This window comes from Mustela nivalis (genome assembly GCF_964662115.1).
Source record: "Mustela nivalis genome assembly, chromosome: 8".
Taxonomy (NCBI): domain Eukaryota; kingdom Metazoa; phylum Chordata; class Mammalia; order Carnivora; family Mustelidae; genus Mustela; species Mustela nivalis.
In genome coordinates, this window is record NC_139027.1 from 19,477,100 (window position 1) to 19,764,057 (window position 286,958).

At 42.4% G+C, this 286,958-nt stretch overlaps 6 protein-coding genes, 1 long non-coding RNA gene and 1 pseudogene across 20 annotated transcripts in view; 4 read left to right on the forward strand and 4 right to left on the reverse strand.

Moving 5' to 3' along the window:
• The first annotated feature begins 8,970 nt into the window (after positions 1–8,970).
• RAB10 (RAB10, member RAS oncogene family) lies at positions 8,971–94,183 on the forward strand. Its single transcript, XM_082745218.1, has 6 exons — positions 8,971–9,753; positions 64,253–64,313; positions 80,811–80,949; positions 86,588–86,677; positions 87,202–87,303; positions 91,641–94,183. The coding sequence occupies exons 1-6, from the start codon at positions 9,627–9,629 to the stop codon at positions 91,722–91,724; spliced, it is 603 nt and encodes a 200-aa protein (XP_082601344.1). The 5' UTR covers positions 8,971–9,626; the 3' UTR covers positions 91,725–94,183.
• A 4,330-nt stretch (positions 94,184–98,513) lies between these two features.
• LOC309871809 lies at positions 98,514–123,631 on the reverse strand. 8 transcript variants are annotated; one of them, XR_014315473.1, is made up of 6 exons: positions 123,331–123,631; positions 121,780–121,946; positions 114,097–115,643; positions 110,992–111,115; positions 106,619–106,755; positions 98,514–103,729 (listed from the first exon to the last, which is right to left on the reverse strand). It is a non-coding gene; the product is annotated as an uncharacterized lncRNA (long non-coding RNA). The 8 variants fall into 8 exon arrangements; XR_014315475.1 differs by lacking the exon at positions 98,514–103,729 and having other exon boundaries at positions 106,170–106,755; XR_014315476.1 differs by lacking the exons at positions 98,514–103,729; positions 106,619–106,755 and adding an exon at positions 109,920–110,095.
• On the forward strand, positions 122,234–139,261 carry GAREM2 (GRB2 associated regulator of MAPK1 subtype 2). Of its 2 annotated transcripts, none has more exons than XM_082745066.1 (6): positions 122,234–122,363; positions 125,839–125,979; positions 131,464–131,594; positions 132,301–133,335; positions 134,526–134,695; positions 135,189–139,261. In XM_082745066.1, exons 1-6 carry the CDS (start codon positions 122,249–122,251, stop codon positions 136,201–136,203), a joined length of 2,607 nt encoding a protein of 868 aa, XP_082601192.1. In that variant the 5' UTR covers positions 122,234–122,248; the 3' UTR covers positions 136,204–139,261. The 2 variants fall into 2 exon arrangements, with proteins under 2 accessions (XP_082601192.1, XP_082601193.1); XM_082745067.1 differs by lacking the exon at positions 122,234–122,363 and adding an exon at positions 122,725–122,930.
• Positions 138,786–186,549, reverse strand: HADHA (hydroxyacyl-CoA dehydrogenase trifunctional multienzyme complex subunit alpha). Its single transcript, XM_082745073.1, has 20 exons — positions 186,371–186,549; positions 176,845–176,886; positions 176,681–176,751; positions 174,286–174,419; positions 171,768–171,906; positions 170,686–170,805; positions 167,139–167,241; positions 156,487–156,609; positions 155,941–156,059; positions 154,289–154,345; positions 153,006–153,115; positions 150,043–150,177; positions 147,665–147,836; positions 145,117–145,203; positions 142,298–142,438; positions 141,744–141,812; positions 140,805–141,000; positions 140,031–140,145; positions 139,352–139,497; positions 138,786–139,262 (listed from the first exon to the last, which is right to left on the reverse strand). Exons 1-20 carry the CDS (start codon positions 186,435–186,437, stop codon positions 139,117–139,119), a joined length of 2,292 nt encoding a protein of 763 aa, XP_082601199.1. The 5' UTR covers positions 186,438–186,549; the 3' UTR covers positions 138,786–139,116.
• A 41-nt stretch (positions 186,550–186,590) lies between these two features.
• On the forward strand, positions 186,591–220,224 carry HADHB (hydroxyacyl-CoA dehydrogenase trifunctional multienzyme complex subunit beta). Its single transcript, XM_082745134.1, has 16 exons — positions 186,591–186,810; positions 193,761–193,835; positions 193,945–193,989; positions 198,401–198,500; positions 201,739–201,783; positions 205,042–205,141; positions 208,971–209,058; positions 211,249–211,436; positions 211,764–211,944; positions 212,824–212,945; positions 215,631–215,710; positions 215,789–215,836; positions 216,649–216,736; positions 217,082–217,156; positions 217,566–217,730; positions 219,675–220,224. Exons 2-16 carry the CDS (start codon positions 193,769–193,771, stop codon positions 219,708–219,710), a joined length of 1,428 nt encoding a protein of 475 aa, XP_082601260.1. The 5' UTR covers positions 186,591–186,810; positions 193,761–193,768; the 3' UTR covers positions 219,711–220,224.
• A 4,678-nt stretch (positions 220,225–224,902) lies between these two features.
• LOC309871786 (FGFR1 oncogene partner 2 homolog) lies at positions 224,903–225,988 on the reverse strand (annotated as a pseudogene). The gene is made up of 2 exons: positions 225,531–225,988; positions 224,903–225,436 (listed from the first exon to the last, which is right to left on the reverse strand). The product of its transcript is annotated as an FGFR1 oncogene partner 2 homolog (transcript).
• Positions 225,989–231,716: 5,728 nt separating this feature from the next.
• ADGRF3 (adhesion G protein-coupled receptor F3) lies at positions 231,717–268,584 on the reverse strand. 2 transcript variants are annotated; one of them, XM_082745050.1, is made up of 14 exons: positions 268,420–268,584; positions 243,943–244,145; positions 240,405–240,465; positions 239,843–239,983; positions 239,194–239,367; positions 238,449–238,667; positions 237,770–237,979; positions 237,138–237,281; positions 236,772–236,968; positions 236,211–236,390; positions 233,672–235,054; positions 233,165–233,206; positions 233,014–233,076; positions 231,717–232,537 (listed from the first exon to the last, which is right to left on the reverse strand). In XM_082745050.1, the coding sequence occupies exons 8-14, from the start codon at positions 237,178–237,180 to the stop codon at positions 232,478–232,480; spliced, it is 1,968 nt and encodes a 655-aa protein (XP_082601176.1). In that variant the 5' UTR covers positions 237,181–237,281; positions 237,770–237,979; positions 238,449–238,667; positions 239,194–239,367; positions 239,843–239,983; positions 240,405–240,465; positions 243,943–244,145; positions 268,420–268,584; the 3' UTR covers positions 231,717–232,477. The 2 variants fall into 2 exon arrangements, with proteins under 2 accessions (XP_082601176.1, XP_082601175.1); XM_082745049.1 differs by lacking the exons at positions 243,943–244,145; positions 268,420–268,584 and adding an exon at positions 241,450–241,569.
• A 24-nt stretch (positions 268,585–268,608) lies between these two features.
• SELENOI (selenoprotein I) overlaps positions 268,609–286,958 on the forward strand; it is a 41,630-nt gene continuing 23,280 nt past the window's right edge. For 3 of the 4 annotated variants that reach the window (XM_082745157.1, XM_082745159.1, XM_082745158.1), the window contains exons 1-4: positions 268,616–268,820; positions 284,003–284,071; positions 284,556–284,664; positions 286,501–286,575. In XM_082745157.1, the coding sequence (XP_082601283.1) occupies positions 268,764–268,820; positions 284,003–284,071; positions 284,556–284,664; positions 286,501–286,575 (310 nt within the window). In that variant the 5' untranslated portion in view covers positions 268,616–268,763. Of the gene's footprint in view, positions 268,821–284,002; positions 284,072–284,555; positions 284,665–286,500; positions 286,576–286,958 lie in introns of all 4 variants that reach the window. The other variant, XM_082745156.1, reaches the window with a different exon arrangement.

The following is a 286,958-nucleotide window of genomic DNA, read 5'->3' on the forward strand; positions in this document are numbered from 1 at the left end:
TGCCAAAGGCAGAGGCTTTAACCCACTGAGCCACCCAGGCACCCCTAGATGGTCCTGATTTCTATAACCTGCCAGTGGTAGCCTGATCTGGGCATTTCCATAGGGTTAGATCCTCAACTCAAATAGTGTTCTGTTATGGGTGCCACATTCCATTGGAGGGACGTATGCAAACCAAAATGGTAGCACTGATAGTTATCTGAGAGTCATCTTACTGAAGAGAGTTAGTTTGGAACAGCTTCAAGGAAAGTACCAATGCTATATCTTCAAAGAGCTGAAGAGCCGTCTCATGAATGTGAGGAAAAGTTCATTCTGTGTTGCTCCAGGGCACAGAACTAAACAAATGGATGATGTTTCAGGAAAGCACACTTAGATTCAGTACATGGAACCCCTTTCTGTTAGAAATACCCAGCGCTGGAGTCAGTCCTTTTGGCATCAGCAAATTCACTGGAAGTATTCAGAGACTGGGCAGGTGGTTGGTTCTTTAGGGCATTGCTGCATGGAGCAGGAAATTAGTTTAGATGCCTTCCAAGATTTCCTCTAATGCAGATGTGATTCAGTCTCATTTATATGTATTGAGCTCATACTGCATGCAAGACGCTGGTCTAGGTATTCTAGGAGTTACAACAGTTGTTCCTTAGATAGTATACATCTTTCAGGGGGAGAGTATCATGTTTAAGGGAATGCTAGTCCCACCGCAGGTTCTTTACATGGATTATTTTAATCTTCACAATTGCTTGGTTTGGCAGCTGATAACCCCATTTTCCAGGTGAAGAAACTAAAGTTTAGGATGACTAGTAATTGTCTAAGATGACCCAGCTAAATGAGATGGAACAGGAATTCAATATCAGATCTCTGTATCTCCATTGTATCATGCCATGAATCTATGAATTTGTAAGTCACAAGTGTAGCTTCAAATGTCTTGGCTTGGAAAAGGGTTAAAACATTCCTGCACTCTGGCTCTGCCACTCAAAAGTGCCTTGTCTCTCTAAATGTTCTCTTCTGATTTTTCGTGCTTCTGTGAGTTTTCCAACCATCTCATGCAGGCCAAGTTACCATACCCAGTGCTCTCCCTTCCTGTCTCTGGGTTTATCTAAAGCCTTCTTTGCTCTTCAGAGCTTTGACTTTTGGTGCTGTAAAAATTCTAGTTCCTGTGATGGACCAAGTGTGCATTATAGCCCTGTTTTGCACTGATACCCACAGGGGGTTATGCTGCACATCTTCATGTTAAAAGAGAACCACTATGTTTGTTTATTTCTTGCTGCTCTCATTTTCTAAGTAGTGTTAATTGAGCAGTTACTACTTTTTTTTTTTTTTTAAGATTTTTATTCATTTATTTGACAGACAGAAATCACAAGTAGGCAGAGAGAGAGATTGGAGGAACCAGGCTCCCCCTGAGCAGAGAGCCCGATATGGGCCTCGATCCCAGGACTCTGGGATCATGACCTGAGCCGAAGGCAGAGGCTTTAACCCACTGAACCACCCAGGCACCCCACTGAGCAGTTACTACTTTAATACCTAGTTGAATAGCCAATTATTTGAAAATCATCATTTGCCTTGGATTTTTTTTTGTTTTTCTTTAAATATTTAAAAAAGGTTAACTTACATATTTACATTTTTATATGTAAATATACAACCCCTAGGCTGGTTAGGGTTCCCACTCGATTCATAATCACATTGGAGTGGCATAAAGTTGCAAAGATGGATTTAGGGGAAGTTCCTTCCCATCTAGGATGTCCCCATGGATTAACAGAACTCATTTTATGTCTCAAAATATGTGATTTGTTAAGATTTATTTTCCTCTAGGTTTACTTTTTTCTTCAAGGCAATGATCCTTAAATGAAAAAAGTTTTCTCAGTTCTTAAGGTGGTAATAACATCGCTGAGGCTTAACTGAGGGCGGAACACTGCATCATTTAATCCTCACACAACCGTATGGTAGTTTCTGTCTTATTTTCACTTTACACATGAGACAACAGGTTTAAAGATGATAAATAACTTACCCAAGGTCTTTTTAAAATTTTAAAAAAGATTTTATTTTATTTATTTATTTGATAGAGACAGGCACAGTGAGAGAGGGAACAGAAGCAGGGGGAGTGGGAGAGGGAGAAGCAGGCTTCCCGCCAAGCAGGGAACCTGATGCGGAGCTCCATCCCAGGACCCTGGGATCATGACCTGAGCTAAAGGCAGCCGCTTAAGGACTTAGCCATCCAGGTGCCCCACAAGGTCTCTTTTTAACAAAGGGACAGATATAGAACCTTTGATTTACCAACTCAGGGTCTATTTTTAATTTTTATTTACTTCTTTCTTAAAGATTTTTATTTATTTGACAGAGAGAGGCAGTGAGAGAGGGAACACAAGCAGGGGGAATAGGAAAGGGAGAAGCAGGCTTCTGGCTGAACAGGGAGCCTGATGCGGGGCTGGATTCAATCACCCTGGGATCATGATCTGAGCCTAAGGGAGACAACCTAATGACTAAGCCATCCAGGCGCCCCTCAAGGTCCATGTAAAAATTTTTATTTTATTTCATTTTTTAAAAAAGATTTTATTTATTTATTTGACAAAGAGAGAGAGAGAGATTACGAGTAGGCAGAGAAGCAGTTAGAGAGAGGGGGAAACAGGCTCCCTTCTGAGCAGAGAGCCTGATTCAGGGCTCCATCCCAGGACCCTGAGATCATGACCTAAGCTGAAGGTAGAGGCTTAACCCACTCAGCCACCCAAGCGCCCCAGGGTCTATTTTTAAAAATCACCATGCAGGACCAATTGTTCCAACACAGATGGGTTTGGGTTCATCTCCTGGAATCGATGGTGTGTTTTTTTTAGCTGGGGTGGAGAGAGAGGGGAATCTGCTGCCTGCAGCCATTAGATTTTCTTTCTTTCTTCCTTCCTTTCTCCCCCCCTTCCTTTCCCTGCCCTTCCTTTTGATCCCATTATTCCTTTTGATGATATCATTAAAACTTTGCAAGTCTAGTCATTTCTGATTCTTGCTTCTTCCAATTTTAATCCTTCATTTTCCTCTCTTCTGATCAACTTCTGTTCTTAGTTCAGTTTCTTTTCGCACCATGTTTCTCCCATGATGGCTTATTTGCTTTGCTCATTTCTAAGTATTTGAACCTTACCTGTAATTTTTCTTTCTTTTTCCTTATTGTGCAATTCATTACCCCAGCTCTTATGAATAATAGTAATAATTATATTTACAGAGTGTTTTACACCATACAAAGTGCATTTACTTGCATTCTCTTATTTAATTTTTGAAACAATCTCATGAAGTACCACACCCTTTTGACCTATGGGGAAAATAGGCATGAGGTTAAATGAATCCATTGTCACAGAGCTAGCTAGTCGGTAGCTGACCTGCCCTGAGTGTACATTATCTAACTCCAAGGTTAGTGTTCATTCCACTGTTCACATTACAGTTGCTCTATTAGCCTTAATAGCATTTGTTTACTGAAATAAGTTCTATAATGGAGTTAGATGAGTTTTTCGTGTATTTCCTAATATTGATAAAATCTGCCACAAAGGTATTATCTTCACATTTGCTTCTTTTGAGTATTCAACACTGAAAATTTCTCGAAAATAGTATTGTTTTCTAGGGGGAAAAACAAGTGAACCTCTGAGTTTCATTTTCTTTTTCCTTCAATAAACATGATTTGACTTTCTGATATATTTAAGACTATAGGCAAAATAATGTATATAATAGTCACAGCTCTCAAGGAGAGTTTAATTGAGGAAAATAAGATATGTACATAAATACCCCTATGAAATGTGGAAAATGTATCATAAATGTTTAAATTAAGAGCTATGGGAAGAAGACATGGTTATTCACCAAAATACTAATAGTGGTGATCTCTGGGGGTAGATTTTTTTTTTTTTAATTTTAAAGATGTTTATTTTTAACTAATCTCCATACGCAATGTGGGACTTGAACTTACAGTCCTGAAATCAAGGGTCACATGTTCTACCGACTGAGCCAGACAAGCATTCCAGATTTTTTTCTTTTTAAGTAAACTTTATGCCCTATATGGGGCTCAAGCTCACAACCGTGAGATCAAGAGTCACATGTTCTATGAATGGAGCCATCCAGGCACCCCTGGAGGCAGAATTTTAAATGATTAATATTTTTTGTTTTGCTTACCTGCAGGTTCTAAGTTTCTAAAAATAAATAAGTACTACTTGTGAAATAAGAAAGGGGAAACAACTGATTTTTAAAAGTGCTATGGGAGGGATGCCTGGATGGCTCTGTGGGTTAAGCATCTGCCTTCAGCTCCGGTCAGGATCCCAGGGTCCTGGGACTGCTCCTTGCTTAGCAGGGAGCCTGCTTCTCCCTCTGCCTGCTGCTTCCCCTGCTTGTACTTTCTCTCTCCCTCTCTCTCTCTCTGGCAAATAAATAAAATATAAAAAAGAATAAAAGTGCTATGGGAGTTCAAAAGCGAAACAAATTCCTCCCAGCAAGACTGTTGGGGAAGACAGGCTATGGTGAGGACATTTAAGCTGAATCCTGAAGTGATACTGGTGGGCCGGTGGTGAGGAGGGGGTGCATTTCACATGGAGAGAACCACATTAAACCAAGCATGAAATCAAGAAGATGCGTAGGAACTGCAGGAAAGATGACTTGTTCAGTTTGTCTTGAGACCAGTCCTTGGAAGCTGGGATAGGAAATAAAGTTTACTGGCTAGGGCTGAGGTATCCCCAGAGAAGATTAGAACAAACACACCTAGTGGGCTGGGGAAGGCTCATGGGGCAGTCATTCTCTAACATGAAGTAGGGCTAAGTCAAGATATGTAGGCAGGACAGAATATTGGCAGGTGATGATAAGACAGCTGCAGCCTCTGGGCAACCCGTGCTCAGCATCAAGGATGTCTAACAAAGACCTTCCTCATGGATGTCCCTGCTGAAGATTGGGAGTGTGAACAAAGGAAACAGGCAGTAGCAAATGGACAAAATCCCTGAGACTGGAGTGGTAGGTTTGACAGCAAGGTGATGATAGGGCTGCCATTCAAGGGAAGAACTCCCACTTTTCAGGAGAACAGAGGGAGCAAGGGACAGAGAAATTAGAGGAACTAATCAGGTATAGAGAATGGAAAATAAATGCAGGAAGAGGAGTAAAGATGATCCAGAGTCAGTATCTTTGGAAGCAGTGATTTTTTTCCTTAAGTTTATGTATTTAGTATTCAAGTAATCTCTACCTTCAACATGGGGCTCAAACTCATGATTCCAAGACAAAGAGTTGCACGTTCCTTAGACTGAACGAGCCTGGTTCCCCAAGGTTGGTCCTGAAAGTTGAAGCTGAAGACTGGAAACATGCTTTCAGTCAGCTCTGTGTTCTCTAAATAAATATACCTGTTTTCTTTCTTGGCTTTGCAAATATTTGGACTAGAGTCTTTACAGAGCAATGCTTTAAAAGGCATAAATTCTGAGCCGGTGCTAAATTGGCATTTTCTTTCACTAGGTTTTAGCATTTATCAAATATTATTTCATGATATCAATAGTAACAAATATTATTACCTTTTAGGCCTACATAGACCCCCATTTTATTCTTTTTTTTTTAAAAAAAAAGATTTTATTTATTTATTTGACAGAGATCAGAAGTAGGCAGAGAAGCAGGCAGAGAGAGAGGGGAGGAAGTAAGCTCCCTGCTGAGCAGAGAGCCCGATGTGGGGCTCTATCCCAAGACCCTAGGATTATGATCTGAGCTGAAGGCAGAGGCTTTAACCCACTGAGCCACCCAGGCACCCCCCGCCCCCATTTTATTCTTTCTTTTTTTCTAGAGTCAGAGATCTTTCATGCCTTGATCCTTCCAGCCACCTTCAGTGGTAGATACAGCTTGATGCTTATGTCTTACTCCAGCAAAAGTTTTAAATAACTTCAGGGAAGCCAAACATTAAGTACTGGCTGAGCCTCTCAATTCCCACCTCCATGCAGTGTGATGTCCTGTGGAGGTTTCCTTCCCTTTTCCCTTGCACATAGTGCTAGCTGTATTAACGGTGTGACTTCTGGCCAAGTCCCTAACCTCTCTAAGCGTTAGACTTATCTGTAAATTACATGCAGGAGTTGAATTATGATTTAAAGATATGAAAGCTTGGGGCACCTGGATGGCACAGCTGGTTGGGTATTTCCCTCTTGGTTTGAGGTCAGATCATGATCTCAGGGTTGTGGGATCCTGTTGGGCTGTGCTCTGAGCTCAGCGCAGTGTCTGTCTGGGATTTTCTCCACGCACACCCCACCCCCCAACGTGCTCTCTTTTTCTCTCTCAAATAAATCTTCCAAAAAAAAAAAAAAAAACCGATGAGGGGCGCCTGGGTGGCTAAATGGGTTAAGCCGCTGCCTTTGGCTCAGGTCATGATCCCAGGGTCCTGGGATTGAGTCCTGCATCGGGCTCTCTGCTCAGCAAGGAGCCTGCTTCCCTTTCTCTCTGCCTGCCTCTCTGTCTACTTGTGATCTCTGTCAAATAAAAAAATAAAATCTTTAAAAAAAAAGATGATAGCCCTAAAATTCTATGATTCTGACCCAATAATAAATAAAATTTGTTAATAGGTGTAATTAACTCCTAAGTTTTCAGAATATGGAGCACATGAAGGAAAGGCTCTAATTGATAGAACTGCTGGAAACAATTGGGATAAAGCATAGTTTTTAAAATTTATTTTCCATATTTAGCTGCCCTAATTCCCAAAATTTATGTAGTAGAATTAATCAGGCTTCCTACATTTAAAAATCATGACATCTGAAAATGCTTTACCATATTGGGGCTTGAGTTAACAAACTTCTTTTTTTTTTTTTTTTTGCTTTAAATTTTTTTTTTTTTTTTTTTTTTTTTTTAATTTGAGGGGCGCCTGAATGGCTCAGTGGGTTAAGGCCTCTGTCTTCAGCTCAGGTCATGATCCCAAGGACCTAGGATCGAGCTCCACATCAGGCTCTCTGCTTGGCAGGGAGCCTGCTTCCTCCTCTCTCTCTGCCTACCTCTCTGCCTACTTGTGATCTCTCTCTCTCTGTCAAATAAATAAAATCTTAAATTTTTTTTTTTTTTTTTTAAATTTGAGAGATAGTGAGCAAGAGAGAGCAGGAGCAGGGGCAGAGGACGAGGGAGAAGCAGACCTGGGGCTCCACTGTAGGACTGTGGGATCATGACCTGAGCTGAAGGCAGACACTTAAACATTGAGCTACCCAGGTGCCCCACAATCAAACTTATTTCGAAAGGAAAAATCACGCTAACACTGAGGATTCCCTGAGGTACTCAATGTAATGCCTCAACTGATGACAAACCTGTGTAGCACTGACCATAGCTCATTTTGATTTGCATAGCTAGCTTGTATTAAAGTTGCTTGTGTTAAGACACTCCCAACTGGGGCGCCTGGGTGGCTCAGTGGATTAAGCCGCTGCCTTTGGCTCAGGTCATGATCTCAGTGTCCTGGGATCAAGCCCCGAATCAGGCTCTCTGCTCAGCAGGGAGCCTGCTTCCCCCTCTGTCTCTGCCTGCCTCTCTGTCTACTTGTGATCTCTCTCTCTTGTCAAATAAAATAAATAAAACCTTAAAAAAAAAAAAAAAAAAGACACTCCCAACTGGAGGAAGAATGATCCACAGAGGTTAAGAATTAAAAGACCAGAGCAATCATAGAAACAAACTGAAGGGAGAAGTGTATTAGGGAAGACAAGCATTTTCAGTAGGGAAGCTTAGGGGCTGGTTGGGGAGGAAGAACAAGCCAAGGCTTTAAAAAAAATGGAAGACTGAGGCGCCTGGGTGGCTCAGTGGGTTGTTAAAGCCCCTGCGTTTGGCTCAAGTCATGATCCTGGAGTCGGCTTCCCCTTCTCTCTCTGCCTGCCTCTCTGCCTACTTGTGATCTCTGTCTGTCAAATAAATAAATAAAATCTTTAAAAAAAAAGATTGAAATATGATTACCCTATCTCAAAGGTCTATTTTAATCACATATTACATACCCAAACATTTTGGGTGTGGTGATGGCAGGGTGTAAAAATGTAATTTTTACTTCTCTCTCCATCCCTGTTTCCAGATGTCTCAGTTTTCTCCTGTATTAGGTTGAACCAGTCTACCAACTATTCAGCCATGACATCCTAGGTGTGCTTTGCCGCGGTGAAACACACTGAGAATGGCAAGGCAGGAGGAGGACTACTTCACTACAGAAAAGGAGAGTGAGAGGGAAGTATAAAGACTGATGGGGAGTCACAGAAGGAAAGGTGTAAGGCATACGAAAAGAAAGTGCAAGGAACAGGCAGTGTAGGGCTGGGGTTGGCTTCACTGTCCTTCAATTTTGGACATCGGTGGTTTGATTTTGGCGGCAGCAGGGGCCCTGCTTCTGCATGGAGCTCTGGGCTCTCCCGTATTCCAAAAGGATCGCAAGGCCTGCAGTGGATTCTCGCTGTAGAGCACAGCCCCGAAGCTTCCACTTTGCGTGGGGATTCTCCCTGCGCCCAGGTGTTCCTCAATCCTCTCCTCGCCCTGAAAGGCGGATTACATCATCTCAACCTGAGCAGCACCGCCAGTTTTTCCATGTCAAACTCCTGTTCTCTGGAACGTCAACTCTCGCTCCTTAAGTAAACCGGGATGGAGCTCTAATGTTTCTCCTGACACGATTAGCCAGGGCACTCCAGGATGCGTGTCATTTTAGCAAAGAGCCTATTAATGACCCCAGGGCGCCACTTTTTCTCGCATTTACGAGCTACAGCTATACAGGAACACACGGCCATCCAAGCCTGTCACTGCGCCAAGACCTTCAGCTCGACGCACGCGACAAACGCGACCGAGAACAGCCTCAGCGCAGCTCGGAGGGCTACCCCGGAACGAAAGGAGGGGTGCCAAGAGCCTACTCCAGCGTGCGGCGCCTGCGCAGTCACCAGGCTGCGCCTCCCCGCGGGGCGTGCTCGTAAAGCTGTGCACCCTATCAGACGGCCGCAGGGAGCGCGCCCGCGGCCTCGCCTTCTCCCGCCCCTCCCCTCTCTCGTCTCCACCCGGCCTTAGACTGGGGCTCGGAGACCAGGCACTTCACTCTCCACCCCCGCTTGCCCCCACACCCTCTGATGCGCGTGCGCAGAGGCGATCCGCAGGGCGAGGGCGCGAGGGAAGGGCGGGCGTACGTCCTTGCGTGCGTCTCAGGCAGCGCGCACGCCGGCGTGAGAGGGCACGGGGAAAAGGTGGCTCTGGCCGGGGCGGCTCGGCTTCCTGTGGCTATGTAGCTGAGCTCGTCGGCTCCGAGTCCTCCTTCGCTGCCACCGCCGCGTCCTGGCGCGGAGTTCCTGCTCGGGAGAGAGACTGTCCTCACGTCCGTCGCGCTCCCTCGACGGCAGAGCTTGCTCGGTCGCCCGTGGGAGCGTCCCGGCCGAGCAGCCCTGAAGGGGGAGGGGAGGCCATTTTGTCCCGACCGACTCCCCGGAACCGGGCGGAGCGGCTGGGAGAGGCTGCGGAGCCGCCGTCGCCGTCCTCGGAGGCACCGGACGCCGCCACCGTCGGGGCTTCCTCGACGAGGCCGTTCGTAGGTCTCCCCCGCCCTCTCGAGCCCTCGTTTTTCCCACGCTTCCCCGGTACTCCGGCCTGAGAACGCCCAAGTGAGGAGTTGGCCGTAGTGAGAGGGACCGATCCCTTGGGGCCGCCGGCGGCGAGAGCCTGAGCCGCTCCTCCCAATGGCGAAGAAGACGTACGACCTGCTTTTCAAGCTGCTCCTGATCGGAGACTCGGGAGTAGGGAAGACCTGCGTCCTTTTTCGTTTTTCGGATGATGCCTTTAATACCACCTTTATTTCCACCATAGGTAAGACCTGTGGGAAGATGGTGTACGGTGTGGGTAGCTGCAAACCGGTTTTTTTTTTTTTTTTACTCCAGACATCTTGCTTCCCGTAATAAACGCCTTTGTTTCAGTGATTCCGATTCCAAGCGACAGACCCAAGTTAGTGTTTGAATCGACATCGAGCTTACTGGGGCGGGGTCTTCCCATGCTTTCCATCCGGTCTTTTGCTTTCAAGTCTCCTACTCTGTTCATTGCCTCTGTTGCAAAATATGCAGCATTAACCGCGTCCCAGAATGCTGTTTCTTTCAGCGACTGGACTGGCTTTTTCCATATCTGTGTGGCGTTACTAGATGTACGATACTTGTAAGGGATTTATTTTAGTGGTTGGGATTGAAGCCGTGGTAGTCCTTTGGTAAAGGCCCGAATTTATACTTCAGGGCAAGGAGAAGATTCCATATGGTCATAACTTAGAGTAAACTTGAGGGTTTGTGTGAGGAATAATTAAAGCAAATTAGAGGGGAAAAGTGAGTTCCCCCGCGTTGACTAATCCATTGATGTGTCAAACAATCGGAGGCTCTTCGTGCTTGGGGTGGGACTCAATGGCATGTTTGCCTCACAGTGCTTTTCCAGACATCAACAGAAGCAGTAATCTAAAAGAGATGATCAGTTTCTGTCCTCAAACCCGAAAGAATGAAGTTCTCGCTTCTATTTGACTTTGCACTACAATTTACAGGAAAACATTTGGCCAGCCCTAGCCCTAGAACTTCTCATGTACTTTCACCTCATGTTTCAGAATTACTTACTGTGGAAGTTCAGAACCGAAGATTGACCTTTTTAGTCGGTTTCCCATTTTGGAAAAGAAAAGGGAAGGCTCTAGGAAAGTCCCTTTTTTTGGACTCTGGTTAGAAAATTTAGTGGAACTAACACGACTTGGTTAAATGAATTCTATGTGAACTCCCCGCTTCCCCCACCCCGTAAATATCTTAAAGGACACATGGTTGCTCCTGTCATTTGGAGCCCAGCACTGAGCATTGGAGGAGTGCAGTGAAACCCAATTGTAAGTGTAACCAGTTTTTTTTCTTTTCTTTCTTTCTTTCTTTTTTTTTTTTTAAGATTTTATTTATTTGATAGGCAGAGATCACAAGTAGGCAGAGAGGCAGGCAGAGAGAAAGAGAGGAGGAAGCAGGCTCCCGGCCCAAGAGCCCGATGTGGGGCTCAATCCCAGGACGCTGGGATCATGACGTGAGCCACCCAGGCGCCCCTAAGTGTAACTAGTTTTATGTTTGAGACGATTTTAGAAAGCAACTGCAGTCTTTTCTGAACTCTTGAGAATTGTCAAAATTAAGCTGATTTCAATCGATATCATTACTGGAATGGTTGATTTGGATTTCTTATGACAGAATTTTTGTCAGCTACTTAATTCTTACAAATTGTGCATAAACTAAATTGGGCAAATATTCATTTCAAATATATTTTAATTTTACTCTTACTTTTTTTGGGAGTGGGTAAGAGTCATCGCAATCATTATTTCATGTGTATGATCCTATTCTTTTGACTTGTCATAAATTTTATGAAATTTAGGATTTGTTCTCTGCTCGTGGATTAGCCCCTCCTATTCCCAAGTTTGCTTTTAATATTCCACTTTTAGCTGTAGCTGGGTGGGTCAGGTGATTAGATAGTTCAGCAAATATTTATTGAGCACCTAATGTTAGGCACGGTTTTAGGTAAGTGGTGAACACAGTAGATCCCTTGAGCCATTTAGTGAGGACAGAGTGTGGGAGACACTACAATAGGGATGAGCAGAGGGAGGAGGAGTGACTAGCCTAAATCATGGGGAATCTTGAGTAGTTTTGCATGGAGATGATGTCTGAAATGAAGTCTGAAGGACATAGGAATTGGACCAGAGAGGTGAGATAGGATCTAGAAATTCTGGAAAAAGGAGCACAGTATAAACTTGTAGTCAGATCAAGGATTTAGGGGTGCCTGAGTGGCTCAATGGGTTAAAGCCTCTGCCTTCGACTCAGGTCATGATCCCAGGGTCCTGGGATCGAGCCCCGCATCAGGCTGTCTGCTCAGCAGGGAGCCTGCTTCCTCCTCTCTCTGCCCGCCTCTCTGCCTACTTGTAATCTCTGTCTGTGAAATAAATGAATAAATAAAATCTTTAAAAAAAAAAAAGATCAAGGATTTAATTCATGTGGGCAGCTTTAACCCGCCATTGAGAAGGGTGGAGTAGAGAGTGGGACGCAATGTGTTAAGCCCCATCTATTACAGTTTTTTTTTAATGGGTACATAACGCACAACTAGAACTCAGTCCTATAAGATAATGACAGTCTTGTGTAGTCCTTTTTTTTTGTTTTGTTTTATTTTTTTTTTAGTAATCTTTACACCCATCATGGGGCTTGAACTCAAAAATCCTGAGATCAGGAGTCTCATGCTCTTCCAGCTGAGCCAGCCAGACACTCCTTGTGTAGTCCTTTTATTAGGGAAAAGTGCGTGGTGGTTTTGGTTTGAACCTGCGGGTTAGAATCCTACTTCCACAGGCTGTGGACTTTGGCAAGTTACTTAATTTCTGTATGCTTCAGTTTCTTCTTTAAATAGGACCTACTACATAGGGTAGTTGTGAGAATTTTATGGGTCAGTGAAAGTAAAGTGTCAAGCATGGTACTAGGCGCACTGTAGAAGCAGAATGCATGTTAGCTAGATACAGAAGAACCACTTGCAGCAGAACAAGTTACTGTATGGATTGAATGCCCTGTGCACAGTGGGTATTTGTCAGTGCTCTGCTAAACAATTTCACGTTAGATTCCGAAACTTTCATATTTTGATATAAAAATATTTGATGTTTGCCATTTTGATATAGAAGACAGGTTGAAGAATGTGAACTGAGAAATGAATAAATATCTAAGTATAAAATTCTGAGCATAGTTTCAATATATATAGCATGTATTATTCTGTATGCAGCTTTAGAAGTCTGTTCTCTTAACCAGTGCTGTTTAAAACAAATACAACGTGAGCCAAATGGGTGATATTTTTTGGTATTAAAAAATGGGGCGCCTGGGTGGCTCAGTGGGTTAAGCCTCTGCCTTTGGCTCAGGTCATGATCTCAGGGTCATGGGATCAAACCCTGAATCATTGGGTTCTCTGCTGAGCGGGGAGCCTGCTTCCCCCTCTCTGCCTGCCTCTCTGCCTACTTGTGATTTCTCTCTGTTAAATAAATAAAATCTTTTAAAATAAAAAGTAAAAAATACGTTTTACATTAACAAAATTAAAAGAATGGGGCACCTGGGTGGCTTAGTTGGTTGAGCCTGAGTCTTGATTTTAGCTCAGGTGATGATCTTGGGGTTGTGGGATTGAACCCTACTTTGGACTCTGTGCTTAGCGGGAAGTCAGCTTGAGATCTTCTCCCTCTGCTGCAACCCCCCACCCCCCATCCCCCGTGTGTGCGTGTGTGTGCTTTCTCTTTATATATGAATAAATAAATAAATAAGTTGGTCTTGGGGTGCCTGGGCGGCTCAGTCATTTAAGCATTTGACTCTTGGTTTTGACTCAGGTTGGTTGTGAGATTGGGTGGTGTTGGGCTCTGAGCACCACCCCCCAACATGGAATTTACTTGAGATTCTCTCTCTCCTTCTTCCCCTCCCTCTGTGGTCTCAGCGTTTGTGCATGCTCTCTCTCAAAATCATAAAATTTTTTTCTTAAAAGATTCTATTTTTGTAGAGGGGCATAGAATAAGGGGTGGAGAAGGGAGGGGCAGAGGGAGAAGCAGACTCCATGCTGAGCTGGGAGCCTGATGCAGGGCTTGATCCCAGGACTCTGGGATTATGACCTGAGCTGAAGATAGGTGCTTAACCCAGGTGCCCAAAATAAATAAAATCTTTAAGAAAAATAAATGTATATATTTTTAAGATTTTATTTATTTATTTGAGGGAAGGAGGCAGGGGGAGGGCAGAGGGTGAGGAAGAAGCAGATTCCTCACTAACAGGAAGCCTGATGCAGGGCTTGATCCCAGGACCCTGAGATCATGGCCTGAGAAAAAGGTAGACACCCAACTGACTGAGCCACCCAGGTGCCCCAGACAAAATAAATTAAAAAAAAAAAAGTTAAAGAAGAATTTTTTTTTTTTTTTTAAGATTCTATGTATTTATTGGACAGAGAAATCACAAGTAGGCAGAGATGGGGGGCGGGAAGCAGGCTTCCTGCTGAGCAGAGAGCCTGATGTGGGGCTCAGTGAACCCAGGACCCTGAGATCATGACTTGAGCCAAAGGCAGAGGCTTAAACCACTGAGCCATCCAGGTGCCCCATGTTTTTAATTTTTTAAAATATTTATATTTTAGAGAGAGCATGTGTATGTGGGGAGGGGTAGAGGGTGAGAGGGAATCTGAAACAGACTCCTTGCCAAGGGTGGGGATCAATCTCACAGACCTGAGATCAGGCCCTGAGCTGAAATCAGGAGTCAGACTCACACTTACATGACTGAGCCACCTAGGCACCCCAAAGATTGATTGATTGATTGATTTCAAAGATTTTTAAAAAAATTTATTTGACAGAGACCTAGCAAGAGCGGGAACACAGCAGGGGGAGTGGGAGAGGGAGAAGCAGGCTTCCTGATGAGCTGGGAGCCTGATGTGGGGCTCAGTCCCAGGTCCCTGGGATCATGACCTGTACTGAAGGCAGATGCTTAGCAACCGAGCCACCCATCCACCTCCAAAGAAGAATTTAATGATAAATTTTAACTCATTTTTATCCCAAATGTTATCATTTTAATATGTAATCAAAATTAAAATGACATTTTATATTTTTTTCAGTGTGTATGTTATACTTACAGCTAATTTCGATTTGTATTGGGCATGTTTAAAGTGCTCAATAGTCATATGTTGGTTACCATATTGGACAGTGCATGTCTAAACAGTCTGAACTAGCTAGTCATCTAACAAACAGATGACTAGAAGTGCCTTTGGATGTGTACTCTTTACTTTTTAAAAAAATTTTTAAAGTATTTTTTTTTCTTTGGTGTTTTAAAAAATCTGGAGCATTCTCTAATTATGAATGATAGTAAAATTTGAGTTGTTACTTGATTGTTAAAACCTCCTGAGGTTTGAATAGTTACCTTGCTAGGTGAGTATTCAGAAATAAATAGAAGTGGTACTCAGAAGGGCCAAACTCTGGGTACTAGGTAGGCCCTTATTATTTCAGGCAGAATCATTTTAGTTGCTCATTGGTCATTGATTCTTTGAAGAGTTTTTATAGGCTTATTGTGCTTATAGTACCCTCAAAGACTGCTGTATTTACATTTTTCTGTGTACTTTTAATTCCCACACATTTATACTAGAAATTATGTATGATATTTATAGTCAGGTTTATTGCAGATAGAATTGCAAAAATAAATTACTGGTATGTTTCACACTCAACATTCTCAAAGAGGATCCAGGGGCACTAGTCTATAAGATACACAAGGGCAGAGGTGGGCTGTTTTTTTGTTTTTTTTGTTTTGCTGATAGATGCTAAGTATCTAGAAGAATATCTTCCTTTAATGGGTACATGATAAATAATGAATGAAGGAGGAGAGGCAGACAAGTAGTACAGAGTCAGGAGCCTCTAACATAGAATAGGACTCAGTTTTATTTTAATATTTCCCTTTCTACCTCCTTTCTGAACATAATATATGTGAAGTAGATTGAGATCTCTCCTTAAGAATATTAGCTGGTTTGGGTGCCTGCCTGGCTCAAGCGACTGTGTTCAGCTCATGTCATGATTCTGGAGTCCTACATCCAGCTCCCTGCTTAGTGGAAAGTCTGCTTCTCCCTCTGCCCCCCTTCCCCCGGCACGTCATGCTCTCTCGCTCTCTCTCTCAAAGAAATAAAATCTTTAAAAAAAAAAAAAAAAAAGAATACTAGCTGTTTGTCTAATAGAATAATTTTAGGGTAAAACTGGCCTTGGAAATTCAAAGATTGTTAGAGAAATATTTGCTAAAAGACAGTTAATTGGTTTTGGATGAGCAAATTTTAGTGGTTGATTTGGTTATAACCCCTTTGGCAGTACGAGGTCAGGAAAGCATTACCCTTTAGTGATAAAAGTTACATGGACTTGTCCCAAGGCAGAAATTTTTAGTAGGCTGTCTAACTGAATGTGCTACTTTTTGGTGTTTTAATCCCTCCCTCCATGCCTAGACTTAATTATTACCTTTTCCATAGGGAATTTCTTTCATTGGGAAATGGAGCATCTGGGCTTCATGCAAGAAGCTAAATTGGTAGAGTCTTGACCCTGGGAGAGGTATAATGAATGCACCTTTTTGTTTTCTTTGAGTATTCTTGCTAAGCTTTGGAAGAGTATGATGCTTCCACTAGCCTGCATTTAAGAGTTGGTTGATTAAATTGAACTGAGCTCATTTATATGGGGAGGTTGCTTTTTAGAGAAATGAAAAAAACCTCTGCCACATTAAACGTGTCTGGATTTTGCTGTGATTCAGTCAGCAGTTTATGCTGCAGGAATTCCAGAATGCCTAACGAATCACTCATTTGAGCACATATTTTTAGGACTGATTAAAAACTATCTAGACATTTTTCCCAAGGAGGATATACAAACAGCCACTAAGCACATGAAAAGATGTTCGACATTACTAATCATTAGGGAAATGCCAATCAAAACCACCCATTTGGATGACTCATTTATATCACTTTGTTATACAATTACCTGTTTGAGTTCTTTTCGTTCTTTTGGGTATAGACCCAGAAGTGAAATTGCTGGATTATGAGGTAATTCTATTTTTAAGTTTTTGAGAAACTACCATATTTTCCACAGTGGCTGCACTGTTTTATATTTTCACACAGCAGCGTTCCAGTTTCTCCACATCCTCACCAACACTTACCTGTTTAGCCGCATTATTCGTAATAGCGAAATGGTGGAAACAACCCAAATATCCACATGAATGGCCACACAAAATATGTAGTGTTCTATATGTAGAGTGGAATATCACTCAGCCTTAAAAAGGAGTGAAATTCTGGTATATGCTACAACATGGGTGGACCTTAAAAACACTGTGCTAAGTGAAACAGGCCAGCCCCCCGCCCCAAAAAAGACAATGCTGTATGAAATTATTTATATGAGGTACCTAGAGTAGGCAAATTCGTAGGGAAAGTAGAATAGTGGTTACTGGGGATGGGGTAATGGGGAGTTATTACTTAATGTGTATAGATTTTCAGTTAATGGAATTACTGTTTAATGGGTACAGAGTTTCAGTTTGGGGAGATGGGTAGTGGTGGTGGTTGTATTATAATGCCACTGAATTGTATGCTTAAAAATGGTTTCACTGTATGATTGCACTTACATGAGCTATCTAAATTCAGATTCATAGAAACAGAAAGTAGAATAGTGAAGGGTAGCATGACAGTCCCCCAGGGGGTGGGGGAAGGGGGGAATAGGGAGTAGTCTAATGCGTATAGAGTTTCAGTTTTGTAAGATGAAAAAGTACTGGAGATCTGTTGCACAACAGTGTGAATATATTTAACGCAACTGCGTTATGCACTTGAAACTTTTTCACGTGGTAAGTCTTATGTGTATTTTTACCACAGTTTAAAAAGGCAAATTTTATGTTATGTATATTTTCCTGAGAATCCAGAAAACAAACAAAACTACCCAACACTTGACCCAGTTCCATGTTAGGAGCATTTGATCACAGATAGCCCCTCACTGTTCCATGTGATAGCTACTGTTAACCAGTGGTCACTGAGTTGAGAGGATCCTTTATGGTATTTACCACACTTTAGTGTCATTGGTCTGTACTTTTAGATACTAAAGACAGGTTTGTTTTTTTGTTGTGTGTGTCTTCCTAGAATGTTAGAATCATGAAATATTAATGCAGGAAAGAGCTCTGCAATTCATTTAAAGAGTCAGGAAACAGACTGGTGAAAAGGAAGTTCCAACAGATTGTATGGCTAATTTGTGAGAGAGTTCTTTTTTGTTTTTGTTTTGTAAGATTCATGCACAAGGGTTGGGGGGAGGAGCAAGGAGAGAGGAACAAGCAGATTCACCTGCTGAGCATGGCGCACAAGGCAGGGCTCTATTCCACCACCACAAGATCATGACCTGAGCCATAGAGTTTTCACTAGACTCTAGATCATTTCTGCTGTGGCCATGTTTCTCATTCAGAGAATTTCATTGTTTTGTTTGAAAAAAAAATTAATGATGGATAATTCTTTCTACTCATCACTTTCTATTTGAAAAATGGAGTTACGGTGATTTTTCTGTTTTGTTTCTGTTTTGGCAGGCATGAGGAAGAGCACTAAATACCAAAAGTTTGTTCAGGTTACTTGTCCTTTGCAGACTTAAGAGCATAACAGAGCAGAGCTAAGCAGATAATGCCAGGAGTAATTACTTTATTTCCAGAATCATGGAGTATAAAATGTGGTGAAGGAAATACCAGCACTCCTGTTTGGTTTGTAAAAGAGAAAGAGTGATAGGAGAAATACTGGTAATCTGTGTCAATTTTGAACAGTACCAGTTTCCCCAGTCAGTGCTGTGGTAGGAGCTGTGATTAGTAGAGAAATGTAAGGGCTGCTTGTGTTGATTTACAAATTAGAATCTGCTATTTAGCATAAAATAAAAATTCTGTGATTAAAGAGATGTAGTTGGGAAAATTGCTTATGGAGATGGTTTAGTCATAAATGAACAGTTTAAAGCTACAGAGCATGTTAATAGAAGATTTTCTGAAACTGAAAAGACTCATAAAAGTCTTGTGAAGGTCATAAACTTACTTCCTTCAAGTAGATGAATATTGGGGGTTAATAGAATACTTTTTTTAAGGTTTTATTTTTAGGTAATCTCTACACCCAATTGCTTGAATTTACAATCCTGAGATCAAGAGTTCCATTTCCGTGTTCTGTCTGCTGAGCCAACCAGGTACCCCTGGAGTAGGTGGGTTTTGTTTTTGTTTTTAAAGATTTTATTTATTTATTTATTTGACAGAGATCACAAGCAGGCAGAGAGGCAGGCAGAGAGACGGGGGAAGTAGGCTCCCTGCCAAGTTGATCCCAGGACCCTGAGATCATGACCCGATCTGAATGCAGAAGAAGCTCAACCCACTGAGCCACCATGGCGCCCCTGGAATAGTTTTTAAAATTTGGATTATAAGATAAAGGAATTTGAAAAAATGATTAGAATAAAATTTTGGTAAAGAAAACTTACCTGAAGGAAATCTGAAATGAGGAAAGACTTTCTTTGAAAACAGTATTTTGGGGCGCCTGGGTGGCTCAGTGGGTTAAGCCGCTGCCTTCGGCTCGGGTCGTGATCTCAGGGTGCTGGGATCGAGTCCCGCATCGGGCTCTCTGCTCAGCAGGGAGCCTGCTTCCCTTCCTCTCTCTCTGCCTGCCTCTCTGCCTACTTGTGATCTCTCTGTCAAATAAATAAAATCTTAAAAAAAAAAAAAGAAAACAGTATTTTGGATTATAAGCAAAAGTGATTACTTGATGTTTATCCTTCTTTCTTGAGATAAAAAATAATTTGTTTTTTGAGGGAAACAGCAACTGGTGATGGAACACCGAGTTTCCAGTATGACCCAGAAACAGAGCATCCAAGGTTGTAAATCATTAGAAAATGGAAAAACCGGTATTCTGGAGATCCAAAAAGTACAGTGTATCAAAATCAGAACAGAAGGGACAGTGTTGATTTGTTTCTTTCATATCAATAGCAGTGCTTGTGCAGAAACTTTTTAAAAGATTTTATTTCTTTTTTTGACAGAGAGAGACAGTGAGAGAGGGAACACAAGCAGGGGGAGTGGGAGAGGGAGAATAGGCTTCCCAATGAGCAGGGAGCCTGATGAGGCTCCTCCCAGGACCCTGGGATCATGACGGGAGCCGAAGGCAGACGCCCAACGACTGAGCCACCCAGGCACCCCATGCAGACTTTTTTAATTGAAATTTTTATTAAGGCAATTGTAGATTCACATGCAGTTACAATACAGGGAGATCCCTTGTACACTTTACCCAGTTTCTCCTAGCAAAAACTTTTTTTTTTTAAGATTTTATTTATTTATTTGACAGACAGAGATCACAAGTAGGCAGAGAGGCAGGCAGAGAGAGAGGAGGAAGCAGGCTCCCTGCTGAGCAGAGAGCCCAATGTGGGGCTCCATCCCACGATGATGAGATCATGACAGCCGAAGGCAGAGGCTTTAACACACTGAGCCACCCAGGCGCCCCGCAAAAACATTTTTTGAAACTCTAGTAAAATATCACAACCAGTATATTGACATCTGGCGTGGTACACCAGTCTTTTTTACATTTCCTAGTTTGGTTTTCATTTGTGTTTGTATGTATTAAATTCTCTGCAGTTTTATCACTTGTGTAGGTTAATGTCACCATCCCGTCAAGATACTGAACTGTTCCAAGGTTTAGGGATCTCTAGTGTTCTTTTTAGACTCCTACCCCCAATTATCTCCTCCAGAAGGTTGTTCTTCACTTATAAAGTTAGTCATTTCATAAATGTTATGTAAATGGAATCATATAGGATGTAACCTTTGGGATGGCCTTTATTCACTTAGCATAATTCTCTGGAGATTCATCCAAGTTTTGTACTATCAGTAGTTCTTTTTTCTTGCATAGTACTCCATGGTATGCATTCACCACAGTTTGTTTAACCGTTCACCTGTTGAGGAACATCACAGCTGACTCCAGCTTTTGGCTGTTATAAATAAAGCTGCTATGAATATTTGTGTATAGGTTTTTATATGATCATAAGTTTTCATTTCTCTGGGATAAATGCCCAATAGTATAATTAGTGGATCATATGGTAATTGCATGTTTAGTTTTATAAGAAACTACCAAACTGCTTCCAGAGTGGCTGTATTATTTTACATTCCCACCAGCAGTGTGTCAGTGATCTAGTTCTCTGCATCCTTACCAGCATTTGGTGGTGTTACTATTTTGTATTTTGCTATTCTGGTATGTGTGTAGTGATACTCTCATTGTGGTTTTAACTTGCATTTCCCTGCAGGCCAGAGGTGTTGAAAAAATTTTTATGTCCTTATTTACCATCTATATATCTTCGATGAAATGTCTGTTCATGTCAGTTGCCCATTTTCTTGGATTGTTTTACTGTTGAGTTTTGAGAGATACTAGTCCTTTTTTGGATATATGCTTTACAAATATTTTCTCCTAGTCTACAGCTTGTTTCTTCTTCATGTGGACATTTATAGAGCAAACAATTATAATTTTGATGAAGTCTAATTTTTCTTTTTATGGATCATGCTTTTGGTGTCTAAGAACTTTGTTTAGTCTTAAATCCTGAAGATTTTCTTCCATTTTTTACAAATTTTATTTATTTGAGAGAGAGGGGGAGAGGCAGAGGAGAAGTAGGATCCCAGCTGAGCAAGCAGGGAGCCCGATGCGGGGCTCAATCCCAGGACCCTATGATCATAACCTGAGCCAAAGTCAGATGCTTAGCCTTCTGAACCACCCAGGCGCCTAATTGACTTTATAACAGCAATTTGCTTTCTGAAAAGTTTCTGAAATTAATTTTTATGAGTGGTATATAATCTTTGAAATAAAATTCTTCCTCTCTCTGTACCTTTCCCCCACCCTGCTTGTGCACAGGTGCATGCATGTGTGTGTGTGCTCTTTCTCTCAAATAAAATCTTTTAAAAAAGATTTAAAAATAATAAAAGATTTATAGTAACAAAAAAAAGAATCTCTTGTCCTATCCCTCTCTATCCCCTGACCTATTATCGAGAGGCATCCTCTGGCTCTTCTGTTACCTACCTCTGTTTTCTTTTTTTCATATTTATGTATTACTATTTTTTAAGTAAGGTCGACTCCCAATGTGGCGCTCAGACTCATGACCCTAGCAGGATCAAGAGTCTCATACTCTACTGACTGAGCCAGCCAGCTGCCCCTACATCTCTTTTCAAATGATATGTATATATAGCCATTTCTTGAGTCATTAATATTAAATGAGAACTTTAACGTTTTATAATCTTATCCCACGCTTTCTCCTTTTTGTTAAATTGGTTTCTAGTGGTTCCATTAATATGGCCATGTAAATATTCCTTGTCAAGCACAAGCAGTTTGACTCTCCTTTCCTCTGAAGTTAAAAGTTCTCTGTATTTGATTAATTTCCTTTTATCCATTGTTTTCTTACATTCTCCAACAACCTCTCAGAATGATTATGTATACAGTCAAATCATTAGACAGATAATCCTTTTGTTTTTTTTTCTTCCTGGGCACACCTCTTCTACATCTTTTCCTGCTTCAGTAGTGGATTGGTCATTAACTAGGCCTGTTGTACAGCTTTTGCCTTGGGAATTTTCTTAGTTGCCTCTTCTGTGTAATACTGTTTTTGTTTGTTTGTTTGTTTTTTTGGATTGGTGTATGGCCTTGGATTGTTTCATGGTTTAGTAGGTTCTTGAAAAAGGGGTGCATGGCGAAGGAAATTTTTTGAGACTTTCCACATTTGACTATGTCTTAATTCTTTTTCACTCAATGAAGTTTTGGCAGGAATTAGGATTCTAGGTTGAAAATAATTTTTTCTTGATTTTGAAAGTATTAGTCTATGGCTATGTAGCTTCTGATATTACTAGCAAGACCAGTACCACTCTGATACTTTACCCATTATTTGTGGCTTAGATTGTCTCTGGAAATTATTAGGTTTAAAAAGATTTTGAGGGACCCCTGGGTGGCTCAGTTGGTTGGGCATCTGCCTTCTGCTCAGGTCATGATCCCTGGGTGCTGATATCGAGTCCCACATTGGGTTCCCTGCTCAGCTGGGGGCCTGCTTCTCCCTCTGCCTGCCATTCTCCCTGCTTGTGTTATCTCTCTCTGTGACAAATAAATGAATAAAATTAAAAAACAATTTTTTTAAAATTCCTGGTAACTAATTGCACAATGATATATCTTAGTGTGTGGGATCTTAACCCATTTTTCCAAATATTTGGTGGGTCTTTCCTGGTTTTTCTTGCATTTTTACCCCCTATAATTTTCTTCCCTTTTTTCTGTTTTTAATTGGCTTTTGGACTTCCTGGGTTGATTGGGTAGTTTCTTGTTTGCCAGCTTTTTTCATTTGTTTTACTTTACAGAAGATTTCCTCGATTTTATCTTCTGACTTTCCTATTGAAGGCTTTATTTCAGCTGTCATATTTTAAAATTTCTAGTAGTTTTTTCTTGTTTATTCCTTGAAATTTTCTCTTAAAGTGTTCTCTTTTCATGAATACAGTATTTTTTTCTTGGAAGATAGCTTGTTTGACATTTTCCTTTATTCACTGATTTTTTTTCCTTCGAGTTTTCTATGCTCCCCCCATGTTTGTTTTATTCTGCATTTTATTTTTTTAATTTAATTTAAAAAATTATTTATTTATTTGAGAAAGAGAGCACAAGGAGGGCGGGGTTAGCAGAGGGAGAGGGAGAAGCAGGCTCCCCACTGAGCAGGGAGCCTGTGTGGGGCTTGATTCCAGGACCCTGTGTTGATCTGAGCCAAAGGCAGATACTTAACCCACTGAGCCACTGAGACACCCCTACTTTTTAAATTTTTAATTTATTTTTTATTTGCAGCAGATAAGGTGATCATAAGGTTTATTCTGTATTTAGAGGCCCTTCTCAAATGATTGGTAATTTCAGGGTGCATGTTCATAATTAAGAATGAAGAATGGGTCATTAAAAAGGTGTTTGCAAGTTCTGTAAGCATGCATGAGGCTTTTTAATCTCTCTGTTTTTAGTCTCCTCTCCACACTACATTGAGCCTCTCGTTCTTGAATTTAGAGAATAAATGTTTAGATTCCTGCTTTAGCCTAGCGGAGTGGTAAAATCTGGCTAGGTGAGATGGAGACTAGGTCTTAGGGGTGTCCTTATGTAAACCTAAATCAGGCCTTCCCTTTCTGCCTGGTGCCTGATACCTCCTATTGCAAAACCTTTCCAGGGTTCTGAGACATGAATTGGCTTGCTCCTCAGTGTCTTCGGTGGACCCTGAGGTCATAAGATTTTTTTCTCTTCATGTATTGTGATTAGAGTTACAGTGTCTGTCTATTTAATATTTCTTGTTTTCCTTACTTTTTTGGTGTGACTCTGGAGAGAATGGGTCGAAAGATCTTTTTATACTACTTTAATGGAATTTGAAGTAATTTTTCCAAAAAAATACTAACTTATTTAAGTAACCTCTACTGCCCAGTGTGGGGCTAAACTCATGACTCTCAGATCCAGAGTTGCATGCTTTTCTAACTGAGCCAGCTAGGCACCCCTGGAATTTGAAGTAATTTTTGACTCAAAATGAAACTGACTCCACTTTTTAACTCTGAATGTCCAGTAGAGTTAGGATGAATAATATTTTGCTACTGTTTCTTTAAATATTCAGTCCATCCTCAAAATATTGAAGTTTTTGTTTCTTAGGATAATCAGATGAATGTGGTAGAGAATCAGACTAGTTCAGTTCAGAAACAGTGTTATTTAAAGGAAACCGTTTTAGTTTAGATGTATAATTCTTGTCTGATTTACTTAGGAGAAAAAAGGAGTGTTTTTGCTTTTTGAAACAAAGTATGACTGAGTCTTTCAATCAGTCTTCTGCTTTTGGTGTATACTATTTTATAAAATACTGAACATCAGATGATTCAGCAAATTCATAGTCTGTTAGAAGATTGCAGTGTGTCCCATATATTACAGCACTTGGCATTGAATGATAACAGTATCTTCACTCATGATTTTGCTGGTTTGAGACTTCCTAGTAAACATTTGTTCTTACAAAGTTTAAGTATTAAGTTATTCTGCCTCTTTATATATTCTTATAAAAAATGCCTTTGCTTTCCTTAAATCAGAAGTTATCAGATAAATATGAATTTTTAAAAATTCAGTAAATTTTTGTATATATTTGTGTGTGGGGATATATTCTCATCATAGTAAAGGGGAAAGAGTTACAGAAGGTAAATATAATATCAAAAGAACTGTTCAAACATTAGCCCTTTGCGTAAGTGAGTAAGAGTTTTAAAAACTTCTTGAAAAATTAAAAACCTACAGAAAAGTTAAGTCACTTATTAAAATGAATCCCCTCGTATACTTATACTAGATTTGCCAGTAGCCCATATTTTGCTACATTTCCTTTTATGTCTCTTAAGAGAGTTTATTTTGTGTATGATGATGTGTCTGATTCAAAATAGTTTAAAGATACCTATTTCAAAGGGAACATAGTGTTTAATTTTTAAAAAAAATATTTATTTGACAGAGCGAGTTGACAGAGCGAGGACACAAGCAGGGGAACAGCAGGCAAAAGGAGAGAGAGAAGCAGACTCCCCACTGAGCAAGGAGCCTAATGTGGGGCTCAATCCCAGAACCCTGGGATCATGACCCCAGCTGAAGACAGGCATTTAACCAACTGATCCACCCAGATGGCCCCGTAGTCATTTTTTAAAAAATAAACTAGGAAATTATGCCTTTATAGTTACTATTTATTTAAAAAAATTGAGATTTTATAAAATGTATTAGGTATCTTGTATTGAGTACCAGGGATGTGGAGGTTAGTAAAGACTTGGTAACAGCTCATGTGGACTTTAGCTCTGTGGGGGAGGGAGTGGTTGAAAAGTACCAAAATACCACTACTTTCTCAGTTCCTGAAGTTAGAATCTAATTCACAGTACCTTTGCTGTTCTTTTTTTTTTTTTCTTCCTTTGCTCTTCTTCTAAGATGTTTTGTGTTGTGAGAAATACAAGCTTTATACCTTTTAAGATACCTTATTTTTCTATTTTTTTTATATTATTATAGTTGCTCTACCTTAAGAAAGATGTAGAGTTTATTTAAGATGGAGAATTTTATCTTTTATTTATTTATTTTTGTAAGATTTTTATTTATTTATTTGACATAGACACAGTGAGAGAGGGAACACAGCAGGGGGAGTAGAAGAGCAAGAAGCAGGCTCCCTGCCAAGTAGAGAGCCTGATGTGGGACTCTATCCCAGGACCCTAGGATCATGACCTGAGCTTAAGGCAGACACTTAATGACTGAACCACCAGGTACCCCTAAATGGAGAATTTTAACAACCAACTAGTTAACAGTACATTTATCTAGGGAGTTAGTCTTCCAACACTGCAGTATTTGATGTTTTCTCAGTGTCTTACTGACTTTGATTTTTAATGCCATATATTAAGCCCACAAGCAGGAGACATTTGCTGTTATGTAGGTAACATGTCTAGCCAGAAAAAAAAGAGACCAAGTAGACAATTAGGGAGGAACGTGAAAACTAAAATGAAGTTTAAGATTGTATTACTATACCATACAGTTACAGATTTGTGAACTGATGATATCAGTGAGAAGAAATTCTTTATCTTTAGTAGTTTCTGTAAAGGTAGAAAGTTTGGTGTGTTTTGGAGACATAAAAAGTGATTAAGGGGGCCCCTGAGTGGCTCAGTGGGTTAAAGCCTCTGCCTTTGGCTCAGGTCATGATTCTGGGATCCTGCGATCGAGCCCCACATTGGTCTTTCTGTTCAGCGGGGAGCCTGCTTCCTTCTCTCTCTCTGCCTGCTTCTCTGCCTACTTGTGATCTCCGTGTGTCAAAATCTTCAAAAAAAAGTGATTAAGTTTTGATACTTTACATATAATCAGAGTTTAACTTTTGTGGGCTTTTTTTCTACAAGATGCTGAATAAATGATTTATCATAAAATAATAAAAGATTTCTTATATTCGAAAAGATTACAGATATTGGGATGATCAGTGGAAAAGTGAGTCGTGAGGATACATATAATCCAAAGAGAAAATTATGAGCCTGGCCAAGGCACACTTAAGATTTATTTACTACTTCTCAAGTTCTAAGATTTGTGACATGTGAGTTCTAAGTTCTTTGACATGTGAGTGAAACAGTTTGGGGGGTAAATGTAAGGATTTTTTACATATTGAATGATATATTAAGAGAAATAATTTCTCAGAGATAGTCTGCATAGATGTGTGAATGAATGTCAGAGCCATAAATAGCAACTTGGTGAAACTAGCTTATATGTAACCTTTAAGATGCATTTCCAGGAGGTCAGCTATGCTCTTGATATGCCTCCCTCAAGAATAGTGGACTTTTGGATCATAAGTCAGAGAGGATTTGATAGTTTGTATTTCTCTGTTGAATAAAATACTCTTTTTAAAAAGATTTTATTTATTTATTTGACAGACAGAGAGTACAAGTAGGCAGAGAGGCAGGCAAAGAGAGAGGGAGGGAAGCAGGCTCCTTGCTGAGCAGAGAACCTGATGCAGGACTCGATCCCAGGACCCTGAGATCATGACCTGAGCTGAAGGCAGAGACTTTAACCCACTGAGCCACCCAGGCGCCCCTAAAATATTCTTATAAAAATAATAAATAGTAATACCTAATGTAACACAGGGAACTGTAAGTTAAGCAATATGTGGACTGTACTTCTGAGGGCTTTGTTACTGTTGGTTAATGTATACTTAAGGGAATAAAAATAAATTCAATATTAACCTGATAAACTCCAGTATAACTAAGTTTTATACTATAGTATGAGTTTCCCTCACTTTTTCTTTATCTTCTGAAAACTTTTCCTTATTAAGGCTTTTTATATTTAGGTACCACAACTTACAGGATTGGTTTTTTTTTTTCTTTTTTTAACGCAAGACATTTTAAACTTTCTTTAGCTCTCCAAACACATATTTTCTTTCTTTTTTTTAAGATTTTATTTATTAATTTGACAGACAGAGATCACAAGTAGGCAGAAAGGCAGGCAGAGAGAGAGAGGAAGGGAAGCAGGCTCCCTGCTGAGCAGAGAGCCTGATGTAGGGCTCGATCCCAGGACCCTGAGACGATGACCTGAGCCGAAGGCAGAGGCTTAACCACTGAGCCACCCAGGTGCCCTAACACATATTTTCTTGATCTGATTGCAACTTTCTTTTTAGGTTATGGTTTGTAACAGGCATTATTTATTAAGTTCTTGGTCACAAGGCAGTATATTTATATGAATTCTCTTACCCTTTGCCGTAGGTTGTGAACTTCTATTTAATGACAATTTCCAACTCTGATAGTGATCTAATTTTAGTATATGTGCTGCCGAAGCGAGCACCTGATAGTGATCTAGATAGACAGTTTGCTCTTCCAACATTTTCTTCAGTCTCGGGGACCATCTCCATGCTTGACATTCTGTCTACCCTTGGAATACTTGAGCTCCATAGAAACATTCTTGCTGAAGGGATTCTTTTAACATTTTTTTCCTGATCTTTTAATGAATTTTAGTAAATTACTGAGTTTGAAACTGCTCAGTTGAGTGAGAATTTTTTAGGGAACCATATTCTCAAATACAGTTTTTTTCGTCTGTTAAGTGAATTTGTTGATTGATGGGAATGAGTGGCTATAAGGAAAGAATTGGAAGTCTTAAACATTAATTTTAAAGAACACATTATAGCTAACAATTTAAAGAGAAAATACGCTTTTTGTTAATTTGTTCTTTACTCTTTTACTGTAAAATTCATCTTCCTGAAAGCAGTGCTGTGTGCTTGGTATTGGATGATTGTTTGTTGTTTTGTAGATGTTGACATGCACCATGAAATAGTATCATAGCTTGACTCAATCTTTCTTGCTATTTGGCAGTTAAATTTTAACATACAGTTGCCATGAATCTACTTCAGTGGATGATTTGCTTTTAGGCAGCATTTGGCCTTCCTTTACCATTGTAAAATTTGGACAGTCCGTGGTGGTTTGATCCTTTAAAGATGATAAAAATCATCAATTTTTTTTTTTTTTTTTTAAATGTGCAGTGTCTGTGAAGACAGTGGTTCTAGAGTGTGGCTCCCTTAATAGCAGCACCAGCATCACCAGGAAACTTGCTGGAAATGGGAGTTCTCATGTTCCACCTCAGATGATAGGGTACACGCTAGTTTGGGAACCACCAAGGCTGTATAGTTGACCTTTCAACAATGTGAGGGTTAGGGACACCAGCCTCCCTGTGCTGTTGAAAATGTGTATAATTCTTGACTCTGCCAAAACTCAACTGCTAATAGTCTACTGCTGACTAGAAGTGTTAACAACAGTATAAACAATTAATACATATTTTAAAAGATTTATTGAGAAAATCCTAAGGAAGAGAAAGAACACTTGCAGCATATATTTATCAAAAAAAAAAAAAAAAAAAAATCTGCGTGTAGTGGACCAGTGCAGTTCAAATCCATTGTTGTTCAGGGGTCAGCTGTACTATTAAATAAATACATCTTAGAAATAGTTGTATTTCCCCCCTTCTCCTCTAATGGATCTTGAAGATCATTTGTCATCATTGTTAGTTTCATTTTTTAAACTGCTGAATAGTGTTCCATTAAATGTATCCCAGTTAGTTAGCCTGTCTGTCCTGTATTTATTGGCGTCTTGAGTCTGGGTTGTCAGGTGTTTAGAAACGTGGTGCCAACTGTGAAGGGCCCTTGTTTGATCTGGCAGTGAGCTTATACTTCAGCCTGTGGATGGGATACTGAGTGACAGGACTAAAGCTGTGTCACTTATTTATTTCTTTTGTTTTAAAAAATTTTAAAGTAATCTCTAAACCCAGCGTGGATCTCAGACCCATAATCCTGAGATCAAGAGTTGCGTGTTCCACCGGCTGAGCCAGTGAGATGCCCATGTGCCACATTTTTTTTTTTTTTTTTTTTTGAGAGTATACAGTGGAGTGAGGACGGGGGAGAGAGAGGGAGAGAGAATCTTTTATTTATTTATTTTTAATATTTTATTTATTTGCCAGAGAGAGAGAGAGAGAGTACACATAAGCAGGCAAAGAGGCAGGCAGAGGCAGCGACAGAAGCAGGCTCTCTGCCGAGCAAGGAGCCTGATGTGGGACTTGATCCCAGGACCCCTGGGTCATGACCTGAGCCCAAGGCAGTGGCTTAACCAACTGAGCCACCCAGGTGTCCCGAGGGAGAGAGAATCTTAAGCAGACTCCATGCTCAGTGCAGAGGCTGATGAGACCCTGAGATCATGACCTGAGCCAAAATTAGGAGTTGGATGCTTAACCAGCTGAGACACCCAGATGTCCTGTGCCCACATATTTTTGATGATGCCATTGGTTGGGTGAATTGGTGTCATTAACAGGAAATATGTGAGAAAGAGCAGGTTGGAGGCATGATAAGATTTTGAGTTCGTTTATGCGCCTATAGGGAATCTAGTGGACAGTAGATACTTGTATATTATGTCTGGGAGGTAAGGAGGAGACTCTGGGCTGGAGAAATAAAAGCTGTTGAAGTCACGGTGGAGTAAGAAGACAAGACCTCCAAAAATTGCGAAGAATACCAACATTCAGGTGTCGGCTGGATAGGAATCCAGCGAGGAAATGAAGTCGTGGTTAGAGTGGTAAGGGAGGGATGGTGTAATGAAAAGAACATGGATTAATTAATAGCTTTGTTGCCACTGTTTAATTTCAGACAGGTTTTAAAATCTTTTGGAATTCTTTTTAGACTGGGGCTAATAATGCTTGCCTTGTAAACCTGTTTGGATTAAATGGAATGATAAGACAGTACCGGGCTGGATGGACCATTCTATATGACTCAAAAAAAACTTACTGGAAAATATCTTTTAGGGGCACCTGGGTGGCTCAGTGGGTTGAACGTTTGATTCAGTTTTAACTCAGGTCCTGGGATTGAGCCCTGCCTTGGGCTCTGCGCTCAGCCCAGAGGCTGCTTCAGATTTTCTGCCTCTCACTCAGCTCCTACTCCCACTTGCAGGCATGCTCTCTATCTATAAAATAAATAAATTAAAAAAAAAAACACAAAAGACTGTCTTACATTAGTGATTTCTTTGGATACGTAGTTTGGGGATGGTTATAAACAGATGAGATATAGTTAGGACAATTCCATTTGCTACTCATATTTTCAGGTTGAAAGAAATGATACTTCGTGGAAAAAAATTTTTTTTTGTCATTTATCACTTCTGTTGTTAATTTTAAGCAGCCATGTTTCTTCTCCACATCAAGCATCATACCTCTTTAAATGGAACCCACTGAAACCCCAAAATCTCTAACCACCAACAGTTACAGTTCTAGGAGCTTTCAGAAAAGGGGTGGAGTTGGCGTTTCTGTATGTGATGTTTTTTTGGTTTAGAATATTTTTATTTTGTGGTAAATTACTGTAGTCAGTGCCCTTAGCCCAGGGTCAGGAAAATGATTTCCAGTAATAGTTGCCTTTGTTTTTATTTGAATTACATTCATTGAAAATTTAATTTAAAAAAATAATATCTATTGTTTTAAAATTTTAGTTTCCTTTAAAATAGGATTGGGGCGCCTGGGTGGCTCAGTGGGTTAAACCCTTTGCCTTCAGCTCAGGTCATGATCCTGGGGTCCTGGGATAGAGCCCCACTTTGGGCTCTCTGCTCGGCAGGGAGCCTGCTTCCTCCTCTCTCTCTGCCTGCCTCTCTGCCTGCTTGTGATCTCTTGTCTGTCAAATAAATAAATAAAATCTTAAAAAAATAAAATAGAAAGATAATAAGTACTGTGGTACCTCTCTTGCTGCCTGTCCTTGGCTCTACATCCTCAGTGTCTTTTTTGGTGGCAGTAGTTCTTTTCAATATATTTGTGTATTAGGAATGATAACCCCTGACTTCCCAAGAAATCCCACAGACTAGCTTTAACAGTGAGTTTGAAGCTGTGCCATTTTGAGGGTCCTTCTACTAAGTGACTTACTAAGTGGCAGTCTCAACAAGAGCCCAAGTTATTTTCCTTCTTGCCACTCAGTCAGTCAGTGGTGTTTCCCTAGCTAGCTTTCTTCATCGTGTGGAGACAGCTGCAGCAATTTTAGGCTCCAGACATACTGAGACTAACATCATCCTAAAGAAAAAGGGCCATTACTTCCTTGTGTCTCTCTTTTCCCTTCCAGCTTTTTATTTTGAAAACTTTCAAACCTACTGAAAATTTGGAGGAATAGTACCACTGTTCACATAGCCTTCATGTGGGTTTTCTAATAATGTACGTTGCTACATTTGTGCACTCATACACTCTGTGTTTGTATTTCTTTTACTTGCTAGGCCATTTGAGAAATTTTTAAGATTTTATTTATTTGAGAGAGACACAGTGAGAGAGGGAACACAAGCGGGGGAGTGGGAAGGGAGAAGTGGGCTTCCTGCCGAGCAGGGTGCTCAATGTGGGGCTCAGTCCCAGGACCCTGGGATCATGACCTGAGCCAAAGGCAGATGCTTAACAACTAAGCCACCCAGGAGTCCCAGCCATTTGAAAATTTGAAAGTAAGCTGCGGATAAGACACTTCATCCCCAGATACTCCAGTGTATATCAGCTGAAGACAAGAATGTTCTCTTATATATACTTTAACAATATTATAATTATACTCAAGAAATTTGATATTTGTCATTTATATGTTTTGTAGTCCTTATTTAAACTTCCTCAGCTGCTTTGGCTTTTTTGGAGGGTAGTTGTCACTGGAGGGTCCACGGTCCAGTTCAGGGTATTGCATTGAATTTAGTTGTCCTGTCTTTTTACTTTCCTTAATTGAGAAAAAAACAGATCATGACACTGACATTTTTTGAATGAGCATAATTTTTTGAATGAGCATAATTTTTTGAATGAGTATAATTTTTTGAATGAGTATAATCTTTTGGTTAATAGAATGTCCCACATTTTGGATTTGCTTCTTCATGATTCAAATTTTAACATTTTTGGCAAATGTACTAACTAGGTGATCTGTCATTTTCAACTCATTGCATCAGGAAGTGTGCATAATGTCATTTTGTCTGTTATTGGAATATAAATTTGCGCCCTCGTGTAAGATGTAATCTGCAAAATTGTTGAGGTTTTTTTCCCCATTTGTAATTAATAAGTAATAGGTATGGTGATACTTTGAGACTGTATGACTATTGTATTCTCTAATAACATTTTACCCAGGGGTTTGATCCATGAATGACTCAGTGATTGCATTTGGGGTTTCTTTTTCTTTTCTTCTTTTTTTTTTTTTTTTAAGATTTTATTTATTTATTTGACAGAGAGAGAGCACAAGTAGGCAGAGCGGCAGGCAGAGGGAGAGGGAGAAGCAAGCTCTCCGTTGAGCAGGGAGCCTGATGTGGGGCTCAATCCCAGGACCCTGGGATCATGACCCAGGCAGCCACTTAACCGACGAAGCCACCCAGGCACCCCTACATTTGGGGTTTCAAAAACAGTTTTTATGTTTCTCTGATTCCTTTTTATTTTCTTTTAAGAGCATAAAAACTCTGACCAGATCCTTTGGCCAGCTTACTTTCACTTTTCATTAGCCAGAATTGTGTTAACATGGACATAATATAAATGAGCATTTTCCTGACTTTAAAAACAACAACAACAACAACAACACAGCTTTATACACAGCCATAATAGGTTTTTTTTTTTAATATTTTTTAAAAATTTATTTATTTGACAGAGAGAAATCACAAGTAGGCAGAGAGGCAGGCAGAGAGAGAGAGAGGAGGAAGCAGGCTCCCCGCTGAGCAGAGAGCCCGACGCGGAACTCGATCCCAGGACCCTGAGATCATGACCTGAGCCGAAGGCAGCGGCTTAACCCACTGAGCCACCCAGGCGCCCCATAATAGGGTTTTTTGAGCTATTCTTTCCAGCCTTTTTTTTCTTTAAACAAATTCCAAAAAATTTTAATCAAAGCAATAACGATTTGTAGTTTAAAAAAAAAGTTAAACAGTACTGTATGACTTACTATGAAAAACAGGAGTTCCCTGTATGACTGTTCCATTATGAGTCCTGTTTCCCTCTGACAGCTCTTTTGACTCTTCACCCATTCTTCTGTATTTACCATCATATTTCTTTTTTTTTTTTTTAAGGTTTTATTTATTTATTTGACAGAGATCCCAAGTAGGCAGAGAGGCAGGCAGAGACAGAGGAAGGGAAGCAGGCTCCCTGCTGAGCAGAGAGCCCAATGTGGGACTCAAATAAATAAAATTTATTTATTTGACAGAGAGACATCACAAGTAGGCAGAGAGGCAGGCAGAGAGAGAGAGAGGAGGAAGCAGGCTCCCCGCTGAGCAGAGAGCCTGACGCGGGACTCGATCCCAGAACCCTGAGATCATGACCTGAGCCGAAGGCAGCGGCTTAACCCACTGAGCCACCCAGGCACCCCTACCATCATATTTCTAAATAATGTTATATTTCTGTTTATCAATTTTAGACATTATTTGTTGATTTCCTTCTGTGGAATATGAGTTTCAGCCCAGACATAATGGCTCCAGAATCCATGCTGCTGATTTTTCTTATAAGAGGTGAATATTCTGGGATGCATGGATGCTCTCAGGTCCAAGGGTCCTGGATTGAGCCCTGCATCTGGCTCTCTGCTCAGCAGGGAGCCTGCTTCCCCCTTTCTCTCTGCCTGCCTCTTGCCTATTTGTGATCTCATTGTGTCAAGTAAATAAATAAAATCTTAAAAAAAAAAAAAAAGAGAGGTGAATGTTCTGTTTTAGAGATGTAGCTGTGTCTTTTAGTTGCCGTGTATGTCTCCTCAAATCTTTTTTTTTTTTTTTTGAGAGAATGAGTTGGAGGGGTGCAAAGGGAGATGGAGAGAGATCTCAAGTGAACTCCACTGCTGAGCACAGAGCCTGATGCAGGGCTGAATCTCATGACTCCTGAGATTGTGACCTGAACTGAAACCATCATGTGGTCAAACCACTGTGCCACCAAGGTGCCCCTAACTGATATCTAAGTGAAATAGTTAATGGTATGTGACAGAGGCAGGGCCCCTAACTGATACTATCTTTAAGTGACATAGTTAATAGTAGGTGACAGAATCAGGAGAGGAATGGGCATTCTCATTCCCTCTTATTTGTGAGTTCATTTATGTGAGGTCTCTATCAATCTATCTAAGCCCCATTGGAAAGGATTTTCTTTTAGTGATGATGAGAATACAAATTTGGGTGGAGCGTAAGTTATTGCAAACATGTTCCTATTAGTATTATGCTAAGTAAAATAAGTCAATCAGAAAAAGGAAATTAGGGACACCTGGGTGGCTCAGTGGGTTAAGCCGCTGCCTTCGGCTCAGGTCATGATCTCAGGGTCCTGGGATCGAGTCCCACATTGGGCTCTCTGCTCAGCAGGGAGCCTGCTTCCCTCTCTCTCTCTCTGCCTGCCTCTCTGCCTACTTGTGATCTATCTCTGTCAAATGAATAAATAAAATCTTTAAAAAAAAAAAAAGAAAAAAAAAGAAAAAGGAAATTATATGGTAGCTCTGATACGAGGAATTTGAGAGTCAGGGCCGGGGGTTGTGAGGGGTAAGGAAGGAAAAAATGAAACAAGGTGCGGCTGGGGAGGGAGACAAATCACGAGACTCTTAAATTCAGGAAACAAACTGAGGGTTGCTGGGGGTGGGGGAGGAGAGAGAGGGTGGCTGGGTTATGGACACTGGGGAGGGTATGTGCTATGGTGAATGCTGTGAAATGTGTAAGACTGATAATTCACAGAGCTGTACCCCTGAAGCAAGTAATAGATTATGTGTTAATTAAAAAAAATGTTCCTATTAAACTAAAAGGTACTATAGAACAAAATATATACCTGTAATGACTGTGGAATACACATTGTTCTAACTGTATACAGAAGGACTACTGTTGGGGATGGGAAGGTGAGGAAAATGGATTAAGGGGAGTGGGCGATAACAGACTTCCAGTTATGTAATGAATAAGTCATGGGAATAAAAGATGAGCAAGATAGGGAATATAGGCATTGGTATTGTTGAGTGACAGATGGTAGCTCTACTTGTGAGCATAGCATAAGGTAGAGTTGTTGAATCTATGTTGTATACCTGGAACTGATGTCATATCCTATGTCAGCTATACTCAGATAAAACAATAAATAGGAAAGGGGGATAGCGGGCTGCAATATTATACCGTTTGAAAAAAAAATGTGTGTGTGTGTGTGTGTGTGTGTGTTTTTTAGGTTTTTAAAATTAGAATGAGTGGTGGGAGGAGTAGAGAGAGAGAGAGAGAGAGAAACACAAACTCCCTCCTGAGCAGGAATCCTCATGTGGGGCTCAACACCAGGATTCCAGGACCCAGAGATCTTGACCTGAGCTGAAAAGGCAGACAGACACTTAACCAACTAAGCCACCCAGGCATCCCAATTTAGATGTTAAAATTTAAAAACACACACAGTGACTGTAGTATACAATTTGTGATCAAGCTGTTATGCTGATTTCTGTTTACATAGATATTAATGGCAAAATGTGATTCTGCTCTGTTACATGTCATCATTCATATTTTAGAAATGTTTGAGTTCTTATTTTTTAAAACTTTAAAAAAAATTTATTTATTTGTCAGAGAGAGAGTGTGTGCACAAGCAGAGGAAGCGGCAGGCAGAGCAGACAGAGGGAGAAGCAGTCTCCCCACTGAGCAAGGAGCCCAATGTGGGACTCCCTGAGCTGAAGGCAGATTCTTAACTGACTGAGCCACCCAGGCGTCCCAAAAGTGTTTGAGCTTTGAAAGAACTACTTCTAAATCTACCTGAGTGTCCTGCAGTAGCAGGATAATTTTTTATAAATGAGTCTTAGAAATTTTGGTTGTATTTATTTATATATTCGTGTGTGTGTGTGTTTGTGTGTATATAGGTTCCTTGCCCAACGTGGGGCTTGAACTCACCACCCTGAGATCGAGTCACATGCTCCATTGAGCTAGTCAGGTTCCCCTTGGTTGCAGTTTTTTAATCAATGAATTGAAGTGCCAAAAGATTTAGGTTTTGAAGATTTGGTGGCAAATTGCAGTTATTGAAAATAAAACCTCGCACACAGGTAAATGCCAAATGAAAGTGTCAACAATTGGGACGCCTGGATGGCTCAGTTGGTTAAGCAGCTGCCTTCGGCTCAGGCCATGATCCCAGCGTCCTGGGATCAAGTCCCACATCAGGCTCCTTGCTCGGCAGGGAGCCTGCTTCTCCCTCAGTCTCTGCCTCCCACTCTGTCTGCCTGTGCTCGCTCTTGCTCCCTCTCTCTCTGACAAATAAATAAAATTAAAAAAAAAAAAAAGATTCTCTAAGAAAGTGTCAACAATTTTTCAGTGTATTGAACTTTAAATACAACTTAGGTGACTACAGAAAACTATTAAAAAATATTAAAAAAAAACCCGCATTCTTGAGAGGAATACAAGGGATATGACATTAGATGTAGCTAATAAAGAAATAAAGATATATAAATATGACACAAAGAATTTCTTTTGGAATGATCTGATTTTTGGAAATTGTCTTTTTAGTGCCAAATGCATTAGAATAATAATTGGAGGAGATAAGGTTAATAATAACCAGGAGATAAGGTTCTATTAATCATTTATTTGCTTTGTGAGTTTGAGCAAGTCATCTAACCTCTGAGCCTTTTTTATTTGTAAATTGGGCATGTTAGAGAAATAGGTATTTAACTTAATTGTGTTAATCACTTAACTATAGTTAACATATGGGCTGAGTCTTGCTGAGTCATTTTCTTAGACTATGTGGGCAAGGCTTAATTAAAGCCAGCTAAGCCAACTTCATGACATTTCATATCTGTTCTGTAGAAGTCAGAGGAAAGAAGTTGTTTTATGGACTTTTTTTTTTTTTTAAAGATTTTATTTATTTGACAGACAGAGATCACAAGTAGGCAGAGAGGCAGGCAGAGAGAGAGGAAGGGAAGCAGGCTCCCTGCTGAGCAGAGAGCCCGATGTGGGACTCAATCCCAAGACCCTGGGATCATGACCTGAGCCGAAGGCAGAGGCTTCAACCTGCTGAGCCCACCCAGGTGCCCCGGACCTTTTTTTTTTAAATAAGTTTTTTGCATAGCAGTTAGTGTATTCACACAGATTCTTCATTGAGGAGTGAGAATATAATACACAGTAGTTAGGGGACAGGACTGATAGACTTTCTTGAGTTTTGGTGGCAGTTTGAATTTAAGAATTAAAAAAAAAAATACTTATTTGAGAGAGAATGAGCATGAGGTGGGGGAGGTCAGAGGGAGAAGCAGAGCAGGGAGCCTGATGCCCAATTCCATCCTGGGATTCCATCCTGGGACTCCAGGATCATGACCTGAGCTGAAGGCAGCCGCTTAACCAACTGAGTCACACAGTTGCCCTGAATTTAAGAATTTTTAAATTTGCGTTATGCCTCTGTAGTTTCATATGTTTTATTTATTTATTTATTTATTTGAGAGAGAGGGAGATCGATCACATGTAGGGGGAGAGGCAGGTGGCGGAGGGGGGGGGAGCAGGCCCCCTGCTGAGTAGAGAGCCTGATGTGGGGCTCAATCCCAGGACCCTGAGATCATGACCTGAGCGGAAGGCAGAGGCTTAACCCACTGAGTCCCCCAGGCACCCCATATATTTTAATTTTTTAAGAAATTTGTTTTTAGAGAGAGCACAGGAGATAGAGGCTGAAGGAGAGGCAGAGAGAATCAGCATATTCCATGCTGAGCATGGAGCCGCACATTGGTCTCTGTCTCTTGATTATGAGATTGCAACCCGAATAGGAACCAAGAGTCAGATGCACAACCACCTGTGCCAACCAGGAGCCCCTATTTACTTACTATTTATTTAAAAAAATTTAAAAAAGGATTTTATCTGTTTATTTGACACAGAGAGATCACAAGTAGGTGGGGGGGGGCAGGCTCCCTGCTGAGCAGATAGCCTGATGTGGGGCTCCATCCCAGGACCCAGGATCATGACCTGAGCTGAAGGCAGAGGCGCAATCCACTGAGCCACCAGGTGCCCCAGGAAATTTGAAATTCTCAGCAAATGGTAGTTTTACCTTTGGGGTTTTCAAAATTTGGATCTCCACAGACCCCACCTGGGGATATTTTATGACCAGAAAGTCAGAACTGTTTAATATTCTAAGATGTTTCCCATTTTTCACCCTGTTCATGCTTAAACTGATTGTATAGAAGCAATGGTGTGTAAAATTGCTGGCCTTATCATTAACCAAGACGGTAGCTTAAAGCTGGACTAATTAGTCATTGTTTTCTTCACCACCATGGACTCACAGGGAAAAAAAGCTTAATTTCCTTGAGGAAGCAGAAAAAATTTTTATTTTATTTTTATTTATTTTATTTTTACTTAAACTTGACCCTCAGCACCCATCTTTTTTTCTGTGTGATAAAATGAGAAGTAACTGTAAAATACTTCTGCCATATTCTGAAGCAGTGATGGTTGTCTCAAGGAAAAGGATCAGTGAAATTGTTCAAATTGGCCACCTTTTTCATGGAACCCCATTTATCCTTGAAAGAATAACTACCACACTATGGTTATTCCACCTTGAGTATTTGACAGACACTTTCTCAAATGTAATGATAGTATTTGTTGCTGATGATGAAATTCATGCTTTTAAATGAAAATTAGGATTTTGTGGGGGTTTTTTCTTCCATAATTACACCTGGAATTTTTCTAGATGAAATGAGTGGACTGTAGTGGCAATTTTATTTATTTATTTATTTATTTATTTTAGATTTTATTTTATTTGACAGAGAGAGAGAGAGTGTGTGTGTGTGTGTATAAGCAGGGGGAGCAGCAGTAAGAGAGAGAAACAGGCTTCCTGCTGAGCAAGGAGCCTGGTATGGGGCTTGATCCCAGAACCCTGGGATCCTGATCTCAGCTGAAGATAGTTGCTTAACCGACTGAGCCATCTAGGTGCCCCTGAAAATTAGAATTTTGGAAAACTTGTGTCTACCTTCATGAGCTTGACAGTTTTCCAGTACTTAGAGATTTTTCTGATGAGGTCCAAGGTGATGTTAACAAACATGATTTTTTTTTTCCATATTGTATACTGAGATATGTCATACAATTGGAAGAACTGTATAGCTTAGTGAACCTGTATTTTCCAAATGACCAATACAAGATGTTATAAAATCATGCATGTATAAAAAGATCCACTCAAGGGGCACCTGGATGGATCCGAAGCCTCTGCCTTCGGCTCCAGTCTTGGTCTCAGGGTCCTGGGATTGAGCCCCACTTTGGGCTCTCCGCTCAGCGGGGAGCCTGCTTCCCCCTCTCTCTGCCTGCCTGCCTCTCTGCCTACTTGTGATCTCTCTCTCTCTCTCTCAAATAAATAAATAAAATATTTTTAAAAATCCACTCTAAATATAAAAGTAACTGATTGATTTAATGTAATTGAATATGAAAAATTTGTTGATAGGATTTCAGATTCCATATTGCAACTAATCTTTGAGAGAAAGTACCACTTGTTGAGTTTTTAGTGTCAAAGAATATTTCGAATTATCTGAATATGCTCTTAAAATACAGGTTCCTTTTTCAGCTATGTATCTTTATGCAACTAGACTTCATATATACTTCAGTCTTCATATGTTTCAACCTAACAGCGTATTGTAACAGATTGAATGCAGAAGCAGGTTGAAAATCCATTTGTTGCCCATTAAGCTGGACATTAAAGTTACAAAACTGTAATTCATGCCACTCATCTCACCAAGTTTACTTTTGTTTTTAAAAAACAGGGTTATTTTCATAAAAACTTATTTATGGGTTTGCTTTTTTAAAGATTTTTATTCATTTGCCAGAGTGAGTGAGAGTGAGAGAGCGCGTGCACACAAGCAAGGGGAGAAGCGGGCTTCTAGCTGAGCAGGGAGGCCTGCGTGGGGCTTGATCCCAGGAGCCTGAGATCATGACCCAAACTGAAGGCAGATGCTTAACTGACTGAGCCACCCAGCCGTCCCTGGGTTTATTATTTTAAAATATATTGATAGTTAAAGATTTTCTTAGTTTTTAATTTCTAGTATGGTAAATATAAATTGACGTTACCTACATAAACTAAAGACTTTTGGGATCCTCAGTAATTTTAAAGACATAAAGGAGTTCTCAGAACAAAAAGTTTGAGAGCTGGTGGTGTACCTCTTTCATTGCTTCTGCAGTCCTTCCTAATTGTGTTTATAATCTAGTACAGGAAACTGACATAAAATGAAAAGTGAAATGATAAAATAATTTATGAAACAATGGTTACTGAGAAAAGTTACTTAGAAGAAGTCCATGCAGAACAGTAAACAAATCTTCCTAGCAAACAGTGGAAAACCAAAATATTGGTAACTTGAGAAATGAAATTAAAACTTATGAAAGCAAGTTTGTTTTATCTTGTGTTTGACAAAATTGGATTATAATTTTAATTCTTGATTACTGTTTAGCACCGAGATAAAGAATTTATTGTTGGAAAGGTTGGGCATGCCTTTTCGGACAAAATTGTTAAGTAAGATCTTCAGTCTTTTGCCTTTTATATTATGAACATAAAAGTTATTTAAAATATGTTTAAGGGGTCTCTGTGTGGCTCAGTTGTTAAGCGTCTGCCTTCGGCTCAGGTCATGATCCCAGGGTTCTGGGATCAAGCCCCACATCAAGCTTCCTGCTCACTGGGAAGCCTGCTTCTCCCTCTCCCACTCCTCCTGCTTATATTCCCTTTCTCGCTGTGTGTGTCTCTCTCTCAAATAAATAAAATCTTAAAAAAAAAAAACACATTTTTTTTTTCCCCCAAAGTCTTAACCTGTTTCCTTAAGGGGCTCTTTTAGTCCTTCTCATATAATTTTAAGTCCACTTGTGCTGTCATCCTTAACTATTTCTGTTCATCTGTTAACTCCATTCCTCATTTGTCAGCGGCTTAACAGTTCTAGTGTAACATTTTTCATTGCATTCACAGTCTCTTTGTAGTTAAGTTTACACTGTGTTATTGGACCATCTGATAAGAGACATTCTAACAATGTCCGTGTGACAGGTGAGGGATTGATGACAATGTGTATTTACTAGTATTTTCATGTTGTTGTAACTTTTACTTCTTTTTGCAAACTTGAGACTTGGGAGTAAGGATAAGGAAATTTAGGGGGGCTATGGAATCACTAAGTACAAGCATTTAGTGCAATAGGTTGCATAGATTGAAGGTGTAGTTTTTCAGGAAATATAAAGGGCAGATGAGGGTACTCTTTTCAGGCTATCTGGAATTAATGCTTTCTGTATTGTTAGAGCAATTGTTAATTTCTCTTTGATTTAGGAAAGAATTAATTTTAAACATATATGAGTAGAATGCTTTGTTTTTAGCAGTCTAGGACCCCTCAAGTGGAAAAACAATTCTTTATTTTTTCTAGGTTTGCAGTGAAAGAAAATGGGGATAACCAGTTAGTGGGAGGTTTTGTTTTAAGATTTTGTTTTTAAGTAATCTCTATACCCAACATCAGGCTCTAACGTAAAACCTGGAGATCAAGAGTTGCATGCTTTACTGACTAAGCCAGTCATGGAATCCTAATGGGAGGTTGATGTAAACCAATGTGAATTAGAAATGGGTTTGAACTTACTAGATTTGTGCCTTCCATCATCATTTTATAGCACAAAAAGTAGAAGAAAGAGCACTTGGGGAAGGTTATAAATGGGGAGATTGAGCATTGAAGGATTGAATGAATCACTATAATTTTAGTTTTTATTTTATATTTTTTAAAGAGTTTATTTGGGGGAGAGAGTGTGCACAGGTGAGCATGAGCAGGGGGAGGAACAAAGGGAGAGGGAGAAGCAGACTCCCTGCTGACCCTGAGATCATAACCTAAGCCAAAGTCAGACACTTAACCAAGTGAGCCACCCAGATACCCTAAATCATTGGATTTTTAAAGGAGTCCCAGAGACTATAAACTGGAATACTTTCTTTGTTCTGTTCTGTAGTAATCTTTTGGAAGTGTAGGTAGTAGATGGAACCTTGTATTGGAGACTGAAAACTAGCTTTGACAATAATTTTCTTTTTTAAAGATTTTATTTATTTATTTGACAGAGAGAGAGAGAGAGATCACAAGTAGATAGAGAGGCAGACAGAGAGAGAGAAGGAGGCTCCATGCTGAGCAGAGAGTCCAATGCGGGGCTCAGTCCTAGGACTTTGAGATCATGACCTGAGCCGAAGGCAGAGGCTTAACCCACTGAGCTATTCAGGTGCCCCTGACAATAATTTTTTTAAAAATAGGCAAATGATTTAATCTCTTGACCTTAGTTTTCTGTTTATAATAAAAGTAATATGATCTAACACTTAGGCTAACTATGTGCCAGGAACTGTACCAGGTAGTTTATATGGATTGTATTTATAGTTATTAGCATAGTTGAAGAGATGGTTTGTAGAGTCCTATGTATGGGGAAATAGCAATGTACCAGGAGTAAGGCCTTTTGCAGAAAAAGAAGCAGCATTACATTGAGATATTTGGAAGAATAGTGACTTAAATGACGTACAAAATAACATACTACTTTAGAAGGGCATAGTAGGGAATAGTAGAGCCCTTTGGAAGGGAATATAAAGGGAAAGGCTGTGGTACCACTGGTAAGATATTACTTTGGATTCTGAGGACTCCCTTGCCCCTTCCTTTAAATCTTTTCACCTTTTTCTTTCTTATCTGGCATCTGTGGATAAAACCAAGTTTGAATTATAAAGGAGGGAAGAACTCTTGTTTGCTCTAATTTCTTGTGTGAGCATTCTATAAGTTACAGGGCTTTTTTGTTGTTGTTGTTTTTGTTTTTTAAGTTTAGAAAAGGTAGGTTTCAAAGAGCCATGGACTTTGGAGTCAAACTGATGAAGTTGAAATGCCAGTCTTGCCCCTTAGTAGCCATGTACCTTTAGGTAAATTACTTAGCCTTCATGTGCCTTTGATTTTCTCATCCCCCAAACCCAGAGTTAATGTTTGTAAAATGCTTAGAACATGTCTGGCACATAGTAAGCACTGTATAAATGTTTATTAAAACAAAACAAAACAAAAAACAGTAACAAAAGCGGAGGACCACAGAGAGGGGTAAGAATTCTGGAGAAAAGGAAATGATGTTCTTTTCTCATTTGTTCAGAGTAGGGATTGAGCTTAATTTGGAGCTCTTGAGGAGAGCAGTCTGGTTGTAAATTTTAGAGCAGCTAGATACAACAGTATGAGAGTACAGGCTTCCTGGAGAATTGAAGAAAATGTCAAGATTGAAGTAATTGAAGGTTGGAATATTACTAAGAAATTAGGGAGTATTATACTCAAATTTTATTAGGATCTCCTTTTTTCCCCTCCTTTTTTCTCCTTTTTTTCTTTTTTAACAAATAAGTGTCTCCTAAATTCTTTAGTGCCAAAAGAAAAAAGAACTGTCCTTCATTTTCCAGCCGGGGGTGGGGGGTGGGATGGTCCTCATTTCCTCCATTAAGTCATTTATTGCCTAATCGCATTTGAAGATCCTCCCCACCACCTCCTCCCACTTCTCTGTGGAATGAACTGGGTTTGTGCTTTGACTTACTGGTGTCCTAAATGGTTCAGTGCAGATATAACTTATTTATTAAGCAGATGTTTTGTCTCTGTTATAAACAAGCTTGGGAAGAGGCTGTTTTTTTTGTTTTTGTTTTTGTTTTTTAAAGATTGATTTATTTGAGAGAGAGAGGGAAAGTACACATGTGTGTGTGAGAGTGGGGGTGGGGGGGCAGAGGGACAGAGAGAGGCAGAGGCAGAGGGAGAAACTTAAACAGACTTCCCACTGAGCACAGGGCTTGACTTGGGGCTTGATTTCTTGACCTTGAGTTCTCCACCCTAGCCAAAACCCAGAGTTGGACACCTAACTTATTGTGCCACCCAGGCACCTCAGCTTTGTTTTTTGTTTTTTGTTTTTTCTGTCCCTCTCTTTCTTTTGACCAAAAAAGAAACAAAATATTAAAACCTCAGCTTGAAAGTAAGAGGAGAAGAGAGGAGATAGTCAAGTAAATTAGCAGGAATTTAAAGTGGTAATGTTTTATTAAAATGTTCTATTTTTTTTTTAAAGATTTTTATTTATTTATTTGACAGAGGTCACAAGTATGCAGAGAGGCAGGCAGAGAGAGAGGAAAGGAAGCAGGCTCCCCACCGAGCAGAGAGCCCGATATGGGGCTCGATCCCAGGACCCCAGGACCCCAGGATCATGACCTGAGCTGAAGGCAGAGGCTTTAACCCACCGTGCCGCCCAGGCGCCCCTATTAAAACTTTTTAAACAGATGCCATTGCAAAGTATTATTCTGATGTGGAAGTACAATGGCCAAGTTACAAGTTGTCATGATACTATGTGGAGATCAGCATTATTCATTAATAAATTTGAAACTGTTAATCAAGTCCTAGATTCTGAAGATTTGGTGGCTTTTGGAGATCATATATAAACTCATTTTATAATAATCCAGAAAAACTTTCAGTGTATGCGAGTTTTAAATATATACAAAAAAGGATTGAAGGTGGAAATTTGAGCAAGTGTTAGGAGATAAGTGAGCAAGTTCTGGGAAAGTTGAGAAGAGTTACTACCCTAAGGGTCGTGCTGCTGCCTGGGATACAGTTTGGGCTGGATCAAGGACATGTGTCAAAAGAGTAAGATAAGGGCAGGCCAAAAAGAGGATAGACAGGTTGACTCAGTAGTGGCAAAGCATTGGACTGGGATAACCCTGAAATCAAGTAGTTAGAACAGCATTCAGGAGCACCTTCAGAATAGCTTAATTGAAAACTTGTTTGTACCCTCCTAGGCTTTCTGCACATGATCTTATTTAATCCTTATGACACCTTGTAGATGTAATTCCTCCTGTAGTTGGGGAGGCAGCAAAAGAGGTCTAGAGAGTTTAAAGTTTTACCCAATGCCACATAGCTAGTGTGTGGTAGAGCCAGAAGACCATGTTTATCTGCATATTCTTAATCATTGCTACATACAGCCTTTCTTAATTCCCTGTCAACACCATACTTGTATTTGCTTGTTGAGGTGTAGTTTATAACATAATAGATCATGAAAATATGATTGGAGTAGCTTTGTGTAGGGATCAAAATAGATATTTGAGGCAGGGTTACTTTTGATGCTGTGGTACCTATTTAAGAAAATAAGATACTGCCATATTCTGAAGAACACCTTCTGGAAGGTGCCTCCAAAGTTTTCAGTAGTGGAAGTGACAGCAAAAGCAAAACAATTTTTATCACAGAATTTACTTGCTCAGTGGTTTGACGTGAGAAAGCCTCTCCTTTTTAAGGAAAGTATCAAAGGAGCATATAAATATAAAGAGCTTAGGAATAAAGGGAATGAAGGAAATTCATTAGGGACTTGAGGAATTAACTACACCTACCAAATTTAAAACTACGTTTGGAACTATATGACTCCAGTGAAATAAATCTTATGGCTTTTGTGAAACAAAGCAACAAAACTCATTAATTTCTGTTGTACTAATTTTGAATTCAAAATAATTGAGAGTGTGGTTGTGTTTTACTTTTTCAGAGCTTTTGATTTTTCAAAAATCTTCTAAGATACAAGTGTAAATTGGTTATTTTTCATTTTTGCCAAATTAGGTAGGTGGTAAAAGGCAAAATGCTAGATAATACTTAAAATGCTACATGAATATTATAAATATAGATATTAGGGGTGCCTGGCTGGCCCCGGTCAGTAGACCATGTGACTCTTGATCTCTAGATTGTGAGTTCGAGCCCCACATTGGGTTTAGAGAGTACTTAAAATCTTTAAATAAAGAAAACCCCATACATATAAGAGTGTATGTATATATATGTTTGTGTTTATACATATTATATTTATTAAATAAAATTTAAAATTTTCAAATAAGATGTAACTTATTTTAGCAGAGTGAATTAAGAGGACATAGCTTTTGTGCATAGATAAATACGTTAATTTCCTCTTTTTGAAATGTTGCTTCTCTTTAATTTTATGCTCTGTTAACTGGTATTGTGGAATTTATTAGATTTTCCAGTTGTCTTAACTATATTACTTCTGAGAATATTAATGAATTAGGAGAGTGTCTCTAAAATTAGTGCATAACAAATAAGACTTTTTCTTCATCCTGACTTACACCTGTAGATTTGGCAGTTCTTGGGCTTATTATATACTACTTTGCAATGTCAGCTGCTTTTGTTAGGTGAAGTTATTTTTTGTTAGAATGACTTTTATTATTTGCAATATAATTTTGATGTAATACAATGTACAGGTACTTTAAAATAGCTACTTTGCTTTTTAAAAGTCTAATTAGAATACAACAATAATATACATAAATTGAATGTATCTCTATACATTAGTAATGAAACATCTAAAAAGGAAATTAAGGCATTCTATGTATACTAGCATAAAAAAGAATCATCATTTAGGAACAAATTTAATAGAAGTATAAGACTTGTACACTGAAAACTCTCTTGAAAGAGACTAAAGAAGATCTAAATAAATGGAAAGATACCTATTGTTCATGGATCAGAAAATAATATTAAGGGGACAGTACTACCCAAATTAGTCTACAGATTGAGTTCAGTTCTTGTCAGAATGCTAGCAAGATGGTTGCAGATGGTGGCTAAGATTCAGAGAGAAATGCAGAGGACCCAGAATAGTCAAAATAATCTTGAAAACGAAGTACAATGTTGGGAGACACACTACCTGATTTCAACTTAGAGCAAAGCTGCAGTAATCAGGACAGTGTGGTTCTAGCATAAAGGTAAGCATTACAGATCAGTGGAATAGCACTGAGAGTCCAGAAATAAACCCTTACATTCTGATCAGCTGAGTTTTGATAATTAAATACCAAGCACTCTTATTATGGTATTCTATTTACCTTTTTGTCTTTTTCAACTTCCTTCCATTCCTTAAATCAGCAGGAACTTAGAGCTGAATATATAGGATTAGGGTGAATTCTTAGGTGTATTTATTCACATCCATCTGGCCTAACAGAGTTGGCTTGCTACTACTATAGGACTAGTAACCTAAGAGAATGCCATTTTTTAACAGCAGTTAATGAAGAATGAATATGTATATGAACTGTATATATTTATAATTCAGTATCCGTGGTGGTGGTGGCTAGATCGTAGTAAAAAAAAAAAAATGCTTTTTAATAATTATATAACAGGGGATGCCTCGGGGGCTCAGTCGGTTAAGCAGCTGCCTTCAGCCCGGTTCATGATCTCAGGGTCCTGGCATCGGGCCCTACATTGGCTTTCCTGCTCCTCCCTCTCCCTCTGCCTGCCACTCTGCCTGCTTGTGTTCTGTCTCTGTCAAGTAAACGAATAAAATCTTCAAAAAAAAATTATATAACAAAAGAAAACTAATTAGGTACAAAATCCAGGTTACTTCAGTTTTGTTTTTTCAGTCTGTAATATCAAATTGCCAGCATATCATCATGAAGATATGTGAGAAATATTATGTCACACATGAAGAAACAAAAATAGCTATATTATTTCTGAACTTTGAATTATACTTTTTAAAATGTGTCTTCTTTTGGGGCGCCTGGGTGGCTCATTTGTTAAGTGTCTGCCTTCAGCTCTGGTTGTGATCCCCCTGGGAACGAGCCCCTCTTTGGGCTCTGTGCTTGGCGGGAAGTCTGCTTCTTCCTCTCCCACCCCCCCTTCCTGTGTTCCCTCTCTCGCTGTGTCTCTCTCTGTCAAATAAATAAATAAAATCTTTTTTTTTTTAAGATTTTATTTATTTATTTGACAGAGAGAGATCACAAGTAGGCAGAGAGGCAAGCGGAGAGAGAGAGAAGCAGGCTCCCTGCCGAGCAGAGAGTGCGATGTGGGGCTCTATCCCAGGACCCTGGGATCACGACGTGAGCCGTAGGCAGAGGCTTTAACCCATGGAGCCATCCAGGCGCCCCTAAATAAATAAAATCTTAAAAAAAAAAAAAAAGCGTCTTCTTTGATTAATAAAAAAATCTTCCTTGGTTCACCTACTTTTTTTTTTTTAATTGTAGCCTTAGCAAGTTTTTAGTGAACAAAAATTGGCTCTAAAGCTTTGAAAGAAGGATAGTGCACTAATACTGTAAACCACAACCCTCTGGAACTATAGAAGGTGGGGCACTTGGGCTAAAGTTGTGAAGTCCCTGAAATTGTGCTCCAGAGTTTGTGTATATCCAGTTTGGTATAGGGTACGGGCAAAGGATCCATGTTTTCTTTACGTCCTCGAGTGAATTGAAACATTCCCCCAAAGATGAAAGATTACTACTTAATCTTTAAAAGATAATAAAGCTGTTGAGAACTTCCATTTCTGGACATTACGGAGTAAAAGATACCAGACTAACCTTCTGGCTATAAACTGCTAGAAAGCCGGACAAAACACAAGAAACAACTGCTTTTAAATATTTGGTAATAGCTGGGGCAGAACTGCAATCCTTAAGAAAAGGAGAACAAAGAAATTGAACCCAGTGATCACCCTGGCTTTCTGTCTGAAACTAGATTCCAGTGCAGGATCTAAGCAGGGCAAGGCGGTCTTGTTGGGCCAAGGAGATAGAAATCAGAGTAGAGAGAGACTGGAGAGGCTGGAATTTGCAGGATTGTTTAACGTAGAAGACGGAGTTATGGGGGCGCCTGGCAGGCTCAGTCGTAGAGTATGCAACTCTTGATCTCAGGGTCATGAGTTCAAGCCACACTTTGAGTGTGGTGCCTACTTAAAAAATTTTTCTTGTAAAAATAAAAAATAAAGAAGATGGGGATATATAGACAGTAAGATCCAGAAGGGAGTCTCTTTAAATCTTTGCCTGTATACTAAGATGTGTGGGACTCCATGGGATGGGCAGAAAACTGTTAGAAGAAGAGCAGCTAACAGATAGCTGGTAGACGAGAGTTAAAAGGGGTTGGGAGACATTTGAGTTCCGACCACCCTGAATAGAGAGATCTTACCGACTATGAGGGCTATTTGGGGGAGATCCCAGAAATGGTACTCATTAAGAGTAGGGTTAAAGTAATTCTGGAGCAAAGGGTGCTCTCGCCCCACCTTAAAACTGTACTGAAATGGGTGCCTGGGTGGCTCAGTCAGTTAAGGGTTTTCCTTTGCCGCAGGTCATGATCCTGGAGATCCAGGATTGATCCCTCGTTGGACTCCTTGCTTGGTGGTGAGGCTTCTTCTCCCTCTGCCCCTCGCCCTGCTTGAGGGTTCTCTCTCACTGTCTCACTCACTCTCAAATAAATAAATAAAATCTTAAAAACAACAACAGTTGTGCTCAAAAGCGGCTCTCCAAAGGTTTAAGCTGATTCTCCACTAATTTAGTTGCCCATCTGAACAAAACTCAGCATTTAAAAATTTTATATATTAGGGATGTCTCAGTGGCTCATTCAGTTAAGTGTCTACCTTTGGCTCAGGTCTTGATCCCATAGTCCTGGGACTGAGTCCGCATCTGGGTCCCTGCTCAGCCGACAGCCTGCTTCTGCTTGCCTCTGCCCCTGCTCGTGCTCGCTCTCTTAAATAAGTAAAATCTTAAAAAAAATAAAAAAAATAAAAATTTTATACATTAACAAAATAAATAAGATGCTTAACACCTAATCTGAAATTATTAGGTGTATGAAGAAAAAAGAAAATGTAATCTTTAACGAGGAGAAAAATCAGTTGATGGAAATGGACCCAGAAATGACAGAGATGATAGATTTAAAAGACAGAGATATGTTGAAACAGTTAAAGGAAAGCATGAACAGGAAAAAAAAAATAGTAAGATGTAAAACAGACCCACTGGAAAAAAGCAAAACAAAACAAAAAAAACCAGACCCACTTGAACTTCTAGAACTGAAAAATACAGTTTCTGAAATGAAAAATCCAGTCTGTGGGCTTAATAGCAGATTAGATATGCAGAAGAAAAGATCAGCGATAGGGTAATAGAAACTGTCCAAAATGAAGCACAAGGGGGAAAAGGCTGGGGGGAAAAAAAGAGAGTCTTGGTGATGTGTGGGACATTATCAGATAGTCTAAGGCATTTGCATTTGGAATTCGGGAGGGGCTGGAGTTGCCAAAGTATTTGAAAAATAATAGCTGAAAAATTTCTGGATATGATGAAAGCTATAATCCCTTCCACATCCACATAATGAACCTAGATAGGATAAACAAAAAGAGTCACACCAAGGCACATCCTAATCCAGTTGCTGAAAACCAGTTACTAAGAGAAATCTTAGGAGAAGCTGGAGGAAAGAAAAACCACATTATATAAACAGAGGGTATCCCCTGTTGACTTTTCAGGAATAATAATGTAATCCATCAAATGAACCTCCCTTTTTTACAACTGAATAACATAACTACACTGAGGGAGAGGAACAGGATAATCAAAGTAACTGTTTTAGAAAAGTATTTTGTGGGGCGCCTGGATGGCTTTGTTGGTTGTGTCCAGCTCTTGATTTTGGCTCAGGTCATAATCTCAGGATGGTGAGATGGAGCTCCTCCTCAGGCTCTGCCCTCAGTGTGAAGCCTGCTTAAGATTCTCTCTCATCCCCTCTTCCCCTCCTCCTCTCCCCTGCTCTCAGAACAAAACAAAAAACCATGGTGTTTTGACTAGATACGCTGTAAGACTAAAGATAAAAAGAACTATATACAAATACTCTAGTTAGTAAATCTACCCTTTCTCATAAGGGTATGGGTTGATATGAAACTGCTTTGTGTATAAACTACTTTATGTATATACAGGGATTGCATATATAAGTAAACATATTTTAGATAATAATGATAGCCAGGTACCTAATTGTTCAATGAAGAGTTTACAGGTAAGGAAAGGAAAAAGACTAGAATGAACTTTCTGGTGTTGAGTTGGAGGTGAGGTGTCAGAGGTATCAATATTAACTTATGGTTTTATATATGTTATACGTACAGATAGATGTTACAGAAATGTAGATGTATGTGTATGCATGGGTTATTTTACATAAATATATTTCCTTGCTCTCTCTTCTGGAAGTGCTTAGAAGTAGTGACATCCCTGTAGCAATGAGCATACCTTGTGCTTAGATCTTGGACTCTTTAATTCTTCAGTAAGAGGAACCAGGGCTCTTGGAACAAAGAGCTGGGATGGGACAGTAGAAGATGATCTTAGGATATCTTTGGTGCCAGAAAACAAAGTGCTGGAAGAGGGTGGGACATGTCAAAAGGACCTAGGAGCCAACCTGAGAGAGCTTCTAATGACCAAAGCTGGAATCACATAATTACAGTATTGTATTATAAGCAGAATAAAATATCTATGGGTCCATATTGGCAATAATAAATAATGGAATTCCAGTTTTTAAGTGTAAAGCAGTGACTGAAACATAACATCACCATCAGGCAAATTTTATAGTAACAGTTGTCACAGGAACAAATTGATAATGGAAGGTAAAATCAGTGGGTGAGGGTATGATGAGAAACATATTTGCATGGTCTTAAAGTATTTTCTCGAAAAACCTTATAGTTTCAAAGGGGAAAGCAGTGAATTTGTAGTGGAGAGAAACCATAGCTAACCACCATAACCAAGTTATCAAGGTTAATGTCACAGCAATATGACATTTGCAGTATATACTCCCTGATAATGAGCTAAGAAAAGGAAAACATTTTGTCTGTGGTGTTGCTACCAAAAACTGTGAAGCTTTACTCTAAATATGAGAAGACCTCAGACAAACCCCAATGGAGGGAGATTCTACAAAATACCTGACTAGTATTCTTTAAAACTAGCAAGGTCATTCTAGACAAGAACATACTGAGTAGCTGTTACAGATTGCAGGAGACTTGTCAACTAAATGCAGTGTGGGAATTAGGTTGGATCCTGAAATAGAAAAAGACATTAGTGAAAAACTGGTAGATTAAGTCTATAGTTAATTGCATCGTACCAGTGTTACTTTCTTGTTTCTGATAAATGGTTACGTAAGTGTTAGCATTAGGAGAAGCTGAATGAAAGGTGTATGTGGACTCTGTTTTTGCAACTTTTCTTTAAAATCATTTCATAATAATGATTTTCGTAAACCTACATTTCAAAAAAAAAAAAAAAATCTGCATTTCTACCGAAAGGGGTGTGTGTTGCGGGGGGACAGTGCAAGCCAGAAGACAATGAAGTAATACATTTAAAATTCTGAAGGGGGTGTGCCTGGCTGGCTCCGTCAGTAGGGCATGCAAGACATTGATCTCAGGGTTGTTCGAGCTTCATGTTGGGTGTAGAGATTATTTAAAAATAAAATATTAAACAAAAAGTTCAAAGGCAGAAGAAGACTATCAAGTTAGAATTTAATCCTAACAAGACTGCCTTTCAAAAATGAAGGCAAAATAAAGATATTTTCCAGGCAAAAGCTGAGAGAATTTCTTGCCGTCAGTCTTGCACTATCAAAAATGTTGAGGGCGGGGGTGCTGCCTGGATGGCTCAGTGAGTTAAGCCTGTGCTCTCTTGTTCAGGTCATCATCTCAGGGTCCTCGGGTCCAGCCCTCCATCGGGCTCTCTGCTTAGCAGGGAGCCTGCTTCCCCTCCTCCCTCTGCCTGCCTCTCTGCCTACTTGTGATATCTCTCTCTGTCAAATCTTAAAAAAAAAATTTTTTTTAAGGGCTTCTGGGTGGCTCAGTCATTGAGCATTTGCCTTTGGCTCAATCATGATTGCTGGGTCCAGGGATCAGGCCCCACATGGGGCCCCCTGCTCAACGGGAAGCCTGCTTCTCCCTCTCCCATTCCTCCTGCTTGTGTGTTCTCTCTCTCACTGTGTCTCTGTGTCGAATAAATAAATAAAATCTTTAAAAAATTAAAGGAAGTTATGTAGGCTGAAGAAAGTCATTCTAGGTGGAAACTCAGATATACATAGAGGAATGAAGAGGATAAAAGGTACATGTGGGAAAATATAAAAGACTTTTCTCAGATTTAAATTTATTTCAAAGACAATTGACAAGTAAAATACAGAAGTACAAGTAGAGGTAAGAAAAGTGGGAGTTTACCGCTGTAATGTTCTTATATTAATATGAAAAATGGTATAATGCTGTTTGAAGGTGAATTGTGCTAAATTAAAAGTGTATATTATAAACTCTAGTGCAACCATTAAAAATATATTAGGACTATCTAATTTACTAATTATAGCAAAAGCTCAAGTGGCTGTGTTAACATTAGACAAAGTAGATTTCAGAGCAAAGGATATAGTTCCAGGAATAAAGAGAACTTTTTTGTAATGATAAAGGTATCAGTTTATCATATTTATATGCCTAAAGACAGGGTTTCAAAATACTTGAAGCAGAAATCAACAGAAGTGGAAGAAGTAGAAATCTACAGTTACATAATTGTATATTCAACATTCCGCTGTAGTGATTGATAGAATAAATAGACCTATATTAAAGAAATAGAATCTTTTTTTTTTTTTAAGATTTTATTTATTTATTTTGCAGACAGAGATCACAAGAAGGCAGAGAGGCAGGCAGAGAGAGAGGAAGAAGCAGGCTCCCTGCAAAGCAGAGAGGCTGATGTGGGCCTCAATCCCAGGACCCTGGGACTATGACCTGAGCCGAAGGCAGAGTCTTTAACCCACTGAGCCACCTAGGTGCCCCAAAGAAATAGAATCTTAATTTATGTTTTTCTGAAAGAAACTTTAAGGCCCCCAATAGCTTCACTGCTGAGTTTTGTCAGATGTTTAAGGAGGAAAATTCTATTTTAGTAAATGGAGGAAGAGGGCACACTTTCATGTCATTTATTGGACCAGCCTTATCCTCTATACTAAAACCAAAGATATCAGGGTGCCTGGGTGGCTCTGTGGGTTAAGCCTCTGCCTTCGACTCAGGTCATGATCTCAGGGTCCTGGAATCTAGCCACACATTAGGCTGTCTGCTCAGCGAGGAGCCTGCTTCCCGCCCCCCCTCTGCCTTCCTCTCTGCCTTCTTGTGATTGCTCTGTCAAATAAATAAATAAAATATTTTTTAAAAACCACACAGATATCTCTAATGGACATTGACATGTCCTTCACTTCATGAACATATACGTAAGAGTCCTTATCTAAATAACTGCAGAGCATTTCTGGGAACTTAAAAAAGAATAATAAATCGTGACCAACTAGACTTTATTTCCAGAATCCAATGTTGATTTCACATTCAAAATCAATTTTAATTAGCTGACTTAATGGGATAAAGAAGAAAAGTCATAATCATCTTAATAGGTATAGAAAAAGCATTGGACAGAATGCAACCTTATTTGCATCATGATAGCTCAGCAAACTAGGAATAGAAGGACATTTTCTCAACCTACTAAATGATGTACAGTTAACATGATACTTTAATGGTGAAGCTTTCAGTCTAAGCTTTCTCTTAAGGTTCGAGTACAAAACAACATTTTATTAGAGGTCCTAACTGGTAACAATAAGGCAAGAGAAAGAAAGAAATCAGAGGTTCAAAAGTTGGTAAAAAAAAAAAAAGTGCTAAAAAAAGTGCTGTTTATAGACTACCTGATTATGATTACATTCATAGAAAACTCTAAGCACCATCTCCTTCCCCCCAGAAAAGAGCAGCTGGAATTAGGAAGTGACTGTCATAAAACTGCAGGATACAGGTCCATATACAAAAATAGAGTAGGAAGAGGTTGGTTGGGTGATGGACACTGGGGAGGGTATGTGCTATGGTGAGCGCTGTGAAATGTGTAAGCCTGATGATTCACAGACCTGTACCTCTGGGGCAAATAGTATATTATATGTTAATAAAAATAATAAAAAGAAAAACAACAAAAAAATTATATTCTACAGTTAGCAACAAACAATTGGAAAAATGGAACTTTTAAAATATTATTACAATAACATCCTAAAAATGAAATAGGAATAAATTTAACAAAATAATGTGTAAGACCTAGGCACTGAAGACTACAAAATACTGTTGCAAGAACTTAAAGGGGAGCCAAAAAACCCGAGAACTTTATCATCTTCATGGTTTAGAAGGCTTATATCACTACATTCAAACTCCCATCTATGTTTCTTGAACACACCAAGTCTATTACTTCAGATCCTTTGCTCTTAAGTGTTTCCTCTGCCTGCACCACTGTTTTTAGATACTCACTTTGTTTCCAGACCTCCTTGAGGTCTTTGCTCAAATGTCTTTCATTCAGTAAAGCATTCCCTGATTTTTTTTTTTTTTTTTTTTTGTATAAAATAGCTCTCTCCCCATCCCTGTTTATAGCATTTGTGGTTACTAACATTTTTTTTTTTAAAGATTTTATTTATTTGACAGACAGAGATCACAAATAGGCAGGGAGGTAGGCAGAGAGAAGGGGGAAGCAGGCTCCCTGCTGGTCAGAGAGCCCGATGTGGGGCTTGATCCCAGGACCCTGAGATCATGACCCGAGCTGAAGGCAGAGGCTTTAACCCACTGAGCCACCCAGGCACCCCTGTGGTTACTAACATTAAAAAATTTTATTTTAGGGGTGCCTGGGTAGCTCAGTAGGTTAAAACCTCTGCCTTCAGCTCAGGTCATGATCTCAGGGTCCTGGGATTGAGCCCCACATCAGGCTCTCTGCTCAGCGGGGAGCCTGCTTCCCCTTCTCTCTCTGCCTGTCTCTCTGCCCACTTGTAATCTCTGTCAAATAAATAAACAAAATCTTTAAAGAAAAAAAAAATTTATTTTAGGGGCGCCTGGGTGGCTCAGTGGGTTAAGGCCTCTGCCTTTGGCTCAGGTCATGATCCCAGACTCCTCAGTGAGTATGGAGCCTGACATGGGGCTCGATCCCAGGACCCTGGACTCATGATCTGAGCTGAAGGCAGATAGTTAACTAACTGAGCCACCTAGGCATCCCACAAATAAATCTTAAAGCAATTTTTAAAAATTTCATTGTCTGCTCTCTCAGGAGTGTAAATTTCCTGTCAGAAATTTTTTAATTTCCAGGAACTTCTATCTCATGCATTTCAAAAATTAAAATCAGGGAAGTTATATAGCATGCAACAAAATAAAAAATAGATAATTTAATTGGACATCATAAAAATTAAAAGCTTTTGTAACATCAGTGGAATTTAAAGTGAAAAGATAGCCTACAGAATGTAGGAAATAGTTGCAAGTCATATATCTGATGAGGGTCTGGTACCCAAAATATAAAAGAATCCTACAACTCAACAAGAAGCTTGATTAAGAAATGGGCAAAGGGGGTGCCTGGGTGGCTCAGTGGGTTAAAGCCTCTGCCTTTGGCTCAGGTCATGATCTCAGGGTCCTGGAATCGAGCCCCACATCGGGCTCTCTGCTCAGCGGAGAGCCTCCTTCCTCCTCCCTCTCTCTCTGCCTGCCTCTTTGCCTACTTGTGATCTCTGTCTGTCAAATAAAACGAAATCTTTAAAAAAAAAAAATGGGCAAAGGACTTGAATACATATTTCTTCAAAGAAGGTATACGGATGGCCAGGAAGCAGATGCACTGATGCTCACCATCATTAGTACTTTGGGAAATGCAAATCAAAACCACAATGAGGTACTTCTTAATACCCAAACACTATGATGACTTAAAAAAGAAAAAGAAAAAATAAACATTGGCAAGGATGTAGAAAATTGAACCCTCACGTGTTGCTAGTGGGAATGTAAAATCGTGTGTCTGATGTGGAGAACAGTGGTTCCTCAAGCAGTTAAACATTATGTTAAAAATTTGACCATATAACCTAGCAATTCTATTCTTTGCATTCCCCAAAGAATTGAAAAAACACATGCTCACATAAATACCTGTATGTGTGTGTTCATAGCAGTCCTATTCACAAAAGCCAAAAGGTGGAAACATCCCAAATTTTCATCAAGAAAGAAGTGGGGGGGCGCCTGGGTGGCTCAGTGGGTTAAAGCCTCTGCTTTCGGCTCAGGTCATGATCCCAGGGTCCTGGGATTGAGCCCTGCATTGGGCTCTCTGCTCAGCGGGGAGACTGCTTCCTCCTCTCTCTGCCTGGTTCTTTGCCTGCTTGTGATCTCTGACTGTCAAATAAATAAATTTTTAAAAAAGTGTATGTGGCACCTGGGTGGCTAAGTCGGTTGCGTGGCTTTCTTTGGCTTGGGTCATGAGATCAAGTCCTGTGTGGGCTCCCTGTTCAGCGAGAAGTCTGTGTCTCCCTCTGACTTCCCCCCCAACTCCTGCTTGTTCTCTCTCCCTCTCTCTTTTAATAAAAGCTTAAAAAAATAAGCAGATAAATTGTGTATATACATATTAGGGTATATATACATATAAGTGTATATACATTCATAAAAGAATGAAGTACTGATAAATGCTGCAGTGTGGATAGACCTTGAAAACATGCTGAATAAAAGAAGCTAGAGACAAAAGGTCACATGTTGTGTGCATCTATTTATATAAAATATCCAGAATAGGTATATCTGTAGGACAGAATGCAGACATGTTTCTGGGGAGTCATGGGAGGGGATAATGGAAAGCAACTGCTTCATGGGTATGGAATTTCCTTTTGAGGCGATGAAAACATTTTGGAACTAGGTAGAGGTGCTGGTAACACAACATTGAGTGTACTGAATTGTTCATTTTAAAATGGTACATCTTATGTGGATTTTCCTCAGTATTAAATAGGTAAATTAAAAATGGAGTTAAGGGGGGCACTTGGATGGCTCCATTGGTTAAGCGTCCAACCCCTGATTTTGGCCTAGGTCATGATATCTGATTGTGAGATTGAGCCTCCATTAGACACCACGCTGGATGTGGAGCCTGCTTAATTAAGATTCTCTCTCCTCCCCTCCCCCAGTCCCTGCACACCCATGTGTTCTCTCTTTCAAAGGTAATAAAAATAAATTTTAAAAATGGAGTTCTGGAACTTAATATAGGTGAAGGGCCTGTATGGTCTGAAAAAACACATGGAATTAATTTCTGGTTCTGTCACCTGTTAGTTCTCTGACCTTGGGTAGATTAAAGTTTCCTCTCTGGAAAGGGGAACCATCTTGCACTGTTGGTGGGAATGCATACTGGCACAGCCACTCTGGAGGACAGTATGGAGGTTTCTCAAAACATTAAAAAGAGAACTACACTACGATCCAGCAATTTGCATTACTAGGGATTTACCCAAAGGACACAAAAATACAGATTTGAAGGGGTACCTGCATCCCAATGTTTATGGCAGCATTATTAACAAAGCCAAACTGAGGAGAGAGCGAAATGTCCATCAGCTGATGAATGGGTAAAGAAGATGTAGTGTGCGTGTGTGTATAAGTACACACACACAGTGGGATGTTACTCATCAAGAAGAATGAAATCTTGCCATTTGCAATGACGTGGATAGAGCTAGAGTGTATTCTAAGTGAAGTAAGAGAAGGACAAACAGTATGATCTCACTTATGTGAAATTTAAGAAAGAAAACAGATGAACATATGGGAAGGGAAAAGCAAAAGAGAGAAACAAACCATAAGAGACTCTTAATGATAGAGAACAAACTGAAGGTTGATGGAGGGAGGGAGGTAGAGGATCGGCCAGATCCGTGATGGGTATTAAAGAGAGCAATTGTGATGATCACTGGGTGTTGTATGTATGTAAGTGATGAATCACTGAATTTTACTCCTGAAACCAATATTACACTGTATGTTAACTAAAATTTAAATTAAAAAAAATTTTTCCTTTTCTGTAGATAGGCATATTAGTTCTTTTGCAGAGGATATTTTTGAATATTAAATGAGATAGTATATGTGAAGTGCTTAGAACACTTAGTAGTTATCCAGTAAATATTGGCGTTACTGCCTTTTTTTTTTTCTCCTGCTATTGGCTTTTATTTTATTTTTCATTTGTAGAATGGAAATAAAAGTATGGGTTAGGATTGTTCTGAGGATTTAGTACATTAATTCACTCAAAGGACTTAAAACAGTGCCAAGCACATAGTACATTCTCGAAGTGTTTAGTAAACTACTACTGTTATGTGAAAGAATCTTTACAGTAAACTTTTGTATTCTCCATTTTCACTTCTGCATCAAGATGGAGAAACTAATGTCTGTACTGAAAAGTGATCTTTTCAAAATTTATGCTCTTACGACAGAGCTAGAGCTAGGATTAGAATCATGTTTCTTAAATTCCAGACAAAACTGCATTCAAAGGATTGTAGGTATAGGATTCTTATTTCCTTTCCTCATGTGGTGAAAACACATTATTTTCACTTACTAAAAATCACAGATATTGGGGCACCTGGGTGGCTCAGTCATTAAGCATCTGCCTTCTGCTCAGCTCAGGTCATGATCCCAGAGTCCTGGGTTAGGCTCCCTGCTCAGCAGGAGGCCTGCTTCTCCCTCTCCCACTCCCGCTGCTTGTGTTCCCTCTCTCGCTGTGTCTCTCTGTCAAATAAATAAAAAAATCTTCTAAAAAATCACAGATATTATTTACTTATGAGTTGTTAAACTTTGGCTGTCTGGAGTTTATTTCTGATTGCATTAAATACTAAGCGTTGGTGTGTCATCAGAGCTGACCTGCTCTCTGTAGTGCCTAGAAGTTGCAGTTACTCCTCTTGCCACTGGATGGTGCTTCTGCAACATCATTAAGGCAGGTATTTTGGCTGATGTTGTTTCTTATTTTCCTGAGCAGCTGAAAATTGGTAAAAGTTAGATTACAGTAAATTGAAATACTTGTGAGCTGGGTCCCAGGAATCTGTAAAAAACAGAGATTTCCTTTAGAGTGTTTTTACATAAGCAAAACCTAAAAGAGAACCGCTGGTTGGATCAAATGCTCTGATTGCTCTAGTCTGTGGTAATTCAGGAAGTGATAGTGTTGCAGGAGAATCTGGTTATTTCTCCTGGCAGAATCTTAAAAGGTGATAGATTTTCCTAGCTTCTCTTGGGCAGTTGAGCTATTGATTTTGCTCTTATTCCAAAATTTTATCAAAAGCTTTTCCACTCTATCGTAACTTTTCCCATACTTAGTTAGATGTGTGTGTTTTGGGGATTGTAGAAAATACATGCTGGAGTGACAAAGGTATTTACTTGGAAAAAGCAGACCACTGCAAAAGTTGTGTTTGAAGGTGACTGTAAGAGGAAGACTGGAGGGAATGAGACTGCAGGGGTGGCTTAGAGCCATGCTAAAATATGATGGTCAAATTGAAGTGTTTAAATAGTGGAGAAAACATACTTGTAAACCCACCTCTTCCTTTGTTAACCCCCTTTTTTTGGTAAAGATTTTATTTATTTATTTGAGTGAGAGAGAGCCTGAGAGGGGAGAAGGTCAGAGGGAGAAGCAGACTCCCCGCAGAGCTGGGAGCCCATCTCGGGAGTGGATCCCACTGAGCCCAAGGCAGTGCTTAACCGACTGCGCCACCCAGGCATCTGTTCATCCAATATTTATTTCTGTTAATGAAATAGACCAGAATTTTCGAAGTCATATAGTATTTCAAGGCCTGTGAGGACAGCAGCAACAACAAGTCTTTGCCCTGTGTCTACTTGCGTGTTTCCTTTTCCAAACACTTTTTGGCTTTTTTCTCTGTTCTTCAACACCATATTCCTTTAGTCATAGCTTTTAACTTAAACCCCAAAAACTTAACTTCAAAAGTTCTCTTTTGTTATGGGAAATGAGAATCATTCACTTGGGTAACACTGGACACTCCTGGTGTCTTCCGCCCATTTTTAAATTGGATTATTAGTTTTTTGGGGTGTTGAGCTTTAAAAGTTCTTTATTTTATTTTTATTTGTTTTATTTAGGATACTAACCCTTTATCAGATAAGTCATTTGCAGATTATCTTCTCCTTTTCTGTAGGTTGCCTTTTAGTTTTATTATTTCTCTTGATGTGAGGATTTCTTTTACAGTTTTTAAATTATTATTTTCGTGATATCATTCTCTGCCCTTTCTTGAGCTTGTTAGTTTGATGTCAGACTTCCCAGTTTGAAATTTTTTTTTTAGTAGATCTTATTTATTTGACAGAGATCACAAGCAGGCAGAGGCAGGCAGAGAGAGAGGAGGAAACAGGCTCCCTGTGGAGCGGAGTGCCCAATGTGGGGCTCAATCCCAGGACCCCGGGATCATGACCTGAGCCGAAGGCAGAGGCCTTAACTCACTGAGCAACTCAGGCGCCTCCCCCCCCCCCCCCGTTTGAACTTCTAATGTGTCATATATCACATAAATTCCATTCTTTGTCATTTTGCTATATTTCCTGGGAGATCTCAGTTTTCTCTTACAGTCTTTCTGTTGAATATATTGATCTTCCTCCCCCCCCCTTTTGTTTTTAGTTTCCAAGAGTTTTCTGATTAAGGTTAATTTTCCTTACTCCCTTTCTCTCTTTTTTCCCTCGTCTTGTTCTGAGAAGATAAAAGGAGCTGTCTTTTCTCTTTCTCTGCATTGCTCCTGTTTCCTGCAGGTTCTCTTTTTTGGTTTGTTTCAGTTTTGGTATCTCATCAGAACTTTTGTTGTTCATATTTTGGCCTAAGGTTCTAAAAATATGATTGGATACGAAGTGGACAAGTGTGGAACTTGCCAAGTAGTGAGTTTCACCCTAAGGGTGAAATATTTCTGTATCTTTTCTCAGGTACCATTTCACTTTCTCTAGAAAACATCAATTATCTGTTCATTCAAATACTTTTTGAAAGTCTATTTTTTTTGTTAGGCATAGCTCTAGGTGCTGGGAATTTAAATGAATTAAACATAAATGATCCTACCCTTGTGGATCTTATATTTTGGCATAGGGAGACAGACAATAAATAACAGGGATCAGTAGATATATACAGTATATTTGAAGGATGTTAAAGATGAAAAGTAAAGAGGGAGGGTAGGGATTATTAACAGACAGTGGACATGGGATGTGGGACATGGGGAAATGTTGCCACTTAGAAAAGAATAGTGAGGGGAGGGAGCCATAAGAGGTATTCCAAGTTGGGAGAACAGTTGTATGCAAAGGCCTTGAGGTGGGAATCTTGCGCATGTGTGTGGAACAATAAAGAGGTTGATACTCTTAGCTAGATCAAAGAAAGATATTATGTGAGAATTATGTGGACAGGGTGGAAAATAGGGAGGTGGACAGAATGTGTAGGGCCTTATGAACCATTTTAAGAACTTTTGTTTTAATCTATATGAAACATGGATGTGCAGATAGACAATGGTTATCTTAAGTTTGGGGTTCAAGAGAGAGGTCTGGTCTTTGTTATAAAATTTGAGAGTTATCAGTGTATATGGGGAATTTGAAACCATGGAATTAAGGAAAATCACCAAGGGAATGAGTAGAGAGAAGAGTTCACTCCAGTTTTTAGGAAAGTTCAGAGAGATAAGGAAAAACCAGTAATGAAGATTGAAGAATAAATGGCTGAGGTAGACAGTGGAAGTTTTTGTGCAGAAAAGAATAAAGAACTGCTTTAATCACTGCTAATTAGTTTGAGGATAGACAACATTGATTGAGGGAGAAACTCAAGGAGTCTAGGATGGAGGTAGGTGGCTTCAAAAAGCCTAAAATGTAAATTTTCCAGTTGTACCCAGTTTCTGTCTCAAAAGGTGGGAGCTTTCAGAGCGTGTCCTAATTTCACCTCTCGTCAGGGAAGTTTTCTGGAATAGTATTGGTTGTCAGGTTTGTCATTAAGATTAATTAACAAGGGGCGCCTGGGTGGCTCAGTGGGTTAAGCCGCTGCCTTCGGCTCAGGTCATGATCTCAGGGTCCTGGGATCAAGTCCCGCATCGGGCTCTCTGCTCAGCAGGGAGCCTGCTTCCCTCTCTCTCTCTCTGCCTGCCTCTCCATCTACTTGTGATTTCTCTCTGTCAGATAAATAAATAAAATCTTTAAAAAAAAAGATTAATTAACAAATTGTACGCTTAATTGGAATGGTTAGTTTTGTTCAGAATTGGTCTTGACAAGTAGGTCACTGTAGGACAGTTTTCTCAGTAATTCCTAGAGAAACAAAACTATGGGCTGTAGATAAAGTCTGAGGTTTATAAATGCCAGGCACAAGACCGTTCTCTCCTTTTAATTTGGGTATGGGGAACTCAACCCAAGCTGAAGATTGTGGTTGGTTAGGGAGCAGACAGAGCTGGGCAATCCACAATACATCTCTTCATGTCTTTGGAAGCTCTGTGTTCTTAGATGAATAAACATTTAGTCTTTTTATGCCTTCTGAATGAATTCATCCTTTTATCATCACGAAATGACTCTCTTGGGTGCCTGGGTGGGCTCAGTTAAGTGTCTGCCTTTGGTTTGGGTTATGATTCCAGGGTCCAGAAATCAGGTTCTTCATCGTGCTCCCTCTCCTCTTTCCCCTTTCGAGAGCGTGGGAGCGCGGCCTCTCTCTCTTTCTCACTTGTTCTCGCTCTCAAATAAATAAAATCTTAAAAAAGAAAAGAAAAGAAATAACCCTCTTTATCCCTGGAAGTAGTCTTTTACTTTGCAAGCTAGTAAAGGCTATATATTTTTCCTACTAGGAAACATATTTTTATTTTTTTGCATTAAAATATTAGCTATGCTAGGGGCGACTGGCTGGCTCCATTGGTGGAGCATGCGACTCTTGATCAGGGCGACTGGCTGGCTCCGTTGGTGGAGCATGCAACTCTTGATCATGGGGTCATGAGTTCAAGCTCATTGCGTGTGGAGCCTACTTTAAAAAAATTTAGATATTGGGCGCCTGGGTGGCTCAGTTGGTTAAGCAACTGCCTTCGGCTCAGGTCATGGTCCCGGAGTCCCGGGATCGAGTCCCGCATCAGGCTCCCAACTCCATGGGGAGTCTGCTTCTCTCTTTGACCTTCTCGCCTCTCATGCTCTCTCTCACTGTCTCTCTCTCAAATAAATAAATAAATAAATAAATCTTAAAAAAAAATTTTTAGATATTTTAAAGTTTACCTTTTAATTTCCTAATTGTAAAAACTCTTCCTATATGGCTGTTTCTTCTGCCATGTTGGATCTTCTATTACTCAAGTTTGAAATTGGATAATTTGCTCAGAATGTTCTTACTTAGTGACTAACAAGAGCCAAACAAACACAGATACCCAGATTTTAAAAAGTGTGTTTTTATGTTCACTCCATTTAATTTTAGGAGAGCTAAGTTCAAAGCCATAGATACCATTTACCTTTTTTTTTCTGTGTTGTAGGAATAGACTTTAAGATCAAAACAGTTGAATTGCAAGGGAAGAAGATCAAGCTACAGATATGGTAAGTGATGCTGATTTACCAACTTTATATAATCGATTGCCAAGTTCCTGAAGGTTTGGCAGTGAACTCTTTGCTTGTCACCTGTTTAGATTCTGTGAGACTCCTTTGTAAAGCCAGCAGTCAGGTCACCTTCTTTCAGTGAAGAGAAAAAATTATGGACATGGAGCTTCTGATGGCATCAGGAGTACCTGATGGCTCGGTTGGTGGAACATGTGACTCTTGGTCTTGGGGTTGTGAGTTCGAGCCCCATGTTGGGTGGAGAAATTACTTCAAAAATAAATAAATAAATATTAGTTCATGAGATATGAGTGTTTTACCTTTTCTGCTTATTCTAAGAACTTGATCAAGTTATATAACACTGTAAGGCTGTTGTATCTTCATATGTAAAATAAAGATAATACCACTTATCTCAAAAGATTGTTGTTCTAAGGATTACATGAAATAATCTGTATAGAGCCTTTAGCACCATATTTGCTCACACTCAGTATCAAAAAGTTGTTTCTTTGAGAGTCTTAAGCTAAAATACTTGTTTCCTTTAATATGTTTATAATTTTTTATGGATTTTTTTTATTAGTTTGTATAGGATTTGTCCCATAGAAGTAAAATGAAAATCTTTCAATTTGTATTCAAGTATGAATCATAAACTTTAAAATTAGAATAGCAGTATTTGATAGTAAATATTAAGTGTTTTACATATATGTATATTAACCTATTAAATACTCAGATATGTTATTCCTGTTTTTTAACAGCCTTGTTGAGGTATAACTTACATAATAACTGTACATATTTCAGGTATACAGTTTGATGAGTTTGACTATGAAACCATCACAACAGTCAAGATAATGAGCATATCCATCCTTGAGGTCTCTGTAATCTCTCCTTCTTTCCTATTCCTGGGTCCCAAGCATCCATTCTGCTTTCTGTCACTGGAGACTAGTTTCCATTTTCTAGTGTCTTCTTTTGTCTTTTTTTCATGTAGTGTCTTCTTTTGTCTTTTTTTCAGGGGAGGGGGTCTGGCTTCTTTCAGTGTAATTGTTTTTGAAAATTCTCACTGATTTCTGTATCAGTAAGTTCATTACTTTTTATTGCTGGGTAATATTCCATTGTTAAGATACATCACACCCCAGAGCTCCAGGGTGGCTCAGTGGGTTAAGCTTCTGCCTTCTGCTTAGGTCATGATCCTGGGGTCTTGGGATCAAGCCCCACATCGGGCTCTCTGGTCGGCAGGGAGCCTGCTTTTCCCTCTGCCTCTGCCTCCCTCTCCGCCTACTTGTGATCTCGTCTGTCAAATAAATAAATAAAATCTTAAAAAAAAACAAAAACTCTCATACCTCGGTTATTCACCGTAAATCTTTGCTATAAATCTTTGTGTAAGTGTGTATTTTCCGAACTGGATACATTTTGAAATATCTAAGATCTTCAACATGTAGATGGTAGAGCAGGGATGCATTAAATGCTCAGACTGTAGAGTTGAGAGTAACACTGTTAATTATTATACTGCATCCTATAAATAGTACAGTTTGATGATTGATTTTGCTGCTCTTTCCAGTCCTGTCATTTCTTTATTACTAGTCAGTAATTGTGCTAAATTTGAATTCATTGTTATCTTGGGTTTCACTGTAAAAGGACTTGCCATAGAATGGTTATGAGAATGAGTGTGCATGTAAAGCACTAAGAGCAGTGTTTGATATGTGATTAATGTTTAATAATAAATCATAACTATTACTATTTGGCTATCTCCCATTAAGAGGCTAGAACCCTAAGAATAATAACCTTTTATTTTAGGTTATGAACAGAGGTGGAAGTTAGCAAACGAGATTGCAGAGGAGAGTTAGAGAATTAGGAGAGAATAATGGGGACACCTGGGTGGCTCAGTAGTTAGATGTCTGCCTTCAGCTCAGATCACGATCCCAGGGTCCTGGGGGCCCACATTATGCTCCCTGCTCTGTGAGCCGGCTCCTCCCTCTCCCTCTGCCTGCTGTGCTCTCTTTTTCTCTGTCAAATAAATAAATAAAATCTTAAAAAGAAAAAAAAGTGGAGAGAACAATGTCCCAGAATCCAAAGACAGTTTCAAAAAGTTAGGTATTCTCATTGAAAGGGAGCTGCTAATAATAATAATAATTTATATTATTAATATATTGTTATTTTAGAGAGTGCATGTGGGCAAGGGAGGAAGAATCTTTTTTTCTTTGTTAAGATTATATATATTACATATATTACATATATATAATGTATATATGTAAAGATTTTATTTATTTACTTGAGAGAGGGAGAGTGCAAGCAGGGGCTGGGAGGAGGGTCAGAGGGAGAGGGAGAAGCAGACCTGCCCACTGAGCAGGGAGCCCAACACAGGGCTTGATCTGCAGGATCCTATGATCATGACCGGACACTTAACCCACAGAACCACCCAGGAACTCTGAGAGAGAGAATCTTAAGCCGGCTCCGTGCCCAGGGCAGAGCCCAACATGGGCTGTAATCTCACAACCCTGGAATTATGACATGAGCTGAAACCAGGAGTTGGGTGCTTGACTGACTGAGCCACTCCGGTGCCAAAGGGAGCTAAGAATTAGATGAGTAGGATATGTTTAACCAGAATGTCATTGAGGTATAATCTTTATAACATCTTCAAAATTTAATGCAAATTTAAATAAAATGTAGACATTTTAAAGTATTTCCTACATTTAATGATTCCCTTTGAAACAAAGTCCACTTGATGATCTTTGATTTTTCCTTACTTTAACTGGGAAATAACTCAGCAAATGAACTGTACCTCATATTCTGCTTCATTATAATTAAAGCTGATCTCAAGGGAATGGATGTCAATTATTTATTCTGAATTTCAACCAGCACTCCCCCCCTGCCCTTTTTTAGCTCCATTCCTTAATCCAGGGTTGGCCCTACAAGTTAGTCTGTGTTCCAAGTCCCTCTTAGGCTCTGCCATACTGATTGGCTTTTCTCTCAACTGCATTCCCCCTGTGCACACTTTAAACCAATAATGTTCAAGCCTCTTGATGGTAAGAGACAATATTTTACATAGTGACTCCGTGACTCAGTATACATGTACATTTATATGTGTGTATTCAACAGAAATAAAAGCGCAAAAAAACTTTTTTTAAGATACATTTTCTTTATATTAGCATGTAAAACATTTGCCCTACTAAATTTGTCCTGTTCTTCCACAAACTCCCCCTCCTCCCTTTTTAGAGAGGAATAGAGGGACAGAGGGAGGGGGAGAGAGAAAATCTTAAGCAGGCTCCTTGCCCAGTGCGTGAGCAGGACCAGGAGCTTGATCTCACAACGCTGAGATGGTGACCTGAACCAAAATCAAGAGTCACGTACACTTAACCCACTGAGCCACCCAGGTGCCCCTCAGACTTTCCCTTTTATTTCTTGTCCTGTGGCTTTAAGTATTTTTTTCTCCCTCTCATTTTAGTTTCTGTAGCTTCTGGAAGTAAACAGTAATAACTAACACTTGTTTTTGAAAAAGGGAGCCTTCCTAGAAGATGTTCTTTTGCAACAGTAAGTCCTCCAGTATGGCCTTCAAGATTAATCTAGAAAAGATTTCTGCTGTACCTATAAATCTCAAATATAGCACAGAAATGGTAAAACTTCCAATTTAGAATTGTTTGATTTTTAAACATTAATATAACCTCTTTTGGGTAAAAACACTTTAGAAGGAAAATTTAATTTAGTCTAGGTTTTCATATATAAAACTGCTTTTAATTTGAGATACCCATTTTCTATAAAGATTAGGAATGAGATGTGAAAATTAGTGATTGATAGTTTATATGAGGTTAGCATTGTGCCAGCTGATTTTCTTTCTTTGCTTTTCAAAGTTCGCCTGCTTAAAATCCAGGGAGAAGGAAACCATGCAGCTCCCAAGTTAAGACATATAAAACATGCCACAATAATTGAAAAAGGCTTTTAGCATTGAAAAACCTGTTACTCAAAAAAAAAAAAAAAAAAAGAAAGAAAAAGAAAAACCCGTTACTCATAATCAAAATGCTATCCTTACTCAACATTAGATGTTTTGCTTCCAATTGTTACTAAAGCAGTGATTTTTTTTTTTTTAAATCTGTCTCTAGTTTGAATGAATATATTCAGATTTTTGTTTCAGCATGAAAAATTCCATTCTGCGATTGGATATTGAAAAGTGTCTGCTAAAGATCTGTGTTACTTTTCTTTACTTGAATGATCTTCATTTCTTGTCTTTTTTCCAAGGGTCTTGTAGGCTATTTGTTGCAGAAGGGTGGAGACCCTGGCCAGTGAACATGTGTGTAGGCCGAAAATTAACTCGTTGGGCTGATAGAGAAGCAGCTATGGCTTTTTAAATCCCACATCTCTAGAAGTTTCCATCACAGTATCTGTCTACATTTTCCATAGTGTTGTGGGTCCTGCCAGGTAAAAAGCCATAGTGAGTTACTTCAAGTTTGCTTTTTTGTGTGTTTTGTTTTGTTTTTAAGGGAGGGGGTCAGAAATGTTTGTTACTGTTGGCATCTGTATCTTGTACCAGAGCAATTTTTTTTTTAAAGAGATTTTATTTATTTGAGAGAGCATGAGCAAGAGAGCATAAGCAGGGGTGAATCAGACTCCCCACTGAGCAAGGAACCTGACGTGGGGCTGGATCTCAGGACTCTGGGATCATGACCTGAACCAAAGGTAGCCGCTTAACCACCTGTGCTACCTAGGCACCCCAACCAGCAGCAACTTTAACATCAGCACAGTCAACCAGAAATCAGTAATGTCACATTGTGGAGGAATTAACCATTTACCTACGTAAGGTGTGAAATTCTTGGGAAGTTATCTTTGATTCTTCCCATTCCCTTGATCCCAGCGTCCTCTTAGGTAATCCCTGTAGATTGAATCTTACCTGTCTAGTCCATATATAATTTGCTGTCTCCTTTGTTGCCCACCTCCCCCCGCCCCCAGTCAAAGCCACCAGTACCGTTTCTTTGAGCCCTGCAGTAGGTAGGCTCTTAATATCCTAACAGGTCCTTATTTCCCCTTTTGCCTTCTTCCTTTTTGCCTTTTCCCACATAATAGCCAGAGGAATCTTTTTTCAAATATAAATCAAGTATAGATCATGGTTGTCATTCCTTCCCCATTTATAACCATTTGAATTTCTTTGCATTTTAAATTAAAGTCCAAATTCCAAATCCGGATTCCTTACCTGAGTTAACAGAGTGGCCTCAATCTCATCTTGTGGGCTTTTGTGCAGCTGATCTTCTTTTAATTCCATGAACATGGTCTGCTCTTTTCCAATGTGGGACCTCTGTACATGCTCCGTAGACCTCCCTCAAACACCCCTACCTACCCTCACGCCCAGCAGTGGCTAGCTTGAACATTTTGAAGTACCACTTCATTCCAGAAACTTCCTATTTCACCAGAAATAAAATTTGAAAATGTCAGGTTGTGGCTTCTGACCTCCTCTCTCGCCAGTTTTGCTCCAATGATTGTGGCCATTTTCTCTCCCTTGAGCATGCCAAGCATGTTCCCATCTCAGGGCCTTTGTACTTCAGCTGTTACTCTGCTTGGGATGCTTTTCTTCAGATCTTTGTCCTGCTGCCTTCTCATTCAGATCTTAATTCCGCATTATCATCTGAGGGAGGCTTTGCACGATTTCAGGTTAAAGCAGCCCAGTCCTTCAGGCACTGTCACATTTATCCTGGTTGATCTTTATCATAGTATTTTTTAGTATCTAAAGTTACCATATTTTGGGAGTGCCTGGGTGACTCGGTTGAGCGTCCAACTCTTGATTTCTGTTCAGGTCGTGATCTCAAGGTTGTGGGATTGAGCTCCACATAAGGCTCCCTGCTCAAGGGGGTCTGTTTCTCTCCCAGTGCCCCTCCCCCTGCTCACACACATGGTCTTTCTCTCTATCTCTTTTAAATAAATACACTTAAAAAAAATAAAGTTAACCATATATATTTTTTTTAAATGCCCATTATTCCTCCCCATCTTAGGTTGGGGATCCTGTCTGTCTGATACATGGTTATTATAATGACCATCTAGAAAGAACCTGGCAAGTACAGACGCTTAGTAAATATTTGTTGGTTAAATGACCTTGTTTGGTTGATTTCTCTTCATATTTCTTGCCATAAGTATCAGGGACCTCCCTGAACACCCTATCTAGATTGTCTTCCCTTCCCCTTATCCCATTCTTCATCACTCCATACTGTTTCCCTTGTTAGCCTTGATCACAGTTTGGGATTATGTATTTACTTATTTGCTTGTTCCTTTACCCACTGGAATATAAGCTCTGCAAGAGTGGGTTTCAGGTTTTTGTTTTTGTTTTTTTTAAATGAAGATAAACATAGCTAAATGACATTTTGAACTAAAGAAACTGCATATCTACAAGGAAATCAAGGTCTTGTTAAAATAAAATTCAGTGTGGGGCACCTGGTTGGCTCAGTTGGTGGAGTGTGACTATTGATCTCCAGGTTATAAGTTCGAGCCCCATGTTGAGAGATTACTTTAAAATAAAATTTTTTTTTAAGATTATTTATTTATTTGTCAGAGAGAGAGAGCGTGCGCGCACTCGAGTAAGCACAGGTAGACCCAATGGCAGGTAGAGGCAGAGGGAGAAGCTCCTGCTGAGCAAGGAGCCCGATGTGGGACTGGATCCCAAGATGCTGGGATCACGACCTGAGCCAAAGGCAGCCGCTTAACCAGCTGAGCCACCCAGGCATCCCTAAAATAAAATCCTTAAAACAAGACAAAAAACCACCTCAGTGTGAAATTTGACATCCTAATTTATAAAGGAGGAAAAAACTTCATTATGTTAACAAAAATACAAAGGTGCAAAATTTGGGATCTCTACTTTGCAGAGCAGATTGATGCTGTCTCTGGACTGTTCTAGTGCTATCAGTGCCCAGACTAAAAATAACATCATAATAGTAGCGAGAGCACACAGCTTTCTTGACCCTGCACGTGAGACTAACAAGTAAGGAAATAAGATACTTTCGTTCCTAGGAACATATCGCTCCTTTTATAATATGTCAGGGGGCGGGGAGAGAAGAGGATTTCACAAAATTCTCTTTGCTGTGTGTCTATTATTTTATGTAAGGAAAGTTCTTTTGCCACTGGGTTGTAATTTCAGAAACCTTTAATGTAGTCTGAGAAGGAAAAAAAATACAAGAAAGGAAAACCGAGTTGAGTTATTTATACCAACTTTATTACCAGCTTAAAACCAGTATTATGGTACGTAGAAATACATTGTGAGTATGTACAGTGTTTAATTGCTCTTCAGATACTTAATACCTGGTTTTGTTCATTGGGGTTAACCCTCTGTCTTTAATATGGGGTGTATGTGTGCATGCAAACCTAAAAATAATTTGGGCAGTAAATAAGCAGCTGTGGCTATTTTTAGCCCTGGGCAAAGGATCATCAATTAGCTTAGAGGTATTGAGCAAGAACTTCTGTTTCTGGTTCCAAATAAATGGTTGATGGTCTTAACAATTGGTAGGGGCTGATACAAGTATCTACACAGGACTCAGGAAAAGGGTAATTTGAGATCAAGGAGTCGAGGGAACCAGGTCACCTTGTGGGGTGGAGACAGTCCTGTTGGAAGGTGTTAATGTATGACATGTGTAAATGAAAATAGGATGTAGAAAGCCTTTTAAAAACTTAGCAGGAAAAGCATATAAAAAGAAGGAAGGTAGTTGGGTGTAAGAGATTTTGGAAGATGGAGGAGACAGAAAGAACAGATAGAACGTCATGGATCAAAACAGGAATTTAAATCTGAATCTGAATAGTGATTACCTTCCTTTCAGAGAGGCCATTAATCTTTCAGTATCTTTTATTTTGACGTTTCATATCTAACCAGTATTATAAAACCTAAGTGCTGTTGATTTGGTTTTAACTGAGTAGTTTCTTCTGCAGTGTATTCTTTGTTGGTAGAGAATTTAGTCATAGATTTGACACTGAAATGGGGACGTAATTTGCTAATTTTGTAATGTGAATGAATGGGGAGAAAGGAAGCATATCTTTTTATTAAATTCTTTTTAAGATTTTTACTTGTTTGACAGAGAGAGAGAAAGCACAAGCAGGGGGAGCGGCAGGGAGAGGGAGAAGCAGGCTCTCCACAAAGCAGGATGCTGTACTCGATCCCAGAACCCTGGGATCATGACCTGAGCCAAATGCAGAGGCTTAACCATCTAAGCCACCCAGGCGCCCTGAAGAAAACATATCATAGCTAGACAGTGTTGGGGGTGGTTGCACATAGTGAAGTGCTGTGGAAGATCTCTTTAAATTATTATTGTAAATGACAAAAAATGAAGTAGAAGTTTTGTTTGCCTCCTACACTATAACCAATAGGCATTTCTGTCTTGAGTAGATACATTTCCATCCTGGATTTTAGCTAGGAAACTAACCCCTCTCTAAGGGTATAGAATTATTAGTTGATTTATACTTTTTACCAATTCAGAAAAGAACTAAAGTATTTTACTGTGATGAGGCAAAATTTTTGTTGTTCTTTCATGGATTCATAAATTACACGTGCTTACAAATATCTTGTGACTAAATAAAGACTAATAAAAGATAAAACAAGAATTTGGAATTGAGAATGGAGGATATAAATATACTATCTCTGAAGGACAACTTATGTGCTATGCTTAATTTGTAAAACTTACCTAGAAATTTCTTTGGGGGCCAAGGTACAAAAAGAACCAAGAAGGAAGTCTACCTAAATTGATTACATTATTCTTTTCAGAAATAATGTAAAGAATGGGAGAGAAAATAGATCATAACAAATACAGAATACATTTTCATAAGGCTCATTCTTTTGATTTTAAAAAAAAATTATTTATTTGAGTGAGAGAGGGAATACAAGTACGGGGAGCGGGAGAGGAAGAGGCAGGCTTCCCGCTGAGCAGGGAGCCCGATGTGGGGCTTGATCCCAGGACCCTGGAATCATGACCTGAGCCAAAGGCAGAGGCTTAATGACTGAGCCACCCAGGTTGCCCCTCTTCTTGTGATTTTCAATAAATTAACCTATTAAAGGTAATGATGATAAAAATTCTGGTCTAAGAATGTAAATAAGTATATAGATAGAAATATGTGTGTGTAGCCTTTAGTAATCTAACTTATCTTAAGGATACAACCTGGAAGAACTGATAGCATGTCTCTTAGATAGTTTTTCTTTTCTTTTCTTTTTATTAAAGATTTTATTTCTTTATTTGACAGAGAGAAAGACTTCGAGAGAGGAAACACAAGCAGGAAGAGTGGGAGAGGGAGAAGCAGGCTTCCTGCTGAGCAGGGAGCCCAAAGTAGGACTTGATCCCAGGACCGTTTGATCATGACCTGAGCGGAAGGCAGATGCTTAACCACTGAGCCAGGTCCCTTAGATGGTTTTTCCTAAATGACAGTTCTGGGGGCTCCTGGGTGGCTCAGTGGGTTTAAGCCTCTGCCTTCAGCTTTGGTCATGGTCTCAGGGTCCTGGGATCAAGCCCTGCATCAGGCTCCCTGCTCAGCTTCTCCCCAGTCCCCCGACCTGCCTCTCTGCCTACTTGTGATCTCTCTGTCAAATAAATAAATAAAATCTTAAAAAAAAAAAGAGAGAGAGAGAGACGAAAAAAGAAAAAAAAAATGACAGTTCTGGTGGCAGTTTTTTGGTATTGTATTACCGCCTAACTCTTCTTCTCCACACCCATTTTCAACAGTAAATAGAGTGATTCTTTTGAAGCCCAGGTTAAGTTACTTCTTTTTGTAAAACCCTTTAGTAGACTTCTCATCTTACTCAGAAGGAAAGTTGAAGTCCTGCTGACCTCGTTATTCCTCAACCATGGGTCAGGACCTTTACACTAGTTCTTCCCTCTTCTCGGAACATTGTTACTCCCAACGACTTCCGTATTGCCTTCACCTTCTCACTGAGGCCTTCCCTCACCACTCTGTTTACAATTTTCCTTGTTTGCACAATCCCCTACATCAGCCCCTAGTCTCTTTACTTTTTGTGTTCTTGGTACTTTTCACCCTCTGAAGATACGTAGTTCTAGAAATTACGATTTTTTTTGTTGTTGTTGTTTTATCCCTAGTAGGATATAAAACTTCGTTGAGGCAGGAGGTTTTTTGTTTTGGGGTTTTTTTTTTTTTTTTTTTTTTTTTCCTGTTTACAGCTTTCTCTCTGGTGCCTAGAATAATGTCTGGCATGTACTGTTGGTTCAATAAATAGTTACAGAATGAATAAATAGGACTCTACATTATTGTAAAGGACAGATCCGTGTACTTTGAGATGAGACGGGCAAGTGACAAGGCTGAAGTTCTCTTACAAAAGTTGAAAAATCCAACCAGATCATCTTTTAACTTGGCTAAATAAAAAAATCATTTTATTTTACATTTATTTGGATATAGGCTTCAGGCAAAGCCAGGGATTTCTTGTGAAACAGCTTTGAGTACAGCTTAAACACCAGCAGGTACTAACTTGAAAGAGCATCTGCAGAGATGGTTTTTGACTTAGGACATCTTGAAAACACAAAGTTTGAATCTCAAAATGACATTATTGCATCTTTGCATATTTTTATACTACAGATTGCTTTGAGCTTATTTATAACACACACAAATAAATTATGGAATTTTACTTTAGTTATTTCTTCAAGCTGTGAATGAAGAAGATTCAGAGAGGTTACAGGAAGGATTGGAATCTGAGGATAAACTTGGATCTGACTCCAAACCCATGTTCTATATTTTTTCTTGTATAATGCCTAGCACAGTATTTGAATTGATGGACAGATGGATAGAGGGCAGATGTATGAATATGGTGATTGTACACCAGGATTGAATGTAGAGAATATTGATGTATTGGTAGTTCTTTTATTTCTGGCTACATATATATTTAGGCATAGAATCCTAATTTTTTTTTTAAGATTTTAAGAATTTTTTAAAAAGATTTTATTTATTTATTTATTTATTTATTTATTTATTTCTCAGAGAGAGAGAGAGAGAGAGCACACACAAGCAGGCAGAGTGGCAGGCAGAGGCAGAGAGAGAAGCAGGCTCCCTGCTGAGCAAAGAGCCCGATGCAGGACTCTATCCTAGGACCCTAGGATCATGACCTGAGCAGAAGGCAGCGGCTTAACCAACTGAGCCTCCCAGGTGTCCCAGAAGCATTGTTTTTAAAACATGTTTTTAAGGGTCATTTAATGAATTGAAGCTCCTTGCTATATAAAATAATACAGAATCTGCAAGGCAATATTCTGAAATACTAACTTATTGACATTTGAATGCTTATTAGACTTGTAGATAAAATGGGTTCTGCAGTAAACAAGACAGATAGATCTCTGATGGAACTTTAATTTTGGAGGACATGGGAGATAAACAGTAAATAAATCTATAGTAAGTGTTATACAGAGAAGTAGGGATATGGAACGGAGAGAGACTGGATGACTATTTAAATTGGGTGGTCAGAGAAGTCTTCATTGTTAAGGTGATGGTTAAAACGTGAACATGAGGAGCCAGTCATGTACGGACAGGCTATGGCAACAGCTAGTGCAGAGGCTGTCAAGTGAAAACAAATTTGCAAATTTGGGGACATTAAAAAAAAAAAAAACATGAATTTAGTTGTCAGGGAAAGGACTGCTTCAAAATTTGGGGGGCTGGAGTAAAGAACAAGTCCTATAGCACTTGTAAACCTCAAGGTAAGGATTTTGGAATTGGTTCTGGTTATAATGAATTGGAAATTTTGTGCTTTTTTTTTTTTTTTTTAAGCCTAGTAATCTCTGTTTTGTGGTGAGATCTAATTCATACACTGTAATTCAGCCGTTTAAAGTATAAAGCTAGTTCTTTAGTGTATTTACAAGGTATATATATTTACCATCATCATAATTTTTGAACATGTTTATATTCCCAAAAAGAAATTCCACTCTTTTTTTTTTTTTTTTTTGAGACTCTACTCTAGCAGCCCCTCCCCGTCCTGACCAAACGCCTAAGCCAGGGCAGCCACTAATATACTTTATGCCTATGTAGATTTTCCTATTCTGGACATTTCATATAAATGGAATCATACATTATTTGATCTTTTGTGTCTTATTTTTCTCACTTAACGTTATCAGGGCTCACCAAGGTTGTAGCAGATATCAGTACTTCATTCTGTTTTATCGCTGAATAATATTCTGTCATATGACAATACCACATTTTATTTATCCGTCAGTTGATGGGCATTTAAGTGGTTTCTACTTTTTGGCTATCATGAATAATGTTGTTATGAGCATTCATGTATGAATCTCTGTATTGGGCATATGTTTTCATTTCTCTTGGTTATATACCAGGAAGTAGAATTGCAGGATCATATGGTAGCTGTATGTTTAACATTTTGAGGAACTGCCAGACTATTTCCACAGTGGCAGCATCAGTTTACATTTATACCAACTATGCTTGAAGATTCCAATTTCTCTACATCCTTTATTGTTTGGTTTTTTGCTTATAGCCATCCTAGGGTGTATGAAGTGATTTTGACTTACAGTTCCCTAATGACTAATGATGTTGAGCATCCTTCTCGTATTTTCTTCTAAGAGTTTTATAGTTTTGACTCTTATATTCTGGCCTTAGATCTGTTTTGAATTAATTTTTATTTATTTCTACGGTATGAGGGTAGGGGTCCAACTTCATCATTTGCATGGAGATAACCAGTTGTTTTAGCACTGTTTGTTAGAAAAAACCTTAATCTTTCCCCATTGAAGCTATTGGAAGGTTTAAGCAGAAGACGTTATGATCAGACACATATTTAAAGAAGAATACTCTGGCTACTGTGTAGAGAATGTCATTTCCTATATATATGAATGTTAGAATGTTACTGAAAATGACCCAGTCAGTGCCATAGAACTAAGAGCAGAAACATGTGGTTTCAGAAAATCCATGAGAATAAAATGTTTCAAGAAGAGAAAGTGGTCAATTTTATGGCTTCCTGATGAATGATTAAAATATATAAAAAGGAACTAAATCCTGGATTTAGCTATCAGAAGTTATTGGAGACCCTTTGAAGAAGAGCAGTCTTGGTAGAATAGTAGTAGCAGTAGTCAGATTAGAATTGGTTGAGAAATGAATTTGGGAAGACAGAAATTAGAGAACTCTTTAAAGAAGTTTGCTGGGGAGATTTTATTGTAGATACAGACAAGGTGGTTTTAAACTTTATATTGAGGGTTGCTTGAGTAGCTCAGCTGGTTAGACATCTGACTCTTGATCTCAGCTCGGGTCTTGATCTGAGGAGTTCAAGCCCCACATTGGACTCCACAGTGGGCATGGAGCCTACATAAAAACAGCAACAACAACTTATATGCAAAGGCTACATAGCTTAAAAAAAACTGATAAAAATATGTGGGAGGAATCTCTCTGTTTTTAAGACTTTATTTAGCTATAGTAATCAACACAGTATGGTTTTGGGGGAGACATAGACACATAGATCATTGGAACAGAAAGAAAAACCCAGAATTAGATTGGGTTATGGTTGATTAATTTTTATCAAAGGTGCAAAAGCAACTCCACGAAGAAAGGGTATTTCCTCAACATTTTCAACAAATGATGCTAGAGTAGTTGGACTTCCATAAGTAAAAACATGAACCTCTCAAAATTCACACCCTGTACAAAAATTAACTCAGAATGTATTATCAGTTCATTTGTTCATTCATCCCTTATTTGTTTTTTAAAGATTTTATTTATTTGACAGAGAGAAAGCACAAGCAGGGGTAGTGGCAGGCAGAGGGAGAGGGAGAAGCAGGCTTCTAGCTGAGCAGGGAGCCCGGTGTGGGGCTCGATCCCAGAACCCTGGGATCATGACCTGAGCCAGAGGCAGATGGTTGACCAATTGAGCCACCCAGGTGCCCTGTATCATCAGTTTAAATATAAAATGTAAAATCAGGGGCGCCGGGGTGGCTCAGTGGGTTAAAGCCTCTGCCTTCTGCCTTTCTGCCTACTTGTGATCTCTGTCTGTCAAATAAATAAATAAAATCTTTAAAAAAATAAAGTAAAATGTTAAATCATAGACTTTCAGAAGAAAATATAGAAAATAGGACCTCAGACTAGGTGAAGAGTTCTTAGATACAGCGCTAGAACTGTGATCCATAAAAGATTCTTGAAAAAATCACTAGATTGGATTTCAGTATTTAAAGCTCTTACTCTACAAAAGACCCTGTCAAGAGAATTAAAAAACTAGGTACAAAACTCTCAACATACAGAGTGTTTAAAAAAAAAAAAAAAAAAAAAAAAGACGGCAACCAATCCAGTTAGAAAATGGACAGAAGACAAGAGCTGCCATTTCACCAGAGAGGATATGTGAATGGCAGATGATGATATGAAAAAATATTCATCATCATTAGCCTTAGAGAAATACAAATTTAAATGATGATGAGGTATCACTACATGCCTTATTTATTAGATTAAAATAAAAAATAGTGACAACACCAAATGCTAATGAATGCAGAGAAAACAAATCTGTTACATTGCTAGTTGGAATGTAAAGTGGTACAGCAGCTCTAGAAAAGTTGCCTTGTTTCTTTCTTTCTTTCTTTCTTTCTTTCTTTCTTTCTTTCTTTCTTTCTTTCTTTCTTTCTTTCTTTCTTTTTTTTAATAAACATATATTTTTATCTCCAGGGGTATAGGTCTGTGAATTGCCCCCATGTTGCATCACCACTTCCTCATATCAGGGAGATCATATGATAGTTGTCTTTCTCTGCTTGACTTATTTCGCTAAGCATGATACGCTCTAGTTCCATCCATGTTGTCGCAAATGGCAAGATTTCATTTCTTTTGATGGCTGCATAGTATTCCATTGTGTATATATACCACATCTTCTTGATCTATTCATCTGTTGATGGACATCTAGGTTCTTTCCATAGTTTGGCTATTGTGAACGTTGCTGCTATAAACATTCGGGTGCAAGTGCCCCTTTGGATCACTACATTTGTATCTTTAGGGTAAATACCCAGTAGTGCAATTGCTGGGTCATAGGGCAGTTCTATTTTCAACATTTTGAGGAACCTCCATGTTGTTTTCCAGAGTGGTTGCACCAGCTTGCATTCCCATGCCTTGTTTCTTATAAATGTAAACATACCATGTGGGTCAGCAGTAAGATTCCTGGATATTCATCCAGAAGAAATGAAAACTTAGGTACACACAGGAACTTGTACATAAATATTCATAGCAACTTTATTTGTGATGGCCAAAAACTGGAAACAATCCAGTCTCTTTCCACAGGTGAGTGAATAAACAGATTGTGGTATGTCCATACAATGGAATACTATTCAGCAATAAAATGGAACAGACTAGTATTAGGTGCAGCAACTTAGATGGATCTCAGGAAGTCATGGTGAAAGAAGTGAAAGATGACCATTTCAAAAGGTTGTATATAATATAACATGATTCCATTATATAGCATTCTGAAAATGGCAAAATCATAGATGTGGAGAACAGATTATTGACCAGGGTATAGGGACTAAAGAAGATGAGTTTTCTATCGTGTTTGTTGTGGTGGTGATTATACAGGCCAGTACATCTGATAAAATTGCAGAGAACTACATACATGTGTGCGTGTGTACCCACAAACACATACAAATGTACGTTTAAAAAAATATATATGTTTAAAAAAAAAAAAGTAGACTTTAAATAAGTTCTTCGATTGTACCAATGTAAATTTCCTGGTTTTGCTTTTGTAAGATGGTGTAAGATGTTACCATTGGGGAGAACTGGGTGAAGGATACAAAGACTTTGTACTATTTTTGTAGCTTCCTGTGAGGCTATAATTATTTTAAAATAAAGTTTTAAAAAAGAAAGCTTGCTGGGGAGGTGAACATAGAAATGGGATGTTAGTTGGAGGGGTATAGTGTTGAGAATGGGATTTTTTTGTTTTAATTTTGCTCTTTTAGAATAGGGGATACTAAAACATGTATGTATCCTGATGAGAATGATTCATAAAAGGACGAAATTAGTGATGCAAACAAGGGGGAAATTACAGGAGCAAAATCTATATCTGAGATCTTTGGCATGAAGAAATTAAAAAAATACTATTTACATATTTCCATCTTGTTCCTAAAAATGAGGTTATCTTTACAACGTTTTGTAAGTGATCCTAAAGGTAAATGTAGCTGTACTATGGCTTAATCCTTTAATGTTCTAAACATTCCGCAGACTTTTGTGATATGTTATGGAACAAGATCACTGAATAAAATGAATTTTAAGAGTTTTTATCACACTTGCTGGTGTTCATTCTACAATAACTGCCAAGACTTTTCTGTGTCATTTTTCTGTGGTTTTCCCTTCCAGATTTTCACCCACTATAGGTAGTCATGAATTTCCTTTGACTAAAAAAAGTTACACACACATATATATATTCTTATGAATAAACTATAATTATTTACCATTTAAGAATTAAATGGGTGATGGTACTGTTTTGCTTTGTAGTGTATAGTGGATTTAATGTTAATCTTACCAAACCATTCGACTGTTTTGCCCTTCATTTATCTAGAATGTCGTAATATCTAAATGCTCAATATAAATTATTGCTGTTTATTTCAGGGATACGGCAGGCCAGGAACGATTTCATACCATCACAACCTCCTACTACAGAGGAGCAATGGGTATCATGCTAGTATATGACATCACCAATGGTAAAAGTTTTGAAAACATCAGCAAATGGCTTAGAAACATAGATGAGGTAAGACTAGAAATTGTATAAACTCTTTATAAAGACACATTTTTGAGTTTAGTTAAGAATAATTCTAAAGGATGTTTAGGGTATAATGTACTATCATTATTACTATGTTATTTCTACTTCTTAAAGGTTAATGTTAATCTGCCTTTCTCTTAAATATGTGGGTAAGTCTATCTAGAACCCCATCCAAGGCAATTACTAACTTACCCAAAAACTTTATACATCCATCTTTTAAAGATGGCCCCATGTAGAAGCTACTAGTGGTTTTACACACCTCTCTGTAAACGAATTCTTTCTCAATGAATTTTTATTGAATGAATAAATTACTAAATTTTTCAGTAGTAATTTAAAACAACAGAAACGTTATATTACTTCTAGAAATTTTGAAAGATACAGAGTAGTAATGTGGTAAAAACCTAACGAAAATAGTGCTGTATCATTGCCTGAGAAGATGTCAGTTTTTATAAGGTAAAATATGTGTCAAAGCCAGTCTTTTTCTGTTCTGCAGTATAGGTGGCTTCTTGTTGAAATTATTTTTCATGTCTTATTGCAGCCTTCTGGGCATTGATTTCCTTAAGACTAACTCCTTAAAGCACTTTTGGCTAGAAGACCAAGTATTAGATGCAAGATAATGATATCTCAGTGGTAGCAGTCTTGACAGCTTATTACTGACTTTTCCGTCACTGCAATAAATCTTCAAAGAGAAGCCTGTTAATATTTAATAATCAGTTAATAATACACAGATTTTTTTAAACAAGGCGCCATTTTGGATTTCCTTAGCCTTTATTTTATGATTCAGCTAAGTAGCACATGTAGTAGGAGCAATTGATAGACTGTGCATTGTTGTTTCAACAACAGCAGTTTTCCAAATTCTCTGACATGTACTGGATGTCCTACAATTCAGTCCTATTCTGATGCTAACTGCCCAACCTTAGTGTCAGACTCTCCCAAGTTGAAGGACTGCCCTTCCTTCAGATGTTAAGTCCTGGTTCCCTTCAGTTACCTTCATTTCTCTCTGACTTCACTACAAATTTGAGGGGGTCCCGGGGCCCCCAGGACTTTCAGGTTCAGTTGTTGGCTGTAATGACTCCTCAGGAAAGTGTTTTATTTACATTTATAATTTTATTATAAAGGATGCAGGAACAGCTAAATTGAAGAGATGTACAGGGAAGGTATGGGGGTTGGGGAACACAGAACTTCCATGCCATCTCTAGACATAATCACCCTCTGGGCATTTTGATATGTTCACCAACCTGGAAGAGCTCCCCTAACTTCATTGTTTTGGAGTTTTGATTCAGGTTTTACTGCATATGTATGGTTAGTTAAATCATTGGCCTCTGGTGATTTAACTTCATCTCTAGCCCTCTTTACCTCATGGGAGGTAGGGGAGTGGCTGAAAGTTCCAAATCTTTTTTTATTTTTTATTTGAGGTGGGGTAGAGAAAGAGAGTGAGCAAGAGATCACAAGCAGGGGTAGGAGAAGCAGACTCCCCTCTGAGCAGGAAGCCTGACGTTGGGCTTGATCCCAGGACCTGGAGATCATGACTTGAGCCAAAGGCAGATCCTTAACAATCTGAGCCACCCAGGTGCCCCTTGAAAGTTTCAATTCTTTAATCGCATGTTTGGATTTTCTAGTGACTGATTTCCATTGTGAAACTCTATAGGCCACCACTCTGCCCAAGTTCTTCATTAGCATAAACTTAGGTAGGTAGAAAGGGCTCTGTTACGAACAACAAAAGACAGTCTTTCACTCAGGAAATTAGGAGTACTGTGCCAAGGCACCAAGGCCAAATTCATTCTTTATTTCTGTTACAGCCTTATGCACGTCATAGGTGGGTGGCTTTAGTTTCCCAACATGAGAATTAAGATACATAAAACTCAGCCACTAAAAAGAAAATATGTGGGGTGCCTGGGTGGCTCAGTGGGTTAAGCCTTTGGCTCAGGTTATGATCTTGGTCCTGGGATCAAGCCCCATGTCTGACCTTTTCTCAGCGGGGAGCCTGCTTCCCTCACGCCTCTCTGCCTGCCTCTCTGCCTACTTGTGATCTGTCAAATAAATAAATAAAATCTTAAAAAAATAAAGAAAGAAAATATGTTTTTCTGGCATACAAGAGATTGGTGTTGCCTAATTTTCACTTTGTTTTTGAAGTTAAAGCTTGAACAAAATGAAAAAAAGCCAAATTAATCCAGCAACATTTTAAAAGGATTATATATTGTTGATCAAGAGGAATTTACCTAGGAATGCAAGGGTAGTTCAATATAAGAAATCAATCAGTGTAATACACCATTTTTTAATGTTTTTTTTTTTAAGATTTTATTTATTTATTTGAGAGAGGGAGAATGACCCAAGTGGGGAAGGGCAGAGGGAGAGGGGAGAAGCAGACTCCTTGCTGGGTGGGGAGCTTGAGTCGGGGCTGGATCCCAGGCTGCTGAGATCACAACCAGAGCGAAAGGCAGACACTTAACCAACTGAGCCATCCAGGCATCCCTGTAATACATGGTTTTTTTAATTGAAGATTTTATGTATTAATTTGACAGAGAGTGTGTACATAAGCACAAGCAGGCAAAGGAAGAGGGAGAAGCAGACTTCCTGCTGAGCAGGGAGCCCGACTTGGGGCTCCATCCCAGGACGCTGGGATCGTGACCTGAGCTGAAGGCAGACACTTAACCAACTGAGCCGCCCAGGCACCCTGTGTAATACACCATCTTGATAAAAGATAGAAACTGTATGATCTTGCCATCAGACACAGGAAAAATTTTGACAAACCCAACACCCTTTCATGGTAAAAACACTCGGCAAACTAGAAATAGAACATCCTTAGCCTAGCAAAGGACATCTGTGAAAATCCTACAGCTAACAAGCATACCTGTCTCTGTGATCAAGAAAATGAGAAGTATGCCATTACTGTTCAGAATTTTAGTAGAAGTTCTAGCCAGGGCATTTAGGCAAAGAAAAGGAGGAAACCCAGATTGAGAGGGAAAACTGTATTTGTAAATAATGAGATTTTGTATATAGAAAATCCTAAGGAGTGGTTCCTGGGTGGCTTGGTTGATTAAACATCTGCCTATGGTTTAGGTCAAGATCATGGGGTCCTAGGATCAAGCCCCACATTGGGTGGCTTCCAGCTTGGCGGGAGCCTGCTTTCCTCTGCCCCACCCCCTGCTTGTGCTCTTTGCCCCACCCCTCAATAAAATCTTTCTTTTAAGATCTTATTTATTTATTAGCACAAGTAGGGGGAGTAGCATGCAGAGAGAGAAGGAGAAGCACATTCCCCACTGAGTAGGGACCCCAATCTGGGGCTTAATCCCAGGACTCTGGGATCATGACCTGAGCTGAAGACAGATGCTTAACTGACTAAGCCACCCAGGCACCCCGTCAAAGAAATAAAATCTTAAAAAAAATAGAGAGAGAGAGAGAGAGAAAATTCTAAGGAACATACACACACACACACACAAAAACTGTTAGAACTGGTGAACAAGTTCAGTAAACTTGGATGATACAAGATCAATACACATAAATCACTTGTATTTCTATATACTAGCAGCAAATAATCAAAAAATGAAATTAAGAAAAAGTTCCAGGGGCGCCTGGGTGGCTCAGTCGTTAAGCAGCTGCCTTCAGCTCAAGTCATGATCCCAGTATCCTGGGATCGAGCCCTGCATCAGGCTCCTTGCTCAGCGGGAAGCCTGCTTCTCCCTCTCCCACTCCCCCTACTTGCATTCTTTCTCTTGCTGTCTCTCTGTCAAATAAACAATTTCTTTTTTAAAAATTGGGTGTGTGTGTGTGTGTGTATATTTCCATTTGCAGTAGCATCAAAAAGAAGAAAAACTAGTTATGAAAAATTTAGCCAAAGATACTCAGAACTTACATACTAATAACCACAAAATGTCAAAAGACATTAAAGATCAGTGTAATTGAAAAGACATCCCATGTTTATTAATTGAAGTTTTCATATTTTTAAAATGGCAGCATTAGCCAAAGTGATCTGCAGTTTCAGTGTAATCCTATTAAAATCCCAGCTGCTGGCTTGGGGCTTGTGGGGGAGGTGAGGGCGTGGCTGGGAGAAATTGACAGGCTGATCTTAAAATTCATATGGAGGTGCAGGCATGGGACCCAGAATAGTCAAACAGGTTTTGATATGAGGAATGACTTTTAAGCTGAGATCTGAAGAAATGAGTGAGTAAAAGATACTCAGAAAAGGATAGGGCTAGTGGAAAGAATGTAATCGATTCAAATCTAAGACAAATCTCAAAGTACTTTGTTTTCTAGAGAATTTAACTACCTTGGCTTAGAGACATTCAGGGAAAGGAGTGTTGGGCCAAAGATGGATGATTTTTCTTATTCCAGGGGTTGGTTGTCTTTTCACTCTGATGGTGACCTTTGACACATAAAAGTTTTTTAATTTTGATGAAGTATAATTTGCCTTTTTTTCTTTTGTTGCCTGTACTTTTGGTATCATATCCAAGATACCGTTGCCAAATTGCATGTCATAAAATTTTTCTCCTGTATTTTCTGAGTTTTTTAGTTTTAAGTCTTATATTTAGGCTTTTTATCCATTTTGAGTTCATTTTTTTATATGGTGGTAAGTTAAGAGTCCAGCTTCATTCTTTCCCATGTTAAAATCTGGTATGCCCAATACCACTTTTATTTATTTATTTATTTAAAGATTTTTACTTATTTGACAGTTTGATATAGAGAGAGTGCAAGTAGACAGAGCAGTAAGCAGTAAGCTCTCCACTGCGCTGGGAGCCTGATGTGAGGCTGGATCCCAGGATCCTGGGATCATGACCTGAGCCAAAGGCAGCCGCTTAACCCACTGAGCCACCCAGGCACCCCAGCACCCATTTTTTGAAAAGACTATTCTTTCCTCCATTGAATGGACTTGGCCCTCTTGTTGAAAATCATTTGATCATACATGCAAGGGATTATTTCTTGGCTCTGTTTGCGGTGTATTCATGTATATGTCTTTATGCCAGTAGCACACTGTTTTGATTATTGCAGCTTTGTAGTAAGTTTTGAAATCAGGAAATAAGTATGAATCTTCTAACTTTGTACTGTTTTTACTGTTCAGGGTCACTCAAGGCTATAAATGAATTTTAGGGAGGGATTTTTCTATTTGCGCAAATGATGTTGTTAGGATTTCAGTGGGGCAAACATTTATTTTTAACTAATTTTTCTGCATGGGATCTTCCTGTGCCCTAGCAGTATAGCCTCTTGAGATTTTAAGAGCTCTATAGAATTTTTTTTTTAACTCTGTAGAATTTTTGATTCAGGCTTCTGTAGGGTAATACTCATGATCTGAACTCATGGTCCAGCTTGGATTTCGATTATGCCTAAGAGATTGCTGTTTCAGGTCTTTTGCCCGTATCTTCCAGTTTTGATGAGAATATCTAGAAACTAGACAGCCTCGTGTTGGGGTAAGATAATATTTGACAGTGTTATGTCTTAGGAATTGTGTTTTTTTCCCTAAGTAATTTGCGAGTTTGTATAAGCTTTTTGCATGGGGTGATTTCAGGGTGATGGTATAAAACTTCCAGATTATAAAAATAACACTGAAAATTGAGAATAATAAAGCCATTTTTAGAGAATATTAAGCTATAAGTCATATTAAAATGTCAATTAAATCTCCCTTCCATTGTAGCATGCCAATGAAGATGTGGAAAGAATGTTACTAGGAAACAAATGTGATATGGATGATAAAAGAGTTGTACCTAAAGGAAAAGGAGAACAGGTAAAAGCTATGAATGAAACTAATACACTGTCCTTTCTTTGTGAAGATGACATGACATTTGATTGTTAGTAGTGGTAATGAATGTGCTGAGCTCTTCACATTGTTTTAGAAGTGCTGTGGGAAACAAGTTATCATGTGAGTGAGTTTTTTCAGTGCCTATCTAACAGGTGTAGGAGAATCAGACCTTTGGTAGTAGTACCTTTAGCTGTATTTAAACTACAAAGAGGAAAAATAACAAATCAGTGATCCCCAGTTTTGTAATTTAAGACTTTAAGCACCTCACTTAGAGTATTTGACATAAACTCCTGAAGTGAGGAGAGGATTCTTTTATTATTACTTTTGTTTGCTTATTTATTTTTGAAAGAACTTGACCATTTGAATTGTGACCCATTGAAGTACTTTGCTTTATATAACCTAGTAGGGACTGTGCCTTTAGAATAATATTATTTCCTCCAGGATGCTAAAGTCAACAATTGGCACCCTGTGCTTGATAATTTTATGATGACATTTTGCTTCTATTTTAGATTGCAAGGGAGCATGGTATTAGATTTTTTGAGACTAGTGCAAAAGCGAATATAAACATCGAAAAGGCTTTCCTCACATTAGCTGAAGATATCCTTCGAAAGGTAAGATCCAATGTGCCCAGTGTCACAATTCTTTTTTGAAGTACTGGATTAACATATAAAAATTAGATTTGGGTGGTATTATTCCTAAATGTTTACTCATCACCAGTATCTGACCCTCCTAAAGTGGAGTAGGGACTTGGGGAAGCAGTGAGCCATTAGAAATCTGGAACATCTGGTCAGTGGTAACACTGTCCTGAGCTCCCACACTGACTGTCAGGTCCCCAGTTGCATTCTCCTTTTTTTCAGCTTTTTTTTCGGGTCTCTGCTCTTGTGGCTCTTCTGTTTACTTTTGGACTCACTTCTCTTAGACATTCTTTGTATTTCCATAGATAATTTCTTAAAATTTAAGATAATAGTTACTGCTACAGAATCACTTTCTTCTATCTATGTAGTCATTTCTCAGATATGCCAGTAAAGAACCTGTCTATATTATATAGTGAATAAATGCAATAAATCCATCCCTATTTTTCATTTAGCCAATCATTTCACTCTGTGATATTTTAAAAATTGCTAAAATATGGTCCCAGGGAATTCATTTTATAATTGAAATAACAGTATTTTTTCAAAAACCAGTCCCCAAATTAAAAAATACATGTATCTGTAAAATATACGCTGTAATAGAGATGGTATCTCAAATATAAATCTAGTGATATTTCAGAGAAATCAAACTTCATTTTTTATAGTGAAAGGTAGTCATCCGCTAATTCTAAGTGTGTGTTCAAACCAGAAAAAAGTCATCAGTTATACTGCTATTCACAGTGACTACAAAAGTTGTACCTTCCATGTCTGCCAGCATCCCGGTATCTATAATTTATTGAGTAATAAAAAGCAAGTTAGGATGTAATACGTGTAGTCTGATCTTATTTTTTAAATTATGTATGGTACCAAACACACGTGTATTAACATGTGCACACATGTGTTTGGTTATGTTCAGCAAATAAAGATCTGGAAGGATCTATATCAAATGTAAATAGTGAGTATTCCAAGTGGGTGACGGAGGTAAGGAGGAGACATAGAACAGAATTACTCAATGACTCTGACATTTATATAGTTTTGTTTAGAAAACTTAGCATATCTTTTTAGTTAAAAAAGAAAAAAATGTAAAAATTTTAAAATATTCTTCACAGTATGTAAAGGTAAAACCCCTTGGAAAGTCTTGAGGAATTTTTATATTTTTATATACATTTTTATATTTGAAAATATTCCTGTGAAAAATAAAAATAGAAGCATAGAAAAGTAAAGTACTAGATGGACAAGGAAAAACGTTCATATTTTTAATTAAATGAAGGGAATAACAATAATAGAAAAATGCTCTTTTAATTAATGGAATACTTTGTATTTCAGAGTTTGGTAGGTCACAGTGAAAGATTATTCCAGTACCCACAGAATTTACCACAACACTTGTTGAAATCCCCTTGTCTCTTGTGTTTTTTCTCTTTCTGGATTTTTTTGTTTTCTCCATTGTTTTGATTTTTTTTTCTGTCCACACTGTATCCCTTGATTTTTTTCACTAATCTTGGCATTTTAAAAAAAAGGATGCTTATATAGTCTTAAAATTTGCTTCCAGATATGACAGATCTTCCTTGTTACCATATTAAAGGTTAAAAAGTACGCATTCACTGATAAGATCTGTCTGGTCTGCGTCTTCCGCATGTAGGCATGCCCCAATGTGGGATCCCATTTTTTTCTCAATACACATACATAAACTTTTTGATGTGGTAAAATTAGAAGTTAAACAGCAAACAGTGGGAAATACAGGAGTGTTTCCTGACCAGCAGCTTCCTGTGCCATGATTTCTCTCCTGACTTAGTAAAAGAAAATTAAACTTTAGAATGAAAGCAATTCAAAACATTTTTAACTTAATTATTTGAATAGGTAATTCATTCTCATGGTTCAAACCTTTAAAATAGAGAGAGTGCAAGTGCAGAGAAGTTTCCCACCACATTCCCCCAACTCCTCATTCATCCCCCACAGGTAACCAGTGTAATTAACTAAGCTCTTAATTTTTAATATACAAGTAAATATAAATATATATTTTTATTCCCACCAATTTCCCCCCCCCCACCAACTTCTTTAAAAACAGATAAGGCAACTTGCTGTACTCTGTTTGTAAAGTAAAATAATTCCACTTTTTAAATAATTGAATGCTACTCCTATGAGTAGATGTGTCATAATTAAACCCTTTTTCTCAGTGAGGAACATGCAGGTGAGTTTTAGCCTTATGATCTCATAAATTGCACTGCAGTGAATAATCTTATATTTAAATCATTTTGCAATCATAGGATTATGTGCAAATATATGAAGGACAGATTCCTAGAAGTGGCCAAAGAGCATGTATGTACATTTTTATTCTGATACATCTTGCCACATGCTGGCATGAGGGTTTTACCCATTTACATTCCTACTAGCAGTGGATGAGAATGTCTGTTTCCTCACACTCTGGCCACGTAATTGATTCTAAGACTTTCAGATCTTTCCCCCAAAAAAAAAAGTAGATTTAATTTGCAGCTCTTTTAGGAGTATGGTGAGCATTTTTAAAGATAGTTTTAAGAACCACTTTTGTATTTTCTTTTCTGTAAACTTGTTTTATTCCTTTGCTTACTTTTTTAGTTATTGGCCCTTTTCTTATTCTTAGCTAGGAATGGCTTATATTTATATTGAAATAAACTTGATTAATACTTTGGCTTTAAAATGTTTTACTTTGCATGGGAGAATTCCTTTTTTCAGAGACTCTTTTTCAAGGATCTAAGTTAAATTGTAGAAGGATAGACAGTGAGTGAGGTGTTAAGGAATATAGTGACCTCCCTGATTACAAGTACCCTTCCCCCCCCCCCTCCCCCCCCCCCCCCCCCCCGCCTCAACATCCATGTACTTTGAACTGACCCACACCTAGAAGTTACCAGAGGAGGACTGTTTCCTGGTAACCATATTCTTTTGCTGTGGGATAGATGCTGAGGGGCTCTTTCTCTTCTGTTATTTTTCTCAAGATCTGCAGTAGGAATAAAGTTGGTTGCTCAGGAAAACCCAAAGTTTTTTTAATGCAAAACTTACAGCGTTAACATGCAGTAAGGAAAAGAATCCCATCAGGCAGTGCGGGTAGGTAGGTGAGCTCAAAGTGCAAGTTGAAATTTCACCCATATGAGTTAAGTAGGACTTCTCTTGAGCTATGTGAGTTTCTAAAATATTTTAAGTTGTTCCCCCCTGGGTTACCTTAACTTTATCTTGTTTCATTGAGAGAATACATTCCCAGTTACATCTTAGCTTTTAAAATTTTATTTTTGGTGACCCACTGTTAACACAACAGCCTGGATGAATTTCACAGATTGATACTGAGTAAAGGGAATAATACATAAAAGAAGACATAAAACATGGTTCCATGTATTTGAAGGTCAAGAAGAGAAAAAGAAACTACTCTCTGGTGACCAAAATGAGAGTACTATTTACCTTTAGGAGGGTAGTACTGGCTGGAAAGGGACACCAGGGAGCTTCCCCGGGTATTATGTTCTATGTTTGATCTGATAGTTTCACTTTATATACTCTAAATCCATCAAGCACAATTAAGATTTGTATACTTCACTGAATGTAAGTGGTTTAAAAAAAAAAAAAAGTTCCTTTCCTATATACCATATGGGTTATCCATTGAAAATAGTATATTCTTTTGATTTTAAAAGTAATATTTAGGTTACTGGGGAAATACAGGATTGTTCATAGAAAAAAATAAAATCACTCGTAAACCCACCATCTAAGGGTTTTCTGCTGTTAACATTTGGTGTCTCTCCTTTTGATTTTTTTTTCTATATCCATTTTTACCATGAATTACATAATTTACATTGTGCCCTACCCTTTTTCTTCCACTTAATGTTGGCATATCACTGTTGAGCTTGCCTTTTTAAATCTGTGGCAGAGCGTTACAAACTTCAGTCTCAGAAGGCAAGTAACTAGACAGAAAGGGCAGTTTCACTTCTCTGGGGTTAGACTTGACCCGACATTGGTTTTATACAGATACCTTTTGATAATGCTTTTTAAGTACTAGATACTAGACCCCTGGGGGTCAGGGCTAAGTGATAGCATACCTCTGTGCAAGGGAGAGCAGAAAAGATACTGGAAGCTTTATTCAAGGGATGCCTAGAGGCCTCTAGACATTTCACAGCTTGGAGTCAGCAGGCAAAATGTAGATGGAAAACAAAGCTTCCAGATCTTTACTTTGCATGGGAGAGAGAACCTACCGGTGTGACTGGAGTTACTTTTTGTTGCCTTTATGAGAATATTTCTGCTGAATCTTGATTTCGCCATAGCAGTGCTTTTCATGGGTTGCTTTCCTTGTGTGTTTGTTCCAGACCCCTGTAAAAGAGCCCAACAGTGAAAATGTAGATATCAGCAGTGGAGGCGGCGTGACAGGCTGGAAGAGCAAATGTTGCTGAGCGTCCTCCCGTCAGTTGCCATCCACCACCCTGTTTCTCCTCTTGCTGCAAAATAAACCACTCTGTCCATTTTTAACTCTAAACAGATATTTTTGTTCCTCATCTTAACTCTCCAGTCCCCCCGTTTCATTTGTTCTTTCATCCGTGACTGCTTGCTGACTTTATAATTTTCTTCAAACAAGAAAATGTATAGAAAAATCATGTCTGTGACTTCATTTTTAAATGTACTTGCTCAGCTCACCACTGCATTTCAGATGTATTATAGTCCAGTTCTTCTTATCAACATTAAAACCTATAGCAATCATTTCAACTTTATTCTGCAAATTGTATAAGAATAAAAGTTAGAATTAACAATTTTATTTTGTACAACAGTGGAATTTTCTGTCCTGGATAATGTGCTTGAGTCCCTATAATCTATAGACATGTGATAGCAAAAGAAACAAAAGCCAGGAAAACACTCATTTTCGCCTTGAATATGTAAATGGGATTAATTTTGTCCTGTGCCTTATGTGGAAAGGAATTTCTTTGGTTTTTCCTTTGTTTGTTTGTTTGTTTTGGTGGAAGCATGTGCAGGAGACATACATATCATCCAGACATAAACCATTAAAATGTTTGTGGTTTGCTTGGCTGTAATTTTCAAAGTAGTTACTTGAGGACAAAGGGTAATGCAGAAATGATAGCTTTGGTTTGCTGAGTCTTAATTTTAAGTGGCCTTGATATTTAAAACTATTCCTGCCACCAGTTCTTCTCGTGGGCCACTTTTTCCTTGTGTCTGTCTGCCTGCATGCTGCTTTCTTTGCTTCTCCCTCCCCCACCACCCAATGGTATGAGTTATTTAAAAACGAAAGGGGCAAACTAGTAGGTTTTTCAAGTTTAACATAAAGTACTGACTTAACTCACTAAGTAAACTGAAAGATAAATTCTAACTGCCTCCTACTATCAAATGTCTTCCCCTCATTTTCTCTCTCTCCTCAAACTTCGGCCCCAGATTCCTCCATTCGCTCTTTTACTTCATGCTCTTCTCCTTCCCTCTTTGTTCCCTTTCTATCCACTGAGTTTATGAAATGGAAGAGTTAATTGCATGCACTAGTGTTTGGAGGGTGTTGTGGTTTGTCTTTCTAATTAGGTGTATAGCCTGTTCACTTTCCTAGAATAAATCTCGTAACCGAAATTTGAGTAGTCTCCATTCTGGCAACTCCTCTAGCAGCTTGGTAGCCCAGTAAAGGTTTGGTTGTTTTTGATTTTGGTTTTGTTTTAAATGGTGGGGAGGAGGAGTAAAATTTATTAACATGTTTGCCAAATATACTGAGATTTGGCCTTTGAAGAACACTTTTTCAGTGTTAGGTTGTCTTTACCTTAAGATTAGAAATACTTTAGAATATTATTAATTTTAAGTCCTGACTTCACATCCCTTTGGAAAATGTGTATTACCATGGATTTGGGAAAAGGACAACAAAAGGCTTTTCATGTACAGATAAGATCTCCAGCTGTCTCTAACCCTGTCCTTTTTTCACTTCATTTTCCTAGTTTTGCTTCATGGCTTATCATCAGGATAGGGTAAGTTAAGTTTGCTACGCTGCTAGCATCCTAAGATGATACCTTTGTTGAAATAATTGTGAATAGCATGATTCATTTCTCGCAGAGGCTGAGTTTAGGACAGCAGCTTCCATTGAAAAGTCTCTGTGTGTCGTGGATAGCATTTTAATGCCCTCTTGGCTCACATTAACAGCATAGGGACGTATCTGCTGTAAACATCCATGAATTTTTCAGATAGTGCCCTGAAAATTTTATATGCCTCACTGGTTGTTGTTCTTAGGTTTTTCCTTCACTTGACTTTATCATTGTTTACTAGTAAAAGCAGCATTGCCAAATAATCCCTAATTTTCCACTAAAAATAATAATGAAATGATGTTAAGCTTCTTGAAAAGTTATAGGTTAAACCTACTATTGTTAGATTAATTTTAATGTATGTGTTGCTTTCCTCCGTCTGGAATGTGGCAATAGCTTTTTTATTTTTAACCCTCTTTAATCCTTATTCAATTCAGTGACTTAAGGTTTGAGAGCTAAACACTGGGATTTTTGGGTAAAAAAAAAAAAAGACTGACAGTTTTGTTTGCATAATTATAATCGGCATTGTACATAGAAAGGATATGGCTACCTTTTGTTAAATCTGCACTTTCTAAATATCAAAAAAAAAGGGAAATGGAGTATAAATCAATTTTTGTATAACCTGTTTGAAACATGAGTTTTATTTGCTTAATATTAGGGCTTTGCCCCTTTTTCTGTAAGTCTCTTGGGATCCTGTGTAGAAGCTGTTCTCATTAAACACCAAACAGTTAAGTCCATTCTCTGGTACTAGCTACAAATTCGGTTTCATATTCTACTTAACAATTTAAATAAACTGAAATATTTCTAGATGGTCTACTTCTGTTCATATAAAAACAAAACTTGATTTCCAACTGTGTGGCTTGGTTTTCATTTATTTATGGAGTTGAAGATGGAGGATCACCTCTGAAGACCATGCAAAATAGCAAGCTGGACATTAGAGGAGCAGAAATAGAAGGGAAGTAACTTTCTCAGCATAGGGGAAACAGAAAGCAGTGTCAAGAACTATCTTTGGTAAGAAACTATATAAAAAATGGAAATCTAAGCAGAATCATCTTGGTGTCAAAAGAGACACCAGTCAGTCATTCCCCAGCCCACAATGCTAGAATGTGCCGAAGGCCAGCTGCTCTGAACACAGCTGATGACCCTGGGGCACCAAGGCAGGCTCCCAGCCCGGAGGTGAATGCTTGTTTTAGCAGTGACCATCCGCTTATCTGAAAAAAGTATTTCCAGATTTGTTTTTTTGTCTTTTTTTGGAAAGATTTTATTTATTTGCGAGAGATTGAAAGAGAGCATGAATGGGGAGCAGAGGGAGAACCAGACTCCCCACCCCCCGTCCGCCCTGAGCAGGGAGCCCGATTAGGGGCTCGATTCCAGGACCCCCCTGGATCATGACCTGAGCCTAAGGCAGAGGCTTAACCTACTGAGCCACCCCTTGCCCCAACAGCTTTGTTTTATATAAAGAAACTTCGTATATAAAGTTTTATAATAAAACAGCTTTGTTTTATATAAAGAAAAGCTTAATCCCATGTGAGGACATTATTAGTCAATAGAGATAAAAATTTTTTAAAGCTTTTATTTATTTGACAGGGAACACAAGCAGGGGGAGTGAGCGAGGGAGAAGCAGGCCTCCTGCTGAGCAGGGAGCTTGATGTGGGGCTCAGTCCCAGACTCTGGACTCTGAGCTGAAGGCAGACGCTTAATGACTGAGCCACCCAGGCACCCCTAGAGATAAATATTTGTTGACAAGGTTATCTCTGCGGAAAGGAGAATGTGGAAGTTTTCTCATCCTGCAGTGTTGATAGCAATCACCTGGAGTGCTTTTACTGCTTCCCCATTCACTCTCCCAACTTTTACTGTTTTGTGTGTCTAGGGCGAGGCCCATGATTCTCATTTTGTGACTGGTATAGGAAAATAGAACATGGTCTCTGCCCTTAAATCTGCGATCTAGTTTAGAAAGCAAAACCAGTCATTAGCTAAGCGTATGTAAGAGCCAACAAGGTGCGCCTGGCTGGCTGGGTCAGTAGAACATGTAGCTCTTGATCCCAGGATCCTGAGTTTAAGCCCTGCGTTGGGCATAGAGCTTACTCTTTAAAAAAAAATCAACTAGATATGATTCAGATTTTAAGTACTGTATTAATAGTTAAGAGCAAGTTCAGTTGATGGGAGTAGTTGGGTTGGCTTTTTGAGGGAATAGGAACAAGAACTGATTCTTAGGTAAATAGATTGGCTAATGCTAATGGGTAGGGGAAGAAGGGACCACTCGTAAATGTGAAACCAGCTTTGCTTATGTGAGAAACCAGAAGTCCAGCTGAACGATGATGGGCAGTGGGGGAATCCTGTTGAGCCCTCCAGAGTAATGAGAGCAGTGTGTGTAAGGAAACCAGTTCTAAATGTGTTGGAAGAGGAAGAACTGGAAGGTTCTGGAATCACATAGGAAGTTAGTAGGTTAATTGAGATTTTAATAGGACCAGGCTAAAATGATGGCAAAGGGCAATGCAGGGTTTAAGTTCAAGCATGTGAAAGGGAAATAATACTTTTTGCTTACTAGGGAGCCCACCAGGTACTTGTGACACTTTTCTATGTTCTTTGGGTTATGTACCCAATGACCTGGTGAGACGGTGTAGAAAATCCCGTTTATTTACAAAATAAACAGTGTCAGATTAAGTACTTTGGCTAAGGTTGCACATCCCATTGGTGCTGGAGTTAGATTTTGAAACCAAGCCTGAAGCCAGTGCTCATTGTTTTTACCTTCACCTTACCACAGTTTTTCAGAATAGGGTCTTAAGGTTTGGTTAAAAATATTTTAATGAAGGTAATATGGGCTCTGTGCTAGCGCTAACAGGAAGAATTCTAGAGTGTAGTCTTACCTAGTTAATGTAACCATTGAGCCTGACCTTGGTCACTTCTAACAGAGTCATGCCCTTGAAAGTACTTAACCATTTAACTACTGTTTTTAGTTTAGACCCATATTTCACCCCTACTACCCTGCCAATTTTATGTTTCCTCCTACTCCAAACCATCTTTGGGCTGAAAGTAAACAGGCAGTTGCTTTTTACATTTCTCTTAATTGACTTTCTAAGACTTTAAGGGGCACCTGTGTTGTTAATTAATCACTACCATGAGTAATGGTGGAAGAACTCAAAATACAGGGGAGGGGAAAGAAGGCAGAGTTTATGCCAAATTCTTAGGTGGATTTGAGATCGTTTGTAATAAATGACTAGCAGAGTATAACTTGGTACAAGATGAAGGGTACTCTAGGGGGATCGAGGGCTTCAGGCTTTTCCGGGACACTGAATTTGGGTCTGGGATTTCCAGCACTGAAATAAAGAGGTATAGTCCTGTTGCATCTTCAAGAGAGTGGTTGCTAAGAAAAAATCTAGCACAAAATTCAGAAATTTCTACCATTAAGGTTTATTGGCCTCCAAAGTGAAGATCTCTCCAATGCAAGTTCATAAAATGCATAAATTTGCTTATCCTTTTGCTCTATCATTTTTGTGAATTTCCGTAAAACAAAAGTACATTGAAAGTCCATGGTGGCATTTCTGCAGGGAGCTGAAATAATGAAGTGTAGACTTACAGCTTTCTGGTAAGAGGACTTGTTATAGATAGTTTTATTTGCTTCTTCAAGAAAGGGTAATTACCATTCTCATTTGATTCTGAAATGATCGCAGCTCATCATTTGACTGGAGCTAGAGCGTAGTCAGTCCAAGATTGAGCTCTCTCCTGTGAGTGCTTGAAGCGCAGGGTTGTAGAGGTAAGTGGAAAAGGTCCATTTACTTGAGTCCAGATGTGCCGGGGCAGAATGGATATCGCTTTGAAAATGATCGGACTCAGCGGAGAGGCTCTGCACCCGGGCCTCTTCTGAAGTGCTTGGAATATTCCACCAAAGCCTCCTAAGTGTCATGTCGGCAATTACAGAAGCCATGGGTCTGGCCAGTTTTGAAGACGGATGCCATACTGGACTGCGGGGAGAGCAAGGCACTGACTTGGCCCAGCCAGCGCTCTGGGAAAACCCAGTCCGGTCTGAAGGCCTCCAGGCTGTGCTCTTCTCTGTGGTGCCTCCCACACCCCTGTGGCCTCGAGAACACCCGAGCATGGGCAAGGCACACATCCCATCCGTCTTCAACACAGGCCCCTTACGTGTTCCCTTGGAAATAAATGTTTGAAGAGAATGATGTGAAAAATAAATTCCTAGGATTGGGATCACTTTTCCAGTTTCAACTCCAGGTCACTCATGTGGGAGGTGATATTACTATTTTTGTTTCTAATCACCAAACTTTGAGACCTCAACCGATGATGACTGTTTCCCTCGTGGTCACCTAGTACTGTTCAGTTTTCTCCATTATCGCCTGTCTTGCCCTTGACATTGCCACTGCTCTCATTTTGATACTTGGTCTTCTTTTGTAGACCACAGCATTACTTTCCTAACTCGCCACCTAGTGTTGCTGTCCCCCTCATATCCCTTGTCCCTCTTGGACACATCAGAAGGTTCGTCTTCTGAACACTCCACTGTCCTGCTTGAGAACGTCCAGCGGCCCTGTTGCCTACAGCAAGGATGTATCATGCTTTGATCATGGTTTGTCACCATCCAAGCTTCCAGGGAAATAAAAACAGTGAGTTGGGGGCGCCTGGGTGGCTCAGTGGGTTAAGCCGCTGCCTTCAGCTCAGGTCATGATCTCAGGGTCCTGGGATCGAGTCCCGCATCGGGCTCTCTGCTCAGCGGCGAGCCTGCTTCCTTCTCTCTCCCTCTCTGCCTGCCTCTCAGTGTACTTGTGATTTCTCTCTGTCAAATAAATAAAATTTAAAAAACAAAACAAAACAAAAAGAAAACAGTGAGTTGACCTAGTGCAACAGTTGGGGACCTTCTCCAGGCCCCAGTCCGTGGTACAGCCTTAACTGTCACCCAAAGTGTCACACAGATTGACTTAGCTATTTGTAGGCCTCAAAACAGTTCAGGCAACAAATTGTCTCTACCATCCCTTGGCTTAATACCCTTCTGTGCAGTTCTTAGCTGCAAATGGTAAAAACCAACTTGGCCTTATTTAAACAGTAAAGGACATTTCTTCAAAGGATGTTAAAGTTGCATTTTTATTTTATTTTTTTAAATTTTTTTAAAAAGATTTTATTTATTTATTTGGCAGACAGAGATCACAAGTAGGCAGAGAGGCAGGCAGAGAGAGGAAAGCCCGATGTGGGGCCCAATTCCAGGACCTTGGGATCATGACCTGAGCCGAAGGCAGAGGCCTTAACCCACTGAGCCACCCAGGCACCCCTAAAGTTGCATTTTTATACAAAGGTGGTGGCAGTGACCTGATTCTTCATTTTCCACAAATCCCTTCATAAAAACACAGCAAGTAAGATGGGAAAACCCATGAACAGTGTATACAGCAAAAGTATTTTATAAGGTACCCCACAAACTCCACAAATACAAGCAGGTTGGGGCAAACTTCTGACAGAAACAGGAGCTGCCTCATAACATCTGTGAAGAAGAAAGCCTAGGGAAGAAACGGGGCATCTGGAAGAAACACCAAAATAACCAGCAAGTACTCGAAAAACACTGTAAGCCAGTATTAGAGCAGTGGCTGACACAGGGGTTTGCACAATCCAACAGCAAGTGAGTGCAGAGGTCTACTAGGAACTCGGAAGACTGCAACAGTCTGAGCCCTAAGAAGTTCCCTTTTCCCACTAAAAGAAACCAGAGCTTTGTGAAGAAATGTCAAGAGTCCATGTGTGTCACATCAGACAGAGAAGTTCCAGAAATCTAAGGATGTGTCAGTAGGGTTGGGAGCCAACTTGAAGAGACCCACTCTGGCCAGAGAGCGTTTATAAACCTATGGGTCCGTAATGATGGAATGTGCACGTGCAGGCGCACACACTCCTCATCTGTCACTGTCGGAAGTCGCTTGGGCAACAGCTCTCTTACCCACCACACCCTCCCTGGTAAGTAAAAGAATCCAGAACTTAGCTTCCTGGTCACTGGTTGACTGAAGAGTAGAGGGGGCCAGAAGAAGCCACTAGGGCATAAAAATGATTTGGAACTGAAGGTTTCTGAATTTCGAAATCCCTTATCTGCTTAAGAGCTTAGCTTCCCGAATGAACTCACTTGTCCCTGAGAAGCAACTCTGAGCTCTTGGAGAGATTTGTACCACACCCAAACACAGAGCCACAGGCCTCTTTTACCTCCTGGCCTCCCAGAGGTCCATTTATCCTGCCAAAAAGTCATGTAAGTGCCCTTTCTTCCCCTACCTGCGTAAGAAGTGCTTCTCTGCTCTTCTCTGAGAAGGCATATAAGCCGTAAAATAGACATGCAATCTTCTGTGACCGCGCAGATATAGTGGATAAAAATCTGCTTTTCTCCCACTAATCTGTCTTTTGTCAGTCTAATTTGCAAGCTTCGGAACACGGCACCTAGGAGGATAGAGAAAGTTTTTCTTCCCAATAAATAGTAAACAAAGTGCAGTGTGTCTGTAGAAGTATCCCACCAAAGAAAGAAGAAATGATAGAATATCACTGTTTTGTAGTTGCTAATGAAGTAATGGGTTTAGAAATGGTCAATGACTAACATCACAAAGGGAGATCCAACAAAATGGAGACAGCCAAACGTCTGCGGACCTCTGACCACTGACAATACTCCCCACAACGAGGCCGTGCCAAAAAAAGTCTCAAACATCAGTCAGATCAAAGTTTCGGTCTAGGTCCAACTACCAATTTATAGGAAATCTGAGGACAGAGGAACATCATGAACTACATCAGTCAGCAAACTCCAGCCTGGTAAATGTGACAGGACAACTGAGCCAGTCTCTTCAATTAAATTTCAGTGGAGGGAGAGTGAGAGATTACAAATGAATCAAAGACTGGAAAAAAAAAAAAAAAAGAGGCAAAACTAAACTACAGTGTATTTTGGGAACTACAGAGAATATAAAGAAAATTAAGGAAATGATTAAAAGTCATAATAGGGATATTCTTAGCAGGGAGGGAGGAGTTATAAATGGTAGGGCATTGGGCTCCTGGGTGGCTCAGTTGGGTAAGTGTCCCACTCTTGGTTTCTGCTGAGGTCATGGGATCGAGCCCTGCATCTGGCTCCAGGCTCAGCACAGAGCCTGCTTCAAGATTTTGTCTCGGATCCTGCCTTTGGCTCTGGTCATGATCTCAGGGTTCTAGGATCTCGTCCCAGAACTGGGGCTTCTTGCTCAGCCGGGAGCCTGCTTCTCCCTCTGCCTACTGCTTCGCTCTGCTCATGCTCTGACAAATAAATAAAATCTTAAAAAAAAAAAAAAAAAAAAAGATTGTCTCTTGTTCTGTCTTTCCTCCCCTAAATAAATAAATAAATAAATAAATAAATCTTTTAAGTGGTAAAGGGCACATGGAGGGATATTCAGGGATAGCAAAATCTGGCACGGATGTTTACAAGGGGGTTTGCCTTATAACAATTCATTCATCTGCACATTGGTGTTAGGGGTTTTACAGGGTGTATTATCTTTAATCATAAAGGACTCTGTGTGGGTTTCATATTACATTGGGTAGCTCACAACCTCTAGGACCAAAGGACGAGTTTCAGAGGCTGTGCGGTCAAGACCACTGTTCAAATCAGGCTTAGCAGAATTGGTCTACTGAGGCCGGACGGCTCCTGCGGCTGAACGTTGTGCCCCAGCCATGGTCACTGCCGCCTCTGAGAACAGTATGGCTGCCACCGATGCCAAACTCCTTGCCAAGGTCGGAACCGCGCAGCCCCGGCTTCTTTCAGTAGCTTTTGCTGCGATGTCTAAGATGGTTCAGTTGGTTGGTGACGCCCAGAGCGCATGCCCGTGCCCCAGAGGTGGGGGAATGGTCAGTGACCCATTGAGAGAGTCTTGCGTGCCGCTTCCATAGCGTGGGGTGGGCTCTGACTCTCGGCGGGGGTTTCAGGTGCTGGGTGGGGTGACACATGTTCCCACACCGGTGATGTTCGAACCTTACCGCGCATCAGAATCACCGGGGAAGCGCTTTAAAAATACCAACACCAGGGGCGCCTGGGTGGCTCAGTGGGTTAAAGCCTCTGCCTTTGGCTCAGGTCATGATCCCAGGGTCCTGGGATCGAGCCCCGCATCGGGCTCTCTGCTCAGCGGGTAGCCTGCTTCCTCCTCTCTCTCTGCATGCCTCTTTGCCTACTTGTGTTTGCTACTACTGTCTGTCCAATGGATAAATAAAATCTTAAAAAACCCAAAACAACAACAAAAAAAACCAACGCCAAGGTTGCACCCAGCCCAATTAACGCAGTATGGGCTGAGACTGGAGTGTGAGCGGTTTTTTGTTGATGAACCAGTGCCTACACCCTTGAGCTGGTTCCGATGAGCCACAGCGGAGTCACCTGGGAGCTTGTTAGAAACGCAGAGTCTCGGCACCCACGGACGGCCCTCCTGAGTCAGAATCTGCCTTTTAACCGAAGCCCCAGGCGATGCTTAGTGCGCATGTCCCAGCTTGAGGAGGGCTGAGTCCGACTCCAACTCCAAGGCCAGCCCCAGGCTCCCCAGCAAGGGCATTCCCCTCCCCTGCAGGGAAGGATTCCCGCTTCTCCCCACCGCCGAGAGCACTTTTGACCGACGTCTCCACCGGGCGTAACTGCCGACTTCCTTGGTTGCCAGTAGTTGTCTTCTGAAGGCTCATGTCCTTCCCAGGGTGTACACTCTGGAGGGCAGGGACCCTCGTGCCCTTTGTGTTTCCACGGCACTAAGTGCGCTGCTGCCCACGCGGCAAGCGTCCGGGACACGCGGTAAGTGACGCGGTGACTTCCCTTCTGTTTCTTTCGCTCCACTCCCTGAGCCGGAGCTGCGCTGGCCTCCTGGTGCCCCCTGCCGCCTTCATGCACGCGCAGGAGCATTGCAATTTGAAGGCAACTTTGAATATGATTTTTAAAAGAATAAGAATTTTAAAATTCCAGCCTAGGGCCTGTTCCGGATACAGGACAGATGGGTTGACTCCTGTGACTCTCAATTCCCTTTTCTCTAGAAGCGGGGCTAGAAAGCACTCCGAGCCTCAGTTCAGCGTAAATACCTACGTTGCTCTTTCCCCTCTGCGGGATTAACCAAGATCGAACACTTTTAACTCTTCCGGGTTGGCCCGGTAGCTGGGGGAAATCTATAAATTAAATATAGAGTCACTGGGCCACCTTGTGACCATTTCTGAGAACTGCATGTCTTCATTGGGTCACAAGAAACTTCCTAGAGCCCGTCAGTCTGGAGATCCCATCCTGTAGGATTTTTTTTTTTTTTTTAAGATTTTTATTTATTTGAGAGAAAGATCACAGGTAGGAGGAGCAGCAGGCAGAGAGGGGGAAGCAGGTTCTCCGCTGAGCAGAGAGCCTGATTAGGGGCTGGATTTCAGGACCCCGAGATCATGACCTGAGGGGAAGGCAGAGGCTTAACCCACTGAGCCACCCAGGCGCCCCATCCTATAGGATTTCTGGTAAGCAAAGCCACGCAAAATTAAGTGGGAGATACAGGCTTCCAGTTACAAGACGGTAAGTCTTGGGAATAAAAGGCAGAGCTTAGGGCATATAGTCAACAACATTGTCATAGTGCTGCATGGTGACAGATGGGAGCTACGGCACCTGCGGTGAGCATAGCATAACTATAGATTTCCAGAATCACCATGTTGTACTTCTGAAACTAATGTAACATTTTGTGTCAACTATACTATAAAATGTTCAAAGGCAGGCAATCTGTGAGAATTAAAAGATTTATTAACGCAAATACTGAACCTAAGTCTTCTAAAAACGGGAGATGGGCAACAGCTGGAGGGGAATCTCCTAGAGCGGAAGTTACAAGCTCACCGTTTTCCAAGAGGAGCACCGATAAGAAGTGAGCAGGTTTGCCCTGAATCCAAGAGTTCCAGGATGTAGGGCCACCAGGTACCACTGAGATGGCAGGTGTGAGACAGTAGACAAACGTGGGACCAGTAGGAAGTCTCTGTAAGAGATCCTGGGTGCCCCGGGTGTACCTGATCATCGCTCGTAGCCAGGAGGTACTGCCACCCCTCCTGAAGGTTTCAGGAGCTGCAGAAATGGAACAAGAGGGGCTCCACACTCAACGGCACCAGGCAGCCGGAGGGAAAGGTGGGGTGAGGCACGGGGTCCACAGCAGCGGGTTCAGTGAACGGCCGCTTCTTGAATGATGGGTTCCTCAGATTCTCTCCGCCTTCTCCCCTCCCTTCCCCCGGTTTTGGCCTCCAGACGTAGGGACCCAGGCAGAAGATTAGGAAGGTCTCTGGAAAACCTGGCTCAAGAGAAAAGAGCGACCAACCATGTCCCTTGGAGGTACACCAACTAAAAGTTCAGCTCCCTGCGGATGGTGCCGTGCTGAAGGTTTCTAGTCACCAAGTCAGACGCACACATGTCAAGTTTCCAAATCTACCTAAAACCTCTGTGAAATCAAACAGGAGAAACGTAGACAGTAAAAAAGCACATACGTGATACCCAGACTGTTCAGATACCTGCCTTTAATCAGATACCCAGATCTGTGTGGTGACGTAAAAGAAGAAAACAGCTAACAAAGAAACAAGAAAAGGAAATTTAAAAACTGCAAAAACCAAAGAGAAACCTCAAACCCACTGTAATGAATGAATGTAATGTAATGTATATACTTGGGTAGGACATGATATTGAATCCATAAAGCAAGAACACGATGCAGGGGCATCCGGCTGGCTCAGTCGGTAGAGCGTGCAACTCTTGATCTCGGGGCTAAGTCCCATGCCAGGAGTGGGGGTAGAGGTCACTTAAGTAAAAAGAGGTGCGCCTGGGTGGCTCAGTCGGGTAAACGTCTGCCTCCAGCTCAGGTCATGATCCTGGGCTCCTGGGATGGAGCCCTTTGTCGGGCTCCCTGCTCAGTGGGGAGTCTGCCTCTCCCTCCCCTTCTGCCCTTCTCCCAGCTCATGATGTCTCTCTCTGTCAAATAAATAGAATCTTAAAAAAAATTTTTTTTAATTGAATGCTATAAAAAAATGAGATCGAATTTATTAAAATAAAAACAGTCAACTGAAATAAAAGAATCAAGAGAAGAATTAGAAGGTGAAAGTGAGGGGCGCCTGGTGGCTCTGTGGGTTAAAGCCTCTGCTTTCGGCTCCGGTCATGGTCCCAGAGTCCTGGGATCGAGCCCCACATCGGGCTCTCTGCTCGGCGGGGAGCCTGCTTCCTCCTCTCTCTCTGCCTACTTGTGTTCTCTGTCTGTCAAATAAATAAATAAAATCTTAAAAAAAAAAAAGTTTTAAAAAAAGAAGGTGAAAGTGAGGGAATCTTCTAGAAATAAAACACACAAACCAGCAGAGAGAGTGTGTGTGGTGGGGGGCGCATGGAAAAGAGGAGTGGTAGGGAGTTCAGAGGGCCAATCCAAAAGCCAAAATCTGATTAATTGGAAGTCCAGAAAAAGAAAGAGGAAGACAGATAGAAAGTGATTGTCGCGGGGCACCTGGGTGGCTCAGATGGTTAAGGTCACAATCCTAGGGTCCTGGGATTGAGCCCCGCATCAGACTCCCTGCTCTCGGTGGGAAGCCTGGATCTCTCTCTGCAGCTTCCCTGCTTGTGTTCCCTCTCTCACTGTCTCTGTCAAATTAAAAAAAAAAAAAAAAAAATCTTAAAAAAAAAAAGAAAGCGGGGCGCCTGGGTGGCTCAGTGGGTTAAACCTCTGCCTTCGGCTCAGGTCATGATCTCAGGGTCCTGGGATCGAGCCCCGCATCGGGCTCTCTGCTCAGCGGGGAGCCTGCTTCCCCTCTCTCTCTGCCTGCCTGTCTGCCTACTGTGATCTCTGTCTGCCAAATAAATAAATAAAATCTTTAAAAAAAAAAAGAAAGAAAGAAAGTGATTGTCGGGAGAGAGAAGACAAGAAATCTGCCCAGAACTGAGGGATATTAGTCTTTAGATCGAAAGGGCCTAGCCCGGAAGAATGAAAAATTACTGCACTAAGTAATGTCATCAGAGCATTTCAGAACCCCAAGCATAAAAGAAAAGATTAAGAGAAAAAAAGAAAAAAGCACCCAGGAGTAAGAAATAGGTCACCTGCAAAGAATTGAGAACCTGAATGATAGAAATTTTCCTGAATAATGTGGAGACTTAGGAAGCAATGGAGCAATCGTGTCCAAATTCTGAACGGAAGGGAAGTTCTGGGAGAGTTCTCTACTCACTCAACTTTCTGGCAAATAGGAAATGATGTCTTCAGGTATGGAAAAGGGGTAAATTTTTTCTTCCCTTGCTCACCTTCTCAGGAATCTATAGAGGACATTCTTTTTTTTTTTTTTTTTTTTTTTAAGATTTTATTTGTTGATTTGACAGACAGAGATCACAAGTAGGCAGAGAGGCAGGCAGAGAGAGAGAGGAGGAAGCAGGCTCCCCACCGAGCAGAGAGCCTGATGCAGGACTCGATCCCAGGACCCTGAGATCATGACCTGAGCCAAAGGCAGAGGCTTTAACCCTCTTTTTTTTTTTTTAATAAGATTTTATTTATTTGTCAGAGAACGAGCACAAGCAAGGGGAGCCGCAGGCAGAGGCAGAGGGAAAAGCAGGTTCCCCCCTGAGCAAGGAGCCAGATGTGGGACTCAATCCCAGGATCCTGGGATCATGACCTGAGCTGAAGGCAGACGCTTAACTGAAAAAGCCTTCCGGCTCAGTGGGTTAAGCCGCTGCCTTCGGCTCAGGTCATGATCCCAGGGTCCTGGGATGGAGCCCCGCATCGGGCTCTCTGCTCAGCAGGGAGCCTGCTTCCTCCTCTCTCTCTGCTTGCCTCTCTGCCTGCTTGTGATCTCTCTCTGTCAAATAAATAAATAAAATCTTTAAAAAAAAAAAAAAGAAAAAGCCTTCCGGCGCTCCATTCTGAGCACAATGAAAAGGTATGCAGAGAAACGGAGCCCTGAGTCCCAGGAAAGCAGGCCTGGGGGCTGTGCAGCCAGCCCTGGAAGCAAAAAACCTCCAGCAGAGGGGTGCCTGGGTGGCTCAGTGAGTTAAAGCCTCTGCTCAGGTCATGATCTCAGGGTCCTGGGATCGAGCCCCACTTCAGGCTTTCTGCTTGGCAGGGAGCCTGCCTCCCCCCCCCCCCCCGCCTGCCTCTCTGCCTACTTGTGATTTCTGTCAAATAAATAAAATCTTTAAAATAAAAATTTAAAAAGAAAAAAGAAAAAAGCCTCCAGCAGAACCAGGGGACATGGTCCCCATCTAAATGGTGGGTGTGTCACACAGCTAAAGGACTGTGGAAAGCTAGGCAGCAGGATCTCTGAAGGCAGGGATACAGTATGCCTCATGTGCCCCAGGTTCCCCCAGGGCCTACCTGTTTTTGGCACAGGGTAGGGACCCAGTCAATACTGTTAAAAGAGCGAGCGAGAGAATGCATGAAAGTGACTTAGTCCAGCCTTCCGCTTTTAGCCAGGCAAGCAAGCCGATCAGCTCCCCTTCCCATGCAGACACCTAGAAAGAGAGGATAAACATAATTAAAAATGCATAGCCAAATTATAAGAAAGCAAGGACAGTCTGAGGGACAAGTAGGGCACTTAGAGATCTGGTGGCAGGGCTTTAACTTAGGCCCTGTGACATGCTTGCGGTCACACAGCTGATGATCACTCGGGGAGAGGGGGTCATTGTCTCTTCCCCACCAGTGCCCTTTCCATTTTCTCCTGGAGCCTCTGCTTTTACTTGAGAACTAGCAGAACCAAGTGCGGGCGTGTGGTGATCTTAGACCTCCGTGTCCAGGCTGTGATTACTTCTCACACTGGGTAAGAGGCAGAAAGCTGCGGTGCAGAATTCCCAGCTCCGGAAATTTCCCCTTTGCAACTAGCTGCCGTAATTCAAGAGGAAGCTGTTACTTGGGGGCAAATGTTCCGTGTTGAGAAAACTGACTGGGGAACTCAGAAAATGTTTCCTAGAGAAGTGGCTCCAGATCATTTAGCGCAGGGGAGCTAGCTCTCTCCTGCGGGCACAGTGTTTCACACGCGAGTAGGGACACAACTTGAAGCAAGTGGAAATATCTCTAATACTTAGCAAGAGTATGGCGGGCTCCACGGCCCCCTCCAAACCCCCAACATCTCTCTGCTCGGGTTTCTGCAAAAGTCCCCGAAAAGAGCTGCTCAGCCCTTCTAGAACTTTCTTGGAGCATCATCCCTTCCACCCCCATCAGGAGTGCTCTTGCCAAGGTCGGAGTGGCCACTAATTCTTGAGATGTCGAGTCAGTCTCCCTCCTTCCTGAAACACCTCCTTCTCGCGGCGTCCAGGACACCCCGTGCCTCCTCCCTCGCTCATCCTCCTCAGTCTTCCTGGTTCGTCTTCATCTTCCTGACCTCTGAGTGTCGGAGAGACTCAGAACTCAGTGCTCAGAGCACTTGTCTAACAAGCCACAGTCTGTCTTAGGACATCTGCGTTCGCTGTGCCTTCCGTTTGAAAGACACATCCTTCATCTGTCAGAACCCCTCACACTGCCGCTGCCTTCTGGTCTCTGCCCCGATGTCCCCTTATCATTCGGGCCCCTCGGGCTGCTCTACGTAGGACAGGAGCTATTCCAGCCCTGCCCTGGATTCCCTATCCTTTCCCCTTGCTTTCTTTTTTTCCTCCAGTGCTTCCCACCAACTGCCATATTAAAATCTACGTGTTCAGTAGTTGATTGCCTGCTCCCGTCTGGGATAGAAGCTCCACATGGACAGGGGCTCTGTCTGTCCTATTTGCTGCTGTGTCTCTGGCACGTAAGAAGGGCCCGTGCACACAGAGGGTGCTCCGTGTCTGCTGAATGCATGAATCCCATCTCTTGCTCCTGCTTCCTGCTGGGAACTTCTCAGTGAGGAACCGGAAAAGCAGAACAGACATTCTGGAGGCATTTTTCTCAAGGTCATGGAGGGATTGGTGTCCCCAGAGATGCTTGTCTCCCCGCCAGAAGGGGCTAGACCCAATGCAACAGAATTCTCTGCTCTGCAAACCCACCTTTTATTATCTGACTTCAACTAATATTGACTTAGGAGACATACTCCTTGACTTACGTGTTCTTGTCCCCATTTGGCTCATAAATAAATGAATACAAGCTCAACAAAGTTATGTAACTTACCATGATCACACAGCTAGCAGGCAGGAAAACTTAAGTTCAGTCCCGGGTGGGTCAGACTCCCAGATCTGGGTATTTACCTCCCTCTGAAGTCCATGCCCTAATGAGGGCTATGTTCACTCCTTGATATTTGTAGTGAAAATGAAGTAGTACCTTACGAAATAATATAAGAAGTGTATATACTATGATATTATCAAAATGGGAGTTGGTATCACACAGAAGTAAATTTATACAATTGATTAGTTTACAATTCCTTTTTTTCAAAACTGATTTTTATTAATATTTAATTTCCCATAATATTGTAATAATAAGTATTCACATAAAAAAGCAAATAGAGGGGTGCCTGGGTGGCTCAGTGGGGTAAAGCCTCTGTCTTCAGCTCAGGTCATGATCCCAGGGTCCTGGAATCAAGCCCCGCATCAGGCTCTCTGCTCAGCGGGGAGCCTGCTTCCTCCTCTCTCTCTCTCTCTCTCTGCCTGCCTCTCTGCCTCCTTGTGATCTCTGTCTGTCAAATAAATAAATAAATAATTTTAAAAAGCAGATAGAACAGACTCGTGTTATTTATAAAATAGCATTATATATATTAAACAAGTCTCAATAAATTTAAAAAGGTTGAAATCATAAAAAGCATTTTTGGGTGGCTCAGTCTGTTAAGCATCTGCCTTTGGCTCAGGTCATGATCTCAGGGTCCTGGGGAGCCCATTCCCACATTGGGCTCCCTGCTCAGGGGGAGTCTGCTTCTCCCTCTCTCCTCCTCTCTCTTCTCCCTGCCCTGGCTTGTTCTCTCTCTCTCTCTCCCTCTCTCACTCAAATAAATAAATAAAATCTTTAAAAAAAACCTTCTCTTTTCAAAATTACAATGAGATACCACTTCATACCCATTAGAATGGTTATAAGAAAAACAAGAAAAAACCAAACAAACACAAACACAAAAAACCTACCGCAAGACAAGCGTCGGTTAGGTGCAGAAACTGGAACCCACGTCCACTGCTGGTGGGAATGTCAAATGGTGCAGCCACCGTGGAAACCCAGTTTTGTGGCTGCTGAACACAGAATTACCACAGGACCCAGCAAATCCGCTCCTCAGTATGTAACCACACTAATTGAAGACAGGTGTTCAAACAAAAAATGTGTACAGGAATGGCCAAGGCAGCTCTGCCCACAATAGCCAAAAAGTAGAAACAACCCAATGTCTGTCAACTGAAGAATGGATGAACTAAATGTGGCATGTCTATACACTGGAATAATATTATTATTATTTTTAAAAGATTTTATTTATTTATTTGACAGACAGAGATCACAAGCAGGCAGAGAAGCAGGCACAGAGAGAGAGGGAAGCAGGCTCCTCACTGAGCAGAGAGCCCGATGCGGGGCTCGATCCCAGGACCCTGGGATCATGACCTGACCTGAAGGCAGAGGCTTTAACCCACTGAGCCACCCAGGTGCCCCTAACACTGGAATATTATTCAGCCTGGAAAATGAAGTGTTGACACAGGCTACAAAAGGGATCGACCTAGAAAGCACTGGTAAAACGCTGCGGTAAGTGAATGAAGCCAGACACAGAAGATCACATAGTGTGTGATTCATTCGTATGATACGTTCAGAATAGAAAAATCCTGGAGACCCAAAGTAGACTCCTCCTTGCCAGGGCTGGGGAAGAGAGGGCCTGGGGAGTGACTGCTTAATGGGTGTGGAGTTTCCTCTTGGGGTGATGAAAATGTTCTGGAATTAGATAATGGTGATGGTTACACAATGTTGTGAATGTACTAAATATCACTGAATTGTACACTTTAAAATGGTAAATTTTAGGGGCACCTGGGTGGCTCAGTGGATTAAAGCCTCTGCCTTTGGCTCAGGTCATGATCCTGGGGTCCTGGGATCAAGCCCCACATCGGGCTCCCTGCTCAACAGGGAGCCTGCTTCCCCACCACCACCACCTACTTGTGATCTCTGTCAAATAAATAAATAAAATCTTAAAAAATAAATAAATAAAATGGTAAATTTTAGGGGTGCTTGGCTGACTCAGTGGAGTGTGTGACTCTTGATCTCAGGGTTGTGAGTTTGAAACAAACATTGGGTATTACTTAAAAACAAAAAAAATTTTTTAAGATTGTATTTATTTATTTGAGAGAAATAGAGATAGAACATAAGTGGGAGTGGGAATGGGAGTGCGGCTGGGAGATGGTGGGGAAGGAGGAGAGGGAGAAGCAGACTCCACCCTGAGCAGGGAGCCTGATGCGGGGCTCCATCCCAGGACCCTGATCATGACCTGAGCGAAGGCAGAGGCTTAACCGACTGAGCCACATAGATGCCCCAAAAACAAAATGGTAAAATTCTTTAAAACGATAAATGTTATGTTATGTATTACAATTTTTGTTACCATAGTTTTTAACAATAGCATTATATCATATTTAGTTTTGTCAGTGGTTCCGTAGTAAATTAAATGCTTTCCTCAGTAGAAGTCCACTTACAAATAAGTTGAAATATATAATTTGCTAAAAACCTTGAAATTCTCATGATCCATGTAACAGCCAGTGGTTTCCCAGTGAGTTTTGAGTTTCTGCATCGAATCTACTTGTGAGGCCAGGAGCATGACATTGAGGATCAATTCAACTTACCAAGAGGTAGGTGACCGGGCGGGAGCTCTCCCATAAGTTCTGGAAACTTCTTGGCTTGACTAGATCAGGAAGCTCAGGGCTCTCAGTGGTTGCCTTCCATCCCTGCTGCCAGCTGGTGAGAAGCCTGGTGCAAATAGGAGCAGAACAGGGGAAAGGGTCAACTTGTGGTTGGCTTCCCTGGATAAAAAAGCATCAACCATGTTGTGCTTTTTTTGTGATGGGAATAATTTCATTTCCTACAGAAATGGGGAAGCTCTCCTTTTCCTGTCCTGATTCAGATATAAGCCAATATATTAGCTCCTAGAATTTGTTACCTTCTTCAAAATGTCAAGAGTTAGGGGCGCCTGGGTGGCTCAGGGGGTTGACTTCTGCCTTTGGCTCAGGTCCTGCTCTCAGGGTCCTGGGATCGAGCCCCACGTTGGGCTCTCTGCTCGGCGGGGAGCCTGCTTCCCCCTCTCTCTGCCTGCCTCTCTGCCTGCTTGTGACCTCTCTCTGTCAAATAAATAAAATATTTTTTAAAAATTTGCAAAATCTGGAGAAGGAAGCTGACGCTCTGTGGTAGCCAAAAATATTGCCCAGGCTCCATCTTCTGCTCAGATTGGTAGAGCAGATGTTTGTAATTTTACTGAAGTCCAATTTTTCTTTCATGAATGGTGCTTTTGGTGTAGCATCTAAAAAGTCATCACCCAGCCCCAGGTCATTTATGTTTGCTCCTGTGTTAAAATATTTTTGTATTTTGCATTTAGATCTATAATTCATTTTGAATTAATTTTTGTGAAAGATATAAGGTCTGTGTCTAGATGCGCTTTTTTTTTTTTTTTAAGATTTTTTTTTTTTTTTTAAAGCAATGTCTATACTCCAAGTGGGGCTGGAACCTACAACCCCAAGATCAAGAGTCACATGCTCCACCAACTGAGCCAGCCAGGTGCCCCCTAGACTCCTCTCCCGCCCCCTTTTTTCTTTTCGTGGCTGTCCCGTTGTTCCAGCACCATTTGTTGAAAAGACTTCTTTCTTTCACCATTAATTGCCTCTGCTCTTTTGTCAGAGATCAGCTGACTCTATTTGTATATGTCTATTTCTGGCTCCCTGTTCTCTCCCATCGATCTAGTTGTCTTATTGCTCAGATGGGAATTTCACTGGAATTATTGGACAATCTGTCTCAGCAGACAAAGGCAAAGCTGTTAGATTCTCAGCAAATCAACTCGATTCACACAAAAGATGTTGGACAATTTCTACAGTTTCGCTTCCTCCTTTGCTGTCACTTGGGCCCAGATGAGACCGAGCCCATCCAAAATGTCTATTCAGGCAAATGTGGTTCTGGATGGTATGAAAGGCAAGTAGCACAAAAATCTCTCTTTTAGAAAACAATTTGAGTAAAGTCATTTTTAAAGGATTCTGAAACTTGTCATGTTGAGAAAGTAAAAACATTGAAAAACAAGAGATGAAAAGAATAATGAAGCTTCAGATTCAAGAACGCCTTAGTTGGGGGACACTTGGCTGGCTCAGTTGGTAGACAGGCGGACTCGAGGCCGCAAGTTCAAGCCCCATGCTGCGTGAAGAGCTTACTTAAAAAAAGAGAAGTCTTAGTGAGGGTGACGTTTAATTAGAAGAAATTTTATAAAATAAAAAAATAGGTGATAAGGAAAATAATGAAACATGTTGATCGTTTTTGACTTTTCTAAGCTTAAAATACTATTTACAGAGTCAAAACAGTTTGGGATAAGCATGTATTATTTAGTTAAAAATAAAACATATTCACTTAAAAAATATACAATTGGGGATGCCTGGGTGGCTTACTCGGTTAAGCCTCTACCTTCAGCTCGGGTCATGATTCTGGGGTCCTGGGATGGAGCCCCACGAAAGGCTCCCTGCTCGGTGGGGAGCCTGCCTCTCCCTCTGCCTGCTGCTCTCCTGCTTGTGCGCTCACTCTCTCTCTCTCTCTGATAAAGAAATAATAAATAAATAATATCTTAAAAAAAAACATAAGAGGTATGGTTTGATTTACTGTGCCCAACACTATTGAGCAAAACTTAAAGTTCTAGTTTCCTGAAGCAAATATTTCATGAGTTATTTATTTTTAGGAAGGAGCATTTCAGGAACAACCTATAGATAAGGATTAGGCCTCCATTCCTTTTTATCCTTACAGTATTCTCTTTTTATGATAAAATAGAAACATGCCAAGAAATTGCCTTGAAAAGCCTCCTTTCCACATTTTCTTTTTATTTATTTATTTTTTCAGTGAGCTCTATGTCCACTGTGGGGCTTGAACTCATGACCCTGAGATCAAGAGTCACATGCTCTACCAACTGAGCCAGCGGGTTACCCCTCCACATTTTCTTTTGCAATAACAAGCTATATTTGGTAAATTACAAAAGCCAAATCATATTGTGGTTCTTTTAGATCTTGTGTTCTAAGCGATCCCATAATTCACACCACAGAAATAAGAAGGGAAATCTTATGTGAACTCTTCTTAATTGTCGAGGACATATAAAAATGAAACTATCACAGTGTTATACCCTGATTTGAATGAGGACTGAGAGTCAACACATGGAACTCAGTTTTTTTTTTTTTTAGAGATTTTATTTTTATTATTTATTTGACAGTCAGAGATCACAAGTAGGCAGAGAGGCAGGCAGAGAGAGAGGGAGACATAGGCTCCCCACTGATCAGAGAGCCTGATGCGGGGCTGGATCCCAGGACCTTGAGATCACGACCTGAGCCGAAGGCTTAATCCACTGAGCCACCCAGGCGCCCCAGAACTCAGTTTTTAAATGCCCTTATGAACGGCTCAGTTTAAAAAAAAATTTTTTTTAAGTTATATTTATTCAAGTAATCTACACCCAACATGGGACTCGAACTCACGACCCTGAGATCAAGAGTTCCCTGCTCTTCCGACATGTCTCAGCTTTTTATAAGAACACATGGTAACAGTACCCATATGGTGCTCCAAACATCAGCAGTAAGAAAGACTTCCAGACTGTTCTTTGGTCTAAGCAGCCTGCCAGCAGAGAGGGCAGTGATTATGGCTTTCCCTCCACAGAGGTGTGCAGCAGGTGGACAGGATTGTGGGCACATTTCCCCCAGATGACAACACGAGCTTCTTACTTGTTTTCAACTCTAATGATCGTCTCTCCCCCAGACTTCGACAGATCGAGCTGCCTGGAGCACAGCTGACAAATCACTCTAAGGAAACCGTAGTCCTGGAAGAAATGGCTGCTTCCATTCTTGAGCTGGGCGGGGACTGTGCTGGATGGCCCCGGAACATCCGAATGTTCCAGAAAGTTAGAAAGATTCCAAAGAACTATGGAATCCTGACGGTGGACCAGAAGAACTAGCTGCAAGGTGCTCCCATTGTCAAATATAAGACAGTGTGTCACAAAAAATGAAGAACGTAGAAGAATTCGTGAATTGTTAATCGATAAAGGGAGGTGGAGGGCAAGTGCCTCGTTACAGTGGAATGCTGACTGGTAAATGTGGAAAGGATAGACATAGAAAATCAGCATTTGGGAGCCATCACAGTAATAATTCACTCAGGCAGGAATCCGTGATGGATGCTATCATGGGATACACGTGTGCTGGGAATAGGACACTGACCCAGCCAAACGTCTTCCCACCAATTCTTCATTAATCACAAAGCGGGAAAAAAAAGTGCCTTTACAGTGGGGACACCTGGCGAACATTACCTTAACCAACTGACACATCACAAAAAAATGGGACAAACGGACATCACCTGTCTCCTAACATGATGTGCTGAGTCTTCCTGACAGTGATGCAGCAGCCAAAGCTGATCATTTTACAGAACAAATACGTGGCCCATAGTCCTCAGAATTGTCAATTTCTTAAAAGTTCAACAAAGGCTGAGAAACTGTTCTAGTTGAGACCAAAGACGTAACAACTAAACACAACGCATGGTCCTGGATCCTAGATTCATTCACCTTGGGAAACAAAACAAAACAAAACAAAATTCTGTAAAGTATAATGGACAATACTGGGAAAATAAAAATTAGATAGGAACTGAATTCTATGTACTAATATTAAATTTCCTGAATTTAAGGATTGAATTCTAGCTATATAAGATAATGTCCCAGTTCTTAGGAAAAACACACTGAAGAATTTATGAGCAAAGCGGCATGATATCTGGAACTTACTTTCAAATGGTTGAGAAAAAAAGGAATAATAGATATTATATTGGTGAATCCAGGAAAGGACATAGGGGAGTTTGTTGTAATATTCTTGCAACTTTCCTACAGGTTTAACTTTTTTTCAAAAGAAAAAGTCTAATTGGAAAATAAAGTTGTGACACATCCGCTTCTGGTAATAGTTGAGTAAGATCCCTCCAGAGCAACTTTACACAGAAAAAAACAAAATAAAACAAACACCTCTGTATTTAACGCACACAAACGTAAAAACCATTAAAGTAAGCCCCTAGAGAGTGGGCTATAAATACCAAATAAAGTAAAAGGATCTCGGGTGCATGGGCGGCTTACCTGGTTAAGCAACTGCCTTCAGTTCAGGTTATGATCCTGGAGTTCCAGGATTGAGTCCTGCGTCAGGGACCCTGCTCATTGGGGAGTCTGCTTCTCCCTCTGACCCTCCCCTTCTCGTGCTCTCTCTCTCTCACTTTCTCTCTCCTTCGAATAAATAAATACAATCTTAAAAAAAAAAAGTAAAAGGATCTCTTTAAATGCTGGGAAAAAAAGGTAACAACTAGGAATTCTGTATGCAGTGAAAACATCCTTCAAGAATAAGTATAAGAGGCATTCTCAGAAGAAAATTCACGGCTAGCAGATTCTCACTACAATAATTGCTAAAGAAATTTCTACAGGCTGAAGGGATGTCATACCGGATGGAATCTTAGATCCTCAGAGAGGAATAAAGACCATCAGTGGGTAGATGCAAAGGGTCTGTTATTTTCCTCTTAATTTCATTTTATTATATGTATGACTCTTTAAAGTAAAAGTGATGACACTGTTGGGTGCCTGGGTGGCTCAGCTCATTAAGCGTCTGCCTTCCGCTCAGGTCATGATCCCAGGGTCCTTGCTGAGCAGGGAGCCCACTTCTCCATCTCTCTCTGCCCCTCCTCCCATTTGTGCTCTCTCTCAAATATATAAATAAAATATTTTTAAAAAGTGACAATACTGTCTTTGGGGTTAATAAGATATAGGGAGTTGGGATCCATCTCACACTATAGTATATTGGAGAGTGGACAGATGGATTTATACATTTCAAGTTTTCCTACATTTAGTATGAAGCAGTACTGGGAAAACATGAGTGAATAATAATGTAATCCCTAGAACAACCACACACACACCGTGGAAAGAAGTATAGCTACAAAAAGAAAAAAAATACAAAAAATAAAATCGATTAAAAGAAAAAAAAAGGGACGCCTGGGTGGCTCAGTTGGTTGGACGACTGCCTTCGGCTCAGGTCATGATCCTGGAGTCCCGGGATCGAGTCCCGCATCGGGCTCCCAGCTCCATGGGGAGTCTGCTTTTCCCTCTGACCTTCTCCTCGTTCATGCTCTCTCTCACTGTCTCTCTCTCAAGTAAATAAATAAAATCTAAAAAAAAAAAAATAAAAAAAAAATAAAAATAAAAGAAAAAAAAAAAGGATGCAGGAAAGGAAGGACCAGAGGAACAAAAAATAGAGACAAACTGAAAATAATAAAATGGTAGGAATAAGAACAAACTTCCTCATCCCAATTAAAGTCACCTACAAAATCCCCACATTTAACATCCTACTCAGTCGTAAAAGATGAAAGACTTTCCTAGAAAATCAGGAACAAGACAAAGTTGTCTGCTTTTACCTCTCTGATTCAACCCAGGACTGGAAGTCCTTACCAGTGTAGTTAGGCACAAAATAAAAGGAATACAGATTGAAGACGATGATATAAAATGGTCTTTTTTTTTTTATAGAGACAACACGATCATGGGCATAGAAAATTCCTAGGATGGGGCACCTGGGTGGCTCAGTCATTAAGTGTCTGCCTTCAGCTCAGGTCATGATCTTTGGGTCCTGGAATCCAGTCCCGCTTCGGGTACTCTGCTCAGCAGGCAGGGGGCCTGCTTACCCCTCTCTCTCTGCCTGCCTCTCAGCCTACTTGTGATCTCTCTCTGTCAAATGAATAAATAAAATATTTTTTAAAAATTGCCAGCTGACAGACATCTGAGGACAGTCACAATGTTGAATATGATGGCATGGTTGGAGTCACTCATTGGGACTGCTATATTTTTATTATTTTTTTAAAGATTTTTTTAAAAAAGTAATCTCTACACCGAACATGGGACTCGAACTCACGACCCAAGATCAAGAGTCATGTGCCCTACCAACTGAACCAGCCAGGCGTCCCAAATATTCTGTTTGTTTAAAGTTTTTATTTAAATTCTTATGTGTTGGGATGCCTGAGTGGCTTAGTCGGTTAAGCTGCTGCCTTCGGCTCAGGTCATGATTCCAGGGTCCTGGGATTGAGTTCTGCGTCTGGCTCCTTGCTCGGCAGGGAGCCTGCTTCTCTTTCCGCCTCTGCCTGCTTATGTGCGCGCAAGCACGCATTCTCTCTGATAAATAAATAAGATCTTTGAAAAAAATTCTTATGTGTTAGTTAACACTGTAAGTCCATGGAAATTACTTAGTGATTGTGAGTGAAATGAAAGATAATTCCTGGGGTGCCTGGGTGGCTCCGAGGCCTGGTTAAGCCTCTGCCTTCAGTTCAGGTCATGATCTCAGGGTCGTGGGACTGGGCTCTCTCCTTATCGGGGAGACTGCTTCTCTCCCTCTCTCTCTCTCTCTGCCTACTTGTGATCTCTGCCTTTATAAATAAATAAAATCTTTAAATCTTTTAAAAAAAAGACAGACAATTCCAAACAAATCGTAGAAAAGTTATGTGTGTTGCATGCAAGTAATAAATGCCTAAATTTGCAATAAAGAGGTAATGAACAAATGTCTTTTTTTTTTTTGAAAGAATTTATTTTATTAAAGAAAACTGATGGAATGAGGCACAAGAAGGTGATCTCCCTGGGTGCCCCGTGAAGAAGCAAGCTGGCTGTGTCCTGCTTTGGAGGCCCTGCTATGCCCAGAACCCTCTCTCCCAGCAGGCAGGCCTTCACCCACCCCGCAGGGGACTGGCCGGCTGGGAGGCCTCTCTGCTGGGCGGTGGGGCTGACCGCTTGGAGAATATTCAATCCGCAGAATCTTGGAGGCAGGCAGGGCCTCAGATTCCATCATGTTCTACTCCCTCATTTGCAAAGTTTAAACTGGCTTCTACTTACCAGATAAATGCCTCTTCACTATATAAAATTTTGGATAATATTTTAAAATTAGAGACAGTATCACTTAGTCCATGACCCAGACACAAACACTTTAAACATTAGGGCAGGATGCCTGGGTGGCTTAGTCGGTTAAATCTGCCTTCGGCTCAGGTCATGATCCTGGGGTCCTGAGCTGGAGCCCCGCATCGGGCTCCCTGCTCAGTGGGGAGTCAGCTTTTCCCTCGGCCCCTCCCCTCCTCTCGTGGCCAAGCTCGCTTTCTCTTTCTCTCTTGTAAAAATAAATAAATGATATCTTTAAAAAAAATATATTAGAGCATGTTCCCTTTGACTGTTTCTTTTTTTTTTTTAGTTCATTTATTCTTGAAATGCTATCCTGACTTTTTTTTTTAGATTTTATTTATTTATTTGACAGAGATCACAAGTAGGCAGAGAGGCAGGCAGAGAGAGAGGAGGAAGCCGACTCCCTGCTGAGCAGAGAGCCTGATGCGGGGCTCGATCCCAGGACCCTGGATCATGACCCAAGCCGAAGGCAGAGGCCTCAACCCACCGGGCCACCCAGGCGCCCCTATCCTGACATTTTTAACCTTATATAATGAGGACTTCCCCAAATCATTACGATTCTTCCATAAGCATTATTTCTAATGGGTGGGTGGTACGCCATGGTACATTTGCCTTAGAAACACCTAATAACAGTACAGTTTGCCTCTGCTGCCCAGGCCAGATACAAATCATATTTATGGCACAATATGATGAATACACTAAAAACACTGATTTTTTTTTTAAAGATTTTATTTATTTATTTGACAGAGATCACAAGTAGGCAGAGAGGCAGGCAGAGAGAGGGAAGGAAGCAGGCTCCCTGCGGAGCAGAGAACCCGATATGGGGCTCGATCCCAGGACCCTAAGATCATGACCTGAGCCAAAGGCAGAGGCTTAACCCACTGAGCCACCCAGGCGCCCCCTGAATTTTATTTTTAAAGATTTTATTCATTTCCTGTCAGCAAGAACACATGCAGGGGGAGCAGCAGGCAGAGCAGGCAGAGGGAAAAGCAGGTTCCTCACGGAGCAGGGAGCCCGATGCGGGGCTCCATCCTAGGACCTCCAGCTCACTACCTGAGTCAAAGGCAGACACCTAACCAGCTGAGCCCCCCCCCAGGTGCCCCTGAATTGTGTACTTTAAGTAGGTAAATTGCACAGTATGTGAATTACATCTCAATAAAATCTTTTCCCCCAAAGATTTTATTCATTTGAGAGAGAGCACGAGTGAGTGAGAGCGAGAGAGCATGGGGGGCGGGGAGTAGGCTCTCCACCGCGTAGTGAGCCCAACACAGGGCCTGACCCCAGGACCCTGGCATCATGACCTGAACTGAAAGCAGATGTATAACCGACTGAACTACCCAGGCGCCCCAGGTTAAACCTTTTTTAAAAATTAAGCAGAGGAGTAAGCAGGGGCACAGAACTACATGGAGGATTCATAAGAGTCTTACCTCTGCTTTTGTGTACGTTTCGAATTTTCTAGAATAAAACGTTGGATACAGTATTTCCTAGAATTCTCAGAGGTGCTTATCCTGGTGATCTCTGGCCCCCTGCAGCTCATGGACTCAGAGTAGGTTCTGTCCTCTAGAAGGGGGGCGGGGGAGCAGGGCTGTTTCACACACAGCCCTGGCCAGTGCTGGCCCCTTTGGCCATCTTTCTACTCCACTCACCGCTCTGCCCCACTCATGGGCTGCTGGACTAAACTCTGCCACTGTGCCAAAGTGGGCTTCTGCCAGGGCTATGAACCCCTCCCCGCCCCCTCCTCCACACCACTGACGGCTCACGTGTCCCCCCTCCACCCAGCAGGGAGTCACCTTCTACCTGCAGCCACCAGAGAGCAGCTGGGATCCCGGTGACACAGCCCTGGCCTCTGGCCTCTCCGTCTCAGCCCATCCCACACTCTCCATTGGGGAGAGCTCAGACATGGCTTCATACACCACCCAGGCCCCCTGGCTCTCTCATTCCTGATCCTGCAGCTTTTTCTACCAGCCCGTCTTCCCACCTCACCATGCTTTCTGGCTCTCTGTCCTGCCAGCCATCTTCCAGAAACTTCTGCCTAAGCTCTAAGAAGTTCAGGCTCTAAGTGACACTGAATTCCTTCCCACGTGGCGCCTGAGCCCCAAGCAAATCCAGGGACCTCTGTATCTGGCACTTGTGTCCAGTCCCTGGAGGTTTGCCAAGCCCTAAAAAGCCCTGGAGAGATTCTGGAACTCAACAACATCCAGGAAGTGGGTCCAGCCAGTTAGGTGGTTTTGCCTGATGTCTCACACCTGTGTGGTCCCCGACTCAGCCCCCACCCAGAGCTGTAGACGGGGCTTTTGGCGTCAGGGAGAGAAGACTGGAGGAGGAACTGAAGTCAGGCGGGGACAAGCAGGGCTGGAGAGGGGGAAGGGCTCCCTAGGACACATGACAGAAGCAGAATCGCCAGGACTTGGGGACCAGGTGGATTTAAGTAAGGGTTAAGGAGATTTCCAGGTTGGGGCACTAGGTGAAAGGTGATTTCCTTAGCCGGGGTAAAAGGTAAAAGAAGAGCGAATGCAGGTGTGATTGCTGAAACGGAAGGCCTGCGGCGGGGATGGAGGCCCAGAGCTGGAAACCGAGGCCTAGAGCTGGGGTAAGTCGGGGGGGAGCCCCTGCCGAGCCAGAGAAACCTCGCTTAGAGGCGTCCTTCTGAGACAGGGTGACCACAGGGCCCAGTCCTGGTTTACACCTGCTGTCCTAGAGTCTGGTTTATGCTTATTGCTCTGCGGAGCCCCTTCTTCACTCTCCAGAGTGTTCTCGTTTGGATCACAGCTGATGGGGTCCACTCTTCTCAGGAAAGCCTGCTGGGCAGGGACAGACAAGTGACTCAGCCAGGCTCCTTTCAGCCACTGGCTTCTTTCTGCCTCTTCCTCTTCGGCCTTCCACCCTCCATGCCTGCCTTAGATGTATTTTCTCTTTGCTCTGCCTTCCTCTTGGCCGCTTCTCCAGGAGAAAACTCATCCCCACCCCTACAGGCCATCTGGGTTACCCCAAGTCACAACTGTGGGCGCTGAAGGAAGAGCAAGCCCAAGGGTCAGCTGCTCAGGTCTTTGGGGGGAAACAGGCTCAGCTGGGCTGGGGGCCGTGGGGCTGGTTATGGAGTCAGCACGGGATGGCCAGGCCTTTCAGTCACTTTCCTGCTTTGCTCTCTTGGAGCCGGGCCCTTCTGCTCTTGGAGTAGGCCCTGCTGTCCTCTGCAAAAGATGGAACAGGGGACCTGAAATCTCTTCGCACTGCGAAGTTGTGTTATCTTCCCTGCTGCCACCGCTCACAGGGTTCAGGGCACGTGATGTGGGAGGTTCGTCCTCTGGAAGAGAGGGCTTGCATGCACGTGTGTGGGGCTCTCCCTGGCTTGGGAGGTTGAAGACTAGAGTCCGTGGAGCCCTTTAAGGACCCGCCTAGGGGCTAAGGCCTGCTGCTCCGCAGCCCACAGACCCTCCGCAGGCGTGCACGGGTTCCTGCTCACCTGCAGGAGGCGCCGCAGACACACGGAGGGCCAAGGGGGTCCTCCCGCAGCGCCGCCCGGCTGAAGACACCGCGGCTTCTGGGAAAGGGCTTCCCACGAGGAGCTCCTGCGCTGGAGCCACGTGGGGTCGGAAAGAGGAGGCGCCGACAGCAGAAAAGGAAGAGCCCCTTAAGGGAATGGGAAAAAGGACCATGAAAGCGAGACCTGAAGCTCCGGTCCCCAGCTCGAACCTCGGTCGGCTCACGCGGAGAACCGGAGCGGGTGTGCGTGGCGCGCTGTGTGTGTGCTGGAGCCCCCCGGCCCATGGGACTCGGGAAAATCGGTTACAGGGCGCTGGGAGCTCGCAAGTGCCCCTTAGTGGGGGCTCAGGGGGCGAGTACTGGGGAAGGCGGTAGGTTTTGTAGTCAAACCGGGGTACAAGCCGAGTTGCCCCTTGACCTCTCTGAGCCTCAGTCTGCTCATCAGTAAAATGGGGTTAACGAGGCGGCCTCGTCGTGTGAAGCTGGAGGTGATGGAGGCCAGGGAGGCCGAGAGCGCAGCTGCCCTATTCCGGGCAGGAGCTTCGGGAAGCCGAGCAGGACCGGGTGGGTGGGCGGGCGGGCGGCGGCAGCACGAGGGGGCTAGGAGAGGCGCGGCTCCCGGAGAGGAAAGGGGGTCCAAATGCACTCGGCGGGATAGAGGAGGCTGCCCCTCGCCCCGGAGATGCCGCCGCGAGTCTTCCTGTTCGTTCCGGGAGCCGGCCTGGGTCCTCGGTCCTGAGCTGTCACCTGGACGCCCCGGGAAGGGGGCTGGCGCGCCCCCTCCGGGCGGAGAGGCGGGACTTGGCGGCGGGCGCGGGCCGGGGGGGTGGGGCGAGGGCCGGGGGGCGGGGGCAGGCGCCCCGCGGGGAGGCCTGCCACGTGACTCCCGCAGCCCCGACCGGGCCGCCAGGCGGGGAGCGCCGCGGCGGCCCAGGAGGTGGCGGCAGGCGCGCGAGCCCGGGCCGCGCGGGACTGGCCGTCGGGGGTCCCGGGACGGCGGTCCCGGGGGCGCCCATGCCATGGAGAAGCTGGCGGCCGGGCTGGCCGGCCTGCGCTGGAGCATGGGCGCCTTCCCGCTCGACCTCATCGTCAGCCGCTGCCGCCTGCCCACGCTCGCCTGCCTCGGGCCAGGTACCGGGGCGCTGGGAAGGGCGGCCGGGGGTCCGCGGGGAAATCGGGGACTCTCCGGACAGGTGAGGGGTGGGAGGAACCGTGAGGATGTGGCCCCTGCCCTCCCGCTCCCGGCGCCGGTCCCGCGCAGCTCCCGGTGCGCCTTCCCTGGAGACCCGGGACCCGAGAGCCGAGGGTCCGCCGCCTCCTGGGCCCTGCGCACGGGCACCGGGACAGAAAACCGGGACAGGCACTGAGGCCGGGCCGGGACAGAGTTTTCTGGGCCAGATAGAACCCGAAGCGTGGCGGAGGCCCCGTGCCCGCCCCGTCGGTGCATCCCTTTCGCTGCTGCTCTCAGACCTCCCCCCCCCCGCCCTGCCCGGGCCGCGCCCCCTCTGTCCCTTTGTCTCCCGCCTCTCACCTCTATCCTCTTGCATCCCTTGGGCCTCGGTCTGTGTCTTCCCACCGCCGCCGCCCCCAGCCCTGCTTGGCCCCTCTTGGGTCCCTTCTTGCACCTTCCTTTCGTGTCCTGGGGAGCTGTGTGCGGCCCCAGGCGGGCAGGCCACCTCGGGGAGAGACCCGAATGATTGGCCCTCCCGCCGGGCGTGCCCCTGGGTCCCCGGCCCTCCCCCACGTCTTGCCCCACTTCCCAGAGGCCCGGGTGCTCCGCTGATGGGACTGTGCGTGGGGGCCCAGAAGGGGACTCCTGGAGGCTGCACGGAATGAGGGGACCGTTTGGAGGAAGGGGAGCTGCTGGGCTGGAGGAGGGGCGGGAGCCGGGGCTGGCAGCCAAGCGGGGGGTTTTGTGTGTGAGAAGAATAGGGGTTTGGCCCGCGTTGGCACACTCGCTTCCCTGAATGCTAATGGGGCCCGCGGCCACAGGCTCCTCTCCTCTCCATGGGGCCCGCAGCCCCTCCTCCGACCCGAGGCCGCGAGGGGTAGGCACTGTTAGCATCGGCGTGTTTCTTGGGCGCACTCGGTGGCGGCGTCGGGACCGGGGCCATCGCTGTTGGACAGAGGTGCTCAGCAGCCCAAAGTCTTGTTCTCTGGGTCGTCAGCACGTGATCCCGAGACCCTCCGTGTCAGCATCAAGGCTGTATGTGTCTGCCTGTGAATGGGCTAAGCGGGCCCTCGGTTCTGCCTGGCCACTTCCCACACATCCTCTTTGGCATCACTCCCTCCTGGGGGTCTTTTCTGAGCTCCCCAGTCTGGGCAGGCCTCTTTGGGACTCCCATGACACCTCTGGCACCCTTGACTTGAGTCCTGTGCTCTGGTTGTCATAGTTTATTGTCCTAAGGCTGGGCTGCAGCCTCCTGGAAGGAAGACATCCTACGGAGTAAAGATTATGGACTTACCCAATGGATGAGTGAATGGTCTGGGTGTCTGTGACCATGGTGGCTATCGCTGTGGTCACCATGAGTGTGACTATGTGAACAAAAGTGTGTCTTGAAGTCTAAAGGTCCTTGAATGTCTATGCATTTGGGAAGTCCCCTTCGTGGTGCTGTGGGACTGAGTTGTGTCAGTGGGGTGACGAGCTCCTGTCACCGGGCCAGGTGGCTGCACTGGCTCAACTGTTGGGGACCATGACCCATGGCTGCTGGTGTGTGCCCTGTGTGGCTGTGGCCGGTGTCCCTGTGGAAAGGTGGGTGGGGGTAGCTGGGGCTTAAGAGAGCTTTCTCTGCCCCAGGAGGGGAGGGGTTGGAGAGGAAGGATCAGACACCCACCAACACAATGGGAGCCAGGCTCTCCCCCAAGGACCTGAACACATCCTCCGTCCACCCCCCCCCCCCATCATGGAGCCCTCTGGCATCAGGATCAACCACTTCCCATTTGGTTGGGTGGCAGCAGTTTAGTAAGTTGTGTCTGAGAAGGCTGGGAAGAAGGCATCCCCCACCCCCTCTCTGCCCACCAGCTGCAGCCAGGAGACCGCTCCATGGGCCTCCTGGAAGCTGGGCCAGCCCCTCCGGCTCCCCTGGAAACCGTTGCTGGGATTGGAGCCTCCTAGGCCCAGGCCCCTCCCAACACCTCTGCCCCAGTGCAGCTCTCCCCAGAACTAGGTCCCCCCTCGAAGTACCACCCCCGCCCCAACCTTAACACTGTGTTCCAGAGCCTGGGAGGGTGAAGGGCTGACAAAGGGAGAGCCAAGAAACGGCCTCTCTGAGAGGGGCCAGCAGGTATCTGAGACGCTCCTCTCTCTCCTTTGAGGTCCCCTGAGTGTAGGAGGCTCCTGGGGCAGTGGGTGAAAAGGGGCTGCCCATGGGAGAGGCAGGAATCTGTTCCTCTAAGCCCTGCTCTTCTTCTGACTCGAGTGATGTATGGCTCTGGGGCAGCCCTCAGCTGGGCCCCACAGCAGACAGCCCTGTCTCAGCCCTGTCTGTGCTTCCAACAAGGCCCTCCTCACCTGGCTTGGGGACTGACTAGGGGGCTGAGAATCCTGCTGGTGGGCCGGTGGGCCAGCTCTAGTGTCTGCTGCTCTGTAAGTCCCCACTCCGCCCCCAGCTAGTTTGCTGCTCCCCTCTGGGAGTGCCCAGACGCCCTCACTCAATATCAAAGGTGGCCTGTTGTCTCAGTTCCTCACAGGTCTAAGTGCTCCTGGAGGGCAGGGCTGGCTCATCTGCTGGGAGGGGCTCCTCCCACTTCCCCCCTCCCCAGGGCCCCATGCGGCACTGGACCTGGGACAGCTGGTAAGGACTCAGGGCTATGGCTGGCTTGGTTGCTGGGGCCCTGTCGGAGACGGAGCTGGGGGTGCATGACTCATAGCCCTGAGGCCACAGCTGGCGAACTGCCTGTCCCCTGAGCATTGACCTAGACAGGATCATGGGGAGCTGTCCCCAGTCAGGGTCTTCAGGAAGAAGTGCGTCTCCTTACTCTCTCTGCCTGTCCAGATGTTGGCTTTACCTTTCTTTCCTCTTCACCCCTTGTCTCCCAGGGGAGTATGCCGAGGGGGTCAGTGAGAGAGATATCCTGCTCATTCACTCCTGCCGCCAGTGGACAACCGTGACAGCCCATACTCTGGAGGAGGGCCACTACGTCATCGGACCCAAGATTGACATCCCCCTGCAGTACCCAGGTGTGCCCAGCCAGGGACAGATGACCTAGAGCCACTGGGGGTGGAGGCAGGAGGGTAAGGGCGTGGGGCTTGGAAGAAGCTGTTGCTGATCACCTTTTGCTTGGCACAGGGCAGAGCGAGGGCCTGGCTGGAATGGGGCAGTGAGGGTTAGGGTCCAGTGGTTTTCATACTGTTCTGGGGAGCCCTGGTTTTCTTGTTGCAAACCTTTGAGGCACATTTTATTTGAAAATAGATTTTAAATGACTGATTAAAAAAATACCCGCACTCTCAAATTGCTGTGAATCAAATCTTAACCCCAGTGAGCGATGTGGGGTGTGTACCACGAGCCGCCCTCATTAAGCGTCTTTTGTACAGACCCTCGCAGAGAACGTGGCCAGGATCTTCTCAGTAGCGTGTAACCGACGTGCTTCCGAAACGAAGGGATGCCTGGGCTGATTATCTGCTGCTTCTGGCCGCTGTAATCCTGATCTTCCCAATTTTTGTGTTAAATTCATTGCTTTCATTGATGGACTTTATAAGTGTTAAAATTTTAAGCTTTTAATTAAGATTTTGCTCATGAACTACTTTTGTCTTTTATGTATATGATATCGATACCCTCTAGCAGATTTTGTTTGAGAAAAGGATTCTGCTGGAAAAGGAAAGCATCGCCCTTGTATTTTACACGTGATAAAATGGAGGGTTTAAGAGGGAAGTGACTTGCCCAGGGTCACCTGGCTAGTGGGCAGCAGAGTGTGGGCTAGAACCCAGGGAGATTCGCTCCCGGGCTGGTGCTTCCTTGCACCACCCTGGCAATGCAGGGTCGTCGTCACCTGGGTGGGAAGGATGGGAATCTGGCCGCCTCCCAGCAACGCCCCTGTGGGAGCCCACGATCTCACAGATCCTGTGTGTGAAGCCCATGGCTGCCTTCCAGACACTGAGCTGAGAATTTCCTCCTTTTATCCTCACGGTCACCCTGTGAGAAAGTCTTATTCCGTTTTAAACTCCCACGAGGCTCCAGGAGCTCCAGGAGCTGGCCCCCCACCCCCAGCCCTTCCTGGGTCTCCTCTGAACCAGGGAGATAAGAGCAGAAGCCTTTGTCTTAGTCCTTACAATGACCCTGAGAAGTTAGTAACCCTCAGAGTCCTCACATCCCATTTAAAAGATGAGAAAACTCTCTCAAGTGTCTTTCTGACCTGGGGTTCTGTCCTGAGCCCTTGAGAAGGCCTGCTTAGAAGCTAGAAACTTCCCCTGCTAGGGATCTATCTGGTGTCTGTCTAGGAAGAGGTCCCGGGTTGTCTTCTTGAGAGAAAAAAAATCAGAAAAAGCCCTCACTATCAGAAGAGTGAATTTACTGTCCTATTTCATTTGTGTGATTAAAAATCCGGGAAACCAAGGCACAGCCTCCTAGGGAAGAGGCTTCTAGTGTGGGCGGCTTCTAGCCCTTCCCCTATGTCTTTTGGTGCTTCTGAGTGCATGTGGACGGTGCGGTCATGGGGTGACAGCTGGCCTGCAGGAGAGGCACAACTCCATCAGCATCTTTCCAGTGGGTGGCTCAGTGGGGGAGGGGAGGCCAGGCCCCTTAGGAGCAGGCGGAGTAATGAGGAAGCTGAGTGCACAGCCCAGTTCCTCCTAATGAATTAATAATGGACGGGGCTGGGGCAGTGGCTGTGGACCTGGGAGGGGTGGGGGGAGGTGGCAGGGAGGGGGAGGGCAGCCCAGCATGGGGGGAGTCAGGGGGAACCTGGCTGCTCTGAGGTAGCCCCCACTTCGAAGCTGGGTGGCCCTGGTCAGCACTCTGGGAGCTAAGCCGTATGCTTCCATTTCACAGATGGGAAAACTGAAGCCTACAGAGATTAAATTGTTTGCCTAAGGTCACACAGCTGGTTGGTGCCAGGGATGGGATACAACCAGGTCTGTCCGCCCCCAAGTGTGTGCATTTACCCATCGTTCTTGAGGGAATGGCTGCCAGGCCCAGGTGCTGGTGGGGTGGGGAGACGGGCAGGGCTGCTGTGGGCTGGATGGGGCGCTGAGCAGCAGCATGCTCGTGTTCTAGGAGGGGAGGGCAGGGACCAGGGGCAGGCTTGGGGGGGAGGTGGGTAGAGGGGCAGATCCCTGGGCCCGTGGGGCCTGCAGGGGCGCGGGGTGGGGCGTCTCAGGCAGGGGAAGGCTGGAGAGGAGGCTGCAGGGGCAGTAAAGGCTTTCCTAGCGCCTGAGTCCCCGGAGGGCTCCCTTCCTTCCTTCCTCCTGAAGTAATGACCGGTGCCGGGCCCAGGCTGCGGTGGAGGGTGGGGGGGTGCTGGCTACCATGGTTACATCGATCCACCGGCCACATCCTCCCCGGGCTGCAGCCCTGACTTGGCTCCAGCTCTCGCCACAGGGGGCAGTGGGCATTTGGCCCTGCATGGCTGCTTGGGGTTGGGGGGGCATGTGTGTGTGTGTTTGTGTGGGTGTGGGGGGGGAGATGCGGTCCCAGTGAGGGAGGGGCAGCACACCCCCAAATCCCACCACCTGACCCCTGACCTTCTTTGCCAGGCCGGTCCCCACACAATCCCTGCTGCCCCCAAGGGCTGTGGCACATCTTAGGAGGGTCTCAGAGTGGTTAGGGCAGGACTCCCTTCCCAGCTCTCTCCTGGGCACTCGCCCTTCTTTCCTGCTTCTAGATGCTCATGGACTCGGTCCTTGGCCTGCTGTGCTTCCTACCCAGCACTGGGGAGGCCGGGTAGGGGGGGTCCTCAGTCTGGGATTCCGGCTGGGTTTTGGGGAATCCAGGATCCCCCACACTGTGCACAGAATGGTGTCTGTGTTCGTGCCAGGAGTACAGCTGTGGGCATTTTTCTGCGAAGAGCGTTCCCAGGGGATTAAGATCTCTGCTCTTCCTCTTTGAGCCGTCTTTTCTCCTCCCGTGGGCTGGTGACCTTCAGTCTGTCCTTCTGACCCGGAGTCCCCAAGCCCTGCCCCGGAATGCTCACCGCACCCCCCAACACCCCTGGAGGGCCTCCCTTGGTCCCAGGACTGGCTCTGCCCTACAACGTGTCACTTCCGGTTCCCGGCTTCAGTTAGCAGCTCTGCCAGCTCCATTTTTTTTTTTTCTTTCTTTTCCTTTCTTGTAGTTTCAAGTTGTGACTTCAATTTCAGTTTCCGTACAGTGTAATATTCATTTCAGGCGTAGTATTTAGGGATTCATCGCTTACATACAAGCCCTGGTGCTCAGGACAAGTGTCCTCCTTAATCCCCGTCACCTGTCTGGCCCATTCCCTGCCCACCTCCTTCCAGCAACCCTCCGTTTGTTGTCTGGCACGAAGAGTCTGTTGGGCCAGCTCCGTCTGTGCTGCGGCCGGTGGCCCGAGTCCTTTCCTCCCCTGCCTACTCCTCATCCGGCACCAGTCTTCCTTCTGCAGACCTCTTGGTCTGCTCGACTTCGCGCTTCCCCCAGCTGCTGCCCCGGCCCCCCTGCAGCACGGACCCTGGTTTACGTGACTGGCTGCCCCACTTTATTTACAGAGCTCAACTTGGATCTTGGCATTTTGTTGCTCAAAACACTCTAATTGCTTTCATTGCTTTTTCTTCCTTCCTTTTCTTTTCTTCCTTCCTTCCCTTCCTTCCTTTCAGAGGCTCAGATGACCCTTTATCGAAATACTTTCCTTTCTGGTTCTTAGTTAGTGGGGTATTCTCCTGCACCCCTGTTGATGCCGTCTATGATGTCACGAAGGTGGCAACCATCAACATGGCCGCCTACAGACTGGGCAGATCCCAGGATCTCTTAAATGGTTCCAGAGAGTTCTCTGGCTAAAGACGTGTGCCACTTCTGTGAGGCAGTGTTGACAACTCCTCAAAAGTGATGTTTCCACTGTGATTCTGGTCTTTCTGCTTCTGTCTCTTCGCGGTTCATTGAGGACTTTGATGATCAGAGGCACGAGTTCAATCTGGGCTTTTCTGTCCTGAATGGTCAGTGTCACTGTCTCCCTCACCGCTGACCTGGGCGAAGTCCTCACTCACCTTGTTTGGAGACATAACCAGGGGGCCCATCTTGGGGGCCCAGCACACGTGGCCCCAACTTCCCCACTGGTGCCCTTCAGGTATAAAACTTTGATCTCATTGGGGTTGAACTTAGGCAAAAAGCCAAAAAGCCAAAAAGCCAAGAACTGATTTTTTCCTGAGTGGAATCCTTCCGCCTTAATCTGGCATCCAGAGCTCTTCATCACGTGGGTGCTACGTCCCCTGCTGTCTTCCCCTTAAGTCCAGGCCGCAGGGACTCCCTGCATCGGGCAGCAGTGTGCCCTTGTGACTTGGTCTGGTTCATGCCAGCTCTTCCGTGTGCATGGTCTGTTCCATAAAACTCTTCTCATTCCCAAGCTCCCCTCGGGCTGCCAGGCAGGTTGCCTCTAAGTCCGTGGTCCTCTGGCTCTCTAGTTCCAGGTTCCCTGGGTGCTCACCATCATGCCCACTCTGTCAGAGTCCCTAGGTTTGCACCCTCTGTCGGGTCTAGCCCAACATCTGGCACACAGAGGGTGCTCCATAGCTGTTTGTAGAACAAATACGTGCTTGGGCCGTGATGGCAGTAACCCCCAGGAAGACTGTGGAAGCTAAAAGCCACCTCGTCTCCCCTTGGCCTGTTGTCCCCTCACCCGAGGTGCCCCTCTGTCTGTGGAAGGTCTGAGAAGAGGTCATCCATCCACACATCTGGGAGTTTCACAGCCTGTCTTTGTGCTCAAGTTGGTGGGCACATAACACGTGTGTGGCCAGTGAGGTGTGACTGTTTACACAAGGCTGTCAGCTTCATGGATTAGCCTTCTCCTCTATAAGTCTGTGTCTACTGGGGGCCTTCCGCCGAGCCAGCCAAAGCTGCCCTGGACTTCAGGCTTGGAAGGCCTCCTCTGCGGGAGGGAATTTTGCTGGGCTCAGTTCAGAGGCCTCTGGGACAGTGCGGCTGGATGTTGGACCAGGCCAGGGGCTGGGAACAAAGCTGGGGCCTGAGCAGTGGTTCTGGGGCCTCCAAGGCCTACGGCCAAGCCCTTGGTCTGCCCAGTGCAGCGGTGTGCATGCATCGGCAACCCAAGGTACTGGATGCCAGATCGAGACAGGGCCCCAAATTTCCTGTTCCAGCACCTTCAGATGAGGGCTCAGAGAAGGGAAGGGACTTGTCTAGGGTCAGAGCAAGTCAGAGTGGAGCTGGGACAAAGCCAGAAGCCAGCATCTCCAGTGCCACAGTGATGCTGGGCTAGAGGCCAGCTCTGTGTGCGAGTGCTCGGCTGCCTCTCTGCATTTGGATTTCTCTGGGCGGGCAGCTGCTAACCTCCTCACCCACCCGCAAGCCCTCCCTGGGGTGCTAGATGCTAAGTCTGTGTTCGCGTTCGCCCTTGAGCCAGCCGACCAGCATCTCCCGCCTCCTGCTAGTGCAGAGCTGCCTTCCTGCCTGCAGGAGTTCCAGTGGGACTGGCTGAGATGAGCGTGGCAGGAAGGGACTAGCAGGCAGGCCTCCCTAGCAGCCTGTGTTCTCCTTTGCAGGGAAGTTCAAGCTCCTGGAGCAGGCCCGGGATGTGCGGGAGCCAGTGAGGTACTTCAGCAGCGTGGAGGAGGTGGCCAGCGTCTTCCCTGACCGCATCTTTGTGATGGAAGCCATCACCTTCAGTGTCAAGGTCAGTCCTTACCACACCAGCCAGGGTGCCCTGACACTGGTTGGAGGGTTGCCCTTAGTTAGAAAGTGTCAGTGTGGCTCCTGGCAGCTCCTCGATGGCATTTGGCCTGATGGGACCGTATCAGGAGAGTTAGGTGAATGACCCTGGCCTGCAGAACTTTCTGAAAAGGGGGTAAGGCAGGAGGAAGTGTGTGTGAAGCATCATGCTCTGACTTCGAGACCTTTAGGGCAGCCTGTCCTAGCATCCACTGGTGTAGGGGTAGTGGTTGTTGGAGGGTTGAGGGGGACACAGTACTAACAGTCCCCCCGCTTGTGTACGGATCACCCTTTACTGTTTACCAACCCTTATCCGTCAACTCATTTCTCTTCACAGTAGCTTTGTTGAGTGGATGGAGCATTTATTACTGCCCAAACTGTAAAGATAACGATAATACAAGTTCTCATTTATTGGATATTTTCCCAGTATGTCACTTTACACACAGCAGTCCTTTCAAGTGAGAGTTACTACGGGAGGCAGTGAAGGCCCCAGAGGTAGCTCATTCAAGGCTGCACAGCTGCTCTGGGGCCTCTCCAGGAGGGAAGGCGCGTCCCCGACCCCCTAGTCCAGTGGTCTTGATCAGCTTTCAGCCCAAAGAATGCTCGCTCCGCAAAGGGTGGCTTTCCCTGGGGCTCTGTCTAAGGCCTCCCCGCGTCTCTGGGCTCTGCAGGTGGTGTCGGGCGAATTCAGCGAGGACAGCGAGGTGTACAACTTCACGCTGCACGCGGGCGACGAGCTTACCCTCATGGGCCAGGCGGAGATCCTGTGCGCCAAGACCACCAAGGAGCGCTCGCGCTTCACCACGCTGCTGCGCAAGCTGGGCCGGGCTGGGGCGCTAGCCGGGGTGGGCGGCAGCGGCGGCCCCGGGGGTGCGGGGGCCACGGGCGGCAGCACCAGGGCCATCAAGGGCAAGATGCCCTGCCTCATCTGCATGAACCACCGCACCAACGAGAGCCTGAGCCTGCCCTTCCAGTGCCAGGGCCGCTTCAGCACGCGCAGCCCGCTGGAGCTGCAGATGCAGGAGGGCGAGCACACGGTGCGCGCCATCATCGAGCGCGTGCGGCTCCCGGTGAACGTACTGGTGCCCAGCCGGCCGCCGCGCAACCCCTACGACCTGCACCCGGTGCGGGAGGGCCACTGCTACAAGCTGGTCAGCATCATCTCCAAGACCGTGGTGCTGGGGCTGGCGCTGCGCCGCGAGGGCCCGGCGCCGCTGCACTTCCTGCTGCTCACCGACACGCCGCGCTTCGCGCTGCCGCAGGGCCTGCTGGCCGGGGACCCGCGCGTGGAGCGCCTGGTGCGCGACAGCGCCTCCTACTGCCGCGAGCGCTTCGACCCAGACGAGTACTCCACGGCCGTGCGCGAGGCCCCGGCCGAACTCACCGACGACTGCGCCAGCCCGCGCCGTGCGCGCCTCTGTCTGCCCGCGCCCCCGCGCGCCGCAGTCCTCGCGCGCGCCCCCGGCCCGCCCGGCGATGGTGACCAGGAGTACGTGAGCCCGGACTGGGCCGGCGCGCAGGATCCCGCCGCGCCGCCCGCGGAGATCCCCTACGAGGAGCTGTGGACGCACCAGGCTGCCGAAGGCCTCGCAGAGGGCCGGGCGCGGCCGCCCCCGGGGCCCGACCTTATCTCCTTCGCAGCCCCCGGGCAGTCCCGCCTGGAGCCTGAGGCACCGCCGCCTCCCGTCCCCCCCAAGTCCGAGGCGGTGAGTGGCCGTGATGTAGGCCGGAAGGGGGGGAGGCAAGGAGCCGAGCTGGGGGCTCGCTCTTCTCAGGGGACGGAGGTGGCCAGCCAGAGGCAAGTTCTCCTGAGCCCTAGGCTCCTGCTTCTGGAGTGTGTGACAGGATGGGGGGTAGGCAGGCGAAGGGGAGAAGAACAAGGGGAAAGACATAAGAGCATATTTGTAGTAAAGGATGCTAGAGGAAGTGGAAATTCTGGAGATAAAGATGCTAGTAGGTCTTTAGCTTGAAAGAATTTGGGATGGGCTCTGAAGGTCCCACAGAACAGGAATCCTTTAAACTGATAAGAACAGATACTACACTTGATCTTAGCCAAAAGGCCGAGAAGCGATCCAGGAATCCTTTAAGTTGTAAGTGAAAAGAAGGTCCCATGATGGAATAAATCTAGAAATATGTAGTGATGATTCCTAGCTCCCCCTCTCCTCACTTTGGAGCCACAGAACTTTGGTTTATTAAAGGCTCTGAGAAGTCCTGCACCAAGGAACCCTGTTTATGCCTAACGCAGAACTTCCCAACCATACTTGTCCACAGAAATGGGCTATAGCTATTAACAGCCCTGAGAGTCCACTTTGAGTATTTGACCTATAAAGAAGGGGTACAGATGGCAGATACTTGTCCTTACCTTTCTTCTCCCTGTCAATACCACTTTCCTTTTCCTTTTTTTTTTTTTTTTTAAGATTTATTTATTTGACAGGCAGAGATCACAAGTAGGTAGAGAAACAGGCAGAGAGAGAGGGGGAAGCAGGCTCCCCACCAAGCAGAGAGCCCGATGCGGGGCTCGATCCCAGGACCCTGAGATCATGACCTGAGCTGAAGGCAGAGGCTTCAACCCACTGAGCCAACAAGGCGCCCCCCACTTTCCTTTTCCTTAAGGGACTAGGTTGACTAACCTGTTTTGATCTACTTCTGTATTCTCTTACACTCACGATGGATTTCCAAGGCCGTGGGAGATGGTGTATGTGGGCTCTCTCAGAGTGACACAGGCTGGAGAGGCTACCAGGGGTGGGGTGGGTGAGTAGTTGGAGGTAAGGCAAAGGCAGTCTCATGGCAAAGGGTCAGGCCCAGACACCCTCCTCACCCAGCTGCTTGGGAAAGGGAGAATTAGGAGAGTCCACTGCTTGGGACAGGGCATGGAGTCATGGCCTTCTGCTTGCAGGTGAAGGAGGAGTGCCGCCTGCTCAATGCCCCCCCTGTGCCTCCCCGGGGCGGCAATGGCAGTGGCCGGCTCTCGGGCAGCCCCCCGGTGCCCCCACGGTTCCCCAAGCTGCAGCCTGTCCACTCACCTAGCTCCAGCCTCTCCTACTACTCATCTGGCCTCCAGGATGGGTGAGCCCCTGCCTTCTCTTGGTGCTGGGTCCTCCTGAGGGGCACTGACGAGGGGAAGGGCCGGGAGAGGGGAGCCAGAGCCAAGGGAGGAAGAGTCCAGGCCTGCCGTTCAGAGCGGATGCGCCGCTCCTTTGCTTTCCACCTTCCTGCTTCAGCTTGTTCCCGGCGAGTGGATGGGAACCCTGCTCAGGTTCCCTCCAGCCTGGGATCGGCCACAGGGACTGCTCCTTGCTCTATTAAAGTGTTTATGTAATTCAGTTTAGTTTAATTTTTCTTGGGGTGGGAGAGGCTGGAGGACAGACATGGGCAGACCCCGGGGCCGGTGGGGAGGTGGTGGTCTCGGGCCTTGGGGGCTGGGGCGCGAGCAGGCATTCCTGAGATCCGAGTGGCAGTCTCTGGCCCGGCGGAGCGCTGTGCTGTGCCCTAGGAGCCTGTGGCGTTTCCCTCTTGCACTGGCTTACCTTTCCGTGCGTGTCTTGCTCTCTGCCCACAGGACAGGTTCCCGCAGCGGCAGCGGCTCTCCGTCCCCGGACGCCTACTCCCTTTATTGCTACCCGTGCACCTGGGGAGACTGCAAGGCAGGCGAGTCGTCCAGCCGCCCACCCCCGGGACCCCTGCCCTCGACCACGCAGCCCAGCCAGGCTGCCCGGGCACTTGCAGAGCCTCTGAGCAGTCGAGCCACCTCCCTCCTGGGGGCTGACACCCCCGTTCAGGCGTACCACAGCTGCCCGCCTCTGCTCAAGCCCTCTCACCCCCAGAAACGCTTCGCTCCGTTCGGAGCTCTCAACCCCTTTTCGGGGCCTGTCTACTCCTCAGGCCCTTCAGCAGCCTCCTCTTCTGGGCCCACCACCAATGCGGGTCCCCTGGCTACCTCCAGCCCTGCCTTTTCCCCAGGCCCAGGCTCCCCAGGCCAGGCCTATTCAGCTGCTCCCCCCTCGTGCCCCACCTCGTCGTCCTCTTCCTCTGAGTGGCAGGAGCCAGCCCTGGAGCCCTTTGATCCCTTCGAGCTGCGCCAGGGCAGTTCCCCGGAGCCCGAGCTGTTGCGCTGTCAGGAGCCCAGAGCGGTGGGGGCTCCCTGCCTTTCGCCACTTGGACCCCCCAAGGCCTTTGAACCCGAAGGTTTGGTGCTGCGGCAGGTCCCCACCCCGCTGTCACCGGTGGGCCTGCAGGGGCCTGAGGCGGGCGGAGCACGGCTCCTTCTGCCCCAGGGGCGCCTGGAAGGGCCTCCTGCCAGTCCCCGGGAGGGGGCTGCAGGCTGGGGAGGCCGGGATGCCTCCTCCTGGCAGCCCCCTGCTGACCTGTCTGCGCTCTCCCTGGAAGAAGTCTCTCGAAGTTTGCGTTTCATCGGTCTCTCGGAGGACGTGGTGAGCTTCTTTGCCCGAGAACGCATTGACGGCAGCATCTTTGTGCAGCTCAGCGAGGACATCCTGGCCGATGACTTCCATCTCACGAAGCTGCAGGTCAAGAAGATCATGCAGTTCATCAAAGGCTGGAGGCCCAAGATCTGAGCTTCCCAGCTCGCGGCTGCACAGCTGGGACGCTGGCCTGGAGGCCACGGGGGTTAGCCACGGGTCCGCAGGGGGACAGTGGGCCCAGAGCAGGTCCTCCTGCAAGGAGAATCCGTGCCAAGACTGAGGCAGCCAGGTGGCCCCTCTGAGGGAATCCAGGGGAGACACACTTGGAAATGGGGGCATCTGACCTTTGTTCTGAGAGGCACCGGTGTGCCCCTGGGCCCGGGGACACATTGCTGGGATTCCCACGGTGGCGGGATGGGGTGTCAGAAGCTGGCCAGCATGGTGACCCGACATCCTCCCCCGCCCTTGTGGAGAGTGTCAGACATCTTGCACTTCTCAAGCTTGTAGGTTCAGGTTAGAGACAAGGGCAGATGGGCCATCATTTAAGCACAAATTCCCCAAGTGCCCCCCCCCGCCCCCGTGCTCTGTGGGCTTTTGGCCTTGGCCACCCCAGAGTCTGGGGGCCCTTCCTGTATCTCTGGGATGCCCTTCCTTTCCCCTTGTATGAACTCGGGCCCTGGCCCCGAGCACAGGTGTGTCAAGCCTGTGTCGCTGTGCCTCAAGGCTCTGGCTCAGGGCGCTGGTTGGCGGGGGAGGACTCCGGAAGAGCACAGCTCTGCCGCTGACCCGCTCACCTAGCTAGGGAGACCGATGTTCTAGACATCTCTAGCGCCCCCGCTGCTGCCTTCCGTCCTGCGGGTTGGGTCGGGTCTGAGGTTCTCACTCCCTGGAGAAGCGGGTAGATTGAAGTCAGCTGCTCCTGGATTGTAGCGGCAAGTGGCCTCCAAGCACTCCCACTTCTGCCCGGCTCCTGCCCCCTTCACTGGGCTCCAGCAAACACCTGGTGTCCTTCTCTGGTCTGTCACTGGCCTAGGCGGGATGGTTGGGAAAGAGAAAGCACCGTGGTTTGGGAAAACCGGCTTTCTCCTTGCTCCTGGAGCCCAGGCCTCCTGCGCTTGTGCCTATGCCTGTCAGGTCTCTGGGGCCTGGAACCGGGCGTAGCAGTCTGCTGGCACCGGGAGCAGGCTGGCCGCTGTGTCCAACCAGCCGTCCCCCCACCCCCAACTCTCCCGGTCCCCCTTCCCCCGCCCCCCGGGGCTGCACTAACTCTCCTCATGCCACTAGCGGCAGGCCCCAGCCGGACCAGCCTTCTCTTCTGCCTTACCTAGCCTACCTACCTAGATATTTATTTGCTCCATTTTCCTCTGAAGTATAGTGAGGCCATGCTGGTGCTCGCGCCCTGGGCAGTCGCCTCTGCTCGGGGCCAAGGGGAGTCCGGAAGTAGAGCACACAAGCTGATGCTGAAGCATTGGGCTTCCCTGCCGATCACTCTGAATCCTCAAGGACTCGTGAAATAAATGCTAGAGCACTGAACAGGAGTCGGGGGGCAACTCTGGGTGTCGACCCTCTTCCTCTGGAGGGCCCAGGGGACCGGCAGGTACAAGGCATGAGCCTCCAGGCAGGGGAGGACTTTGGAGTGGGGTGTGCACGTGGCCCACTCCTGGGTTCCCTTCCGAAAGCCCCTCCTCGGCCCCTCCCCTACAAGAACCTTCCATCTCTCACCAGCGTTTCAACCCAATTCCTAGTGCTGCTGACTGGAAAGCTCCCTGTCCTCAGCTGGCGCCCAAGTTTAAGTTCCTGCACTGACCAAACGGCTGCCTGACGCCCTCCCAGAGCCCCCATTTAGAATCCCGTTAATGGCTCTGCGTAGAGCATCCGTTCCCTATTTCCTACTGGTCATCTGAAAATCCCAGCACACAGGTGACTCAGTTTTAGGGTTTGGCTTCGCAGCACCTGGGAGTGGTCCATGGAATCGGCACGAGGCTCTCTGTCCACGGGTCGCAGCAAAGCTGGCGCCAGGGGTCGGCGAGGCACCGGCACGTGGAACAGAGGCAGGAGCAGTGGGTCACGGCGTACTGGGACTTCAGTTCTGCACACGTGTAGTGTGGGCCCCTCCACCAGACTGGGCAGGAGCCCCGAGGCTGCTTCTACACACCGGGGTCTGCTGCCGCTGGCACAGGATCAAAGGGACTCCCCGGCCCAGAGGGCACTGGGAGGGCAGAGCGCCAGTGGGTTGGCTGGGCACTCCTTGAACAGCTCACCATGTGGTCTCCGGTGATCCACCCATTCTTCCGTGCTCAGGGCCAGCCAAGACGAGCAGGATCTACTGGCCAGGAAAATAGTCTCTCCTCTGCTTCACTCCAGTGTTAACATCCAGAGAGCACATGAGTCCCACTACGAAAAGCACTGGGTGCCATGGTACCATGAGGCATTACAGTTTGGGGAAGGTCTCTTACAACCTGGCCTCCAAGCCTGTGGCACTTCAGCTGCTCTGTTCAGTCAGGCCTGTCTCCCACGGCAAGAGGAAGCCTGCTGGAGCAGGTCTATATGGCCAGGTTCCGAAGGCTTTAGTGCGTTAAGTCCCCCTTTATCATCACGGTCTCTGTCTCAAGGTGCTGTCTAGAACTCTCCCAACACATTCACACCCAAAAAGCCCAGGGCTTTATTCTAAATCCTTGAAGGGAGGGGGCTTAACCCAGAAGGACAAAGAAGAAAAAGGAGCAGGGAGGCAGAGAGGCTGTTAAGAGTTGGTTTTTATTGTTATCGTGTACGTGGCCGGGTGCAGAACTGCCCGGGCCACCCCTGGCCACCCCCAGCCCTGGCGGAGCCCGCAGCAGGATGGCTCTGGAGCCAGCCTTCGGTGTGGCTCACGGGCTCCTCCTGGCATGAAGTGCAAACATTCACAGCCAGACTCCACCGGGAGGGAGACTCTGTCCTAGCTGAAGGCACTTTAATCAGGACGCACACCCAGGGCCAGAGCTCGCCTGCCTTCTGGTTACGCTGACGCAGCCAGACGCCGCTCTGCTGGCAGCTGGGTGAGGGGCCGGAGCAGGGCCAAGGGCCCGCTCACTGGTAGAACTTCTTGTTAGGGCTGTTAGCGTGATCGATGAGCAGCTGGCACGGGGTGAACTGTTTTCCGTAGGCGGCCTCGTACCTCCTGAGCCGGTCCACTACCTTCTGAGCACCGTACAGATCCACGAAGCGGAAGGGCCCTAAAAGGAAAAACAAGACCTGCTGCAGGAGACAGAACAAGCTCTCGGACAGAACAAGCTGCCTGCCCTGCCCAACCCGCAAGACCAACCTCCGAGACACGGGGGGAAGCCGAGCCCGAAGACCGCGCCGATGTCTCCCTCTGTGGGTGTGGCCAGGATCCCTTCCTGCAGGCACATGACCGCCTCGTTCACAAATCTGGTCACCAGGCGGTACTGGATGTCTTCGTCGGAGGAGCTGCCAACAGGGAGAGACACTCAGGTAGATGAAGCGTCCCGGGGAGGGACGCAGGAGCTGCGGCTGCAGAAGCGAATGGCGCTCCGAGGGCCAGCCAGTCCGCAGCTCGCGATGGTGCAGAGACGAGCCCGCGGGAGGGCAGCCCTGCTCCGGGAAAAGGTGGCTCAGAGCTTGTCGGCCTAAGTAACCAGAGGCTGGCAGCTAGCGCAGGGCTGGGCAGAGCAGACAGAATCTCCTGCCACCAGCAGCTGTCAGTTACGAATGACAGAGAGGGTCTGGCGGGGTGAGAGGGCCCAGGATGCCAGGTTTTCTATTGCTCTCCAGACCTCCAGAGGGAAGGCTGGAGCAGGGGTCTTTCCGAGGCTCAGCTGTAGTCTTGACCCTGACGCGGGGCAGAAAACGAGATGGCATGTGGAAGGCAGAAGGATTCTGGTCAGTTAAGGGGATTAGCAAGGAAAGCTGGAAGAGGGCGGAGCAGCTCTGGGCTGAAGAGAAACAGGTTTCCGCACTACTAGCTACTGAAGTTAACTCACACTTCAGACTTCGGGGGCACCTTCAGACTTGCCAGAATGCCGTCCATGTCAGAATTCACATTCTTGTTCTTCACACCCTCCTGATAGATGTAAAAGCCCTTCCCAGATTTGCGACCTAAGAGAAGCCAGAGAGGGGAGAATGACGGGATCTCAGAGCTCAGGCCTGCGGATTCTCTTCTCTCCTCGTCTGATGTACGGCTCCAGCCTCTCAACTGTATCCCTGCATGTGTCTGTCTAGCTAACCCTAGAATTTTCATGTTTGTCCACAAGGCTGACAAAGAAAGAAAAATGATCTTGTATTTCTTGGGGCTTTCAAGTCTGTGGATGCGGGTGGGAAAGAGCACTTGGGTGAGCTTTCCTTCCAGCCATTATGCAACACCAGGGCCTAGTAGACGCCCCGGTCCTAGGGTTGCTTCTGCTGCTCCTTTGCCGAGACAGAAAGCCAGCTCTGGCAGGCCTCAACCACGTGCTCTGTGCTCAGAGGGGTCACCTCCTCCACACAGGTGGCCAGACAGCACGGTAAAGCCTGGGGGCCGAGTCTGCTCCCGCAGGATCACAGGTGTGTGAGAGGCCTTGGGCCAGATGAAAATGTCTGGCTTGCACACCCTGGGCAATGGCAGGGCCTCAGGCCAGGGTTGTCATGCAATCATTTAAAAAAAACTCCCCCTGATGTAGGCTCAGTGTTAGGAAAGACTCTCGCCCACAGGCCTTCTGGAACTGTGTGTCTCAGGAAACTCTGCTCTCAGGGTGTTAGTTTTCTCTGAGGCTACTCACCCAGGAAGCCCCTGGACACCATCTGCTTCAGCAGTTCTACGCTCCCACCTCCAAACCGCTCCCCGAAGGCTTTGCCCAGATCTTCTGACACGTGTTTTGCTACATCCACACCCACTTCATCGACCAGTGTGGCAGCACCCACAGGAAAGCCAAAGCTTGTGGTGAGGGAATCCAGCTTCTTGGGCTCAACTCCTTCCTGAGTGGGAGGTAAGCAGGGACCTTAGAGGAGGAAGGCATTCCGGACCCTCTGCCAAGGGCTCCCCATGCTGGCCCTCTGGCACAGGGCCGGTCCGACACCCGCTTCTCTCCGGGGTGCCACCTGGCTGGGCCCAGGACTAAGGCCGGCCCACTCAGGGAAAGCAAAGGAGGTTTGGGAGCCACCGGGGGAAAGTCTGGGCCTTCCCTAACCCACAGCACTTTAAGGCCTGAACAACTTCAGAGGTGAACACACTATTCATTTCCTTCTTGTCTGCAATTCGGACCCTCAGCAGTGATGAGATTCCATGGCAGGCGGGAGAGGTTTCCCCACAGCTGGGAGCAGTGATCGCCCCCCGGAGCCTGTGCCTGAGAAGGCACCCCCAGAGGGGTGCGTGCAGAAGCTGCTCCGGGACCAACCAGACCAAGCGGACCTGTCTGTTCCGGGTGGTTCCGGCCTCTAAGGGAGGCAGACGCTGTGCAGAGGAGCACTGTCAGGAGGCGTCTGGTCCTAGGGAGCAGTGACGGGAGTGAGGGAGCAGAGTCAAGTTCTGCCCACTGTAGGGCAGCAAAGGCCGTGATTTTCCACCACGGTGTGGAAGGATCAGGCACAAAAGGGCCGCCTTGGAGAAGAGCATGGACTTAAATGTATTAGAAGGAAGCCTGTTCACCTTAGCAGTACCAGTGTGGAGGACTGGTTTAAGAAGTGGGAGACGCTGCCGACATTCCACGAGCAGCACTGACCTGTAGGATTCTGAGGACTTCAGACATCATGGGTGCGAGACACCTGGTGGTGTAGAAGCCAGGTCCGTCCTGCCAAGGGAGAGAACGTGAGCTCGCTGGCCCCTCCACTGTGGGTACGATGCAAGGCCAAAAGAAGGTTCTCTTCCCCACGTGTCCTCTCAAATACAAGGTGATTTATATTCCCAAACAGAATCATCAAAATTACATGGCAGTGGAAGCCACAGCCAAGGCAGCACGGCTTGAACCAAAGAGCACAGCAGAGGGTTTCACAGCCACCCGCAAGTTCTGGAAGGGCTGGGAGAACCGGCCACATCCCAGCCACTCCCCCTCTCAGACACTGACTCAGCAGCCCAGTCCGCACCACACACAACCAAGGGGAAATCCTACTAAAAGGTGACCTATTTGCCCCAGAACAGTCATAAGCCTGAAGGTATAAGGAATCTGTGCAAACATTCACAGCCAGACTTCACTGGGAGGAAGACTCTGTCCTAGCTGACGGCACTTTAATCAAGGCGGCACACCCAGATCTGCCGCTCTGTTACACAACTCCTTACTTTAACCACAATGATGACCTTCCCCTGCTTGAGCCCAACGGCTACGGCCGAAGCGGTTGTGTCCTTAGACGTCTTGTTGGTAGTGATGATCTCTAGCAGCTGCATCTTGTCCACAGGAGAGAAGTAGTGCATGCCGATCACCTGCACGGGGAACACAAAGCCACCGGCTCGAAGACCGCGGGGAGGGAAGCGGACAGCACTCCGTGTTTTGGTAGGAAAGCAAGGGAAGTCATCTGAGTAGTTTGGCTCTGTGGTTCTTTCCTAAAAAGCTCAGTATTCTCAGAGGGCTCACTAGAATCTTCCAACTGCTTCTAGGGCAACATATCCTACTAACAATTAATGCCAAAATCACAGCTAACGACCCAGTTAGACTCATCAGGGAAGAATGAATGAAGGTTCCACTCCCATTACTGACACTGGGGGTTTAGAGGGCCCACTGTTTTTGAGATGGGGGAGGCAGAAGTAGGCAGAGGAACCCATTAATATGCTGGACTGTCAGAGATGTATCTGCTTTTTACACACGTGGGTCTCACTACCAGGGTACTGGGTTTAAATAACAACAATGTTCAGGGATGCCTGGCTCAGTTGGTTCAATGTCCAACTCCTGATTTTGGCTCAGGTCATGGTCTCGGGGTCATGAGATCAAGCCCTGTGTTGGGGTCTGTGCTCAATGAAGAGTCTGGGATTCTCTCTCTCCCTCTGTCCCTCTCCCCAACTCCCACACTCTCTCTTTTTCAAATAAATTAATCTTAAAATTATCAGTTCAAATGCACCTGAAGATTCATTAAACCAATGATTCTCAAAGTGAAGCGATGGGACAGCAACATTAGCATCGCCTGGGAAACTTGAGAACTACAAATTCTCCGGTCCACCCCAGATCCAGATCTACTGAATGAGAGGCTAGGGGCAGGGCCCAGGACTGTGTTTAAGAAGTCTTCCAGGTAATTCTGATATATGCTGAAGTTCAGAACCTCCTCCTCAAGTTAACAATTAGACAGTCCTCCCAACTGAGCTGCTGTGGGAGAGAATGATTTAATCCTAAAACTGGTAGTTTTGCCCCTCTTACCCTTGCGTTAGCTGTAAGCTACAACTAATGATAACTACCAGTTGCTGACTGCTGGCTACCCACTGTTCTTTAATGCCTTTGCCATTTATTCCTTACATTTAACCCATCACTCTGTGAACTAGTCAGTCTTATCTAGATGAGGGGAAAAGAGTCACCAGGAGGTTAAGGCTGGGAGCTCAGGGTCCCTTAGTGAATGGCAGTGGGATTCCATCGCAGCTGGCCCGTTCCAAAGCCTGCCTACTCTCCATTACGTAATGCACAGGTCACTTAAATGTTCCATGAACTTACCAAACCTAAAGTTGCTTCTAAACCCTAAACTGTTCCTTAACTTGTGTCTAAACTATTTAAAAAGACAGGACCTGATTCAGAGTCAGTACTTATGAGCGAAAGGAATTAGCCTTTACAACATATACTTAGACACAGTAAAATGCACAGAACTTAAAATGTTCATTTCGGTGATTCTGACAACTGCACATACACTCGTGGAATCACTACCCCAAGCAAAATCTGTAGCCCTCAAGAAAGCTATGCCAAAGGGGACCAACCTGTCCTGGATAAGCAGGTGGCTGGTCGCCCTCCCCGTACCCATCACTGTAATTTTATGCAACACAGGGAAAGCAGGTGACGGAAGCTATCCTCGGGCTCTGGAGGCCAGGACTACAAAGCATGATGCTTGTCCCGCTCCACTGGGAAAACGGGAAGTTAGCATCAAAGATTCTCCGCCATGGACTTGAATGCTGCCGTGCTCTGACTGAGGTGACATGGCCAGACTGTCTGCCTTTATAGTGTTCTTGTGTCTTTCCTCGTCTTTCCTCAGCATCACTCTTCTCCCTGTGACCTTTTCCTGACATCCCTGAACTTGTCTGTCAGGCCCCGCATCGCTTCCAATCCGAGGTGTGCTTGGAAACAAGCTTACCCTGCATTCGCGAGCTATTAGAATAGGAACAAACAGACTTTTTTTGTTTTCAATACAAGCACCTGTCTGAACAATTTTGGCTGCTTATGAGTCTTCTATGTTTCCTTCCTACTTCCGGCTGGCTCTGCTTAGCTGAGGCTAATTGCTAACCTCCAGGGAGGTGAGGTGTTTGATTTCTCTCTGAGCGATTTCACTTTCCCTGGGTGACTGGTAGACAGCAGAAGCCCAAAGACACATTTCCAGTCATCATTCTAAACACTCACTGAAAGTGCTCCCTGGGTAGAAGTTCTAAGTGAACCTACAGGTGGACACACCTCACCACCCCGCCTGATCTATTCCTGGATGTGGAACTGGAACCAAACCTGTCTTAGACCGTCACCAGTGTCTGCTCTGTAGCTGAAGTGATATTTTGGAGTACCCCTCTTATTTTAAGGGCCTATCTTTATTTTTTAAAATTTAAAGATTTTATTGTTTTTAAGTCATCTCTACACCCAACATGGGGTTCAATCACAACCCTGAGACCACGAGTCACATGCTCTGACTGGGCCAGCCAGGTGCCCCTTGGGCCTATCTTTAAATACCTAATTATAAAAATAGTCCATTTTATAGTCTGAACCTAAAAAATAAGAGCTGTTAAGGATGGAAATCACCTATTAAAGTATATTTTGGTTGTACTTCACCCCCTATCTCACAGCGGTCACGGTGTTAGCTGCTCTGTGCCCAGTTTTGGGGAAAACGTCATCACCCCTCCATCCCACAGTCCACACCAGGCCCTGCTCATGCTCTAAGCCTTTCTCAGGGAAAGACTTCAGGGTCTTCCCTCTGCTCAGAATTTACCTTCTCAGGTCTTTTGCTGACAGCAGCTATTTCATTGATTGGGAGAGCGGATGTGTTACTGGCAAAGACACAGTGATCTGGAATCACCTGCAGGGGAAAAGCATTGAAGAATGTGTCCCGTAAGCCTGGGAGAAGACTGGAGCCCGGAGCAGAGCTAAAATGTGAAACCTGGGCCTGGCCCCACTCCCCCCACAACCACTCAGACAGGAGATACTATCTGGTCGACATTTACAACCGCCCAGCCCTTCTGTGATGGGAAGGGTGTTGACCTGGTTCTCTTTCCCATTCTGCCGCCTACTAGTTCTGGCTCAGTGTCCTAATCTGGCGACTGCATCTCTGCAGTTTAGTAAATGAGACCTCAGATAAATACTGAAAAGATAACCTTGAGTCAATTCTTGTTCATTTCAAGATTCAGCATGCATATCAGTCCCTCTTGTTTGGATCTGCTCTCGAATCTGAAAGCTGACAATCCCCTTACGCTTTACCTTCCTAAGAACCAGCCACAGCACGCGTGCCCAGCTCATTTTATACCGGGTGCTATTAGAAAACTGCACCACTGTAATTAATCTACCGCACAAGAATCCCATTAACTGTTCTCTCTATCATCCTGGAGAACAATCTCTAATGTAGAACATCTCAGCATTCTGTTCACGATCCCAAACTACTCATGTTTTTATTCAGCTGCGTGCACAAAGAACATGGGAAGGCACACCTGTCAGATCTGTGCATACCGGGACAGGCAAAATCCTAACACAGGAGATGGAGTCAAGGTTCAAGATACATGCAACACCCTGAAAAGCTGAGTGTAAAGTGACAGCAATTGTAATGGGGACAAAGGTAGAATACCGCATTAAGATTCTTTTAAAAAGAAAACAGGAAAAACCTAAAGAGGCTCCTGCTGGACAAAACCTGGCTCTGGAGGCGCCTGGGTGGCTCAGTGGGTTAAGCCTCTGCCTTCAGCTCAGGTCACGATCCCAGGGTCCAGGGATCGAGCCCCACATCAGGCTCTCTGCTCAGTGGGGAGCCTACTCTCCACCCCCACCTCTGTCTGCCTCTCTGCCTACTAGTGATCTCTGTCAAATAAATAAATAAATAAAATCTTTAAAAACAAACAAAAAGCCCCACAAAAATAACCTGGCTCGGCAGTCAGCTTGTGTAAAGGCTTTTAGGATTTTAGCTCGTCAGAAGTGTGAACTGAGAGCAGAGCATGACTGCAAGGAAGTCAGGAGCTTCAAGCGGCAGGTCTGTGCGGTGGGGTGTCTCACACCAGTGAGGACATCGTGAAGAGCAGGCCAATGTCTCCAAAGGCCGCTGGACAGCCGGCTCCAATTCCTCCCTTCCTGATTCACGTTGGGCTTTCCTGCAACCCAGATGCAGAGCCTAGTTCCGCCCTTCTGAATCTCGTGACTTGCCTTTACAGGAGCGACACTCTGAGCTCCAGACCTTAAGAAGCCCTGATTTTTTGTCCTTCTGGAAGCCAGAGGTCAACACCATAGCGTCTGCTCAGAGTCTGCCCTTCTCTCTATTGGATCCCTCTCTGTCCCCTGATCACTAGTTTCCCTGCTGCCAGAACTGACACACCCTTCTCCATGCCTGGGGTCCCAAACCCAGATTTTCCAAATGCAAAGACCATCAGCTCGTCAGCTGGTCAATGGTCTTCTCACCATGCTGCCTGTGTCTGCTTTTACTTCTTGCCAGGATCTACCAGCCGCGGGCTCAGCAGCGCCCTCCAAGCCCCCCGGAACACCACCTACCTCTCTGCGCCTTAATGCCACTGGGCACAGATGGGATACGAATCCATGCGGCTCTTCTGAATGTTCCCCCCAGCTGAATCTACGTTACCCTCTGTCAAAAGATTTCCCAGGGCATGGATTCCGAAGCGGAAGCTGTCCCAAGCACAATGCTTGTCGGTAGTGTCTCCACAGGCTGAGCGCGTGGCAGAGCAGGGCCCGCCCTCACACAGAGGCCTCTGTAAGAGTAGGGCCACTACTCAGGACACCGGGAGAGCTGCCGAGCCAGTGGCATTTCGTGTACCGTCAGGCCCTGATTCTACCTCATACTCATTCCTATCTTTGTTCTCCTCTGGGCTCACTCTTTACACCATCCACAGGAACCTGTTTTGCACACAGCATGCAGAGCACTCGCGATCAAGACCAAGGCACCATTTCCACAAAGGAAGCATCTGAAACCTGCCTGGGGAGAGAATTTCTCCCCTGTGTCCTGTGCCGGCTAGACCTGCAGAAGTTTAGTTACGGCTTGTAGCTGACCCTGAATGTTAAGACAGCTGGCTACACTCCAAGAGGTCATCTCTATGTCCAGTGACCCAACTCCCACAGAACACTAACGAGCCTTGTGCTACTTGATTTTCTTACCTCAGGACTCAGATTTGACCTTTGTAACCTATGTACTGTGCATGGGTTCACAGAAAAACTGAAAGGTCTGGACATGAACAGCTCTATAAAAAGAACCATGAGTTTCCTTTTAGAAACCTATCTCTGTGTCCTCCACTGCTAGGCTACGATTCAAGTACAACAGGCCTCCGACTTACCGCTTCCACTTCCTTTAGCACTCGGTGCTTAAGACTAAGGTCCTCAAAAACAGCTTCAATCACCATGTCAGCTTTTTCAAAACCCTGGTAATCAAGCTGCCCAGTCAAGTTGCTGAAAATGGAGTCCCTTTCAAATGATGTTAGAGCCTTCTTCTTCACTTTATCATTTAATCTAGAAAAAACACAGTCCGAGTCAGAAGGGAAGACGGGAAACTTAACATTTGTGGAGCATCCACGGGCCGGACAGACACTGTGCTGTGTTTTTCATCAGCTCTGTGAGGCAGTTCTGTTACTCTGCTCTGAGGGAGAAGAGTTGCTCAAACAGGCTCAGAGGGACATGTGGTCAAATGGCAGGGTACCAGGCCAAAGGCAGGTGGGTACCAGGCCAAAGGCAGGTTGGCCCCAAGCCCACGTTCTTTCTCCAGTGAGAGACTTCTACGTGTGAAACTTACCTAAACTCTATCACTCATCAAGCATTTAAATTTGCCAAGAGGAGTACACAAATACTGGAATGGCAAGAGAGAGAAGCAGCTCTGGTAACTCTCTACCTGTAACAGAGGAAACACCCAACACGTGTCCTAGACCACAGGGACATGCACCTCATTACACACCATCCTGTTACTCTGTAATCTTCTGAAGAAGAGAGAGTGAGCACTGTTTCTTATATTCTTAATCTACTTTCCAGTTGGCACATATTAAGTGGCATATTATATTGATTTCATAAAATATTGACTCAAGGTTTCTTCCTGCCCATAGGGAGATAATAAAAAGGATTCCTGCTATTCAGACGTTTAACGGATTACTTTTCAGTTCCAAGAAAAACAGGCTCTCTTGGGTTATAATCTGACCACACTTTCAGAACGACTGACCTAGAATTTTCCTCTGAATGAAGAATGAAGCTAAATCCCATTCACTAATAAAAGAAAAATTAAAGCCACAAGGTAACTTCAAAGTATTCAAAGTCTTAAAAGTCCAATCTCTTGGTTTTTGACAACGATGTCGGGAGTTAGCAAACCCGATGCTTGTCGGAGTTCAGAACATTATTAGTCGCTCTAAGGCCTAATGAAACTGTTATCAAGAGAGGATAGGAAACGTGTCACAAGTCAGCAGTGTGGTGAGGGGCAGTCGCCCGAGCCCCAGGCTTCTGAGGCACAAAGGGAAAGCTGGAGCACCGAAATCCAAAAGAGACAGGGGGTGGAACCCATTCTAGAGCAGCAATTTCCCATTTCGGTGACCGTAGGAGATGATGTTTGGGGGTGCTTACAGGCTAGTCTCAGGGCAATGCTGTTAGTGAGCACAGGCCCATTTTTTTTTTCTTTTGGTCACAAATCTTTTACTCAACTCCTTGCTATCTTACAATAATCTGCCAAAATGATTAAACCTGCCACATCTTGTATAGCATTACAGTAGCAACATTCAGAGCCTCCCTGCAGAAAAGAGGTCAAAATGGGCTGAAGCTACATAACCCATTTGAGAAACAACAAAAAAGCTGACTGAAGGTGCCTCAAAAAGCCTCTGCCTTCGGCTTGTGTCCTGATCCCAGCTACTGGGATGGAGCCCTGCACTGGGCTCTCTGCTCAGTGGGCGGTCTGCTTCTCCCTCTGCCCCACCCCACCCCCGCTTGTGTTCTCTCTCTCTCTCTCTCTCAAATAAGTAAATAAATCTAAAACGAACAAAAAAACAAAACAAAAAAACCTCATTCAACTGGAAGTCACACGTAGCCAGCTTGTCCACTACACTGAAGCACAGACCTGAGCTGGAACCGGTTTCTAGTCTGGCTAAGCGGCTGCTCAGTTTCTCCCCCTCTGTAAAACAGGCAGCGTGTGGGAGGAGGGAAGGGGAAGGTGGGGAGGAGGGAGAGTAATAGTCAGTTTTTATTAATTCAGAGGTAAGATGGAGACACAGTCTCAGACATGGTGGAACCAAATCTGTTTCCTCCTTCTCTACAGTATCGCCAGCCAAGAAACAGAAGGTTCAAGAGTTTTGACCCCAGCCCCACCTTCAACGTGCAGTTACGGCACATTTCCTCACATCCTCGTCTTCCCCAAGATCGTGCTGTTTCAGTACAGTATGACAGTGAGATGGAAACCATCAAAACTCACAAACACGAGAATTTCTAGTCCTGATACCAAAGCATAAAATAAATGGCATTTAAAAATATCTGATGGTTTTCTCTTCCGCAGACATTACAGATTCCAATGATGTTAATGGTTTCTAATATGCGCAATAAAGTAAAGGTGAAGGAACTAGTGTCTCTAAAAATCAAAGGCAAGAGCTTAACTACGGAGCATCCAGTACTCACCACGTTCAGGAAAAAGGAATATGTAATGGCAAAAAACAAACAGCATTCTGCTGACAGAGGCAGACAGTGGGCTTACCCTTTGAACACCTGTTGTTGTCCTCGGCCCAGCCCGGCTAGTGTAGCATCTTTAAGTATGGTCCTCAGGCCCTTATCCACAGAGACCTGGGCAATGCCGGCTCCCATCAGCCCTGCACCAAGAATGGCTAGGTGCCTGGAAGGAAAGCATGAGTGACTTTTGGTAAACTAATCATTTCAGTAAAAGTGGGAGATCATCCAAGTTATTCAATAAACCAATGAAAGTGGGCATAATAATAAGGTATTTTAAATAATTATTATCTGTAAAAATCTATACCTACCTATAGATTTTATCTATTAAAGAATTCTAAAGATTTTAATCTATAAATAAGGTTTTAAAATCATTTCTAATCTGTAAAAAATTTAAATAATTTTTATTTTTAAAAATTGACTTTTCAGGGGTGCCTGGGTGGCTCAGCGGGTTGAGCCTCTGCCTCTGGCTTGGGTCATGATCCCAGGGTCCTGGGATCAAGCCCCGCAACAGGCGCTCTGCTCGGTGGGGAGCCTGCTTCCCCCTCTTTCTCAGCCTGCCTCTTTGCCTACTTGTGATCTCTGTCAAATAAATAAAATCTTAAAAGAAAAATTGACTTTCAGATTTATTTATTTATTTATTTATTTCTAAGAGAGGGAAAGCAAGAGAGAGCATGCAAGCACTTGAACAGTGTGGGGCTGGGGGAATCTCAGCCAGGCTCCACCTCTAGTGCAGAGTCCAACACCCGGATGAATAAAATCTTAAAAAAAAAAAAAAAAGAGCAAACAGATAAGGAATTTAAATTATCGAAGGTGAGGGGAAGAGCCTAGAGACAGAAGTGGAGGAAGCAGAGGCATTACTGGCAGTAGGGAAAACAGGAGGATACCTTTTCTTCATTTCGTTAAGGTGTTTTTGTTGTTTTTTTGTTTTTAAGTAATCTTACACCTAACATGGAGCTCAAGCTCGACCCTGAGATCAAGAGTCACGCGTTCTTCCTAAGGCAGCCAGGCCCCAGTTCTTTAAGTTTTCTTAGTCAATCTTCCGTTCAACCTATCCTGCCTTGGGTACCCTAGAGTTAATTCATAGCCTTTTTCCTCAACTTATTCCCCAAGTGAGGTCAACTCTTAGATCACCCTTATCTGTAAATGCTTACTTAAGGATATCTCATTCAAGCTTGGAAGTGTTCTGTTACAGTATTCTTCCGTATTCTGGCTGTTTTTGGGGGCGGGGAGGAGAATCTTCACAAGCTTAAATACTTTGTCTTCATTTTCTTATTTCTTATGTGAGACTTGTGTGGATGTTGCCTGTCTTTTTTATGTATTTGGTATAATAACACCCTACCCAAATGGCATTATATGCGAGCTGCCTATGATAGGAAGAGGTATATGTGGACAGGAGTAGGAGTCTGGAGTGGCTGACATTATAGATTCTGTAATTTAAGAGACCTCTCTTCAGCTGCAAGGTAGTTTCTTTAACTGATGCCATTTTTTCATAGATGGAGGGACGGGGGTAAAGGGGTAGGATGGCGAAGAGGTAGAAGTTGGTGTGTGTTTTACAGTTTTGTAATTTTGCAGGATCCAGTATCCTTCTCTTCTCTCTTCCTGCTTCCTTTTTTTAAAAAAGATTTTATTTATTTAACAGAGATCACAAGTAGGTAGAGAGGCTGGCAGAGAGAGAGAAAGAGGAGGAAGCAGGCTCCCCGCTGAGTAGACAGCCCAATGTGGAGCTCAATCCCAAGATCCTGGGATTGTGACTTGAGCCGAGGGCAGAGGCTTTAACCCACTGAGCCACCCAGGCGCCCCCTCTTGCTTCCTTTTCCTTCCTGTTGTAATAAAGTTTCCCTCTTACATAATTAGAAGTTGGCAGCATATTTGTCTTCTATTTGTGCCGCGCATGGGGAAAGGGTGGCTGTGCTGTCCTTGCTTCTGTCTGATTATTGTAGAATGTATGCAGAGATGGCGACTTAGGGGGCCATCTTATTCTACCGCAGCATGAAGCAATTAACCTCACCCATTGAATGCGAGATACTGCCACATTGGTGGAACAAACGCCACAGACAGGTACTGACTGCCCTGATCAACATGCGTCCTGGAGAAGCAGTTACAGTCACAGTTCATATTCTATTTGGAAATTAGCCCTCTGGCCTTGCATCGTATTTGCCTCACCCAAATTTCTTACTGGTTTTACTTCTATTTTGGATTGTAGTTTCATTAAAGATGAAGGGTGGAGAAGGCAGTAATATAGCTGCTCTGAAAGCCCTCACAGTAATTCATATAGAGCAGTGAGACTCAACCTTGGCATTACCGACATTCTGATTACTGTAATTCACAGGCCTGTCCCATGTACTGTAGGATGTTTAGCAGCACCCCTGATCTGCTCACTAGATGCCAGAGGCACCTGTGGGAACCAAAAATGCTTCCAGACATCATCAAATGATCCTTCGGGGGCAACATGGCCCAGGCTGAGAACCACTGAGCTAGAAGGTGAAGTCAGGGGCATTATGAAATTAAAATGCTGAAGAGCTTTTGGGCAGCACAGCACCGAAAGGCTTGCTGCAAAGAATGACGTGAAACAGGCAAGTAGAACCTTAAGTGTTTAGGTTGTAAGCTAGGAGGACAAGCTTTAACAGTCAGAATGAGACTTTTATTTTTTTTAGGGAGAAGAAGTGTGAGTGCCCAGAGATGGTATCTCAAGTCACAGGGAGACACAAGATCATTAAACAGTGCGTAGTGTGTGTGTTTGGTGTGGGAACATGGGCTATAAGCCAGATTTCTAGGGGACATCAATAGCAGACAAGAAAGCCTCTATAGGAGCCATTAGATAGGCCTGGAGAAAACTCAGCACAGGCGGAACTTTGAAAGCCAGTAAGTTCTTAGTAAGAAAAGGGATCTAAGGTGCTCAGGAGAGAAGAGGTACATGGAGGCAAGACAGAAGGTATGAATTTAGCTCTGTAGTGAAACCTACAAGAGCTCCCTAGGTGGAGTTTAACTTACTTTGCTTCCTTCTGTGGTGTTCCAAATTTATTCTTCTTACACAGGACCTGACCATGATAAAGTCCCATCAAGGCCTTTGATTCTCTGGTCATTGCAAGCTCTCCAAATTTCTGAGAAGTAGAGGAGAACAAGAAAAGGTAGAACTTCAGAGTCTCAGTGATGGGGGTTCCTTTGGTCGGGTGTCCCTACAGAGCAGAGGTAACACATGCGGAGCCCTGGTGCTCTGGGGGCCTGGGGTGTCTTCTCAGCAGCAGTACGTTCACACTACTGCTTTGGAAAGGGTCAGGACACATCTGAGCTCTCGCATACTCTGCACCAGAGGTGGCGGTAACCAACCTTCTTCGTGGAACTAGAGTGTCAGGGCCAAAATGGACCCTTCACAGTCCTCTGAACCAACTCTCATTTTGAAGACTGGGAAGAGGAAGCCCAGAGAAATTAAGTCACCACGCCACCTCAAGTGGCAGAAACGGAACTCACACCAGGGGGGTAGGGCTCTCAACTCTGGATCTCTTTCGCTAAAGCAGGCTGCCTGCAGGACACCTGCCACTTTGAAAACTACCCTTATGCTTACAGAGGGCATTGCTCAAGAATCCGAGATTTAGAGTCTGGGTTTGACAGACCGGATTTGAATCCTGGCTCTGCCATTTCCCAGTTGTGAAGCGTAGGCAACCCAGTACAAGAAAGGTTTTCTCTTGAACTTGTCCCTGAGCTCTTGAGACACCTGTCTTATTATCAACAAACAGTCATTCTTCAATGATTGCTTAAAACTTAAAAACAATCCAAACCTCTTAAATCCACAATACCACCAACTCGTTGGAAAAGTGGGAAGAGGTGAGGCTGGTTCATAGGCCCCTCTATGTCCTTTAAGTGGCTACACACCATTTCCTTCCATTCTCTGATTCAGCAAAGAGAGGCTGGCCTTCAATGTCTTAAAGCTAGGCCCTAACAAGTAAGAAACCCATTTTTCGATCAATATATTGATTTTATTACAACAAAATCAGCCCAGCCCAACTCCGGAACATAAACATCCCAGTGATTCATTTTGAAAGGATTAGAACTCTGGCCCTTCTCTTACTAGTTAAGCTCTCGTTACTGAGGGCAAGTTCAAGGTGTTAAGGTGTTCTTAACAACCACTCACTGAGATTAACCCTAAGAAATGATAATCACTGAAGAAAAACATTTCAGGTAGGCTTTGGGTACTTTTTCTTTTTTTAGCTTTACACAGGGTTTTAGATCTTGAGTTTCTTGAATCTATAGTAGCAAATGGGAAGGAAGAACTTTACCTGAGATTCAGAGAGATAGCCAGCTTCGTTCCCTTGCTCAATTCCAGTCTTTACTGCCTGTAAAACACATAAATCACTTGTTCATTATTGCAAGGGACTGGCCAGACAGATGTGGACTAACACTTAGTAAAACTGCTAGTTTGTGAATCTTTTTTTTTTTTAAAGACTATTTGACAGAGAGAGAGAGAGAGAGACATCGAGAGAAGGAATACAAGCAGAAGGAGAGGGAGAAGCCGGCTTCCCACCGAGCAGAGAGCCGGATGTGGGGCTCGATCGCAGCATGAGCTGAGTGAAAGGCAGACGTTTGACAACTGAGGCACCCAGGTGCCCCTAGTTCATCAGTCTTCAAAGATTAAGTCAAAAGTCTGGAATCGAAATAACAAAGGTGACAGGACTGAGTGGCTGCTTCCTTGAAGAGGCTCCTGCTTTCTGGCTTCTGGAACTGTGCTCAAAATGCCTGCCCTACCTGGTACTACTTTTTTTTTTTTTTTAAATTTATTTTTTATTTTCAGCATAACTGTATTCATTATTTTAGCACCACACCCAGTGCTCCATGCAATCAGTGCCCTCTATAATACCCACCACCTGGTACTCCGACCTCCCACCCCCCCGCACCTGGTACTACTTTGTCTTCATCTGTTCTCTACCACTTTCCAGGGCTCAGGTCAAATTCTATGAGGCTCTTCCTCATTTTTCTGCCTTACAGTGACTGTTGCCTCCTCTTGTACATTTAGCAATCTTCCTCTGACCCAATTACCTGGCAGTCTCATGCCGGCGTCTAGCAGCCCGTACACTGCGCTCACCTGGCTCACCGCGGATACACGGCCGATCTCCCCGGCCCACACTGGGAGATGGGCGAGGGAAGGGACGCATGCGTCCTATTTTATGCATTTTGCTGTCTTTTCCTTAAAATACATTTGCTGGCTGATTTATTCTCCATATTCGAAGTCTTAGATTATAAGCTCTCTTGATCTTAGACTTTCCAGACTGAAGACTTTCTAAGTTTTAAAGTCTACCTTTAGACGGAAGTTCTTAACCCTGTGTACTTGCCCTCCCTGACCTTTTTCAGAACTTCACTACACCTTTTTTTAGAACTCTGACAATGCGGAAGTCAAGGAGACATTTTCGGTACTGGCAATGGTTTCAAACTAATTCGTTTCAACTACCTCTTAACTAATGCCCAATATTTTACTGGTTTTGTTATACTGATGTAACTTTTTTCCTGGCTTGTAACTGGTACTTTTAAACTCATTATGCCCGGCACTCATTATTCCTAAAATATCATTTTATAAGCCATCATAGCTTGCTTTATTTTTAGTGAGTACTGTAACAGAATTAAAAACTTTAGTATAGGGGTGCCTGGGTGGCTCACGGGGTTAAGCCTCTGCCTTCAGCTCAGGTCATGATCTCAGGGTCCTGGAATTGAGCCCCGCATCGGGCTCTCTGCTCAGCAGGGAGCCTGCTTCCCCCGATCTCTGCCTACCTCTCTGCCTACCTGTGATCTCTGTCTTTCAAATAAATAAATAAAATCTTAAAAAAAAAACACCCCCAAAACTTCAGTACCAGCAGATCCAGTTCAGAACGGCAATAAAGAATACTGCTCTACACAAAGGGAGGAAACATGAGAAATGGAATATGGGGTGAAGACTCACATCGATTATTTTCAGAGGTGCAGGATAGAGGCCTTTAGTCTGTTTTCGTACTTTTTCTTCCACCTTTTTGTAAATCTGTTGCCTGACAAATGGAATACTCATGGCATATGACATCAATTCTGTAAAAGAAAACGCTTTTATGTACTTACTGGAAAAAGACTAGCTTCCTTTATTAGTTTGTTCTATAAACTCCATAAAAAGGCAGTAATTGTAGCTATCTGAAAGAACTTTACTTTGATATACGAAATCCAAATTGCAACCCAAGGCACTTCTATACACCTGGTTTAATTAGCTGATAAGTGCTAAGCATTATGCTATTCCACTTTCATATTAATGGTTCAAATTTTCCAAGATAAAATTAAAAATAAATGGCTGTAACCAACCAGTGTAAGGTTTAGGACTTGATCACCGAGCAGAGTTGTTGTACTCCTTCAGAATGACTCTATGCTTGGTGTAAATAATGCATTTACCTCTTCCCCAATTCTTATTTCACAGCAAATAAAATGAAACTCTCTGGAGAGAACCTCTGCCTTTGTAGACACTCACTGTCTATTAATCCCTTGTCTCTCTTTATAGAGATTTTCTTATCAGACAGTCCTTTGGCAAAAGTAACTGCAACTTCTTCTAAGTATTCAATTGTCCGCTCCTCTGCAGGTTTTAATCCTGGTCCTGTAAAAATGAACAGAAAAGATTGGAGTGTAAATCACTTTCAGCACAGCTTTCCATGTTGGACTAGAAACTGCTAAGTGGCAAGTCATCAACTGCGGACTCAAAGAAGGGAAGTAACACTGAGCAAAGGTGCAACAATGTGCTCTAGATAGAAAACAAGGTCTTTAGGTCCTAGCAGTCTGGCTTCTATTTCTGAGTAGGATGTAGAATATCTCATGAGGCCCGTATTCTTACTGCAAAACTGTGGACAAAAATGAACAACTTGTAAAATTACACATTTGTAGAGCTATGAGAGAGTGGTGAAAGCACCGAGGACCCTACGAACTAAAATTCCAGAGCAGGCAGAGCCTGTCTCAGGTGAGCTGACAATTGCTGGGTATTTTCTCTCCTGAGGATATGTGTTGCTTCTGGGCATGGGCTAAAGATTAGACTACTTGGCTTAAACAGAAGGATGCTCCTCAGGGCAAATGAAATGATCAGTTTTGGGAGGTCAAAGACAATAGATCAGAAGCTAGAAGAAACCAAATGCAAAGCTAGTCTTCCTCATGGAATAGTCATGAAATTCTATGGTGGTGTAGGGTCAAAAAGCTAGAGGGCAATCCCTCACACTGTCAGGAGAATTAGCACATAAAGTACTTCTACAGAGAAAGGAGCATGCCAAGAACATGCAACTCACCTTCTACTCTAATGAAAGCATCTGCTCTTATCTAACTTGCTTGAGGCAAGAAACTAAAGAGCTAGGCTCCAGAAGTCCAAAAGCTATTTTTACAGGGTCATGAAAACAGGCATCTAGGTGGCTCTCAATCAAAAGCCTGTAAGGAAGTGGCAGCTGGGGGTTGAAAAGGCAATTCTGTACAGTCTTGTGGTATGTAGGAAACAAAATAGTGGGAGGAGGCTGAAGCAAACAGGTAAACACTTTCTCCCTTAAGACATGTGCTCTCTTGTGAAAGTATGTGAAAGAGGATGAGAAAGAACTGAGCCCCAAACTGCCAAGTGGTGAGAGTGCACAGGGCCCACAGAAGTCACAATGAGCCTGTAGGGAGGCCAATGCCACTGGAATTTGTGAAGCAGAATCCTGGAGGGTACTTGCTCCGTGAAAGGAGAGCTCCAGAGATCTACAGAGGGCCCCTTGAAATTCTGGCTGAGTACTGTTCTGCACACGCACAAAATGAAACTACCTGAGGCTTCTTTTAATAAAAGCATGCTTCATAAAAGAAGCAAGGAAAATATGGCCTAAAGACAAGAGGCAAACTGACTGATAGAAACAGATGCAGAAATGAAGACAGAATTAGCAGATACAATGTTGGAAAGGCTATTATAAATTCATGTCATATGTTCAAGAAGGTAGAGGGAAACAAACATAATGAAGAGGAACTGAATACATAAAAGAGAATCAAATGTTACTTCTAGATATGAAAAAAAAAATTGACACCTGAAATGAAAAATACACAGGACTGGATCAATAGTAGATTATACAGCAAAGAACAAAAGATCAGGAAACTTATATTCGTGGCAATAGAAAATACAGACTGAAAAACTGCTTCACTGCTTCATTTTGGGACAATATCAAGTAATCTAACATATGTGAAGTTGGAGCCCCAGAAAAAGGGGTGGGGGAGATGGGAAAATATTGGAAGAAATGGCCAGAAAGTTTCTAATTTTTATAAAAACTGTCAGTCCACTGTCCAAGAAGCTCAATGAATCCCATGCCCAGTGAACATAAGAAAAAACAAGAGTAACCACACAAACCAAGGCATGTCATAAACAATGAGCAGCTGGGAAGGTAGGGGGTAAGGGGGAAGACACATTACATACAGAAGAACTAAAATAAAAATGAGAACAGACTATCTATCAGACATTATGTAAGCCACAACATGATGCAGACATCTATAAAGTACCAAAAGAAAATACGAGAAACCTGGAATTTGATAGCCATCAAGAGTATCTCTGGGGGTGCCTGGGTGGCTCAGTGGGTTAAAGTCTCTGCCTTTGGCTCAGGTCATGATCTCCGGGTCCTGGGATCCAGCCCCTTGTTGGGCTCTCTGCTCAGCAGGGAGCCTGTTTCCCTTCCTCTCTTTGCCTGCCTCTCTCCCTACTTGTGATCTCTGTCAAATAAATAAAATCTTAAAAAAAAAAAAAAAAAGAGTATCTCTGAAAAATAAAATGGAAATGAAGACTTTGTCAAACAAATCAAAAGGTCAGAGATTTAACTGCCAGCAGACCTATGCTACAGAATATGTCAGTGAAATTATTCAGGTTAGAGGAACATCAAACCAGATGGGAACTTGCAGCTACACAAAGAGAGAGTACCCTAAATGGCAAATATATGGGTACATTTAAAAGGCACCTTTTTCATTTTAATCTCTTTGAAAGATAACTGGATAACTGTTTAAAACAAAAATAGCAATATGCTGAGGAATGTTGAATATATTTAGAAATAAAATGTTGGGGCGCCTGGGTGGCTCAGTGGGTTAAAACCTCTGCCTTCGGCTCGGGTCATGATCCCAGGGTCCTGGGATCGAGCCCCGCATCGGGCTCTCTGCTCAGCAGGGAGCCTGCTTTCTCCTCTCTCTCTCTGCCTGCCTCTCCGCCTACTTGTGATCTCTGTCTGTCAAATAAATAAATAAAATCTTAAAAAAAAAATGTTTAACAATAACACAAAAAATGGGAAAAATGAAACTGATTCTTGAACAATGCAGGGGTTAGAGACATTGATTCCATTTGCAGCAGAAAATCTATGCGTAACTTTTGACTCCCCCAAAACTTAACTATTAATAGCATACTACTGCCCAGAAGCCTTACCAATAACACAGCTGATTAGCACATATTTTGTATATGTATTATGTACTGTATCCTTACAATAAAGTAAGCTAGGGGAAAAAATGTTATTAAGCAAATAAGGAGCAGCACCTGGGTGGCTCAGTAAGTTAAGCTTCTGTGTCTGGCTCAGGTCATGAGCCCCGAGTCCTGGGATCAAGCCCCAAGTTGGGCCCCTGCTTGGCCTGCCCTCTCCCTTTGCCCCTTCCCCTGCTTGTGCGCATTCTCTCTCTCTGTCTCTCTCAAATAAATTTAAAAATTTTTTATTTTTTATTATTTTTTAATTTTTTTTTTAAAGATTTTATTTATTTGAGAGAGAGAGTGTGTGAAAGAGGGAACGCAAGCAAGGGGAGTGTGAGAGGGAGAAGCAGGCTTCCTGCTGAGTAAGGAGCCTGATGTGGGGCTCAATCCCAAGCAAGACCCTAGGATCATGCCCTGAGCCGAAGACAGACGCTTAACTGATTGAGACACCCAGGCACCCCAAATAAAATCTTAAGAAAAATACATTTCTATTTACAGTACTGTATAAAAATATGTGTATAAGTGGACCTGCACAGTTTAAACCTATGTTGTGCAAAGGTCAACTGTATACTCTTTTAAGGTTCTTACCCTATATGTAAAATGATACATCATTTCCAGATAGATCATATATTAAAGATGTACAATTTAAACCTCAGAGTAACCATTAAAAGGGTAAAGCAAAGTAAAAGCCCAATAGTGAGGGTAAGAAATGACTAATCCAAAGGCAAGGAAAAAGAAAAAAGGAACAAAGAACAGGGAGGACAAACAGAAAATAAGCAGCATTAAATGATGCTGAAATGCTAGAACTGTGCTGGTAAGCAGTAGAGGAAGTTAATGAAAGGTTTAAGGAAATTTCAAAGTTAACATGGATTTATCATGTTGGACCTGCTCAGCCAATTTGGAAGGGCTTGAGGACATATCTTTCACCATGACTCTAAGCAATCAGTTTGGGAGAAGAGGCCTGGGACCCTTGAAGGGCTCTGTCATTGCTCTTCTCTATAGGTCAGAAACTACAGTGGGAACCACTACCATCAACTGGGATCCCTAAATACGATGGAGATAATGGGATCCTACGATGGCCAAGGTCAAAGAGCAACACTTCACCACCAAAGGCAAACTGAGTATGGTTATCATAATGGACAGTGGAACCAAAGAAGTAATCAGAATAGTCTGACTTACAGAGGCCTATAGCACTGGCTAGTTGACCAAAGTGTCATTAGAAAAGAAACAGATCGATAAGTCTACTATATTTTTACTTGACCCGTGTAAGTGAAAGAATTCTAGTTCTGGCAAATAGAATAATCTAAATCACCAGAGACAGTCACGGCACCTCAATCAATTCCTTGAAATGAGCCAGGTTACAGACTCAGAACCTCCTGCAATCAGGGGAGGCTGCATCTCCATAAGATTACACTGTTAATCTTTCTCCCAGCCTCCCCCAAAGGGATGCTATAAGGTCATTAACCTTGGGGAAAGGGAAATATAATAATCAGACTTTTGGGGGGATTACTGAACACTGGCTCTGAACTGACACTAATTTCAGGAGACCCAAAATATCTTTGTGGTCCACCAGAGTTGGGGGGCTTATGTGGTCAAGTAATTCATGGAGTTATAGTTCAGTACTATCTCAGAGTGGGCCTACTGGGTCCCTGAACCCACCCTGTGGTTATTTCTGGAATGTGTAATTGGAATACTCATACTCAGTAGCTAGCGATCTCCCTTTATTAGCTCCCTGACCTGTGGAGTGAGAGCTATTAAAATGGGAAGGGCCAAATGTAAGACATTAGAATGGCTTCTACTCAGAAGAACAGTGAACCAAGTAATACTGCATTCCCGGATGGACTGCAGAGATTATTGCCACCAGCAAGGATCTGAAAGACGGTGATTTCTACTCATTCAACTTGCCTGCTGTGGCTTGTGCATAAGAGATGGACCTTTGTAGAACAACAGTGGATTTAAACTTTTAAACTTAATCAGGTAGTAAGTGCAATTGCTGCTGGTGTTCCAGATGTGGTTTCCTTGCTTGAACAAATTAACACATCTTTTTCCTGCTATGCATATTCTGATCTAGAAAATGCTTTTTTCCTCGATATCTCTTGGTAAGGACTACCTGAAGCAGTTTGCTTTCACCTGGCAATGTCTGCAATATACCATTACTGTCTTAACCCTAGAGGTATACTAACTCTCCAGCCAAATGTCATAATTTAGTCCACAGGGACCTTGATTGTCTTTCCCTTCTACAAGATACCATGCTGGTTCATTACATTGATGATATTATGATGAAGTTGTTGCATCTGGCCCCTCCTGCCAAAGAAAAACAGGCACAAGCATAGTGGGCCTCTCTGGATGTTAGAACCAACATTTCATTTGGGTGTGCTACTCTAGCCCCTTTACTAAGTTGAAGGCTGCTAGTTTTAAGTGGGGCCCAGGAAGAAAAGCTACTTGGACCATATGATTCAGACCTGATGGTGCATGAAGTGTTAGTGGTAGACAGGGAGGCTGTTTGGCGTCCTTGAGAGGACCCTACAGGCAAATCATAGTGTAGACACTGAGGAATTTGGAGCAAAGCCCATGTAACTACTCTCCTACTGAGAAACAGCTTTTGGCCTGCTAGTGGGCCTCGGCAGGAACTCAAAATTTACCATAGGCTATCCGATTACCATGTGACCTAAGCTGCCCATCATGAAATGGAGGTTGTCTGGCCCACTAAACCATAAAGTTCCTGGTGTGCAACAGCACTCCACTCCATGATCAAAAGGAACTGGTGTATGTGAGCAAGGGCTTGAGCAGACCCTAAAGGTAAACGTTGTATGAGAAAGTGACCAGTTGTATGAGAAAGTGACCAAACTTTCTTTACTCCCCCTTCTCTGTCCCAATTTGCCCCTATGGACTCATGGGGAGTTCCTTACGACCAGATGACCTGGGAAGAGAAAACTTGGGCCTGGTCTGTAGATAGTTCGGTACGACATTCAGGCGACATCTGAAAGTACACTGCTGTAGCACAGCAATCCCTTTCCAGAACTATTCATCCTGATTACCAACTACACTGATTCTACACCGATTCCAGCTACAATCTCCTACTATACAACTGGAATAAGGAAGAGTAGGTCTTGAATACGACAGATCTCTTAGGGGGTCCTCTTAGTGCTACTGGGCCTGTAATTAGTTAATGGAAAATTACAACTCAATCCATGCAGGACTGCTAGTGGCCCAGACCTTCTAGGAATGAAGGTCACCTCACTAGGTAAAGAACTATGATCAGCTGAGGTACTTGCTAAGGGAATGGGAAGTAGAAATAGGTATGGCTGTAGCCACATGACTATTTGTAGAAACTGAGGAGCCCAGCTCTGGGCCAAAAACCTATGTGTGATTTTTCAGGCCTAACCACAGGCAATTAGAAAGGCTTTTACCCAGAAGGCCTCACAGGGAAAGCTGTCCTTCCCACAGCAGACTTGGTGCACAGCCAATGCACCGCAGACTTTAATAGGAGTTCCAGTCAATAACTCAGATATCCCTTGCTGGCTATGCTCTGATACACATTTGCATTCTTACTCCAAGTGCCTCAATCCCCTCTCTTTGGGACCTCCAACCAAAGTCTAATTCAGGTGCCTCTCAAGAGGCCTCCTTATTAGGGGAAGAAAGAGAAAACTTACAAAGACACCACTTCTACTCTGACTCAGTACTTTTCCACTCCTAGCTTTTCCCATTTTAAACAGTGAAATCAAAACCAAAAAGCACAAAAAATGAAAAGAATATGGCACTAAATAGGCACTAAAAGAATACTTGTTGGCTATATGAGAGCTGAAATAAGAAAGCAGAATGCTGCCTTGTTTGACCTCAGCTGGAACATTTTCACTGAGAGATATGAATTTTTCACCACTCTGTACAGGTCTATTAATGACTGCAAAACATCATACATATTATTTTTTGGGGTCACAACAAATTTTAGCAAGTAGGTGAATTCACAGATAAGGAGCTTACAAATAATAAGGATCAACCACACTCTGATCATAACAGCATTAAACTGGAAATCAGTAACAGAAAGATTCTGAAACATCTGCACATACTTGGACATTAAATAACACACTTATCCTAAATTACACATGGGTCAAAGAAGAAATAATGGGAAATCTGAAAATATTCTGACCTTCATGGAACTGAAAACATAGTGTTCTAACACGCAGATAAAGCAATGCTATAAGAGAAACTGACAGCTTTAAATGCTTATGTTAGGAAAAAAAAGGCTTAAAACAATGATCTTAGCTTCTACCTTGAGAAACTAGAAAAGAACAAACTAAACCCAAAAGCAAGCAGAAATAAAGAATAGGTAAAATCAATAAATAGCAAACACACAAACGACAGAGGAAAATCAATGAAACTGAAAGCTGGTATTTGATAAATTTCTAGCTAGACTCATCAGGGACAAAATAGACACAAATTATCAATATCAGGAATTAAAGAGTATAAATGATATATAACTTTGCAGAGTATAAAGACACTGAAAGAATAATAATGAAGTATTATGAACAACTTTTTTGCGATAAATTTAGCAAGTTAAATAAAATGGACAAAATCTTTGAGAAACAAACTATTATAAGCTTGCTCAAAAAAATGGAGAACCTAAATAGCCTTATTATCTATGAATGAAATTGAATTCATATATAAAAACTTGCCCAACAAAGAAAACTCCAAGTTCATATATGACTTCACTGGTGAATTCTATTAAGCATTTAAAGAAAAAATAATACCAATTTTATATAGAATCTTCCAGAAAGTAGGGAAAAAAATCCCCTTTCCAATTCATTTCATGAAGCCAGCATTATTCTGATAACAAACACCAAGCAAAGCTATCACAAGAAAATTATCCCTGAGACCATTACCTCTCATGACCATACATAAAAATCCTTTACAAAACTTTAGATGATCCAGTCAATTTAAACAAAGGATAATACATTATGACCAAGTCGAGTTTATTCCAGGAATGCAAGTCTGGTTCAATAAACAAAATTCAATGTAATTGATACTACTAATAGACTAAAAAAGACAAAAACCACATAATCACCTCATTAAATCCAGAAAGAACATTTGACAAAATTCAGTGTCTATTTTCAGCACACTATAGATAAAAAGAAATGTCTGCAGTCTGATAAAGGCGTATATAAAAATGCCACAGCTAACACCATACACCCTACAGCATCAGACTGAATGCTCTTCCCTTAAGATGGGCAACAAGTTAACACTATCTGCTTTCACCAACTCTATCCAATACTGTACTTAAGGATCTCAGCCACTGCAGTAGGTCGAGAAAAAAAAATGCCAACGAGACGGGAAAAGAAAAAGCCAAATGTCTTTATTTATAGACATTACTATTTAAATAAAAACTCCTTAGAAATCTATAGAAAAAACTACCAGAATAAATAAATTTAGCAATCACAGAATACAAGTTCCATGTACAAAAATCAATTGTGTATATGTACACACACATAGATAAAAGTGGTTAATAATGAGAAATTGAAGTTAAAAAAAGTATAATGTCCTAGAAGTATGAAGTACCAAAGTATAAATTTAACAAATTTTGTGCAAGGAAAGTATAAAACACCGCAGAAATTAAAGATGACCTAAATAAACAGTTATACCCTATTCATGATGAAAAGACTCAGTATGTTAAAGATGTCAATTCTCCCCAACAGTGCAATTCCAATCAAAATCCTAGCATGTTATTTTTGCAGTTATAGATGAGATGATTATAAAATTTATATGTAAATGCAAAGAAGCCAGTATAGGCAAAATAAATTTTGAAAGAGAACCAAAATAAAAGGGGTCATACTGCCCGATTTCAAGATTTACTAAAACACAATAATCAAGAGAGTATAATATTGACTTAAGATATGTAGATAACTGGAGATAGGAAATCCAGAAATAGACTCAAACATATAGAGTCAATTGGTTTGTGACCAAGGCGTCAAGGTAGTTCAATGGGGAAAGGAGTCTTTTCAACAAATTGTGCCAATACATTGGATATTCATTTGCAAAAAAGCCCCCAAAACAAAACAAAACAAAAAAAACCCCAAAACTCTATCTACCTCACACCACATACAAGAGTTAACTTGAAATGGATCACAGATAAAAATGGAAGCGCAAAACCACCAAACTTCCAGAAATAAATATAGGAGAAAATCTCTGCAGTCTTGTAAAGAAAAGATTCCCCCCCCCCCCTTTTAAAATGATTGTATTTATTTATTTGTCAGACAGAGCGGCAGGAAGGAGGAGAAGCAGACTCCCCGCTGAGCAAGGCCCAACGCGGGACAGAACCCAGACATGGCCTGAGCCGAAGGCAGAATGCAGGCGACCTAGGAAAAGATTTCTTAGATACAACAATAGCATGACCCATAAAAGATCTTAATATAATGGACTTCATCAAAATTAAGAATTTCTTCATTTAGATAATGAAAAGACAAGCCACAGACAAGAAGAAAATATTTGCAAATCACAAATCTCACAAAGGACTTGTATTCTGATATAAAGAACTCTGAGAACTCAGTAGTAAGAAAAACTCAAACAAAATGGGCCAAACAGCTGAAAAGACACTTTACCAGAAGATATACAGAAGGAAAATCGACATATGAAAAAAACTTTATATCTCATATCATTAGGGAAATACAAATTAAAACCACAATAAGATACTACTACACTTCTGGTAGAAGGTCTAAAATTAAAAAAGACTGACCATGTAAAGCAGTTGAAGAGCTCTCGACTAGATTAAGCTCTCATACACTGCTGGTAGGAAGGCACAACGGTACAGGCACTTTGAGAAAACTTCACAGTTTCTTAAAAGCTACATACAATTCTATCATATGAGCCAGCCAATCTACTCTCTGGTTATTTAAGAGAAATGAAATCTATGTCCACATAAAGACTTGTGGATGAATGTTCATAGCAGCTTTATTCTGAACAGCCCCAAACTGGAAACAACTCAAACTTCTATCATTTGGTGAATGGAAAAACAAATTATGGTGTATCGGTATGATGGAATAACACTCAGCATTAAGAAGGAACAAACTGTTGAAATATGCAATAACATGAATGAATCTCAAAAGCATTAGCTAAAATGAAAGAAAACACAAAAAGCTATAAACTAAAAATGTTCTATTATAAGATTGTGGTGGTGCTTACATAGCCATACATATTTGTCAAAACTGAGATTGGACATTAAAAATTGGTAAATTTGTTAGTATATAACGAACATCTCAATAATGCTGATTTTTAAGAAATGCAAGAGGATAATGAACATACAATCTGGAATAGAGGTTTCCTTGGGTGAGGGGAGGCAAGGAAGTTGTATGGAGGGAAGCAGCCCATCAGTAGATGTCATTCTCAGGCTGTTTCATACATGTTTATTGTATTATTAAAACAGACACAAAAAATTGAAGGAGGGTTATCATGAATAACGATACAGGTAATTTAAGAACCAAAAATAAGGATTTGATTCAATTCTGTACTCTTGATGTCCAATTTATAAAATAAAAGTTCGGGTGATTAATGTTAGAGAGGATTTAGTATTAGCTATATTCAGAAAACTTCACTCTTCAGAATGACTCATTTCTTTAGAGTTTGATTTCACTCTAACCAATATTTGCTTTAGAAAAAAAATAACTTCATAAGGCCCAGTTCTGAGGCATGCTACCACTTACCCAGGGGATCCACCAATTGGTCAACCAGTCCCATTTTCTTTGCTCTGTCTGCACGAATGTTTCTACCCGTCAACATCATGTCAAAGGCAGCAGGCACACCCACCTACCAAGCAAGGAAGCATCAGAATACAGGGGAAAATACCAGAATGACAATTACAAATCATTCAACAGAGCAAAATAAATAAATAAGCAAAGTCAAACCAGATTTTTATGCTGTTTATCAATCCGTTAAATTTTACACACAAAATACACATTTAGGTAACTTTTGGGATTAGACACTTCCCGTTGAAGCAAAAATGTCTGTATCTCTTCTTTTAATTCAATATGTAAGATTTCTGTCTTATGGAACTGATACGGTAGAGAAATAATTGTTTCCTAAAGCTGTGCATTTATATATTATGTCATTTATATAATACTTAAAATCCCTTTGGTGGAGCTAGTGGAGATTGAGAAACCTGATGATTTTGACAATGTCATTATTTATTTATGTATTTTTAATTTTTAAAAAAGATTTTATTTATTTACTTGACAGAGAGAGAGAGATCACAAGTAGGCAGAGAGGGAGGCAGAGAGAGAGGGAGAAGCAGGCTCCCCACTGAGCAGAGAGCCCAATGCGGGGCTTGATCCTAGGACCCTGGGATCATGACTTGAGCCGAAGGCAGAGGCTTAACCCATTGAGCCACACAGGCACCCCATGTATTTTTAAAATTTTTTAAAAAAAGATTTATTTATTTGAGAGAGAGAGGAAGAGCCTAGGGTTCGGGGGTGGGGAATAGGGTTTGATCCCAGGATCCTGAGACCATGACCTGAGCTGAAATCAAGAGCCGGATGCTTAACTGACTGAGCCACCCAGGTGCCCAACAATATTTTTAATAAGAATTTTAGACTTAAAAATAGAACTCAGCTAGAACTTCTTATGTACGTACCTGAAGAATGGTTTCTAACAGCATTCAAATACCAATTATTGCAAGACAATGAAAGAAACCCAGGAATATCTTCTATACCATATAGGCTTATTTATGCTTTCAATAAATCCTCTTGACAATTTCTATGAAGGAATGCACACTGTTTATTATCAGAAAACTAATACTACAAATCTTCCTATTTTTCTATGCCCAGCTCATATCAACTTCCTTCCAAAGAGTATTTCGGCTGAGCCCTATTTTCATTGAGGAACTAACAGTGCCTGAAGCTGTAGGGTTCAGTGGGTATTAACATTGCCCTGGGGGCGCCTGGGTGGCTCAGTGGGTTAAAGCCTCTGCCTTTGGCTCAGGTCATAATGTCAGGGTCCTGGGATCGAGCCCCGCATCGGGCTCTCTGCTCAGCGGGTAGCCTGCTTCCTCCTCTCTCTCTGCCTACTTGTGATCTCTGTTTGTCAAATGAGTAAATAAAATCTTAAAAAAAAAAATAACAACAAAAAAACATTGCTCTGTAGCCTCTAAGTCTGTCTTTCTCCTCTCCTTATGAATTCAAAAGCCTGATTGGTTTCTTTTGGTTCTATAGAATACAGCAGTTGAGATGATCCAAATCAAGAGAAAGATGTGGCTCACAATTATCATGAAATATGACCCATGGATTTGAAAAACTCGTAAGATGGTAATGTGCACAGAAGGAACAAATTAAACTATAAGTTCAAGGGACACCTGGCTGGTTCCATTGGAACCCATGCAACTCTTGACCTCAGGGTTGTAAGCTTGAGCCCCATGCTGGGGTAAAGATAAAATCTTAAAAAAAAAAAAAAGGTAAAAACAAACAAACAACCCACACCCACACCCACCCACAACAAACCCCAAAAAACTATTATGTTCCAGAAAGGTAAATATTTACCTTTATACTTCTTCAGGGATTAGTAATTAATCAGTAATTTTGATCAAGGACTTAGGATGCCTGGGTAGCTCAGTCAGTTAAGCAGCCAACTTTTCAGCTCAGGTCATGATTCCAGGGTTGTGGGATCAAGACCTGCTTGGGGCTCTCCTTCTTCCTTTGTCCCCCCCATCCCCAATGTACATACTCTCTCTAAATAAAATCTTTAAAAAACTCATTTTGATCAAGGAATTTAAAAAAGTAGAATTAAGAAAATAAATCAAACACCAGTAATAAAATTTGTTACTGATCCTATACACCCATATTTTATTTTGTTTCTAAATTTTTACAATGAATATCCATATTGTGCCTTTTGTATCAGAGGAAATAGATATAAAGGACCACGTGATATAATGAGCACTGGGTGTTACATAAGACTGATGAATCACTGAACTCTATCTCTCAAACTATGTAATACATAAATTAATTGGTTGAATTTAAATAAGTTAAAAAAAAAGAAACAGCATCACAGTTACATTTTTTTCTCTTTCGTAGAAAAGTAAAGTAATTATGTCTATCAATACAAAGTGAGGACCATTTCCCACAGATTTTTTAGTTCCTGCTACCTGGGAAACACCTTCTGTGAAATACTGATTCAACTCTTAATGTTCGTGTGATTGTATAAAGAATTACATGAGGGGCGCCTGGGTGGCTCAGTGGGTTAAGGCGCTGCCTTCGGCTCAGGTCACGATCTCAGGGTCCTGGGATCGAGTCCCACATCGGGCTCTCTGCTCAGCAGGGAGCCTGCTTCCTCCTCTCTCTCTGCCTGCCTCTCTGCCTACTTGTGATCTCTCTCTGTCAAATAAATAAATAAAATCTTAAAAAAAAAAAAAAAAAAGAATTACATGAGCAAGGGATGCCTAGGTGGCTATTCAGTTAGGCATCTGCCTTTAGCTCAAGCCGTGATCTCAGGGTTTTGGGATGGAGCTCTGCACTGGGCTTCCTGCTCAGCAGGGAGTCTGCTTCTCCCTCTCCCTCTGCCTCCTCCCCCCCGCTCATGCTCATTCTCTGTCTCTCTCTCAAATGAATAAAATCCTAAAAAAAAAAAAAAAAAAAAAAGAATTACAAGAGCAATTCATATTTATTTCTATGATGTTAAGTATCCAAGGCAGTTTTGGTAGACTAAGGTAGTGTCCAAATCTAAGATAAGTTGGAATCAGATGTCTTAAAAGAACTATGTCTTCGGTAAAGATGAGCATAACTTGAGGGTACATTTCTCTTGCTTATAACAAATAGGTCTGTGTTCTATTTGAATCTCCAATTCTATATTATGTATTTTCATGTGTTCTCAAAATAGCAGCTTAGTCTAGAAAATAGAAAATTGTCTGATGGCCAAAACTAGAGAATGTATGAAGAAGAGACCTGTTATCCCTGTGAACTTGAATGTAATCATCTCCTCTTAACGCACGATAACAATTTTAGCATACTCACCTTTCCCATCCAACTTCCCTGTCATTTGAAATTTTAAGACTTTTTAAATACTATCAGAGGAGCTCTCTTTATTACTATAACTTAACTCTTAATCTTTGCTTTAAGAATAAACTGTGCTTTTTTCCCGATGCAAACCTAAATAAACCAAATACTGCAAAAACAAAATAAAACCAAACCATAATTGAATAAAAAGAATAGATAAAGGGACCTATAGGTCCTGAGGTTCTAAAGGTCACAGGGGGCTTAAACTCACCATTTTGGGCAGCCTTTGTGTGCCTCCTGCTCCTGGTAAGATTCCCAGCAAGACTTCAGGTGCACCTAATACTGTTTTTCTATCTTTGGTTGCTATTCTATATTGGCAGGAAATGGCAAGCTTCAAACAAATAAAAGAAAATTAGAATGTTAGAAAATGTAACTTTATAATATCTTCAGATATGCAAAGGTCTAAAGATTACTTACAAAGCAGGAATGTATTTTATGCTTTCTATAATTTATCGTCCCAGGCTTATTTCATACTTTCCCCCTAATGAACCTTTCCTGGGGTTCTGGATCTCCTTAAAAACCTGCTGAAAGCTAGGTCTAAACAGAAAAATACACATACATCACTGTACACTGTTAAGAAGGCCTGTATCCTACAGAAACCCTCCTTTTCTATCAAACAGGCCTACTTACAGTGATTGAATAGGCTTTGCCTACCGTTGTTTTTGCTCACTGTTGTCTTTGCTCATACCATGCCATATGTGAAATGATCTTTTTCCCCATTATTTTCTGATTAATCAATTTCTGCTGATTTCTTAGGACGAGGCATAGGTTTCCTTAATTAATATATGTGAAAGTGTCTAGCATAGAGCCCAGCATGTGATAAATGCTCATTAAATGTTATTTTATTTTCTCCTCTCCTTTCCTACATGCTCCAGTCTAGCAAGCATCTCTCCTCTCAAATCTTACATTATTCACTATCTTCACTGCTCACAAAGCACTTAAACACATATTACGCTCTGTGAGTCTCATCTAGACTTAAGTAGCTCAAAAGCATGGACCACACTTCTGAATCTTTGCCCTGCAAACCTGAACCAGGTTTTGGGAATTGAAGACGACCTTGGAGATGTAGTTCAAATCTTTTCAATTTATAAAAATGAAAACATCACACTTTTGGTTACTTGCTCTGTGCCATGAAATAAGGATTGAAACCTATCCAGAAGTTTGACAACTAAAAAGAAAGCTGATCCTCCTCTGAGAACTTTTTGCAGGCAAAACCATAGCCTACAGATTGCAGCTTATAATTCCCATCAATATGCTGAACAACGTCTCAATGACTTTGAAAGAAATCAATACCTCAAGTCCTCCTCCTAAGCAGGCTCCACTGATGGCAGCCACAATAGGCTTTGGGGACTTCTCAAGTTTCTCAAATGTTCTCTGTCCTTCCCGTGATATTTGTGCTACCTCTTCAGAGGTCTTGCAAGAGGCTAACATGCTGTAGTAAAAATGAAAGCAGAGAAGAGAAAAAAAAAAAAGATGAAATTATACCCTACTTTGTTTAATACCTCATCCATTGTATCCCTGCCCTATCATCTACCAATATTTGATATTGTATCTTCAAATACTCAAGAGTTTAAGAATGGTTTTGCCTCAGCACTAATATCAGCAACATCATCTCTCCATAAAGCCACATCATCTCTCCATAAAGAGTGTCAGATTTCTGGATCCAGAGAACATGAAACAAAACATGTTGTGTAATTTTATTTTCTATTAAAAAAAAAAACACATTAGATCACAAAGCTTTCTGTACATGAGAAAATCATCTTCTGGTAAATATTTTCACTATCACATTAACCATTTTTACTATCAAGTAACTCCCAGATTGAACAGCAATCAAAATAACAGTGGGAAAAAAAAAAAAAAGGTTTCAAGTTATTTATCTCCTAGTGAGTATAAAAGAACAATGTTGTACGTCATGTCCTTTAGTTTCAGTTTGTTTCATTTGCTACTTTGTTCTTAAATGCATTTAAAGTGGCTTTTGTACGTTTGAACAAAGGTAACTAGTTTTTGGCATTTTACATACTGGGAGTTGCTCAGCTAGCCTCACAGAAGCTGCTAAGTATTTTCCTCTGGATATAGGAAGCCAGTACCAGGTACATCAGTGCCTTGCTAGGCTCAAATAACTGAGCTAGAAGAAAAAGCACTTGATACAGGTAATTTTGCTTTTTCTAAACACACACACACACACACACACACAAACCCCCAAAATATTTATAAATTCCTAATTACTATACATAAACAAAAAAAGAATACACAATGTGGAGCAAGATTTAAAACTATACAAACACCTTAAGTACAAATTACTAAGCCTCTTAATGCTGGCTATCATTGCCTAAGGTACAAAGAATAATAAAACAAATACTTGTATTTGACAGAATCAACAACTGGTACCATTTTAGCCCATTAAACTAACACTACGATAGAATTTCACCTCCTTATAAATGCTTTAGAAAACTGTAAGCACGTTACATACACATAAATTCCACCATTAAAAAAAGAAAATATTAGCTGCATCACTAAAGTTCCCTTTGACAACCTCAGAGTCCTACCAGCTACTTCATTTTCCCTGAGACAACCATTCTCAAATATTTGTAGTGTATCCTTCCAGACCAACTATATATTTGTATCTATAAATAACAGAGGCATCTCACTATGATTTAAAAATGTTTATATAAACTACATGCTATGCAGAATGTTCTATAACTTGCTTTTTTTTTTTTTTTAAGGGACACCTGGGTGGCTCAGTCATTGGGTATCTGCCTTAGGCTTGGCTCATGGGGGTCCCCGCTTCAGGCTCCCTCCTTAGGCGGGAGGCCTGCTTCTCCCTCTCCTACTCCCCCTACTTATGTTCCCTCTCTCGCTGTGTCTCTCTGTCAAATAAATAAATAAAATATTTTTTAAAAAGTCTATAAAAGGTCTATAAAACTTAACATTTTCTTTTTTTTTTTTTAAAGATTTTATTTATTTATTTGACAGACAGAGATCGTAAGTAGGCAGAGAGGCAGGCAGAGAGAGAGAGGAGGAAGCAGGCTCCCTGCTGAGCAGAGAGCCCGATGCGGGGCTCGATCCTAGGACCCTGGGATCATGACCTGAGCCGAAGGCAGCGGCTTAACCACTGAGCCACCCAGGCGCCCCAAAACTTAACATTTTCGAGCTCTAACATTATGTTGTGGATGCAGTTAATTCCTCTGAGCCATTCTGTAGTATTTTATCATATGAAAGTTTGTTTAGTTTTCCATTTCCCTAATGACTAACATATAATTGCTTCAAATTCTTTACTATTTTAAACTACACAGGGCTGAACATCCTTATACACACGTCTTTAAAAACAAAGGGTGGATTTCTTTAGTATATATATAGCTAGATGAGGTATCACTGAATTAGATGATATATGCATTTTCAATTTCATTAAAGGCTGTCAAAATGTTTCCCAAAGGTGCTGTAGCAATTGGCATTCTTATTAGTAATATATTAACTTTCTTACTTCCTTGCTAACACGGTATTTTCAAACTTATAAGTATTTATTGGTCTGTTGGGTTAAAAAAAAGGGCACCTCATAGTTTCATTGTACAGCAGTTTTTATTCTATGCCAATATTCTTAGAACTGCTTTCGACTTCTTTAAGGATTTAGTCTTACATGGTTTAAGCAACAAGCCCCTCTTCTATCAACTTTATTACACTTGTGAAAATAACTTGAAAAAAGAAAATGTTCAGAGAATTTACTTCCACCTTCTCCTAAGAGAAGGAATGATGAGGCCTGAGAAACATACTATTAGCCAAGATGAAATGTGACTTCCAATCTTTGAAAACTCACTTGATGTCAGCACCTGCAATAAAGCAGCCCGGCTTTGATGAGATAAGGACGGCACTTCTGACCTGATCACTAGCCCAGATTTCATTCATTACTTCCATGAACTCGGACTGCAGTTCTTTATTCAGCGTGTTCACCTGCCAAAGGGAAATACACATAAATCTAAGGCTTTAAATCAGAAGTACGTACACTCTGAAGTAATACACTATAAGTTAATTAACTGAATTTAAATTAAAAAAAAAAAACAAACACTGACACACACACAAAAAGATTCCAATCTCTTCATGAGGGCTCCACCCTCATGACCACATGCAAACCTAATTAACTCCAAAGTTCCACCTCCAAATACCATCACACTGGGGCTTACAGCTTCAACATATGAATTTTAAGACGGGGACAACTTCCACCTGTAACATTATTTAGATAGGGGAAATTTTGTTTTTCAAAGAAACTGCATTATCTATAGCACACCCTTCTGTATTATCTTTTTTCCGCTTCTTTGGAATTATGTTAAATCTCTGTGTAGATAACTGAAAGCAATTAAAAAATATTCTTGTCTACAGGCATGCAAACGAATTGTCCCAGAAGATTCAACCAGCTCCATGTGGAAAAATCAGTTTGTCTCCATTTGCACATTTATTTCAATATTCCTGATCTATAAATTTGTAGGTACTCTGGATTCTTCTTTGAACTGTCTATAGTATCATCAGTGTCTTCATTAATGACTCAAAATCTTTAGCATACACATAAAATACATCTACTCGAAGGAGGAATTCAGGGTCACACTCCTAAGAATCTGAATCATATGTGAGCTACAAATAAGTCTACACCTGCTTGTTGGTAAGGAAAAATTCATATAACATTAAGAAAAAAAGAAATCAAAGTTAGACATATAGTGTGATCTTATTTTGTAAATGCTATTTGTTGAAACTGGATTAAATGTTAAAAGTCAGGGCACCTGGGTAGCTCAGTTAGTTGGGTGTCTGCCTCCGGCTCAGGTCATGGTCCCAGGGTCCTGGAATGGAGCCTGGCATCAGGCTCTCTGCCTAGCGGGGAGCCTGCTTCTCCTCTCCCTCTCCCTGCTGCTCTGCCTACTTGTGCATGCTCGCTTTCTCTCCAAAGAATAAAACTGAAAAAAGAAAAAAAAAAGTTGAAGGCATTTGCCTTTGGGTTTGTATTATGAATGACTTGTTATTTTCCTCTATAGCTTTCAAACTTCCCACTATAAGGATGTGTTGAATCTGTGCTCAGAAAAAATGCTCAACTTAGAAAATTCTGAAAAAATATCTTAAGTTTGAATCATTGGTCAGTGGGCACCAAAATTCATCCTAGTGAGGGGGACTGGTTATTTTCCTTAATTTGTGATAGTTGTTAATTGCTTCCATCTACGTCCTCCTATTCCATCTAGGCCTTTAGTAAGAGGATTCCTGAAGTATGAAAACTTGATACCAATTTTATTTGTTTTCTTAAGTAGGCTCTAAGACTAGTGTGAAGTCCAATGTGGGGCTTGAACTCACAACCGTGAGATCCAGTCCTGAGCTAAGTCAGACATTTAATCAACTGAACCATCCAGGTGTCCTAACACGAACCATATATATATATATATTTTTTTTTTTAAGATTTTATTTATTTACTTGACAGCGAGAGAGGGAACACAAGCACGGGCCTGGAAGAGAGAGCGGAAGAAGCAGGCTTCCTGCTGAGCAGGGAGCCCAATGTGGGGATCGATTCCAGGTCCCTGAGATCATGACCCGAGCCAAAGGCAGAGGCTTAACGACTGAGCCACTGAGGCGCCCCTCTTAACATCAATTTTAGATGGGGGAAAAAGCATGAGCTCCTGCAATAAAGCTCATCTTGGCAAAGACTGGATTAATGCCCCATGCTTTCCTGAATCTGCCAAAAACAAATGAGGCTTCACTTAGAACAGAACCTGACTTCCAATATGTGAACTACACTCAGTCATTCATTCAAGTTCCTCAGGAAGCTTAACAACCACATTTAACCCAGACAATCTTCTACAGATAACGACATCAGGCAGGTAATGAGGAAAGCATGTATAACAACCTGGTAGTTAAGATGAACAGGTGATTTCTCTTATAAAACAAAGCTTGCACTTTGGTTCTTATCTAATAAGTCACCTCAGCATGCTACACAACAATAAAAGGCTAATTTCATTAATCCCGGATGTTAATCTGACACCTAAGGTCATCTAGAAGGAATTCTTCAACAAGGACCTCTGCTCCAGAAAGTTGCACTCCTTGAACAATTTGCTAAACTAACAAAACTACAAATTCATGTGAGATTACTGCCAAATTGGTGGATTTCTTTCCCTCCTATTCAGCGCTGGATTCATGAATGTATTAGGAGAAAGAGACTGCAGCAAGTTAAAATTAGGTACCTTTGAATTGGGTGAGTTAATTCGAACAACAGCCACATCCCCTTTGACTCCATAGTTAATATGGGTTCTGGCTAAAAGGGAAAAGACAATTTATTTGTAAACACGTTTATTGCTAAACAAATTTAAAAAGCAGTGTAAGCATGTCAGTAAGAAATTAAACTTACTTTGCAAAGCAGAGGACCCCGAAAAGCTGCGGCAAATATAACCTACAAGAAAAAGGCATTCAAAATTAATTACTTTGTAAAACATAACTGCTGTAGTACTTGCTAAATATAACAAAGCTGGAATTTATAACAGCAAAAACCCCCAAATGAGAATAATGTATTCTAGGCCATTATTGTGACTACTACCATATCTGTTTCATTTTAAAGATCAGCTTATGAGATTATTTAAATAGTAAATGTGGTTGGTGGAAGAACGGCCCACTCAAAGATGTCCAGGTATCCAGAAACTGTGAATATGTTAGGTTATATGGCTAAGGGAGCTAAGGTGCTAATTAGCTGAACTAAACAGAGAGAAAGAGAGAGAGAGAGACAGAGTAGCCTGGATTATCTAAGTGGGCCCAATGTAATCATGAAGAAGAGAGAATCAAGGAGGACCAAAGAGATGGCAGCATAAGGACTTAGCCCCACTTCGCTGTCTTTGAAGAAGTCAAGAAAAGCAGGCAGCCTCCACCTGGAAAGCTAGAAAAGGTAAGGAAATGAATTCTCCCTTAGGTCACCCAGAATGAACACAGCCCTGCCAACAGTTTTTTAAAATTTATTTATTTATTTATTTATTTATTTGACAGAGATCACAAGTAGACAGAGAGTGGGTGGGAAGCAAGCTCCCTGCTGAGCAGAGAGCCTGATGCAGGGCTCGATCCCAGGACCCTGGGATCATGACCTGAGCCGAAGGCAGAGGCTTTAACCCACTGAGCCACCCAAGTGCCCTCAACACTTCTGATTTTAGCTCAGTGAGACTCATTTCTGACATTTCTTAACTGTAAGATAATAAATTTGTATTGTTTCAGACACTAAATTTGTGGAAATTTGTTACAGCAGCAATAGGAACTGAACACAGTAGGAAATAAGTAATCTACAAAGCAATCCATACTGTCAGTCCCAGGTATATAACAAATATACTCAACCATGTTCTCTAGCCACATCCTCTTGTATTTTTATGGAGATGGACTTTCCAGTGTTATCAAAAGTAAAATAATTTACAATGGATTTTTACTTAGACACAAAGAATGAAATCTTGCCATTTGCAACCTAATGGATGGAGCTAGAGAGTATTATGCTAAGCAAAGTAAGTCAGAGAAAGACAAATACCATATGATTTCACTCATATATGGAATTTAAGAAAACAAAGAGGAAAAAGAAAGAGAAACAAACCAAGAAACAGACTCTTTAAAAAAAAATTTTTTTTAAGATTTTATTTATTTGACAGAGAGAGATCACAAGTAGGCAGAAAGGCAGGCAGAGAGAGAGAAGGAAGCAGGCTCCCTGCTGAGCAGAGCCGGATGTGGGACTCGATCCCAGGACCCTGAGATCATGACCCGACCTGAAGGCAGAGGCTTTAACCCACTGAGCCACCCAGGTGCCCCAAGAAACAGACTCTTAACTATAGAGAACAAACTGATGGTTACCAGAAGTGTGTGTGGGGGGTGTCTTGAATAGGTGATGGGGATTAAGGAATGCACTTGTGATGAGCACCGGGTGTTGTATGGAAGTGTTGAAGCACTATATTCTATACCTGAAACTAACATTACACTATATGTTAACTGAAATTCAAATAAAAACTTTAAAAAAAGATGACATCAACAGTGGCCATTTATGAAATAGTCCAGTCACACTCTGCTATTTTAAGAATTTCTAACTGAACAGGGCTCTATTGCCCTCTACCAAGAATACTCCTAACCTGGGGAGGACAAAAGACCCACCACACTTCTCCCTCCTCCTAATCACTTCACTACTTGAAGTTCTCCTGGATAATAATGATGAGATGATGTTTTGAGCACAAGCCATCACTAGAAAAGTCTGAACTTGGACTATGGACAGAAGGTAGGGAACACTCTGAAATTCTCAGGCAAAATTTCAAAGTTTGTTCTGGGAATTACTCTACCTCCTTACTACCATTAAAGCGTCACCTTTGTCTTGCTCTAACCTAAACATCTGGCTCTAGGTAGTAACCAAGTTACTCTGGAGGCCAGCACAGGGTCCACATCCCTTAGTTACAACTTCCAAGCTTCTTTAAAAACACCCTGCTCTTTCTTCCTTTGTCTTTCATGTTCATGGTTTACTTCAAACCCTATTTCTTAGGTATCTTTCTTTCTTTTTACAATTTTTTTTTTTTAAGTAGGTTCCATGCCCAACACAGGGCTTGAATTCATGTCCCTGAGATCAAGAGTTGCATACTCCACCTACTGAGACAGCCAGGTGCCCCTCCTATACACCTCTTTAATCCTTTACTCCTTATTTCAAACCTTGTCCAATATCCTAGAACAAAGTTTACTTTTTCTTTAGCAATAAAAATAAAAACAAATCATCCCTTAATAATTAGTGAGCATAGTAGCAGTACACATGAACACCTGTACCCGGGAATTAGTGCTTTAATAATATCCAGTGGTTCCTTCATTATCTCTACTATTAGCTACTTGTACTAGCTTTCCCTCAGTATTTTTTTATTCCTTTTAAAACAAATTATGTGCATGTACCTCTATCAATTCATATATTAAATATCAGCAAATTTAATCTTTCCTTTTATTATTTTATTTTTCATCATGGTAAGTGTACTCTTCAATCCCCATCACCTCTTTCACCCATCCCTCCCTCCCACTTCCCCTTTGGTAACCATCAGTTTGTTCTCTCTAGTTAAGAGTCTGCTTCTTGGTTTCTCTTTTTTCCCCCTTTGCTCATTGTTCTTTCTTAAATTCCACATATGAATGAGTTCATATGGTATTTGTCTTTCTGACTGACTTATTTTGCTTAGCATAATATGCTCTAGTTCTACCCATGGTGTTATAAGTGGCAACTTTGCATTCTTTATGATTGAATAATATTCCACCATCATTTTATTCTTAATTATTAGTATTAAAACTTTTTTATATCTGATTTTCATTGAAATGTACTGCATTGGGCTGCATACAGTTTTGGAATGCACAATATAATGCAAAAGAGTGGACTGCCTGCCTAATTTAGGAGCACTATTTAAAAAAAAAAAAAAAAAGGTTACAATCCCTAGCAACCTTGGTGTGCCTGGGTGGCCAGTGGGTTAAAGCCTCTGCCTTCGGCTCAGGTCATAATCCCAGGGTCCTGGGATTGAGCCCCGCATTGGGCTCTCTGCTCAGTGGGGAGCCTGCTTTCTCCTCTCTCTCTGCCTGTCTTTCTGCCTACTTGTGATCTCTGTCAAATAAATAAATAAATAAAATCTTAAAAAAAAAAATCCCTAACAACCTCTCAGCTAAACCTTCCCACTAGCCTGTGACCATCTGTCTCTCTTTCTGCCTAGTCTCTCATTCTCCAAAGCCCCTACCTTCATCTGGCTCAGAATTGAGGGATGTCAAACAAGAGTCTTAGACTGCCTTAGCATGCAGTGATAATCAAAGGTAATGGACAAAATTTTAAACCACATTGGCCATTTTATGCCATGGTAGTAGTCTAAATGAAATTTTTAAACATCACCTCTATCAAAAACACTCTCTACATGACTTAGAAACAAACTTTAGAACTACACCCATTTTTAAGTTGATCATGGTCTATGTCTGACCAGGAGGCATGGACCCTACTGGATTGGGGAACTATTACACATGGCCAAAGCAGGACCCAAAAGACTTCCCAACATATCCAGCTGGACTGCGATTTCCACAGCAGTATTGAAAAGTGATTTCAGAACTAGGTTAGGCATTAAAATCAGTGGGCTCGAATACACTCACAAATGTCTGGGTGACATATAACCTAGAACCAAGGAATCAGAATTTAAGGGTGCTGGGCCTCAGAGTCCCTTTTTTTTTGTTTTGGGTGCAAAAAGGTGGTATTTTTTTTTAAAGATTATTTATTTATTTATTTGATAGACAGAGAGAGATCACAAGTAGGCAGAAGGCAGGCAGAGAGAGAGGGGGAAGCAGGCTCCCCGCTGAGCAGAGAGCCCGATGCGGGATTCAATCCCAGCACCCTGAGATCATGACCCGAGCCGAAGGCAGAGGCCTAAACCGCTGAGCCACCCAGGCGCCCCAAGGTGGTTTTGTTTAAAGCATGAGGACAGTACCATGGGCAGAAAGAGCTGCACTGAGGTCCTGAGGAGTGGTGGCCTGTTATATATTTTCAAGTTGAGAGGGGTTAGGGATAGTGCCAGCCTCCCAGGTATTTGGGAAACAAGGATCCTGAGGATCCTGAGGGGGCTAGCTATTGACAGGAAAGGTCATTTATTACTGTTTAGTAGAAACTCAGTCATGAGACTCTTCAGATGCATATTGGTGGATCATATGCTTGGGCGAGGATTGCTAACTTGTCTCTTGGGGAGTAGAGCTAAAGGAAGTTTCCAAAGGAATTTTTATATGTTAAAGGAGATTTATAGGATCCTGGGAGGGGGAGGTGGGGGAAGGATTTAGAATTGTCTTTTGCTCTAAGCAAAGTAATTGGGGCTGATAACATTGGGCCTAATAACATTGAGGCAGTTGAATCTCTAGAGGAATGTCACTCTGCCTGTTTCAAGGACTTGTCAATGGGCTACAGGTAGTATGGAAACTTAATGGTTTCTCTTCTGTCTTTGTTTCCCACATCATCCCCCTCTGAACAGTTTTAACCCTTAAATCTTTAAGGTTGCTGAGGGTGGAAGGTCTCATCTTCTGTAACTTCTTCCTGCTGAATAGGGGCATAGAGATGGCCCAAATGGGTCAGTTGGGGCTTATACAGATATAGGAGTCACAAAGGGCAGAGGCAGCTGAATCCAAGGGGGACTGCATGTGTGGATCTTCCCGGATGGAAGCGTCCATATTTTTAAAAAAGGAAACTGAAGCAGACAGCAAACAAGTGGGCAAGTGAGAGCCACTGACTTGGAGAACCCACTGATTCAGTGGATTCGGAGAGGGACCATCAGCAATAGCCTGATGCTATTGCTTCCTCCTTCTCTCCCTCTATCCTGCAGTTTTACTTGAAAGAGAAAGCATGCACAGGGGGCAGGGTGGAGGGGGGGTGGGCAGAGGGAGAGAAATAATCTCAAGCAAATTCCTTACTGAGCATAAGGCTGGATCTCATAACCCTGAGATCATGACCTGAGCCAAAATCAAGCTGGATGCTTAACCAACTAAGCCACCCAGGAACCCCTATTATTTTTTTTAAAGTCCTATTTATTTAAGTAATCTCTATACCCAATGTGGGGCTAGAACTTACAACCCTGAGATCAAGAGTCTCATGCTCTTCGACTGAGCCAACCAGGTGCCCCTATCCTGCAGGTCCTTAAGAGAGGGGAAAAGACGGCCAGAAAATAGCAGCTTTACACTAGTTTGAAAGGCAAGCAACATATTAAAAGAAAGCTGTGTAGATGATGCAAGTACCAGAGTGAGGTGATCTCTGTTTCTGTCTGCATTTTTTTCTTTAAGCTAATCCAAATCAGCCATCTGGGTGCAAAGAGAAAGGACCCGAGAGTCAAGACTTAGGTTGAACCATCACGTTTTTCAACCATCACGTTTATCATTTATTAGCTGTATAACCATGAACAAGTCTCAGTGCACTTCAGTGTTCTTATAAAGACAGAAATAAAAGTGATGTAATGATTATAAAAGTATCTGTAAGTCACAGTGCTACCCATAAGTAAATGAAGATAGAAGTCAGCCATATCCTCAATCGTCATGCCTCTGCCTCTCTAAGGAAACACTTCCTTTCTCTGCTTTACTATCATTTAAAATTTGAATCATCTGTATTTATCACTCCTTTTTATCTTTGAGTCATGGCTCTACCCTCTTTTACAAGGCCTTATCATGAGATTCGATCTACAGCAATCTTTCCCCTCCCTTCAAAATCCCTTTTGATTTTTAATATTTACTATTTTGTTCTCTAATCACTGCATCCATAGCAGGTGTTTCCTCCAACTAAAGCGTAACTCTTCCAACATGATCTTGAACTCCCTCATTCAACAATAAATCCCTGACTCTGTGTAGCTTACATTCTATAGCAGCAGGGGATCTCACACACACACACACACACACACACACACACACCCACCCACCCATAGGAAGAATCAGTTCCTACCCAGTAGAGATACATGAAGAGGTGAAAACAGGCCTGGCATAAAAAGGAGTTTGCCTGTGAAATGGAAATTCCAGTGGGAGGCGAAGCAGGGAATAAGCAATTCTAGCTAGAACAGGGTAAAGTGGATGAAAGTAGGGATGGACTGACTGGGAATGCACGGTGGGAGAGATGAGGTGGGAAGACAGCCAAAAAAATATGTAAAGAAGTATGTTAGGAGATAAATGCTAAGCAAAAAACAAAAAACAAAACAAAAGAAACAGAGCAGGTGCGAGGGCCTAGCATAGGTTGCACTTTTTTTTTTTTTTTTTTTTGGACAGACAGAGATCACAAGTAGGCAGAGAGGCAGGCAAAAAGAGAGGGAAGCAGGCTCCCCGCTGAGCAGAGAGCCCGATGTGAGGCTCGCTCCCAGGACCCTGGGATCATGACCTGAGCTGAAGGCAGAGGCTTTAACCCACTGAGCCACCCAGGCGCCCCACAGGTTGCACTTTTAAAGACCAACTATTTGAGGGGCGCCTGGGTGGCTCAGTTGGTTGGACGACTGCCTTCGGCTCAGGTCATGATCCCGGAGTCCCGGGATCGAGTCCCGCATTGGGCTCCCAGCTCCATGGGAGTCTGCTTCTCTCTCTGACCTTCTCCTCACTCATGCTCTCTCTCACTGTCTCTCTCTCAAATAAATAAATAAAATCTTTAAAAAAAAAAAAGACCAACTATTTGAGATAGCAGGTTGGTGCTCATTAGGTTATGGTTCAAATCATTTTAAACCCTTACACTAAACTACCTCTGCTGCACAAACACAGACACCCATATTCACATACACAAAACTTCCTCTAAATCAATAGAAACAAACAAACAAAAAAGAGAAAATCAGTAAGTGTACAAACTTATCTTGAATTCAAACCACAGCCAGCTAAATCAAGTTGGTAGCTACAAGGTAGCTTTGCTTTTGAAATCTAGCCCTTACCATTATGCAATCTGGAAAGTTAACTTCACAGCAGCTAGGTGAACTTTAGCCTAGATCAAATGTGCCAGGAAAAGAGAGAAACCTTTGTCCTACTTCTTAATCATCTGATAATTTAACTCAAGAAGATACTACAAGACCTAAAACTATAGCAGAGGAGAGAGTTGCATTAGGCTGACACAAATTTCAAATATGAAAATGTTACTTTGGTAGTTAACAATCAACAACTTTTTTCAATATTCAACTCTGGGGGAAGAGATAGGATTAAACAAGTGAGTCAAATTTAAACCTACATTATTTACTATTTGCCTCTAATTCAATTAAATTATTTTACCACTTACATAATTAGAAATTTAGATTTAGGAATGGGAATTAAGATATCTTGGTCAAGTTGTGACTGTCATTTGACAGTCATATTCAAAATTATAGCATTAGTGGGGGAGGAATGGGTTTGAACTATGAAAGAAACAAATCAGTTTCAAATGAATTTATCCATCCACCAGTAAATGTCATAATCTCATTAAACACTGGCCTTGGCACAGGTTTTCAGGGTAAAAGACCAATATGTTGAATTAAATAGCAATCCAGGTGTGCAGGTAATTCTGAACTCACTTTCCAGATATGTCTTTACAAAATTCATTGTTACTCAAATGGGACAAAAACTATAAGCCATATTTTCTTATTGGTGAAATATACATTTATGTGTGTATATATATTTCTATGCAAATATAGAAAAGCTAAACTTGTTATTACATATATAAAATGTAAAAATTATTTTTAAAAATTCTCAGATATACAGAATCAGTTCTTCAGGCCAGAAAAGAGTTAATAGCAGCATGTACTGAACATTTAGTCCATGAAAAATTGCTTTAAATTTAGAATAACTCCTTTGAAGTTCACAAAGGTTCCCCACTTCACAAATGAGAAAACAGAAGAAATTAACTGTCCAAGGTCACTAGAGAGTAAAAGGCCACGCCAGATTCAAGCACCAAAGTCAGACTCCAAATTTAATGCTTTGAATTGCTCTTTCATCCTATTTCTCCTGTCTAAGAAAATCCAAAGTCTCAATCATTTTACAGATGAGGAAAATAAAGATCCATTAGACCAAAATATTTGTCCAAAGTTACACTAGTGACTGGAAACCACATGACCTGACTACCAGCTCAGTGTTACAGCAGCCGCTAATCCATAAGCGGTATATTAAAACCAATGCATAGGCAAGTTCAAATATATACATGTGATTTTCATAAAGCCTTAAACCATAAATGTGGAAAACAACAAAAACAAAAAAACTGTAAGGTAAAATGACCAAATGCTAATAGTTACTATATGTGACTAATAATGCGTGACTTTTTTCTTAACTTTCCCCAGTCTTTACGTATCAATTTTTTGTAATATTATGGTTGGTATACACACACACACACACACACACACACACAGCAGTCCTGTGGAAACTACAAACATTGGTGGAGATTCAGAAAAAGTCTGAATCCAAAATTAATCCCTTACATAGAAGCCTCCAGCTACCAGCTACCGTGTTCAGGAGAAAGACATGTTACAAATGAAAATTCTTGATTAGCAGCCAGTATTAAGTGTAACACGCAATAGAAGGTTACATTTCACCCGACAGATTTGAGATGGAAGGAAAACGCTTGATCTTCCCTAATCACCCGCTTTAACCCTTTCACTGCCCGTCTGAAGAGAAAAATACAGCTAATGCAAACCTAACCGGCTACCGTCAGAAACAAAATTAGATTAGTTTTTAAAAATGATTTAACTTGGGGTACAGATATTTGCCCCACCCCCACCCCATCACCTTGCCCTCAGGGTGTCCACAGACAGGATAAGCGTATTCGTGTATTTAAAAAAATATTTCTTCTGGCAAGTTGCAGACCCTCCCCTTGAAATTTAACATACTATACCTTCACACTGGGATTACTGGAACTGCAACATTCGAGCTCCGTATTTAAACGTGGTAATAGGTACAGAACGGTTTTGAGGGAAAGGAGCTGGGAGTGGCAGTAATTCGCAAGGCTGGTCCAGGACACCTAAGAAGCTTTTAGGACAGCTCTTGTCACGAGTAAGGTGATGTGGAGCCACAAAGAGGTGACAGAGTGGACCGTCCCCGTCCTCCTGGAACTCCCCATCTAGTAGGGTCAGGTCCGAAGCCATCACAGAAGAAAATAAGAGGGGCGTGACGCCAGAAGTGCGCCGGGGACACTCGCGGAAGGGGCTAGACCGGGTGGGCAGCACCCAGAAACGTGAGGTTACGGAGCCTGAAATCGCGGCAGGACTCGGGAGCGGGGAGAGAGGAAGGGTCAGTCTGCGCAAGGGCACGCACAGGAGACTGGGTCCAAGAGCGGCATCCTTCCCCCCACGCAGGGCTGCGTTCCCCGGCCGGGCGGGGAGGCGACAGCGAAAGGGAGACGCGGCTACGACGCTACCTCAGGCTTCCCAAGAGTTCTGCCCGGGGCTGCGAGGTGCTCCCAGCCAAGGCCTCACCTGGGCAGCGGCGCATCCTGGAGGCAGTGGCGCGGCTCAGACTGCCTATCGCCCGTGAGGCCACCATCTTGAGCTGAAGAGGACGAAAGTGGAAAGGGCTCAGAGTGGGGCTGCGGGGCGGAGGACTTTTCTGCTCAGCCTGGCCCCAGATAGGCGCCCGACGTACTGCCTGACTAAAACCCCCTCGGGCAGAGTTTCCTTTGGCTCCTCACCCTGCCGTTCGCTTCCGGCTAACGACGGACGCCAGGGGGCCCACAGAGGAGGCCGGGTGCCCGGATTTCCAGACAGGCGGCCGATGGGCAGCCTGCGGGGTTCGGGGGCGGGAGGGAAGGGGGGGGTCCTTTGGGGAAGGACCCGACCCTGGGTCACGACTAGTCCCGGCACTTGAGGCCAAACCTTCCGTGTCCGCCGCAGCTAGAGCTCGAGAGGACGGAGCTAAGGTGAGATGGACCGTGCGCTTGGCTCCCCGCCTGGCCTTTCCCTGCAGCGACAGCCGCAGCTCCTTTCCTACCTCCTGCGCCAGTGCCCGCGGCCTCCTCCCTTCTCCTCGGGGAGCGGACGGAGGCCCCAGCGGACTGGGGCTGCGGGACCACTGCCATCAGGGCTGTACCTGGGACTAGCTTTATGCGTGTAGCTCTGAGCGGCGGTGTCACCGTGTCTTTTAACTTGTCACCTCGGGTTAACGACCTGTTTGCTCGTGTGTGTGTCGGCCTAAAGCGCTGGGCTGAATTGCAGTGTGTGTGTTTCCCCCGTTTTGCTTGTAGCCAGGTGAGCCGCTGTAGACATTTAGAACGCGGAGTTGGGATTACCCCGTCGGAGCTGCGGGACTGGGACTCGGTCACATGACCATGTCGGGCCTGGAGTGTGGCAGGAGTTGAGCTGTTTCTCCATCCTTGGCGGAGAATTAAATGTTCCAGAGGATTTTCTAACTTAGAAGGGATCTGCCCATCATCATCTTGTCATTCATTCCTTTCACCTTGTAGATGAAGCCCATAAATCAGCTGGGGTGGGCATATCTATGGCTACAGGTGGTGGAAATAGGGATAGAGCCCACGTCTATTAAATTTTAGTCACGAGTTCTCCGTTGCATAATAGCTGGTTTTATGTTGGAAAAATGGGTAAGAGTCCTTGAATAATGCGATTGATTCCAAACGAAATAACGTTAACTTGCAAAAGGGATTCTTGATCTCCGGAAGCCCTCCCAACTCATAAGATTTTTACAGTTAAAAGCTTGCCTTCTGCCCTCAAAATGCCCTCGTGCATATAATTATGTTCAGTGCTTACTATTTAGATAAGGGGTAGTAAACTTTTTTGTTAAGGGCCAGATAGTAAATAGTTTAGGTTTTGCAAGCCCATATTGATATCGTATATTTTTTGTTGTGTTTTCTACAACTCTTTAAAAGTGTAAAAACTCTTGTTAGCTACCATCAGGGCATAAATGTTATTGTGACTTAGGAGAGGTGAGCTAAGTAGATTTATACCACTGCTCGGTAGTATATTAATAGCAAACATGTATGACCCTAGCTATGTATCAGGCACTGCCCTAAGTGTTTTGTGTGTATTTAGTTATTCCTCACAGCAACCCTTTGATGTAGGTGCTGAGATTATCTGTATCTTACAGATGAGTTATCTACATCTTCCTCTAAAATAGAAAGATTAAGTTACTTGCTTAAGATCCTAAAACTACGGTAGAGCCGGGATTTGGATTTGGACAGTCTGGTTTTAGACTATGTGTCCTTCCATTGTGTCTTAATGATAGTGTTAACAGTGGGCTGTTAAGCCACTCCATTTTGCTTTTTTTTTTTTTTTTTTGGTCAAGATTTTTGTTTATTTATGAGAGAGAGCATGGGTGGGGGAAGAGGGAGAGGGAGAAGCAGTCTTTCTGGTGAGCAGGAAGGAGCCCCATGGGGAGCTCAATTCTAGAATCCTGGAATCATGATCTGAGGCAAAGGCTTAACTGAGCCACCCAGGCAACCCTCGCCCCCATTTTGCTTTCATTACTTGCCGAGCACCTTCTTCCTTTCCCTTACTCCCAGGTGTCTGCAACTTCATGCATCTTTCCATAGTTCCACAGATTATGCCAGCCTGCTCCGCTGGAGTTTCCATGCTTCCCAAATCCTTGAGTCAAAAAGGTCTATTTCCTAAAGCTTAGAGCAAATGACAATAAAAGTCAACCCTCCCACAAGGTAGTTTGCTTAGTCTCTCTTCCTTTTGAAACGTATTTTTAGTTAATTATTGAGTTAGTAATAATTATTTTTCAGAAACTACAGAGAAAATAAATACACCTATAATTCCACCACCCAGAGATAACTACTATTAACATGTTGCTTAAAAAAACAACAAAGCCCAAAACATTTTGCTGTGTATTTTTCTGGACATTTTGTGTGCATTTGTATAAATATTAATATACATAGATTTTTAAGTAAAACTAGAATTACACTGTACATAAAAAATAAAATGCTCTAAAATCTTAAAAAGGGGGGGGGGCACCTAGGTGGCTCAGTGGATTAAAGCCTCTGCCTTCAGCTCAGGTCATGATCCCAGGGTCCTGGGATCGAGCCCCGCATCGGGCTCTCTGCTTAGCAGGGAGCCTGCTTCCTCCTCTCTTTGCCTGTCTCTCTGCCTACTTGTGATCTCTGTCTGTCAAATAAATAAATTAAATCTTAAAAAAAAAAAAAGCTCATTGTAACAGTTTTTTTTTTTTTGAGAAGAGAGGAATATAAAATGAAAGCTTCTTTTAAAAAAATGAAAGCTCCTCTTTATTCCTTCTGTATATAGACTCTTAGCTTTATGGACTTTTCCTTTCTGTTATAAAAGTGGTGTCTTACTGTGCATATTGTTCTGCAGTTTGCTTTTTCATTTAGTATATATTGTGGACACTTTCCGGTGTTAGAACATATATGTATATCATGTCTTTTATTTTTCTTTTCAAACTTCTGCGCAGTGTTCCATGGTATGTTTGTACTATAATTTATTTAACCATTTCCTACTGATGTGCAGTTAGATTAGTTCCAGTGTCTAGTGTGCTACAGTGAACATATATATTGAATATTTCTATAGGCCAAAGATCTGTGTATGCTACACACACATCTTGAGTATTTCTATAGGTTAAAGACCAATTTTAGAAATTATTGGGCTCAGAAATTCACAACTTAAATTTTGTTACATAACTAAAAATTCCTTTCCAAAACCTTAACAGTTTACACTTTTATCAACTGTGTATGGAAGTGCCTAAATATATTCTTACTAGAATTATGTGTTAACAGTATTGTTACTTTTTGCCAGGTTTACAACCCCACAGTGATACCTTGTTTTAGTTTTAAAAATGTTTTTATTGTTAGTGAGGTTGAACACTTAAAATTTTGATACTTTGACATTTTTATTTCTGTGAATTGCTCATTTGCTCTTTTTTCTTTTAGGCATGTATCAGTAACGAACCTTTCATTTGCAAATAATAAAATTCAACTCAAATTCAAGGGGATTTATTTTCTAACAAGGAGAAAGCACAAAAGGAGAGTGGGTTTTGGATATTATTCAATTAGGGCTCTAGTTTCCTTTTTGGAAATTCTCAGCTTTGTCCTCTTTTGGGATTGATTGGCTCTATGCTCAGACTAGTTTTTTTTCCTGTTTGCAAACTGTGGTAGCTGTGTTAAGCCTCAGAAGGAAAGATTTATATTCCAGAATTCTAGGTGGAATACTGACTGAAATGTCAGACTGACCAGATTATTATTCCTAAATCAAGTCAATATCACACACCATTGTTTTAGGCCTTGGTTACCTGAACCAATGATCTTGGCAAAGAGAATGAAATTATTCTGATTGATTTAAATCCTGGAGTTGGGCTGGATTCTATCCCATGTAAACTACGTATGGCAATTGCATAATGGAGTCAAATGGATATTTGGGTGAAAACCACAGATTCCATTATAGATTATTTTTCTTTTTGCTATAATTTGTAATAGTTCTTTATGGGTTATGGATATTAACCCTTTGTCTGTTTTACATATTACAAATATTTTCTCTGAATCTGTTGTTTGCTTTTTAATTTTATTTTAGTATCTTTTTGCTGTGTAGATATTTTACATGTTTATCTAATTTAAACCATTATTTACTCTTTTCCCTTTATGACCTCTGAGTTTTGTGCCATATGTTGGAAGTCTTTCCCGGTATAAGAATATGAAAATATTCTGATACCTTTTACTAGTGCTTTTATAGTTAAAATATGTATATATATAATTAGAGTAATCACATCTGGAATTGATTGCTACATGTATGAGTTACGGACCTAAAGTTTTTTTCCAGATAATTAGGCATTTCCCCCCAAAATTTAGTGAATAATTCATCTTTTTGCATTTGAAATGTTACCTTTTTTTTTTTTTTTTGAGAGGGAGACAATTCTTTTTAAAGAGTTATTTATGTATTTATTTTAGAGAGAGAGAGGGACAGCGGAAGGGACAGACAGAGAGTCCCAAATAGACTCCCCTCTGAGCTTGGCCTGTTGGGTTCTGTCTCAGGACTGGAGCCGAAATGAAGAGTCGGACGCTTAACAGACTGTGCCACTCAGGCGCCCTTACTTAAGGGAATTTGTATCCAAGGCTGGTGTGGTGTCATATGTAACTTCTGGAACTGAGGTTCTCATCTCATGGGCTTGTTTGTGTCTCCCTGGCTAGAGTCTTTTGAATATCCCTAGGGTGATAAGCCTAGAGTTTGGATTCCTTCATCTCTTCTCAAACCACATATTTAGAAAAATGTGATATTTTTTTTCTTAAGTCCTAGGGCATCCTCTTTTAGTCTATAAAGATGCAAGAGAAGTTAAACGAACCTTTTATGTTATTATTATTATTATTATTATTTTTAAAGATTCCACTCATTTATTTGGGGGAGAGGGAGGAGCAGACTCCCTGCTGAGCAGAGAGCCAGTGTGGGGCTTGATCCCATGGCCCTGAGATCATGACCTGAGCCAAGGCAGACACTCAACCAACTGAGCCACCCAGGCCCCCCCTATATTATCTATCTTTTTAAGGCTTTTATATTATCTATTGTATTTGTGTAACAAATTACCCCCAATTTTAGCAGATCGAAACAATAAAAATTTACTGTTTCGGACAGCTTCTGGGGGTGACTTAGCTGGGTTGTTCTGACTTGATTTCTCATGAGGTTGCAGTCAGAATGTTGGTCAGGGCACTCATCATCTGAGAGTTTGCCTGTGCTTGAGGATCCACTTCCAAGTTCAGGTGACTGTTGGCAGGAGGTGGCAGTTCTCATCATGTGAGTCTCTTCATAGGACTGTTTGAGTTGTGCCAGCTGGCTTCCCCCGGAATGAGTGAGTGATTGGAGAGAAAGAACAAGAGCAAAGCTGCAGTATTCCTTATAGCTTAATCTCAGAAGTGACATATCAGCACTTCTGACGTATTCTTGTGTTTACACAGACCAACTGTGGTACACTGTTGGGGGCAACTGCAGAAGGGTTTGGATACCAAAAGCTGGAGATTATTGGGAGCCATCGTGGAGGCTGGCTGCCACCATCTTCATAGGCATATATCATCAGCTTATTCTTACCCTTTTTTTTTTTTAGGTTAAAACGTATTTCAAAATTGAGAAATTATAAAACATGGACAATGACAAGTCTGCCTTACATCCTGTCCTGTAGTTACACAGTTTCCTTCCTTTTTAACGTCTTGTTTCTACTTTCAGGGATATTTTATAAAGATACAAGGAAATACATATATTATTTTTCCTCTTTTTGACATGAACAGTAGTAGCTGTACACTATTTTACACCTTAATGCAGGTTAACAGTGGTTCCCTATCAGTACATAACCGTTTCCTTATCTTTCATAGCTGCATAATATTTCTTTGGGTGGTTGTAGCGTGGTTTACTTAACCAGTTCTGTACTTTTAGTTCTTCTGATATTTTGCTATTACGAACAGTGGTGACATGCTTCATGTTGTGTGTGCATTAGTAATGTCCTGGAAGTAGAAGTGGAATTGCTGGATCAAAAGTTGGATGCAGTTACAGTTTGTTTGTTTGTAAGATTTTATTTATTTATTGGACACAGAGAGAGAGAAAGAGAGATCATAAGTAGGCAGAGAGGCAGGCAGAGGGAGAAGCAGACTCCCTGCTGAACAGAGAGCCCAATGTGGGGCTCCATCCCAGGACCCTGAGATCATGATCTGAGCCGAAGGCAGAGGCTTAACCCACTGAGCCACCCAGACGTCCCTGCAGTTATAGTTTTGACAGTCAACTGCCACATTGCCCTCCCTAGGGATTGCCCCAGCATGGCCTCCCAGCAGCGTGTTTGTGCCTACTCTTAGCACAGAGTATGTAAAACCTTCCAGTCTGCCAGTGTCACAGGTCAAATATTGTATCTCTCTGTGTGGTTTCAGTTTGCATTTCTTTTAGGAGTAAGATTGAACTTCTTTTCATGTATCCAAGAGCCATTCGTTATTTCCATTTCTGTGAACAGTGTGTTCATGTCCTTTGCCCATTTTTTTGGTACTGATTTGTAGGAATTCATTTTTTAAGAATTTAGGGGCGCTTCTAATATATTTTAAATATTTTTTAATATGTAGGGTTTTAATGTTTTTTTTTTTTAATTATTTTGAAACAATAGCAAGCTTATTAAAAAGTAGCAAGTGAGGGGATCCTGGGTGGTTCAGTTGGTTAAGCAGCCAACTCTTGATTTCAGCTTAGGTCATGATCTTGGGATTGTGAGATCAAGTCCCCCATTGCACTCTATGCTCAGTGTGGGAGTCTTCTTCAGATTCCCTCTCCTTCCAGCTCACTCTCTTTCTCTCTCGAATAAATAAATAAAATCTTAAAAAAAAAAAAAAGGTAGAAAGTGCAATACACAAAGTTTTTTTTCCCTATGGCATTTGGATGTAAGTCGCTAACAGGACACTACATCAGCCCTGAACACTTTAGTGTACATTCACCCACATATGAACATGCACAAGGCACTAATCACAATACAGCCTTCAGAGTCAGCAGATTAACATTGGTGGCTTCATGATCATGTCCATTAACCTCTCTACTGCTTTGGCCCTAAAGAAGGACATAAACTCTGGAGCTAGACTGCCCGGCTTCAGATCCCAGCTCTGCCTCTTGCTAGCTGTGGATCTTTGGGAGAGTCAGTCAATCCCTGCACGCTTCAGTTTTCTCATGTCTTACAAAGAGTGTAATAATAATAATGCTTAAAATTGTTGTTTGCACGCTATGAAAGCCATGTCAGTGTAGCTGTAAGAATATTATTAGAGGAAGGATAGTTACTTGGTAATACATTAAATTTTACGGTTCTTTATAGTTACCACGGATAAGATTATCAGAGATCATAGACTAGAAGCCACAAATTGCTCAAATAATCCAGGATATATTTTTGTTCTTTTTTCAGATTTCAGAATGACTTCCATGTTGACTTACACATTTAAAAATCTTCCCAACACATCAAAATGGGCCCTGCAATTTTGTAAGTTTAATTTCTTCTTTCTTTTTTTAAGATGAGATTTAGATTTATAAGCAACTTACACAGGTATCGATTGTACTGCTTTATGTAAACCATTTATTTTATCTTCTAGTTGTGAGACCTCTGAGCTGTTCCTCCCAGCTGCAAGCTGCTCCAGGTACAGTAGTTTGTAAAATAAACATTTCTGGTTTAAATGTTAGATTCTAGAGCTGTGAATTCTGAATAAAAACCAAGACTAACTTGCAAATTCTCCCTTTTCTCTGAGCAACAAGAACATCACTGTTGCCTTCAAATTAAAACACAGTATAGGGCTAACCAGTAATGATGTTGCATGGTGTAGAGTCGACAGGATGCTGCTGCTGGTGTCATGGCAGTGCCATGAACCCTGCCGGTCACTTCATTCAGCTGTCAGTCCTGGAGATGGTTACTATACAGACATTCTTAAGGCAAAGTCAAATTTTTAAATTTGCAGTTAGTGATAGACTTCTCTATTAATGATCATATACCTCTTCCCAAAATGTGGGTGACTGGGGAACTAGTAAATAAAAGAATGTTGTTGGGAACGCCTGCATGGCTCAGTCAATTAAGTGTCTGCCTTCGGCTCAGGTCACAATCCTGGGGTCCTAGGATCTAGCCTTACAACAGGCTCCCTGCTCAGTGGGGAGTCTGCTTCTCCCTCTCCATCTGCTGTACCCCCTGCTTATGCTCGCTTGCTTGTTCTCTCTCTCAAATAAATAAACAAAATCTTTAGAAAAAATAAAAGGATGTTATTTAGTCAATATGAAATGAGTAAGTAGGGAAATGTATTGATTTTACATGGTTATATAGACCTTTGGTAAACCAAGTGTAGATCTGCATCTTGAAGGCATCTATACCCATTATAGGTATGTATCTTCACTGGTCAGAGCTAAAAACATTCTGACAGGTTCATACCATTATTCTCTTTGCCTGGGTCCTCGAATGACCTATGGCTTATGATTTTGGTTTTATTATGGTATTTCTACTTGGATAATAGTTGGATAGAAAAGCACTTTACCAGAATTTAGAAGACCTCTACTCTATTCCAATTCTGTCTCTTTCTGGGCACTGTGGTCTTGAATTGGTCACTTTACTTCCCTGTGCGTTAATTTCTTTGTCTAAAAAAAAAAATAATAATAATTTTAGGCTTGTTGGCCTCAAGTTATGAAGATATCTCAAAGTACTTTAAAAATTAAACCCAATATGAATGTAAGATGGTATTTTTATATTTTATATGTATTGTCAGAAGTCTATTACTTAATCCCACCTAGCGAAGTTTCATCTTGTCATGCAACAATTATATTTCTTCTGGCTTCTAAATCCTAGCTAGAAAATGGATTTGTCTTAGCTTCATGAAGAATAATTCCTTTTTGTCTCATTTACCTTTTCCGTAATTGAGATGTTTGCCCACATGGTTTTGCTTTGCAGTCACGCAAATGAACCTGATTCTTGACAACTGGGAGAAGGTCAAACTGAATACCAACAGAAGGAAAGCATTTATCTGGCATCTCATGCATTTTTCTTTATACCATTCTTTAACTGTGTTTGTGTTTCTGTCTCCAACTATATCGCAAACCCTTGTAAGACTGGAGCCTTTTTGGTGTCTAACAGTGATTTGTGCTAGCGCTGCTGAAGATCATGTACCAGAAAGCACAGGATAAGACAAAGGAATGTGACCACCTGATTTGTGGGGAGGGAGCAGACTTATGCTGGACAGGTTTTAGGTTGTAGTAATTTTGTGACATATTCCTCTTGAAGCTCATGTGAGTGTCCCTGCTTGACAGGTCTCATAGGGTGAAGGGTTTAGAATAGAAGGATACAGAATTTATTGATGTTTTCAGTCTTTAGATGGGACTTAACTGTCTGATGGAAATTTTGACCGATTCAATGGTTATATCTCTATTTGTTATGTATCTATGTGTATAAACATACCATATACATACACACACCACTGAAATAATACATGACACATATTTTATCTGCTTTGACTTCAATTATATGTGTAAAATACAGAATGTATATCAGCCATAGAATCCTAGGCTTTGGTTTAAATTTGCAATTAGTAATAGGCTTCTCTGTTAATGAGCATATACAAGAGGACCTATTTCCAAAATGTGGGTGACTGGGGAACTAGTTGGGAGGGGGTCATCTAGTCCAGCAAATAATAAAGTTTTGGCAGGGCAGGGACTAGAACCCAGATAGTTTAACTCGCAACTCAGATTCTGAGAGTACATTGTTATTGTGTGCCCCTATGCTGTGGGATACATAAAAAGGAGCCTTTGAGAAAATTCTGATGTGGGTAGGAACCATTGTGCACGAGAAACAGAATGGGAGTCCTTTGGGTGGTGGTTCAATACATAATGAATAATGAATACTATTTTTAAATTTGGCTTGTAATATTAGTTTAATTACTTTATAATATGCTATATTGTTTAGAATAGCTAATTTTTGCTCCAGACGTTGCCACAGAATGTCAGAGGCTAGAACCACAGGTAACTGTAGTTAATCAGGGAAGGCTTTACTAGGAGGTGGAATGTGCACCAGGCCTTGCAGGATAAGTAGGAATTAGACGGACAGAAGAGGCCACTCAGATGAGAGGGTACATGAATAAAGGCAAGGATGCTGAATGAGCAAATGAGCAGTGTGAGGGCTTGGGGACTTGCTCATCTTATTACATGCTGAGAAAGGGGAAATTCTTTGGGATGGTTAAGGTGGAACTAGTAAAGCAGGGAATTCATTGGAAGAGATAGGATTTGAACTTTATCTCTAAGTGTATAAAAGGGACATGAGCTCAGTGGAATGACATGATGGCATGTCATCTGACTTCCCCTTAGTGCTTCATTCTCTCCAAGGTCAGTCCGAGTAATCTGCGGATCTTTTAATTCAGTAGCTTCTTTGCAATCCTCGTTCTCCTTAAGGATTGAAACACTTGACCATCTTGTGCTCCCTGATACTCTCCTGCTTTTGCTGTCACGCACTGTTCTCTCCTGACTCTCCTGCTGCCTCCCTCTCAAGTTTACCTTTTGTCCCACATCTTCTCTCTGTCCTCTGAATGTAGGGAGGTCACAAAGCCAAGTGTCTTTAATTGTGTAATGGACACACTCAAGTGAAGGATAAGAGGGCCGGAGTGTACTACAGCTGGGGAGTGTTAGAAACCAAGCAGCTCTAGGGGCCGGCTCCTTTGTTTTTCTCATGGTCAGATAGTATGTCACTTTCCCGGCTTTGCTGCTTCTCTCTTTATATCCTTCACCCTTCCTGCTGGCTTCTCTGCTCACTCAAGCTTTTTGCTGCTGCATAACTGGCTTACAAGTGACCTCAGTTTGCTAGTACCCTGGTTTTTCTTCATGGCATCCTTTCCGCCTCAACTAATTAGTGTTTTTCTTTATGCTTTTTTGTGTAGATTCCTAAGAGAGAGAGCCTGTCTGGCATAGCATATCACTTATAGAAGATGACATGGGTTTTTTTGTTTTTTGTTTTTTTTTAACTTTTTTTTTTTTTTAAGATTTTATTTATTTATTTGAGAGAGAACATGAGTGAGGAGAAGGTCAGAGAGAGAAGCAGACTCCCCATGGAGCTGGGAGCCCGATGCGGGACTCGATCCCAGGACTCCGGGATCATGACCTGAGCCGAAGGCAGTCGTCCAACCAACTGAGCCACCCAGGTGTCCCGGGTTTTTGTTTTTTTTTTTAATATTTTAAGTTATTTTTATTTTTTAAAGATTTTATTTATCTATTTGACAGAGTATGAGAACACAGCAGGAGGACCAGCGGAGGGAGAGGGAGAGGCAGACTCTCTGCTGAGCGGAGACCCATGTGGGGCTCCATTCCAGGGCCCCGGGATCATGACCTGAGCCGGAGGCAGATGCTTAACCAACTGAGCCACCCAGGCACCCCAGATTTTTATTTTTTTAAGTAATCTCTACACCCAGCACAGGGCTTGAACTTAGAACCCAGAGTCCAAGATTTGGGTGCTCTACTGACTGAGCCAGCCAGGTCCCCTTTGACTTTTTTTTTTTTTTTTTAAGATGTTATTTATTTATTTATTAGAGAGAGGGATCACAAGTGGGCAGAGAGTGGGGGGAAGCAGGCTCCCTGCTGAGCAGAGAGCCCGATGCAGGGCTTGATTCCAGGACCCTGACATCATGACCTGAGCCAAAGGCAGAGACTTTAACCCACTGAGCCACCCAGGTGCCCCCTCCCCTTTGACTTCTAACATGAATGACAGACAGATGTCACATTGGTTGTTTTCAGTGTGATTACCAAACATTTGATAGAAAGAAACAGTTTTCTTAATGGCACGAACACCCTCTTCATTAGGTATAATCTGTGTATTTACCTTAAATGTCGTTTGGAAACTTGTAAATGCTAGTCTGTTTCTTGGTGGTTTTGTTTTGTCTTGTTTGTTTTTTTAATTGAAGTAGTTTGATAAATGGCAAATGCAACTTGGTGTTGAATGATGTAATTCTGCTTAGAATGTCTCTCCTTAAAAATGTAAAAAGTCATCTGACTTCATATAGTTGTACTAACAGTTCTTTGAACTTTATCTTAAAGCCACCCAGACCAAATCAAAGAAAACCTTAGCAAAACCCAACATAAGGAACATCGTAGTGGTGGACGGTGTTCGCATTCCGTTCTTGCAGTCTGGCACTTCGTAAGTATGAAATGATGGTGCTTTTCTTTTTCTCTCTTTTTCCTCTCCCAGCTTTATTCGGGTATGATTGGCAAATGAGAATTGTATATATTTAGATTGCACAACATGATTTTTTAATTTTAATAACTCATGATTTAATATACATATACGTTGTGAAATAATTACAGTTGGATTAATTTACACATCCATCACCCCACATATTTTATTTACTTCTTTTAAGATACTTTCAAATGTGGTCTTTATAGGGGTACTTGGGTGGATCAATCAGTTAAGCCATCTGCCTTTGGCTCAGGTCATGATCCCAGGGTCCTGGAATTGAGCCCCTCATCAGGCTCCCTGCTCAGTGGAGAGTCTGCTTCTCCCTCTCTCTCTGATCCTCCTCCCCACTGGTGTGTGCTCACTCGCTCTCTTTCTCTCTCTCTCTCTCTCAAAAAAAATTGGTCTTTATAAATGTAACCCAGTTACAATAGTTAGTCCACTAACTATTGTTAGTGGACTAATGTATGGGTAGCATTTTTATGAAATTAATACAGAATAAGTTAAGCTAGTGGTAAAATAATATGGAAAAATTTATTTTTCATCCTTTCTCATGAACAAGCCTGGTGTAGTTTTAGATTGAACCAGCCCTATTTTGAAAACCTAGTGTGGGTCCAGATACCTTGGTTCCAACAGACATATGCTTTCTTTGTCTGGAGATACTTCCATTGTTTCTGTGCTTCTTCAGAAGTTTGAATACTGAGGCTGTGGGCCTACAGGTATTTACAAGGGCCTTTAATTCATTGCTTTGGCCTCCTGGAAATGATCAGAATTGCAGGTGATAGGCTGGTCCAAATCCCAGCATAGCACAACCCCAAGTAAATGGAGCCAGGGTGATCCTAGATGTGTACAAAAATTTCCCAGAACCAAACTGCTATTCTCCTTAGGCTTTTCCTCTCTTTTTTTGACCCCAGGTGAGGCCCAGTCTGTCCAAAAGCTGATAACAGACTTTGGTAACTAGATTCAAACTAAATGAAGCAATAGTTTTATTCCGCTTAGGTTGTTTTGGTGTTCGTATTTTGAATAAGCAGTCACTACCTTAAAAATGCACTGGGGAATGTTAGGCATCTGCTAAAAATAGTGAGTCCTATCATGTATAATATAGAAATATCTTGAAGATATGTTAAGGATAAAGAGTATGGTACAGAGCAGTATGTGTAATGCACATTGTTTGTGGAAGATACATAGTATACATCTACACACACAAACACACAAACAGTAAACGTTCTTTTTTAAACATATGGTTTAGGGGCATGTGGGTGGCTTAGTTGTTAAGCATCTGCTTCGGCTCAGGTCATGATCTCAGGGTCCTGGGATCAGCACCACTTTGGGCTCCCTGCTCAGTGGGAAGCCTGCTTCTCCCTCTCCCACTGCCCCTGCTTGTTTTCCCTCTCTTGCTGTCTCTCTATCAAATAAATAAATAAAATCTTAAAAATAAATAAACATGTGGTTTAGAATCTAGAGAGTATTTTCTTATAGAAGTAATGCCGTAAGTGGTGGTGACAGAGTGTTACATCATAACCCAAAGAATAAATATTTGTATGAGTCCAATCTGATATAAATAAGTGATTGAATAAATCCATACATGAGGAAGAAGGGACACATCTTATTTACCAAAGAATTTCAGCTAACAGATGTAGCAGAAACAAGGAAAATAAATCACCATTAGAACACCATGGTAATTGCTGCAAGCAAGATCTGCGAATGAATGCTAAAATTAGTGGGTGGGAGATGTTGAGAAACAGGATATTTTGCATAGCCTCAAACTCTCTTCCCCCAAATATTCATTAATAACTTTGATGCTTTTAATATATGTCCACAAATCCTTCTTTATTCCTTCTACTCTGATATGGAGCTACATTCTCCTCCCGTTGAGTTGATAATGGGACTAGTGAGTCCTTAGCAGGACTAGTGAGTCCTTCTCTACTCAAGTTGAGTACAGAAGGGGAAAGATGGTGGAGAAAACTGGCAGAGACTATCATCACTAGGAATAAGTCATGTTGCTATCATGTATATTCTTTTTTTTTTTTTTTTAAAGATTTTATTTATTTATTTGACAGAGAGAAATCACAAGTAGATGGAGAGGCAGGCAGAGAGAGAGAGAGGGAAGCAGGCTCCCTGCTGAGCAGAGAGCCCGATGCGGGACTCGATCCCAGGACCCTGAGATCATGACCTGAGCCGAAGGCAGCGGCTTAACCCACTGAGCCACCCAGGCGCCCACTATCATGTATATTCTGATATGAAGCAATGAGAAGGGCACTTTTCCTCTGTGGTATTCTTCCCCCAGACCCATTGGCCCTAGTCTTCAATTGTCAAGGTCACAAAAGACACAGAAAGGCTGAGAAACTGTCACAAATTGGAGGAAACAGAGGCATGACCACTACATGCATGGATTTGGTCTTGGAACAGACAAGTAAGAAGGAATTAGTAGAAAAATTGGTGAGACCCAGATAAATTTAGCAGCCTAGTGAGTAGTATTTTGCCAGTTTAATTTCTTAGTGTTGACTAGTGCATCATGGTGCTGTAAGATATTAGCATTAGGGGAAGCCACACAGAGGATATTCAGGACTCCATTCTATCTTTCCAGTTCTGTCGTAAATCTCAAATTACTTCAGAAAGTTTCTTTAAAAGCCCTAATACAAATGCCAAAGTCCCTTTGGGCATTACAGAATAAATAATGTATTTTAAAAATGAAAGTAAAGAGTATTTAAAAGGTGGAATTTAGTTTTATTTTTTATTTTATTTTTAGAGAGAGAGAAAACAAACAAGTGGGGAGGACGGTCAGGGAGGGAGAAGCAGACTCTGCTGAGCAGCGAGCCTGAGGTGGGGCTTGATCCCAGGATTCTGAGATCATGACCTGAGCCGAAGGCTCTACTCTACTCAACGGACTAAGCCACCAGGCACTCCTGGAGCTTAGTTTTAAAGAGCATGTAGCATATGTCGTGCTGAACAGTAAGATACTGGGCCACATCTTTGTTACATTCTTAGCCAGCTCAGTAGGGGGTAAGGCTTGCCAGAACATTCCCCAAGACAAATAGTAGTCACACTGTTTCTTCATCTGAGATGATGGACTACCTTAGATAGCAAAATGAAGGCATTTACAGCAGCTTGTGTTAGCTGTTATCTCTACGGATTTCAAATAGAACGAATGTGTTTTTTATTAAAGTTCTAGGCTTTTATTTTGTTTCTTTTCTTTCCCCAGGTATAAAGACCTGATGCCACATGATTTGGCTAGAGCAGCACTTTCGTAAGTAAATGCAGTTTTATTTTAGTTCTTATTTCATTAAAAGCATTTTCTCTAGTTTTACATGTAAAACAACGTGTTTAATAGAATTTCCGTATCTAGGATATTCTAACTTTTATGTGGTGAGAAACAAATACTGGCCTTTTAAGATTTATTTGTGCTTTTTTCTGGCCATAGGTACAGTACAAATTCAAGCATAGGTATAGTACAAATTCACGCAGCTGTCAGAAATGTTTATTTTGAGGTCTTGGCAAATAATCTCTTGGCATGACAGTGTTCTTTAAGGAGTGCTGTAGCTAGCTAGCCAGTATAAACTGATCAGAGTAAATACGATATATATATATATATATATACACACACACACATATTTATATATATATATTTACTCCGAAATATATCTCTCTCTATATATAGAGATTTTATTTTAGTAAAAAATTTTTTTAGTGATCTGGTGATTATTTTAGACAGCTGATATTTATCTAGAAAGAAGACTAGAACGAGACCTAAAGATTCCTGTGTAAAGCAAGTGAGAATATAAAATTAGGTGTGGTTACCTGAGATTGAGATGGATGAGGACTTTGAGGAAACTCCTACAATATGTGGCTATTTGTGTGGTGGGAATAGCATGTAGAGCATTATCTCATTTTTTATTGATGCCTTGCCTCAGTCTCTTCAACCAGCCACAGGTCTTTTTTAGTCTGAAAGAAAACCTTTCAGTTGCCCTTTCTGCCCATCTAGTTCTTTTTCTTCTCTTCCTGCCAGACTTTAAGAATGAGTGAAAGCAGCAATTGCTTCTCTTTTCTTACTGTCCATCTCCTTAATCTCGTAATGATTATTTCTGTTCCTACTGTTCTTCAGTAACCGTACTTTGGAAGCTTCTCTTCATCATGGCTTTGGGGGCATTAAGTGCATGAGTCTTTCTCCTGGCTTGGGTCCTTTTGTATTCTGTAGCATTGACCTCTCAGCTGTACCTGATCCTGTCTTCCTTTGATTTCTTAATATGCCTTTAGGATTTTCCTTCCCTTTTCTGAATGATGCTTCTCTACTTTTTTAAAAAAACTGAATCTCTTCCTCTTTATCTTAAAAGTATTTGGCAAATTTTTATTCTTAAAGCATAGTATTTTTTTGTACGCATGCTTTTCCCTAAAAGAAGAATCTCATCTAAGTATTTATTTTTTTTTATGTGGAAGACTCCCAAATCTCTGAATTTGACCTCTTTTCTTAGACACTACAAGTATAGCGTATCAAAAATAAAAATTAAGAGGGTTCCTGGCTGGTAGAACATGTGACTTTTAATCTCAGCATTGTGACTTCAGGCCCCATGTTGGGTGTGGAGCCTACTCGAATGAATGAATGAATGAATGAATGGGTGAAAGGAAGAAAGAATAGCCAGCTTGTTTTCCTATTTCTGATGTTGGCGCCATTTCTGATTATGATCCCAGACTGGTGCTTTGCAAGTTTTCCCACAACTTTTTTTTTTAAAAACTGTCAAATGTAAGATAAAATTGGGAGAATAATACAGTGAAAAAACCTAAATACCTCTTACCCAGATTTAATCATTGTTAACCATTTTGCCATGTTTGTTGTATCTATGTGGTTTGAAGCTTTTGGCAGTAAGTTGCAGTCATCTTGAGGCAGAGATCTTCAGCCCAAAATACTTCAGGGTTTATTTCCTCAGAATAAGGATCTTCTCTACTATCTGGGATGTCATTACTGTGGCTAAGACAATAATGATGATTCCATTACTAGTAATGTTCAGTTCCTAGTCAGATCCCCCATAATTGTTCCAAGAATGTCTTTTCTTAGTAGTTTTTATTTTCCCTTCAAATCAGGACCCAGTCGAGGTTCACATTACAAATGGATATGACTCTTTAGTCTCTTTGATTTAGAACCTTTTCTTTCTCCTACCAACTCTTTCCTGCCCCATATGATAATGACTTTTTGAAAATCCTAGGCCACCTGTCCCATAGAATGTCCCATATTCTAGATGTTTCTTCTTGATGATATTTAACTTCTCTTTTGAATTTCCTGTAAACTGGAAATTAGTTCTAGAGGATTGGTTAGATTCAAGTTAAACGTTTTTTGGTAAGAATGCTTTATAGGTAAAGCATGTGGTATTCGGTCATTTGAGGAGGCACATGGTACATGATTCTAAATCTAACCACTCAGTCATGGTGGTCACACTGCCAGGGCTTTTGGTTATAAAGGTACACTCTTTTCTTTTGCAATTAGTAAGTAATCTATAAAGTGATATGGTAGCACCATGTTCTCCAACAGTCTTTGACCAAGTGGTTTTAGCATTCATCTGTCAACCTTAACGATGAATCAACCTTGACAATGAATGATATCATGATATCATTGCCTCTGATATCCAGTAGGTGCTCTTTAGAATATGGAAGTTCTTTTGAAACTCCCCTTTTTCCTCCCCCCCCCCCCAACTCCCAAGTATATAATCAGCCACCTCTCTCAACCCTGGGGCAGCAGCTCTTTCTTCCCATGGGTCACCCCATGCTTTAATAAAACCACCATTTTGCACCCCCAAAAAAGTCCGAGTTCAAGATACGCTCATTCTATTCCTACTGGCAACTGGAGTGTTACTGTTTCTAGTTTCTGTTGGTGGGCAGAGCTAGACAAGTGTATGTGTGTATAGACACACATGAATCGTGTTTCTATTGAGACACCAAATTTAAATTTAATATACCTGGTATTTTACTTCAGTTCTTTGATTTTATAGCTTTTTTGTTTTTTTGTCTTTGATTTTATATCTCTCTTTTCTCTTTTGACTGAAACTTAGGTTTCTACTAATGTTACTTTGTTTATGTATCTTTTATCTTTTTCTGGATTATTTTTGATTCTTCCTATTTAATTTCTCATTACCAATTGAACACCAAGTGTTGACTTTTTACTTATTTATTTTTAAGAAGATTTTATTTATTTATTTTGAGAGAGAGAGAGAGAGTGACATGTTCATGAGCCAGGGGTAGGGGTAGGAGCAGAGGGAAAGAATCCCAAGCAGACTGAGCCAGAATCAAGAGTCGGACATGTAGTGTGCAACCGACTGAGCCATCCTGTGCCCCTAAATGTTGACTTTTTAAATCACTTATTCATTCATTTCTTCTTGTTGAATTAAGAAAAAAATACGGTCTCTATTCTTTTAAATTCAAAGTTAACCTCTTAAAAGAAGTACAGTGTTTTATCTGATGACCTCTGGCAATATCTTGGTGTGTGAAATGTGTTTTTGCTCTGGATTTCTACTCTCAGGGGTTTGCTGACTCGGACCAATGTCCCAAAGGATGTTGTTGATTACATCATCTTTGGCACAGTTATACAGGAAGTGAAAACAAGCAATGTGGCTAGAGAGGTGAGTAAAACGCTGTATTGTTCGAAGAGATTGATAGGAGAATCACCTTGAATTTTAGTTAACAGAATTACTTTTTTAAATTATTAAAATTCATTAAGGCTATACATATATTTTAACTATTTAACTTATTTATTTGAGAGAGAAAAAGAGAGGGGGAGGGAGAGCATGAGCAGGGAGAGGGGCAGAGGGAGTGGAAGAAGCAAACTCCCCACTGAACAAGGAGCCTGCTATGGGGCTCAATCCCAGGATCCTGAGATAGTGACCTAAGCCAAAGGTAGGTGCTTAACTGTGCCCTCTCATTAAAGCTATATTTGACTTTAATTGTGATTTTACAATTTGAATAACAAACGTTATTTAATATTTAAGAGTTATAATATAAGGGCGCCTGGGTGGCTCAGTGGGTTAGGCCTCTGCCTTTGGCTCAGGTCATGATCTCAGGGTCCTGGGATCGAGCCCCACATCGGGCTTTCTGCTCAGCGGGGGGCCTGCTTCCCCCACCCTCTCCTTTCTCTCTGCCTGCCTCTCTGCCTGCTTGTGATCTCTTTCTCTCTCTGTCAAATATATAAATTTTTTTTAAAAATCTTAAAAAAAAAATAGTTATACTATAAATCAAGTAACATATACTATGCTAATATATTTATTCTATCCTATAAATCAAATCGAGTATTTAAGCTGCTTTCGGATATATGTTCATTTGTCCTATCTCTTAGGATTATAGAGATTATAGCAAAGTATGGCTAATACGACTTTTAGTAATGTTACTATGGCTACTAATTAACTTAAAATTTCAACATAGTGCAAAGAACTTATTTCGTAACGTGGTTTTTTGTTGGAGGTAGGTAGCCTTGCTTATTCATTTATTCCCATTAACTGGATGACACATGGGGTGTTGTTTTCTTAAACGATTTCACAGGAGTTTACTTTTACCCTAGTTGGCACAGCTCCAGGTACTGTTTATTGGTGGCAACCAGGGTGATAACCGACCTTGAAACTTCCGTGACGTGTCCATACAGGCATTTCATAGTGAACAGTCCAAACGCGTCTTCTGGGCTTTGTTTCAAATTGGAAATGATTATTTGGATAAAGGTGACTCCACATTTAAGGGTGCCAATAAGCATTTTCTTTATTTTTAATGTTGTTCCTGCATATTACTGTGTTCAGTATAGTTGTAGAGGCAAGGATTTCCATCACTGTCAGGTAGGGGGAAGGAAAATGAGCAGGCCTGCAAGTACTGGGTCTACCCCACATCTTTCCCTAACAGTACATATTAACATTGCTGAAGGCCTGGCACACCTTAAGCCCACAGAATCAACTGTATAATATTAGAGAGGCAGGAAAGAAGAACAGAAAGGTGTTTTTTCTCCCTGTCTTGATTTTTTTGTTTTGTTTTGTTTTGTTTTTCTTTGGGCTTTCACATTTCTAACTGTGTTGAATATGACAATTTTAGGAGTGTGTCAAGCTATTCATAATACGTTTTCAACCTTTATATTCTGGGGAAAAAAAGCTCTTATGGGAGCACTTAAAAAGTAAATACCGAGTGTTTTGATTTTCTTAGTATTTCTATTTTATCCTAATTCTTAAAGCCATAATGTTTTTCTCTAAGTTTTGTCGGAAGATTCTATATCTCGCGCGCATCTCAGGTATTAATCGGCCAGCATTTGCTTCCCTCCCCCTGCAGTATCGCGTTGCAGTCTGGGTGATTTTTGTAGTGCTTCAGGGAAAGGTGGTCTTTTGCAGTTTGGGTGATTTTTGTAGTGCTACAGGGAAAGGTGGTCTTGGGGGAATATGTTATGAAGAGGTCTCTCTACAGATGCATTTTAACCTAAAAGCTAATGTGACCTCCAGCTGGAGAACTTTTTAAGGACTTGTTGTCTGTATTAATAATGTTCAAGGAAATCCTAAAGGCTCTGATGCTGAGTTCCCATGAACCTGAATTTTCTGAAAGACCTCTGTTTATTTCCCTGCTCTCCTATTTAACAACGTGGCATCTTCCTCCTTTTCCCTTAGTGTACTAAACAGGGACTAGGCTTGCCTTGAGAGGTATTATTCAAGCTTTAAATAGAAGCGCGTGGACAAGGTTCGCCAGGAACCACTTCTATTTAAAACTTTTTCAGCCCGAGAGCCAGCTGGGGCCAAGGGTATAACACGTGCTACAAAGGACCTTGTGAGGATTAGGCCGTAAGGACCTCAGTGCCCTTTTCACTTGCCCCACTGGTGTGTGCTCCTTCTCTGCCCTCTGGAGATTGACTGCTTTGCTCCTTTTGAATATGGTCTACATTGAGAGGCTCACATACCATTGCCAGAGTGTAGTTTTCAGCAAAGTAGGCTGAGCACCTAGTATCAAACCTACCTAGAAAAACCGGAGGAAGGTTATGTTGCATATACAGTATTGAGACACACTTGAATTTCTAGATGATGGTGTATAGGGCGTGTAAGATAGTAAAAATCAGTGAAGAAATCTGGAGTCTGAGGCTCAGTTTGATAAGCATCTGACTTTGGCCCAGGTCACGATCTCAGGGTCCTGGGATCAAGCTTGCATCAGATTTCCTGCTCAGTGGGGAGCCTGCTTCCCATGTGTGTCCTCTTTCTGGTTCTCAAATAAATAAAATCTTAAAAAAAAAAAAAGATACAGAGCCTCCTTAATATAGATTTTAGAAACATGTTTTTCTTTTTACCAAATTACAGGAGATCTTGTATTCTGAGCACAGTTAAATGGTTTGAGAAAATGGTCAATAAAAAAGAATTCCCCTCGTGGGAGCCCGAATCTCATGGTTAATAGTGCGGGGGGTGGTTGGTGGGGGGGGGGCAGTGAGAGCATTATTTTTAAAGTGTAACTTTAATATTATAAACATGTTTTATTGTATCTATGCATTAATTCTTTACATATGCAAAAATGGAATCAGAGGTTGATTTTTTTTTTAGCATCATAATTTTCCCAATTAATAGTACAATGAAGTAATAGATATCTTCATTTCATGTATAACTCTTACTGTGCCATCATGACGGAGGCCATTTTGCAAGATTAATGGAGCTCCTCAGTTCTTGTCAAGACCCATCAAATTATTCTCTTTTAAAGTGCCTGTAAATGTCATCATCCAGGACGGATTTCTCTTTTTCCAGTTGTTTACCTGGTCTCACCCTTATTTGTCAGAGGCTCACTCGGGACTCAGGCAGTATTGCACGGGTTCTTTCATCAGCTTGAACTCCTGTGTATTGGCAAGTTTTCCAGTTTGACTTCATGTTGGCTCTACTGTGGGCTGTGTGAAGTATGAGACGGTCGCTGAGGGAGATCAGCTGGCAGTGAGAGGAGTGAACTCGGGAGGGACCTGAGTGGGAATTTTGCTCATAGTGGTCAGTTCTTTAGAAGTCACTTTCTGGTTTGATGACTTGTGCTTTGCCACTAAGCCTTTCAGCTGTAGGAACAGAGATCATGAGGTTTCTACTCCACAGTATGTTTCATCATTCCATCAACTGTATTTAACAGGTTTACTTCATTGGAAAACTTAAATTAAAATTGAATTATGTGTTAATATTTTTGAAGGCTTGGGTCAAAGCTTGGCTAAGAAATTAGGTGACAAAAAGAGAGTATCGTAGCCTGCTACCACACTAGACACCAGCTATCAAGAATTTCGCCGTGTTTGGCAATTAATGGCTAGATGAAAAATGAGTAAGCCATTTCTGTGATGGGCTTAATTTTATTCAAATATTATTCTAGAGTATTAACTTCAGTGCTTTCTTGATTCACCATAGAGAGAAATGGTGCTCAAAGCATCATTTCCAGGTAGTTCTTCCTATAGAAGTGACCATTTCATTCATGTATTTCATGAAGGCTGCCCTCGGAGCTGGCTTCTCGGACAAAACCCCTGCTCACACTGTCACCATGGCCTGCATCTCTGCCAACCAAGCCATGACCACAGGTATGTTTACTTGAAGACAGAAGGTACCTGTTAATTCTCCTTGACTGTTTTTTAAGATTTATTTATTTATTTTAGAGAGAGAACACATGGCGGTTAGGGGCGGAGGGAGAGGGGGAGTCTCAAGCAAATTCCACGCTGAGCACAGAACGCGATTCAGAGCCTGATTCCAAGACTCTGAGATCACAACCTGAACAGAAACCCAAGAGTCGGACACCTGACTGACTGTGCCACAGACACCCCATAGAAAAATACTCTTGGGACGCCTGGGTGGCTCAGTTTGTTAAGCGGCTGCCTTCGGCTCAGGTCATGATCCCAGCGTCCTGGGATCGAGTCCCACATCGGGCTCCTTGCTTGGTGGGAAGCCTGCTTCTCCCTCTGCCTCTGCCTGCCACTCTGTCTGCCTGTGCTTGCTCTCGCTTCTCCCTCTATGACAAATAAATAAATAAAATCTTTAAAAAAAGAAAAAGAAAAATACTCTTAACAGATCTCTAAATTTGTCTTTTTTTTTTTTTTTTTTAAGAAAAATAGGGTTGCATCGAACATTTTTGATTTTTGACAGTAGTTCTCAACTTTTTTCTTTCTCTCCGTACTTGAGGGACACAGCCATTCCTTAGTTACTCCATCAGTAATGTGGCTGGCCACAGTAGGGATTATCAGGTAGTAAAGTATGTCTCTAGGAGGGTGCTTCTGAATTTAAGGCATAAATAATTTATAACCTGCTAGGTTTTAAAGTTAGGTGATTCTAATGTGATATTCTCCCATGAAGATTGTGGCATCAGTGATAAATCACTGCTGTAATACAGCTCTTTCCTCCACTCTCTTCTCACACCACTGGCATTTTTATAATTAGTTACAAGTTCTCCTAACAGACCTTAGCAAAAAATCCTGGGACATTTTGCAGCTTTGGCCATTATTATGAAAATTGAGGAAACCTGAAAGATGTCGTCATCATGACATCCTAATAGCATTCTTAATAACAATGACATTCTTTTTTTTTTTTTTTAAGATTTTATTTATTTATTGAAAGAGAGACAGTGAGAGAGAACATGAGAGGTGAGGAGGTCAGAGGGAGAAGCAGACTCCCCTCGGAGCTGGGAGCCCAATGCGGGACTCGATCCCGGGACTCCAGGATCATGACCCAAGCCGAAGGCAGTTGCTCAGCCCACTGAGCCACCCAGGCACCCCAACAATGACATTCTTAATAACATGAAGGCCAGCTTGGGCATCCTGCCTCATGACTGGCACAGAATGATGCCAGAAGCAGTGATTGGGAGCAGTCACTATTCTGTGAAGCCTGTGACAACTTCTGCATAAAGCAACAGAATACTTGCCAGTGGCCATAAAGATGAAGGGGGCTGCCTTACCTTTTCAAAAGCCAGAATTTCTCAAGCTTGTAGCAGAAATTCCCATTGTAGGGGAAAAAAATCTTTCCAAAAACTGAAGCTGGGAGTTTATAAAATCTTCAGAATGTTCTAGTATAGAATATAATTTGTTTGAGGGTTGGTCCCATGGATATTTCCAGAAGCTCATGTCCATGTGGCCTGAATGAAACTTGTTTTCTCTAATGCAGTGAATATAGTTTTACTCATTCAAAAAAATTATCTTAATCCCTTTCAAAAGGTGAGAAGCAGGGCACCTGGGTTAAGCTGTAATACAGCTGTCGGTTAAGCTTCCAACTCTTGGTTTCAGCTCAGGTCATGAGCTTTGGGTTGTGGAATTGAGCCCCAGGTCAGGCTCCGTGCTCAGTGAGAGTCTGCTGAAGAGTCTCTGTCTCTCTCCTCTCCTCCCCCTGCTTACGTGCAAACGCGTGCTCTCTCTCAAATAAAAAAAAATCTTTAAAAAAAAAAAGGGAAAAGATGAAAGGTTTAATTACAGATGTTATATAATGGTAACTGTCATACAATTTTTTTTTTAAGATTTTATTTATTTATTTGACAGACAGAGATCACAAGTAGTCAGAGAGGCAGGCAGAGAGAGAGGAGAAAGCAGGCTCCCCGCTGAGCAGAGAGCCCGATGTGGGGCTCGATCCCAGGACTCTGGGATCATGACCTGATCCGAAGGCAGAGGCTTTAACCCACTGAGCCACCCAGGCACCCCGTCATACAGTTTTTTGATGAAGAAGTTTAAATTACCAGTGCTCTGTTAATTTCTACTAAAGATGTTCATCTGTGTGTCACCTGTGCCCTGTAGGTATTGGTTTGATCGCTTCTGGGCAGTGTGATGTGATCGTGGCAGGTGGTGTAGAATTAATGTCTGACGTCCCTATTCGTCATTCAAGGAAAATGAGGAAAATGATGCTTGAGCTCAATAAGGCCAAGACTCTGGGTCAGCGACTATCCTTAATTTCAAAATTCAGATTGAATTTCCTATCACCTGAGGTAAGATTGTGAATTCTTACATGAACCTATGTTTTTCTAAAGCATCCCACTGCAAAGATTTAGAATTAGGTAAGACAGCTTGGGGTCAGTTATGCTCTAGTAGTTGTAGATTCTGTTAATTACAGGGTAGGGGTAATTATTTGCTCAAGATTAAAAAAAAAAAAAAAAGACTGTGGTTAGAAAATTTTAATTTGTAAGCCCTTCTCGGAGATGCCTTGCTCACAAAAAGCTTCTCCCACCTTGGTCTTGACCGAGTTCCCCAGACAACCTGAGGTGTGGCGAACGTATGGTAATGGCATACCTGATCCTCTGTGGCTCCTTTCCCAGCTCCCCGCAGTGGCCGAGTTCTCCACCAGTGAGACCATGGGCCACTCTGCAGACCGGCTGGCCGCTGCCTTCGCTGTCTCTCGACTGGACCAGGATGAGTATGCGCTGCGCTCGCACAGCCTGGCCAAGAAGGCACAGGATGAAGGCCTCCTGTCTGATGTTGTACCCTTCAAAGTGCCAGGTCCGATGGTTTGCTCAGCGTTGTGAAGGAGAATGCTTTGTGCCACTTGTTGGGGAGTTCTAAGTTGCTTCTCAAACTGCCAAAGCCCCAAATGACTTTTCAAATAAGTATATTGGTTCTGATTGCCGAACAGTCACTCTTTTTTTTTTTTTTTTTTTTTAAGATTTTATTTATTTATTTGACAGAGATCACAAGTAGGCAGAGAGGCAGGCAGAGAGAGAGAAGGAAGCAGGCTCCCCGCTGAGCAGAGAGCCCGATGCGGGGCTCGATCCCAGGACCCTGAGATCATGACCTGAGCCGAAGGCAGCGGCTTAACCCACTGAGCCACCCAGGTGCCCCACCGAACAGTCACTCTTAAAAACAGACTCAAGTTTCAATTTATGTTGTAACAGTAGGTCAACATTTTAAAAAGAGAAGTTTTTCTAGGAGTTGCTTTTAGGTCTTCCTGCTATATTTTAGGTTTTTTGTATATACCTGTTTTAAAAACTTCATTCATGTGATTTCTGTATAAAATAGCCAAATGTGAATGAGTATCTTAAGGAAGTAATGTATCCTTCTTTTATTAGACCATTTAGATTTCCCAGATGTCCTAAGGGTATAATTTAGGGGCGCCTGCCTGGCTTAGTTGATAGAGCATGTGACTCTTGATCTCAGGGCTTTAGTTTGAGCCTCTTGTTGGACATAGAGATTAGTTAAAAAGAATAAAATCTAAAAAAAAAAAAAAAGTATAGTCTTAAATTTGGTATCTTGATGACTTTAACAGACATTTTAGTAAATAGGTATGGTTTACATTTCATTTTTCAAAGTTTTTAGAACATATTTCTCTAGCAAAGATAAAGTCTATAGTTCCCCAGAGTTAAAAAGCTCATGTTTTTACAGGAAGAGAAACAGTTACCAAAGATAATGGCATTCGTCCTTCCTCTCTGGAGCAGATGGCCAAACTAAAACCTGCATTCATCAAGCCCTATGGCACCGTGACAGCTGCAAATTCTTCTTTCCTGGTAACTGTGTGCTCTGTGTGTTTACTAGCCAACTATCCTATTTGTGGACTCTCAATAGAAAAACCTAAAGTAGATCAATTTTATGTATCATGAATAGAGGCATAAAAATATAGTTACTCATTATAAAGATATTAAAATGGAGTCATTAAAAAATTAGAATCCTAGTTTTAAGGCCCTTGGAGCCACTTGATCCTGCCACCATGCTGATGCAACAAGCTCTCTTTCAGTCATTTAAAGACTCAGAAGACCGCTGAGCTACGCCAGGCAGTGGGGTTAGCAAGTTAGTCACAGTGACTGTAGTGCAGCGAGAAGGTGCGGTGGCGGCTGTGAGCATAGGCTGACAGAGAGGACACACAGACAGGAGTCCAGGAGGCCCCTCAGAGGAGCTGGCATTTGAGCAGTAAATCTTGAAGGGTACAAGGCAATTCAAGAATTCATTAAATGCATTCTAGGCAAAAGGAATGGCAAGGGGATATGAGAGCAAGGGTTTCTTTCGGGAAAAGCTTGGCTAGAACATGGGATATGAATTTGAGGAGTGGTATGAGACGTGCCAAGTAGGCAGGGAGAGTGACGAGATAACCTCTTCCAGCTCTGATTGTTAGGAAATAATGCTTCCAGGCGCCTAGGTGGCACAGTCGGTTAAATGTCTGACTCTTAGTTTCAGCTCAGGTCCTGTTCTCGGGATCGCAGGATCAAGTCCTGGCATCAGGGTCTGTGCTCATTACAGAGTCTGCTTGAGATTCTCTCTCTTCCTCTACCCCTCCCCCCATGCTTACATGGTATCTGTGGTCTCTCTCTCTCTCTCTCATGAATCTTTAAAAAAAGGGGCGCCTGGGTAGCTCAGTGGGTTAAAGCCTCTGCCTTCAGCTCGGGTTATGATCCCAGGGTCCAAGGATCGGGCCCCACATCAGGCTCTCTGCTCAGCGAGGAGCCTGCTTCGCCCTCTCTCTCTGCCTGTCTCTCTGCCTGCTTGTGATCTTTGTCTGTCAAATAAATAAAAATCTTAAAAAAAAAATTAAAACTATTAAAAAAAATGATGCTTTCTACTGGCCCTCAAGCTATTTTCCTGTAAGCAGTTTCTATAAGTATCTTCCTATAAACATAGGGAATACATGTTTACCCTCACTTTTTGTTATGGTTGTTTTGCTGATCAGCATATATCCTTCCTTGTTTTTTGGCTCCTCAGTTAAACCTCCCTATGGATTCTGTTTCTGCTCATAGGATGTGGTTTCTTTTCTCCTACCACCTTGGGATACGACTTTCTAAATATAGTCTGGCTGGTCAGTGTTTCTTTTATAGTGTATCTTCCCTACCTGGACACAAAGTCTAGAAACATGGGAACGTGTTGACATTTTTGATGTTGTTAAGTGACTGCTGAATGCCCACTCTCAGGCTAGGGGAAAGGTGCCTGGAGTAGCTCCAGTAGGATGGTGCACCAGCCTGTTAAGCCTGAGTGGTGAAGGACTGAAAGGTTAATCATTTCCAAAACCAAACTGAATGATAGGGCCATATGGGCTGGGCTCTCCTCTTGCCAGATCCGAACTCCCTTGTTCACTTCGGGTGTGCGAACGGTGCAGGTTTATTCACTGAAAAGTCAGAAACACAAACCATCAGAGGCAGCACATTGCAGATACCTGAGTTACGGGAAATGTGCTAATGCCCCACATTCCTTGCAGCTTTGCCCAGGGCCTCGTTATATCAATGTAATGTCCGTAAACCATTTATTGTGTATAGTTCTCTATTTCCAGGCTTTATGGCCCCTGTCTTGAGGTAGCTCCTTAGTTTCTTCAGAGTTACTAAGTTATAAAAATATTATACAATGTGGTAGAACTTGTTTTGATATTACAGACTCTCAAATAGTAAATTTTTTATTTATTTTTTATTTTTTTGAGCTCTTTCTTTTGCAGTCATGGTGAAGGGCTTTTTTGCAATGGTAGCTCTTTATCTCTGAACTTCTTGATTGTCAGTTGGGAAAAAGCATGTGAGGTGTGTCCAAGGAGGGAAGACCATGGTTCTGATGTTCTCACCCGTTTCTTCCATATCACCTCAAAGTCTGTGTTTCCTTCTGGAGGCAGGAGGCAGCTCCAAAATAGTCCATAAAATGTAAAAATAAGCAAATAAATGAGAGATTGTTTTAATTCATAAGATTTCTTATATTCTCTGCCAAAATAAAAAATCTTTTGGCTTAAGTTTAGTATGAAAACATATTTCTTTTTTTTTCTTTTAAAGATATTATTTATTTGTTTGATAGACAGAGATTACAAATAGTCAAGAGAAGCAGTCAGGGAGAGAGGAGGAAGCAGGTTTCCTGCTGAGCAGAGAGCCTAATGCAGGGCTCGATCCCAGGACCCTGAGACCATGACCTGAGCCGAAGGCAGAGGCTTTAACCCACTGAGCCACCCAGGCACCCCGATACATATTTCTAAAGTTACCTGTTCTCTTTGTCCATTTTGATAATGTGGTACTTTTGAACAGGTTCGTCTACCCTCGTCCTTGAAAAACGGATCAGTGTGGGTTTGAATTGTGAATTAATGATGGCTAAAATGGAAAGAAAGTTTGTTACATAAAATCTCTGCATGGGTGTGATTAGTTGGGAGATTTAGGAACACGACATAGAAGATGGTTGTACAGAGACTTCCAGAAAGGCTGAAGCATTTAACATTATTGTTTTGCTCAATACTTCAGACTGATGGTGCATCTGCAATGCTGATTATGGCAGAGGAAAAAGCTCTGGCCTTGGGTTATAAGCCAAAGGCATATTTGAGGTAAGGTACATGTTCAAATAAATTGCCTCAATTTCTTTATTTTATTACTGGAGCTAACCCCTCTTGTTTTTCACCTAGGGATTTCGTATATGTGTCTCAGGATCCAAAAGATCAACTTTTACTTGGGTAGGTAGCAGTGTATATCCTTGGCCTATAATTGAAAGTATTTGTTTATCCACGTTTGTTATATAGATTTTAAAGTACATTAAGTTCCGATAGAGAACAAACAGGGATTCTGGAGGGAGGCGGGTCGGGGGCTGGGCTAGACAGGCGATGGGGATCAAGGAGGGCACATGTGATGAGCACAAGGGGTTGTATGGAAGTCATGCAGTGCTGAATTCTACTCCAGAAACCACTATTGCCCTATATGTTAATTAACAAGATTTAAATCAAAATAATTAAAAGAAAATAAAGTACATTGAGTTCTGAGTTCATAATTGTTTTGTGTGTTGGATTTTTTTTTTTTTTGGTGTGTGTTTGTGAGTAGGGGTGTGTGTGTGTGTTGGATTTAAAGGATTAAAAAATAATCCTTTTGTGTTCTTTTTTTCATTAAGATGTCATAAGCATTTCTTCATATTGCTACACAGTTTTTATAGTAGCCTTTTGTAAAAGCGTCCGAATATTTACATTGTGTCCCCCACCCTCACGGCTCTCGGCTCACTGGCCTCATCATGTCCTTCAAACTAGGCTACTCTTCCTGTGCTCTGCCCTTTGCACGGTGTGTTTTTCTGGTTCTTCACTTTGTTTGTCCTTCTCTTTTTGTTGTTTGTTTATTAACTGTATCCCTGACTCTAGCATATACACTTAATATTTGTACAGTAGAATCAGTGAATAAATGAAGGGCATTATAATACCTTATGTAAAATTCAGATTGGGGAATAAGGAGTTCTTAAGTGGAAAATTAAATTCTTAACGTATTACTTATTTTTTCTTTTTAGACCAACATATGCTACTCCAAAAGTTCTGGAAAAGGCAGGATTGACTATGAATGATATTGATGCTTTTGAATTTCATGAGGCATTCTCAGTAAGTCACTTAAAAGATACATATCAAAGGACTGTAACCATAAAAAATGTAATTCGTAAAAAAAAAAAATGTAATCTGTGTTTGTGTGGGAAATGAGGTATGGCTTACAATGCGAGTAAAACGGGAGGAGAGCTTTATATTTGAAGTACGACTACACTGTTGGAGGAGGTGTAAGAGGAGGGAATCCAGTGGTACAGTTTGAAAACAACCTTCTGAGGCAGTCTCTTAGAGGCCCTTGAAAAGTAGCAAAATGTTTCCTTAGGAAAATTTTATGAAAAACTGCTTTAAAGATTTGCTCAACTTTAATGGCAAGGGTCATTAATAACAAGGTCTTTTCCCTTGTAGGGACAGATTTTGGCTAATTTTAAAGCCATGGATTCTGATTGGTTTGCACAAAACTACATGGGTAGAAAAACCAAGGTAAGCGTTTGATTAAAATTAGGCTTGAACTTCCAGGGCACTGTAGTATTTGGAGTTTAGTCAGCTGCTAATAAAAATATGAAGGGGAAGGCTTCTCCTGATGAAGAATTTTGTATTTCATTAAATGTATTTATTTCTCAGTTGAAAAATAGTTCTTGGAAATCTTTAGAAAAAATGGAAGTAAAATTCTAGGTTGTCTTTTGTTCTTCCAGTTCTGATGTTAGATGAAAAATAAATGGTCTGTGGCTTTCAGAATTGACCTAGAATTTTTTTCTTTATAGTAAAATAGTATGTGATGTTATTTAAGTTGGACATGTTCTCAGTCTCTGTTACCTTCCTGTTGGTAAGAGCCTGGCCTGATTCTTAAGTTAACTCCTCATTATATTTGTGTCTGTTTTGTGGGAGCCAGGTTGGGTCACCTCCCCTGGAGAAGTTTAACAACTGGGGTGGATCGCTGTCCCTGGGACACCCATTTGGAGCCACTGGCTGCCGGTTGGTCATGGCAGCTGCCAACAGACTGCGGAAAGAGGGAGGCCAGTATGGCTTAGTGGCTGCCTGTGCAGCTGGCGGGCAGGTACGTCTCAGCAGCTCCACAGGTGCTTCTGGAAAGACATTTTCTTGGAAACAAAACAAGCTCATCTGAGAGTGTTTCATTTAACTTTGAAACATCCTTAGAGCAATATTTCTGATGACAGACAACCAGGAAAAAAAGCAGCCTCTTTTGAGGGGAAGAGGGTACAACTTTAATTCTGATAGTATTTTGGAAGGAAGTTGGTTTTTAAACCCAAGCTGTTTCTATTCCTAAAGTAATGTTTATATTATTGATTTAAGATTTTATTTATTAATTTGAGGCGGGGTGCAGGGAGGAGCAGAGAGAGGGGAGAGAACCCTAAGCAGACTCTGTGCTGAGCACGGAGCCTGACGTGGGACTCTATCTCATGACTCTGAGATCAGGACCTAAGCCAAAATCAAGAGTTGGATGCTTAACTGACTGAGGCAACCAGGAGCCCTTATATTTTTTACTTTTAAAAGGAATACACCGTCATTATAGAAAGTACAAAAAGTATATAGAAAAGAATTAGAATCACCTATAATCCCCTCAGCAGACACTATCATTAACATTTTGATATATTTTCTTCTTTTATAATAAAATTTACTCATTTATCTAGTCACCATGAGACCTTATCTATAAAATCTCCAAGAAGTAAATTATCTTTCTTGAACTATATCTTAATTGGAGAATTTATTTACTTCTGGATAACTTATTGCTGTTTATTTGGGGGAAATTTGTATTCTCTGGATTTCTTTCATTGACCTTACTTGCACTGCAGACACAGCTTACTACCCGCTGCAGCATTTCACTCTGGGAATAAAATCCAGAAGGAGGGCAGGCTAATTATAATCTTTTTTGCCCCCCAACCCTGATGAAAACAGATTTTGGTTTTCATCCCGATTATAGAAACTTTCTGTTGCTAATCAAGATGAGTCGATAAGATATGTAAACGTTTAAATATCTTACACTTAAAAACCTTTATTTATGTCTTGCCTCAGAAACTTTGAAGAAATAAGAGGTCAGTTATTTGTAGGTTGGAGCATTTCAGACTTCATGATGAAAAGCATTTTTTGTCTGTTTAGCTTCAGCCGCAGGAAACCGTAGTCAGGACTGGAGCCCTCCCTCCTATCTTTCTGTGCCAGGCTCAATGGGGGGAGATTACCAGTGCATTGTACTGTGCAGAGTGGGTGGTCCGCATAGGTTAGTGTCCTGTGGTTTTGAGTGTGTGTTCCCTGATAGTTCTTCAAGCACACAGAGTGTAGTACAATCCTGGGTGCTTTTATGGAGGAACGAAGAATACCACCCAGTACCTTTCTTCTAGAAATTTATAGTATGGCGACAGAGAGAGGAGATGATGCACCTTAGGAAGTAGATTAAACTTGGCAATTGTTTCATCAAGAGCGAATGCCTGCTACCAACACAAGGCTGAGGTTAGCGGAGGAATTGGGCATTTTGGATCCAGAGTAGGGTTTCTCAGCTTTGGCTTTGTTAACATTTTGGGCCAGATAATTCTTGGGGAGGGATGGGTTGTATTCTGTGTTGTAGGATGGGTTTTTTGTTTGTTTTGTTTTGTGTTAAGATTTACTGATTTATTTTTAGAGTACAAGAGCGAGCAGGGGCTGGGGTAGAGGGAGAGAGAGAGAGGCAGACTCCCCAGCAAGTGCAGAGCCTGAAGCAGGGCTCCATCTCATCACCCTGAGATCATGACCTGAGCAGAAGTCAAGAGTCGGACGCTCAACTGAGTTAGCCGGGCGCCCCGGGATGTAGGATGTTTAGCATGATCTCCACCCGTTAGATGCTAGGAGCAACACTCCCCCTTCTGCACATTGGGTCACAGTGCTTGAAAGGCAGAGCAGGGATCAAACTCTATAGCCTGTACTTTTCCCATTGTTCTCTTTTGCCTCGGGACCGGCTGGATTTTTCACCTTCCATTGCTCTAATTGAACTCTTTGTTTCCCTTTTCAGGGCCATGCTATGATTGTGGAAGCTTATCCAAAATAATAGATAATGAAGAGGTGACCTGGAGTTTCCGTGCATACTCGCACTAGGCAATGCCATTCCAATGCATTACTAAATGACATCCATAGTTCCTAGCTCCTCTTAGGGAAACACAGTCTGTGGCCTTCTGTTAAATACTTCGCAAGGAAGCCTTGCTAGCACTCTGAGCTTTCCAGTAATCATGGCTTACTGCTCTTTCAGGGATTTCTTAGTCACCAGAGTCACACAGTGGTAACATTTAAGCAATTGTTTTTCATCTCTATTTTCATTAAATACTAAGAGTGGTTGCAATTTGGGAAAGAGGTTGGCTGAGATTTGGAATCATCTTTGTAACATTTGCAAATTATACTCTTTCCTGTTTGTGACCTAAAGATGAGTGTTTTCTATAAGTTACAAACCAATGTGCCTAAAAAAATTATGAAAAGATAATTCAGAGTTAAATGTTACTGACAACTTACAGTAAATGTTTAGATGTATAAGTACCCTGTTAACGTTAATAAACTGAGAAAATATTGAATAGTTTGCCTTGTTTTTTTACTGGAGGTAAAGGGTGGTTCTCTGGGCTTGGGGGCAGATTTGCTTTTACTCATTTGTTAACTTCTCACAGTCTTAGTCAACTACGAGACAGCAAGGAATGTAAAGAGGGTGCTACTTTATTATTTTTTTTCAAAGTTTTATTTATTTGACAGAGAGAGATCACAGGCAGGCAGAGAGGAAGGCAGAGAGGGGGAAGCAGACTCCCCGCTGAGCAGAGAGCCCAATGCAGGGCTCAGTTCTGGGACTCTGAGACCATGACCTGCGCCAAAGGCAGACACCCAAGCACCCCAGGGTCCTACTTTAGAATAACACCTTTTCCCCCATTGCTCCATGGAAGTAAATTTATTTCAATGGGGATGTCTCTGTTTGCCAGGATTTAAGTAAAGTGTAAAGAAATTTTAAAATTAAAAAATAAAAACTGTTTTTATTATGCACTAAATATATACTAGTGCTTTGAAGAAGCTCAGGTCTCTCAGTTGTGGCCATTCTTGTGGATGTTGCTTACATCTATGAAGGTTCCTGGCAGTCAGAATCCTCCTCTAGTTCAGGACAGATTGGGCAAAGGAGGGAAGCACTAACCACTTAAGGGTATTTAAGACTCCCAGCATCATTTCCCTATGATTTCATTGGTAAATTCAACGTAATAAGAGTTTTTAATCCTGAAAACCAATATATTTACATAGATATAACAAAATTCAAATCTAGATAATTATGGAAGGTAAAAAAACCTTAAAATTTTAGGGAAAAAATGGGATTTTTAGAATAAATAAGAAATATACCACTATGGACTTAGGTTGGAAAGAGAGGGAGGTTTCTTAAGATATTTAAAGTTCTAATCATGAAGGAATTGATCTATAAATTTATGTTGAAGTAAGAACTTTTTTTTTTTAATATTTTATTTATTTATTTGACAGAGGGAGATCACAAGTAGGCAGAGAGGCAGGCAGAGAGAGAGGAGGAAGCAGGCTCCCTGCTGAGCAGAGAGCCCGATGTGGGACTCGATCCCAGGACCCTGAGATCATGACCTGAGCCGAAGGCAGCGGCTTAACCCACTGAGCCACCCAGGCGCCCCGAAGTAAGAACTTTTGATAGAGTTGAAAGAAAAGCCATAAAAAGGTCAAAAATACAGATACATCTTACAAAAGAGATATGTATCTCCTAAAGATATATGTGTCTTACTATATGATAGAGATGTGTCTTTCAAAGGATCCAGGATATATAAAGGATTTCTACAAATCACTAAGAAGAAAGATAACTCAGTAAAAAGAAAAGGGGGCAAAAGTTATTAACAAGAATATTTCAGAAAATAATGTAGAAATGGGGAATAAACATGAAAAGATGCTGATTAGTAAAGAAAAATTAGGGTCATAATGAGATATTATTTTACACCCACAGGAGAAATGAACACGACTCAGAATACCATGTGTTGTAAGGATGTGGATGAATAGGAAGTATTATACACCGCTGGTGAGAATACAGATTGATAGAACCACTTTGGAAAACAGTCTGGTGTTATCTGGTACATTTGAAAATGACCCACAGTCTGTGACTCAGCACACAAGTACCAGGACATGGATGAGTGTTCATAGCACTTTTTTTTTTTTTTAAAGATTTATCTATTTTAGAGGGAGAATATGGGGGGATGGGGGAGAAAGAGGGGTAGAAACTCAAGCGGACTCTGCGCTGTGTGAGAGTCAGACTTACAGCCTGATCTTGTGATCCTGAGATCACCATCCTGAGTCAATCACACTCACAACTGCACCCAAAACTGTAAGATACTTAAGAATCAACCTCACTAAAAAGGCAAAGGATCTATATTCAGAAACCTACAGAACACTCATGAAAGAAATTGAGGCACACACAAAGAAATAGAAAAACGTTCCATGCTCATGGATTGGAAGAACAAATATTGTTAACATGACTGTGCTACCTAGAGCAATCTACACATTCAGTGCGACACCTATGAAAATAACATCAACTGTTTTCACAGAGCTGGAACAAATAGTCTTAAAATTTGTAAGGAACCAGAAAAGACTCCAAATAGCCAAAGGAATGTTGAAAAAGAAAACCAAAGCTGGTGACATCACAATCCCAGACTTCAAGCTGTAATCATCAAGATGGTATGGTACTGACACAAAAACAGACACATAGATCAATGGAACAGAATAGAGAACCCAGAAATGGAACCTCAACACTATGGTCAGCTAATATGTCAACTAATTGACAAAGCAGGAAAGAATGTCCAATGGAAAAAAGCCTCTTCAACAAATGGTGTTGGGAAAATTGGACAGCCACATACAAAAAAATGAAACTGGACCATTTCCTTACACCACCCACAAAAATAGACTCAAGTGGATGAAAGACCTACGTGCGAGATAGGAATCTAGCAAAATCCTAGAGGAGAACACAGGTCCACAACCTCTGTGACCTTGGCCACAGCAATTTGCAAGACATGTCTCCAAGGGCAAGGGAAACAAAGGCAAAAATGAACTATTGGGACTTCATCAAGATCAAAAGCTTTTGCACAGCAAAGGAAACAGTCAACAAAACCAAAAGATAACCAACAGAATGGGAGAAGATATTTGCAAATGATGTGTCAGATAATCTATATGTGTCCAAAATCTATAAAGAACACCCAAAGAACAAATAATCCAGTCTGGAAATGGGCAGAGGACATGAATAGACATTTCTCCAAGGAAGACATCCGAATGGCCTATGGACACATGAAAAAATCCCCAACATCTCTCAGCATCAGGGAAATACAAATCAAAACCACATGAATGAGAACCACCTCAAACCAGTCAGAATGGCTAAAATTAACAAGTCAGGAAACAACAGATGTTGGCAAGGATTCAGAGGAAGGGGAACCCTCTCACACCAATGCAAGCTGGTGCAGCCACTCTGGAAAACAGTGTGGAGGTTCTGCAAAAAGTTGAAAATAGAGCTACCCTATGACCAGCAATTGTACTAGGGCTTTACCCCAAAGACCCAAATGTAGTGGTCCGAAGGGGGACCTGTACCCCGATGTTTATAGCAGCAATGTCCACAATAGCCAGACTGTGGAAAAAGCCCAGATGTCCATTGACAGATGAATGGATAAAGAAGTGGCATATCTATACAATGGAATACTACACAGTCATCAAAAAGTGAAATCTTGCCATTTTCAGCAATGTAGATGGTACTATAGGGTATTATGCCAAGGGAAATAAGTCAACCAGAGAAAGACAATTATTATATGATCTCACTGATGTGTGGAATTTAAGAAACAAGGCAGAGGATCATAGGGGAAGACAGAAAAAAATAAAGATGAAGCCAGAGAGGGAGACAAACCATTAGTGACTCTTAATCTTATGAAACAAACTGAGGGTTTCTGGAAGGGAGTGGGGTAACTGGGTGATGGAAATTGGGGAGGGTCTGTGTTGTAATGAGCACTGGGTATTAGGTAAGACTGATGAACCAAAGATGTGTACCCCTGAAACAATATATTATGTTAAATAAACAAAATTTTAAAAAGAAAAAAAATTCTATAGGTTATGAGGACCAGATAAGAGCTTAAGAATAAAGAAAAATTTATTTATTTTTTTTTTAGAGATTTTATGTATTTATTTGACAGTGACACAGAGAGAGAGGGAGCACAAGCAGGGGGAGTGGGAGAGGGAGAAGCAGTCTCTCTGCTCCGGAGGCAGGCCTCAATTCCAGGACCCTGGGATCATGACCTGAGCCTAAGGCAGATGCCTAATGATTGAGCCACCCAGGTGCCCCTATTTTAAAAGATTTTTAAGTAATTTCCACACCTAATGTGGGGCTCAAACTCACAACCCTAAAATCAAGAGTCACATGCTCCACCGGCTGAGCCACCCAGACACACCCCTGCCCCCAAGAATACTTCTCAAAAAAAGGGGAGGAGGGTTGTGAGGGAGAGGAATTTCCAATTTAATTTCAAATTACCATACCTAGCTTGCCATATCAAACGTTTCAACTCTTAGCTAAATGAGTTACATAATATCCTTAAAGGTCAACAAGAGAAAAGAAAGATCTCATCTTTGTTATTGTTGTAGAGTCAAAACTGAATCTTTCAAAGGAGTATTTTAACATCCTAATATCTCTTAAAATTCTTTCATAGAGGGCACCTGGGGAGCTCAGTGGGTTAAAGCCTCTGTCTTCGGCTCAGGTCATGATCTCAGGCTCCTAGGATCGAGCCCCACATCGGTCTCTCTGCTCAGCGGGCAGCCTGCTTCCTTCTCTCTTTCTGCCTGCCTCTCTGCCTACTTGTGATCTCTGTCTGTCAAATAAAGTCTTTAAAAAAAAGTCTTTCCTAGAAAGGTGTTCTTTTTCATTCCTGAAAGGATACTTCATTTCTCTAGCAACTTAGAATTATTAGTGGAGTATTTTAATTATGATATACCAGCAAAAAATAAATTACATCTTATTTATGGTGCCTCTGAAACATTCCTATAGCCTTGCAAATGAAATTTTCTTTGACAAAATTTTACATGAATGGGAAGGTAGATGGGCAGTCTTTTTTTTTTTTTTAAGATTTTATTTATTTATTTTCAGAAAGCGAGAGAGAGGGAGAGAGAGAGAGAGAGAGAGAGATCACAAGAAGGCAGAGAGGGGGAAGCAGGCTCCCTGATGAGCAAAGAGCCTGATGTGGGGCTCGATCCCAGGACCCCGAGATCATGACCTGAGCTGAAGGTAGAGGCTTTACCCACCAAACCACCCAGGCGCCCCTCTGTTTTTTAATTACATTTTGGAATAAAGTCTATGACCATTAATTGCAATTTTTTGTTGCTATCTCAGGAATGTCATTGACAGCACACTGTTCATATAATAGAAAGAAGAGATAGAAGCAAAGAGTAGCTTGAGATTGATTTTTCTGTTAACTCATTCACTTTAGGAGGCCAGTCCCAGTGGACAGAGCCTTGTAAGAAGCTCGTAGGCTTACAGACTCTTCAGCTCCTCTTCAGATTCAGGTTACAACTGGTCACTAAGGCTGACAAAGATAACCTTTTCAGAACCTCCCCTTTCCTAAGGTTCAACAGTGGTTTTCAAGCTATTTAAAGGATTTCTCTCGAGCCTTTGTTTTCTTGTTCAAGTTGAAATATTCGTTTCTGTTCGTTGCAACGCTGTCACCCATCAATTTTAATGACTTTCCTCATTACTGCTGCCATTTCAGGTCTGTCCAACATGTGCTTGTAATTAATTCTGATTTGTTTCCAAGTGCCTCCTCTCCAGTCCCTGTTGAGATGCATTAGAGACGGATTCTTCGGAGCTGTTTTAATGTACCATGTCCGTCTTGGAGTGCTCCTCTTTTATCTTCATTAGCATACGAGATCTTCTTAGCTATCCATTAACTGTCTGAACATTTGCTCTTGATACTTGCTCATTCCAAGCTCCAAGGCAGACTGATGTATATGATTCTTTGTTCTCTTGTTGCTCTTCTCTGGTTTGTCTGTTCTCTTGCTGGATTCCCATAACTAATGTGGACTGTGGCCAATGTCCTGCCACTTCATTAAACTCTTGAATTTCTTCCTGATACTGCTTGGTTGCTTCTACTCATTGAGAACTGCAGTGTGGTAGATCAGAGATTTTGCTGCATCGCCGTGATCTCTCCATCTTTCAACAAGATCATTAGCATGAGCAAGGTGACTTCTCAGTTGTGCAACTCATTTCTGAAGGAATACTCTGGTCTCGATCCCTGTCAGCTGTCAGCTGTGGCGTTAGGGCTCAAAGCCTCTGCTCACAGGGACCTACGCACCTAAGAAAAGAGATTCCTCTTGTCCATTGAGCTTCTTCAGGGAACAGACTCAGAACCCAGCAGAGGCAGTCAGTGGAGAGGCGCTGGAGGGGTCAGCGGAGCTCAGCCCCATCATTGGCCCACAGGAAACCTCTTGGAGATAACAGTTTCTTTTAAAGCCCAGAAATAAATCTTCTCTATGTGGTCCAGTGATTTTTGGCAGGAGTGCTAAGACTATTTAATGGGGAAAGGACAGTCTTGTCAGCAAATGGTGTTGGGAAAATGAGATGTCCACATGTATTTATATCTTATACCATATATAAAGATTAACTTACTGTGGATCAAAGACCTGAACACAAGAGCTAAAATGGTGAACCTCTTAGAAGAAAATGGGAAAAGATATATGACATTGGATTTGGCAATGTTTTCTTGGCTATGATACCAAAAGCACTGGCAACAACAACAAAACAGGTTGGACTTCATCAAAATAAAAGATTTCTGTGCATCAGAGGACACAGTGAAAGGGCAACCAAGGGGAGAACATATTTGCAAGTCATGTATCTGATAATATCCAGAACATAGAATGAACTCTTACAACTCAACAACCAAGAAATAGCCCAGTTTAAAATGGGCAAAAAGGGGCACGTGGGTGGCTCAGTGGGTTAAAGCCTCTGCCTTCGGCTCAGGTCATGATCTCAGGGTCCTGGGATCGAGTCCCGCATCGGGCTCTCTGCTCAGCGGGGAGCCTGCTTCCCTCTCTCTCTCTCTCTGCCTGCCTCTCCATCTACTTGTGATTTCTCTCTGTCAAATAAATAAATAAAAATCTTTTAAAAAAATGGGCAAAGAATTTAAATAGACATTTTTCTAAAAAAGTTATACAGATGACCAATAAGCATGTGAAAAGTTGTTCAACGTCACTTATCATTAGGAAAATGCAAACCAAAACTACATTGCGATATCACCTACATCCATTATGATATCTACTATCAAAAAAACAGAAAATAACATGTGGTGGGGAGAATGTGGAGACACTGGGGCCCCTGTACACGGCTGGTAGGAATATAAAATGGTGCAGCCTCTGTGGAAAATGGTATGACCGTTCCTCAAAAAATTAAAAATAGAATTACTACATGATCTAGCAACTCTATGTCTAGGTATATACCCAATAGAATTGGAAGCAGGGTCTCAGAGGAATTTGCATGCATTCGCAGTAGCCAATTATTCTCATTATTCCCAATAGCCAATAGGGGAAAGCAACCAAAATGTCCACTGGCCACTGAATGTGTGTACACACATGGTAGGATACCATGCAGCCTCAAAAATCCTGTCACGCCCTACAGCATGGATGAACCTTGAGGACATTGTGCTGTGTGAAAGAAACCAGTCACAAAAGGACAAATGCTGTATGGTTCGAATTGTATAACGTGTACAAAATCATCACGTTCATAGTGACAGAAAGTAGAATGATGGTTACCAGGGGCTGGAGTAAGAGGAGTGGAGAGTTAACGGGTACAGAGTTTCAGCTGAAAGATGAGCTCTGGAGATTGGTTGCCCAACAATGTGTATGTACTTCTCACTACTGAACTGTACACTGAAAATAGTTAAAATCATAAATTTCCCCTCTCCCTCTGCCTGTTGCTCCCCCTGCTTGTGCTCGCTCTCTCTCTGTCGAATAAATGAATAAATAAAATCTTAAAAAAAAAAAAAAAAAAGCTTAAAACCGGGGCACCTGAGTGGCTCAGTTGGTTAAGCGTCTGCCTTCAACTCAGGTCATGATCCCAGGGTCCTGGGATGGAGCCCCATGTCAGGCTCCTTGCTCAGTGGGAGTCTGTTTTTCCCTCTCCCTCTGCCTGCTGCTCCCCCTGCTTGTGCTCTCTCTCTCTCTCTGTCAAAAAAATGAATAAATAAAATCTTTTTTAAAAAGCTTAAAAAATGATAAATTTCATGCATTTCACCACACAAAAAAATTTTTAAATGCTATCTCAAAAACATTCAGAGCAGGACAGGAGGCAGTGGGACTCGGTTTGTGTTGCTAAAGTTCTAGTTCTGCAGTTGAGTCATGGGTTCACCCAGTTTTATGTAAGTTGTATGCTATTTCTAAACATTCTCTGTCTGTCAGAGAAAGCTGAGCTGTTTTCAGAGCGCGGCTGTTGCAGAAGACCCCCCCTTGGCTGTCCTGGGTTTAGGTGCCTCCATCTAAAGCAGATGCTGCCCTTTGTCCTCAGGTCTCTCAAACTGGTTATGCTATTCTTAAAGATCCCAGCTTAAGTATCTCTCTTTTCATAGAAAACCTTAATTAGACCCTCTGTTCCACCAAATAACTATTTTGGGGTGGAGCCTTTATTCGCCTTCATCTTCCATTCAGACTTGAGAAGTGCGCTCCGCACTCCACGCCTCCCCGCCGCCCCAGCTGTTTGCTTCTCGGGGGGCTCTGACTCTAAGTCCACACTCTTCCTGTGCTCTGCAGAGTTCATTGGCTCAGCAAATACTTACTGAGCACCTGTTATGTGTCGGGCATATTTTAGATACTGAAACTACAGCAACCAGCAAAACAAAAATTTTTACCCTCTTTATAGCCATCTTTCTGGAGAGAAGAATCCTAATTCTCAGCCTGTCTTCTTCCCCATCCCTTCTCGTTCATGTTTATTTTCTCTAGGTCTCTTCAATTCCGGTATCTTTTGAGGACTGAAAAACAGCAGCCGGTCTCCAGTCTTCCTCTGGGATTTAATGGGTGACTTGGAGGTCCTCTGCAGTTTTTCTGGGACTCTAATCTTTTTCAGTGAAGAGGGATCAGTGATTGAGAGGAAATAGGAGAATGTGGGGGATGGAAGAACAAACATACTGAGTAAAAATACTATTCTGAAAAGGAATGCATTACTGTGAAAGAGACAAAGCGTTTAGACATGTTGGCAATGTTTCTGGCTGCCCTCAACTCAACTGGGAGCCCCTTTCCCCCTCCACACTTAAGGGACTGTCAGTGATCAGACAGAACTGATTCCCAAAACAGAACTCCAAAAAGGTGAGGCAAAACTTTCTCAAGAACCCCTAATGTTGCCCACCCTTCCATACAATCTAAATTCCAGGGCATGCTTTGTGTTACTTTGCTTGTCGAGTTTCTATTTTTAAATATGCAAAATGTTCAGAAGAACTTTTTCAAGATCACTTTCTTCTGGGTGCCTGGGTGGCTCAGTGGGTTAAGCCGCTGCCTTTGGCTCGGGTCATGATCTCAGGGTCCTGGGATCGAGTCCCATGTCGAGCTCTCTGCTCAGCGGGGAGCCTCTTTCCTCCTCTTTCTCTGCCTGCCTCTCTGCCTACTTGTGATCTCTCTGTGTCAAATAAATAAATAAAATCTTTTAAAAAAATTTTTAAAAAATCACTTTCTTCTAACATAAAAATACATGCTCATTGTAAAGAAGTAATTCAAATATTTAGAGAGTAAGGTAAAATGAAAAATGCAGTAGAGATCCCCACTGTTAATATTTTGGTATGTTTCCTCCTCAATGCACACATATTCGTATGGAAACTAATGGACCCAATTTTGGTATGGACCAGAATTGGCTAGTATAATGCTGTTCTTTGGGAACCCTTCTGTCTTACTTGGCTATATAGCCTAAACATTTTTTCTGTATCAGTAGGTATAGCTATACATCATCTTTTTAGATTTTATTTATTTACTTGAGAGAGCAAGTGTGCGAGAGCACAAGCGGGGTGGGGGGAGGAGGGAGGGAGAAGCAGATTCCCTGCTGAGCAGGGAGAGCAACATGGGGCTCAATCCCAGGACCCCGGGACCATGACCTGAGCCAAAGGCAGCCGCTTAACCGACCGAGCCACCCAGGCGCCCCTATACATCATCATTTTTGATGACCCTATAGCATTCCTTTGGTAGATATGTCCTAAGTTGTTTTACCAAGTGCCTCTTTTTTGAGGCTATAAACACCTAGAATGCACATCTTTTATACATTCGTCGGCTCACATGTCTACTTCTTTCTTTTTTTTTTCTTTGATTTTATTTTATTTGGGAGAGAAAGAGCTCACACGGGTTGGGGGGGGAGCGGTGGCAGAGGGAGAGGGAGAGAATCTCCAGCAGAGTCCACACTGAGTGCAGACCCCAGTGCAGGGTTCCATCTCATGCCCCTGCGATCATGACCTGAGCCGAAACCAAGAGTTGGACACTCAACAGATTGAGCCAGCCAGGGAATCCTCTACTTACTCCTTTAAGTCATCTTTTTAGAAATGGAATTCCTGTTAAGCCTCACTTTCTTATATTTACCTGAAGAACCTTCTTTTCAGTCCCTTTTTATGTGAGAGTCAAGGGAACAAAGGTTTCCTGTCATTTCATTGATCAGTTCTAAAGTGTGTTTTCAGCAGCAGAGCGTGAACTACGTGCTATCATTTGAGAAAGAGAATAAGACATTGATTTCTACAGAAGCACATTCAGAGTCTCTGCTGCTTTTAAAATGAATGTGTATTAGTTGAAATATTCAAAAATAATCTTATAATTTAAAAAATTAAGACTGTAAATATTAATGAAGTACAAGGGCGATTGAGACAGGACTTTGTTGCCAGGGAAACCAGCAGGCAGAGCTCTAGCTGTTCCAGGGGCTGCCTGCCTCCCACCTCCCTTGGGGGCTGGGGTAGGTCTGAGGCTTAGAAATGTTGCAATCGTCCTGCTGAGTTGGTATCTTCTCTTTGAAAAACAAAAAACAAAACAAAACAAAAAAACAAAAAAAAAATGAATTCATTTAGAAAAATATTTGCGCTGGTTTATATACATTGAAAATATTCACACAGATCCATGTTTGTAAGAAAACTGTTTTCAACTGCATATCCATTTGCATTTCAACAGAAAATGTTCCCATTGCATTTTATAAAAACAGCCATGAATTTTTTAATGAACAAAGACTCATTCATGAGAATTTTTTTTCATTTCTCCTGTTGAAAACATTTTCAGAACCCTGTCACCGTCTTGTGGATTCCATGAGTTAATTCAGCTAGATGTCCTTGTGTCCTCTCAAGACTTCCCTTAAATATTTCTCTTCCATATCTGGTTTTATCTTGAGCCCATCACTTTTTTCAATATAATTTTTTTAAAGATTTTATTTATTATTTTAGAGAGCAAGAGTGCCGGGGATCCCACGACACCAAGGCCATGACCTGAGCAGAAAACCAAGAATCAACCCACTGAACCACCCAGGCACCCTGAGCCTGTCACTTTTTTTTTTTTTTTTAAGATTTTATTTATTTATTTGACAGACAGAGATCACAAGTAGGCAGAGAGGCAGGATTCCTGCTGAAGAGAGAGCCCTATATGGGACTCTATCCCAGGACCCTGAGACCATGACCTGAGCTGAAGGCAGAGGCCCAGCCCTCTGAGCCACCCAGATGCCCCAAAGCCTGTCACTTTTAAATGTCAGTGTTTGTCAACTTGTCGCTTTAATCCTTGGCGGTCTGTGGTAATTTCCACTGTACTTTAAAGTTGTTATTATGTTCTTAAGAAGGTGTTCAGATCAGTGACTTGGTGTTACATGCATACATCTACGAAACTTACATTATATTGATATTGTTGTGAAAGTTAAAGAAAGAGGGGCCTATTAGCTTCACCTTTTCCTAAACTTTGAAAAGAACCCAAATCTGTCCTTCACCTTTAATGTTTGGAAAATCGGAGTTCCTGTCATTAAGCCATCCTTTTTCTTCCTAGCTGTAGGGAAGAAATAATCAGAAAGGCAGTCACTGAATAGTTAAAAAGAAAACAATTTTTATCAAATATATCTGTAACATGAACTGTTGATTAGTCAACTGGTTGAGACCTGCAAAATCATTACTTGCCATCATTTTGAACTTTACTATCTGTCGACTGTGTTTACAGCAGAGGAAGGCTTTTTATTAGGTAGCTTTGGCTAGTTTTTCATGCTACTTTTGCTTGCATAGTTTAGGGATGGGGATAAGTGACCTGCAAGAGAAAGGAACGTGACTAGTGGAAACACCAGCTTCTCTTTGCCAACAGCTGAGCTCTGGGAGGGCAGAAGGGCTCAGAGCTCTGGGCGGTGTCCATCCTGGTGGATTCAGGCACATTCTCAGCTCCCGTGGAAGAGGGGCCACATGGGCCCCGTGTGTGGTTCATGCACAGCTTCTGCCTTCCCCCATGAAAGGCCTCGCCTTGAAGCTCTGCGCTGGTGAAGGAGACCTTGCAAGGCTGCCCTGCCCTCTGGATACCAAACCCACCGACGGCAAGTCCTTCGAAGCAAAGGTTTTTCAGGATAATTCAATATTTGACAGTGTGAAAAGGAATGTTCAGAGTGAACTGAATCAAAGGTTGGTGATGGTAAAAGTGCCTCCAGCTTTCTGAGAAAGCAGTAGAAGATGCTAGGCCATCTAGAAATGTCTATGCTGGGAAAGTCTGTTTTCCAATCCTTGGGCCGGGACGATGACATGAAGAGGAGCCTTCTGAGCCAGAACGCTGCTTGCTGGCTCCGTGCTGCTCAGGAGGGCTTGCTTCTCACCTGGCATCTTCACTTCTTCCTTTGCTGTGTTCTGGGATGTAGGTTTCATATGTAGCCTAGGAAGGGGCAGAAAGGCCCAATTGCAGGGTGATTATTATTATTATAATCATCATCAACTCTCCTTTGATGAGGTTGTACCCATCTTCAGGCTCTCACCTGCCCTCCTGCCAGGCCCATAGTAATCCTAAGAACTTTGCTCTTGGCTACACCGATCCAGTGTAGGTGGGACTTACCGATCCCACCTATTCCCTTCATATAGTAACGGGAGGCAGACTTTCAGATGGAGAAACCAGGGACAAAGAGAATCCCCAGGAGCCCAGGTTGGAATCAGGAGCCCGGGAACCTGACTCTGACTGGTCTGATGCGGCTCCTTTCTCCATTGCTGGGGAGTTTGAACCCGGTACATCCTTATTCTAAAAGAGAGCCCCAGCCTCCTCTCAGCTTCGAGCTGTGCCTCTTAGGAAGGCTGTGGAACAGCTGCTTGTAACTTGCTGTCAGTGGGAGAACTGAGGGTTGGAAGGCAGCAACTCACCAGGGAGATGGTGGACTTGGGAGGTGGGGTGCGGCCGAAGCGTTGGAGTAAGGCCTCTCGAATCTGCAGGTAAGATAATGCCCCGGTTATGCCAGCCCAAGTCCTCGCCTGGGCACTGTAAGTCAGACGGGGGCTGGGTGGGCAGACTCACCTTCTTGTCCATGAGGCAGCCAAACAGCAAGATGAAGACACCCTAAGAAGAGAGATACGTGGATAAGTTAGCCAAGGAGGAAGGAATCAACCAAGACCAGCTCTTTCCCTCTCCTCTTCCTTCAGCCTCTGTCTCCCTAATTGATGTCCCGAGGCTTCCCATCTAGAATTTTCTTCACATTCACATCATGTGGTGCATAGAATCTGTTTCAGGTGCTTCTCTTACTGCTTTGGTGACAAAGGAGATATTAAAGTTTTGCGTGCTGACAATTCCCTGACTTCTCTGGCAAAACCAGACACTGTTTTACAGATAAGAAAACCAAAGCTCACAGAGGTTTGTCCAAAGTTCTCCAGCTATTCAGGGGAGGAACTGGGGTCCACACCCAAGTCTTCTAAAATTCCTAACACCATTTCTTCTGCTCTGCCATGACACCTCCTTGAGAAGGGACTGGCAATGACTTAGACCATCTCAAAGGGCAACAAGCAAATCCACCCCATAGTCACCCACCTGGGTGGTGTTGAGAATCGTGAAGATGTAGTGAGGAACTATGGAGACTTTCTCCAGAAGAGTGGCTAGGCCTAGCCCCCAGGTGAGGCCGAAGACGGGGGTGAGAATGAGCAGGGCTTTGGTCACCCCCAGAAGGGCATGTCGCTGCTCCACTGGGGGCCCCTCTGACAGCGAAGGTCTCAGGAGCTTCAGCACGGCCATGGTTAGTACCAGCCCATTCACACCCACAATGGCCAGCACTGGCCCCACGAAGGTGTAGAGCGCCCCTCCTTTCCCATTCAGCCAGCATGCCCCCTCCCCCAGGTATTGCCCTCGGGGTAGGTAGAGGCCCAGGGCAGCCCCTGCAAACCCTATTGGGCACATATAGCCGAGGACCACCATCAGGGAGAGTACTCGGCACTTGGACAGCTGACGGAAGACGAAGAGCAGCTGGTGGGCCAGCATCAGGGCCTGAGCCAGCATCCAGAAGAAGGTAGCCAGGTAGAGGAAGTGACAGAGGAAGGCAGCAGCCAGGCAGAGTGGGCTTTGGGGCCCGGGAGGAAGCAGTGGGGCTCCCAGGAAGCAGGTGTCTGCAGCCAAAAGGCAGAGCACCATGTTGAGCAGGGCCATATGGCGTAAGTAGGCAACTTTGTTCTGTACCACGACTCTCCACACCAGCCTGTACACGCCCAGGCACACGAGCAGTGCCAGGATGGAGGCCCCCAAGCCCACCTGACTCAACAGCTCCAGGGTGGGGTTTTCTGGAACAGTATTTGGGGACATGAGGATGGAGAAGGCAGTGAGGTGCCGGCAGATGCACTGAGTGGTGGGGCTGGCGTGGGCTGTCTGCACCTGGCACCCTTCATCTGACCAGCCCCCCTTGCCCTGGAAGAGACTGTGGTCCCAGAAGACACAGTGGGGAGTGCTAGCTGTGTTCCCGAAGTCCATGATGACTTCTCCCTGGTTGAAGGCCTGGCCACCTGCCATGACAGAAATGGAGAGGACCAGCCCAGGAGTGGCATAGAGAGAGTCCCCCAGGCCTTGGCCATAGTTTGGGGGCAGAAGACGGTCCAGTTTCCGCAGCAGCAGGCTAGTAACACTGACGTTAGTTCCATGATGGCGCAGCGGGGCCAGTGAGCGCCTGGGAATGCGTGCCTGCAAGGGGGGCTGAGTGGAGAAGGAGGCTCTGTAGTCAGCAGGAAACGCAGGTCCAAGGAACTGGGTCTGCAGCTGCACGTTCCGCGAGCTGAAGGAGAAGGGCTGACCCTGTGGGCACAGGTGGCACGCCAGGGTCTCCACAGCCAGCAGGAGAGCTGAGCCCACCGAGGGCTTCTGGGTCTGGGCTGGGGCCCACAGAGAGTCAGTGTCCATGTCGAGGACCTTGTCTGTGGTTTTCAGGAGACCCTGTGACACCCAACAGAGAGATCCCAATAAAGAGCGGAGCCCTGGCCGCTAGAGCCCACAGCACTGGGCGAGGGGCACAGGGAACTCTAGGCCCCAAACCCACGTTTCCTAGTCCAGCAGGAGACCCAAAGGTGGAGAGCAAGGGGCATAGGAAGAGACACCCATGAAGAAAGAGTTTCTGTTGGGGAAGGATGGGGAGCTGTTTAGCTCACTACTGGGGTGGCTTCAAGTATGTGGTCTCCTGATGTAATCCAACCTCTCCACTTGACAGTCTTTCTCTCCTCTCCATCCCTTGGGTCACCTAGACCCTAAGGGGCCCCTTTCCAATTCCTTGACCTCTACAGGTCTATAAAGCTAAGAATGGTCCCCAGTGATAGAGGGGATGGTGTTCTGAAGTAGAAGGCCACATGCATGTCCATCCACACACATGGGATTCACATTCCCAGATAGGAAGAGTGTGTTGTGTCATTGTCCCTGGTTATTCTTTAGGATGCCTCTTATTGGTCACCAACTATTGCCCATAGTGAGAGCTCGGTTAGGTGAGTCTAGCCAAGCCAAGAGTGTTCTAGTATCTCCATGTAGGTATTGTGTGTATGTGTGTTTCAGGGGTGGGGTGGGGGGATTCCCATCATATGCACCCATCTGCCTCTGCATGAAAGCCTCTGAACTCACTTCTTCACACCCATTCCTGCCTTCCCCGACCTCCCGTGTGTTCCTAGCATCAGACCTTCTCCACATTCCATGGCCTTAAAGACTGTGTCCAAGAGGAGAGATGGACCAGGGGAGCAGATACTCAGACTCTAGAAAGGTCTGCTGTCTGACAGCCCATGGTGATATCAGGGGGACAGAAGTGCCCAGAGCGGGGCGACTGGGTGGCTCAGTGGGTTAAGCCGCTGCCTTGGGCTCAGGTCCTGATCTCAGGGTCCTGGGATCGAGTCCCACATCGGGCTCTCTGCTCAGCAGGGAGTCTGCTTCCCTCTCTCTCTGCCTGCCTCTCTACCTACTTGTTCTCTCTCTCTGTCAAATAAATAAATAGATAGATAGATAGATAGATAGATAAATAAATAAAATCTTAAAAAAAAAAGAAGTGCCCAGAGGTAAAACGCTTCAGGCCCCCACCACCCAGCTGGCCCCCACCATGGCTCAGAGAGCTTACCTTCAGGGCCCTGCGGGTAAGCTGTATTCTAGCATCCACCACCACCCGAGCCAGGAATGATATGGTGCCCAGCAATGCCAACAAGTCAGAGGGAGAGCTCACTGCTGTCACCTGCTCTGACAGCCGTGCCAGGATCTGGGGCACCTCCACAGTAGGCTCACCCTGGCCTGCCCATAGCAGCTGAGACAGACAAAAGAGCAGGAATTAGGGAGGGGCTGGGCAAGTCCTCATTAGGGAGGGGCCGTTCCTCCCCATCCCCGCACCAGTCCCAAGGGAATAGGAAACCAAGATTTCGTGAGCCACATGGAAGGAAATGACACTTTCATGGGACAGACACTTGGTGAGATTAAGATTGGAGAACAGCATATGCTCCACAACGAGAGCGCTGGGCCCTCGCCGGCCCCTGCCTCACTCCCTGGCTCTGCTAGGCTCCAGTTCAGAGAAGGTGAAGGACCTTTAGGCTGGCCTCAGGGGGAAAGGCTTCTGAAGTGAGGTCCTGAGTGAGAAAGGGGTTAGGGCCTGGAGGTTGAGGCGCGTGGGCAGCGGGGCCCAAAGCGTTACCCGGGCTCTGCGATGCAAGGCCAGGAGCTCTGCGTCTGTGCAGCTGCTATAAACGGGCTCCCAAATGCCATCCGGCCCACAGGTCCGCTTCACCACACCCGTCCTGTTCGCTGGGCACGGGGCCTGTGCCACGTGGCCAGCCTTGGTGACATTCCAGGCAATAGCTGAGGAGTCCCCTGGGCAGGTGGTGTCTCCATCTGCACAATGATATCGGGGAGGATCGGCAACCACAGTCCAGCCCCAGCCTTTCTGGGGCAGAAGACTGACCAGGCTCTGGAGACCGGCCGTGGGGCCCGGGGCAGGGTCGAGGAGCACCCAGGACAAGTAGGTGAGAGGTCAGCCGGCTGGATCCCAAGCCCCACATACCCTGGATGACAGTGACAGAGATGGGGACCCTGAGAGGGGCCATCCCTGGGCTCTGCAGCTCACAAGTGTATGTGGTGTCCACCACAGGGCAGCTCTGGACGGCCAGCACAAAGCACTGGGAGCCGGGCGCGCTGGCCGAGGAGGCTGCAAATGACGTGAGAGAGGGAACAGTTACTGCGCCTGGAATAGACCTGGAACCCAGCAGGCCAAGAGATGTCTTCTCAGTCTTTCTAGAAACTTCAGAAGCAGATGACACGGTAAAGGAGAGCTGAGTGGTACTCGAGCATCAGACTACGGAGGCAAGGCTTGGATTTTGGTGAGGGACACCCGGGGGGTGGGTCTCTAACTAACCCCAGGACATGAAGCCAGGTTCCTCATTTGTAAAACAGGGTCTATCATCAAATGAACTTCACAGAGTATATTGCAAGAGTTTATTAAGATTGTGTGAAAACATTTTGCAAAGTTATCTACGCTCATGTGGTTATTGCTGGATCGATACAATTAGGATTGCTCGTGGGGTAAAAACAGGGTTGAACTTGGACTCCAAACTCAGGTCGCACTGCAGCCTCTGCTTCCTGTGAACTGGAGAGCCAGCTGCCACCTGTCCCCTGACCCCGACAGCCCCTCCGTACCTTTGCTGCCCTCTCCGGGACTCCAGGAAGCTGTGTAGGCCAGGTGTGTGCTAGGGATGCAGCAGGTCAGCTGGAAGCCAGGGCAGGTGGCACAGGAAATGGAGAGCTGGTCTGGAAGCCGAGCCACATCTGTTGCCTGCAGCGGCACCTCCACCACCTGGGACAGCTCCCACCTGAATCCCTGAGCCTCAAAGCAGCACAGGTACTCACCTGCGGATACACACCTGCTGCACCTCCCAGCTCCTTCAGCCCCACCTGTGCCACAGAAGCTCTGCTGCTCCCGAAGCCACACCTGAGGTCTGCCTTCCCGGGGGCCTCTCAAGCCCAGCAACAGAGATCCCTGCCCCCGAAAGGATTTCTAGGAGGAAGAGGCCTGGAGAAGAGGCTCCTTTTTTAATAGCGTAGAGCCATGAATTCCAAGGTGAACCCCTTTCCTGCTAGGGGATGTCCTTCCTGAATCACCTGCTGCCACTGCAACATCTTGACGCAGAACACACTGTCTGTTCACTGCTGAGACTGATCCCCTACCTTCGGGGGGGTCAGTGGAATAAATGGAAAGATGCAAAGGGAAAAGAAGGGGAGAGAAAAGCAGGAAGGGGAAGAGAGGGAGGAGGAGGAAGGCGAGGGCATCAGGGGAAGAGAAGGCTGAAGAGAGATGAGAGGAGGGCAGGCTGGCTACCTGCCCATCTATGGGAGACGTTGAAGATGCTGAGGACAGCCTGGCCCGGGCTAGAGGCCAGGGACACATGTGTCCCTGGCTGCAGGAGGATGGGGGTGGGGCTGCCCGCAGGCCGCAGGAACCAGTTAAGGTTTGTGGTCTCACGGCTCTTGACGAGGGTCAGGTTCAGAGTGGTGCCCGGCGTCCGCACCCAGGAGTTTGGGCTCAGCCTTCCGGGGACTGCAGGGAGGCAGGAGGCAGGGGCCCCTTGGAGCAGGAATTGTGGCCCTCTGCGGTTAAGCTCTCACTCCTTCCCCCTCTTGGGGAGCCCATTCCGCCTCACTCCCTCCCCTCCGCCCCCAGTACTATGTCACTTTGTTTTGTCGCTGGATGAGTGTGGCTGCTGCAGTCCAGTTGGAGAACTCTGTCTTAGGGAGCCAAACAGGGAAGCCTTGTGGCCCATGATTTTCCCTCCCCTAGGCAACCTGGGGCTGCTGGAGCCCCTTCCTGGCCCTCTAGGGTCAACAGCAGTCACTCTAGCCCTTTCTCTCCCTGTCCATATGTCTCATGAGCCATACTGTTCATTAGTCTCACTACTCAGGTCCCAAGCTCAGGGCTGTGACCCCCCACGCCCACCCCAGGATAATTGGCAATTCTCCTGCCCGGTGGGGAAACCTGGGCTTGGGCCAGCTGGCAGAAATGCAGGGGTCAGAGAGGAGAAAACACACTGAGGCTCATTGGTTTCCAAGTTCCCGACCCTCCTTACCAGGTGGCAGCAACTGGCAGTACCCGGCTTCAGTAGAGCCAAAAACCAGACAGCCGCAGGGCCTGTGGTTGTGGGTGGTCTGGCAGGGGCGGTGATGGGAGCAGACGCTGGTGTTCCACTGGTACCCAGACAGGCACGCACAATAGCTTTGCCCATCCGCGTGGACGTTACACTCTGCAGCAGAGGGTGGGGACGAGAAGTGTACAGGCTGTGGGAGGGAGCCAGGTAGTCTGATGCCTGAGAGGCTCTAGGGCTGGCTGTCTGGAGCCATCCCAAAGTCACAAGGGCCTCAGCCGTCAGGGACTGCCTCCTCAGGGTGAAAAGCAGCAGAGGTCCTCCTGCTGGGCAAAGTCATCAGGGGTTGGGGGGTGTGTGGAGAAATCCGACCCACCACTGTCTGCCTCTTGGGCCTCTGCCAAAGTTTAGAAGATGGGGACATGGAACAGGAAGGGAAGGGTCTGTCTGGTGGGGAGGTGAGGAAGGAGCCGGCCCATGGAGACCCTCCAGGAAATGGGAGGGGCTGGCAGTGGTCAAGGTGAGCTCGCTGCAGGAGACCTAGGAAGCCCGTGTCCCCTTCTTTCTGAGCCCCCATCCCCCATAAGTGGTGGACGGGCCACTGAGAGACGGGGCTCCGTAGAATCCCCCCTACCTGTCGTGAGGCTGAGGCCAGTGAGAGTTCTTGGGAAAGAGGAAGCCGAGGCAAGGGGGCGAGTCAGGGTCCTGGAGATTGCCAGTGGCCAGGTCTGGTTGGACAAGGCCAGCTGTACATAGACCGAGGCCAGGACTGATTCTACAGGAGCAGAGGGGGGCAGCTGGAGAGGAGAGGCCGCAAGGCTATGGGCTGGTCCCCTTCTGCCTCCCATACCTGACTGGTCCCTACCCGGACCCCAGGCAGATCCCACCTCCCACAGCCCAGCTAGGAGCTGACAAGACTCGAGAGAGCTGTAACCCTTCACTAGCCACGGTGCATCCACACACAGCTCCATGTTACCCTCCCCGAAACCCTCATTTATAGACGAGGCTCTCCAAGGGGAATGATTTTCTCAAGGCCTCACAGCTAGAGAACTGGCCTCTGGATCTGTGTGTCCGCCATGAGCAGCCATGATTCCAGCCCTCTGGGGGCCTTCTTCAGCCTCATCCCCTGCTCCCTGTCCTCTCCCCAGCCCTCCCTCCACTCCCTCCTCCTCCTCCTGTCCACTCCGTCCACTCACCACCTTCTCCACTCCTTTGGTCCAATGGCTGCCCCGATTCCCCTCCAGCCTGACTCTGTGCCTGGAACAGAGCACAGAGGAGAGACCTCTGAGAGGAGGCTGACCCCAGGTTTCTCCCAGACACACCTTCCTCCCTAGGGAACTCAGGCCAGCCTGAGTCATTTGGCATGTCTCCATCTCTTTGAAGCTCTTCTTTCGCCTAGGCTAGACCCAAGCAGGCACATCAGGAGAGGAACGCAAGCTTCCGGTAGGAGGCACCAGGGCTGCAGCCCCGAGGACTCCGCCGGGGCCTGCAAATCCCACCTGAACCCAGAACCCGGCACACCCTAGAGAGTCAACATGCTTTGCTTAATTCCTTCCTGAATTTACCTGTCCCTGGGCCTCTAGGCTAATTGAAATGGCAGTATCTGGAACGCCATCGGGGAGGGCTGGGCAGAGCCGGCTGGGGCCCAGCGGCTTGGGAAATTCTGTTCTCTCCATAGGAGTTGCCACGAGGGTGAGCACAAGGCAGCATCTTCCCTTCGTCTCTCGTTCCTATAAATCATTTCCTCACTAACTCCTCCCTCTCTCGAAATTGTATATGAACGTGCACACTATCTAAAAAAGGTCCCCGATATGGATATGGATAGAGATGCAGATGTCTTCCAGGGAGAAAACAGAGATCCCAAAGTGCTATCTCGACTTCGCTGTCTTCAGATTCTCTCCTGTCCTCTATGCCCATGGTTCCCAACTCTGGAAAATTCTTCTTTTCTTTCCATTTTTAAATTGTAAGCTTGACTGGGAGAGCCTTCATCCCAAGTGCAGCTGGCATCCCTGGAGTTCACAGTGACTCTCAAACAAAAGCTCTCCCATTCCCTGGAAAACAAGACTCACCTTTCAGAGACTTTTATAAGAAACTGGCCTCTCTTTTTCTACATTACTTCCTCTCCCTTCAGTCCTTGCTCCTCTACCTGTCCCTTCATCCACACTGGTTGCCTCTCACACTGACAGGCCCCCGTGTCAGCTCTGGAGACCTTCCCTGGGTCCTCGCCCCAGTCTTACTCACCGGTTGGGATACTTGCGCAGCTGGAGACCGCAGCGGGGGCAGAGTCATGGCCAGGAGGAGCACGGGGAGAGCTGCGCAGACCATGGCTCAGGGAGGCAGACCTCAAGAGTCCTACAGTTGCTGCATGATGCAAATTGCCTCAGAGAAGGGCTGGCAAGGCTCAGCAGCAGGGATGGGAGGGGAGAGGGGACCGGAGCCAGCTGAATTTACAGAGGAAGCGCGACAGTCTGTGACTGAGTCACATGGGCATCCAGCTCCCCGTGGGGCCACCTGGAACCCATGGGCCCCAGTGAGAATGGTCTGCACAGCTTCCCCCTGGGGTCTGAACCAAGAACTCGGTGTACAGGAGAGGGCTTGAGGGTCCCAGGTCACAACGAGCAATGTGCCAGTAAGCCAGGGACCTGGGAAATCTGGATCATGGATCCCAGAGCCAATGCAGAAAAGACATACATTAGGGCTGATTTCTGGCCTAGAATAATTTCTGGACTCTTAAATTTAACCAAGAACCTGGAAAAATGCTGGGAGAAATAGTTTTGAAGTAAGGATGGCTTTTCTAAATATGACACAAAACCCAGAAAGCAGAAAAAAAAAAAATTAGGCTGTCTAAAACGCTATAAATTGGGGAGGAAAAGCACATTGCAGTGAAAAGGTGAAAGACAACATGTTTGTAGCATGATGCTTGAGTAGAGGGCCAGCCTTAACGTAAGAGATTTTTATCCTACATCGGTAAGATAGAAAATAGGCAAAAAATAGAAAAAGTCTCTTACTGAAAAAGAATTATCAATAGTTTGATAAACATATAAAAAATACACATTGAGGGGCACCTGGGTGGCTCAGTTGTTAAGCATCTGTCTTTGGCTCATGATCTCAAGGTCCTGAGATCGAGTCCCACACTGGGCCCCTTGCTCGGCGGGGAGCCTGCTTCTCACTTTCTCACTCCCCTAACTTGTGCTCCCTCTCTCGCTGTGTCTCTCTCTGTCAAAAAAAACAAAAACAACAACAACAACAAAAAAAAACCACATTGAAATAAAAAAGAAAAAACAGACAAAAATAAGAAAACAAAAAAAAGAAAAAAGTAAAAAAATGAAATAAAATATTCCGTCACCGGGGCGCCTGGGTGGCTCAGTGGGTTAAGCCGCTGCCTTCGGCTCAGGTCATGATCTCAGAGTCCTGGGGAGTCCCGCATCGGGCTCTCTGCTCAGCAGAGAGCCTGCTTCTCTCTCTCTCTTTGCCTGCCTCTCCATCTACTTGTGATTTCTCTCTGTCAAATAAATAAATAAAAAATCTTAAAAAAAAATATTCCGTCACCTACTAATTATCAAAAGACAAGATACTGATTATATTCATTGTTGAGAGAAGTGTAGTGATACATATATAAAAAAATGTGTGTACAAGGATGTTCAAGGCAGTTGTTCGTGATAGCAAATGAATTAAACCACCAAAATGTCCATTCGAAAGGGACATTTCCAAACAACTGAACATCGCTGTGGAAAAAAAGTGAGATGACTCTATTTTGAGGTGAATCCCCCTATATATGGTAAAGTGTAAAGTGTATATTATGCCATCTTTTACATAAAAAAGGGAATCTATATTCAATTTCTATGCTTTTTATACCTAGAATATTTCTGGGAAAACACCTCAGAATGTTGGCAACTGTTGCTTCTGGGGAAGGGGATTAAGGGTGCAGATGTCTATTTGATAAATATCTTTTCTAAACATAGGTATGTATTTTCCCAATTTAAAAAAGGAAGAGTAGATTTATTTTTTTTATTTTTTTAAGAGTTTATTTATTTATTTGAGAGAGAGACAGTGAGAGAGAGCATGAGCAAGGAGAAGGTCAGAGGGAGAAGCAGACTCCCCATAGAGCTGGGAGCCTGATGCGGGACTCGATCCCGGGACTCCGGGATCATGACCTGAGCTGATGGCAGTCGTCCAACCAACGGAGCCTCTCAGGCATCCCGGAAGAGTAGATTTAAACATGCACACACACACACATACACACACACAATCTAGGGTAAAAATCTAGCCCCAGTACACTTCTACTTCCCCCACCTCCTCAACTGTCCCCTTGCTAGGATGGCTGTCAAGACATAGTGGACACACAGAGCAATGACATACATGGGAACAAAGACTGTTAATAATTGATTTCAGAAAACTTGAGAGTGATAAAGAATTAGGTTTGAGAACATAGAGGGGGGATGCCATCAGCATGTTGGGAACCGTCCACAGCAACTGCAGGTTGTCTCAGAGGGGCTGGGGGATATGGGCCACCACTAGCTTCTGCCACAGTCACCAGAGTGCATCAGTCCAAGCCTAAGGTGGTCCTGGACGGGGCTCGACAGGGTCTTTCAAGGAGCAGAACTACAGAAGAGAGAGGTGGAACCGTTTCTGTAATTGGAGAGAAGTTTCAAGCACTTTTGCTTATACACAAAATTACTGAGGAAAGATCGGACAGAAATGCTACAGGTTCTGGGAAGTGTCCGTTGACTTTACCTCTGGATTCCTCAGGGCTTCACACTGCCCACCAGACAGCCATAAGTGATATTTGTTTTAAATGAATCAGTGGATAAATGACACACACCAAGGGGCGTCTGGGAGGCTCAGTGGTTTGAGCATCTGAAGCTTGATCTCAGCTCAGCTCTTCAGCTTAGGGTGGTGAGTTCGCCTGTGTGGGAGCACCACGCCCAGTTAGGAGCCTACTTAAAAAAAAAAAAAAAAGAAAAGAAAGAAAGAACACATCAAGACATTAATGGTGGCTGAAACTGAATGGTAGGATTTGGCATGTGTTCTGTATTTTTCAATTTTATATTCCATAATGGGGAAAAAAAGTTCTAATAAAAATATCAGATCTTGGGTGCCTTAGTGGCTCAGTCGCTTAAGTGACCTACTCTTGAAAAACCAAAAAACAAATCTTTTAGTCTCAACTTCTTTCTTACAGACCAACCAAGTTCAGAGTCCTTCAGGTTGGCCCAGGCGTCCCCGGGTTGGCAGGAAGCACCTGGAGGCAGAATCAGGTCTCAGGCTTAGGGTGGGGTTCAGGCAAACAGGTCCTTAATTGTTGCCATTCTACTCCCTAGTCAAAGGTCAACCATGAGGCTATTGACCTCTGTAATGATGTTTGGAAACCAGTTAACCCCTGCGGGCAGCTTTTCTGGGCTCCTAGGTTGCACCCTGGGCAAAAGAAATTTCCTTTCCATTCCTTGGTGCTTTGAGCCCTCCAGGTCAAGTCAGCAGAGTCTTTAATAGCAAAGGTTTATAATCTGGGTTTCTCTCCTCTGTATCCAAACAGGTTATTTTAGGAGGTTTTACCTCTATTACTATGTAAACTACTAATAGATTACTAAAGGATAAATGTAGTTTAGACCTTTAGTCCATATGAATCCTAAATTCTTTCTCTTTCCACCTGATGGGGCATGACATTATTGGAAATATTAAATGATGGGTTGTTAGGTTGGGAAGGGACCTCACCTGAGATCCTGGGACCAAGGATCCAGAAGGGGGTCCCGCAGACCCAGCCAAGAGGCTCCTTGGCTTTGCACAGGATAGAAGTAAAAGGAGAGCAAGAGGAAAGTGAAAGGAGTTCAAGGAGTAGCTTGAGTGACCGAGAATAGCAGATGGTGTGTCTGGGAGACTCGGAAAGGAAAAGAGAGTTGGAGGTGGGGCAGTTAGGGGTTGTTGAGAATTAAGGGTTTCCATTGGAAAGGGGTCCCGGATACGTGTTCCTTCAGGAATCCAGGATAGGGTCCGACCAAAGGTCAGTGACCAGTGAATTATAGGTGCTATTTCCTTAACTGCTGAAGGTAGGGAGCGTTGATGCCAGCGTCAGCTTAGGTTTGTTTGAAGCTAATGTTCTAGAACATGTTTGGGACCCAGCTCTTAGTCATTGTCAGGTGTTTGGGGGTCAAGGACGAAACTCAGAGAATGCTTAACTCTCTTGTTTCCCCCTTGGAGTGGGAATGCAGCTTCTCTGGTTTTTACTCAGATGCCAGGTGAAATATAGAATGAGAGTAAATAGGGCCTAGCAGGAAAACAGCAGAAATGGAGCCTTTTCAGTTTCCCTGCCTCACTGTTGTCTACTCCAGCTATGCCAGCTCTCTCAAATTATAGAAGAGGAAAAGGAGCCAGGAGGTCACACAGCTAGTGGATGGCAGAACCAAAGCTTAGAGCCAGGTCTTCTGACTTTGAATCTAAGGAATTTAGATAAAGGAAATTAAGATAGATCAATTTAAATACAGAATCATAGGAACTTCTAGCCACAAAAATGCATTAAAGATAGTTTGAGATAGCATTTGATCCCACAAAGAAGTTCTTCAAAAAGATCCCAGTTCTTCAAAAAGGCTTCTTTTCCTAAGGAGGAGAGGAAATGAATAGAATATAAAAACAGGGGGGAGTATAGAGAGTATGTGCCTAAGAATAAAGCAGTTCTTTCAAAGTCAGCTCATGAATACCTTACTTATCTAGATGTCCCTAAATCAGCAAATGTGACCACTGGGAACAAAAGCTGTGATCTACAAGGAAAAGTACGAAATGTCTCATACAAATCACAAAAGGCTGCAAGATGGTAATATAGCTCCACAAAGAAGAACAATTGTTTTTTCTATAAGTGAACAACTACGTGTTAAGGTTTGAAAGGGGGCAAGTAATGGGGAAGCAGACACAAGCATCAACAAGGTTCAGGAAGGAACACAAGGAAGCAGACACAAGCATCAACAAGGTTCAACAACTCTTGATCTGGGGATCAAGAGGAGCTTCCTTACTGGAAGAGCTGACAGAGAGAAGGTGGTTTGGATCTCAGCCAGATGCATTTCCCAATACATCTTCCCTGAGCTGAATTTAGCTAGCTAGTTTCTGACACAGCCAGGCATCTCTGGGTCTCTCTTGTAGGAACAGGGTTGCTCAGGAGGAGTCTGGATGACTGGCCATTCCCAAAGCGGGAGCATTGAGAGCTTATTCTGCATTCTTACCAAGCAGTGAAATCACTTTTTGCTTGGGAAGAGGGAGAGGGGACAAAGACTATATATCCTTCTGGCAGGAGACGTTCCCTCCCCTTGGTGGAAATGTGAGAAGAAAAGGGTAAATGTTCCATGCCAACACCATGCAAGATTATAACAAGATTTATTTCAATAGTCTAGTGAAAGAGAAAACCAGAAAACTTTATTTAACTAATGACAAAATATACAAATGAGTAGATTTTATAAAATCAGTAAACCTAGAAAATATGTTCCAACACCTTGCTATACACCTTAGGGTAATTGTGTGTCAAGAACAAAAAAAATGGGGGCACCTGGGTGGCTCAGTGGGTTAAGCCTCTGCCTTCGGCTCAGGTCATGATCTCAGGGTCCTGGGATCGAGTCCCACATCGGGCTCTCTGCTCAGCAGGGAGCCTGCTTCCCTCTCTCTCTGCCTGCCTCTCTGTCTACTGTGATCTCTCTCTGTCAAATAAATAAATAAAATCTTAAAAAAAAAATATCAACATTTTCCAATGGATTTAAACAACATAACATCAAATGTCCAGATACAATCCAAAATTACTTGGCATATTAAAAAAAAAAAAAAGGAAATCTCAACTCACTTGGGAAAAAAAAAAAACAATGAACAGACAGCAATACTAAAATGACACAGATGTTGGAATTACCTAAAAAAAAAAAAAGACATTAAAGCAATTATTATAAAATTGTCATAAGTATGAATATTCCTGAAACGAAGGAGAGGATGAAGTCTTGGTGAAGAAACAGAAAACAGAAAGATCCAAATAGTAATAACAGTAATCAAAAAAAAAATTTAAGTTACTGCATGAATTCTATTTGTTTCATATTGCTTTTATAACAAATTACTACAAATATAGTGATTTAAAACAAAACGAATGTCATATCTTACAGTCATGAGGATCAGACATCAGAAGTTACTCTTACAGGGTTAAGATAAAGATGTCAGCAGGACTGCATTTCTTTTGGAGGCTCAGGAGAAGAATCCATTTCCTTGCCTCTCCCAGCTTTTTTTTTTTTTTAAGATTTTATTTATTTATTTGACAGAGAGAGAGATCACAAGTAGGCAGAGACAGGCAGAGAGAGAGAGGAGGAAGCAGGTTCTCTGCTGAGCAGAGAGCCCAATGAGGGGCTTGATCCAGGACCCTAAGACCATGACCTGAGCTGAAGGCAGAGGCCTTAACCCACTGAGCCACCCAGGCGCCCCCCTCTTCCAGCTTCTAGAGGCTACCTTCATTCTTGGCTTATGGTCCCTTTCTCCAGTTTCAAAGCACATCACCCCAAACACAGCTTCTGTTGTAGACCTTTTTTGTCCCCCATAGTCCTGTCTTCCTTTTATAAGGATGCTTGTGATTACTTTGGGCCCACCCAGATAATCCAGAATAGACTTCCTATCTCAAGATCCTTCACATACTCACATCTGTTATTTGCAACATAGAAAAAAAAAATTGAAAAACTGAACAAAGATACAGGGGTCTATGAAAAAATAATAAAGGGGGGAAAAAGTCTAATATTTGTCATCAGAGTCCAAGAAAGAAAGAAAGAATGTGGTACAGAAAAAATGCTTGAAGAAATCATGGCTGAAATGCTCAAATTTGATGGGTTACATAAAGCTACATATGCAAAAAGCTCAGTGAATCCAAAACAGGATAAGCCTTAAAAAAAAAACCCAGCCGTGCCACATCATAGCAGTTTCAAAATAAAGGAAAAAAACCTTAAAAGCAGCCATGGAAATGACACATTACTTACCAGGGAACAATAACTATGGATTTTGCTTTAGAAACCAGGAGGGCCAGAAGGAATTGGAACAAGATTTTTAAAAGCACAGTTGATCCTTGAACAACTTGAGGATTAGGGGTGCTAACTCCAGCACAGTCAAAAATCTGTATATAATCCTTTAGACCCCCTCATAAAAAACCACTAAAAGCTGACTGGTGGCTAGAAACCTTACTGATAACATAAGCAGTTTGTTATCATGTACTTCATGTGTTACATGTATTGTATGCTGCATTCTTACAGTAAAGTAACTTAGAGAAAACAAAATGTTAAGAAAATCATAAGAGAGTGGAGGGGGATGGGCAAAAGGGGTGACCGGAAGCGGACGGTGCAGGCTTCCAGGTATGGAATGAATAGGTCTCAGGAATAAAAGATACAGGGTAGGGAACCTAGTCAATGGTATTGTAATAGCATTGTATGGTGCCAGATGACGGCTACACTTGTGTGAGCCTGGCATAGGTACAGAGTTGTTGAACCACTATGTTGTACACCTGAGACTAATATAATATCATGTGCCAACTACTCCAAAAAAAAAAAAAAAGGAAGAAAATCTTAAAGAAGAAAAAAATGCATTTATAACACTGTACTGTATTGACAAAAGATTGCATGTAAGTGGACCCACGCAGTTCAAACCTCTGTTGTTCAAGGGTCAGCTGTGCTACTGTGATCACGTAATTCAACTCCTTCATTGTTTTGGTGTAAAAGCAAGGTCTCTAGAAGGATGAAGTGGGTGTCTTGAATCACAAGGTTCTTTACTCCTGTCACTTGATATAATGACCACTTTTCTGTCCTCACAGCTTCCTTGGCTTTTCTGAGCATGTGTCCTACACATTCCTTCAGCTGCAAATAACAGAAACCTACTCTAACTAGCTCAAGCAAGAAGGGAAATAATTAAAAGAAGCTGGGGCGGGGGTGGTCCCTGATGGAACTCAAGATCAGGAGTGCAAAGGAGCATCAAGAATAAACTGAAGTTAAAACAACGGGCTCTCTTCTTGTTTCTTTCCATTTCTGTCCACACCTTAGCCTTACTCTTCCTTTGAGCGCAGACCATTTCCCCAGTCCACATGACTGAAAACCAGTAACTGCTGAGATTTACATGTTGCGGGCCCAAGCTTGGGCTCTCACCAGCTCGGGGCTCCCAGAATATCTCAGAAGAGAGTAATGTTCCAACGCATTAGGTGTATCCTCATTGACCGTAGTCAGGGAACAGTAGCATGACGGTACAAGGTGACTACTTCCATGGTAAACCTGGGATTATGGGTGGAGGGTGATTCTAGGAAGTGAGTCAGAAGATAAGTGGGATAGAAGCAGTAACATCAGGCTTCCAGAACGTACCATTTTTTTTGTTCTTTTTTTTTTTTAAGATTGTATTTATTTATTTGACAGATAAGATCACAAGTAGGCAGACAGGCAGGCAGGGAGAGAGGAGGAAGCAGGCTCCCAGTTGAGCAGAGAGCCTGATGTGGGAGAGGGAGAGATAAAGTCTTAAGAGGCTCCATGTTTAGCGCCAAGCCCCATGTGGCATTTAATCTCACAACCCTGAGATTGTGACCTGAGCCAAAATCAAGAGTCAGATGTTTAACCCACTGAGACATTCAGGCACCCCTTTACTACATTTGTTAAAAAAATTCTTTAGGGGCACCTGGGTGGCTCAGTGGGTTAGAGCCTCTGCCTTTGGCTCAGGTCATGATTCCGGGGTCCTGGGATCGAGCCCCACATTGTGCTTCTCTGCTCAGCAAGGAGCCTGCTTCCTCCCCTCTCTCTCTGCCTCCTTGTGATCTCTGTCAAATAAGTAAATACAATCTTTAAAAAAAAATCTCTAAATGAATTACAATGAATGCAATCACATCCATTCACCCCCCCCCCTTTTTTTAAAGATTTTTATTTATCAGGGCTCCTGGGTGGCTCAGTGGGTTAAGCCTCTGCCTTCGGCTCAGGTCATGATCCCAGGGTCCTGGGATTGAGCCCCGTATAGTGCTCCCTGAGCAGGGAGCCTGGTCCCCCCCCCTGCCTACTTGTGATCTCTCTCTCTTGGTTAAATAGGTAAATGAAATCTTAAAAAAAAAGATTTTTATTAACCTATTTGACAGAGAGAGAGAGAGAGTGAGAAAGAGAGTGAGCGCTCAAGCAGGGGGAGCAGCAGGAAGAGGGAGAAGCAGGCTCCCCGCTGAGCAGGGATCTTGATGTGGGACTTAATCCCAGGACCCTAGGATCATGACCTGAGCTGAAGGCAGACACTCAACCAACTGAGCCACCCAGATGCCCCATATCCATTACCTTTAAAAAGACTGCTTTGTGTGTAGCAGATGGATGGCACTCTTACAGTCACTGTTACTACATGTGTTTTTAAACCCTTCTCTTGATGCATTACAGAAGAACTAAGTATCCTTAGAACACTTAATAATATCTTTTACAGGGGAACCTGGGTTGGCTTAGTCAGTTAAGTATCTGCCTTTGGCTCAGGTCATGATCTCAGGGTCCTGGGATCAAGCCCCTTGTTGGGCTCACTGCACATTGGAGAGTCTGCTTCTCCCTCTCCCTCTGCTCCACCCCCAGCTCATGCTCTCTCTCTGTTAAATAAATAAAATCTTAAAAAAAAAATCCTCTACAGGATAAAATCCAACCTCCTCAAGTCTAACTGATGTAATGAGATGGGTAGAGGCCATTTGATGGGTCACAATTGCCAATAGGAAGTGAACTGATTGCTTCCTGACCTGATAATACTCAGGTCAAATAAAAATGAAGGTGAGTACCATGCTGTCTCCTTCAGTGTGGGGCAGGATTAGTTTGGACCTTTATCTCACACCTAAAGAATAAGTCCCACCAAATAGGAGTTTGTATTCAATTAAAATTCCACTGTGTTAGGGTGACAACGATATATCAAAAATATAAAAGAAAATAATTTATTTCAAAAAGCAACTTTGATATTAGTTTATTAGAGCAATGCAGGCTTGTTGAAAAAAATTAAGATAAGTAAAGATAAAGTATAATTTAGAAACTGAAAGTACTCATGGCTCTTTTTCTGGTCATGAAATGAACCAAGCTGTATACTTTGCTTTTGAGATATTTACTTTAAAAGTGTTATGTTTCCTGTTATTGTTTCTAAAAATGAAATGTCCACAACTTTCATGTTGCTCTCTCACACACAAAAGAAATATACAAAGAAGTTGTTTTTTACTTAATGTAGTTCTCAGATTGTTTTTTCTTGAGTCTGAATTTTAAACAAATTTTAGAAAGGAAATTTTTTGAAGAATGGCCCAAGAAGTGGAAATAACCTACCATACAAAAATAGTATAATTAATAAACAAATTATAGACAGTTTTACATGTACTACCATACTTTATTATTTATTTATTTTTAAAATTCAAACAATATTTATTTATTTGTTTGAGAGAGAGAGAGAGAGCACATGCTCAAGCACGAGCAGTGGGGAGGAGGAGAGAGAGAAACAGACTCCCTGCTGAGCACAGAGCCTGACAAGGGGCTTGATCCCAGGACCTGGGATCTTGACCTCAGTCAAAGGCAGATGCTTAACTGACTCAGTCACCAGGGCACCCCCACCATACCTTAAAGCCAGGCAGATATTAAAATGAGTGAACTATTTAACAATGTTAAATCTAAACAATGTTGTAAATGGTTAAGAACAGTGGGGTATCATCAAGTACACACACATACCCAAAATAATGCCACATTGAATCTGGATGTGAACACATGTAATGAAAGTTTAAAATATGAATAGGAATGATAACCTCAAGATAGTGGTTACCTCTGGGGATAAAATGGAAAGAGAGATAAAGATCTAGAGCTTCAGCTGAAACAAAAAAGAAACAAAAGTCCCAAAACATGGGTGGCAAAAGATTAAGATCTGTTAATTTAGGTGCTGTGTGGATCGCAAGTATGTTACTTTCTATATGTTATAGTTAAAATGGATAATGATGATGATGATCATGGACAGAGAGGTGAGAAAACCTTCCTTCCTTTGACTGTTAAGAGAATATTTGGGGGCATCTGGGTGACTGAGTTAAATGTCTAACTCTTGATCTCAGCTCAGGTCTTGATCTCAGTGTCTTGATCTAGGGGTCATGAGTTCAGGCTATGGGCTGGGCTCCATGCTGGGCTACTTTAAAAAAAAAAAAGGCCATTTGATTCATCCTTATGCTTTTTCTGCTAAAAGATAAGATTTTTTTTATGATGTAGCAATTTTGTAAAGGAAACTTAATTTTTAAATAGTTATACATTTACAGAGAAACTGCAAAGATAGTAGAGTGAGTTTTCATAGACTCATATACTTATTATAAACATTAGTATGGTAAATCTGCCACAATTAATGAACTAATATTCATACATTATTTTAAACTGAAGTCTGTACTTTATTCAGATTTCTCAGTTTTTAAAAATCTAATATCTTTTTTCTACTTCAGCATCTCATCCTGGAAATCACAATACATTTAGCCATCATGTTTCCTTCGGCTCCCAGACTAACTGGGATTTTGTAGAATGTCCCTCGGTTGAAGTTTCTACTGTGTCCTTATTTTACCACTCTGAGCGAAGTGTATAACTTCTTACCTCTTTTATATCTCATTTCTTTTCCCCTGCTTTATAATATAGTTGTCTTAAATATTTCTCCTGCATACATTCAAAACCACACCAGTGTTATACTTTTTTAAAACCAGCAAATATAATTTTAAAAACTCAGAGAAATGTCTATTGTATGTACCCGTATTTTTACTTGCCATGTTCTTTCTTCTTTCCTGATGCTTCAAGGTTCTTTCTTTTATCATTTTCCTTTTGTTTAGAGAACTTCTTTTGGCCATTCTTTTATTTTTTTTCCCAAGATTTTATTTATTTATTTGAGAGAGTGAGAGAAAGCATGAGAGGGGAGAAGGTGAGAGGGAGAAGCAGACTCCCCATGGAGCTGGAGCCTGATGTGGCACTCGATCCCAGGACTCCAGGATCATGACCTGAGCTGAAGGCAGTTGCTTTACCAACTGAGCCACACAGGTGCCCTTCCTTCTTTTTAAAAAAAAATTATTTTTCATTTAAATTCAATTAATTAAAATGTAATATATTATTAGTTTCAGAGGTAGAGGTCAGTGAGTCATCAGGCTTATATAATACCCAGTGTTCATTACATTACATTCCCTCCTTAATGTCTATTACCCAGTTCCCCCACCCTCTCACCACCCCGCCTCCAAGCAATTCTCAGTTTGTCTCCCATGATTCAGTCACTTATGGTTTGTCTCCCTCTCTGATTTCGTCTTGTTTCATTTTTTCCTCTCTTTCCCTATGATCCTCTGCCTTGTTTCTTAAATTCCACACATCAGTGAGATCATATGATAACTGTCTTTCTCTGTTGACTTATTTCCTTTAGGATAATACCCTCTAATACCATCCACATTGCTACAAATGGCAAGATTTCATTTTTGATGGCTGTGTAGTATTTAGTATGTAATATTACACAGCCATCAAAAATGATATATATATATATATATATATATATATATATGCCACTTCTTTATCCATCATCTGTCAATGGACAACTGGGCTCTTTCAACAATCTGGCTATTGTGGACATGGCTGCTATAAACATTGGGGTACACGTCCCACTTTGGATCACTACATTTGTTATCTTTGGGGGTAAACCTATAGTAGTACAATTGCTGGTCACAGGGTAGCTTTATTTTCAACTTTTTGCAGAACCTCCACACTATTTTCCAGAGTGGCTACACCAGCTTGCATTCCCACCGACAGTGTGAGAGGGTTCCCCTTTCTCTGCATCCTTGCCAACATCTGTTGTTTCCTGACTTGTTAATTTTAGCCATTCTGACTGGTTTAAGGTGGTGTCTGATAAGACATTTACAAATATCTTCTCTCATTCTTTCAGTTATCTTTTAATTTTGTCAACTGTTTGCTTTACTGTGCAAAAGCTTCTTGTCTTGATAAAGTCCCAATAGGTCATTTTTGGCTTTGTTTCCCTTGTCTTTGGAGCTGTGTCTAGCAAGAAATTGAGGCAGCTGAGGCACAGAGTTTGCTACCTGTTTTCTCCTCTAGGATTTTGATGGATTCTTGTCTCACATTTAGGTCCATTTTGAGTCTGCTTTTGTGTATGGTGTAATTCTTCTGCATGTGGCTATCCAATTTCCCCAACACCATTTGTTAAAGAGACTGTCTTTTTTCCACTGGATAGTCTTTCCTGTTTTGTCAAAGATTAATTGACCCTAGAGTTGAGGGTCCATTTCTTGGTTCTCTATTTTGTTCCATTGATCTACATGTCTGTTTCTGTGCCAGTACCATACCATCTTGATGATTACAGCTTTGTAATAGAGCTTGAAGTTTGGGATTGTGATGTCACCAGCTTTGGTTTCTTTTTCAACATTCCTTTGGCTATTTGGGGTATTTTCTGGTTCCATACAAATTTTAAGATTATTTGTCTTGGCCCCGTGAAACCAGTTGATGGTATTTTGATAGGGATTGCACTGAATGCAAAGATTGCTCCATTTGTTCTTCCAATCCATGAGCATGGAACATTTTTCCATTTCTTTGTGTTTTCTCCAATTTCTTTCATGAGTTCCCTATAGTTTTCTGAGTACAGATCCTTTGCCTCTTTGGTTAGCTTTATTCCTAAGTATCTTACAGTTTTGGGTGCAATGGTAAATGGGATCGACTTCTTAATTTCTCTTTCTTCTGTCTCATTGTTCATGTATAGAAATGCAACTGATTTCTGTGCACTGATTTTATATCCTGCCATGTTGCTGAATTCCAGCATGAGTGCTAGCAATTTTGGGGTGTAGTCTTTTGGGTTTTCCACAGAGTATCATGTCATCTGCAAAAAGTGAGAGTTTTACTTCTTTGCTGATTTGGATGCCTTTTATTTCTTTGTATTATCTGATTGCTGAGGTTAGGACTTCTAGGACTACGTCGAACAACAGTGTTGAGAGTGGACAAACCTGCCATCTTCCTGACCTTAGGGGGAAAACTCTCAATTTTTCCCCATTGAGAATGATATTCACAGTGGGCTTTTGTATATGGCTTTTATGATATTGAGGTATCATATCTGTAGCCCTACACTGTGAAGCGTTTTTTTTTTTTTTTAAGATTTTATTTATTTGTTTGACAGACAGAGATCACAAGTAGGCAGTGAGAGACGGAGAAGCAGGCTCCCCGCCAAGCAGAGAGCCTGATGCGGGACTCGATCAAAGGACCCCGGGATCACGACCTGAGCTGGAAAAGAGGCTTCAGTCCACTGAGTCACACAGGCGCCCCACTGTGAAGAGTTTTAATCAAGAAAGGATGCTATATTTTGTCACATTTCTTTTTGCATCTGTTGAGAGTATCATATGGCTCTGTCCTTTCTTTTATTAATCTGATTTATCATTTTGGTTGATTTGTGGATGTTGAACCAAACTTGCAGCCCAGAAGTCCCACTTGGTAGTGCTGAATAATCCTTTTAATGTATTGTTGGATCCTATTGGCTAATATTTTGGTGAGAATTTTTGCATCCATGTTCATCAGGGATATTGGTCAGTAATTCTCCTTTTTGGTGGGGTCTTTGTCTGATTTGGGGATCAAGGTAATGCTGGCCTTAGAAAGAGTTGAAAAGTTTTCTTTCTATTTCTATTTTTTGAAACAGCATCAGAAGAATAGGCATTAATTTTGCTGTAAATGTTTGGTAGGATTCCCCTGGGAAGCCATCTGACTCTGGACTCTTCCTACTTGGGAGATTTTTGATGACTGCTTCAATTTCCTTGCTGGTTTGGACACCTGGGTGACTCAGTTGGTTAAGCCACTGCCTTTGGCTAGGGTCATGATCCTAGAGTCCTGGGATTGAGTCCCACATTGGGTTCCTTGGTCAGTGGGGAGCCTGCTTCTCTCTCTGCCTCTGCCTGCCACTCTGCCTGCTTGTGCTCTCTCTCTCTCTGACAGATAAATAAATAAATAAAATCTTAAAAAATTAAAAAAAAATTCTTTTCTGGTTATGGGTCTGTTCAAGTTTTCAGTTTCTTCCTGGCTTAGTTTTGGTAGTTCATACCTCTCTAGGAATGCATCCATTTCTTCCAGATTGCCTAATTTGTTGGCATATAGTTACTCGTTATATGTTCTTATAATTGTTCGTATTCCTTTGGTGTGTATTGTGATCTCTCCTCTTTCATTTTATTTATTTTGGTCCTTTCTCTTTTCTTTTTGATAAGTCAGGCCATCAGTTTATTAATCATTAATTGTTTCAAAGAACCAGATCCCAGTTTTGTTGGTCTGTTCTACTGTTCTTTTGGTTTCTATTTCATTGATTTCTGCTCTGACCTTTATTCTCTTCTCCTGCTGGGTGTAGGCTTTATTTGCCGTTCTTTCTCCAGCTCCTTTAGGTGTAGGGTTAGGCTGCTTATTTGATACCTTTCTTGTTTCTTGAGAAAGGCTTGCACTGTTATCTACTTCCCTCTTAGGACCGCCTTTGCTGCATCCCAAAGGTTTTGAACACTTGTGTTTTTGTTTTCACTTGTTCCATGAATTGTTTTAGATTCTAACTTCCTGGTTGACCATTCATTCTTTAGTAGGATGTTCTTTAGCTCCCATGTATTTGAGTTCTTTCCAACTTTCTTCTTGTGATTGAGTTCCATTTTCAAAACACTGTGGTCTGAATATATGCAGGGAATGATCCCAGACTTTTGATACCAGTTGAGACTGATCTGTGACCCAGGATGTGACCTATTCTGGAGAATGTTCCATGTGTGAAGAATGTGTATTCTATTAATTTAGGATGGGATGCTCTGAATATATCTGTGAAGTCCATCTGGTCCAGTGTGTCATTCAAAGCCCTTGTTTCCTTGTCGATCTTCTGCTTAGATTATCTATTACAATGAGGGGGGGTGTTAAAGTCCCCTACTATTACTGCATTATTATCAATGTGTTTCTTTGATTTGTTATTAATTGGCTTACATAATTGGCTGCACCTATGTTAGGGGTATAAATATTTACAATTATTAGATCTTCTTGTTGGATAGACCCTTTAATTATGATACAGTATACTTCCTCATCTTTTATTACAGTCTTTGGTTTAAAATCTAATTTGTTTGATGGAAGGATTACCACCCCAGTTTTCTTTTGATGTCCATTAGCATGATAAATGGTTTTCCATCCCCTCACTTTAAATCTGGAAGTGTCTTTGGGTCTAAAATGAGTCTCTTGCAGACACCATATCAATGAGTCTTGCTTTTTTATCCAACCAGATATCCTATGTCTTTTGATGGGGCATTTAGCCCATTTACATCCAGGGTAACCATTGAAAGATTTGAATTTAGTGCTATTGTATTACCTGTAAAGTCTCTGTCTGTATATTTCTCTGTTCCTTTCTGGTCTATGTTACTTTTGGGCTCTCTCTTCACTTAAAGGATCCCCTTTAATATTTTTTGCAGTGCTGGTTTAGTGATCACAAATTTTTCATTTCTCTTTTTCCTGGAAGCTTTTTTTAATCTCTATTTTGAGTGATATTCTTACTGAATAAAGTATTCTTGGTTGCACATTTTTCTTATTTAGCACCCTGCCAGTACTTTCTGGCCTCCCAGGTCTCTGTGGATAGATCTGCTGCCAGTCTAATGTTTCTATCCTTGTAGCTATGGACCTCTTGTCCTAAACTGCTTCCAGGCTTCTCACTTTGTCTCTGAGATTTGCAAGTTTCACTATTATATGTCAACGTGTTGACTTACTTTCATTGATTTTTTTTTAAGATTTTTTTTTTTTTTTAAATTTGACAGACAGAGATGGCAAGTAGGCAGAGAGGCAGGCAGAGAGAGGAGGAGAAGCAGGTTCCCTGCTGAGCAGAGAGCCCGATGCGGGGCTCCATCCCAGGTCCCTGAGATCATGACCTGAACCAAAGGCAGAGGCTTTAACCCACTGAGCCACCCAGGCGCTCCATTTTCATTGATTTTAAGGGGGAGATTCTCTGTGGTTCCTGGACTTGAAGGCTGCTTCCTTCCCCAGATTAGGGACATTATCTACTATAATTTGCTCCAATATCCTTCTACCTGCCCCCCCCCCCCCACCTTCTTCTGGGATCCCAATTATTCTAATATTCCTTTGCTTTACCATATTACTTATCTTTCCATTTCTCCCTTCACGATCCAGTAGTTGTTTATCTTTCTTTTTCTCAGATTCTTTATTCTCCATCATTTTGTCTTCTATATCACTAATTCTCTCCTCTGCCTCATTTATCCTAGCAGTTAGAGCTTCCACTTTTGATTGCATCTCATTAATAGCCTTTTTGATTTCAACTTGGTTGGATTTTAGTTCTTTTATTTCTCCAGGGATTCTCTAGTGTCTTTTGTGCTTTTTTCAAGCCTAGCTAGTATCTTTATAGTCATTATTCTGAACTCTAGTTCTGACATCTTACTTATGTCCATACTGATAAGATCCCTGGCAGCCAGTACTGCCTTTTGTTCTCTTTTTTGAGGTGAGTTTTTCTGTCTTGTCATTTTTGGAGAAAGTAATTGCTTTTCTATTTGCAGAGTTGCAGTTATTTTCTTAGATCTCTGCTTGAGTTCACAGGTGTTCAGAATGATTTGATAGCTATCTAGCTGAATTCCTGGAACCAAACAAAACTAAGGTCTCCTACTCCTCCACCATCTAACTAATATATAATGTTGAATTCAAATTCAAATACTACTGAATTTTAAATTTTTCCCACCAAGACAGCTCAGTTGTTGGAGAAGCAATGTTGATCTGTTTGGGACAAGAAGGTAGAGCCTCCAACATTCCCCCTGACAGCCCTGTGCTGAGCTCAAGAAGGATTTAGAAGTATTTGCAGCTTTTCGGTCTTGAAGACCACAGGAAGAGCCAGGGTCAGAAAGGAAGGCTGCCTGGGAAAAACCTGCACAGTTTTTGAGCCTCAGGGAAGGAGAGTCCCAAAGTAGTTCTGGCTTGGACCCAACCCCCTCTGGGCACACCTCTGTCAGACTCCATCGTCTCGCCTACAGTAATTTATCTAGATCCTGTCATCCTCTTCCAGCTCCTCCTCAGTCTTCCCAGTACCTTTGAGAGCAATACGTCTTCAGGGCCAGGGTGATGATGGCCATGGCTGCCAGGGACTCCAGCCACAGACACCTTCTTTATGAGAGAATTATTTCTTCTAATATATTTCTAGGCTTTCATTTTTAAAATAAAGTCTTCACTTGTAGCACTTCATTAAGCTTAAAGGTTGTGCCTGTACAAAGATGGAATTTTTAAAATTACTGATTAAAAGTGCCTTTATCCTACTTAATTCTTCCCTTGGCTTTTTTATCTATTTCCTTAGTTACAAGCCTTATTCCTTTCTAGGAATTTGGGCTCTTTTTGAATCCATTTTAATGTCTTCATTCTTTATTTCAAAATTTTCTAGAAAAACTGTTGTTTCTTTTTTTTTTTTTAAAGATTTTATTTATTTATTTGTTAGAAATTGAGAGAGAGAGAGCACAAGCAGGGGGAGCAGCAGGCAGAGGGAGAAGCAGACTCCCCACTGAGCAGGGAGCCCGATGTGGGACTTGATCCCAGGATGCCTGAGCTGAAGGAGATGCTCAACTGACTGAACCACCCAGGTGTCCCTGTGGTTTCTTTCTGTGATTCTTTCTGTGATTCTGTGGTTTCTTATGATTTAAGAGGGGACTGGCTGGTGGCTACCTTAAGGGCTTACTTCTCAAATGATTCTCTTTGGCCTTTCTTATTCCCATTCGCATTTCCCAGAAAGAGAAATCCTGCATGAGAAATTTGCTGTTGCTTACATCAAAAACTTACAACTATCTCCCCATAGATAAGAGACAGGTTATCCTAAACAAGCGCCCTATTAACATGGGTCCCTTCCTACTTTGTAAAATGTTAGACCTTTACAGGTTTATACATACTGCAGGATTTTATAGTTCTACAGTTTTAGCTTTGCAAATTTGCCATAATGTTCTGGTAGATAGTCTTAAAAAGTTATTCAAAGCAACTTTACCTAAAATAATAAAAAGCTCATAAATTATAAACACCGAGTTCATGATATCCTTCTGTCTTTCTCTGGTCATCAATAGACGTTTGACTGTAGGAAGTATGCATATGTTATTTTGTGCTTTTCTTTGGAATATATTGTTATTTTACTTTTAGAAATCGAGATAAAATTCACTTACCATAAAATTTTAAAGGGCACATTTCAATCGTTTTTAGTATATTCATAAGGGTGTGCAACCATCACTAATTCCAGAACGTTTTCATCACCCTAAAAGAAACACCATACTGATTAGCAGTTATTCCCAATCTTGTTCACCCTCATCCCCTGGAAATCACTAATTCACTTTTTTTTTTTTTTTTTTAAAGATTTTATTTATTTATTTGAAAGACGGAGATCACAAGTAGGCAGAGAGGCAGGCAGAGAGAGAGAGAGAGGGAAGCAGGCTTCCTGTGGAGCAGGGAGCCCGATGCGGGGCTCCATCCCAGGACCCTGAGATCATGACCCGAGCCAAAGGCAGCAGCCCAAACCACTGAGCCACCCAGGCGCCCCACTAATTCACTTTCTAATCCACTTTCTGTCTCTATGGATTTACAAATTCTGGACATCTCATACAAGTGAAACCACATAGCATACGGTCTTTTGTACCTGGCCTCCTTCACTTAGCATAATGTTTACAGGCTCATCCATGTTGTAGCAAGCCTCAGTCCCTCATTCCTTTTTATGGGTGAATAATATCTCATCGATTGGATACACATTTGTTTTGTTTACACATTCATCAGTTGATGGACATTTAGGTTGCTTCCATTTTTTGGCTATGATGAATAATGCTCCTCTGAGCATTTATGTACAGGTTTTGAGGCATATACCAAGGAGTGGTATTGCTGGGTCGTATGGTAACTCTGTCTAACTTTTTAGGCACCAGCAACAACACACAATTCTAATTTCTCCTCTCCTTGCCAGCACTTGTTATTTTCTGGAGTTCCCTCTATTTTTTTTTTTAACCCATTCACTGATCTTTTTAATGATTATATATTTTATCACATTGATTTACCACAGTTTATAGTTTGGGTCCTTGATTCATTAGAATTTTGACTATTTGCATTTCCCCCGGCAATGATAAATATGGCTCTTTCTAACTCTTGACAATAAAGATTCTTTTCTTTCATATTATTTCCTGAAAGTATTTTCTTCCAATGTGGGATTGCTAAGGCTACGAATATGAAGAGTCTTATATCACTTGTTGCTACAAGCAACATACATTTCTTTATTCCCTCACAGCCCAATTTAATTCAGTAAAAACTTACTAAGGCCCCCCTCTTTCTTGTCACTCACTGCCTGTGGAGGTGGCAGCTGTCTTCTACTCAGCATCATGACTGCCCTCAGACTTCTGGCGAAGCCCAAGATTGTTAAAAAGAGGACCAGGAAGTTCATGGGGCACTGTCAGACCAATATTATCAAAATAAAGTGCAACCAGGGGTGCCTGGGTGGCTCCGTCGGTTAAAAGTCTGCCTTCAGCTCAGGTCATGATCTCAGGGTCCCGGGATGGAGCCCCATGTTAGGCTCCCTTCTCTCAGGGAGCCTGCTTCTCCCTCTCCTCCCTGCTCATGCTCTCTTTCTCTCTCTCTCTCTCATAAGTAAAAAAAAAAAAATCTTAAAAAAAAAAACTTGGGTGCAACTGGTGGAAATCCAGAGGCACTGACAATAGGGTGCACAGAAGGTTTGAGGGACAGATCTTGATGCCCCAGCATTGGCTTTGGGAGCAACACCAAAACAAAGCACATACTTCTCAGTGGCTTCTGGAAATTCTTAGTCCACAGGGTCAAGGAGCTTGAAGTGTTGCTGATGTGCTACAAATCTTACTGTGCAGAATTGCTCACAATGTGTCCTCCAAGAATTGTAAAGCCATTGTGGAAAGAGCAGTCCAACTGGCCATCAGAGTCACCAATCTTCATGCCAGGGTGTGCAGCAAAGAAAATGAATAGATAGCTTATGTGCCTGTCATATTTATGTTAATAAAGCTGTAAAACTGCCAAAAAAAGAAAAAAGCTTACTGAGGATTTATTGAGTACTAGGCATTATGTGAGGTCCGGCTTTACAGATGTGGTACTTAGCTTCAAGGAACTTAAAGTCCAGTAAGACAGATAAGAAAATAGGTAATTTCATAATACATAAGTATGAAGAAACAAGTATGCACAGGATGCTGTGGAAGGACAGAGAAACAGTGGGAAATCAAGCTTGCGTGCATGCGTGTTGGGAGGAGGAGTCAGAGAGGAATAAAGATGAAAGTAATTCAGAGCAATCAAGGGAGCAAGATGTTTTAAAGAAACAACAGTGGACGGTGGAAGCTGATGAAAAGTCGGATAAGAAGTCTGAAGGTAGAGCGCCTGGGTGGCTCAGTGGGTTAAGGCCGCTGCCTTTGGCTCAGGTCATGGTCCCAGAGTCCTGGGATCGAGCCCTGCATCGGGCTCTCTGCTCAGCAGGGAGCCTCTTTCCTCTTCTCTCTGCCTGCCTCTCTGCCTACTTGTGATCTCTGTCAAATAAATAAATAAAATCTCTAAAAAAAAAAAAAAAAGAAGAAGTCTGAAGGTGTCTATCTGATTTAGCAACAACGCCTGGAAGCAGCAATTTCAGTGGAGCTGGTGAGGCTGGAAACCCGAATGATGAGGGTTGAGAGTGAGTGGGAGATTTGGAAGCACGAGACAGATTATGTTCAGTAAACAAAGCCTTGTGACAGGGTTTTTAACTGTTTTAGTTTTTGACATTCTTTTTCCCAATACCTTAACACAATTCAGTTTAAAACCACAACTATTGGTTTCCAAATCTGTTCCTCATGAAGTTTATTTCCAGTCCTGTCTTTTAGCTGTTGTAGCTAATTTGAGGCAGTACAGTATTTGCAAAGTTGACTGTAATAATGTCTTCCCATCCTTCCGGGTAGACTCCATTGCCAGGTGACTTTGCCATTCTATTCATTAAGAGGTGAATCTGTTTTCCTTCCCATGAATCTGGGCTGGCCTGCTGATTTGCTTTGTCTATAAGAATGAGACTCAAGGGACACTGTGTGACTTCTGAGCCTAGGTGTTCAAAGGCTTTGCAGTTTCCATTTAAGCTGTCTTGGAATAGTAGTAAGACCAGCAAGACTAGCAGGACTGCCCAGCTAAACCTAGCCCAAAATGCTGACCTACAGAATTATGAGCAAATAAAATAGCTGTTATTCTAAGCTACTAAGTTTTGTGTGATCCATTATGTGGCAATAAATAACTTTTACATCAACTGAACCTTTTATTTTCTTGCAGCTCATGCCAACTGGTAAGACGTCTCATAATGAAAGGCTAAGTATCATTAGTGTACTTAGAGAGCTATTTCTGTATCTCATCTTTTAGATTACTTATCTAAATATTAATTCAGTATCTCAAAGTCTTCAGAGAGTTTTGATTCCAACACTTTCTTATTCTTGAGTCAATTCTCTGTCCAAGATAAAGTATCTCACACTTTTAACAGTGAACTTTTTAAAAGGGGAGTAGTAAGGGGAGGAAGGAAGAGAGGGAGAAACCTTGAAGAGCGAAGGCACTGGATAATACTGGTCACTCATAGAATGAAGTAATAATGTCCTCCTTTCCTGGAGTCCATGTATTATTCAATTTTGTATCTCCAAGGTCCATAATGGTATCTGTATTTGGCACATGGCTAGAGTTCAACAAGGATACATGAAAAGATAATGAAGTTGCTACTTCTACACATTGTTTCATATTTGTATGTCTTGTTTCCTGAAAGTAGAGCCAGATTCTGCTAGAGTTCTGGTCCAGTAGGCAGCACAGCCTTGAGTACATCGAGGAAGATCTCAAAGCCTTATGCAGTAGATATCTATGTGGGCAACTATTGCCCGAATCCCTGCCCCAGGTTTTTGGGGGATTCCTACAGGAAAATGAAGCACAGCAATATTTCCTAATCTCTTGCTCTTCTTAGTTTTTTTTTTTTTTCTGCTACTACATTTCTCTTTCACCGAAAACTAAATAACTGTCTATCTCAAGTCCAGTGATCTCAAAGTTTCATGAAGACAAAAATCATCCTTACTCCAAAATGGGGTATGTAGGGGTACCTGGGTGGTTCAGTAGGTTAAGCATCTGCCTCAGCTCAGGTCATGATCCCAGAGTCCTGGGATTGCACCCTGTTTTTAGCTCCCTGCTCAGCAGGGAGTCTGCTTCTCTCTCTCCCTCAGCCCCTCCCCCCTCCACTCATGCTCTCTATTTCTCTCAAATAAATAATAAAAATAAAATCTTTTTTAAAAATGAGGTGTCTTGTATGGCTCCAGGTTCAAACTGAAATAATAAAAAGAATGGTGGTTACATTTGGTTATAACTGCAGACCTGACATCAGATGGGCAAAAAGCAAAAAGGAATATGAAGAAAGGCATAAGAAATAAGGAGAAGGGGAGATGCCATTGTGGCTACTCATCTGAATGATTTGTACTTGGTTCACCTACAGTTCTGCTTCCAGTCTAGTGTAATAATACTGAATAATACTGAATACTGAATAATACTGAAGAGAGGGATGTTTGTATTGGAGAGGTATCGATTCTATGCTCAGAAAATACAGATGCTTGGGTCACTACCAGAACTTTAAGAATGCTCAAAATAAGCCCAGTATAAAATTTTGCCTGAGGGACGCCTGGGTGGTTCAGTTGGTTAAGCATTTGCCTTTAGCTCCAGTCATGATCCTAGGGTCCTGGGATCGAGTCCTGCATTGGGCTCCTTGCTTAGTGGGGAGCTTGCTTCTCCCTCCGCCTGCTGCTCCCCCTGCTTGTGCTCTCTCTCTGACAAATAAATAAAATCTTTAAAAAAAACCCCAAACTTTGCCCTTTTTTTTTTTTAGATTTTAGATTTTTTAGGTATTTACTTTTTTAAATTTTATTTATTTATTTGACAGAAAGAGACACAGAGTGAGAGGGAACACAAGCAGGGGCAGTGGGAGAGGGAGAAGCAGGATTCCTGCTGAGTAGGGATCCTGATTCGGGGCTCAATCCCAAGACCCTGGGATCATGACCCGAGCTAAAGGCAGATGCTTAACGACTGAGCCACCCAGGTGCCCTGTAGATTTTATTTTTAGGTAATCTCTCACCCAATGTGGGGCTTGCACTCACAACCCTGGGATCAAGAGTTGCAGCTAGGCACACCTGTCTGAGATCAGTTTTTAAAAGGAATTTTCCTTTTATGTGTAACAGTCATGCTCATGAATAATGACTATAAAAGAAATAATAACTCATCTCTAAAATAGGAATGGTAAGTATGCAGAGAGTCTAAATAACTAGGACTGTCATTCATCTCTTACTTCACATCACAGTAGGTTCCTGGTTCTGTCTGAACTTTTACACTGATTCTCTGAGTTTTGAATGACTACAGACACAACTGAGTTTGTTTTCAAAGGTTAAGTAAACAAAAATGGCCAGAAAACCACTGGGAGGCTGGCGGTGACAGGTCCCAGAATACCATAGACCTTATCCACCTCCACTGACATGGGAAATAGGAGGTACAAAGTAGTATTAGCTTATGCCGAATCTCAGTATATTGCACAGACCTTTTCTGTGATAAAGAATTTGATTGATGACCCACTCAAATAGAATTTCTACACTTTCTTACCTAGTAGGATTATGTTTGAGAAAATAAAAAATATAGCAAAGCCAGGCAGAGAAACCCTAACCTAAGAGAAGGTTTACTCTAGCCAGGGAATTCCATTTTTAAGAAAAAATAAGCAACTTAATGAGGCTGTTCAGTTCTTTCCTAGTCACCCCCACTGCCTCTAGCCTTGACTAAAAACTGACTTGTGAATTTTCCTTTTTAAAACATCTTACTTGGGTGCCTGGGTGGCTCAGTCAGTTTAGTATCTGCCTTCGGCTCAGGTCATGATCCTGGGGTCCTGGGATCAAGTCCCACAAAGGGCTTCTTGCTCAGTGGGGAGCTTGCTTTTCCTTCTCCCTCTGCTGGACCCTGCTTGTACTCTCTTCTTTCTCTGTCAAATAAATAAACAAAATCTTAAAAAACAAAACAAAACAAAAAACCCCAAACATCTTGCCATGGTAACTTACAGAAGCAAGGTGTAGCAGAAAAATTATTTAAAAGTTTGATGACATGTTCTCTTATTCCAATTTTGCCACAAACTGGGTGACTTTTGGGCAAGATATATAATCCTTCTGTTGTTCTGTTCTGTACAATTAGAACAACTACTTGGCTCATGGCTCAGGCTTGTTAAGATGACCTAGTGAGATGCCAAATTATTTTGAGAATCATAGAATTTATTAGCATAAGGTATCACTATTATTTTAAAATGCAAACCAAATCATCATCGTTTTACAAGCTTCCTTGGGATCCTTGGCCATTTTTATGGCTTTAATAACTTATATTGGAGTTTTTAACTATATTAGTCCTTAACTTTCAATTTTCTAGATATCTCCATTTATCTGACATCCTCTTACTTAAGACGAAATAAAATAGGAATGCCAGGAATGAAAACACTTTTTTTTCTAGATTATAGTAACATTGCTTCTAGCCCAAATATTTTCTGTGATGACCATTCTGGAAGTATGATCAGTGTATGAGATGTAGGAGAGAGACACTTCAGCCGGTGAGGAGGCAGACTAGGGGTGGGTAAGCACAGATTCTATAACAAAAGTCATTTGAGGGGAGACTGGGTGGCTCAGTTGGTGTCCCCTTTGTCTCCATGCACAGTGGGGAGTCTGCTTGAGATTCTCCCCCTCCTTCCTCCATTCTCTAAAATAAATAAATCTTTAAAAAGGCATTTGATATGAAGAATTTTTTTCTCTTCATGTTATTTAGAAGAAACACATAGGGGATGGAATCTATAGCATTTTACTTGGGACGTAGCTCCAGTCTGATGAATATATTGTCCAAAACTTGTATTTAGTGCAAAGGTGTGTCAACTCAGGATTCTTATCAGTACACAGAAGGGATTTTAAATACAGTACATGCACAAAGGCATTACTTTTATGTCGAAGGAGGTGGTTTCATAGTTTTCCTTTCATTAGAGCCAATTTCCTTCTTAAAGGGAGATCCATATTTCTAATGTCCACAAGGCAGACACTACACAGCACATCAGAGAGATCTTTGCTCATTCATTCATCAAAATGTATCAACAATGTATTACCTTTAAAGCACTGGACTATAGCACACGGGGAACATTAAGATGTACAAGATACAAATCCTCTCCTTAGGAGTGAGGGGAAACAGTCATTCAAGTTTAATCTGCCATGTGCCAAGGCTGATGATAGAGGCTTTGTATCTACTACCTCATGAGAACCTTATACTTTAGAAGGTGAGCTAAGACACACGCAGAAATAATAATATACTTGGCATATGCTGAGCACCCAATAATTATGTTTAATGAATGAATATAAGGAACCTACGAGATCTCAAAATAATCACTCTCGTTTCAGAGACCCAGAGATTCAGAGTCCCTGTGAGGTAGTGGTTTCCGACACCAAGAACCTCATTTCATGTTAGGTTGACCACTTCCGAGCTGTATAATGAATGGTCTGACCCTGGGCAGGTTGAATAACCTGAATTTTTATTTCCTAACCTGCGATTTGGGTAAAGAGCCTCCCACTTCATAGTATTGTTATGCGGGTTGGTGATAACGTCTGTAAAGCTCCCCGCGTAGAAGGCTCTTGAAAAAGCGGTAACAACCAGCATTATTATTAAATTTTACTACTGGATTGATACACTCTAACCATTGATGTAGTCCAGTTCAGTGCATGCACTTCCTGCAAACGCCCTTAAAGACCCCTAGAGACTCAGACCAGTGCTTTTACCTGGTGCGAGACATTAGCAATTTCACTTTGATAGAGAGTATGGAGAGGCCTGAGGGATTTGTCTCCAGCGCCCTTTCGCGGCCCTTTATAGACTGCAAAAAGCCTGGCACCAAGGCTCCCCAACCTGCTTCTCGACGTCTAATCACGGTTCCTAAGCACCTACTACGCGCAACGCGGCGCACCGCGCCAGGACCTGCAGGGAGCCGGCCCGTACCCTTTCTCTGGTCTTTTACGTCACGGTTTGAGGCGACTAAGCCCTCTTCCCTGACGTACTGTTGAACTGGTTCGCAGGCAATCGCGGTACCCCCAAGGACACCTCCAAATCCCCACACGCGTACGGAACCACAGAAATTCCCGCCGCCCGCCTCCCGCCGCAGGGAGGAGCAAAGACCCCTGGGAAATTGACCTTTCGCCTCCGCTCACTCCTTACTTCAGCTCACCAATTTTGACGCTAGCGAATGAAGCGACGAGAAAGCCTGGGAGGCGGGACTTAGTGTTGTCCGATTCACACTGATTGGACTGCGACGGCGTGAGGGGGTGGACCGCGTGAACAGGCTAGCGACCCTCCCTCGGTGAGCCGGGAGAGGTGGAGGCTGCGCTTGCGCACTGGGAGGCGGCGGAAGTGGCCTGAGGCGGCTACGCGTGCGCGGTGGGCGGAGCGCGGCTCCTCCACCTCTTTAGCCTGCTAAGTCTTCCCATCCTTGCCCAGCTGGTGTGGTGCTCGTGTTTCCGCACCTCGTCGCGTAGAGTCGCTGCCGAGTGGGCGCTCGGTGTTCGGGTCGTCATGGCTGGTTACGAATACGTGAGCCCGGAGCAGCTGGCTGGCTTTGATAAGTACAAGGTAGCGCGGGGCCCCGCGGACGCCCCTCTACCCCCCTCTTCCCGGCCTCTCCTAGGCGGCCGAGGGGCAGGCGCGGTCCGTGTCACCTTGTGCCGCGTGGCTCCGAGCGGACTGGCGGGCGTTTCTCTGGGGAGGGGGGGGGGTCCTGTCGAGACCTGGAGCTTTGGGGTCAGGGTGCGTGGGAGCGTCCTAGGCCCGCCGCCTTGACTCCGTACCTTCCCGGAGGATTGCCTTTTCCTTAGGAGACCGCTGGACGAGAGTGGAACCAGGGAATTCCTTGCGCTGCTTTACTTCATCATGATTATTTTTAGCGGATGCGGTTACCTACGTGGTGTCTTAATTGTCTTCATTTTAATGAAGTTTCCACCCGTCTCTTTCATACAACTCAGATGGAGATGGCTTGTGGCAGAGAGGCCCGAGGAGGGGGAGTAACTACTGAGGCCGTGCTGCTGATGCACTCCACTTCTACGCCCAATGAGGAGGCTTCCTCAGCCGTAGCTTGTGGCGCTTGGGCTGCCCGATGAAGTAAATGTGCACAGAAGGAACTGTGTAGTAGAAAGAGCGCGGGCTTTGGAGTCCATAGAAACCTGATACCAAACTCTAACTTCTTTACGTGGCCTTGGGCCAGGTAATAGTCCCTATGGTGCAGAGTGATTATAGGAATTTGCCAAGGGACTGACACATAATGGGCCTCCAGTACATGCTGGTTGTTCACTTTCCTCCAACTCCGGTTTTCCTCCACTGCTCTCTCTTATCAATGAATGACTCCACTGTCCATCCAGTTTTCAGAGCCCGAGATCTGGGCTGTAACCTTTCATCCTTGCTATCAGTGTCAGTTTCGCTCTCGATTCCTCTACCTCACCCACCAGCCAGTGAATCATCAGGTTCAGTACCTTCTGTCATTTTTAGCCCAAGCTAGAAGAGTGGTTCCATTACCACTCATCCCACATGCAGTGTAAGTAGCCTTTTTATTTTAGAATACTTTTAGAATAGATGTGCAGGAAAAATCATGAAAATGGAATTCCCTTATATGTCTCAGACCCAGTTTTCCCTGTTACTAACATCGTACATTAGTATGATACATTTGTTATGGTTAATGAATCAATATTTACACATTAATAACTGAGGTCCATACTTGACCCAGATTTCCCAAGTTTTCACCTAATGTCCTTCTTTCCTGGGATTTCATCTGCAATACGACATTTCATTTAGTTGTCCTGTCTCCTTAGGCTTCTCTTGGCTGGGACCATTTATCAGACTTTCCTTCTTTTTGATAGCCCTAGTAGTTTTGAGGAGTTCTGGTTATGTGTTTTGTAGAATGCCCATCAGTTGGGATTTGTCTAATGATTTTCTCATGGTGAGGCAAGGGTTATGGGTGTTTGGGAGGACGAGCACAGAGATGAAATGGCATTCTCATTAGAGTACATGCTGTCCATATGACTTGTCACTGTTGATACTGACTTTGATCACCCGGCTAAAGTACTGTTTGTTAGTTTTCTCTCTGTAAAGTTACTCTCTTGGGAAGGAAGTCACTATGAACCCTCCCTTGGCAGTGGAGAGTTATGTCCCACCTCTGTGAGGGCAGAGTATTGGTATAATTTGTTTGGAATTATGTATGGGAGATCTGTCTTGTCTTCCCATTGTGTATTTGTCCAATCATTTATTTATATCAGCATAGATGCATGAATGTTTATTTTATACTTTGGGTTATGATTAAGTAGTACTTTATTTTGTTGCTCGCATTTGCTTTTGCCCTTACAGTTTTTTCTTTATGGTAGTGATCTTTAAAAAAAAAAAAAAATGTGCTTCTGGTCATATTACTTTTTTGCTTAAAACCCACCATGTCTTCCCATTGCTCTTGGAATCAAGTCCCCAAAATTGATAACATGATCTACACGTCTCTGAATGATACGTCTGTCTTCAGCTTCACATGCTCCTCACTTTCTGCTGCTGCTGGCATTAGTAGCCATCTCCTCCCCTTCTCCCCTTTTCTTTTTCAGATATTTAAGTAATGTTGTTCCAGCTGCCAGGAATGTTGCTTCCTTTCCCGTTTATATTCATCTTTATGTCTTCACTTAAATGTTATTTCCTCAGAGAAACATCCCCCAAGCTCTCCTCTCCCCTTAAGCATGCTCTCAGAGTACCCTCTGCTCCTTTATGGAATTTGTTGGTGTGTCTCCCTATTAGAATGTAATACTCAAGTGGTTAGACTTGGTTTATGGATCACCATGGCCTGACCACAATACTACTACGCATACTAGGAACCCGGTAGATGTGTGGAATGAATGAATAGCTGAAAAAAATCATAATGGATTTTCCCTAACTGGAATCGGAAAAACTGTGAAGGACCTTAGCAAGTCATATGGGGCATGCCTCTGCTTTTAAGAAACATGGTGTCATACAATTTTGACCTGAGGTGCTGACATGTAGTAAAATTTAAGTGAAAAGAAGTTTCAGAGCCTTCTTGTAACCTTGGCCAGGACTTTGTAACTTCATTAAAGAAGGTTATTAACCCAGACATCTCCTGTTTTGCCTTCAGCTCTACCGCTTCCTGTTATCTCTTGCGCTGTAAATATTGACATATAAAACTTTTTCCTTACTAGGATCTGGCTTTCTGGATTTACGTGCCAATAGAATAGCTGTTTTCAGTTGCAGCAGTGTCTGTATTATGGAATCCACTTTTTCTTATAAGCAGTGTTCCCTAAGTTTATAATTCCAACTAGATAGGTGTTCTAACTTACAGGAAATTTGAGTGTCCTTTTTTATTCCTATCTTTTCCCTTTTTCCGTTATCTGACTCACTTCCTGTGTCTGACAGCATATTTCCTATCATCCTGGAAAACAAAGGTCAGTTTAGCAAGTGTCCAGTGTTCACTAAAATGTAGTTTGTTGATTTTATTCTAAAAAAGGAGGGCCACAAATTATAACCGAAACTACTTCTAGTAGAGGGTACTTGGTATTGTGTTCATATTAAAATTATGAATCCAAAGGTGTCCAAAGGAAAAAATCTGTGTGGTCAGTTTTACTGGAATGTGAATTGTACCTAGAGATACTTTCTAAAGAACACACATACCTCTTGTGTGGTCTTCAACAGGAAGTGCTTTATGAGTGCTTATTGAATTTAAACAGCTTTCGAAGCAGATCATCTCATAAATGGGTAAAGACTCAAAATAGTCAAGAGATCTTTATTCCCCGATGTGACCCTGTATATTACAGCAAAGAGATGTGAGAAAATTTGATACTGTAAAAGCTGCTGGTATAAAAATTACTTTTGAATTAGTTTAATTTCTTTGTCTCCCTAGAGGTACCTCTGAGAGCTACAGTTGGAAACCTGGCAGTTATTCAGAATAACCACCGAGAGGGGTGCATATGTGGGTGGTAATTAGATTTCTGTAATAAGAAACTAAGATGATTGCTTCTCGGTGCAGAAGAGAGCATGGGATGGATTGTATGTTACATGCTGTCTGTTATGTGTTGTGTTCTCCATTTGTTACCACAATTTTATTAAACAAATGAATAATTAGTTGAGAGTCTGCCTTCTCTGTTAGGATATGAGCTCTGAGAGGATAGGGCCTATAGGTATCTTATTCAACATGACCAGGGTATAGCACATGAAGAAAATAGGTGCTCAACAGAGATTTATTGAAGAAATGAAAGTGCAAAAGAATATACACCATTTTGGAAATATGGTAAAAGGGAGCTGTGCATCTCCTGGATATCCGAAGAATACTTCTGTATTTTGAATGTGAAGATGTCAGGGGTTTAACTGCCATTCTCTCTGTTGCTTCTTCATGTGCCTTTAGACAATTATATTGGGGGATTTTACCTTTGAGAGGCTTATCATTCCTCCTTTCTACCTGTCCATTCTTTGGACAAGTCTTTACAGTTGAAGGATTTTCCCGATTATCTAAGGGTGAAACTTCTATTATGGTTTACTTAATCTGACCTAGGGGAGGCATTATTTAATTGCTAGTGTAACGGCTAGATCCAAATTGTATCATTTTGCTTCAGAGAGGAGGTAAGTGCTCTTCAAATGTCTTGCTTGGTTTCAAGAATATAATTTTAGGATGAATTGGTTTCAGTTATTTTGTTGTTGCATGTCAACAACAACCAGATTATAGGAGCTGTAATAATTGTAAATTTATTAGTCTAACAGTTAACAGGTTGTAAAGAGAGACTGTGTGCAGGAGAGCAGTGGAATGCAAAAGGAGTGGAGGCCTGAGAGTATTTTCTGGGAACCATAAGAACGTAGATATTTAGGCATGATGGTGGAGAGGCAGGAGATGAGGCTGAAGAGAGAGATGGGGTCCTGTCAAGAGGGGATGCTTTGATGGAAAGGACTTCTAGATTTTACCCTGTAGATCAGTGTTTCTGTGGCCCAAGGACTATCAGCATCAGAATCACTTGGGGAAGTGTTTAAATAGCAGATTCCTAGCCTCACTTCGGGAGATTCTGGGTAGATTAGTATTATCTGCATGTTAAATATCTCAGGTGATTTTTAGGCATGTCATAATGCTATAGGTTTGGGGGAACTGCTTGATTTTAAACAGGATCAGATTTTAATTTTAGGAAGCTTACCCTGGCAGCTTGTAGAACAATGGGTAAATAGAAAGATAATAGTAATCTTTTGTGCAAGGGAATTCTCTTGGACGGGACCAAATGGTCTGGTTTGTGGACTAGGAATCAAAACAAAGAAACTTCATGCTGCAAAGAAGTATCGTTTGTGGAAGAATTATCCTCCACTAGAGGAATATTTCTGTAATGATTTCAGAGAATAGAACACTTGTCTTCTGAGGCAGAGTAGACACATGAGAAATTCTTGATCTTTTGATTTGCACTTATGATTGCAGGCCAGCTACAGTATACCACGTTAATTATGGCAGTACCTAAATATGTTACATTTAATTCAGACATAACTTATCTTTAGTTGTGCTTGGTCTCCTTGAGTAGATTGAGGGAGCTGTCCTTTCCCACCTGTAGATACATTCATAAGGCTTGAAAAGCCTTTTAGTGACCCCATTAAAAAAAAAAAAAAGATTTTATTTAGTTATTTGACAGAGAGACACAGTGAGAAAGGGGACATAAATAAGGGGGGAGTGGGAAAGGGAGAAGCAGGCTCCCTGCTCTGGGAGCCCAGTTCGGGACTTCATCCCAAGACTCTGGGATCAGGACCTGAGCCAAAGGCAAACGCTTAACCAACTGAGCCACCCAGGGGCCCTTTTTAAAAGATTTTTATTTTTAAGTAATCTCTTTAGTGGCCATAGATATAGAATTATAAATGCCTCATGGAAAGAATTATTTAATGCAGTTGACAGAGGCAGAGGAGTCTTTCAGAAGGAGTGAAACAAGGATGGATGGGGAACTTCTGTAGAATGAGAGGGAGAGAGATTAAGTGGTCGGTAGAAGGTCACCACATTTTTAGGTGCTGTTTGGAAGAAACATCTTGACTTGGTTCTTTTACTGCTTTCTGAAACATCAGTTCACTGAGGATGGCTTGTTTTTCTAACACCTGTAATGCTTAAATTTGCCCAGTGCGTAAAGGAAAGTTGGAGCAGATGTACCAGAGAGACTGAAGGGGGGAACCAAGGCCCAGAGACCAGGAAGACCATGGTAAATTAGACATAAGGAAGTGGCTGAGCCTAGTGAGCTCAGTGAAGGAAAGTTGAAATGGCAAGAGAAATATTTTAAATACTGAGTAATAATAATAATAATGATAGCAAATGTTTATATAGGCATTGCTTTAAGTGTTTTTACATATATTATCTCATTTAATATTCACAGGTGCCTTAGAAAGTAGAGCTACTGTTATTTTACTGAGGCACAGAAAATTTAACTTGCTAATGGTCCCAGAGCTGAGATTTGAACCCAGGTATTCTGAATTAGGAGCCCATTTTCTTCATGCTGTGCTTCCTCTCAAATCTAAGAATTAAAGATAAGTTTTGCCTTGTAGTTGTTGGATATTTGTACCAGATATCGAAACATTAACGTAAAGACCTTCAGTGACATGCTTAATTGGGTTTGTGTCTAATGTGTGCAGGTGGGGAAAATGTACAGTGAAGAAGAAAGAACTATTTTTGTTTTCTTTTCCCCCATTTAAAAATTATTAATGGGGGCAGGTGGATGACCATATTTTCTAGTCTTAACATTTTGCTGAGTATTAAGAACATGTCATATACTAGTAGCTTTAATTGAGATAAAAGTCTTTTGATTAAATAATTAGGTTTGGGATTAATATTAAGTTAGAAAGAAACCACGTGCTAGTGTTTTGACTTAAAGTCATCTCTAACCAGATTTCTGCATCTGTGAAATGAAGGAGTATCTGCCTCATAGGATTGTTAATCAAAACTGAATGAGTCAGTATTTGTAAAATGCCTGGCACATAGTGCTTTATTAATGTTAAGTAAGAATAAAACTTGACATTTGTGCTTCTCTGTTTGTGGACACTGGTTAACATACAGCATACACATGTGTACCCATATCCCAGGAAGTTCTACCAAGAGGAAGTATATTTTAGGAAAGCAAGTTAAGGATGACAACTTAATGGAGAGATAGGAAGAGTCACAGAGAGAAACTTTGATTTCAGATTTCTTCTTCTCTTTAATCATATATAATAGTACAACATGCAAAGTCAGTAAACTTTCTCAAATATTGCTCTCCTAATTAAGGATCTGCAGTCTCCTCCATATATTTATCATGTGTTTGGTATCCAGATTTCCCTGCAGGGATTTCAGGTTTCTTCATTAAATGACTCCTCCTTTCGTCCTGTCATCTCTTGTTAGAATTTATTATAGATTACTTAAGTTTAGCAAGCAAACCTGTTTGTTATCATGACTCGCTTGTTTTTTACTGCTCCAGCTTCTCCAGTCATCTGTCACTGTCTTCCAACTTGTTAGTAGATGTAAGTGATAATATTGACTGAAATGATATCTCATTGTCTACAGAGTCATCTTTTCTGTGACTGTAGTTCCTAAAGTCTTGTATTGATAAAAAGTATTTTAAGAAATTTAAAATTTTTGTCCCAGGATTATTTGAAATCCGCCCCCACCTTTTTGGACTTTAAGTTTAGGTTTGGTGAATGTTTCTGTCTTGCATGTAGTAAATTTAGTGAGTACTTGCTGGATTTTATAATACCTTTTCTCTTGCTTGCAGTGCAGTATTTGAAGTTAAAATAGGGAGGGATAGGTGTTGGCCACTAAACTAATGGTGTGGTTTCTCCTTCAGCTGAGGAGTTGTGGGAGTGCCATCAATCTTTGCCTTCACCAGAGCAGTGGTCCTCAAACCTGAGTGTGCTGTAGAATTACCAGGAGGGTCTGTTAAAAGAGATTGCTGAGCTGCACTCCTAGAGTATCTGAGTCTGTATGTCTGGGGCAGGGTCCCAAAATGTGGGTTCAGTTTGGTGACTACAGTTTGCGAACCACCCCATCGAAGAAATATTCAATTATATTGCAATCTGAAGAGGAGTTAATAAAACCAAGAGGTGGATATAAAGGAGTAAGAAACTATTACCGTAACGAGTTAGCTCTCAAGCATCAGGTAGTCTTGATTTTGTGGAGCCTTAAGGTATCTCTGAGCAGAAAAGAGGATGTAGCGCTTTCAGAATTGTGCACTGGTTTCTTATTGCTGGGTAACAAATTATCACAGACCTGGTGGCATAAAACAACACACATTATCTCACAGTTGCTTGTGAGTTAGGAGTTGGCAGCAGTTAGCCGGCTCCTCTCTCTGTTCAGGGTCTCACCAGGCTGCAGTTAGGGTGTCAGCTGGGCTGTGTTCTCATCTGCAGCGTGGGGTCCTCATCCAGGCTTGTGTGGTGTTGGCAGCGTGCAGTTCTTCCCAGTCGCTGAGGCCTTTAGCTCCCAGGGCTCTCCCACTTTTCCCTGCCACATGGCCCTCACCATACGCAGTTCATGTCATTGCTGCTTGCTTCTTAAAGGTCAGCAGGAGACTCCTCCACGTTGCTAAGATGAAGACTTCTATTCATGGAAATGATATCTTATCACGTTTGTCATAGAACGTATCCTAATCAAGGCAGTGACATCTGTCACCTTTGCTATATTCTGTTGGTTAGAAACTAATCACCAGGTCTGCCCTCAAGGGAGTGCAATGAACCTTCAAAGGGAGGTGACTGCTTATAGAGGGGCTTGACTCACTGGGGATTACTTTAGGATGTGTCTGCCATAAACTGGAAGACAAATTTTAGAGGCTATTATGAGAATAATGATTTCAGTAAATTGGGTCCAGGTAGATCATAATTGTATTTAAGCCAAGAAAGGGTAGTCTGGTTTCAGACAAAGTGATCAATTTCATAGACATGTTCCAGGATGAATCAGAAAGGACTTACAGTTTAGATCTGCTTATTAGCCATTGTAATCCTTGAATTTTATAGTCTCTTCATGTGTAATATAAGTAGGAATAATCTATCTTACAATATCAAATAAGAGAACAGCTGTAATTGTCTGTGGAAACTGTAAAACATACAAATATAGGCACAATATTATTAAATGGGGAAGAGTAAGAATAGCCCCTCGTGAAGTTAAAAGTTGCTGTGGACTAGTCCCTAGGGGAAAGCAGATTTGGTGAAGGGAATAACATTTCTTCTCATCATTGATACCTTAACTGTATACTGCTACTTAAATAAACATGCAAAGTAGTTCATGCATTTATGCATTCATATGTATAAACATTCAAATATGTTTATTGAGCTCAGGCTACTGTGTGCCAGAAGCAGAAAAGATTAAGTTGTGAAGTTTTCTCCATTCTCTTAATTGTAAGTTTCTTTATATCCCAGTGCTCAGCGAGTCCTGCAGTTTTATGTGAAAGGCTGCTCTTTTGATTGCCTTGGTATTTGTTGAGTGAATAACGATTTTTTAAATAATTGAGATCCCTCATTTTATGTTTCTTGCTTAAAGTGCCTCACCTGGAGGATTGGAATGCCATTGCTAAAGAACTCTGCTCCAGGAGTGGCTGGTGGGATACATGTTGGCCACAGTGGATTCTGCTCCCGTAAAGACTTAAGACACCTAAACATAATTGAGCCATGAGTCCTGTCAGCGAGGTTCTGACCTCAGTATCATACCCCTGTGCTATACCAGACACTGAGCTTCATTGTGCAGGGGGAGAGAAGAGGGAGTTGACACTTTCTGTCCCTGTTTTAAGAAAGGTTGGTAATGTGTGTGTTGCATTTTAGAGATGTCTGAAAAGTTGGTTTGAGCAACAAATATTATAATTTCATATAACCCAGTTGTGAACTAAAATTGGCTTTTTATGGACATCTTCCTTTTTACTCTTAAAAACTTGGATAATTTTGAACTCAAAAATTTTGGGACTAATTAAAAGAAATTCGAAGTATCATTTTGAGTTGGGTTGCATCTGAAGTGATTAATAGTAAGTGCGGTATATGAACTGTAACAGTGTGTAGCAAGCCACACTTTACGGATTACTGTAGTTAATGAAGTGTGTTTTATAACTATAAGGCTTCAGGGCACTGGGTGGCTCCCTCGGTTGAGCAGCTGACTTTTTTTTTTTTTTTTTAAGATTTTATTTATTTATTTGACAGAGATCACAAGTAGACGGAGAGGCAGGTAGAGAGAGAGAGAGAGATAGAGGGAAGCAGGCTCCCTGCTGAGCAGAGAGCCCGATGCGGGACTCGATCCCAGGACCCTGATATCATGACCTGAGCCGAAGGCAGTGGCTTAACCCACTGAGCCACCCAGGTGCCCAAGCAGCTGACTCTTGAAACAACATCAGTTGTTGTAGATTGTAGGATCAGGCCCCACGTCAGGCTCCTTGCTCAGTGGGGAGTCTGCTTGAGGATTTTCTCTCCCTCTCCCTCTGAATCTCCTCCCACATGTGTTTTTTTTCCCCTTCCTCTCTCATAAATCTTTTAAAAAATATATAAAGCTTATATTTCAGATGGGTAAAGACAGACCTTATATTAAAATCATTTGACAGTGAGAGTCCTATTTTCCTTATATTGTTTAGAAGACAAACAAAGTAGGGGAAATCTGCAGCTCAGTATAGTAGTAGAGCATTACTTGGGACAGTGGCCCCGGTCTAATTAATAATTTGTCCAAAGGTCTGTACTTAATCCAAGGGTGTGTCAGTTCGTATCAGTTTTCTTATCCGTACAGAGAAGGGATTTGAAATATAGTACCTTTTTAAAGGGAACACATCTATGTCCAAAGAGGTGGTTTCATAGTTTTCCTTTCATTGGAGCCAGTTTCCTTCTTAAATTAAGGGGAGTCTCACATTTTTAATGTCACTTCTCAAAAACGTATACTTCGCAGCACATTTGGAAGTAATTTAGAAGTCACTGTACTGCTAACCCTAACCCTTAGTCTAACCCATAATCCTTTCCACCTGATGTGCTTTAAGTCTTGTAACTGGCCTCTATTTGCACATTGGTCCCTGTCCAGTTCTTTTTACACTGTAATCAGTACGATCCTTTAAAAATGTAAATCAGGATGTGCATTGGTTTAGAATAAAATCTAGCTCACTGTGGTCCTGCTAGGTGGTGTAGGCCCACGTCTCCAGTCTCATTTCCTGTCATTCTTCCTGCTCACTAAGCTATAGCTGCATTAGCTTTCCTCCAATATTTCAAGTATTTCTAGCTTTCTGGTATTAGCACATTTTTGTTCTCTTTGCTTGAAGGTATCTTGGCATGTACTCCCTTCCCTGCAATACCTGTATACCCCCCCTCCACACACACACAAATGCACACTGCCACATGTATATTCTTTATTTTCTATTTCTTTTTAGGTATTTTTACATATAAATTCACAGATCTTAAGTGTCTAATGAATTTTTACATATGTACATACCCAAATAACCACCACCCACATCAAGGTACAGAATTATTTCTGGCACTTCAGAAGGCCCCCTTCAGTCTCTCTCATCAAATTACTATTATTACTTCTTATGTCATAAATTAATTTGTTTTTGAACTTGATACAAATGGAATCTACAACAGCATGTTCTCTTTAGGGTCTCTCTTCTTTGATTCATTATAGTGTGTCTTGCATTCCTTATCTGTCTTCTCATCTTGGACTCAGCTGAGTATCCCCTCTTTAGAGAAGCTTTCTCTGAACACTCTGACACTATGCACACTCTCTGCCCTGAGTCCTCTCGCAAAATACCCTGCTTATTTCTTTCACGGTATTTAACACAACTTGTGATTATTCCTTGTTTTCGTGCTTCCTATCTCACAATGGGCTATGGACTTGGTTAACATAGGGAACATTCTGCTCTTGTTCATCGTTGTCTTCACTGGGCCTAGTAAAAATTTGCCTGGCACAGTTGTAGGTGCTCAGTCATAAATACCTGTTGGCTTACTGAATGAATGAATGAATGAAGAATCTGTTTCATTTTCTAACTTGTACCGAAGTAAAAAAAAAAAAAAGAGTTCTGGAACTTCTTAATTTTTGGCAAAATGTTATCTAAAATAATTCTGATCTTACTAAGATTTTATGAAAATTTTCTCTTGTGGGAAAAATAGACTAATTGTCACAGATGGCAGGATAGAATTCTATACCCAATTAAAAATTATTAAATGTACTTGAGGGAAGTGTTTAGAAGTTCTGTCTCAATCAGCATTTTTACAGAGACTTAGGTGAAGGCATTATTATCAGCATGACCGATTTACATGCTGAGAGGCGTAGCTCTTACCTTGCGTAAGTGAGTGAATCTGAAGAGCTCTGGAGGGAATAGAAAAATGAGTTGAATCTTGTAAGATGAAATGTTATAATGGTAAATGTACAGTCTTGTCCTTAGGTTCCAACAGTCATCCTCACGTTAGCATGGAGAAAGGTGGCTTAGTCGTCCACCTGCGCATTTGTATTTAAGTCTGCAGAATGATTTTGTTCCCGTAGGAAATTAGTATGTTGAGTATCAGAGGAATATTGAGGAAGAGGGCCTTGTGGTCATGTTCTCTCTACTCAAGCACCACGTGAAATGTTTCTTATGCCCTGGATCATGTTTGTATTGGTTTAATTACAAAGTGGATTTCCTGGAGCACCGGTTGTCAAACTAAAGCCCTCAGGCACCTGTTTTTGTGAATAAAGTTTTACTGGAACACAACTGTGCCCACTTGTTTACTCTTTTTCTTTTTTTTAAAAAGATTTTTATTTATTTATTTGATAGAGACACAGCGAGAGAGGGAATACAAGCAAGGGGGAGTGGGAGAAGGAGAAACAGGGTTCCCACTGAGCAGGGAGCTTGATGCGGGGCTCGATCCTAGGACCCTGGGATCATGACCTGAGCCGAAGGCAGATGCTTAACGACTGAACCACCCAGGCGCCCCTGTTTACCTATTTTGTGTGACTGCTTTCTTGCTTCAGTGGTAGTGCTGAGTGTTTATTACAGAGACCATGTGGCCTGCAGAGCCTTAACTATTTACTATCCGATGCTTTCCTTGAAAAGCTTTCCTGCTTCTGGTCTAAAGTACAAGACCTAGATGAGGAGACATTTGAAAGCATGGCAAGAGGAGCAGCAAGAGGAATGTGAGATGTGTAAGCAGGTGAAGAGAAGATATAGGTGTGACGGGGGAGCGGCCTCAAATAGTTGAAGCATGGTTATTGGGAAGAAAAATTGGACCCTTGTCTGCTTAACTTTGTAAAGCAGTATGAAAACAGGATGGAAAATATGGAACAAGGAGAGGGTTTTGTTAGTATATAGAAAGTTGGTTTAACATGGGTTGGGTTTGCTTCTGGAAATAATGAGTTTTTTGGCACCAGAGGCATTTGAAAAGAGGACAGATGTCTGCTTTACCTGTTTGCGTTGATGAGGGTCAGGTGTCTTCTGAACTCTTGTGATTCTGAGATTTTGCCTTGGAATGATTCTCAAACCCAGGCTATGGTTTTCAAGCATTTCTCCAGGGTACTAGCTTCATCTGGCCTTGCAGATTGGAGATCAGGCAAGCCACAGTGGGCCTTAACAGTGGCTTATCTACCTGGTTCAGGTGTTCAGATATATACCATTCCACCGGAAAATAAAAATATATATAATAAGCTTTAACAAATACCTAAATCTAGTTTAACATTTCTAAAAGTTTATTATTTATTTATTTTTTCATGCATGTGGAAAGTTTGAATGATTCTTTTTTCCTGTTGATTCACAACACAGTTTTAAGTTTCTTTGTTTATACTAAGTGATATGTGATATCGAAAAATACTCTCGTGTGTAAGGCTAGAGCCCAGAGTGTTCTTTAGGTTTATTGTTTGCTACCTTTTGTGATCTCATTTTACATTTTCTTGCTGTACTTGAGCTAAAGGTGAAACATTTACTTGGGCAAACTAACCTTTTCATACTTCTGGTCTCCTGAAGTAGAAATTTAGAGGTAGAACTTCACAATTTAAAAAGAGGAGCTTTTCAAATGAAAATTCCACCAGTTAAGGGCCTTCTTTTAGATCTGAATTCAAAAGATGGAAAGCTGTTGAATGAGGCTCATTCAGCAAACATTTGAATTAAGAACATTATACTTTGTACATCGTATTCGGTACTCATGGGATGTCTTAAACAGTTTCCTTCTGACTTGGACTTATTACAGTGTTCTTCACAGTAGACGGTGTGCTTGAAATGTATGGTTTCCCCATTTATCTGACCTGCTGGCTAGTCAAGTCGGTCTGGATGCTGGCTCCTGTAAGTGGAGATCAGGACCCTCCTCCTTGTCATTGGCAGCCTCTATTGGTTCCCTGTCCTTAGGTCCCAAGACTTAAATCCACGTAGCCCTGTCAGCTAAGGACCCCTTCGTTCTGTAGAGGTTTAGATGCAGTGACATTTGTTATGTGGAAAAGCTTTGTAACTTGTGGGAAACTGTGCAAGTGCAAGGTGATTTTAGGAAGAACATAACTCGCATTTAAGTAGTCTCCTGGCTGCGCAGCCTGTCCCTGCAGCCAGTGGAGGCACGCTGGGATCTTCACCGTTTTCCTCCCCTGGTCTAGCTCAGATCCGTTGTCCCAGTTATCCCATTTCAGGCAGAATGGGTTGGAGAAAGGGAGGCACTCAGACATGGGAGTCTGCTAAATCATTTGACTTACTAGTTAACTGTCTTTGCTAGCAGTATTTAACATACTTCTCTGCATTTACTTTTTTGTTCCATCACACTTTGGAGTCTTGAAACATTGATGAGAAAAGATTTCGTGCATATTTGGAAGCATTCAGGAAGAAGTTTTGACCTTTAATTATGATTTTTTAAAAAATTAGATAATTCAAATGCTTACTACCTCTTTTATGGACATACTAAGCGTTACTATAAAACACAAAACTTTTTTCAGACATTGGACTATTGTGATGTTTAAATGTCAGCTGGATGAGTTAGGTGGTATTCCCACTCTCTGAGGTGGGAATTATCCCTTACCCATGATCTCTTCTTCCCCACACCTAGTGGAGTGCTTATGACATGCCGGGTACGCCAGTGTGTGTGTATCTGATGAATAAGTCATTGATGTGACTCTTAAAATTATATGTATGTCTGTATGTATAAATACAGATATTTGTTAAAATTTCCTTTGAATTTTTATTAAATAGCTCAATAATTAGGGAATAAACTGGATCACCACAGAACCCTAAGCTGTTCTTACCTTCCTTTGGTTATTTATGCAAGCTGTTTTTCTGCTGTAAAGGGATCTGTCATCCTTTGGTGGTTAAAAAACATTTAAGAATATCTAGTACTTACATAGCACTTACCGTACGCAAGGTACTACTTTAAGTGTTTCACGCATATGATTAATTTACTTAATTCTTATGGCAGTCCTTTGAGGAAGAAGCTGTGCTCCTCATTTACAGGTGAACAAACTAAGGCAGAGATTAAGTAACTTTCCCAAAGTTGCACGTCTAGTAAGTGTTTTAGTGGTAGTATAAGGAGGTGGAGAAAATCTGTGTTGGAATGTATACAGTGTGCACATTTTGATCTTGCATTGTAAGTGAGGTCTTGTAAGTAGTATAAGTTTCTCTACTGAAACATTGTAACATTATAAAAGTTGAATGAATGAAGAAAAGATACCTGGCTGTACTTGACCATATTTGTCCCATTTATATTGTTCTTCCAGTTTTGTTATTTAGATGAAGACATCATGTAAATAGACATAGTTTCTAGGTTATTTTTGTAATACTATTTTCACTCCAGAAATACTGTTCTGTTTGCTAATGTGCAAGGATAACTGAATATTTTCTTTCATTTCTTAACAGTACAGTGCTGTGGATACCAATCCACTTTCTCTGTATGTCATGCATCCATTTTGGAACACTATAGTCAAGGTAAGATGAATAATAGGCTTGTACTTATGTTTTAGTTAGTTTTAAATATTTTATGGAGTGTTATGGATGCAACTGTTTGTTTAATAAGAAAAATAATCTAGAAAAACTAGCTCTCCCATCCTTCTTTTCCCTTAGTCACATACCTTTTGATTTATCTCCTTGTTGGCGTATAAGCTTATACTGTAGAATTTATCATTTTTATAAAATGAATTTAAAATCTTCCCAAGTAAATATAATGTTATTATTATAAAAGTTTGTTGATTATGGAGTTATTTAAAATACAGAACATAGAAGAAAGATGCTTATTTTTATCAGCGGGCATTATGGTTTATATTTTAATATATAATAATAATATATATAACATATATATGTATGATCTTTCAAGTTTATAGCCTTTATTATGAATTAAATTTGCATCTTGTGTAGTGGCCAGAGAGATTCCTTTACTTTAACTATTTTGTAATTACTTTGAAAAAAAAAATAGGTATTTCCTACTTGGCTGGCTCCAAATTTGATAACCTTCTCTGGCTTTCTGCTGGTTGTATTCAATTTCCTACTTATGGCATACTTTGATCCTGACTTTTATGCTTCAGGTAAGATTACTACTTTACTATAAAATTTAAAATGTCTAAATGGAGAAAAATGAGATGTGGTTATTTTCTGGTTCTATTCATATGCTTGTATTTTGGGGAAGTTTTACATACTATAAGAGTATGTAAAATGTTAGGAATTGGGTGTAAAAGCTAAGTAAGTTGTATTTTCACAGTCTGTTATGGTTGTTTCCATTAAGTTCTGGAAACCAGTTTGGCTCCTTAATTTAGATATGCTGTCTAAAAAGCAATGAGGTTGTGATAAATAAAGAATAATTGGATTTATAAGAAGACAAAAATTAGGATTATGACACTTTACCTGAAAGTGAATATGAGCAGGGTCCAGCATACTTAACAGTTCCGGAAATATCCCTTCCCTTGTTCTAATTATGCAAGAAAAATCCCCCTTTTGAAGATTATCTCTCTTTCACTCTGCTCAGCATCCGTATTTGCCTTTAATACTTTTGAGTTTCCTCTAAAAAAGGTTCTTAAACGTTTGTTGAAGTCTTCTTTCACGTCTGTTCCTGTCTTCCCATTCTCCTTCACCCTGTTTCTGCCCTAGACCACAGGACAGAATCTGGCTGTATTTGGGATAAGGGGGGGTAAGTGGGAGATAGAGCTGATTCTCATTGTTCAGCCAGTTGATGGAGTTGAGAGGAAGTGAAAGATGGAGGTAGATGAACATATCTTGCTTTCTAAGTTGGAGTATATATTTTCCGATAATAATACTTATAAATGATGTGTTAAGGAGTTTTAGTGTTATAATTCATCTGTGTTGTGTGTTTAGCAGATGTGTGGACTGACCTGGAGAAACTAACAGTCACTGAAAACATTGTTTTTGTAGGAAAGTTCGGATTTTCAAAAATTTATGACTTGATATTATAGAAATTCTAAATATTGGAATTATATATTTGCTTAACTATCAATTCAAATTTTAAGCTATGTCTTCTATATATGTAATAAAATGGCAACTTTTTGAAGATCATAAAGTATGACATAATTAATAAGATTAAATTTTATTAAGCATGGTTTGGATATTAAACAGTTTCTAAAAATTTGTATTTTAATCTTCAGAACATCCTCAGAAGTTTATTTTGTAACTGGAAATATTTTTTCCCAATATTCTAACATTATTTGCTTACTTATTAAGAGAGCTAAAAATACGTAAATATTATGTATATTTCCCCAAATCATAGAACCTAGAGGACCAAATAAACCATCTAGTCCTGGTATATTTGGTAAATAGACAGGAAGAGTTAAATGGTATATTCATAGTCAAACTGCCGGTTGAGTACAGAGCCGGGACTAGAGCCCAGACCTCCTGATTCTCAGTTGTTCTGTCTTAGAGGGCAGTCGTGAGGTTCAGACATTTCAGAATGATTCTGATGCCAGATCATCTAGTGAAGGTGACCCATCTATACCCAAATGAAAAGGTCTTTTGTTTGGCTAGTTAATAATGTAATGAAAAAAATACAGATTGAAGGATCAATATGTTTGTAGGATAATTGCAAACAACAAGGATCAGATTAAACACAGGCATCTTTTAAGTTCTAAAAATATTAATTTTTATTCTCAGCACATAAGTAGTTTTCAAGTAAAGATGGACAATTTTGAGTTAAGATTAAAGTTTAGTCCTCTTGTTAATAAGGGTTGGGGAGATACTCCTTTGGTTTTGTCAGTTTAGTGATGTATTTTAATATCTACCTAATTCTGCATTAAAAATATATTACAAGGTACTTTAACTTCTATTTAAGAAGTAGAAATATTTCTCATTGGCAGTACATGGTGTGGTAGAACGTGTGTACTTTGTGTTAAAAGCCGCGTTGCTTTCCTTTGCAGCACCAGGTTACAAGCACGTGCCTGACTGGGTGTGGATTGTAGTGGGTGTCCTCAACTTCATAGCCTACACTCTCGGTAAGAAATCGGCAAATGCTCATAAACTCAATGGCTGGTGAATCTGTCAGCAGGGAGAATCTGCCACCAGCCACTAAGTTAACATTTTCTCCTATGCTTAATACATTTTATTAATTAATTAATAAATATTAATTTCCTGTTCAATATAAACATATATTTTTGAGTTTCTCTGTGGAAAATATTGTCACTCATTGCTAGGGAATGCAGAGAATAAGGTAGGAGTTGGCACACTACAGTGCAGCTCTGGCCTGTCGCCTGATTTTATAAGTAAAGTTTTGCTGGAACACAGCTCTGTGTATTCCTTTACGTGTTGTCTGTGCCTGCTTTCTGCAACAAAGACAAAGCTGAGTTGTTGCAACAGAGGCTTCTGATGACCTATAGTG

What these genes read in the sequence shown, in the direction of transcription:
- RAB10 (XM_082745218.1), top strand. Translation starts at nt 9,627, where the DNA reads ATGGCGAAGAAGACGTACGACCTGCTTTTCAAGCTGCTCCTGATCGGA. An exon ending in GGCTTAGAAACATAGATGAG is followed by an intron (nt 80,950 to 86,587) that starts GTAAGACTAGAA and finishes CTTCCATTGTAG; the next exon opens with CATGCCAATGAAGATGTGGA. An exon ending in CTGAAGATATCCTTCGAAAG is followed by an intron (nt 87,304 to 91,640) that starts GTAAGATCCAAT and finishes TGTTTGTTCCAG; the next exon opens with ACCCCTGTAAAAGAGCCCAA.
- GAREM2 (XM_082745066.1), top strand. Translation starts at nt 122,249, where the DNA reads ATGGGGTTAACGAGGCGGCCTCGTCGTGTGAAGCTGGAGGTGATGGAG. An exon ending in CCATCACCTTCAGTGTCAAG is followed by an intron (nt 131,595 to 132,300) that starts GTCAGTCCTTAC and finishes TGGGCTCTGCAG; the next exon opens with GTGGTGTCGGGCGAATTCAG. An exon ending in TCCCCCCCAAGTCCGAGGCG is followed by an intron (nt 133,336 to 134,525) that starts GTGAGTGGCCGT and finishes TTCTGCTTGCAG; the next exon opens with GTGAAGGAGGAGTGCCGCCT.
- HADHA (XM_082745073.1), bottom strand. Translation starts at nt 186,437, where the DNA reads ATGGTGGCCTCACGGGCGATAGGCAGTCTGAGCCGCGCCACTGCCTCC. An exon ending in GGGGTCCTCTGCTTTGCAAA is followed by an intron (nt 176,752 to 176,844) that starts GTAAGTTTAATT and finishes TTTCCCTTTTAG; the next exon opens with CCAGAACCCATATTAACTAT. An exon ending in TCAGCAAAAGACCTGAGAAG is followed by an intron (nt 142,439 to 145,116) that starts GTAAATTCTGAG and finishes TTCCCCGTGCAG; the next exon opens with GTGATCGGCATGCACTACTT.
- HADHB (XM_082745134.1), top strand. Translation starts at nt 193,769, where the DNA reads ATGACTTCCATGTTGACTTACACATTTAAAAATCTTCCCAACACATCA. An exon ending in TGTACCCTTCAAAGTGCCAG is followed by an intron (nt 211,945 to 212,823) that starts GTCCGATGGTTT and finishes ATGTTTTTACAG; the next exon opens with GAAGAGAAACAGTTACCAAA. An exon ending in ACATGGGTAGAAAAACCAAG is followed by an intron (nt 217,157 to 217,565) that starts GTAAGCGTTTGA and finishes TGTGGGAGCCAG; the next exon opens with GTTGGGTCACCTCCCCTGGA.
- ADGRF3 (XM_082745049.1), bottom strand. Translation starts at nt 241,533, where the DNA reads ATGGTCTGCGCAGCTCTCCCCGTGCTCCTCCTGGCCATGACTCTGCCC. An exon ending in TGGCCTCAGCCTCACGACAG is followed by an intron (nt 239,368 to 239,842) that starts GTAGGGGGGATT and finishes CCTCTGCTGCAG; the next exon opens with AGTGTAACGTCCACGCGGAT. An exon ending in CGTCTCCCATAGATGGGCAG is followed by an intron (nt 237,980 to 238,448) that starts GTAGCCAGCCTG and finishes GTGTATCCGCAG; the next exon opens with GTGAGTACCTGTGCTGCTTT.